This window comes from Lissotriton helveticus, chromosome 4_2 (assembly GCF_964261635.1).
Source record: "Lissotriton helveticus chromosome 4_2, aLisHel1.1, whole genome shotgun sequence".
In the NCBI taxonomy this organism is placed as follows: Eukaryota; Metazoa; Chordata; class Amphibia; order Caudata; family Salamandridae; genus Lissotriton; species Lissotriton helveticus.
Window position 1 is genome coordinate 137,339,692 of NC_136064.1, and position 277,151 is coordinate 137,616,842.

Here is a 277,151-nt window from a genome sequence, read left to right on the forward strand (position 1 = left end):
GCAATTTAGCCCATTAGAAATATTTGCGTGAGAAGCGTGGGGTGTGGCAGTCAAGGAACAGAATGAACTTCAATCAGGGTGTAATTTGTCAAAACAGGGGAGCCTATTTAAAACCGTGCTCAAAAAGACGTAATTAAGAGCCTTGAAGGCAGCTACTTTGTAGCCAGACACAGTATATACTCAGTTACAGTGGGTGTGCTTGGCACGTACCCAGATGTTCCTGCTGATCACTTCTCACTGCAGTGCATAAGAGAGAGATGCAAACCCATATATAACATCTCGCAACACAGGAGTGAAAGCCTTTGTTGTCACTGTGAGCGAGAGAGCCAAGAAGGGCCCATAAACCAAGGACATTCGTTATCCGACTGACAGGTGCAGCTAACATGGCAACTTTTTATTTTAAAATGACTATTTAAAAGTACAATAGAAATCAGTCAGAAATTCCCAAATGCGGAAATTTTAACCATGCACGAATTTACAACCTCAAAGTATATTTAGATGCCCGGAAAGGGTGAAATGTCATGGTCCTGTGGCACTGAACCAAGGTGGCCTTTATTTGAGGGGGTGCTTTGCAAATTTATTACATAAATAGATGTACAAATTATAGAGAAAAATACCTCTCCTTTATATGGTAGAAGATCTCTTTTCAACATTCAATAATGGGCATTGGCAAAGTCTTGGCATTTAAATGCTCATTTCTGGAGTGCAAATCAAACTCATTCAAATGCAAAGAATAATATTTTAAATCAATGGAAATACTTAAAAAATGTATCCTACAATGAAAAACACACTACATGCTCATGTCAACCGGGGGAATCGATCTAGTGTTCCTTTCTCAAACACTGCCTGAATCTTCTGCATGGGGCTTTTTGTCTTGGTAGTGACGAATGAGTGGACTTACAACAGACTGCGTAGAATCTGATTATTCTGCGTCTTCCCCATCAGAGATGACAATGGAATTTGAGCCGTCTGAGAGACCGGGATGGATCGAATGAGTGGACTGAGACGTGGATAGGCCGTCAGAGCTAGACGAGTTGCAGAAAAATGCATGTGTGCAGGCAAATACGTCAGTCATGGAAATTGTAGAGATGTTAACCTGGGTGTTGGGAGTGAAAATGAACCCCAGAATGTCCCAAGCCTTAGCTAGGCGCTTTCGGCTCTTGTTATCAAGGTATGTTATCGTGTTAAAAGTGGTATTATGTACTGAGACAGGGACGTCATGCACCAGATGGATAGAGTAATTTATAGTACGTGGGGTGGTGTTGGACATCACGAATATAGAGGATGTGATGAGGACGTCAAGGGGTTCGGGGGAATACTTGAATACCCGTCCCCCCTTTTGGCTATCAGTTGCTAGGCTAATGATAGACAAATAACACCTGGCGGCTGTGGGAGATGGTGCAACTAGGACTGAGGCGCTATGTTACTGGACGCACAGAGAAGCAACTTCAAAGCACATCTACTTACACAGAGCAAGGCAATGGACAGATGACACGGAACAAAAACAAATATCAACCATTACAAAACTTTCAAAGATAAATCAAAAACACATGAAAAGAAGCATCACAAAAACAGAAAGTACAGTAAAAAGGATCTAGATAGTAAATCTCACCCAACACGGAGGAGCACTATGCCACGCAACAATGGGCGAGAAAGGAGGGGTGAATCCGAAAATACCACAAGTCACTTCCTGTTTCTGTGCGCGCAGAGAGCCAGCCGTCAAACCCTTCACCGTTAAGCCAACTCAGAAGTGGCAGCCCAAGGAACACAATAACACCTACTTTTTGCTGAAATATATCATGAAGACGAGCAAGGAAAGGAGTGAAGGGCAGAAGGGCAGTCCTCACCAGTGAAGTTGCAGGGGCTAGAGACACAGAGGAGCAAAATGCAGAGCACAAAGACCACGAAATGTAATTTCAAGGCACAATTCAAATCATGATCAAAACAATAAATGACATGAATGGTCAATCTGAAACCATAGTATAAGGCACATTGTGAGCAAACTCAACCAAGAAGGATGTAAAACCTATATTCTGTCAAGGAATACAACCTTGACCCCACGCAAACTCTGAAGTACTGAGGGAGTATGAATCTAGAATCAGTCGGAAATCAAAACCTCAATCTCACGCATGCTGAGAGACCCAGACCCTAGACTTTGTCGGAAAGTGAAACGCCGACCCCATATACTTATCAGGAATGCTCGAGGGAGTGGAAACCAAGTGTGAACCATCCCTTCCGTCTTTACAACCGGCAAGGGCAAATCAGAAATTGCACCAAAATCACTACACGTGAAAGAACAAGAAGCACAAGTCAAAAATCAAGAGGCGAAGGCTCGTTGTATGAAAGAAGGACGAGCAAAATCGTGACCACAAAAGGGAGAGACTTTGGGTTCAAATCATTACCAGAGATGGTGCCGCAGGGACAGGCGACAGCCAGAGACAGTCCACAAAAGAGTCAGTCGCACCCCAAGGCAGCAGAGACCCAGGAAATCCAAGGAAAAACAAAAACCTTGTCTTACCCGTGGTCTCTGCCACAAAGGAGCGGCGGTGGTGCTCTCAGGAACCTGTCGGGGGTGTGCGCCAAATCCACTGCAGACGTATGTAGTATGATTTATACGTTGGGCGCCAGCTGTTGAGGGGAGAACGGAAGCCCTCTAGGGTGTGGTCACGAGTCACAAACCACCCTGCTGTGGTCATGAGCCGTGGTCACAGGTCATCGACGCAACACTTCACTGAGGAATAAGGAACAATGATATGAGACAACAAAGATAACAGTTGAAGTGGCATTTTATTCATTAATTCTTAAGTAAATCAGAAAATGCATTTATTACCCATGCAAGTTTAATATTCCAAAGAGATCCACGGTGCACAAGGACTGGGCTCTTTTAAAAAGGCACAATTGAAATTAGTTAGGGAAAGCAGAACACACTATAAAGTCTAGTGCTTAGAAGCACCTCAGCTATGGAGACTATCCCAGCAGGCCCTTAATATCTCAAGGGAACCTAAGAATGCAAGGAATTGGGTGCGAATGGAAAATACAGAGCATGGACAGACATTTAAAAGACAAAAGTATTATCTGGCTTAGGGAGCCCACCACCTGAGAGAGAGGAATTGACACCCTAAGTCAGACAGTCGACTAGCCGGAGAGCTTGCATGCAAAAATCGCATTAGCAGAACTCTGGCTTCAGATTTGATGGGCTGAATCTAATATACCTGAAAATGCGGAACCAGGTTCTATGGTGACACACTGGCCTACGCCCATTCAGTGCAGGCGGTCTAACCACATGTGTTCTAGGACACCGGAAGGACATCTTCAAAGAACATTTTGTACATTTCTGACAAGAGAACATTTTGTACATTTGTGACAAGAGAACATTTTGTACATTTGTGACAAGAGAACATTTTGTACATTTCTGACGAGAACATTTTGTACATTTCTGAAAAATATCTACAAGTGCGGAACTTATGATAGGTGCTGATTATTGTGAGAGGTTGCTGCTTTTACTTTGTGCAAGCTATCTTTCAGAACAATATTCTTGCAAGATTCCAAGATGTGCCAACTTGTAATGGCTGAGTCTGTGTACGTGCGTGTGTGTGTGGTGTCTTGCAATGGGGCTTGTGAAAGGCTACTGTACTTTTCAGGTTTGCTCAATTGCCTCGCTGTGTTCAGCACATCAGAAATGCACGTTTAAAACTATTTCGGCCCAGTGGATTTTGTTAACATAAGGCGGTGGCCTTTGGCCTTTGGCTTGGGCCTACAAACCCGGGATTCAGGGGATCCGTGGGATTTCATTTGCTGATTTTATATGGTAAAAATTGGTCATTTTAGCATATTTTCAGATTTTGTCAAGTAGGGCTCATATCAGACCTTCATCCTACCAAGGTCGATAAAAAGGCCTCGCTATCAAAGCGTGCACTGACAGCTGGTGGTGTTTGTGACTGTTGAAAGTGTGCACTGACGGCTGGTGGTGTGTGCCTGGTAGAAGCCTGCACTGACGGCTGGTGGTGTGTGTGTGCCTGGTGAAAGCGTGCACTGATGGCTGGTGGTGTGTGCCTGGTGGAAGCCTGCACTGACGGCTGGTGGTGTGTGTGTGCCTGGTGAAAGCGTGCACTGACGGCTGGTGGTGTGTATGTGCCTGGTGAAAGCGTGCACTGATGGCTGGTGGTGCATGTGTGCCTGGTGAAAGCGTGCACTGATCGCTGGTGGTGCATGTGTGCCTGGTGAAAGCGTGCACTGACATCTGGTGGTGTTTTTGTGCCTGGTGAAATCGTGCACTGCCGTCTGGTCGTGTGTGTGACTAGTAAAAGCGTGCACTGCCGGCTGGTGGTGTGTGTGCCTGGTGGAAGTGTGCACTGATGGCTGGGGGTGTGCGTGCCTGGTGAAAGCGTGCACTGACGGCTGGTGGTGTGTGCCTGGTGGAAGCCTGCACTGACGGCTGGTGGTTTGTGTGTGCCTGGTGAAAGCGTGCACTGACGGCTGTTGGTGTGTATGTGCCTGGTAAATGCGTGCACTGGCGGCTGGTGGTGTGTATGTGCCTGGTGAAAGCGTGCAGTGATGGCTGGTGGTGCATGTGTGCCTTGTGAAAGCGTGCACTGACATCTGGTGGTGTGTTTGTGCCTGGTGAAAGCGTGCACTGACAGCTGGTGGTGTGTATGTGCCTGGTGAAAGCATGCACTGACGGCTGGTGGTGTGTATGTGCCTGGTGAAAGCATGCACTGATGGCTGGTGGTGCATGTGTGCCTGGTGAAAGCGTGCACTGATGTCTGGTGGTGCATGTGTGCCTGGTGAAAGCGTGCACTGACGTCTGGTGGTGTGTTTGTGCCCGGTGAAAGCGTGCACTGACAGCTGGTGGTGTTTGTGACTGTTGAAAGTGTGCACTGACTGTGCGGCTGTGTGTGTGGTTGTGTGTGTGTGATTGTGTATAGATGTGGTTGTGTGTTTGTGGTTGTGTGTGTGGTTGTGTAGGTGTGATTGTGTGTAGATATGGTTGTGTGTTTGTGGTTGTGTGTGTGTGTGGTTGTGTGTGCGGTTGTGTGTGTGCGATTGTGTGTGGGTGTGGTTGTGTGTTTGTGGTTGTGTGTGGTTGTGTGTGTGTGGTTGTGTGTATGGTTTTGTGTGGTTGTGTGTGTGTGTGTTTGTGGGTGTGGTTGTGTGTGTGGGCGTGTGTGCTTGTGTGTGTGCTTGTGGTTGTGTGTGTGGTTGTTTGTGTGGTTGTGTGTGTTGTGTTTGTGTGTGTGCTTGTGTGTGTGGTTGTGGGTGTGGGTGTGTGTCGGTGTGTGTGTGTGGTTGTGTGTGTGTGGGTGTGTGTGTGGGTGTGGTTGTGTGTGTGTGGTTGTGGTCTGAAGTCCAACATTTCTGTAAGGTTTGTAAGCATTTCCAGATAGATAAAAGGAGGAGCAACTGAATGAGGGAGTATGGCCTAACGAGCAGAGCTGCCGACTTTGGAACTGGGACAGCATGTTCGACTCTCGGCTCCGCTCAACATCTTGTGATTCTGGGCAAACGGCGTAATCTCTCCATGTCTAAAAATAAAAAATGCTTTCATGTAGTCTGGGGCTCATGTAAAGCGCTCTAATGCCCTTAGTTTAGAACTTCGCACTATATGAAAGCTACCTTAAAACAAGAACAAGCATTGGCGGCGGAGTGAATGTCTCATCTGCTCCCCGCCGGACAAGCCAGAGAGAGAAGCTGAGGGTGGGAGGAGAGGGGAGCTGCACTGAACAGCCAATAGGGACAGTTATGGGGGAAATGCTCAGAAAACAAGAACAAGCATTGGCGGCTGCAAGTGCTACGTTGCCGGCGATCAGCTTGCAATAACGCGAATACGCGCGCGTGCTCTTGTGCGCGTTCTAGCAAGCTGATGGCCAGCAAAGTAGCATTTCTAAAAGCCCCACTGAAGGTCTTGGCCGAGACCTACAAATGTGAGTCATGCCCAGGAGACGCAGAAAGGCTGGTATGAGAAAAAGAAAGGCGTTAAACTTGTCCAGATAAAGGTTGGTGACAAGGTTCAAATCCAGTCTGCTGTTCATGTGCAAAAAGAGAGAAGTGTACAGTGGTCCAGTTAAGGAGGAAAACATCTGTGGCAATGCCATTAAAGTGAATGGTGAACACTGGTGAAATCCAGCAAAAATGGTTAAGGTGGGCAAAAAGCGAGAGAGCGAGAGCAATTGTAATATTGATCATCATAATGGATTGCTCCCCACTGGCAATCTTCAGGATGGTCAATAACCAAGGGGTGATCAAGATGTTTCTGGGAAATCCCAGAGCAATCTCAGACATATGTGTGCTAGAAACATAATTGGGCCTAGCAGGTTTCTTACTTTAATATATTTCTTTGTATTATCTGTTTAGTGTCTTGGTTTGTTGGGCGTCTTTTGCGTGGTCCTGAATTGTTATTGGGAGAAAGGAAGATGTGTTGTACTTACTGTTTACATGGCTCTGTTTAGCTTCTGTTGGAATCGTGTGTATGCAGGGTCTAGAATGTAAAGTTATGTGTTTTAGAAGTTGAACCACTGATGTCTCGAGAGTAATACTTCAAAGGATTCCCTGTGTCCTGAAGAACCGGAATAACCCACTTACTGGGTCCTGCGGCAGGGGAACCGCCCAAGTATTCCATGCCCTTCATACGTAGTAAAAGGAGACACAGGAGCCTTCGTCTGCAGGAGAAACCCAGATTTATTCAAATAGCCCGGGCTATGGAACAGATTCCCAAGCTCGTTAGAAACAAGACAGAGGAGGCTGCTGCTTTACTCCGCAGCTTACAAGCCTTTTATACTTTTTCATTCTGATCTTTTGGCTGTTAGTTCATTGTTCAATCAGGGCAGTGTTTGCAGTTGATAACCAGATCCAGACGATGTTTGTAGATGGTGACCTGGTCAAGGCTTGGTACACAAATAATTGTTCACTCAAAGCTCGGTCTTTCAGGTCATTGTCCACTCCGCTTGATCAAAGCCCGGTCTTTCAGGTCATTGTTTAATCACCCTGATCAAGGCCCATTCAGTCAGACCATTGTCCAGATAACCTGATCACGGTGTCAAGGATGTTTACCAGGCTGGGAGCAGGAGATGGAAAACAAATCATCTACTCAGGGTGTGAGTGTCTCGTGGCTTTCTGGTGAAATGCAAAGAACAGGGGGGTTGGGTTTGCGACAGTTCCTGGGCAGAAATGCAGGCTGCAAGATGGTTGTTGTCGTTTTAGTTAGATTTTCCTCAGGCATCAGCAGAAACGAGCAGGTGAGTCGTGTGGAAGTGTTTGACACGAGATGGCAATGAAAAAGCAATGGAGTCCCGGTACAAATGATGTCGATCAGAAGAACACTCTTCCTCAGTCCTTTTAGGTCAGGCTGGGTGAGTCAGAGACTGCTCACCTGCTGTGGATTCTATCAAGACCCCAGATGCAGAGGATACAGGTCAGAGAGTTCAAAAGGAAACAGGTTCTTAGCCCCAGAGCAAGGGGATACAGAGGACATTTCACGAGAGGTACTTACAGAGGCAAAGATCAAGGCTGAAATGGCACTGTCTTTACAGGTGAGACTCATTCCTCTTTCCGAGGTCAAACTAGGGGGCAGGATTCCATTACACAATAGGCGACTGATTTCCAGAGACCAGTGGGTATTGGGCACGGTACGAGGTTAAAAATTAACGTTCTATGGGACTCCCTCTGAGAGTCTTAGCCCCCTCCACTACATTTTTACCAACAAGACCAACACAGAGTAAAAAACTGCTAAACAAAGAAGCCATATGCCTTTTTCAACCTCAGCATAAGGGATTTGTCATGTCAGCACAATCTTTCTAATGAACAAAAAGGTTTGGGTTACAGACTATTGTTGAACCTGCAACATTTCAAGTAGGAGGGAATCCGTCTTTTGAGGGATTTGCTGCATGTGCTGGGTTGGATGGTCCATCTAGGCTTGAAGGACGCCTACATTTATGTGCCCTTTTTTCCCTTCACAGGAGATTTCTCCAGTTCCAATGGGGAACCAATTGGTACAGATTCAAGGTCCTTCTGTTCAGGCTCACTTCAGCTCCTTGGTGTTTGATCAAGCTGATGCGTACCACAGTAGAAGCCTTATGAGCAAAACAGGTTCACTTGATCCTTTATTTAGGCAACTTGGTAATTGCGTGCAAGACCAATCCACAGAGTGTGCCCCATTCTTGGATGGTTCAGTTCTTACCAGAGTTGCGGTTTGTCATTGTTAGAAATGGGATCTCTGGTTGGCTATGGCTTGCGCCAAAGCCAGGCAGAGACCACCTCTCTAGGCAGTGCAAGGGAGTTACACGCCAAGATAACCCCTGCCCACCCCCTTGGTAGCTTGGCACGAGCAGTCAGGCTTATCCCGGAGGCAATGTGTAAAGCATTTGCGCAACATACACACACAGCAGCAACACACCAGGCACACCACAAAAAGGAACTCCACACAAGGTTATATATAAAAATAGCCTTTGTATTACAATAAACACATAATCACACAGGTACACTGTGCCAACTGGCACTGGGCAATATTTACTGGGGATTATTTACACCAGGACAGGGCCACATGGGCCACTGTCAGAATCAGCACTTAGTAGAAATAGTAGATGTAGCACATAGAATAACTGTAGCACGAAGTAACAGCTGTAGAACACCACCAGTAACCACTGGTAAAAGGTAGGAACGCACCCCGCAATACTAGTCACCATGGGCATAGGTCACTGTAACACGGCGCCCGAGTTGGCCTGTACCCCGGGGAACTGCAAGGAAACAGAATGGTGGAAGAGTATTGATCAGGATTCCCCTCACCCTTCTCCACAGGCGGAACAAGACTCGTGGCACGCACTGGAGGACGAAAAACAGTCTGGCCCCTTTAACTGGCCGTGCATCCCAAACGAAGGCCCCACCTCCAATGACGTGTACTTCGCGGCATTGGATAAGACGCCGGAGTTCCAGGGAGAGGGTGTGACGTCACCGGACGAGGAAGGAAGACGGAGGAGGACGCGCGAAAGGACGGAGCTCGAGATACCGAACCTGGACGAGAAGCAGACGATCCACAAGTAGAAGCAGACGAGCCAGGAGGCCAACGAGACCGCGCTGCGCCCTGCCACACTCCCGAGGGAGGAGTGTGGCTCCGACAGGTACGGGCCAAGTTTACAAGCTGGGTGGGGCTAAGGGGGCGATCCCCGCGTTGAAGACCCTCAGCTTCCTAGTGATCCCGCACACCCTGAAACCCTGTAATCGCCCCTACCCTCACAACGCTCCACTATCACGGATAGCAAGGCTGAGCACTAACGGTGTCCCTCACTTCCCCGGTACCCTTTTGTTTAGCAACCAGAGGACGTACAGTAATTGGTCCTTTCTTTGTGTTCTTTTGTTTCCGGTCATCCTGAGAGCGACGTGCAGTCCTGACACCGGGCCAGAAGCTGCCAAGGAGAAGCAGCCCCGCCAGTAGGCATCACGGACCCCGCGGACTTTGCCAGGGAAAGACTAACGTTGCGCAAGAAAAAGTTGTACATCAAAATAAAACCCGCTTTGCCCAAACCACGTGTCCCGACCCTCACTGACCCCCCTTTACAAGTGGTGTCAGAAGTGGGATCGCCTGACCCCCAACAGCAACCTCTGATGGAGCAAGTGATCCAACACTTGATAGACGGACAAGATAAATTAGAATGGGCGATAAAAAACCAGATTTCCATAGCGGACGCTGACAGAGAACTCTTTAAAAACGCCATCAGCGCTCAAATTGATAGTCTACAGAAGGGTGCTCAAGCGTCCACTCCTGGCCTCGACCGCCGAGTAGGTGTTCCTCATCCCTCGGGAGTATCCCTACAAAAATACGTGGCGGGAGAAGATCCCGACGCGTTTCTGTCTAATTTTGAGAGAGCTGCCCAGGCCTGTGGCTGGCCCATAGAAAAGTGGCCATTTTTTCTAGCACCGTTGTTGAGCGGGGAGGCTCAGGCGGCCTACCAAGTCGCTAATCATGCCGGAAACACACCATATGCCGATATTAAAGAGGTTATCCTTGACCATCTCGGGTTGGACCCGGAGGCATACAGGGTGAGGTTTAGAAAGGAAAGAGGGGTAACAGGGGAAAACCCCAAAACCCTATATTTGAGACTAAAAATGGCAGCAGAAAAGTGGTTAAAACCAACTCAAAGAAGTAAGGAGGAGATTATGGACAATATCATCCTTGAACAATTCATGGAGGCTTTGCCTTATGGAACGCAAAGATGGCTACGCCAGCACTCCGGTTTGACTGTGGCCCAAGCCATAGAAATGGCCACCAACTACTCTCGAGCACAACCCAGAACTTTTGCCTGGGAGTCAGAAAAAAACACCAAGCCGAATGTCACCCACAAAATCGAGAAAAAGAAACCAGAACCTCTAACCCCAATGAAACCACGACCCTTTCGGATGGACAGTGTGCAGCTTAAGGGACCCCAGTGTTTTGATTGTGGGGAGTGGGGACATATTGCCCGGATGTGCCCAAAACGGAAGCCACCCGATGAACCAATGGAAGTTGGATACATTCCCCGGGCTGTCATGTACACTGCAGAGATGGGACCATCCTTCTATGTACGTATACTGCTAAATGGTAACCATATCATGGGTTTGCTGGATTCTGGTTGCCGCCAGTCAGTAGTTCAAACGAAATTAGTACTGCCTTCTCAAATCATTCCCAAAGAACAGGTACATATAAGATGCGTACATGGGGATGTAAAGCCCTATCCGGTGGCCCAGATGGTCATAACTACTCCTAATCGAGCCCCTGTAGCTATTAAAGTAGGAGTAATAGAAACACTACCAGAGGATATTATAATAGGTGTGGATAACCCTGACTTTTTGTCATTGTTTAAAGACCGCTTTCCTAACCTCTCTACACAGGGCTCGGCCTACTTAGCGAAGGAACCATGGGCACTGGATAGGAACTTTAGATTTGCACAGGCTAATGACACGTCCCTCCTTAATGCCTGGGAATCTGCCCATGTGAATCAGACATCTACCACCCTGACGTATCCCAGGTTTGTGATCATCAACGACCTCCTGTATAGGGAAGGTAAGGCCGGAGACACCCCACAGCTGGTAGTACCTTCGGTTTTTAGGGAGCAGATCTTATATTATGCCCATTCTCATATAACAGCGGGACACTCAGGGGCAGAAAAAACAACCCAAAATATCACCAGACATTTTTTTTGGCCTGGCATCTATAAAGAGGCCGAGTTGTATTGTAAGAAATGTGACGTATGTCAAAAGAAAAACATGACCCGTCCTCCAGCTGTACCGCTACAATCCATGCCCCTCATAGGGAAACCCTTCGAAAGAGTTGGGATGGATCTTGTCGGACCCTTACCTCGATCCACGAGGGGAAATACCTATGTCCTGGTCATAGTGGATTATCACACTCGATTTCCAGAGGCTTTTGCCCTGACGGCTCCCACCACTAAAAACGTAGCCGACAAAATGGTCGAGTTGTTTTCCAGAGTAGGGTTCCCAAAGGAGATCCTTACCGATCAAGGCACTCCTTTCGTGTCAAAGCTAATGAGGGAAGTCTGTAAGACTTTGGATGTGCACCAGATTAGAACATCTGCATACCACCCTCAAACAGATGGCCTCGTAGAGAGGTACAATCGTAGCCTAAAGACAACTCTGAAGAAAATGCTAACTGTAGAAAGTAAAGATTGGGATAAGGTTCTTCCCCTGGCTCTCTATGTATTAAGAGCCCAAGTACAGAGTAGCCTAGGTTGTTCACCTTTTGAGTTATTGTACGGTAGACAACCTCGGTCCCTCCTTGAGATTACCAAAGATGCATGGGAACATGAGGACGCAGAAGAGCAACAGTCTATGCTGGACTATACCCAACAACTTAAATCCAAGTTGGGTAAACTAAGAGATCTGGCGTATTCCCACTTAGAACAGAGCCAACGTAAACAGAAGTGTCAGTATGACAAAGGGAAAAGATGGCGAAAACTAGACAAAGGAGACTGGGTATTGGTCTTGCTGCCATCTTCTACCCATAAATTCAAAAGCGAGTGGTTAGGTCCCTATCCTGTGGTAGAAACGATAGGCAACACCACCTACCGGGTACAACTGTCCCCGTCCAGACGTCAAACGTTTCATATCAATCTGCTTAAAAAGTGGATAGGGCCCCCTCCCAAGTCAACACACTTCGGGCTGCCAGTAAATAAAACAACAAGCACCCTAGAGCTGTTGCCTGTAAACCCTGAGTTGACGGTACATGAGAAAGAAGACTTGAGGAAGGCTTTACAGCCGTATGCTCATGTATTTTCTGATACCCCCGGTCTGACCCATTTAACCGAACACCGAATACAGACTGAGGAAGGTAAAGTAGTCAAACTACGTCCCTACAGGGTTCCTGCAGCTAGAAGAGGAGACGTAAAAAAGGAAGTGCAGGACATGCTAGAGTTAGGAGTAATCCGACCCTCGCACAGCCAATGGTCTTCCCCTATTGTTATGATCCCGAAGCCAGACGGGACCACCCGTTTTTGCATGGATTTTAGAGCGTTGAATGCCATTTCAGCATTTGATGCGTATCCTATCCCAAGGGTGGACGAGCTAGTAGAGAGAATAGGGGAGGCAAAGTACATAACGACTTTAGACCTCACAAAAGGTTATTGGCAGGTGCCATTAAGAGAGGAGGATAGAAAAAAAACAGCGTTCGCCACAGAAGAGGGTCTCTATGAGTTTAACGTTCTACCCTTTGGACTGCATGGGGCCCCAGCCACCTTTCAAAGGTTAATGAATACCGTCCTTGCCTCGCACTCTACCTATTGTTCGGTTTATCTGGACGATATAGTCATTTTTAGTAAAACATGGGAAGAGCATCTATTCCATGTACAAAAGATTATACAGGAGCTAGACAACGCGGGCCTGCATATAAATGCCAAAAAATCAAGAGCGGCCTATTACAGGGTGAAATATCTCGGTTTCCTATTAGGGGAGGGAGTCATAGCCCCTCAGGAAGACAAGGTAAAAGCCATTGTACAAACTCCTTTTCCAACCAATAAAAGAGAACTACGGGGGTTTCTGGGTTTAATAGGGTACTACAGACGGTTTATTGCGAACATTGCAGCCACTGCAAGCCCCTTAACAGACCTACTGAGTAAGAACGCAAAACCCTCCCACTGGCGTCACCCGTCAATGGAAGCACAGGAGGCGTTTGAATCCCTAAAAAGGGCTATCACCACAAGCCCGGTTCTCATACCTCCCGACTTTGAAAAACCATTTACATTGGCTACAGATGCCTCGGATATCGGAGTAGGGGCCGTGTTATCACAAGAAGGAGAGGATGGAAAGGAACATCCTATTCTGTTCCTTAGCCGCAAATTGCATCCCCGAGAAAGGAAATATCCAACAATAGAGCGGGAATGTCTGGCTATTAGATGGGCTATTGATAAACTGCGCTATTATTTGGAAGGACGTCCTTTTGTGTTGTTCACCGACCACGCCCCATTACAATGGATGCAAAGAAACCACTCCCAAAATCCCAGAGTCCTCAGATGGTTCCTGTTCCTACAGCCTTTCTCCTTTGTGGTGAAACATCGCAAGGGACGTGACAATGGCAACGCTGACTTTCTGTCCCGAGCACCTCTTCTCCCCGATCGGGAGAATCCAAGGGGGGAGGAGTGTAACACGGCGCCCGAGTTGGCCTGTACCCCGGGGAACTGCAAGGAAACAGAATGGTGGAAGAGTATTGATCAGGATTCCCCTCACCCTTCTCCACAGGCGGAACAAGACTCGTGGCACGCACTGGAGGACGAAAAACAGTCTGGCCCCTTTAACTGGCCGTGCATCCCAAACGAAGGCCCCACCTCCAATGACGTGTACTTCGCGGCATTGGATAAGACGCCGGAGTTCCAGGGAGAGGGTGTGACGTCACCGGACGAGGAAGGAAGACGGAGGAGGACGCGCGAAAGGACGGAGCTCGAGATACCGAACCTGGACGAGAAGCAGACGATCCACAAGTAGAAGCAGACGAGCCAGGAGGCCAACGAGACCGCGCTGCGCCTTGCCACACTCCCGAGGGAGGAGTGTGGCTCCGACAGGTACGGGCCAAGTTTACAAGCTGGGTGGGGCTAAGGGGGCGATCCCCGCGTTGAAGACCCTCAGCTTCCTAGTGATCCCGCACACCCTGAAACCCTGTAATCGCCCCTACCCTCACAACGCTCCACTATCACGGATAGCAAGGCTGAGCACTAACGGTGTCCCTCACTTCCCCGGTACCCTTTTGTTTAGCAACCAGAGGACGTACAGTAATTGGTCCTTTCTTTGTGTTCTTTTGTTTCCGGTCATCCTGAGAGCGACGTGCAGTCCTGACACCGGGCCAGAAGCTGCCAAGGAGAAGCAGCCCCGCCAGTAGGCATCACGGACCCCGCGGACTTTGCCAGGGAAAGACTAACGTTGCGCAAGAAAAAGTTGTACATCAAAATAGAACCCGCTTTGCCCAAACCACGTGTCCCGACCCTCACTGACCCCCCTTTACAGTCACGCAGTGAAACATAAACTGACTAGCATAAACCATACTAGGCAAAACAACCTCCTGATCATAAAAACACAGTTAGAGGTATCACCAGCATAAAGGCATTGCACATTACGCATAAATCACATTAGGCCATTATCATCATAAACACAGTAGGCAATCCCCTTGGGCAAGAATCACAGAAGTTACTGACCCCAGGCCAACTGGCCTTCCATGGGCACAAATGCCCTTTGTCCAAAATAGTCAGGGCGCGCTGCCAAGGCATCCAAAGCAAAGATGTGCAAGAGAACAAGCCTAAATGTGGCAGCTGCCCACTACTTGCTGGGCAGCTGTAAAATCCAAGTGACTGGCACGGGCACTTTGGTGCCCTCAGGACTACACCCTGGGGCTCTCTAAACAATTGTGCGCCACGTGGCAGCTGCCTGCACTCTCGCAGGGCAGCTGGACTTAGCACCACTCAACACTGGCACACTGGGACTTAAGAAACGAGCTAGGCACCAAACGAAGTAGGTACAGCAGGAGGGGAGGGAGCGGGCACCGGCAATGTGCCCCGATGCCCCCTCTACCACAAGGACCCCAGGAGCTCTCAAGTAAATCAGTGCGGGCACCACTGTGCATGTGAGCCCCACTCGGGGGACTCTTAGCACTCAATCTGCCCCCAACGTCGGAGTCCCGCTCTGGGACTCAAAATGAGATTTCCAACTTTCCCCCCATGTTGCAGTTGCCCACTATCAAACGGGGTAACTGTGAGCACCTGAGCCCTAAGACGACTGGGGCCTCGTTGGAGCCACAAACTGGGCTCGGAAAATAATGATGCCCCCACAAGACAACGAGAACGGGCACAGCTGGGCCGGTGGGCCCCCACTCGGGGGACTCTCAAATGGTAGGAGGAAAACGGGTCTCCCAACGTTGGAGCGGCCCGCAACGGCGGACCCGTTCAGGAGGACGGTAGGGTCACTCTGCCCTACTCAGCGACAATCCTGTGCCCACGGATCCCACCCAGCCCATTTCAACTTACCGGGCGGCTCTTGGGGGACTCGGCTCCTTTCTTCAACGGTCTGCCGGGTCCAGCAGCTTCTTCCCCTCGCTGCTCGGATCTCCGGGGCAGGCTTGGTGGTATACGGGAAGAGCCCTGAAGTCGAGACGCTCAGCGCCTTCCCCGCGCTGAAAGGCTTCCATCCGGCGAGCCCCATAGTTCCTAGGCAACGCCCATGGTTGGCACCAATCCCAGCGCGGCGGGCTCTTTGCATCAGAGACAGCCAGGCAGGAGATTCCCGGGTCCGCAGAGGTGATTCCTTCATGTTGTGGAAGCACGGGGTAGGCTCCTGTCCGCTTCAGAAATGCCACACGGTGGGCACCCGCTAGGGCTATATATAAAAAAATGGCACAAAGCCCCTGGCGGGGTGGGCACCCGCTAGGGGTATTCACAAAGCACAAAGTCCCTGGCGGGGTGCGCACCCGCTCGGGATATTAGAAGCGCAAATCAGCGGATTGCGGGGAAATCTTCACGTCGGGGATTCCCCGTCCAAGAAGGCTTGCAGCTTCATGCTGCCGTGGAATGTAGCCGCGCTGCTCCTCAGGGCAATTACCACAAAGCGCACTTTTCAAGATGAGAAATAAAGCGCTCCCAGGTCCTCCAGGCAAAGTCCAGTAAAGTCTTTTTAGGAATGCAGGGGGGGCAAAGGCTGGGCCCAGGGGCCAGCTCACAGGGCCCTCCAGCAGGGAGGCAGTCCCCAGTGGCGGTTCCTCCAGGCGCACAGCAGCAGCAGGCTCCCCTCAAGTCAAGATCAGATAACATTTTACATGGGGTCACAGCCCCTTTTTATACACACATTTCCTTTGTCTCAAGCTGTAGGGCAAGGAGAGAACCAGTTACAACTGGTTCTGGAGCACTTTGTTTTGCTCAGCCCCTCTCCCTATTCTCAGGACAGGCCAGGGACATCAGACGCACCACAGGGGGCGGAGCCAGCATTGTGGAGGGAAGGCCCAGCCCTATTCAGGTCCCAGATGCACTCCGCCCTCCCATGAACATGCAGATCTCTCCATTCACCACCGGGGCAGACCCATCCTGACTCCTGGAGCCAGGCACTCCAGCCAGCTCCAGCCAATCACAAACCAGACAGTCAATTCACATTCACTGCACAGACATGCCAACTTCTAAAAGTGGCACTTCTCCACTAGTCACAATCAATCTGTGCACACCATTGCGTAGCATTTATTCTCACGAGTTTGCACATACTAAACTCGCCCCTGCACTCCTCTCACACCAGGAATTACTATGGACACACATATACCCCATGCATTCCTATGGGAGGGCAGGCCAATCTCACCACACGTACTCAGGCTGCGCACGCACTTTACACTGGTACACAGTGCTAAAGTGCGCAGAAGCCAAAAACAACTAACATCAGGTCACATTTAAAAAGCAAAAAGTTTAGAGGTGAACCTGCCTAAAAAGGGCTAAGTCCAACAGTCATCAATGAAGTAAAGTCAGTTTTGACACAGGCCCAGTGCTTAGAATTTGGTCATGGTACGCGACATCGGTGCCCACTCTCACCCCTGCTCTTTGCCTTGGCAGTAGAACCATTGGCTATCCGTGTTTGGGCTTTGGAAGGGATCAAGGGCATCTCCTTTGGGGGCAGGAGCATAAGATCAACCTATTCACTGACGACCTCCTTCTCACCCTTGCTCAGCCCACGGCCTCACTCCCCAATGTCATAGAAAACCTACAGTCCTTTACAGCTATCTCTGGCTTCAAGGTCAATATGACTAAGTCATTAGTTCTCAACCTTACCTTTCTGACCACGGAGGCCGAGGCAATACAGGGCGCCACTTCCTTCCAATGGTCATCTGACTCTATCAAGTATTTGGGTGTTCATATTACTCCCAATCTTTCCACAAGGTCTCACGCTAATTGGTCTCCCCTCCAATGCTCGATTCTGGCGGACCTGCAGCGGTGGAAACCCCTCTATAGCTCTTGGTTGGGACGTGTTAACGCTATCAAAATGAACATACTCCTCTGGGTTCTATATGTCTTTAAGACTCTACCTACGTCAATCCCGCAGGCGGACATTCAACCTCTTCAGAAAGATTTAGGCACTTTCATATGGAATTGGAAGCCTCCGCATAGCCCATACCCTACTGAGGGGCCCTGTGACTGGGGTGGACTGGCGTGTCAAAACTTGTTAGAGTACTACTGGGCGTCAAGCTAGAGGTACAGCGCCGAGTGGTGCGTGAAAGTGAGAAGCACTGGTTCCACATGGCCGGGCATTAGCATGTGGGACCTAGCCTGGCTGCCCAAACGAGCTCTCCCACCCGACGCTTATGTTTCAGACCCAACTAAGACGGTATTAGATATCTGGGACAGGATTGCGCTGAAGAGGGGACTCACTTCCTTTCCATCTCCCAAGACACCCATAACACATAATCCGGCCTTCCGCCCGGGTCTACAGACACTGGAGGGGGACTGCCGGACACTCAGTGACTTTTTGGAAGGAGACACCATCAAGTCCTTTGAGACCTGTACGGTGGAGTTGGATCTCCCTGCCATGACCTGCCACAAATACCTCCAGCTGTGGCATTGGGCAATGCATGCTGGGATATACACCAGCAACACTCCCTCTCACCCCTTTCGAGAAGATAGTGCGTACCTTCGATGGCTCTAAAGGGCTGATCTCCAGAACTTATCAGGTGCTCCAACATTCCACCTCAGCCCTTACACATAACTACCAGATTGTGTGGCAAGATGATACCCCTGGGGAAATAAACACGAAACAATGTGAAACACTATGGCAAGATATACCTCAAACTAATCGCAGTATTGTGGCAAGCGAAGCTGCTTATAAATTGATGTTCCGATGGTATCATACACCCGCCCGAATAGCAACTATCTACTGCATGGTCCCTAACGTCTGTTGGCGTTGCTGACAGGAGGGCGGTACTCTTTGCCACATTTGGTGGTCCTGCAAGGTGATTAAACCTTTTGGAAGGAGGTCTTGGGCCACATTAAGGGTATTTTGGGCTTCCCGCTCCCTTGCATGCCCTCCACCACGGTGCCAGCCAGCATTGCTGCTATGACCCACGCCGACGGGGCGTTAGCGAGTCACCTGCTACTGGCCGCGCAACAGATCATCGCATGTGCTTGGAGACAAATGTCGCCTCCTCAGTGGCACAGTGGTTCGCTAGGACTTGGCACCTTCTGGCGATGGAGCGGCTGTCGCACAACATGGCTAACACTGATAAAAAGTTGCAGCAGATATAGCAGCCCCTCATACACTATCTCACACAGATAGAATTCACATGCTTCAAGGCCCCCCAAGCTTAGATCACTCCAGCTTTTCGGACCCGAGTGATCTGCAGCTTCCCTTGGCTGCCCTGAGACCTCCCACGCGGGCTGCCGGTGCCTGGGCCCCATCTCCCCTGCCCACTGAGCGACTCCACACCTCGTCACTATTACATAGACAGAACTCTCTAGGACCTGTAGGAAGTTATTTTGTTAGATGTTTTTCCTTAGTTCACAAGCCTCACCAGGTTTCTAGATGCCTCTGCACACGAGGCTGTACAGCCACTATTAACGTAATACCAATCAAGCTCCCATGGTCGGGTGACAGGCTGTGACATAGCTTCTGGGATCTGACATCATATGCCCAAGGGGTTGAGGGCGTCTCTTATGCATTCCATATCAGTCATAGTGAGGGAGTATTGGATGTGCAACATACACTGATATCTCTTAGAATGATTACGCACTTGTATAGAATGATTACGCACTTGTATAGCACACGACTACCCGTAGGCATCTCGGCGCTTGTACGAATACCGCCGAGGAACCCTTCCTGGCCTTTCCCTGTGAGGAGCCCACTCCTGGGCACCCCCAAGGTGAAGTCAGGCATCCTCAGCTTTGTTGGGGCCATTGTAGAGATTAAGCAAGCTATTGCCCAGAGGTACAGAGTGGAACTCATGATTAGAATAGGCACCGAGGCGAGAATTATCAGGTCCAGGGAAATTGAGCCCAAGACCCGCCGAGGCGAGAATTGAACCCTGGTCCCGGGCTAGACCTCTGCATCAGGGTCTGCCGCTCTAACCATTGAGCCACACTTCTCTACCAAAACATTTTCAGCGCTGTATTTGCTATACCAATGCGGCCAGCCCAATATGGTTGTAGGCCCATAGTTCCTAGGCAACGCCCATGGTTGGCACCAATCCCAGCGCGGCGGGCTCTTTGCATCAGAGACAGCCAGGCAGGAGATTCCCGGGTCCGCAGCGGTGAATCCTTCATGTTGTGGAAGCACGGGGTAGGCTCCTGTCCGCTTCAGAAATGCCATACGGTGGGCACCCGCTAGGGCTATATATAAAAAAATGGCACAAAGCCCCTGGCGGGGTGGGCACCCGCTAGGGGTATTCACAAAGCACAAAGTCCCTGGCGGGGTGCGCACCCGCTCGGGATATTAGAAGCGCAAATCAGCGGATTGCGGGGAAATCTTCACGTCGGGGATTCCCCGTCCAAGAAGGCTTGCAGCTTCATGCTGCCGTGGAATGTAGCCGCGCTGCTCCTCAGGGCAATTACCACAAAGCGCACTTTTCAAGATGAGAAATAAAGCGCTCCCAGGTCCTCCAGGCAAAGTCCAGTAAAGTCTTTTTAGGAATGCATGGGGGGGCAAAGGCTGGGCCCAGGGGCCAGCTCACAGGGCCCTCCAGCAGGGAGGCAGTCCCCAGTGGCGGTTCCTCCAGGCGCACAGCAGCAGCAGGCTCCCCTCAAGTCAAGATCAGATAACATTTTACATGGGGTCACAGCCCCTTTTTATACACACATTTCCTTTGTCTCAAGCTGTAGGGCAAGGAGAGAACCAGTTACAACTGGTTCTGGAGCACTTTGTTTTGCTCAGCCCCTCTCCCTATTCTCAGGACAGGCCAGGGACATCAGACGCACCACAGGGGGCGGAGCCAGCATTGTGGAGGGAAGGCCCAGCCCTATTCAGGTCCCAGATGCACTCCGCCCTCCCATGAACATGCAGATCTCTCCATTCACCACCGGGGCAGACCCATCCTGACTCCTGGAGCCAGGCACTCCAGCCAGCTCCAGCCAATCACAAACCAGACAGTCAATTCACATTCACTGCACAGACATGCCAACTTCTAAAAGTGGCACTTCTCCACTAGTCACAATCAATCTGTGCACACCATTGCGTAGCATTTATTCTCACGAGTTTGCACATACTAAACTCGCCCCTGCACTCCTCTCACACCAGGAATTACTATGGACACACATATACCCCATGCATTCCTATGGGAGGGCAGGCCAATCTCACCACACGTACTCAGGCTGCGCACGCACCTTACACTGGGACACAGTGCTAAAGTGCGCAGAAGCCAAAAACAACTAACATCAGGTCACATTTAAAAAGCAAAAAGTTTAGAGGTGAACCTGCCTAAAAAGGGCCAAGTCCAACAGTCATCAATGAAGTAAAGTCAGTTTTGACACAGACCCAGTGCTTAGAATTTGGTCATGGTACGCGACATGGGTGCCCACTCTCACCCCTGCTCTTTGCCTTGGCAGTAGAACCATTGGCTATCCGTGTTTGGGCTTTGGAAGGGATCAAGGGCATCTCCTTTGGGGGCAGGAGCATAAGATCAACCTATTCACTGACGACCTCCTTCTCACCCTTGCTCAGCCCACGGCCTCACTTCCCAATGTCATAGAAAACCTACAGTCCTTTCCAGCTATCTCTGGCTTCAAGGTCAATATGACTAAGTCATTAGTTCTCAACCTTACCTTTCTGACCACGGAGGCCGAGGCAATACAGGGCGCCACTTCCTTCCAATGGTCATCTGACTCTATCAAGTATTTGGGTGTTCATATTACTCCCAATCTTTCCACAAGGTCTCACGCTAATTGGTCTCCCCTCCAATGCTCGATTCTGGCGGACCTGCAGCGGTGGAAACCCCTCTATAGCTCTTGGTTGGGACGTGTTAACGCTATCAAAATGAACATACTCCTCTGGGTTCTATATGTCTTTAAGACTCTACCTACGTCAATCCCGCAGGCGGACATTCAACCTCTTCAGAAAGATTTAGGCACTTTCATATGGAATTGGAAGCCTCCGCATAGCCCATACCCTACTGAGGGGCCCTGTGACTGGGGTGGACTGGCGTGTCAAAACTTGTTAGAGTACTACTGGGCGTCAAGCTAGAGGTACAGCGCCGAGTGGTGCGTGAAAGTGAGAAGCACTGGTTCCACATGGCCGGGCATTAGCATGCCGGCCCCTGTGGGACCTAGCCTGGCTGCCCAAACGAGCTCTCCCACCCAACGCTTATGTTTCAGACCCAACTAAGACGGTATTAGATATCTGGGACAGGATTGCGCTGAAGAGGGGACTCACTTCCTTTCCATCTCCCAAGACACCCATAACACATAATCCGGCCTTCCGCCCGGGTCTACAGACACTGGAGGGGGACTGCCGGACACTCAGTGACTTTTTGGAAGGAGACACCATCAAGTCCTTTGAGACCTGTACGGTGGAGTTGGATCTCCCTGCCATGACCTGCCACAAATACCTCCAGCTGTGGCATTGGGCAATGCATGCTGGGATATACACCAGCAACACTCCCTCTCACCCCTTTCGAGAAGATAGTGCGTACCTTCGATGGCTCTAAAGGGCTGATCTCCAGAACTTATCAGGTGCTCCAACATTCCACCTCAGCCCTTACACATAACTACCAGATTGTGTGGCAAGATGATACCCCTGGGGAAATAAACACGAAACAATGTGAAACACTATGGCAAGATATACCTCAAACTAATCGCAGTATTGTGGCAAGCGAAGCTGCTTATAAATTGATGTTCCGATGGTATCATACACCCGCCCGAATAGCAACTATCTACTGCATGGTCCCTAACGTCTGTTGGCGTTGCTGACAGGAGGGCGGTACTCTTTGCCACATTTGGTGGTCCTGCAAGGTGATTAAACCTTTTGGAAGGAGGTCTTGGGCCACATTAAGGGTATTTTGGGCTTCCCGCTCCCTTGCATGCCCTCCACCACGGTCTAAGGCATATGCCAGCCAGCATTGCTGCTATGACCCACGCCAACGGGGCGTTCGCGAGTCACCTGCTACTGGCCGCGCAACAGATCATCGCATGTGCTTGGAGACAAATGTCGCCTCCTCAGTGGCACAGTGGTTCGCTAGGACTTGGCACCTTCTGGCGATGGAGCGGCTGTCGCACAACATGGCTAACACTGATAAAAAGTTGCAGCAGATATAGCAGCCCCTCATACACTATCTCACACAGATAGAATTCACATGCTTCAAGGCCCCCCAAGCTTAGATCACTCCAGCTTTTCGGACCCGAGTGATCTGCAGCTTCCCTTGGCTGCCCTGAGACCTCCCACGCGGGCTGCCGGTGCCTGGGCCCCATCTCCCCTGCCCACTGAGCGACTCCACACCTCGTCACTATTACATAGACAGAACTCTCTAGGACCTGTAGGAAGTTATTTTGTTAGATGTTTTTCCTTAGTTTACAAGCCTCACCAGGTTTCTAGATGCCTCTGCACACGAGGCTGTACAGCCACTATTAACGTAATACCAATCAAGCTCCCATGGTCGGGTGACAGGCTGTGACATAGCTTCTGGGATCTGACATCATATGCCCAAGGGGTTGAGGGCGTCTCTTATGCATTCCATATCAGTCATAGTGAGGAGTATTGGATGTGCAACATACACTGATATCTCTTAGAATGATTACGCACTTGTATAGAATGATTACGCACTTGTATAGCACACGACTACCCGTAGGCATCTCGGCGCTTGTACGAATACCGCCGAGGAACCCTTCCTGGCCTTTCCCTGTGAGGAGCCCACTCCTGGGCACCCCCAAGGTGAAGTCAGGCATCCTCAGCTTTGTTGGGGCCATTGTAGAGATTAAGCAAGCTATTGCCCAGAGGTACAGAGTGGAACTCATGATTAGAATAGGCACCGAGGCGAGAATTATCAGGTCAAGGGAAATTGAGCCCAAGACCCGCCGAGGCGAGAATTGAACCCTGGTCCCGGGCTAGACCTCTGCATCAGGGTCTGCCGCTCTAACCATTGAGCCACACTTCTCTACCAAAACATTTTCAGCGCTGTATTTGCTATACCAATGCGGCCAGCCCAATATGGTTGTAGGCGACTTGCTGTGTGTCATTCTTTCTTCTTTCTTATATCTTTTATTCCTGGACATGCAGCCAGCACGACGGGGTTGTAGGTGACACAATGTATTTTACAGTACTTGTCTCTATGTTAACAATAAAACCTTTTTAAAAAAAGGGTTGGGACGATACAGAGGTCCCTCCCTAAGGAGGGGCTGGACAAGGAGGAGGGTACTCCCCTGTCCTTTGTCCATTTTCGTTCCAGAGCGAGAGCCAGCGGCTCCCTGAACTGTTTTGAACTATGCATGGAGGGCACCAAATGTGCCCTGCACGCAGACTATGTGACGCTGGCAAGCACCCCCACCCTGCTTCAATACACTATGGGCAAGATGTACGACCAACAATTTTGTGACTCACAATTTGCGGGTGGCAAAATGGGATGTACAACAGTGTAAAAGATACTGTTTGCAATTCCCAATGGGGTCGCAAATTGCGAGCCTTATAGGTAGGTTCCCACCTGTTTTGATACGCTTGTTAGTTTGCCAAAACCCCCTTTGGGTCGGCTTTCATGTTTTTGATGTTTGACTGGAGCTATGTATTCCTCTCTTTTAATCAAAGAGTGAGGCGTTAAAGATTCCACCATACTTTTTATTGATCAGGAGGGAAGGGTGCACATTGAACTTACACCTCCCACAACACACAGTGCGGCTGCACCCTTGTGAGGTTAGTACTCACCTATACTAATTGGCGACACAAATGTTTTTAATGAGACCGACTCTTGGACTAATTTGGTGTGTCTTTTTTAGGTTGACCTGTAAATCACAGTACTTTTTACTATCCTGATGAAGACCCGCATGCTAGGACTCAATTTACTTGGTACAACAGTCAGGTTGAAACGTCAATAATACTAAACAACCCAGCCTGGATTGATTATTGATACCCTTGTGAGGTGTGTGTTCCATCTAGACACCACCCATTTTTTGAATAAGGAGAAAAAATAGATTGTGCGAATTCCTCAGACAGGCTGCTTGGCCCGACTAAATTGGACTTCCTCATTGCCATAGCTATTGAATTATGATTACTTTGTTAACCGTTATTAATTTCTTCCCTACTTTTCTCTCCGATCACCACGCACGTGAGCACCACTATAAACACCTTTCTTTTCACTATATTTGGAGCAACCACCATGAAGTGAACTTGATGAGTTCTTTTGTTAATATATTGTTAATGAATTTTCGCTATATAAAATTCAATGTGACTGTTTGATTCAGCATTTAGTGTGATTCATTCATTTTGTTGATCTTGCTTTTCGCTCGCCTACATTGCAAACTAAATGTTACATTTACTTTTGAAACTACTACACAGCCTACTCTCTCTGTCCACCCATCCAATAATGAAACTATCACGCCTGACACCAGACTTGACCTGATATTATCAGCCCTTCAACAAGTCAACTCGGACATCCGAACCCTTCACGACCCTATTTTACAACAAACAAAGTCCACTTGCATTAAACAGGAATACAATCCGTCCCCATTGCCCAAAATCTATAGTCGCATCCATCGTCTTCCTGCAAACCCCCAGGCTCATGGGTCTCCACGTTGGAGCACAGTCCCACACCCTAATGCCATATCCCGCCCTATCAGGGTGTTAAACCTTCTATATGACTCAGATCTAGGCGCCCTCCTACACTCTTACGAGCTGCCTTACCCTCCTCAGAGCACGGACTTCCGGTTAGTCCCCCGAATACAATCCATTCTGATCAAAACTCACAGAGCCACCAAACTCAATTCCAGGGGCATTGTTGAAAATAACCTCACTAGAATCCCCATCACTGCCGAACCCACCACAGTCTTCACCCAGCCACGGCTAAGCTGTATCCTCCTAAACTGCAGGTCCGCCTCTAGACATGCAGCTGATATAGCTGACCTTCTTATCACAAACAAACCAGACATTATGATCCTGACAGAAACTTGGCTAAATGAAACATCTACTCCCATCATGGACATCTTGCTACCCCCTAACTATGACATCACCAGACTAGACAGAACCGACAGGCCAGCCGGTGGGATAGCCTGCATACACCAGATCAGGCTAACAGTGACCAACTCCAATGCCCCTGCTATATCATCGTGCGAATACCTATGCTTAAACATCGCCAACAACAACAAACAAAAATGCTCTTTACACGCCTTCTACCATCTTCCGGGAGATAACCTCACTTTCATAGAGCACGTCATGGACATTCTAGCATCAAATGACAACCAACATTTTAAGGAAATTTTCTTAGGGGACTTCAACCTTCACTGGGACGACCAGAACGACCCAGGGGTAAACAGCCTCAAAGCCTTCCTCACGGACCTCAATCGCAACCAAATATGTAACAGCCCGACACACGACAAGGGTGCAACTCTCGACCCAATAATCTCCAAAGCGGACTCCACTCAGCTCGACTCGATACTCCCATGCGACTGGTCTGACCATCATGTCATTACATTCCAAGTCCTGGAAACCATTAAACGACTCCCTACACCACCCCTGAGAACCAAGATCTGGAAGAGAAACCTGAAAAACTTTGAATCTGACCTTACAACCTTAGCTAACTCAACCCCTCTTTGTCCCCGGAAGACCTGGCTGATGTACAGCGGCTGACAAATCACTACTTTCATTCCATGAACAACCTCCTAGACAAAATTGCCCCATTGCAACTGAAAAGAACCTCCTCAAAAGACTCTAAACCATGGTATGATGGGAGGCTAAATGATGACAGACGCTCGCTTAGAGTAATTGAACGACGCTGGAGAGCTGCACCCTCAGCTGACCTCCTCAAACTTCTAAGAACTTCCAGAAACGCTTACTTTAGAAAGATCAGAAAATCTAAAAACGATTTCTTCAGGTCTCAACTAGACCTAGCCAAGAACCGCCCTAAAAAGCTGTTCGATCTTATCAAAGCCCAAACCAAGAGCCTATCTAATGTCCTCAACGCCAGCCCACTCTCTCTACCCAACTGTGACAAATTTGCCTCCTTCTTCGCCTCTAAGACAGAATCCATTAAATAAGATCTACTCAAGGACCTAATATCCATCTCAGACTTGAAAGAGAGTTCTTCACTGCCCCTGGCTGATGCCCGAGCTAATGACCTCCCGTTATTCAAACTGAAAAACAACGCAACTTGGTCCCACTTCAACACCTACAGTGAAGACACCATTTTAAAGACGCTAACCGCTCTGAACCCTCCAATCATTTCATAGACCCGCTCCCGGCGAACTACATAAAAGACTTCACTCCTCTCTTACTACCCCTCTGGACCAAGATCATTAACACATCCCTCCTTCAAAGATCCATTCCAGACATCCTGAAAACTGTGCAGGTCTCGCCGATCCTAAAGAAAACCACAGCGGACCCCTCGGACCCTAATAACTATCGTCCGATCACTAACATCCCTTTGTTAGCCAAACTCCTGGCAAAATGCATTAACATACAACTGAACAGTCACACTGATCGTTTCAACCTGTTTAAACAATTTCAATCTGGCTTCAGTGCAGGTCACAGCACCGAATCAGCCATGACACATGTATTAGACGACGCTCTCTTATAGAAATAAACAAGGACCCCCTGAGTGGGATACATTTCCTGGGTCAGGGTAAAGCAAATTGAAGCAAAGGTAAAAACCCAGGCAAATTATAATAGAGTATCTGGCAAAGTAGGATACAATAAGAGAGAAAACACAAGGAGAGAAAAAAACAACAACGTGCTATGATAGCATAAGGAATTTAATTATACTTATAAAAATTGATATGAACATATTCAATGATACAAATTTTTCGACAATTCTTTAAAAGAAGAACAGTTTTTCAGTCAAGTTGATGTACAATATTCAGGGAAATATTAAAGCATTGGTAGTTCCCAGAACTGGTAGAAGAAGCTGATGTCTGTCGACGCTCTCAAAATCCTAGACCAAAATGGAGCCTGTCTTCTAATCCTACTCAACCTGTCATCAGCTTTTGACACCGTCAAACAAGACAACCTGCTGAATCTCCTGAAACACAAAATGGGTATGTCTGGAAATGTATTTAACTGGTTCGCCTCTTTCCTCAAAAATAGATCCGAAAGGTTCAAGGTCAACCAATCCCTGTCCATCCCCTCGTCTGTCACGCTGGGAGTTCTTCAAGGCTCCTCCCTCTCTCCCACCTTTTTCAACCTTTTCATGGAACCGCTCACTGATCTTCTCAGCCACTCCAAGATACACTTCCACATGTATGCAGACGACGCCCAAATATACATCAAGATCCACTCACTGGAGGACATCAAATCACTCAACACCACACTACAAAAAACCCATACTAGGCTGGTCGAAAACCACTTGAAACTTAACTCCCTCAAAACAGAATTCCTTTTAATCACTCCCCCTAACAAATCTGACACTATCCTGGATTGGATGAAGCACCTAACTGCTCTCAATGGTCAACCGCACATCGTCGACTCTGCTAAATCTCTAGGGGTAACGCTGGACAGTAACCTAAAGATGCAGAAACACATCAGCGCCTTCAACAAAAGGAGCCAACTTCCACCTAAAGACCCTGCGAAAACTGAAACCCTATCTGCCCGGACACGATTTCAAACAAGCAGTTCAAGTCCTAGTTATCCCAGGCCTGGAATATGGAGCAGTAACATTATGCGGCCTCCCAAGATCATCAATAGCCCCGCTAAGAGCCACGATCAACTCTGCTGCGAGACTCATCACCGGTTCTAAGAGAAACGCCCACATATCCCCAGACCTGATAGACCTCAACTGGCTACTGTTTGAAGCCAGAATTCATTTAAAAATCGCTTGTATGACGCATAAGGCCCTCTACCACAACGCCCCACAAAACCTAGCTCAGAAACTGGTGCTCTCTGCGGGCAGCAGAGCCTCCAGGAGTGCCACGACTCTTCTCCTACAACCTCAACGATTTGCCAAGTAAAAAACGTATAACTGGTCCTTTTCTGGTATGGCACCGAGGATATGGAACGCTTTACCCAGTGAAAGAAAAATGAACCCTTCCACTGCCTCCTTCAAAAGAGAAGTGAAAGCTATCCTCATGGCTCAATCCACGTGAACTCTATGACTATTCATTGTATTGTATTACTTGCTGTTTCTTGCGCTCCTATTAGTCCTGTTTATTTTTTATGTTTACGCTAGCTTAGCACTATCTTCTCTCGATTTAGAACTATATATACTTACTCACCTAGTTCGTGGCATACTATATCCTGCCTTCTACTTATGACTTGTAAAGCGCTCTGATTTACTTTATTTTATTTTATTTTGAAGGTTTTAGATAGCGCGAACAAGACGCTTGCGAGTATCAGAGCGCTTTACAAGTCATAAGTATACTTACTCACATAGTTCGTGGTATACTATATCCTACCTACTCGCAAGAGTCTTGTTCATGCTATATAAAACCTTCAAAATAAAATAAATCACGTACCAGCAGGGCTTTACTAAGTGACACATGTCCGGAAATGCATCACTATGGAAATAGGTCGCAGTGTGGTGCATTGTTTACACTGCCGAAGTGTCACTAAGAGTGATGCAACTCCGGCACAAGCCTTCATAAATAAGCGCCATAAGCAGCATGAGAGCAGCGTCTGTATTAGTTATGGGCCCCTTGTGATAGCCCTCGAATCCATCATCAATGTGGGGCAGTCCTTTCTATCATGGTCAAGTAAAGCGCTTTGATACCTCTGGGTCTAGCCAGCGCTATATAAAACTTTTAAAATAAATAAATAAATAAAATGGCCAATCCCTGAGTGGCTTTATTTTGAACAGCCGCGGTCCATGCGGGTGACAATGGTGGGGCAGTGTGGCCGCGTGCGGGTGGATTTTGAGGGACGATGCTGAGGGAAAAATGATTATTTTTTTAAATTTCCCTCGGCATCATGCCTCGAAATCCCCCCCCACACGGCCACCTCGAAACGGGTCTCTATCGGGCTCTGTTTTGTGCCCGGGCACAGGCAGACTACAGTGACAGCAGGCACATCGATGTGCACGTGCTCACGTCGCTCACTTCTCACTAGTGTGCGCTGCTCACACTGCTCACTTCTCACTAGTGTACGCGTGCTCACACTGCTCACTTCTCACTAGTGCGCACGTGCTCACGCTGCTCACGTCTCACCAGTGTGTGCTGCTCACACTGCTCACTTCTCACTAGTGCGCACGTGCTCACGCTGGTCACATCTCACCAGTGTGCACTGCTCATGCTGCTCACTTCTCACTACTGGAGAAGTGACGGCATGACGTCATGCCCGGTGAGCGTTGTAGTGGAAGGTAAATCCTTTAAAGAGTCATTTTCTCTCTGGATTTCCCTTCTCTTTTTGAAACTCAGGAGCAGCAACATTTTCATGGTGCCAGGGTTTTAAGTGGAAGCTGTTTCAATATTATATACAACAAGTCACAGTTGCTGCTTATATACCTTATGCAAATAACAACCATTGACAAAGCCAATAGTCCTGACTTGTTGTAGGTATGAGGTTACTTGTTGTATCATATATCAGCATGCAATGACGAAACAGCTCAATACAAGTCGGGCGGCACACTCTGCTAAGCACAGATTTTTAGCCTAGGTGCTTTAAGCCACACCCCTAATTGCATCGACCACGCCCCTTTGAGAGACCATCCAGTTTTTTCATCCCACTTAAAGCCCTGGGAAAGAGTGAAATGAAGCTGTGGAGCAGGTAAGGCTAAGGTAGCTCAGTGGAGCAGGGCATGTGCTGCAGACGCCTCTGTGCAGTGCATAGACACTACTCTTTATCTGATGACTGCCAGCTCTGAGTGGAGTCAGGGCGGCCTCGGCTTGGGCTAGTGTAGTGAGCCCTCCGGCCACATCCCTACAATGTACCCAGAATCAACCCTCTGGGCCGGGTATGAAGAAACCTGCAGGCGGCGCTAGGCCGCACTCGGAGAGCAACCTGTGTGGGGTCTCGTTATTGTGACTTCCCTATAAGGCCTAGCGAATGCACTGATCCCCCCAGAGTGCCCACTACAGTCTAGGACCAAGCTATTTCGTTTAGTTTAGTTTAGTTTAAAATTATTTATAGAGCGCACGTCTACCAACGGTTTCTTAGCCGTATGATTTTCAATATCTGCCCAACCTCCGGCGAATCTCAGTTTGCAATGCATCGCTGTGACCGATTGTGAACAGGTGTGACCGATTGTGCACAGGTGTGACCGATTGGGCACAGGTATGACCGATTGGGCACAGGTGTGACCGATTGTGAACAGGTGTGACTGATTGTGAACAGGTGTGACCGATTGTGCACAGGTGTGACCGATTGTGCACAGGTGTAACCGATTGTGCACAGGTGTGACTGATTGTGCACAGGTGTGACCGATTGTGCACAGGTGTGACTGATTGTGCACAGGTGTGACCGATTGTGCACAGGTGTGAATGATTGTGCACAAGTGTGAATGATTGTGCACAGGTGTGACCGATTGTGCACAGGTGTGACTGATTGTGCACAGGTGTGAATGATTGTGCACAAGTGTGAATGATTGTGTACAGGTGTGACCGATTGTGCACAGGTGTGAATGATTGTGCACAAGTGTGAATGATTGTGCACAGGTGTGACCGATTGTGCATAGGTGTGAATGATTGTGCACAGGTGTGACCGATTGTGCACAGGTGTTTTAGTTCGATCACTGGTGAGTGAGCACACCTCTGGGGGCCTGTGTGTGATACTCTGGATGGAGGCATTTCACTATCTTTATTGTAATGCTATCAGCAGTGCTGTCTGAGGTGAGCACACACGAGTGACTTCATCTGTCTGAGGTGAGCAGGCACGGGTGACGCTATCTGTCTGAGGTGAGCACGCATGGGTGACGCTATCTGTCTGAGGTGAGCATGCACGAGTGACGTCATCTGCCTGCTCGCCAATCATGGGTTTCCTTTGTGAGTGAGCGCTGGCCCTGCTGTGTCAGCCTGTAGGGTTGTCAAACTGTGCTCTCTCTGGCCTGTGACTGTGAGGAAAGATGCTTTTGAAATGGACAGGCCGAGGGGACTTTGCAAACCTTGATTTTCTTTACTGCCTGGAATGCACGTTGCTTTAACTAATGTTTAACATAAATCGCATAACAAGTTCCACAGTTGTGCCTCCATTTTGTCAGGATTTTCTTGGGGAGTTTCAAAGGTGAAGCTTGCTTGGTACAGCACAAAGGTGCCCCTTCAGAGCTTCTGGGTTTCTAACACTTTATATGTAAATAGTGTTATAAAGGCCCCATTTCCCCCCTGTTTGTTTTCAAATATTAATAGGGCGATACTGCGATCCCCCCAAACATTCTCCAAGGTCTTTCGGCTCGCTCATCCCAACAGTTTCTTTTTTCCAGTTTTAGTAAGAAATGTATGTCTCACCACTTTCAAAGTTCACCAGCTGCCACTGTAAACAGATACCCCAGAAGTCATTATCTATGGTCAACCCGTCACCGGATGAGACCATCAGAGTGGCAAAAAGCATAGAGAGATCATAAACCTTTGTGAGGGATGTTTTATATCTGTAAAAGATGAGACTTCATTCCCTGTGAGCAGAAACTATTGCTTCCATTGTAGCAGTTTTTCACAAGTCAAGGGTAGTGCATGTCCCACAGCTAACGGTTGGTCATTTTGCAAAGGTTTTCCAGCAAAAAAAATCCAACAAAATGTTTGTTGCGTGTGTGGTTGAATCGGACATAGAATCTGATTCTGAGATAGAGGGATCCATGCTTTAGTACTTGTGGTTGGTGATGAAGATGCTAATTCCCAAGTGTTAAGTGACACTTACCAGAGAGAGGAGCACAGAGGGGGGATCCTTCAATGTGTGTTGATCCTATGGCTGATGTACAACTGGGGAACAAGACCTTGAAAGTATTAGTAGATTCTAGTTCCAGAAATACTATCGTCGTTATACCATCCTCTCCTGTTTGGTAGCATGCAAATGATCGCAGCACACACGGAGCTCTGTAGTGCACGTCTTTATTCTTCAGACTGCAACCATTCACTGTAAGCACTGTGTCATGAACTTTATTAACCACACCCAGACACACCCCAAAAAATACATAATTATCCTACGGAGTAAATCAGGGACCAGAAAGGTCCTGCTATTCACACTTACAAGACACTACAATCTGTTCATTGAAACTTAGGGTGATAGAACTCTGTTGCCAGTCAAATGCTCCGCTGTTTCGTACAAAGGTTGCAAGATTGAACTCTTAGGATATATAGCGGGTTGAGCTCAAAGGGAGGAGGATCAAAGGGAAAATATATGTGGCAGTAAAGCGCCTTACCACTCTAGGAGGATTTCATCAGGGCCTGGTTGGTATGATATTTAAGCCTGGTGCTAAGGAGCAGGTCCTTGTTGTTGAGTGTGATGATGTGGCTCTGGAATGGAGCAGGAAATGTCCTCGTGTTTCGATGATGCTCTTGGTAAAGTCCAAGGGTTCAAGCATAAAACCATGGTTAAGGTAGGGGTTGTGTCAGTAAAGCACAAGCTAAGAGGAGTGCCCTTCAGTGTCAAGGTTGATCTCAAGCAAGAACTTGGAGGCATATCATCTAGGAAACGCGAGAAAAATCGCATTTCCCGCTTTTCGTAATTCTGTTTAATGCCGCGTATCGCTGGAATTAATTGGCAAGATATTGTGCTATTACCAAGGCATATCTCTACGGTGATTAAATCCTGGAATCGCGCGTGAAACAGAATCGCAGAAAGCGGGAAGTGCGATATTTATCGTGTTTCCTAGATGATATGCCCCGTTGCCTCAGCCGCACAATCCACCTGCCATAATAAGTATGGCTAAGTCAGTTACAAAGCAGGTGTAACAAATCTGCGATAATCGCAGTTAGCACGGTTTATTTTATTTTATCGTGGGTTTACTCGTGGCTTGATAATATTGCGCTGCTGTGTCCGCACCGATTTCCTTGGAGAGAGAAAACTAATTTGCATGTCATTAGGGATATTCATCGCTGACATGCAAAGTGGCATTTAAAGGGCTGCTCACTCAAGGAAACACATGTAAGCCTGCCCTTGATACTGAGCGTTAACAAAATCTCCTCTTTTCAGACCAAAAGGGCCGCTAAAGCGGCGGTATTCAGCCTGATGATATGCCCCCTAGGTGTTTATGTGAGAGGAGAATTATTGAGACAGCTGAATCATCATTGTGGTTTTTTCCATTAGTAGTGGCATGCAAGAGGTGTGGAAAATTGCATGTTTGTGTGGATCTAAGATCTCTTAATAAAAAAATATGGGTGTATTTGTTTCTCTTGCCCAAGATGTATGACTTGTTTGCACAAACTTCAGGAGCCAAGTGTTCTCTAAACTATGTGGAACTCCATCATAATTCGAGAAATCGTTCAGCATTAATTTCACCCATTGGGACCTTCCAGTATTCCAATATTGTTGTATGCCATTTGGACCGCTTCTGTGGCATCTGTCTTTCAGAGGGTTATTTACAACATACAGGAAGAAGTAAAGGGGGTCCTGGTGTTCCAGGATGGTGTTTTGATGTTTGCAAAGGATGTTGTGGCCTATAATGCTATTCTTTACAGAGTATTTGAAATTTTTAAGAAACATGAAATTAGTTTTTACGAAGGAGATGTGCAAATATGGAGCAACAAAGTAGAATATTTGGTACATATTGTCTCAAGAGATTGTATTAGACCCAGGTCTAGATTAATTGAATCCATTTTAGGCACGCTGCCTCTCTCTGAGAAGGCGGGGGTCAAAATTTCCTTGGATTGTGAGTGTTTTCGTTTTGTTTTATTTTAGTAATTTAACGAAGAAAGGTACCAAATATATTTGGTATAATGATTGTACAATGCTCTTAAGCAAATTAAATCTTTGCTAAGTCAAAGTAATTCTCTCAAGACATTTGATCCAACGTTGACCTTTTGTGTCACTGTGGATGCTAGTCAGGTAGGCTTGGGGGCTATTTTCACACAGAGGAAAGGTAATTGCGAAAATACAGTAGCTTTCAAAACAAGAGTGTTACGGGAAGCCCAACTACAATACTCTGTCATTGAGAAAGAGCTTCTTGCCTGCTGGTGGGCGATTGAGAAACTTTGTTCGCATGTGTGGGGAAGATGATTTCTTTAACAAACGTATCACAAGCCATTGTTGAACATAACTAAAATAGTCTCAATACACAGGTGAATTTCAAAGGCAGCTTTATACATGAACATGGGGACAGATGGCATAGAAACCAAGTGTCCAATTTGCAGAAGTTTAGCACAATCTTTTATTCTTGAAAACCACAGAAGGTGTTACGGTACATGTCCAGTAAAATCACAAGTACAATAGAATTTCTCGTAAACTATGGACCAGTACATCCCATGTCCATCATCAGTTTACACAAGTTACACAATTATTACATGCAGATCCAATCAGAAGAAGCTAATAGTGCTTGCCACCTGCATGTTACAGAGTGGTGGTGCCTCCCGTGGTCCTCCTGACTGGTCAGCCTGTCCCTTCAGAGGATGCAGAGGAGCCTGTAAACAGGCGCTTCTGAGGCGCTTCCCGGGTCCGTCACGGTCACCATGTGTGATCCGCGGCTCTGAGTGCACTATTCACCCTGAGGCCACGCTGCTGGGACTCTCCAGGCTTTGTACATATGTTTCACAGGTCAAACATAGCGATTCGGTAAGTACTGCTGCTTCTGAGGTGCAAGCCCTGGGTCATAGTCATCGACTCACGGGGCAGCGGAGGCGCTAGTCAGGAGCGCTTGGCTTCAGGGAGCTGTACATCCTCAGGGTTCACACTCACCACCAACATTCAGAAGCCACTATCAGGTGCTCTCACATTACTGAGAGAAATTCCAATACCTCGTGCCTTGACACCATTTATTTCCTAGAGTGTGTGTTAGACGCTACATGCTATGCTAAGGGTTTAAAGCGCTATGTAACTGCAGACCACCTGTCTCGCATTAACCTACAATACTCACCCTCAGAGACTGCTCACCACACAATGCTTGTGAAAAAGCTGCACAAAAGTGGCATTAGTAAAGCAGATCTACGCATACACTGTTTACACCTAGGTGTAGGCGCACATTAGAGAAGCTGTCTTTGTAAATAATACATATACACAAGCATTAATAATATATCAGGCAGGTTCAAAAGCAGCTACATTAAAAGCCAGGCGGATTGCAGGTTCTAAAAGTACTTTTCCCTGAGTACTACTTGCCTGCTAACATTCTGGCAGGTAAGTAATCTTCTCACCAAACTCAACACCTGCACCAATGGATGAGCCTACTGACCCCACAACCAAACCCCACACTGCCACCAGTAACAATCCGTGTCAACTCGCCCCACAACCAAACCCACACTGCCACCAGTAACAATCTGTGTCTTTTCACCCCACAACTACACCAACACTCCTACTTCACCCCAGAGCCAAACCCAGTGCCACCATCGGTAACAACTGATGTTTCCTGCTCACCCGGGCCGCATACCCGAAACTAAAACGACAGGTAAAGTTCAAAAGAACCAGCACTGATGCTTGGAACCTGTAAAGAAGCGACAGGTGAAGTTCATAAGAACCAGTACTGATGCTTGGAACAGGTAAAGAAGTGACAGGTAAAGTTCAAAAGAACCAGCACTAATGCTCGAAACAGGTAAAGAAGCGACAGGTAAAGTTCAAAAGAACCAGCACTGATGCTTGGAACAGGTAAAGAAGCGACAGGTAAAGTTCAAAAGAACCAGCACTGATGCTTGGAACAGGTAAAGAAGCGACAGGTAAAGTTCAAAAGAACCAGCACTGATGCTTGGAACAGGTAAATAAGCGACAGGTGAAGTTCAAAAGAACCAGCACTGATGCTTGGAACAGGTAAAGAAGCGACAGGTGAAGTTCACAAGACCCAGTACTGATGCTCGAAACAGGTAAAGAAATGACAGGTGAAGTTCACAAGAACCAGTACTGATGCTCGGAACAGGTAAAGACGCGACAGGTGAAGTTCACCCGAACCAGTACTGATGCTCAGAACAAGTAAAGAAACAACAGGTGAAGTTCAAAAGAATGTAAATGTATTGTATTTATATAGCGCACTTCTACCCGGAGGCCTCGTAGTCACAAGAACTAGTACTGATGCTCCGAACAGGTAAAGAAGCGACAGGTGAAGTTCACAAAACCAGTACTGATGCTCGGAACAGGTAAAGAAACAACAGGTGAAGTTCAAAAGAACCAGTACTGATGCTCGGAACAGGTAAAGAAGCGACAGGTGAAGTTCACAAGAACAAGTACTGATGCTCGGAACAGGTAAAGAAGCGACAGGTGAAGTTCACAAAATCAGTACTGATGCTCGGAACAGGTAAGGAAGCGACAGGTGAAGTTCACAAGACCCAGTACTGATGCTCGGAACAGGTAAAGAAGCGACAGGTGAAGTTCACAAGACCCAGTACAGATGCTCAGAACAGGTAAAGAAACAACAGGGGAAGTTCAAAAGAACCAGTACTGATGCTCCGAACAGGTAAAGAAGCGACAGGTGAAGTTCACAAAACCAGTACTGATGCTCGGAACAGGTAAGGAAGCGACAGGTGAACTTCACAAGACCCAGTACTGATGCTCGGAACAGGTAAAGAAGCGACAGGTGAAGTTCATAAGACCCAGTACTGATGCTCGGAACAGGTAAAGAAGCGACAGGTGAAGTTCACAAGACCCAGTATAGATGCTCAGAACAGGTAAAGAAACAACAGGTGAAGTTCACAAGACCCAGTACAGATGCTCAGAACAGGTAAAGAAACAACAGGTGAAGTTCAAAAGAACCAGTACTGATGCTCGGAACAGGTAAGGAAGCGACAGGTGAAGTTCACAAGACCCAGTACAGATGCTCGGAACAGGTAAGGAAGCGAGACAGGTGAAGTTCAAGGGAACCAGTACTGATGTTCGCTGCTGCTCAAGCCTCGCTTCTGTTGCATGCGAATAGAGATACATGGATGACATTATCGTGAACACGCCTGTGAACACACAAAGATGCCCCACTTTTTTCATGCTGTAAGGTAGAGCCATATACAGGTTCTAGAAGCTTCCGGGAAGACTGCTCCATGCTAAAGTCTTCCCACGTGAACAAGAAACCCACCCACATCATTGATATTAAAGCTTTATACACGGTGATGATGTCATTCCTTCCAGGCACCCTCTCAGGCCCCTCTCCCAGACTCCCCAGTGCACCCCTAAACAGACCTGTTCCACTAACACTCAGAAGTATCCCTTCCTAGTGACAAGTCATTGGGTGGGAGCCCCCTTTGCTGGACAGGCTACACTTGATCAAGTCCCTTAGGGGTGTTATGACGTTTCTCTTTGGGGTCTCCATCGGTCACCTTTGACCCAGGGTCTGGCAGGGCTGGTACAGAATCTGGGGAGAGAGAAAGGAACAGATTAGCTAATCACCACAGGAACCTGTCATCAGAAGGACACACCAACATCCATACAACTCAACCCAAATGAGAACAATATTCAAATTGCCACAAAATGAGAATAAATATGATTCTAGGACACGCACATGTGGGAAACATCCTTTACAACGCAACGTTTACCACGCAGTGCCTTTACGACGCAACTTTTACAACGCAAACCATTACAACGCATTGCGCTGGGGGGCGCTCTAGGATAGGGAATAGGTTTAATGTACTGTCCAACACCTTCCCTACTATCCATGGGGACTGGAGTTGGAATAGTAAATTAAGCTATTCAATATCCAGCGCCCCAAAGCACTATGCGTTGTAATGGTATGCGTTGTAAAAACCGCGTTGTAAAAGCATGCGATGTAAAAGCATGCGTTGTAATGTCATACATCCTGCACATGTGCCTAGAGGGGGTGCTTGTTCCCTGGTATGACAGTGGCAGTCCATTCACATCAAGTCTCTGCTGGTTTCGATCAGTAATGCCAAAGCTGTCAGCCTGTCTCTGCCAGGCCCCTCCCACAACCAGGCAGTGCATGGATTGCGAAGGATCTAAGGCAAAGCCAGGGAGAGAGTAACTGAGAACTGTCAATCAATCAAGGATTATAAAGCGCTGCAAATGACCCATGCGGGTCTCAAGGTGATGAGGTTTGATCTGCCTGGTAGTTATAGGATCATTCGAACAGCCAGGTCTTGAGTCTCTTCCTGAATTGCCGGAGCGATGAGGCTGTCCTTAGATGCAGCAGAAGGTTGTTCCAAGCTTTGGCCATCAAGTGTGAGAAGAAGCATCCTCTGCTGTTGGCTCAGTAGATCTGTGGGGTGTCTGCGAGGAAGACAGAGGTGGATCTCAGGTGTTTGGTTGATTGGTGGAAATCTGTGCATCTGTTCATGAACGCTGATTCTTCATTGTACAGAGCTTTGCATGCATGGGTCAGCATCTGGAACTGGGATCTCTACTGGAACGGGAGCCAGTGTATCTTCTTGAGGAGCAGTGTGATGTGGGTCAGTTTGGGGAGGTCAAGGATGAGTCTTGCAGTTGAGTTTTGTATTGCCTGTAGTCTCTTCGGGAGGTGTGTGGTGATTCCTATGCCCTCGCTAAGGGAGCTTTTGTAAGCTCCCTTAGTGGTTGAGTACGGGTGGTGAAGTACTTGATAAAGCAACTGCAGTAATTGACCATCCCCAAGATACTGCAGATTTCTGAGACTCTTGATGGATCTGGGGCCAACCTCACGTCTCAAACATTCTCCGGGTCTGGTGCTACCCCCTCTGCAGAAAAGTGGTAGCTGGTAAATCAAATATGGTTCTTCTGAAATTCACCTTCTCTTTCTAGTGGGCCATTCCATTATCTTATGGTCTTTTAAGAACTTCATTCAGGTGGGCCTTGTGTTCTTCAACAGACTTTTCATTCACGTTAGGATAGCATCACTGACATTAATGACATACAATAGAGACCAGGGAGACAAGCTAGAACTTCAATACCACATTCTGGAAAACATCAGCGGTGTTGGATATCCTAAAATTCAGTTTCTTTTACCGCTGGAGGCCCATGAGCATCAAAAACATCATGATGTATCCCGATGTAAGGTGCAAAAGAATCCGGCGGGGGCCAGACCAAAGGTCCACTTTAGAAAACCACCCTGCTCCGCTCAGTTCAATAATGATATTGTTGTCTGTCAGGGTGAGGTTTCGCTCCCTCATGATGGTTACATTTGGTAGCCTAATGTCCACACATATCCTCACTTCTCCAAGCTACTTGGGCTTCTTGGTAACAGCTATGGGGGACACCCAGGGCATGGGCCCTTATAATCTATGAATGATGTCTGCCTTTTCTAACTTTCTCTAATCTGCCTCTTCTTTGGGCCTCTGATGAGAGGCTACATGATGGCATCGCAGGGAAATGGTTGAATGTCTATGTGCAGAGCCACGGTTCAATTCTTCAAGCACCCCATATCTTCAAATAGGTCTCAGAACTCCACCAGGAAATCATCCAGTTGGCTAGTATGCACTCGTAGCGCAAAGTGCATGAGCAGAATTTCTACCATTACGCAGCTCAGAAGCATTCCTGTGCCTTTTGGGGTAATGTACACAATGGCACCTGTTGTCTGATCATTGTAGAAGGTGTGGGTTGTGAATATTTGTTTCAGGGACAGTGAGGACGTTTGCCCATACACATAGACTTAGATTTTTGCTGGGCTGAGTGTCTGTCTCGGGTTTAGAGTAGGCTCTTGTAGGTCTCCATCACTATGATGTTAATTGAGTCCCCTGTGCCATTAACTGCCACCAGCTGAGTTGTACCCACTGTGATTCTGCATTTTGGTGGGGATCGAGCCACGGTGTGCATAAGTCCCACTGCAAGCATTGTATGAACAACTTCACTTGGGCATCATCGTCCAGGTCTAGCTGGTCATCGGCTCTGCATCTCCAGGAGAGGAAGGGATGGTGTTCACTGTCTTTAATTGGGTGGTCTCGGAGCCCCGGAAGGAATGGCATACTTTTGTAAAATGCTTCAATTTCTTGCAGGCTGTCACGTCTTGTTGCGTGCCAGACATTTTGCCAGGCGATGAGGGGGACCACCCAAGTGTGAACTGGGGCTTCTCTGTGGAATGAAGGAAAATGTGCTGTATTATGATGAATGCGCTGCCTCCAGGGGAGCCGCACACTTGTTTCACTGGCCAGGCAGCAACCCGTTGGCACTTTTAAAGGGGAATGGAGATCCCCCTGCAGGCGGGTGCAGTCAGGGTTTGCACTCGACTGCAAGGGGATGTCTGGGGTGTCCATATGACTCCCTTTCCTCCCTCCAGAGGGCTGGTCTCAGGTGGCACATTATCAGTGTGCCTTCTGAGAGCTAATGTGTCGTGTGTGCCCACATCTCTAATACAGCGCGGGTGCAGAGGCAAAGAGATTCCCTCATTTGCATTGGGCCATGCCCCATGCAAATGAGGGAACGCCCCTGAAAAAAGCGCTGGCGCTTTAGGTGAGCCAGCACTATTGGTTATAGAGAAGGGGTCTTACAAGCATCTTCGGCCCCTTCTGTAATACCAAAGTGCCCCGGGGGTGTGCAATGCGGGAACAAATGCCCATTGCACCCATGGGGCCCTTTGTGTAATAGAGCCGCAGGTGGTTCAGATAGGGCGCAGAGGCAGCCAGAACTGTGATGATGAGGCTGGAGTCTGGGCTATGTGGGAGGGGACTGACCACTATTTCCTCCTTGACATGGACTGGTTGCTGTGGCCCCCGGAGTGGTGAGTATGGATTATCCTGTGGGCGAAGAACCATGTTTGCACCACTTTCTACCGCATGGTTAGAGCACTGTGGCAACAGGCAGAACATAGCACGACTGGGACCTAGGTGACTGGCGCCCTCTGGTGGGGGTATGGGGTCCTCCTGCTGTCCTGCAGGGAGAATGGGCACTGTATAGGCCCAGGACCCAGTGGCACAGCGCAGTGAGCAGAACAACCAGCAGGGGGCAGATGCGCCCTCCAGTTGGTTGTAGGGCTCTGTGCCGGCCTGAGCTGTGAGGCACAGCGCTCCCGTTTGTTTCAAATAATACCGGGTCACTGATGATACTGAGCTACTAATAATAGTGGGTCACTGAAGACACTGAGCTACAAATAAAACTGTCACTGAAAATACTGAGCTACTAATAATTCTGGGTCTCTGATGATAGTGTGCTACAAATAAAACTGTGTCACTGATGATACTGAGCTACAAATAATACAGGGTCATTTATGTTACTGAGCTACTAATAATACAAAGTCACTCACATTAATGGGTTACTGATAATACTGGGTCTCTGATGTTACTAAATGACTAATAATGCAACAACTGCTGTGATTGTAGGGTCCCAAATGTGTGTAGAATCCTTAAAATCGTCTGGTGCCGAAGTCGGGACTGTTGCTTTATGTAAAATCTTTCTCATTGGTCACTCAGACCTTTGAGTTGGCTGGTTCTCTTTTGCGTTGCCCTCTGATTGTCGGAAGGTTTTAAGACAATGCTCAACCTCTTCCCAGTGTCCCGGTGCACACAGGGGGCATCAGCACCCTGCCCTATTCCTTGCCTTTCTTTAAGGTGTCACACACGTGCCCCTCACGCGTGCTCTCTCAGCTGGAGGCCTGGAGCGGACCACAGTGGGGGTGGTTGGTAGATGCTGATGGTGCAGTTGTCTGTGAGCTGGTCCTGCCTCATCCCTCCTCCACAAAATGGGCCATGAGATGAACAAGGAACAAACAAGCACCTCAAGGTGGAGTGAAGAAGAGGGGCCATTTCTCCCTTTCCAAGATGGGTATTGCTGCTACTCTATATCCATCTCAAAGGGGCAACAGAGGTGGGGTTCAATCAATCAATCAGAGGTTTGTAAAGCGCGCTACTCATCCGTGAGGGTCTCAAGGTGCTGGGGGGGAGGGGTGCGGCTCCGGATCAGTCTTAGAGCCAGGTCTTGAGGCTCTTCTTGAAGGTGTGCAGGGATTGCGAGCGTCTGATGTTGACTGGGAGCTCGTTCCAGGTCTTTTCTGTGACTTAGGAGAAGGCTCTTCCTCCTGCTCTGGTTCTGCGGATGCGTGGGGTCTCTGCCAGGGCGAGGTTGGCGTAGCGGAGGTTCCTTTTGGATAAGTGGAAGGAGACTCTCTCGTTGAGGTATTTGGGTCCGATGTTGTGGAGGGTTTTGTAGGTGTGGGTGAGTAGCTTGAAGGTTACTCTCTTCTTGACGGGTAGCCAGTGGAGGTCTCGTAGGTGCTGGGTCATGTGCTCATGTCGTGGGGTGCCGAAGACAAGTCTGGCTGCAGTGTTTTGGATGGTTTAGAGCTTAAGTAGCAGGGTTTTGTTGATTCTGGCATAGAGAATGTTACCATAGTCCAGCCTGCTGGTTATGAGTGCGTAGGTAACTGTCTTTCTACATTCGGGGGGATCCACTTGAAGGTCTTGCGCAGAATGCGGAGGGAGTTGAAGCAGGTGGAGGCGACGTTGTTGATCTGGCGGGTCATGGTGAGGGAGGAGTCTAGAATGATGCAGAGGTGTGGTCTGTCGGGGTAGGTTGGTTTCGTGAGGCAGAAGGCCAACAGAAGCTGTCCCACGCAGTGAGGGAGGGTTCCAAGGATGAGGACCTCGGTCTTCTCTGAGTTCAGTTTTAGGCAGCTGTGGCTCATCCAGGCTGCGACATCTTTCATTCCTTCTTGGAAGCTGAGTCTGGTATCTTTGTGTTTCTTCATGAGAGAGGACGAGCTGCGTGTCATCGGCGTAATCTACTATGCTGAGCCCATGCTGTCTTGGTGGCTCCTATGAGCTGGTGGTATTCATTCATGGGGTTCTTGTAGTTGTTCTGGTATTTGGTTGTTGTCCTGTTCCACTAGAGTTTCTCAAGGCATCTGCAGGAGGTTGGTGGTGAACCAGGCGGCTTTCAGGGGGCATTGTTTGACGAGGTGGCGGAGGGGTGGGTACTTGTCAGTCCAGCTGGAGATCCAGCAGTGTAGTCCTTTGGCTGCGGAGTTGGTGTCTGTCTTGGCGGAGAGGGGTCATGGAGAAGGGTGATGCTGAGGTGTTCCTCTGTGACCTTGCTACAGTTCCTTCATGGTGGGTGCGGGGCAGGTTTGGGTGCTGAGGTGGTGTTGAAGGTGAAGTGTACGCAGTGGTGGTCTGTCCACAGGGGCTGCATGGTGTGGCTGAAGTGGATGTTTGTCTCTCCTGCGCAGATGGGTTCAAGGGTGTGTCTGGCTCTGTGGGTGGGGGTGGTGATGAGCTGCTTCAGTCCAAGGTTGGAGAGGTTGTCAAGGAGGGTGGTAGAGTCTGGGTCACTGCGGTTGTCGAGGTGGAAGTTCAAGGTTCTGATGAGAATGTAGTCCATGGAGGCAAAGGTGTGGGTTGCGACGAGGTCGGCAATGGTGGTGGCAGAGGAGGCGTGAGGCCCAGGGGGTCTGTAGATGAGGGTCATGCACAGCGTGGTTCTGGGGCTGGTTTGGATGTGGAAGTGGAGGTGCTCTGTGTTGGAGATGGGGTAGTTCGTGCTGGAGTTGGCCCGTCGGAGGGAGCTCTTGTGTGCAATGCAGAGTCCTCCTCCTGGGTGGGGTGGTGGTCCTTTCTTTGGATCTTGTATCCATCGGGGATGGCAGTGGCGATGTCGGGGTGGAGGTGGTGTTGGTCCATGTTTCCGTGAAGAAGGCGAGAGGTTGTCGAGCAGGTCCTGGGTCTCCGTGGCGTGTCCGTGGAGGGAGCGCACATTGAAGATTATGCAAGTCTGGGCTTCGTTGGTGCGGGCATCAGTCATGGGTTCAGCGGTCGTGGGGTGGCTGTTGATGTTGAAGGATTGTTGTCAGTGTTGGCAGAAGAACTGGCCATGGGTGGTGTTTGGCATCGATCTCTCGCAGTTGTTGTTTCTCCCGGGGTTGAGTGCGAGGAGGTCGGCAGAGTTGTAGCGGTGGGGGGTCTTAGATCCAGGGTTCCTGGTGCTGGCCGCGGTCAGATCATGGATGGGTACGACCCATGTGACTTGAGGATACTGACATCATGAAATGGTGACCTCATGTTGGGCTTTACCTCTTCCTCCTAATCCTTTACTAGCAAAGTACCCAAGTTGGCATTGACCACCCCTTCTCTCGCGTCCCTGCTTAGACCAATTAAAGATCTTCTGGTCCTTGTGCTCTGTGCCATCTTTGATTGCAAGAGATAGATCAGAAGCACCGCAAGCAGATGGACCTTGAGGACCCTGACCTGGTCTCTCCTATTAAAGCTGGTGATGTTAACTGGTGGCGATAATCGTCCTGCTGATAAGGTTTTACAAGTTATTTTGTAAACATGTCCTTTAGATCCCTACTGGTCCTCAGGCAAGTAAAGGTCTGACTAACTCATTGGCATGAGTGGAGTGAACAGATAGGCGGTGACCCACGCATTGCGCAACCTACCTGGTGATCATGCACTCAGTCAATCCGCTCCTGCTAGAGACTGCCAGGAACACATGTACATGACCAGGGGGTGCTGGTACCCTTTTGCTCATATGATGCACACACACCACAATCCTCACTCTTACGTTTGAAGGTGTTATTAAAATATTAGAGGCCTGTTTTTGTGCAAAACATATGTAAAAGCATAATTGTCCCTGGGCTGCTCTACAACATCTGCAGTCCATGCACACTGGGACCACATAGTGAGCCGTTCTGCAGATTCTGCAGCAGGTCTACATCCACGCTGAGACCTCCCATGTTGGGAGTTTGTTTATGAAAAACAAAAAATGAATGTCTAGTGGGCCAAGGAACATGGCACCTGCTTGGAATTCTTTTTTGCAGAAATTGCTCCTACTATGGTGGTAGGAGCACTTTTTTCCAGACAGTGACTGCTGCTGTTGCACCAACTTTAACAAGGGTGATCTGTCATGGGATGCCATGGGGGGTTTAGAGTAAGGCTCCCTTCTCCCCCTCCCCGAATGTGCAGAGCCAAGTGCCTCCGGGGTCTAAATGTCCCACTGAATACATAAGACTGAAGAGAAGGTTTATGCTGCTGTGTCCTGCTGAGAATTAGGCAGACTGCTTTGCTTTCTGAGATCCTGTATGCCTGTGCTGCTGTGAGGTAATTAGTTCTGCGTGACACTGAAGATGATTCCCAGCAGCACCTGAACACCTGAGCAGTTTGCTGAAGATTGATTCTGCCGTCCCACGCTGCAGTCACGGGTCCACTTTGAGGGGGCCATTCAAAAAGTAATTCACAAAGCTCATAGTAGTATGGTCATCTGTCCTTCTGCAATACCACACGTGTCATAATAATGATGCTTATTCATACTGTACTCCCGGTGGAAGAATTTTTGGGGGGGGCTTCTAGATCTTCTCCATGAACTATCTACTACTCTTAGTCCTGCAGAAGGTTCTGCACAGTCATACAAGAGGAGACCGAAACGTCAATGCATATTCCACTACTTGTGTTTAGATCAATCAATCCTGGGACATTCCCTACACTGCATGGATGCGCACTCCAGGAATACTCCCTATGTGAAGAGTGATTACGCCCTTCCATCTCAGTGAATCGATGTATGGAAGATGTACACCTAACATGTGCTTCTTGTTCCACGTAGAACCCCTTGCTATCTCTTGAATTAATACAGACCATTTGATCATAATCACATTGCTGGAATACATGTTTCTTCATTTATTGTTCTCTTCTCTGCTTTAATCCACAATATCGGACATTGTATTGATGCCTGTGAATTCTGTTCAGGGCATTACAGATCTCTTAATGCACACATATTTAAGTACAGTATTTTATTAGGTATTTGCTGTGGCTCTTCATGGCCATTTGCTTTAGTTTATACTGAAGCTTACAAGGTATTATTGGTTTGCTGGCCTCTTTTCCTACCACAGACTTTTGTGGTACTACTGTCACACAATAGCGCCTCTACAAGCTTGGAATCAACTAGGAGCTCTAAGTCTTTGTAACATACTCAGTTACAGTAACGGCTCGCACTCATATGCAGTGCGATGAAACATTGTCAGAGTGCGGGTGAGTGCTACTATCAATGTTACAAAACTCAAATTCATAGGGATTGTGAAAAATGCAAGCATCAAACAAAGACCAAGTCTAGCAAATGAGCCACTCCCCTTCAGCAGAAGAGAGGTGGGGGTGTGGTATGGAGCCCTGCCCCTTCATCAGGAGAGTGGTAAGTGTGTGGTATGGAGCCCCACCCTCTCATCAGGAGAGAGGTGAGTGTGTGGTATGCAGTCCTGCCCATCCAGCAGGAGAGTGGCAAGCGTGTGGTATGGAGTCCTGCTCATTTAGCAGGAACGGTAAGGGTGTGGTATAGAGCCCTGCCCATCCAGCAGGAGAGCGGTAAGTGTGTGATATGAATCCCCAACTTTTCAGCAATAGAGTGGTGAGGGTGTGGTATGGAGACCTGCTCATCTAGCAGGAGACGGTTGAGTGTGTGGTATGGAGCCTCACCCATCCAAAAAAGAGAGCGGTAAGGGGGTGTTATGGAGCCCCACCCATCCAGCAGGAGAGGGGTGAAGGTGAGGTATGGAGCCCCGCCCCCTCATTAGGAGAGTGGCGAGGGTGTGGTATGGAGCCCCGCCCATTCAGCAGGAGAATGGGGAGGGTGGTGTATGGAGCCCCGCCCCCTCATTAGGAGAGTGGTAAGAGTGTGGTATGGAGCCCCGCCCATTCAGCAGGAGAGTACCTTATATTAAACCTCTCAATGTATTTTGATGCTGATTTGAACTGACTAGCTCACTCCTTGTTTTCTGTAATGATCCCTAATCTTGAATAAACCTTTATGGTTTGGACTTTGAATCTTGTCTTGTGTAGGTTTTCTTTCTCTGCCTGGGCCCTCGTCCTTTGGGACTCTCCCAGCCTTGGTCCTGGATCATTCATTGGTGCAAAGTGCCACACACGCAGTCCTTGTCACTGCAGCATGGGACCATTTCCAAGTGTAGACCCCCCTGGATAGCCTGTAATGTGCGTGGACTCACTCACTGGGAAGACTCAGCCTTCACTCTTGCCCCAGTAGCTCACTCACTTTTACACACTGTGATCTCTGTTCATCAGCACACAAACTCCTAGGGTATCTTATTTAGATCTCACTCCTCTCTCCGGGCACCTTACCCAGGAGTAATCCTCAGTTACCGGCAGGAAGACTTTGAGGCTTCCTTGTAAGACTGGGTGTGACAGCCTCCACCTCAGGCTCGCAGCCCTACATGTCTCCTCTCCTAGAACCGCCTGCTCTAGTAGCGAAGAGGTCCATTGCATATCTAGGGTTGCTGTCTTCACACGCATCCCACCCTGAGGATAAGGCTCAGCTGTCTTCCCTTCTGTGGTGCTTAAAGACATAGGAGTATGTCTACTAGACCTAGGAGTATGTCTACTAGACCTAGGAGTATGTGTACCAGACATAGGGGTACTTTTTTTGTTTAACTTTGTTTTATTGATTTTTGGCATTGAAGCAAATGCATTACAATTCTCCTATGCTTATACTCCCATGTAGGTACGTTGAAGATTAACACCGGGCTCCGACCCGTCCCCCTTAGATCGATGCAGGGGTACTTTTATGAGACATTGGGGTATGTGTCATAGACATTGGGGTACTTCTAATCGACATTGGGCTATGTGTCATAGACATAGGTGTACTTCTAATAGACATTGGGGTATGTGTAATAGACATAGGTGTACTTCTAATAGACATTGGGGTATGTGTAATAGACATAGGGGTACTTTTAATAGACATTGGGGTATGTGTCATAGACATAGGGGTACTTTTGATAGACATTGGGGCATGTGAACTACACATAGGGGTATGTGTACTAGACCTAGGGGTATGTGTACTAGACCTAGGGGTATGTATACTAGGCATAGGGGTACGTTTAATAAACATAGGAGTATGTGTAATAGGCATAGGGGTATGTTTAATAGGCATAGGGGTATGTTTAATAGACATTGGGGTATGTTTTTTAGACATGGGGTACTTTTAATAGACATTGAGGTATGTGTCATAGACATAGGGGTACTGGACATATGGGTATGTTTACTAGACATAGGGGTATGTTTACTAGACATAGAGTTATATTTACTAGACATATGGTTATGTTTACTAGACATATGGGTATGTGTACCAGACATATGAGTATGTTTACTAGACATAGGGGTATGCTTACTAGATATATGGGTATGTGCACTAGAGATAGGGGTTGTTTATTAGACATACATGTATGTGTACTAGACATAGGGGGTATGTTTACTAGACACAGTGGTATGTTTACTAGACAAAGGAGTTGTTTACTAGACTTAGGGTTTTGTGTAAAATACATGGGGTATGTTTACTAGACGCAGGTGTAAGTCTACTAGACACAGGGTTATGTTTACTAGACATAGGCGTACGTTTTGTAGACATAGTGGTAAGTTGACTAGATATATGGGGTATGTGTAGGAAAACATAGGGGTTTATTTACTAGGCATAGGGGGATGTTTTCTAGAAATAGGGGTATGTGTGCTAGACCTAGGGGTAGGTTTCCTAGACATAGGGCTATGTTTAATAGACATAGGTTTCTGTGTACTAGACGTATGTGTATTAGAAATAGGGGTTGTTTACTAGACATAGGGGTTGTTTACTAGACATAGGGGTAATTGCACCAGCCATGGGGTATGTTTACTAGACACAGGGGTATGTTTACAAGACATAGGGTTATGTTTATTAGACATGGGGCTATGTTTACTGGACATATGGATATGCTTATTAGACATACAGGTATGTGTACTAGACATAGGGGTATGTTTACTAGACCCAGGGATATGTTTACTAGATATAGGGGTCTGTGTACAAGACATAGGGGTATATTTATTAGAGATAGGGGTATGTTTATTAGACATAAGGGTATGTTTACTGGACATATGGTATGTGTTCTAGACATAGGGGTTGTTTATTATACATGGGGGTATGTTTAATAGACATAGGGGTATCTTTACTAGACATACAGGTATGTGTACTAGACATAGGGGTATATTTACTAGACACAAGTTTTGTTTACTAGACATAGAGGTATGTTTAGTAGACATATGGGTATGTTTATTAGAGATAGGGGTATGTTTACTAGACATATGGGTATGTGTACTAGAAATAAGGGTATGTGTAATAGACATAGGTGTATATGTACTAGACATATGGGTATGTGAACTAGAGATAGTGGTTGTTTATTAGACATAGGGGTATGTGTACTAGACATAAGGGTATGTGTACTAGACCTAGGTGTATATTTATTAGACATATGGGTATGTGTACTAGACATAAGGGTATGTGTACAAGACATAGGGGTATGTGTACTAGACATAGGGGTATGTTTCTGAGTGCATGTTTGGACCTCACCACTAGCAACTCTTGAGGGGGAGAGTTGGCCCTGTGGTTTCTGGGCTCAGAGGACTCCAGTGATTGTTCATTGACGACCCCAGGCACCCCAAGGGTCCCATTTCATGGAGGGAAGGGTTCTTCAGGTCTGTGGGTGGTGAGATAGTGGACACAGTGGGAACATCTGAGTTTTAAAGCGAATCTGATGCTGGAACCCCTGAGGAGCTGGCACTGGCACCATAGTTTTATAGGGTGTCACCACTTACCTTTCACTGCAGACACCGATGTGATTCTCTATGTAGCTCCTCCAGTACGTAGGCGTTATAATACTGCTTCAGGCAGAATTCCGTCCCAGATTGTCATGGAGAACTGTTTATATTACTTTTATAAGTAGCATATTTTCTCATGTGTTTTTCGTGGACTGAATGACTTGCTGAATGTGGATCTTCTTTGCTGGTCCTACTGCGTAAACCATATTCTGATTGTCAATCCCACCCCTCCCTGGAGTAACCCTGGGCTGCTCTGTCTCCCTAACCTGTCTAACCCGCCCCACCCCCTGGAGTAACCCTGGACCGCTCTGTCTCCCTAACCTGTCTAACCCGCCCCACCCTGGAGTAACCCTGGACCGCTCTGTCTCCCTAACCTGTCTAACCCGCCCCACCCCCTGGAGTAACCCTGGACCGCTCTGTCTCCCTAACCTGTCTAACCCACCCCTCCCTGGAGTAACCCGCGACTGCTCTGTCTCCCTAACCTGTCTAACCCGCCCCACCCCCTGGAGTAACCCTGGACCGCTCTGTCTCCCTAACCTGTCTAACCCGCCCCACCCCCTGGAGTAACCCTGGACCGCTCTGTCTCCCTAACCTGTCTAACCCGCCCCACCCCCTGGAGTAACCCTGGACCGCTCTGTCTCCCTAACCTGTCTAACCCGCCCCACCCCCTGGAGTAACCCTGGACCGCTCCGTCTCCCTAACCTGTCTAACCCGCCCCACCCTGGAGTAACCCTGGACCGCTCTGTCTCCCTAACCTGTCTAACCCGCCCCACCCCCTGGAGTAACCCTGGACCGCTCTGTCTCCCTAACCTGTCTAACCCGCCCCACCCCCTGGAGTAACCCTGGGCTGCACTGTCTCCCTAACCTGTCTAACCTGCCCCTCCCTGGAGTAACCCTGGACCGCTCTGTCTCCCTAACCTGTCTAACCCGCCCCCCCCTGGAGTAACCCTGGACTGCTCTGTCTCCCTAACCTGTCTAACCCGCCCCACCCCCTGGAGTAACCCCGGACCACTCTGTCTCCCTAACCTGTCTAACCCGCCCCCCCCTGGAGTAACCCTGGACCGCACTGTCTCCCTAACCTGTCTAACCCGCCCCCCCCTGGAGTAACCCTGGACCGCTCTGTCTCCCTAACCTGTCTAACCCGCCCCCCCCTGGAGTAACCCTGGACTGCTCTGTCTCCCTAACCTGTCTAACCCGCCCCACCCCCTGGAGTAACCCTGGACCGCTCTGTCTCCCTAACCTGTCTAACCCGCCCCACCCTGGAGTAACCCTGGACCGCTCTGTCTCCCTAACCTGTCTAACCCACCCCTCCCTGGAGTAACCCTGGACCGCTCTGTCTCCCTAACCTGTCTAACCCGCCCCACCCCCTGGAGTAACCCTGGACCGCTCTGTCTCCCTAACCTGTCTAACCCGCCCCACCCCCTGGAGTAACCCTGGACCGCTCTGTCTCCCTAACCTGTCTAACCCGCCCCACCCCCTGGAGTAACCCTGGACCGCTCTGTCTCCCTAACCTGTCTAACCCACCCCTCCCTGGAGTAACCCGCGACTGCTCTGTCTCCCTAACCTGTCTAACCCGCCCCACCCCCTGGAGTAACCCTGGACGGCTCTGTCTCCCTAACCTGTCTAACCCGCCCCACCCCCTGGAGTAACCCTGGACCGCTCTGTCTCCCTAACCTGTCTAACCCGCCCCACCCCCTGGAGTAACCCTGGACCGCTCTGTCTCCCTAACCTGTCTAACCCGCCCCACCCCCTGGAGTAACCCTGGACCGCTCCGTCTCCCTAACCTGTCTAACCCGCCCCACCCTGGAGTAACCCTGGACCGCTCTGTCTCCCTAACCTGTCTAACCCACCCCTCCCTGGAGTAACCCGCGACTGCTCTGTCTCCCTAACCTGTCTAACCCGCCCCACCCCCTGGAGTAACCCTAGACCGCTCTGTCTCCCTAACCTGTCTAACCCGCCCCACCCTGGAGTAACCCTGGACCGCTCTGTCTCCCTAACCTGTCTAACCCACCCCTCCCTGGAGTAACCCTGGACCGCTCTGTCTCCCTAACCTGTCTAACCCGCCCCACCCCCTGGAGTAACCCTGGACCGCTCTGTCTCCCTAACCTGTCTAACCCGCCCCACCCCCTGGAGTGACCCTGGACCGCTCTGTCTCCCTAACCTGTCTAACCCGCCCCACCCCCTGGAGTAACCCTGGACCGCTCTGTCTCCCTAACCTGTCTAACCCACCCCTCCCTGGAGTAACCCGCGACTGCTCTGTCTCCCTAACCTGTCTAACCCGCCCCACCCCCTGGAGTAACCCTGGACCGCTCTGTCTCCCTAACCTGTCTAACCCGCCCCACCCCCTGGAGTAACCCTGGACCGCTCTGTCTCCCTAACCTGTCTAACCCGCCCCACCCCCTGGAGTAACCCTGGACCGCTCTGTCTCCCTAACCTGTCTAACCCGCCCCACCCTGGAGTAACCCTGGACCGCTCTGTCTCCCTAACCTGTCTAACCCACCCCTCCCTGGAGTAACCCGCGACTGCTCTGTCTCCCTAACCTGTCTAACCCGCCCCACCCCCTGGAGTAACCCTGGACCGCTCTGTCTCCCTAACCTGTCTAACCCGCCCCACCCTGGAGTAACCCTGGGCTGCACTGTCTCCCTAACCTGTCTAACCCGCCCCACCCCCTGGAGTAACCCTGGACCGCTCTGTCTCCCTAACCTGTCTAACCCGCCCCACCCTGGAGTAACCCTGGACCGCTCTGTCTCCCTAACCTGTCTAACCCGCCCCACCCCCTGGAGTAACCCTGGACCGCTCTGTCTCCCTAACCTGTCTAACCCACCCCTCCCTGGAGTAACCCTGGACCGCTCTGTCTCCCTAACCTGTCTAACCCACCCCTCCCTGGAGTAACCCTGGACCGCTCTGTCTCCCTAACCTGTCTAACCCACCCCTCCCTGGAGTAACCCGCGACTGCTCTGTCTCCCTAACCTGTCTAACCCGCCCCACCTGGAGTAACCCTGGACCGCTCTGTCTCCCTAACCTGTCTAACCCGCCCCACCCCCTGGAGTAACCCTGGACCGCTCTGTCTCCCTAACCTGTCTAACCCGCCCCACCCCCTGGAGTAACCCTGGACTGCTCTGTCTCCCTAACCTGTCTAACCCGCCCCACCCCCTGGAGTAACCCTGGACCGCTCTGTCTCCCTAACCTGTCTAACCCGCCCCACCCCCTGGAGTAACCCTGGACTGCTCTGTCTCCCTAACCTGTCTAACCCGCCCCACCCCCTGGAGTAACCCTGGACCGCTCTGTCTCCCTAACCTGTCTAACCCGCCCCACCCCCTGGAGTAACCCTGGACCGCTCTGTCTCCCTAACCTGTCTAACCCACCCCTCCCTGGAGTAACCCTGGACCGCTCTGTCTCCCTAACCTGTCTAACCCGCCCCACCCCCTGGAGTAACCCTGGACCGCTCTGTCTCCCTAACCTGTCTAACCCGCCCCACCCCCTGGAGTAACCCTGGACTGCTCTGTCTCCCTAACCTGTCTAACCCGCCCCACCCCCTGGAGTAACCCTGGACCGCTCTGTCTCCCTAACCTGTCTAACCCGCCCCACCCCCTGGAGTAACCCTGGACTGCTCTGTCTCCCTAACCTGTCTAACCCGCCCCACCCCCTGGAGTAACCCTGGACCGCTCTGTCTCCCTAACCTGTCTAACCCGCCCCACCCCCTGGAGTAACCCTGGACTGCTCTGTCTCCCTAACCTGTCTAACCCGCCCCTCCCTGGAGTAACCCTGGACCGCTCTGTCTCCCTAACCTCTCTAACCCGCCCCACCCCCTGGAGTAACCCTGGACCGCTCTGTCTCCCTAACCTGTCTAACCCGCCCCACCCTGGAGTAACCCTGGACCGCTCTGTCTCCCTAACCTGTCTAACCCGCCCCACCCTGGAGTAACCCTGGACCGCTCTGTCTCCCTAACCTGTCTAACCCACCCCTCCCTGGAGTAACCCGCGACTGCTCTGTCTCCCTAACCTGTCTAACCCGCCCCACCTGGAGTAACCCTGGACCGCTCTGTCTCCCTAACCTGTCTAACCCGCCCCACCCCCTGGAGTAACCCTGGACCGCTCTGTCTCCCTAACCTGTCTAACCCGCCCCACCCCCTGGAGTAACCCTGGACTGCTCTGTCTCCCTAACCTGTCTAACCCGCCCCACCCCCTGGAGTAACCCTGGACCGCTCTGTCTCCCTAACCTGTCTAACCCGCCCCACCCCCTGGAGTAACCCTGGAACGCTCTGTCTCCCTAACCTGTCTAACCCGCCCCTCCCTGGAGTAACCCTGGACCGCTCTGTCTCCCTAACCTGTCTAACCCACCCCTCCCTGGAGTAACCCGCGACTGCTCTGTCTCCCTAACCTGTCTAACCCGCCCCACCTGGAGTAACCCTGGACCGCTCTGTCTCCCTAACCTGTCTAACCCGCCCCACCCCCTGGAGTAACCCTGGACCGCTCTGTCTCCCTAACCTGTCTAACCGGCCCCACCCCCTGGAGTAACCCTGGACCGCTCTGTCTCCCTAACCTGTCTAACCCGCCCCACCCCCTGGAGTAACCCTGGACTGCTCTGTCTCCCTAACCTGTCTAACCCGCCCCACCCCCTGGAGTAACCCTGGACCGCTCTGTCTCCCTAACCTGTCTAACCCGCCCCACCCCCTGGAGTAACCCTGGACTGCTCTGTCTCCCTAACCTGTCTAACCCACCCCACCCCCTGGAGTAACCCTGGACCGCTCTGTCTCCCTAACCTGTCTAACCCGCCCCACCCCCTGGAGTAACCCTGGACCGCTCTGTCTCCCTAACCTGTCTAACCCACCCCTCCCTGGAGTAACCCTGGACCGCTCTGTCTCCCTAACCTGTCTAACCCGCCCCACCCCCTGGAGTAACCCTGGACCGCTCTGTCTCCCTAACCTGTCTAACCCGCCCCACCCCCTGGAGTAATCCTGGACTGCTCTGTCTCCCTAACCTGTCTAACCCGCCCCACCCCCTGGAGTAACCCTGGACCGCTCTGTCTCCCTAACCTGTCTAACCCGCCCCACCCCCTGGAGTAACCCTGGACTGCTCTGTCTCCCTAACCTGTCTAACCCGCCCCACCCCCTGGAGTAACCCTGGACCGCTCTGTCTCCCTAACCTGTCTAACCCGCCCCACCCCCTGGAGTAACCCTGGACTGCTCTGTCTCCCTAACCTGTCTAACCCGCCCCTCCCTGGAGTAACCCTGGACCGCTCTGTCTCCCTAACCTGTCTAACCCGCCCCACCCCCTGGAGTAACCCTGGACCGCTCTGTCTCCCTAACCTGTCTAACCCGCCCCTCCCTGGAGTAACCCTGGACCGCTCTGTCTCCCTAACCTGTCTAACCCCCCCCACCCCCTGGAGTAACCCTGGACCGCTCTGTCTCCCTAACCTGTCTAACCCGCCCCACCCCCTGGAGTAACCCTGGACCGCTCTGTCTCCCTAACCTGTCTAACCCGCCCCACCCCCTGGAGTAACCCTGGACTGCTCTGTCTCCCTAACTTGTCTAACCCTCCCCACCCCCTGGAGTAACCCTGGACCGCTCTGTCTCCCTAACCTGTCTAACCCGCCCCTCCCTGGAGTAACCCTGGACCGCTCTGTCTCCCTAACCTGTCTAACCCGCCCCTCCCTGGAGTAACCCTGGACCGCTCTGTCTCCCTAACCTGTCTAACCCTCCCCACCCCCTGGAGTAACCCTGGACCGCTCTGTCTCCCTAACCTGTCTAACCCGCCCCTCCCTGGAGTAACCCTGGACCGCTCTGTCTCCCTAACTTGTCTAACCCGCCCCACCCTGGAGTAACCCTGGACCGCTCTGTCTCCCTAACCTGTCTAACCCGCCCCTCCCTGGAGTAACCCTGGACCGCTCTGTCTCCCTAACCTGTCTAACCCTCCCCACCCCCTGGAGTAACCCTGGACCGCTCTGTCTCCCTAACCTGTCTAACCCGCCCCTCCCTGGAGTAACCCTGGACCGCTCTGTCTCCCTAACCTGTCTAACCCGCCCCACCCCCTGGAGTAACCCTGGACCGCTCCGTCTCCCTAACTTGTCTAACCCACCCCACCCCCTGGAGTAACCCTGGGCTGCACTGTCTCCCTAACCTGTCTAACCCGCCCCACCCCCTGGAGTAATCCTGGACCGCTCTGTCTCCCTAACCTGTCTAACCCGCCCCACCCCCTGGAGTAACCCCGGACCGCTCTGTCTCCCTAACCTGTCTAACCCGCCCCTCCCTGGAGTAACCCTGGACCGCTCCGTCTCCCTAACCTGTCTAACCCACCCCACCCCCTGGAGTAACCCTGGACTGCTCTGTCTCCCTAACCTGTCTAACCCCCCCCACCCCCTGGAGTAACCCTGGACCGCTCTGTCTCCCTAACCTGTCTAACCCGCCCCACCCCCTGGAGTAACCCTGGACCGCTCTGTCTCCCTAACCTGTCTAACCCTCCCCACCCCCTGGAGTAACCCTGGACCGCTCTGTCTCCCTAACCTGTCTAACCCGCCCCTCCCTGGAGTAACCCTGGACCGCTCTGTCTCCCTAACCTGTCTAACCCGCCCCACCCCCTGGAGTAACCCTGGACTGCTCTGTCTCCCTAACCTGTCTAACCCCCCCCACCCCCTGGAGTAACCCTGGACCGCTCTGTCTCCCTAACCTAAGATAGTCAAGTGCTAAAGGGGGTGCAGAACGTATCCAGCTTTGTGGCCCTTGTACAACAGTGGTGACAAACTCCAAGGGGCATATTTATGAGAGAGTCACGCTTGCACCACGCAGCATGGTACATGCGTGACGCAAACCTCGAAGTCACATTGATGGAACCGCGCACAGCCACTGTGCGTGGATTTGAATGTCTTAAAAAATATGGAGTAACGTGATACAGCGTACATCATTGTGTTGTATTACTTTGCCTTAGGGAAGCGTTCCATGGGCGTTACAAGGGGTGTTCCTACGCAATTCCCATGGTTTTTGTAGCATTCCTAGATTTACCAAGCGTGGGAAACCTGAGAATGCACCTAAAATATACGCCTTCCCAGGAGAAGTGTAATGAGGAGAAATGTATTTTTTTTCCTTGTTACTTCCTCTGTCTCTGTGTGCTGCATTCTGGAAAAAGGAAAAGCCTCCACTGGCTGTTTTTGTCCAGGAAGGTGTCCCTTCCTGCACAAAACCATTCCTGCCTACAACACAAGCACCCTTGCACCCTGCATTGGTGCTAGACTGGCAAAATGGCACCAGTGCGAGGGAAAAGGACAGCAATGTGCTGCATTGGATAAATACAGTGCATTCATGCCCTTTCCCTGTGGTGAAGGGCAGCACAGCAAGATGACTTTCTGTGCTGCTCTGCACCACAAAACTTGTAAATATGGCCCAAGTGAAACCCAGTAAACTGTGAATGCCCGTGGACCCCAGGTCTCACAAACCTCTCACATAATCTCAACATAGGCACACAATCTTACTACATGTTCCTTCAATATAATGATTCAGATAGAGCTCCTTATCGGCTACAGTGTAATAAAGAGAGGAGGGAGGAGAGAGGGAGAGACCCTTCACTAGGGGGAATCTCCTGAGACTTCTAGGGTACTTCAAGCCACTACAGTGCATGTAGTGCGGAGGACGTTTACCTGTGTGCGGGCTCTCTTCCTGCTGAGGCGCAGGCTCTCTCCTGGAAAGCTCCTCTCCCGCTTCACATGTCTGCTCCTCCTGTGCTGGGTCAGTGGGGGGTTCATCCCAGGGAGGCTCCTCCTGTGCTGGGTCAGTGGGGGGTTCATCCCAGGGAGGCTCCTCCTGTGCTGGGTCAGTGGGGGGTTTATCCCAGGGACGCTTGTCCTCTTTGGTTTGGCCAGAGTGCAGGGGGTCCTCTGGCACTGGCAGCAGCTTCTCTTCTCCTCCAGGTGAGCTCTTCAGATAGACAAAGCTCCAGTCACTCAGGTTGACAGGAGCCCCTCCAAGTCCTTCCGTTGCAGCCAGACGAGAAACTGATGCTGAAGAGCCAGAGAGGGACAGAAAGGAGAGCAGCCAGGCCACTGTGGAGAGAAAGGAAGAAACGGCATCATTAGAGGGATGAGAAGGAGGAGGCGGAGCGTGGAGATGAGTGGGACACCTACCTTTCCTTCAATCATACAGTAGTACATGCAAATCAAGACAAAGAGGAAATGTACCAAAATATGGCACAACACAGCGGCATAAAACGGAGGGAGCAGAACAGCGCCATATTTACTAAGATATGGCTCGGTTTTTGTGGCTCCCGCACTGGTGCACTTTAGTCTGCCATGCACCATCGCGCACCATTGTGCAAGGGTTTGTGAATACTTTTAAGATTAGGTTTTGTCCTGGAAGGGGACCTTTCTAAAACACAAACAATTCAAGTTTTTTCCACTGTATGTCACTCGACTCTACACCACTCAACTCTAAGTCGCTACTCTCTGCACTGTTCCACTCTATGGCACTCCACTCTACGACTCTCCACTCTACGCCCCACCACTGTTACACACTGTACGACTTGCCACTCCATGACATGACACTCCACTCTACTGTACAACAAATCACTTCTCTCCATGCCATTTAATTGAACCCCACTTCACTCTACACTTCTCTATTCCATGCCACTCCACTCTACTCTACTCTACGCCATTCAACTGTATGCCACTCAACTCTATGCCTCTCCACTCTACGCCCCACCACTTTAACACACTGTACGACACGGTACGACTTGCCACTCTACACCACTCCACTCTAAGTCACTACACTCTACCCTTTTGCACTCTATAGCCCTCCACTCTACGACTCTCCACTCTACGCCGCACCACGGTAACACACCGTATGACTTGCCGCTCTAGGGCATGGCACTCCACTCTACTGTACAACACATCACTCCACTCCATGCCATTTTACTACGCCGCACTTTACTCTACACTTCTTCACTCCACGACACTGTTCCCCATTCAACTCTATGTGTCTTGAATCATCTCTACTCTACCCTATGCCACCCTACTCTATGCCACTCCACTCTCCACTTGTTCACTCCACGCCACTCCACTCTATGCCACTCTGCTTTATTCCACACTACTCTACTTCAGTATACACTATTCCACTCCACGTGACTCGACTACTCTCAACTTGACCACGTGCCACTCCTCTATGCCACTCAGCTCTCTGCCCCTCCTCTCTACACCACACAGCTCTCCGCCCCTCCTCTCTACATCACACAGCTCTCCGCCCCTCCACTCTATGCCACTCATCTCTCCGTCCCTCCTCTCCATGCCACTCATCTCTCCGCCCCTCCTCACTACACCACTCCTCACTACACCACTCAGCACTACACGTCCACTCTATACTACTCTATTCTATGCTGTTCCACTTTACGCCAATTGACACCACTGTACGCCACTTCACAGTACAACACTCCACTCTACACCACTCCACTCTATGCAAATACACTCAACACCATGACACTGTACGACACAATACTCTACAATACAACACTCCATAACATGACACTGTACACCACTGCACTATACGCCACACCACTCTATGCCACTCCCCTCTATGACACTCTGCTCCACTCTATAACTCTTCACTCTACCAAACTCTACTTAACTGTTTTTATTTGATTTTACTGCTTTTAAAAACTTGTGACAATTGGACAGATTTGCTTTGTTGCACAATTGCGGGAATTGCACAAAGGCAAACTTCAAGTGAGGAGGGAGCAGTTAAAAAAAAAATTGCATATTGAGTATCACTGTGGCCATTTTGCCTTGTATGGGACTGCTAGAGCCACCATTTTGGTTATTGCGCACTCTTGGGCCAGCTGTATTTAAAGTACCATGCGATGCGGACGTGCCACCAGCGCCCTGATGGCACGCCAAAGACAAGCCTGTCTGCACCCGTCAGCATCAAGGAAGTGACTAGTGCCAGGAAACTTTGGGCTATGCTATATCCCTGAACCATTGGTTAGTTGAGTGTCCACATGGAATCAAAGCCCCTATCACCTACTGCCTTGACTGATTACTCCTGCTCACAGGGTGGTTTTAACGTTAATCTGACATCCCATAGTAACAACAAGCATTGGCATAGCCAATAGGTCTCTGTTGGACTTTGGCCCTTAGGGCAGGTTCACCCCTAGACTTTTTGCTTTAAATGGTGACCTGGAGATGGTGATTTTTGGATTGTGCGCACTTTCACTGTGTCCCAGTGGAAAGTGCGTGCGCACTCTGAGTGCATGTGCTGAGCTAGGCCTGCCCGCCCATAGGAATGCATGGGGAATGTATGTGTCCCTGGTAGTTCCTGATGCGTGGGGTGTACAGGCTTGAGTCTGGTATGTGTGAACTCGTGAGAGTGAATGCTGCGAGATGGTGTATGCAGCATGTATGTGTCTAGTAGCGAAGCGCCATTTCTAGACATGGCTGTACGTGTGCTGTGAGGGTGCTGGCGTGTGATTGGCTGGAGCTGGCTGGCATGCCAGGCTCCAGGAAGTCTGGATGGGTCTGCCCGGTGGTGAGTGGGAGATCTGCATGAGTAATGTGTGGGAGGAGTGTACCTGTGTCCTGGATGGGCTGGGTTTTCCCCACACAATGCTGGCTCCGCCCCCCTGTGGTGTGTCTAATGACCCAAGCCCTGCCAGTGAATAGAGAGGGTGGTTGAGGTAAACAGAGTACTCAAGAACCAGCTGCGACTGGTTCCGCCCCCACTCTGCACCCTCAGACAAAGGAATGCACTGTATAAAAATGGGGCTGTGTCCCCACTGAAGTTGTTCTCTTCCAGGATCCTGAGGGGGCTGTTGCTGCTGCTGGGCCAGAGGACCGCCACTTGGGGTGTCTCCCTGCCTGGAGACCCAGTGTGCTGGCTCTGGGCCCAGCCTTGTCCCCCCTGCCTGCCCAAAGACTGCTGGGACTCTGCCCTGCTTGCTGAGGGCACCTGGGACCTTTATTTTACTTATAGCGCCTGGGAGCGCTCTATGTTGGTCCTCTAGCGCTTGGGAGCGCTTGATTTTGTTCTAGCGCTTGAGAGCGCTGTATTTGGCATTTAGCGCAGGGAGCGCTGTAAATTGCCTTTTAGCGCTGAGGAGCGCTTTGCCTGCCTAGCGAGTGCCCACCTCGCTTATTTTGGTTAATTTGCCCCCTGGCAGGTGCCCACCCTGCCAGGGACCTTGCCGCTATATTTTAAGTTTACCTCGAGGGAGCCCACTCCTCGGTAAACTCATCCCCCGCCTACGAGTGTTTGGAACGGGCCGCCGCGCTGCCCGCGACAACCCGGAAGTGCAGGGCCCGTCGGCCAATCACAGCGCGGCCCCGGGGGAAGCGACCGGAAGTCCCGCCCCGCAGCCGCGACCTGGGAGTCAGGCAGGCCGGGGACAGGAGAGAGGCAGGCGGAAGCTGTTGCCTGCCGGGGCTCCGGTGCCGGAAGGAGAGCCCCGCGCTGCACGCGGAGGAGTGCAGGAGAGAGAGGAGAGCTGCAGCGCCAGAACCCGGTGAGTGCTGGTGCCTTGGAAAGGAGAGGGGGGCGTCGGGACACATTGCCGGTGTCCGCCCCGCCCCCTCTCATTACCGCGACCTCAGGGGCAGTTTCCTTTTGTTTCTGAGCGGCCCCGGTTGGCAGAGGGCCGCTCCAACGACCTGAGGGCCCATTTGTTGGTGAGCCCTGAGAGGCTCAGGGGCCCAAATGCCATTTCGAGTCCCCCGGGAGGGACTCCAACGCTAGTGACGGGCCCAGAGAGGCTCGTGTAGGCATTGTTGGTTCGAAGAGCCTGCGAGGCTCTAGAGACAGCGCACTTGTGTTGAGCCTAAAAGGCTCAAGGGGGCATTTTTGAGAGCCCACGAGGGGCTCAGGCGCCCCCATTGTTGCAGGAGCCCAGAGAGGCTCAGGGGCCATTTGTTTCACGAGCCCAGAGAGGCTCAGGTTCCCACGTTGGCCCCATCCTCATCTCCAGCTGCCCAGCACTTCGTGGGCAGCTGCCACGTTTAGGACCCTGACATTGGGACACATGGACAGTCACAGGTGGTGACTTGTGAGATTGGCGCAATTATTATTGTTTTTACACCTCTGAATGTATTGTGATGCATCATGTGTTTTCCTCCCTTACACCTCTGAATGAATGTTATGCATTGCATCATGTGTTATGTGCTTCCACCCCCACAGGTATTGTGATGTGTAGGTGGTTGTTTTCTCCCTAGTGCAGGTGGTGCTAGTGAGGTCCTGGTTACCAGTGATTACTGGTTGTGCTATTTTGTGCTATATTCTATGTACTAAGTGCTATTTCTGACAGTGCTACGTCTGATTCCTGACAGTGGTCCAGGTGGCCCTGTCTTGTACATATCCCTTGTAAATTCTGCCCGTGCCTCTGGCACATTGTAAAGTGTGTGTTTTATCTAATGTGTTTTGGTGTAATACAAAGGCTATTTTTATATAACCTTGTGTGGAGTTTCCTTTGTGGTGGGCCTTTGGTTGTTGCTGGGGTGCGTGCGCAAATACTTAACTTACATCGCCTCCAAGTTTAGCCTTGCTGCTCGCGCCACGTTACCTAGAGGGTGAGTAGGGGTTATCTTGGCGTGTAACTCCCTTGCCCTGACTTGGGAGTGGTGGTCTCTGACTGACTTTGGCGAAAGCCCTGGCCAGCCGGGGATCCCATTTCCAACAGTCTCGCCTTTGGGACCTTATAAGTGTTTAGTTATCCAGCACAATATCCTTGGTGCAAAGCATCAAGTGTTGCATGGCTAAACACTAATAAGGTCCCAAAGGGGAGACCTATTGGCTATGCCAATGCTTGTTTTGAGTGAGTGGCTCGTGCAGGTATGCCACTGTGAGGTAGAGATGCTGTGAGTGCTTTTACAGGAGCCCCTGTGACATTGCGCCTCTTCAAAATGTATCTTGGGTTTGGTGTAATAATTCCAGCCCCTATTCCTGTCTTCTCGCACCTAATGTATCCTTAAATGTCCCATGTACTAATGAGGTTGACACTGCTATTACCACTGCCCTCCAGTGACACTTATCTGTCATGTGTGGTGGTGATAGATGTGGTGGTGGTGGATGTGGTGGTGGTGGACTTGGTGGTGGTGGACATGGTGTTGGTGGCGGACATGGTAGTAGACATGGTGGTGGTGTTGGATGTGGTGGTAGATGTGGTGGACTTGTTGGTGTGGAGGACATGGTGTTAGTGGATGTGTTGGTGGTGGATGTGGTGGTGGTAGTGGATGTGGTGGTGGTGGATGTGGTGGTGGACGTGGTGGTGGATGTGGTGGTGGTGGACGTGGTGGTGGTGGACATGGTGGATGTGGTGGTGGTGGACGTGGTGGTGGATGTGGTGGTGGTGGTGGACATGGTGGTGGTGGTGGTGGTGGTGGACGTGGTGGTGGTGGTGGACATGGTGGTGGTGGATGTGGTGGTGGCGGACATAGTAGTAGACATGGTGGTGGATGTGGTGGTGGTGGTGGACATGGTGGTGGTGGTTGTGGACATGGTGGTGGATGTGGTGGTGGTGGATGTGGTGGTGGTGGATGTTGACGTGGTGGATGTGGTGGTGGATGTGGTGGAGGATGTGGTGGCAGTGGATGACATGGTGGTGGACATGGTGGTGGTGGATGTGGTGGTGCATGTGGTGGTGGACATGCTGGTGGACGTGGTGGTGAACGTGGTGGTGGTGATGTGGTGGTATTGGTGGTGGTGGTGGTTGTGGACATGGTGGTGGTGCACATGGTGGTGGTGGGCATGGTGGTGGTGGATGTGGTGGAGAATGTGGTGGTGGTGGAGGATGTGGTTGTGGTAGAGGACGTGGTAGTGGTGGTGGAGGTGGTGGACGTGGTGGTGGATGTGCTGGTGGATGTGGTGGTAGACATGGTGGTGGATGTGGTGGTGGTGGACATGGTATTGGTGGTGGTGGTTGTGGCCATGGTGGTGGTGGACATGGTGGTGGTGGATGTGGTGGTGGATGTGGTGTGGTGGACATGGTGGGATCGGTGTTGGTGGTTGTGGATGTGGTGGTGGACATGGTGGTGGTGGACACGGTGGTGGTGGAGGACGTGGTGGTGGACATGGTGGTGGTAGACATGTGGTGGTGGACATGGTGGTGGTGGACGTGGTGGTTGGTGGACGTGGTGGTATTGGTGGTGGTGGATGTTGTGGACATGGTGGCGGTGGAAATGGTGGTAGTAGACATGGTGGTGGACATCGTGGTGGTGTTGGTGGTGGTGGATGTGGTGGATATGGTGGTAGTAGACGTGGTGTTGGATGTGGTGGTGGTGGAGGACATGGTGGAGGATGTGGTGGTGGTGGAGGATGTGGTGGTGGTGGATGTGGTGGTGGATGTGGTGGTGGACGTGCTGGTGGTGGCTGTGGTGATATGTCAATCAATCAACCAGAACATTTGCAAAGCACTCTACTCACCCATGAGGGTCGCAAGGCGCTGGGGGGTGGGGGGATGCTGCCACTGCTCGAATAGCCAGGTCTTGATGAGTCTTCTGAAGGTTAGCAGGTCCTGGGTCTGCCGTAGAAGGATGGGGAGGGTATTCCAGGTTATGGCGGCAAGGTGGGAGAACGCTCTGCCACCAGAGGTCACTCTTAGGATGCGGGGGACTGTGGCGAGGGCAAGGTCGGCAGAGCAGAGCTGGCCGTTGGGGGTGTAGAAGCTGAGTCGTCTGTTGAGGTATGCTGGTACGGTGTTGTGGAGTGCTTTGTGTGCATGGGTGAGGATCTTGAAGGTGATCCTCTTGTTGACAAGGAGCCAGTGCAGGTCTCTCAGGTAGGGTGTGATGTGGCTGCAGCGAGGGATGTCGTGGATCTGATGTGCAGAGGCGTTTTGAATGCGTTGAAGTCATTTCAGGAGTTTGACTGAGGCTCCAGCTTAAAGGGCATTTCCGTAGTCCAGCCTGCTGCTGACGATGACCTAGGGGACTGTTCTTCTTGTTTCTGTGGGGATCCACCTTAGATCCAGCGGAGCATGCGGAGGGTGTTGAAACAGGAAGACGAGACAGCGTTGACCTATTTTGTCATGGAGAGAGTAGAGTTGAGGATGAATCCCAGGTTGCGTGTGTGGTCGGTGGGTGTTGGAGCTGTTCCCAGTGCGGTCGCCCACCAGGAGTTGTCCCCGGCCGAGGTGGTGGATCCGAGGATGAGGACTTCCGTCTTGTCCGAGTTTAGCTTCAGTCGGCTGTTCTTCATCCACCCGGCGATGGTTTTCATCTCCTTTGTGGAGATTGGTTTTGGTGGTGAGGGGGTCCTTGGGAAGGGAGAAGATCAGCTGGGTGTCGTTGGTGTAGGACAGTGGTTCCCAATGTGTGCACCGCGGCACCCCGGTGCGCTGTCAGAACTAGCCAGGGGCGCCGCAAACAGATGCGCAAAAATGATATAATTGCATTACATTAACATCATGTTTTTACCATAGCAGCCCATTCTCCCAACAACCACACGGGGGTGCTGGTGACCACACTATCATCTTCTGACGGTCACATCCGCTCTGATTCCTCCTGCCTTTTTGGATTAAGTTTTCTTTAAAGTTCACCGCTGTAACTAACCCTGTAGGTAGGGACCACCCTCCCAACCTGCTGTGTGATATTTCTCACACTAATCGAACCAGCCCGGGCTTCCTGACAGTCTTTGAAGTCAAAGTAAATTCAACTTTATTGTACCCCGGGACAACTTAATTGTACCCCGTGAGCTCTGAGACGACTAGGCATTAGTTGGCATAGCTTTTGGAAAGTTTGCCATTTTCTACATTGTGCAGCTCTATTCTACACCCATCTGCTGGAAGCCATGCTTGTAATGGTCATCTGATGACTTGGAGCTTAGTTTGTCCATGTTAGGTGGCTGAGGTGTAGAACCTTGGTCTGCAATGTGTGAGTGTGTACTTTCCAGAGGGCAAAGTGGTAGTTCAGGTATAGTAGTAGGTCCAAAGAAGGGGTGAGAAATGGCAATAACCCAGGAAAACTTTGAATCCTGATTCTCTGGGTGAGAAGAGTAAGATGTTTCTGTGAGACTCCACTGATCTGATTGAAGCACCGATCTGGCTTGCACGGCAAGAGGTGACTAGGAGCAAAGCCCACGTTTTCATTGCCGCAGACATGAGCTGGAAAAATCCGCAGTAAACTCCAAGGGTTGCTGGGATTGTTCCTAATGTTGATCACCAATCCTTCAATATCATCTGTATTGAGCTTGACAGTTGCTGACAATAAGGGTTTAATTCCAGTCCTGCCAAAGTCTAGTGCGGTTGGTGGATTCTAAAAAGGGCGGGCACTGAACCAGCAAGCAAGTCTTTAGTGAAGGAGGGTCTTGCAGAGGGTTTCTTGTTGTGTGTAAATATAGGAAAAAAACTATTCTTTTTAAAATGTATGTATCTAGAAATCCTAACATAGAATGTGTTCCCAGCCCACCAGCCAAACGTACCTTAAATGATCTACAGTCGGATAGGCGACAGTGCGCTTTATAAGATTTATAAATAAATAAATTGTGAAAAAGACTTGGGCAAAATGGGGCCAACACTGTGACAATTAATATAGTCTGACATTTACCTGTGCCCATAATCATTTCAAAGAACAGAAAGGCTACCATTATCGATTTTCTGTGTGTGTTTGCTATTTATTCAAATGTATGTTCAGAGGTTTCACTTTGCATTGATCAAGTTATTTTGAGTCCATTCTCAGCTGTCCCTATTTTTAACTTAACAATTGATGAAAAAAAATCAAAATATTCCCGTTCTAATGATGTCACTACTTTGCAAAAGACGTCATCTGACACACAGATTCTGCAGGTGCGTTCCTTCCTTTTTACCATCCGTGTGACCGGGGCTGTGGAGGGACACCAAAGCAGAGAGAAGAAGGAATGAGGCGACATGCTGGGCTCTGAAATCAAAGGACTCCTCTTTTCGTTACAACGCTCTCCGCGCATGTCATGACGTTATGAAGCTTGTGATAAACTCAGGAGTTCAGGGGATCATCTTTTATTTGCATGCTTCTTACTTCACTTTTACCTCTTGTTTGGCCTAAAAACAAGTATTGGGGAATCAAAAGGGACATGAGAGGAGAGAGGGGGCACTCACATCCAAGAGGGAGCATGAAGCGCCTAGCACTTCCGCACCCTGTTTGAAGCTTCTGTGAAATGCTGTGTGCAACTTAATTGTGATGTGAATCTATACAAAGTGCACCCACCTTGTTAGACCTCAAGGATATATTGACAATTTAGGCCAATTTCAAATGGTCGTTATATTATAAAACTGTTACAGGAAGTGGTGACATCACAGTTGCAATCATTTGGGCAATCTGTCAATTAAATTGATGATCCTCAGGCTGGCTTCAGGCTCACCAAGAGCTCTATTTCTGCATCCTATGTATTGTGTGTGATCTGCAGCTGTAGAATGACCAGAACAGTATTCTAACCATGGTTCTCTGCATTGGTTGACCACTTTGACTGCATCTCACCGCATGTGCTAGGTCACCGACTGGCGCTGCCAGGGCTAACTGAGAACACACTGGCAGTAGTTTGTGATGATTGCTTAGTTGGCATCTATCTGTCCTTCATTCATTCATATCATCATTCACTAGTCTGCAGTATGGAATCCCCAGAGTTCTGCTCCCCCCACACTCCTTATTACTATCCTCTCACACTTATACCTCTTCTTAAACCATTGTGACTATTTCCCCCTAACTGTGGTGGTGGCACTTCACTCTCGATCCACTGCCACCTGTCTCTGGTGCTTCTCCAGACTCCATGCTATCACGAGTTGTGCTTAACTCCTGTATGACTCCTCACACTGTGGTCCTAAACTCCACTGGTTTTTGATATCGTATGTATGCTGCTGTCTCCCAGTCACATCTCAAGGTTCATGAGAATCCTGGCCACTCACTGAAATTTTCATACTGTCCACCCCAGGTTTATCATTGGGGCAGAGAGAGTGGTTAATCCAGAGTAGTGAGAAACCACAGGTCCTGCATCCTGCTCCTGGGGTTGGTATCTCTGACCTACAGATCTGTCTTTTGGCCTGAGTCCCTGGCCCCTCACCCTGTCAGCCAGTGATAGAAGTCTGCAATTTGTGTATAATGTTTGATGGCGAATCTCTCCTTTGTATTTGAAATCAAAGCGGTCTCCATTAGCATCTACTAAAAGGTGTACTTTGACTCTGACACCTCGCACAGAGTACTTTAATCACCCTCGCAGTGATGATCTAATAGAAGCACCAACATCCGTGAATGTGCACACTTCTGGCACTGTTGGGCCTGCAGGCAAGAGGGAAGCTGTATGGTTATATTACATCCACTGGCTTCATCCCAGTCATTTTCAGGGAGAAAACGTTAAGTACTCCATAGGCAGGGCTTACATCCCCCACCTGCTGAAAAAAAGTAACATAATGGGGAGTCGCGGCCAATGACCAATAGGTCAAGGGAGCCGCGGGTCAAAAAAGTTTGGGAACCACTGGCGTAGGAGATGATGTTGAGGTCGTTCAGTCGGGCGACGTGTGCGAGTGGTGCCATGTAGATGTTGAACAATGTCGGGCTGAGGGATGAGACCTGGGGTACGCCGCAGATGATCTCGGTGGCTTCGGAGATGAAAGGATAAGACAGACGCTCTGGGTTCTGCCGGAGAGAAAGGAGGTGGTCCAGTCTAGAGCTTTTTCTCGGATCCCAGCGTTGTGGAGGCGTGTGCGTAGGGTGCGGTGGCAGACAGTGTCGAAGGCGGCTGACAGGTCCAGGAGGATGAGGGTCGCGGTTTCACAGTTATCCAGCAGTGCCCTGATGTGATCGATGGTGGCGATGAGGGCAGTTTCGGTGCTGTGGTTGCTGCGGTACCTGGACTGGGACGGGTCCAGGATGTTGTTCTCTTCGAGGTAGCGGGTCAGTTGTCTGTTGACAGTCCTCTCGATGACTTTCACCAGGAACATGAGCAGGGAGATGGGCCGGAAGTTCTTGAGGTCCTTGGGTTCAGCCTTGGGTTTTTTGAGCAGGGCATTGATCTCGACATGCTTCCAGCTCTCCAGGAATGTCTCTGTCTTGAAGGAAATGTTGATGGCTTTCCGGATGTGGGGTCTGATGGTGCTGCTGGTTTTTTTGAAGATATGGTGTGGCCATGGGTCTGACGGTGAACCGAAATGGACGGTGTTCATGATTTTGATTGTATCGTCGTCGGTTATGTTGGTCCAGGAGAGCAGAGGATCGGTGCAGATGGTAGCCGTGTGGATGGCGGTCTGAGTGGTTGTTGGGGTGGTTGTGGCATTGAAGCTGTCGTAGATGTCTGCGATCTTACGGTGAAAGAAGGTGGCAAGGGAGTCGCACAGGTCTTGTCAAGGTGGGATGTTGTTGATGTTGGAGCTGGGGTTGGAGAGTTCCATCATAATGTTGAACAGCTCTTTGCTATTGTGTGCATTTCTCTCTAGGCGGTCTTTGAAGGAGGCCCTTTTGGCAGATCTGATGAGGAGATGGTGTCTGTGGGAGGCGTTCTTGAGGGCTTCGTAGCTGTCCAGTGTCTGCTCATGGTGCCATTTCTTCTCGAGCTTACGGCAGGTTTGCTTGGAGGCCTGGAGGTCTTCAGTGAACCAGCTGGCTTTTTTGCTGGTGTGTCTGTTGGTGGGTTTCTTGATCAGGGTGATGGTGTTGGTGCAGTTGTAGATCCATTGTCTGAGGATGCGGGCGGTGGTGTCGGAGTCGGTGGGTGGTCTCTGGGCGAGGGTGGTGGTTAGCTGGTCTTCGGTGAATTTTCTCCAGCAGCGGCGGGGGATCTGCTGGGTGCGGAGGTGCATGGTGGGCTTCCAGAAGGTGAAGTGGATTCAGCGATGGTCGGTCCAGTGGTGCTCGGTGGTGTAGTTGACAGAGACGTGGGAGCTTGCGGAGAACATGGCGTCAAGCTTGTAACCAGCAGAGTGAGTGGGTGTTGTGACGAGTTGTCTGAGTCTGAGGTTTGCGAGGTTGTCGATCAGGGTGGTGGAGTTCTCGAGGTGGAAGTTCTCGAGTTGGAAGTTCAGGTTCCCGAGAAGGATGTAGTCTGTGGAGGATAGGGCATGTGTGTTGATGAGGTCGGCGAAGGATTTGCTGAACTGTGGTCAGGGTCCAGAGGGTCTGTAGATGATGGTTCCCCTGAGGGTGGTGTTGGGATCGGTGTGGATCTGGAAGTGCAGGTGTTCGGCGGTGCTGAGGGTGTCGTCAGTGCTGGTCGTGACTCTGAGGTTGTTCCTGTGGACGAAGGCGATTCCTCCTCCTGTTCCATTGGTGCGGTCCCTCCGGGTGATCTTGTAGCCGTCCAGGATGGCTATGGTGATGTCGGGTGCTAAGGAGGGGTTCAGACAGGTCTCCGTCAGGAAGGCGATGTCTGGGGAGGTAGAGTCGAGTAGGTCCCAAAGTTTGATGGTGTGTTTGCAGGCGGAGCGAGTGTTGAGAAGAATGCATCTGAGGTGGTTGCGTTCTTTCGCGGTCGGTGGGTTGGTGGATCGGATGCTGGTGAAGCTGCTTTTCCGGCAGGAGAAGGGTCCTTGCGTGCGCTTCGAGGCAGCCAGGAAGCAGGTGTGTGATTGTCCAGTGTTGAGTACATGGAGGTTGCTGGCGTTGTAGCGGTGATGGGAGTTGTGGTGTTTGCGGGGGCCATGGGGTCTGGCACGGTCCAGGTGTGGACGGGCGCAGACAGGCTGGCCTTAGGCGCGCCTTCAGTGCACCAGCTACGCGGCCACCATATGAGGGGAGTTGGGAGGGAGGAGCAGCTGGTGGGCAGGAGCGGGGCAGCAAATGGGCGCTTCAGGGGTGCGGGGACGCAGTGGCGGGAAAAAAATGGAGGGTAGAGCGGGCATGGGAATACAGAGGCAAAATAAGGGCACAATAAAAGGGCAAAAAAGTACAAAAATGAAAAAAAACGAGGTGAGATAGAGCAAAACAATACAAAGGCAGGGAGCACAACCCAGCAGGGCTAGCAAGGGAAAAAGGGGCAAAGTGAGTGCAAGAGCTTACGGCCAAGAGTGGCCTCGAACCAACAGCAATCGGCAGCAGCGGGCAGTGACACATAGGTGGTGCTGTGTGGCGTGGGGAGCGACCTGCCTGAGGACAGGGTCAAGGGTCGCTCTCCTCACCGCGCAGCGGTCACCATATGGGGGGAGTTGGGAGGAGCAGCTGAGAGGCGGGTTCGGCGAATGGGCGCTTCGGGGGGGGCACAGGGGAGACAGCGGCGGGGAAAAAAACGGAAGGTAGAGTGAGGCAAAACAAGGGCACAATAATAGGGCAAAAAAGTACAAAAATGAAATAAACGAGGTGAGATACAGCAAAACATTACAAAGGCAGGCAGCACAAACCGGCAGGGCTAGCAAGGGAAAAAGGGGCAGAGCGGGTGCAAGAGCTTAAAGCCAAGAGTGGCCTTGAACCAACAGAAATCGGCAGCAGCGGGCAGTGACACACAGGTGGTGCTGTGCGACGTGGGAAGCGACCTGCCTGAGGACAGGGTCAAGGGTCACTCTCCTCACCGTGCAGCGGCCGCCATATGAGGGGAGTTGGGATTGTGGAGCAGCTGGGAGGCGGGCGGTGAATTGGCGCTTCAGGGGGGCAGGCTGCAGGGGACGCAGCAGCGGGGAAAAAACAGAGGGTAGAGCGGGCAGGGAATACAGAGGCAACATAATAGGGCAAAAAAGTACAAAGTAGATGTGGTGGTATTGGTGGTGGTGGTGGATGTTGTGGTGGTGGTGGACATGGTGGTGGTGGGCATGGTGGTGGTGGATGTGGTGGTGGTGGACATGGTGGATCGTGTACTTGGTGGTGGACCTGGTGGTGGACATAGTGGTAGTGGATGTGGTGACGGTAGATGTGGTGGTGTTGCTGGTGGTGGTGTTAGACATGGTGGTGGACGTGGTGGATGTGGTGGATGTGGTGGTGGTGGATGTGGTGGTGGACGTGGTGGTGGACATGGTGGTGGTGGTGGACATGTTGGATGTGGTGGTGGTGGACATGGTGGTGGATGTGGTGGACATGGTGATGGACGTGGTGGTGGACGTGGTGATGGTGGTGGACGTGGTGGTGGATGTGGTGGTGGACGTGGGGTGGCGGGAGATGTGGTGGTGGTGGATGTGGTGGTGGACATGGTGGTGTTGGACGTGGTGGTGGTGGTGGATGTGGTGGTGGTCGTGGTGGTTGTTGTGGATGTGGTATACATGGTGGTGAACGTGGTTGTGGACATGGTGGTGGTGGATGTGGTGGTGGTGGATGTGGTGGTGGTGGACGTGGTGGTGGACGTTGTGGTGGTGGAAGTGGTGGTGATGGAAGTGGTGGTGGTGGACATGGTTGTGGTGGTGGACATGGTGGTGGTGGACTTGGTGGTGATGGATGTGTTGGACATGGTGGTGGTGGTGGTGGACATGATGGTGGATGTGATGGTCAACGTGGTGGTGGTTGTGGTGGTGGACTTGGTGGTGGTAGATGTGGTGGTGGATGTGTTGATGGTGGAAGTGGTGGTGGACATTGTGGTGGTGGAAGTGATGGTGGTGGACGTGGTGGTGCACATGGTGGACGTGGTGGTGGACATGGTGGTGGAGGTGGTGGTGGACATGGTGGACGTGGTGGTGGTGGCGGACGTGGTGGTGGACATGGTGTTGGTGGTGGACGTGGTGGTGGACATGGTGGACATGGTGGTGGACGTGGTGGTGGATGTGGTGGTGGATGGATGTGTTGGTGGTCACGGCGGTGGACGTGGTGGTGGACGTGTTTTGGTGGTGGATGTGGTAGTGTTGGTGGTGGATGTTGTGATAGAGATGGTGGACCTGGTGGTGGATGTGGTGGTGGTAGTGGACGTGGTGGTGAATGTGAAGGTTGACATGGTGGTGGACTAGGTGGTGGTGGTGGTGGTGGACGTGGTGGTGGAGGAATATTGGGTAGGAGCGTGCTGGCAGAACGCGGATGGAGAGGAGCCTTAGGGCTTAGAAAGATATCTCACAGATTAGAGACCATGGAAAATGAGAGTGCATTCCTCAAAGGCTGGGGGCTGAACGAGGCTGTCAGTCTCCAAGGGCCTTACCCAGAATCAGAGGGCCGTAAAACGCATGCAGGAATTTAGAATCTGCAAGTGGGAATGCATATGAGTGGATTGGAGTGCCTGCATGGATTGTGGTATTTATTCTTATTATAGCGCTTGATTCTGTACTGTTGTTTATAAGCGCTGTAACTGTTGCTAATATTAGCAACTTTAATAGTCCTCAGTATTACAGCCTTGGAACGATAGGCCTTACTGAGGCCTTACTAAGATTTCATCTTGTGATCGGCAAATTTCAGTGAGAAGTGTTGAACTCGCTGAGCCATTGTGCCGGTGAGTTGGGCCTCTGTGTTTAAATTGTCTGTGTGTACAGGGGACAAGTCCGTAAAAATAACATGAAAGGCACATGACAGTGAAACAGGCGGAGGAAACTGAGGAGGCAGAGTGGGAACACAGAGTCGAAAGACTGATGGAAAAAGGCAAACTGCGATAGGAGGGAAGGGTAATTGAAAGCCTGAATGCAAATGGTTAGCGAGCGACTGCGGAATGCAGGCAGGAGGTGAGCCTGCGAGTGGTGCACTCGTGCACGCTTGGGAGAGCAGTCTGCTCATTTTCAAGCACTGCATGCGTCCTTGTGGTGCTCCGTGCTCGCTCCCGCAAGTTGGATGCCGCCACAAGCACGAGTGTGTGCTTGAAAATGAGCGGAGCGACAGCTAAAGGCCCTCCTATGCAACGCATGCGCACTGCATAGGCGAGACCTAAAAATACTTATTCACCCCGGACTGAGAGTTGTATGAATTTAGGATTTTCCGCTGTCTTGATTAATGCTTGGTCCTTGCCAAAACAGTCTGATGACATCTGTGATTTTCTATGTGCTGTTTGTGACTGAAACCTGGCTACCCGAAATTTCTAGCCCTGTAATCCCAAGGGCTACAAAACATATAACAAGAACCGTTTGAGTGGGGGCGGGGAGTTGCCATGATATATATAAAGACAATGTGGCAGAACTCCCACTGCAACACCCATTGCACACCCCTTTCATGCTAAGTGAAGCGTGAAAAGGGGCCTTATTTACTTATTTACAAGGTGGTGTTAATCCACGATAAGTGATATAACATCACTTTTTAAATATGACCCTAAGTGTCTAGAAAGACAGTGGAGGCAATCATACAGCCTTACTGCTGAAGCTAGGTATGAAGATGCCTTAAAAATATTACAGAGAGGTTTCGGTTGCTAAAAAAAAACTCCTCTTGGATGGTAGAATTGCAAGGGTTGGGGACAGATTCAGAGAAATCTTCAAAATTGTGAAAACATTTATGTCCCCTGATGCTAGCTCTAGGCGTCAGGAGCCTGCAGCGGAGTTGTGTGAACAACGGGCACACTTTTGCAGAATAAGATAATGAATATCCAGGCAAGTCTTCTCCCTTCTTTGCAGCCAAGGAGACTGGGGTGGGAAACATGCACTCCAGCCTAATGCACACCCCCACTGTGACTCTTGATAGGATCTCTCTCGGCTATATGCAGCCTTAAGTCCGGACCCCTGCCTCCCTACCATGCTGGTTTTAGGGGCAGGCATTATTAATCCTTTGGCCAATAAACTCTTGAATGCATCTCTGTCATCAGAAATAGTGCTTCGTGTCTAGTAGCAGGCAAATATTTGGGGGGCGATTCACAGAACTAACTTAAGACAAAATCCTAAATTTACTACTTTTGGTATTCACAGAAGGCATTTAGTAGTAGTAAAGTTAGGATTTTGTCTTAAATTTGACTTAAGACAGATCAAAGGCAGACTTAAGATTATAAATATATATAGATATATAAAGCTCGATCAGTTACTTTGTTGAATTAATGTTTATTTTTGAGAATCCATGTGATTGGTAAAATACATCAGCCAACGCGTTTCGTTCATGAAATGAACTTCGTCAGGGCAGAGTTGATGTAGGATGGAAACGTAACTGGTACGTACTTAAATATAGAAACCGCAACACTTAGTATAGTCACTAGCAAATGTGAGGTCGCCTCCCTGATAAGGGCCAGCAGAGAAGAACCTGAGATGTTGGTCTCTGTGTGTCAGCTATCCATACAGCGAGCATTGTATTTGGGCCTTCAAGACTATCTGACCAATAAGCTTTAGGTGGTCCAAAACGCAGCAGCGCGTACCCTTTTGGGCACGCCACTGACAACACGTGTATTTCCATATCTAAGGGTGTTGCACCAGCTCCCTATTAAGAAGAGTATCCTTTTTAAGACCCTGTTACTGGTGCATAGGCCCCTCCATCAGACTGGTGCTGGGTACATCAGAGCAAGGATTCGATTCTATTCTCCATCAAGGGGCCTTCGTTTAGCTAAGACTTTTTGGGGCAAAATCCCTTGGATCCGGCGTTCCAGAGCTGGAGGTTGGTGCTTCTCTATCTAAGGACCACCAGCAAGGAACAAACTCTCCTTGGAGCTGTGAATCATCACAGCCACGCACAGTTTCAGACGAAACTTTAAAATGTGGCACTTTAATCAGGATTAATGGTTTGGCCTCTTAGCTAGTCAACAGTAGAGATGCAGAGCATCAGGACACTCCCTGTAGTAACAGAGCGCTATACAGTTGCCCTTTACATTATATTACAATACATCACTGTACAACACTCCACTCCACTCTATGTCATCCTAAGGCAAGAGATGCACTAGTGACAGGTTTCAAAGAAGGCTTCCTGTTAAAAAGTGCCCTTTCTTCAGGGTCTCCTCCAAACCTTTTGCCTTCTTCCTCCTCTCCTTTTCTGACCTAATTTTGGGACTTGAGGACTCTGGGCACTGTCTACTGCCAACTAGTGCTAAAATGCATGTGCTCTTTACCTAAAATGCAGTAAAATTGGCGTAGCCATAATTGACATGTTTCATTTACCTTTAAATCCCTAGGAAGGTGGACCAACGGTGCCCAGGGCCTGTGTGTTACTATGCTACTAAAGGGCCTGTAGCACTAATTGTGCCACAGATGCAAGTACCTCTTTAAACATGTATCAGGCCTGCCACTGCAGAGCCTGTGTGTGCAGTTTTACTGCCATGTCGACTTGGCATTTAAAACCCTTTGCCAAGCCTTAAACTCCTCTTTCATTACACATAAGTCACCCCTAAAGCAGGCCCTAGGTATTCCATAGGGTAGGGTGCTGCTGTGTACGTTAAAGGTAGGGCATGGACTTTCAAGTTTTGCATGTCCTATTAGTGAACAACACCAAAATGTGTTTTGACTACTGTGAGGGCTACCCCTCTCATAGATTAACATTGGAAATTCCTTATTACACTTTTAAGCTGTAATTTATGGTTGAGAAGGTGTAGCTCTGTCATTTTTCATATAATTTAAATGATAATTCCTCTTTACTGATAAAGTTGGATGTAATGTTGCTATTTCAGAAATGCCACCTTTTAGAACGTTGGAATTTCCCTGCTTTTAAAGCTCTATATGCCTGCAGCCTGTCTCCCATACATGTCTTGGGTGGGTGACAGCTAGACTTTGTGCACTCCCTCTAGATAGCCACACACAAAGGAAGGTTAGGTGTGTCCGAGTGCCCATCAGCATCCTGAAAGCTCACACTGGGAAATATGGGAGGGAGGAGCTGACACACCTGAATAGTGTCCTGCCCCCACACAAAGGGCTGTTTATCCCCCTGTAGTGAGTTTGGAGCCAGGGCTAGGAAAAAAGAACCTCTGTGCACTTCAAAGACCCTTATTTGAAGTCAGACCTACTTCAAAGGCACAACTGGGTATAATTACTAGGTCTCTGACCCCACCACGAGACCTGGAACTGTAAAGAAACTCTGCCAGGAAGAAGGACAGCTGTGCTGCTACAAGGATAGTCACTCTGCTGGACTGCTGCTCTGGAAGAACTGCTCTTATGCTGTGCTGCCCTGCTGCCTGTGACCCTCTGCTCCTGCTGTGGAAGAACAGGACTCTGCTTGAACCCAGAGTGATCCCCAAGTGCTTGTTGGATTGCCTCCTATTTTTTAGAGTCAGGGATATTAAAGTCTCACCACCCAGCTTTTTGCTGCAGTCGAACTGATGCATCTCCTGTCTGCAAGAAGCAGAACTGATGCATTGTTGCTGTTGAGGGAGCAGAATTGGTGGATGATACTGGAAGCCAGAGCATCGCTCTAAAGAACCGCAGCATCGCACCTGCTGCAATGTGGGTGGGTCGACTCATCCCTTTGACTGCCTGGAAAAGCAGCATCCACAGAACCAATGCTTCTTGGCATGGTGCATCATCTTTGGAACTGGTGCATCTCCATCACCAAGTGAAGAAAATCGATGCATCACCTTGACTGCAGAATAGGCACCAATGCATCGCACGGCTGTTGCTACCAGTATCAAGGTAGTTTGTTCAGTGGCCCTAGCGTGGCTCTTGTATCCAGCCCGCAGTCCATCGCAGTCGGCCTGAACTCTTTGACTTTGCCGTGGTCCAGCACAACCAGATAACCCACATGGGTGCTTTTTGCTTCTAAGTGCTATTTTTTCATTTAATCTTTAAAAATTCATGTCTCAACTTCTACTTATTAGATTTTTGTTGTTTTGATCTTATGTTATTTACAAAATCATTATCTATTTTTTAAAACTGGTGTGGAGTCTTTTTATGGTGTTTTCACTGTGTTACTGTTTGAAGTGTTGCATAAATACTTTACACGTTGCCTCTTAAGTTAAGGCTGACTGCTCTGTGCCAAGCTACCAGAGGGTTGAGCAAAAGTTACTTAACAGTGTGTATCTGACTTTCCCTGACTAGGATTGTGGTTCCTGCTCGGACAGGGTGCCCACCTCTGTCAACCAGAAACCCAATTTCCAACACTTCCCAATACTGTATAAAGGTCAGAGAGAGGCAAGGACATGTAAGAACCTCAAATCAGTAACAGAACACTCTGAAGTGATGAGAGGTAAAATGGCAAAGGAACTCAGATTGGGGAGGATAGGAGGGCGATTTCAGGAGCCACCAGTGCCACATCTCACATATCGCCACTGGGAGTGGTGCTGAAGAAATAGCCAGGTGAGTTCAGGTAATTCACCACTTGTCTCACCCAGAGGCAGCTGGGTGAATGGCGGTAATAATCCTGAACACTGATCAGTGGCCAATGACATGCTGGACGATGTGATTAACCTAATGATGGCAACAGGCAAGGGGGCACTGATAGTAAAAGCAGACATCGAGTCAGTGTTTGCCTCATGCTTGCACATCCAGGCAGGTATAGATTGCTGGGGTTTCATTTCGAGGGACAGATCTACTATGACAAATGCCTACTGATGCAAAGTACCATCTCTCAGATGGTCAGCATGTTCCTCGAATGAATGATGCACACAAGGCTCCTTGAAGCTGGAAAAAGTTATTATCTAGATGATTTCTTCATTGTTGTGCCTGCCACCACAGACATGTTTCTGACCCCCTGCAGGTGAGAGTCCATGATCTCTGAAGCCCGAAACAATGCCTGTTCCGGGCGAAGGTGTTCACATCTCCTCCAGCAGGATGGCTAGTGATTTAGCGTATCAAAGCCAGGGGCTTCAAAGCCCCTGCCACCTTTGATATGCAACCTCAGCTTCCCCCAGACAAGGGAGATGTCACCCCCTACCTTGAGGCCCATTTTGCACCACAAAAGATACAAAATGATCTATGCAGTAGACGTGTTTCACCTCCAGGCTAGTCACAATGCTAAGTAGGTTTCCTATTGTGCGCCATGAAATACGTTTTCCACCATCTTATTTTTGGTGGATTCAGGAACTCAGTGACAGGGTTCCTACCCACAGGAAGTGGACATAAGGGGTATAGTAAACCCAGGGGTAAGCAGACCATTGGCTACTACTCTTCAGTTCCCTTAACGCCCCTAAATGTAGTATTTAGGTAACCCCTGACACCAGGAACCCAGATTTAGCTGACTGAAATAAGAAGAAGGAAGAAGAAGAGGAAAAGATGTGAAACTGTGAACCAGCACCTAATTTGGCGCAAAACCCGCCCTGGCTGCTGCTCTTACGACAATCACCAACATGGATTTGTCCAGAAGCGGAACAGCCTCCCAAACCCTAGGAGGTCTGATCAGCACTTCATTGACATAGCAACATCTCCCCTGGAGTGGAGGAGCCACTTCTCTGCACTAGCAGGCATTGACAAAATCTGCCCGGTGCAGCGTTCTTTCTACCCCTGAGCCCACCAAGAAAGCAGCACCCCAAAAAGAGGTCTTTGTTGCTCCAGGAAGTCAGACCTGTCTCCCTAACATTGGAGACACCAGGACCCCCAGGATAGGGGCAACACTCCTTCTGGATAGAGACACACACTCCTTCTGGATAGGGGCACCGACTCCTGAGTAGGGCCACACACTCCTGGATAGAGGCACACACTCCTGGATAGGGCACACACTCCTGGATAGAGGCACACACTCCTGGATAGAGGCACACACTCCTGGATAGGGCACACACTCCTGGATAGGGGCACACACTCCTGGATAGGGCACACACTCCTGGATAGAGGCACACACTCCTGGATAGGGGCACACACTCCTGGATAGAGGCACACACTCCTGGATAGGGGCACACACTCCTGGATAGAGGCACACACTCCTGGATAGAGACACGCACTCCTGGATAGGGCACACACTCCTGGATAGAGGCACACACTCCTGGATAGAGGCACACACTCCTGGATAGAGGCACACATTCCTGGATAGAGGCACACACTCCTGGATAGAGGCACACACTCCTGGATAGAGGCACACGCTCCTGGATAGAGGCACACGCTCCTGGATAGAGGCACACACTCCTGGATAGAGGCACACACTCCTGGATAGAGGCACACACTCCTGGATAGAGGCACACACTCCTGGACAGGGGCACACACTCCTGGACAGAGGCACACACTCCTAGATAGAGGCATACACTCCTGGATAGGGCACACACTCCTGGATAGAGGCACACACTCCTGGATAGAGGCACACACTCCTGGATAGAGGCACACACTCCTGGATAGGGGCACACACTCCTGGATAGAGGCACACACTCCTGGATAGAGGCACACACTTCTGGATAGGGGCAGACACTCCTGGATAGAGGCACACATTCCTGGATAGAGGCACACACTCCTGGATAGAGGCACACATTCCTGGATAGAGGCACACACTCCTGGATAGAGGCACACACTCCTGGATAGAGGCACACACTCCTGGATAGGGCACACACTCCTGGATAGAGGCACACACTCCTGGATAGAGGCACACACTCCTGGATAGGGGCACACACTCCTGGATAGAGGCACACACTCCTGGATAGAGGCACACACTCCTGGATAGGGGCACACACTCCTGGATAGAGGCACACATTCCTGGATAGAGGCACACACTCCTGGATAGAGGCACACACTCCTGGATAGAGGCACACGCTCCTGGATAGAGGCACACACTCCTGGATAGAGGCACACACTCCTGGATAGAGGCACACACTCCTGGATAGAGGCACACACTCCTGGACAGGGGCACCCACTCCTGGATAGAGGCACACACTCCTGGATAGGGCACACACTCCTGGATAGAGGCACACACTCCTGGATAGAGGCACACACTCCTGGATAGGGCACACACTCCTGGATAGAGGCACACACTCCTGGATAGAGGCACACACTCCTAGATAGAGGCACACACTCCTGGATAGAGGCACACACTCCTGGATAGATGCACACCCCTGAATAGAGGCACACACTCCTAGATAGAGGCACACACTCCTGGATAGAGGCACACAATCCTGGATATGTGCACACTCCTGGATAGAGGCACACACTCCTGGACAGAGGCACACACTCCTGGATAGATGCACACCCCTGGATAGAGGCACACACTCCTGGATAGAGGCACACACTCCTAGATAGAGGCACACACTCCTGGATAGATGCACACCCCTGGATAGAGGCACACACTCCTAGATAGAGGCACACACTCCTGGATAGAGGCACACACTCCTGGATAGAGGCACACACTCCTGGATAGAGGCACACACTCCTGGATAGAGGCACACACTCCTGGATAGAGGCACACACTCCTGGATAGGGCACACACTCCTGGATAGAGGCACACACTCCTGGATAGGGCACACACTCCTGGATAGAGGCACACACCCCTGGATAGAGGCACACACTCCTGGATAGGGACACACACTCCTGGATAGAGGCACACACTCCTGGATAGAGGCACACACTCCTGGATAGAGGCACACACTCCTGGATAGAGGCACACACTCCTGGATAGAGGCACACACTCCTGGATAGGGCACACACTCCTGGATAGAGGCACACACTCCTGGATAGAGGCACACACTCCTGGATAGAGGCACACACTCCTGGATAGGGCACACACTCCTGGATAGGGGCACACACTTTTGGATAGGGCACACACTCCTGGACAGAGGCACACACTCCTGGATAGGGCACACACTCCTGGATAGAGGCACACACTCCTGGATAGAGGCACTCACTCCTGGATAGAGGCACACACTCCTGGATAGAGGCACACACTCCTGGATAGGGCACACACTCCTGGATAGGGGCACACACTCCTGGATAGAGGCACACACTCCTGGATAGGGCACACACTCCTGGATAGGGCACACACTCCTGGATAGGGGCACACACTCCTGGATAGGGGCACACACTTCTGGATAGAGGCACACACTCCTGGATAGAGGCACACACTCCTGGATAGAGGCACACACTCCTGGATAGAGGCACACACTCCTGGATAGAGGCACACACTCCTGGATAGAGGCACACACTCCTGGATAGGGGCACACACTCCTGGATAGGGGCACGCACTCCTGGATAGAGGCACACACTCCTGGATAGAGCCACGCACTCCTGGATAGGGCACACACTCCTGGATAGAGGCACACACTCCTGGATAGAGGCACACACTCCTGGATAGAGGCACACACTCCTGGATAGAGGCACACACTCCTGGATAGAGGCACACACTCCTGGATAGAGGCACACACTCCTGGATAGGGGCACACACTCCTGGATAGAGGCACACACTCCTAGATAGAGGCACACACTCCTGGATAGGGCACACACTCCTGGATAGAGGCACACACTCCTAGATAGGATACACACTCCTGGATAGGGGCACACACTCCTGGATAGGGCACACACTCCTGGATAGAGGCACACACTCCTGGATAGAGGCACACACTCCTGGATAGGGCACACACTCCTGGATAGAGGCACACACTCCTGGATAGAGGCACACACTCCTGGATAGAGGCACACACTCCTGGATAGAGGCACACTCCCCTGGATAGAGGCACAGACTCCTGGATAGAGGCACACACTCCTGGATAGAGGCACACACTCCTGGATAGAGGCACACACTCCTGGATAGAGGCACACACTCCTGGATAGAGGCACACACTCCTGGATAGAGGCACACACTCCTGGATAGAGGCACACACTCCTGGATAGAGGCACACACTCCTAGATAGAGGCACACACTCCTAGATAGAGGCACACACTCCTGGATAGGGCACACACTCCTGGATAGGGGCACACACTCCTGGATAGAGGCACACACTCCTGGATAGAGGCACACAATCCTGGATAGAGGCACACACTCCTGGATAGAGGCACACACTCCTGGATAGATGCACACCCCTGGATAGAGGCACACACTCCTAGATAGAGGCACACACTCCTGGATAGGGCACACACTCCTGGATAGAGGCACACACTCCTGGATAGAGGCACACACTCCTGGATAGAGGCACACACTCCTGGATAGGGGCACACACTCCTGGATAGAGGCACACATTCCTGGATAGAGGCACACACTCCTGGATAGAGGCACACACTCCTGGATAGAGGCACACACTCCTGGATAGAGGCACACACTCCTGGATAGAGGCACACACTCCTGGATAGAGGCACACACTCCTGGATAGAGGCACACACTCCTGGATAGGGGCACACACTCCTGGATAGAGGCACACACTCCTGGATAGTGCACACACTCCTGGATAGAGGCACACACTCCTGGATAGGGGCACACACTCCTGGATAGAGGCACACACTCCTGGATAGAAGCACACACTCCTGGATAGGGCACACACTCCTGGATAGAGGCACACACTCCTGGATAGAGGCACACACTCCTGGATAGGGCACACACTCCTGGATAGAGGCACACACTCCTGGATAGAGGCACACACTCCTGGATAGAGGCACACACTCCTGGATAGGGGCACACACTCCTGGATAGAGGCACACACTCCTGGATAGAGGCACACACTCCTGGATAGAGGCACACGCTCCTGGATAGAGGCACACACTCCTGGATAGAGGCACACACTCCTGGATAGAGGCACACACTCCTGGATAGAGGCACACACTCCTGGATAGAGGCACACACTCCTGGATAGAGGCACACACTCCTGGATAGAGGCACACACTCCTGGATAGAGGCACACACTCCTGGATAGAGGCACACACTCCTGGATAGGGCACACACTCCTGGATAGAGGCACACACTCCTGGATAGAGGCACACACTCCTGGATAGAGGCACACACTCCTGGATAGGGCACACACTCCTGGATAGGGGCACACACTTTTGGATAGGGCACACACTCCTGGACAGAGGCACACACTCCTGGATAGAGGCACGCACTCCTGGATAGAGGCACACACTCCTGGATAGGGCACACACTCCTGGATAGGGGCACACACTCCTGGATAGAGGCACACACTCCTGGATAGGGCACACACTCCTGGATAGGGCACACACTCCTGGATAGGGGCACACACTCCTGGATAGGGGCACACACTCCTGGATAGAGGCACACACTCCTGGATAGAGGCACACACTCCTGGATAGAGGCACACACTCCTGGATAGAGGCACACACTCCTGGATAGAGGCACACACTCCTGGATAGAGGCACACACTCCTGGATAGGGGCACACACTCCTGGATAGAGGCACGCACTCCTGGATAGAGCCACGCACTCCTGGATAGGGCACACACTCCTGGATAGAGGCACACACTCCTGGATAGAGGCACACACTCCTGGATAGAGGCACACACTCCTGGATAGAGGCACACACTCCTGGATAGGGGCACACACTCCTGGATAGGGGCACACACTCCTGGATAGAGGCACACACTCCTGGATAGAGGCACACACTCCTGGATAGGGCACACACTCCTGGATAGAGGCACACACTCCTAGATAGGATACACACTCCTGGATAGGGGCACACACTCCTGGATAGGGCACACACTCCTGGATAGAGGCACACACTCCTGGATAGAGGCCCCCACTCCTGGATAGGGCACACACTCCTGGATAGAGGCACACACTCCTGGATAGAGGCACACACTCCTGGATAGAGGCACACACTCCTGGATAGGGCACACACTCCTGGATAGGGGCACACACTCCTGGATAGAGGCACACACTCCTGGATAGGGCACACACTCCTGGATAGGGCACACACTCCTGGATAGGGGCACACACTCCTGGATAGAGGCACGCACTCCTGGATAGAGCCACGCACTCCTGGATAGGGCACACACTCCTGGATAGAGGCACACACTCCTGGATAGAGGCACACACTCCTGGATAGAGGCACACACTCCTGGATAGAGGCACACACTCCTGGATAGAGGCACACACTCCTGGATAGAGGCACACACTCCTGGATAGGGGCACACACTCCTGGATAGAGGCACACACTCCTAGATAGAGGCACACACTCCTGGATAGGGCACACACTCCTGGATAGAGGCACACACTCCTAGATAGGATACACACTCCTGGATAGGGGCACACACTCCTGGATAGGGCACACACTCCTGGATAGAGGCACACACTCCTGGATAGAGGCACACACTCCTGGATAGGGCACACACTCCTGGATAGAGGCACACACTCCTGGATAGAGGCACACACTCCTGGATAGAGGCACACACTCCTGGATAGAGGCACACTCTCCTGGATAGAGGCACAGACTCCTGGATAGAGGCACGCACTCCTGGATAGAGGCACACACTCCTGGATAGAGGCACACACTCCTGGATAGAGGCACACACTCCTGGATAGAGGCACACACTCCTGGATAGAGGCACACACTCCTAGATAGAGGCACACAGTCCTGGATAGGGGCACACACTCCTGGATAGAGGCACACACTCCTGGATAGGGCACACACTCCTGGATAGGGGCACACACTCCTGGATAGAGGCACACACTCCTGGATAGAGGCACACAATCCTGGATAGAGGCACACACTCCTGGATAGAGGCACACACTCCTGGATAGATGCACACCCCTGGATAGAGGCACACACTCCTAGATAGAGGCACACACTCCTGGATAGGGCACACACTCCTGGATAGAGGCACACACTCCTGGATAGAGGCACACACTCCTGGATAGAGGCACACACTCCTGGATAGGGGCACACACTCCTGGATAGAGGCACACATTCCTGGATAGAGGCACACACTCCTGGATAGAGGCACACACTCCTGGATAGAGGCACACACTCCTGGATAGAGGCACACACTCCTGGATAGAGGCACACACTCCTGGATAGAGGCACACACTCCTGGATAGGGGCACACACTCCTGGATAGAGGCACACACTCCTGGATAGTGCACACACTCCTGGATAGAGGCACACACTCCTGGATAGGGGCACACACTCCTGGATAGAGGCACACACTCCTGGATAGAAGCACACACTCCTGGATAGGGCACACACTCCTGGATAGAGGCACACACTCCTGGATAGAGGCACACACTCCTGGATAGGGCACACACTCCTGGATAGAGGCACACACTCCTGGATAGAGGCACACACTCCTGGATAGAGGCACACACTCCTGGATAGGGGCACACACTCCTGGATAGAGGCACACACTCCTGGATAGGGGCACACACTCCTGGATAGAGGCACACACTCCTGGATAGGGGCACACACTCCTTTTGGATATGGGAACACACTCCTTTTTTATATGGGCACACACTCCTGGATAGAGGCACACACTGCTTCTGGATAGAGGCACGCACTCTTTCTAGACAGAGACACACACTCCTTCTGCATAGGGGCACACACATTCTGGATAGGGGAACACACTCTATTCACAAATTAATTATTAATACCTATTACATCTATTTACATCAATTTTAAAATGCTTCAAAACCCCCTGTGTGTGGTTCATTCTTTACAAACTACAAACATATAAATAAATACATTGAAATAGAAAAAATCCAAACAAACAGGACTCATGCAGATAGCAACATCTAATTTTTAACCCCATGAGCTACCTTTTTAGCCTTGAAAACATTTATTCATTTATGTGTTCACTCAATCACTCCTGCATGTAATTTGCTGTGTGTGAACTATAACAGGGGAAGAGCATGAACTTTACTTGCACAAAGAAAAGGGGGAGAAAAAATATATACTGCCTAAACTAGTGATGGGAGGTAAACTCTGTTTCTCCGGCAGAGTTTGCGTTGTTTTGCCCACTTCACTCTCCACTTGGAGCGCAGAGTTCAGCAAAACTCCGCCACCCACAGTGCAGCAGGGTTTTTCACATGTGCATCTCGCAAACACTAAGTTGATGAGTGCAAGCAAGAAAAACCGAGCACTAGAACGCCTCCCGGCCAGATTTCTCAATGCTGGCAGTTGCGGCATGTCGCTACCACTCACGATGAGAAAGTTGACACTTGTGCTACCTAAGTAGAAAATTTACTCGAGCGACAGAATGAAGCGATACCCTCTGGTGCGTCGGGTAGTGCTGTTCATGCTGATTTTACAGCACAGAAAAAGCTACTGCTGCTAAAAATGACTGTGAGAACGCGACATACCAGATTTCCACTACTCGCAGAACTCCATGGAATCTGGCAGAGTTTTTAGGTAACTCTGTGGAATAACATGAAGTTAAACTCCACGAGTTCCACCCACCCCTTCCTATAGCTCAAAAATGCATTGAGAAGGGCCTGTCTCTTTCTTTCTGTCTCTCTCACACACACACACACACACATTTCATTAGAAAAGCAAACAACACAAATGCGCATGCACACATATATAGCACACACACATACACACATGACAGACATGCATGCACACTTGCCACACACACACAGACTCTCGCACACCTGGTGCACACATTCATTAGACAAGCAGCTAACACATATGTACATGCACAGCCCCATACACACATCACAAGCACACATACACATATACCAGACACACAAATGCAGACATACTCCTGCACACACACAGACTCATGCACACCTCACACACACATTCAATGGAGAAGTAGACAACACATATGTGCATGCACACATATGAATACACACATCACAAACACAAATAACACATGCACACACACACATGCATACATACCACATGCATACACACATATACACACACAAACCCCACACACATTCATTAGACAAGTAGATAACACAAAGGGGCATGCACCAAGACACATGCACTCATCACAAGCACACACAAACACATCACGGGAGCACACACATATGACAACACACATATATACCACATATGTGAACAAACACACACACCTAGCACGTGCTAGGAACACACACATATCACATGGATGTGCAGACATAAGGACACTGGCACACACAGAAACATCACACATACACTCCTTGCCCTGGAGAGACTTCAGTCACCATGAAACCTGCATTAACATGTCTTGATACGAGTTAAACACCTGGAACCCAAGGGGCCACACTCGCCGAGGACTTAAGCATGTGGGAACTGTCTCTTTCTCAAGAACGGGTAGGTGTAAAGTGAGATTGTGGCATCCTGCCTCCTTCTCATTCTTTGTTGCAATATCATGGTTACTGGACATTCTACTCAGCTGTTGGTTTCATTAGCATTGGAATTAACTGTTTTGAATTTCTGAAACTGTGATTCCTGTCAGGTTGAGCTCCTGGATGGGTTCCTTCTTGCCTAAGAATAAATCTTGGATTTCAACCTCAAGAACACCTGCCTTGCGTGAGCCTTTACCTCCATTCAAGGATCTTACATTGGCGTAGTCTGCAGCTGGCAGAGGAACCCAACAAGACTCAACTCTACTGCTTCTTAAAGTTGTGCAAACCAGGTACTGAACTGGAACTCCTACCGCAGGTACTTTTCTTTAATTCCTTTGGGACACTCATTCTGGATTCATTCAATAGTAATTTACCCTGGGACTGGGAGCTAACGCCACGCTTTCCGTGTGATAGGTTGGAGGAAGGGTCGACGCTGGCTCGTCACTGTAGGGTGTGCAACTATGCCGTGCCTTGTCGGTAATGGGCTGGTGTATTTTTGCACTTTTCCTGTGTTCTGTTGGGTTGTTTCTAACCCTACTTGCCTCACTTCAACGTACCATTTTTACAAGTTTACAAGTATACATTTGAAGAGCTCATCACATTTGTACTCGCAAGCACAAGAATCCTCCTCGCTAGTTCTTTTCGTGTTGAGGGAGTCCCTGGGTGTCTAGAACGCAATCTCATTCTTCACTGGAGCGTGGTTGGGACTCTTTTTACATTGTGTGTCGACGATCTGGGAGCCTTCTTTGAAGTACTTCTTTGTTTTGTTGGAGCGTCTGGTTGCCACACTTGTCACGTTGCGTGACGACGACGTGGAAGCTATCTTCAAGTACTTCTATGTTCTCTCACTTGCGTGCCAATTCAGTGATACGCACCCTTGTTTTTTTTGCAGTTAGCATGTTTGGGAGTGCAAAGTCTGGGACACGCACACTTATACGGGAGTCAGCGTGTCACTTAAAGTCAGATACTTCTTTATTTTCTCATTTGCGTGCCACCTCAGCGGCATGCACACTTGTTCTTCTTGCAGTTACCTTGTTTGAAGTGCTAATTCTTTGGGAGTGCTAATTCTGTGACACGCACACTTATACGAGAGTCGGCGTGTCACTTCAAGTCAGTGTGCCACTACTGTGACACGCTCACATCATCATCGTAGTAGAAAGTCCTGTGTTCATACATGTGAGTCAGCGTGCCACTACTGTGACAAGCAGATATCTTCGTTGTCCTTGAAAGTTGGGAATTGCGTGTCTCTTCAGTGATGCAGACTTTTCATTATCCTTGACATTTCCGAGAGTTGTGCAGCGACAGAGACATTCTCCTTGCTTATGATTTGTCTAGTTTATTTTATGCATATGCTTGATTTTATTTAGTTGTTACAAGTTCTCATCACTCCTTTATGTGATTCTTGAAACACACACGTGGTCATGGTGTTTATCAACCAACACATTTTACACTGTACATCTAACTAGCTTAACATTTTCTAGTATTACTTTTAGTGCACGGAACAGTTGCATTTCCTTCTTCTTCCTCAGTTGCTTTAACGTCAAGTATGCAGAATGTTACTGCTCCCCCTTTCTTCCTTATGTCTCCTGGGGATAAACCCATACAATGGAAGAAATGGAAGACGGTTTTTGAGTGGTATGTTAGAGTGTGTGGTGTAAGTTTGAGTGCGGAGTGTAGATCTTCTCTTCTCCTTCATTGCTTGGGATCTGAAGGTCAGGACGTGTTGGATCACCTTCCTGAACTTAGTGATTCAGAAGGTAGGGATTTAAATAAATTTGAAATTTGTATGAAACAGCTTGATAAACATTATTTGCCCAAGGTTAGTACCATATTAGAAAGGTGTCATTTTGGGGGAAAGTGGTAAAACGAAGGAGAGACTGTTGAAAGCTACATCACCCAACTCAGGAAACTTGCTTCGAGTTGTAAGTTTGCTGAATGCACAAAAGTAAGGATTCATGATCAATTTATGTTAGGATGTAACATGGAAAAGGTAGTGAAGAACTTTGGCTGAGGAATGAACCTTCTTTAGATGAAGTTATCCAAGTGGCCAAGAGAGTTGAGCATTCTTTGAAATGTGTTGAGATGATAAAAAGGGATAAACCAGCAGCTGTTCAAGTTGTTAAAGGAGGCGAACAAGCTGTTAAGGTTGAGGAAAAACAAATGGTCAAACCAGAAGTTGTGCTAAAAAAAAAAAAAAGTAAGCCTTTTGTTCCCAAATGTTTTAGGTGTGACAAGGTTGGCCATCTGGCTAATGACAAAAATGTACAGCTTTGCCTGCTATTTGTACCAAATGCAAAAAGAAAAGTCATTTATCTATAGTATGCAAAACTAAGATTACAACTTCAAAAGTTAAATGTGTAGAGGCAGGGTTTACTGAAGAGGACTTTGTGGGTGGGCAAATTGTTGTTCAGGTTGATGCGCATGTGAATAAATTTGGTCCAATTGATGCAATTCATGTTGAGGTTGAAACCACCAGAGTTCTTTTTTAATCCGGTGCCAAAATCACCATTATTTCAAATGTGTTTTACCAAACTAAGTGGCTCTCTTCGTTTGTGTGTAGATTTGAGGCAATTAAACAGGTGTGTTATATCTGATTGCTATCCACTTCCCAACATTGCAGAGTGATTGGTTTTATTAGATGGGGCCAAGGTCTTCAGCTCCATTGACTTGGCCTCGGCTTACCATCAAATTGAGTTGGCAGAAACTATAAGGGACTATAGTGCCTTTATAACTCCTTTTGGCACTTTTCGCTTTGTTAGGATGCCTTTTGGGCTTGTGTCTGCAGCATCTATTTTTCAACGTGCAATTGAAAGAATTCTTAAGAACGGTAGGGGCGTTTGCGTATACCAAGATGATATTTTGGTTTTTGGTAAAGATCACAAGGAGCATGCGGAGCTTCTCAACATTGTCTTGGGTAGGCTGGAACAAAGTTATCTCACCATTAAATCTGAGAAATGTCGGTTTGGCACTTTGACAATACAGTACTTAGGGCCCATTATTTCCGGTGGTGGGATTAAGCCTAATGCCAATCTGGTTGACACCATTAATCGCATGTGTGCCCCCACGTCTAGAGAGGAACTCTTGAAGTTTTTCGGCATGGTCGATTATTATAATAAATTTGTGGGCAATTTTGCAGAACCCTGTTGTAATATGAGGACACTGTTAAGGAAGGGTGTTGAATTCAATTGGAGAGAAGCTTGTGAACATGAGTTTAACACTCTTAAAAGAAAACTTAGTGATGCTCCCAAACTAAATAGTTTTGATCCCTCAAAGACTTCCATCATTACCACTGATGCCGGCCTTAAGGGTTTGGGGCTGTTTTACAACAGGGAAGTGAAGGCGGTTTGAAAACCATCATGTTCATATTCAGAGGTCTCAAGGATGCAGACTCACGCTATTCTGTTATCGAACGGGAAGCTTTGGCAGTGCCCTGGGCTATTAAGAAGCTTAACATTTTTTTGTGGGGTACCAAGTTTCTAGTTAAAACTGACCACGAGCTGCTTTGTGAAATTTTCACAAAAAAAGGGATTGACTTTGTTTCCAGTAGGATTACCAAATGGGTAATAGCTTTACAAGAGTATGACTTTGGTATACCGTATATACCCGGTGTTGAAAATCACCCAGCTGACGCTCTTTCAAGACTTGTTGGGGAGGCAGCAGATGATGAAGTCGGTGATGAAAAGTGTGTTGAAAGTGATTTTCATGTTTGTGTTGTTGGGGAGGAAATCATTGATGAGCATTTAGGGTGTAATGAAATGTCTTTAGATCCTGTACTCACTGAAATATTGTCACTTATTCACAGAGGATCGCACACAAAGAAGCAGGCTTCTGATGAGGCAGCCAAATTTTGGGGTTTAAAGGATGAGTTAGCAGTTTGTAATAGGTTGTTAGTCCGGGGTACAAGTTTGGTTCTTTCCCTGAAACTACGCAAGGATTTGATTTAATTCGCTTACAAATCCCACTCTGGAATTTCTAAGAACAAAGAGAGGCTTTGTGCTTCTTATTGGTGGCCAGGCATGGAGTTTCATGCTGAAAGGGTCATAAGGGATTGCATCATTTGTGCTACTTGTGAAAAAGCAAAAGTAGTCAGGGTGCAACCTATGATCAACAGAGAGCTTCCTCGTGGTCCCTGGAAGGATGTGGCTTTGGATATTCTTGGGCCTATTCACTCTGATGATCGCCAAGTGTTCATACTGGTGCTCATCCATTTATTTTCTGGGTGGTATGAGATCCAAGCATTGAAACTGGTTTTGTTGTAAAGTTTTTAGAAACACTTATTGCTAAAGAAGGTTATCCAGAAACTATTCTTACAGACAATGGTGTACAGTTAGTCTCACGTGAAATGGAGATGTTTTTAAAAGATCGAGGGATCAGGCACAAGAGATGTTCTCTTTACCACCCAGAAACCAATGGTGTTGTGGAGAGGCTCAACAGGGTGTTAAAGGAGTCCATTTCTTGGGCAAAGGGCTCTGGTCTGAATTGGAAAGTTGAAGTTCCTAAAAAAATCAAGTCTTACAGGGTGACTTCCCACAGTATGACTGATATGTCACCTTTTGTTAATCTTGGATTTCAACCTCAAGAATACCTGCCTTACGTGATCCTTTCAAAACCAAAGGGGTGATCCTTTACCTCCATTTAGGGATCTTACAGTGATCTCTCACCTGGCTGAAGGCAGCAGGGCCTCATGGAAGGAAAGAGTGTCCTGGCCAGGGAGGAGACTGCACTCTCCACAGGTCCACAGTCTGAGCAGTGCACGCCCCTTAAAGCTGCCTCTTGCTGAGCCCTCAGGTTGTAGGAGGTGTAAACTGCAAGAAGTGTGAGAAGGGAGAGGGTTGGTTAGTGTCTGATACTCCACAGCAGCAGTGTTTGTTACATTGGATTAGCATCACAGTCTAGCAAAATGTCCAAATGGGATCCGTTGTTTTCCAAGCAAGTAACAGCAAGAGGGAGAGATATGATAGAGAAGGGAAAGAGAGGGGCGGGGAGAAGACAAAACTAAGAGGAGAGAAGATTAGCAAAGGAGAGAGGGAGGAGTGAGTGTGGAAAGATAGAGGCGGAGGGACAGAATTAGAGAGTGAGAGAGAGAGGAAAGGAGATGGAGGGAGAGAGAGAGAGAGAAAGAAAGAGTGAGAGGAAGACAGGGAGAAACATAGAGAGAGAGAGGGCGAGAGAGAGAGAGAAATAGAGCGAGAGGGAGAAACAAAGAGCGAGAGAGAGAGAAACACTGAGATACACAGAGTCACAGAGAGACATAGAGAGCAAGAGACAGAGAGAGAGACAGAAACAGAGAGATACAGAAACAGAGAGAGAGGGAGACAGAGAGAGGCACAGAGGGACGTAGAGAGAAAGAGATGTGAGAGAGACAGAGAGAGAGCGAGAGAGAAAGGCAGAGAGAGACATAGAAACAGAGAGAGAAAGACAAAAATATAGAGAGTGAGACACAGAGAGAACGAGAGAAGAGAGAGACAGAAACATAGAGTGTGATAGAATTACAGAGAGAGACAGAGAGAGAAATAGAGAGAGAAAGACAAAAATATAGAGAGTGAGACACAGAGAGAACGAGAGAAGAGAGAGACAGAAACATAGAGTGTGAGAGAATTACAGAGAGAGACTGAGAGAGAAACAGAGAGAGAAAGAGACATATAGAGCGAGAGAGGGGGCTACCCATGGGCTACCTGGTAATGCACGTGGCAGAAAAGAAATCACCGACACACAGGGGCAAATGATGCCCCCCTCACTCCACCCACCTCCCATGCAGTAGGCCGGTGAAGAGGGAGGCACTTGACTGCAGAGCCTGGCCGGTGAGCACATGGCATATCTTGGACTACTATCAGCAGCGCTTAATTTGTAAAAACATAAGTGCCAGGGCTCTTGTCAGGATGCCACTGCAGCTTGCACCAGACATTGACCCTGCCAGCACTGCCAATAATAGTAACGGCACAACCACCAACCATCACACTCCTACAGGTGTGACAATTCAGGCTATCCCAGGCCCCCAAAGCTATAAGAATGGATTAGGCAGCATTATTGTTATTTTTAATGTATATTGAATTAATAATTACCTGTTGTTGTGATAATCTCTAAATAAGGCAGACAGCGCCACCTTGTGGCAGACTGTGACAAGCGCTGGTGAGGACAATTAATTGCCGGTGCCGAGCACTGGACCCCAACGGCTCAAATTAAGCACTGATTATCAAGCGATGGGACGATGCCACCTGTGGAAGATCTGCATGGATCGGTCTCAGTTTCACACGACAGGTGAATATGAGTCGGCTGAGCGAACACGACTGTTGTCCGACTCAGTCTAGCACCTGTGCACAGGTAGCGCTGTCACATATGGAACCGAAGTAAAATGATCAGGATTCAATCGGAAGCCAAAAGAGACTGCATCAAACTGCTTTCGATACAGTGTAACTGGTAGTGCTTTACTCAATACTGTATCGTTAATTGTGTGTTCGTTTAATTGAAGACAGGAATATGATACGAAGGCCAGTGATGCTGCTTTATGTGCAAATCATCGGTCAAGAAACCAAGTAGGAGGTCCCTTCAGTACATATTTAGGGCCCGATTCACAAAGGTAAACTTACAGCAAAAGTCTACCTTTACTACGTTTCAATATTCACAAAGGTAAGTTACTACTAGTAAAGTAAGTCACTACTAGTAAAGTTAGACCTTTGGTCTAAATTTTCCTTTGTGAATACCGAAAAGTAGTGAACTTATACAAAACTGTAAGTTCACCTTTGTGATCGGGCCCAGATTCTGTCGCATGGGCCATATATTGTCATATTTCCTAGAGACGGCCTTCACAAGATGTGTGTAGGTTGGGGGGGTCGGGACATGGCTTTGCCCAGCAGTGATCGCTGAGTACAGCAGCCCACCCTAGAGAGAGGAAGGCGTCTCCAGCTGCACGGGGGGGGGCAAGCTGGGAATCTCAGTGGCTATTAGCTCCAACCCCGTGTAAGTTAGCTTGGAGCACCTTCTCACTTGGGGCATTTGGACGACAGGCAGAACTCTGGCCCATGACTATATGATGTGTTGTTGAGGTTTCGTAGAGAAGTGGCCAGGGCAGGGAGAGCTTGATTCAGTGACCGAGATGTTCCACATTTTGAAGCCATCCCAGACACTAGGTAGAAGCAGAGGAGATGGAGCCGGATACCAGGAGTTTTATTTTTCAGGCTGTGCCCTGTTCCCTGCAACAAAATTGTCTCCACTTGTTTGGGCCACTTGAGCACTCCTATATAAAAGGTTTGTAGTCATCCAATGAGGATCGGATTGGGCCCAGCATGGCCAGATGCAACAACTTGCTTCAAGAGACATGGAAACATGTCCGGTCCCAGACACTGGACCAGAAGACCGCAAAAGAGAGGGATGAGGCAGACAAACGGAGACAGTCCAAGGCCCAGCAGGCAATACCGCATAAAACACCAGAGCCCAGACCCAAGCCTGAGAAGTTGGAGGAGGAAACAGTAGCAGACACAACCCTCCAGTGGGGAAGCAGGAAGAGGACACTGGCGAGGAAAGAGGACTTCCTGCCCAGCAAGAAGTTGAACGAGGCAGGCACTGTGGAAAACGACAACAAAAAAGAGATGGAGGATGAGGAAGAAGGTCAGGAGGAGCTCCGGTCGGTACTCCAAGAACTCCATCAGCAGCTCACCATGATGGGAATCACAGAAGAGACAGCACAGTGGATCCCGGACGTGGGAACAGAGGTGTTCATCGGAAACACTGAAGACAGCACAGGAGAGGGAGAGCAGGACCAGCAGGGGGCTCAGCACCCCACCCCAGTAGTTTTCAAACTGGGCACTGATGGCTAGCGTGGAGACAATGGCGATATCAATACAATATCAGAAAGAAGACCTGTACAGTGGCCATCTTAGTATGGGCTTTGTTCTTCCGCCCTCTCAAACTACTCTACTGAATGTGACCTGGTAAACCCCCACCCGGGCATGGACATATGTCTAACAGCTGCTCACTCAGATGGGCCATCTGGACTCGGCTGCACTTTCCGTAATCAAACCTTGATAGTAGGGCAGACCTGCGAATATATTTCACAACGCAAACCGAACGATGGGGCGGCAGTCCCATCACTCTCCCAGCCGCCATGGGAGATAATTACTACACCGTTATCTATCCTACTAATCTCCTCCAAATCCCTTAAACACTCCATCCTGAAAAGTCATCCCGAGACCCTGATATCTGACCATCGTGTCTGCTTGAATCAGGGCACTGTCATCAACGACCTCTTCTTCCACTCAAGGAAAACGTCTCTCTGGCACAATGCCTTTTTGAACCTCCTCAAAGTACAGGGAGCCAGGAACATCCCTCACGGAAAAAAACTCACAATCATTCCATCTGCAACCCTGCGTGTTGACCTTACCATCACCTTATACAACAGTGGCGTTATCCTAACTCAAGGGCCTCCCAAAAACCTCATCAAATTGGAAGACCTCTTCACCCTCCTTAAAAAACATGTTCACAACCCGTCTCAGTCCATGCTCCCGCCGCTCCACCTCTTGCCCAATCCACATAGTGTGCCTTGCCTCGCACCAAACACTCCTCCAAGTGACCTCGTCACTGGGCATCCCGGCCCTGACACCCTGTCACCAACGCGTGCCAACCACTGCACGTCCACACCACCAAACCGAGACCATCAGACGATCCCCTGCTCAGTTGGCTTCTGAAACTCCCCCTAGGGCCCACTTCATATGCCACCCCAGCCCCGCTATCACGCATCCAGCACATACCCTCAGATGCGTCCCTAAACCCTCAACCTCCTGCCCGCGTAATCTTCCTGCACTCCGGGATACGGAAACTCATACTAGGGCCCATCACACTGGTATGGAAATGCCTAATAGGGCCCAGAACTTTAGTTGACTTAGCCCCACCATTAGGCAACACAGTCAGACAAAATCGCTTCCCCCCCTTTTCAGCCCCCTTCCCGCAAGATTTCCCTCTCATAATGACACTGATCGACCTAGCCCCCCTCACTCCATCTGAATAGCCCGCCTAAACCCACCTCTAGGCTGCCAGCACACACTATCAGGACCGCTCCCTTGCAACTGGCCCCCTGCCTGCCAGAACCTACCTCTCTTAGAGATATTAATAATCTTTACTGCAGAGACACAAAAATTAACACTGGGCATCCACAAGTCCATTCTGGACCTAAAGCACCTTCTTCACATCACCGAACTCTCCTTCTTCAATCTCTGGTTCTCGCAGAGCGTGACCCACATCCCTGTCAAAAAGCCCCTCCTTCATCCCCTACCAGTTTCCCTGAGACACCTTCACCCCTGCAAGCAACCCTGACACCTCTCGGAGGATGAAATTCTTGCTCTCCTCCATACCTACAAACCCACCCGTGGCACGCTTAATCCCTCAGAACTCTCGGAGGAAGAAGTGGCTGACCTCCTAAGTGGTTACAACTCTGCCTTGACCACCCCATGCCCCTTGGACCTAAGGGAAGAACTCCCTATTGACATGGCTGCATCCAACCCTAACAGATCTACTACCCTCCGCCTCAGAGGGGTGGTAAATAGCAACGTTGCTAAGTTCCCATCTATGCTTCTACCCTTGACACTCACTCCTGCCCCTCCCCCTAATAAAATGCCGGTCAGCTGTAAAATATGCATCTGATGTCTACAACCTCATCCTGAGACATAAATCGGACCTAGCGATTTTGACAGAATCTTAGCTCAAGGACTCCTCATCGCCCTACCTAGACCTCTTAATCCCACCCAACTACAACATCATAAGGATGGACAGGCACTCAAAGACGTGACGTCCATAATGTTGGTGGAGATGTTAGGTGAGGCGTCCCTCCGATGAAGGCATAGGCCCAAATGCAAGGAATGTTTCCTGGAGTAGGCCGGATGGATCTGTGCGTTCACTGATCGACCTCCTATTCACCTCCCAAATGGTAAAGCCTTTGAGAAGTTCCATGGTCACCGTCCACTTCTCTGACCACAGAGCAGTCAGTTTTGATTGGGAACTTGCAGGGAAGTTCCCTCCCTGCCCAGGATTGTGGAAACTAAACTGCTCATTGCTGGAAAATGAGAAGTTAGTGGCAAACCTCTGAGTTATATATGTAAAGTGGAGGGACATGAAAGACCTCTTTCCCTCCGCCAGTGAGTGGTGGGAATGGGTGAAGCTCCAGAGCTTTTTCCCGGATGCCAGCAGAGCTGCTGCACAGGAAAAGAAGAGGTCACTCAGGAAGCTGTAGAGTAAACTGAAGCAACTGTACAAACTCGAGCTGGAGGATGGGACGTGGATGAGAAACTGGAGGAAACCCGAAAAGGGCTCCCTGACTTCTTTAAGGAGGAATCCAGGAAAATCATCTTCCAGACCAGAACCTAGAACCTTGAGAAGGACGAGAAATGTAACTCGTTCTTCTTCACAAACTTAACTCAGCCCACACGCCACTGGCAGAGCTTCAGGACTCAGAGGTCAACCTCCAAGGTGAGAAAAAGCAAGTCATGAGAGTCGTAACCGACTTACAAGGTGAGCTTTATTCACCAAAGTCATCAGAGAGAGCCCAGGTGGATAGTTTCGTGGAGGGCATCTCAAAGACATTGGGTCCGGAAGAGAGAGAGGGCCTGAATGCGCCCTTCACCCTTAAAGAACTGCACTTAGCCGCTACGACCTCCAAGAGAGGCAAGACACCCGGGAATGACGGTGTTCCAGTGGAACATTATGTTGAACTGCGGGACCTGATCTGGGTGGACTTGCTGGATCTCTATGAGGAAATGCTGGGCAAGGGCAGTATGCCGCAATTCCTGGGAGAGGTTATGATAACACTTTTGTACAAGAAGAAGGGAGAGAGAGAAGACCTCAAGAACTGGAGGCCCATCTCTCGCCTCAATTTGAAGTACAAAATTCTCGCAAAGGTGATGGCCAACCGCCTAAAGAAGGTAATCGCAGAGATAGTCCACCCCGACCAGTCTTGTGGGATTCCGGTTGGCAAATCGCGGACAACCTGGCCCGGGACACAATTGAGCATGTCAAGAGCTGCAAGGTTCCGACGCCCTTGGTCAGCATGGATCAGGAAAAGGGGTTTGACCACGTTTGCCATGAGTTCATATAACAGACACTCAGAGCACTGGGGATGGGAGACTTCTTTTGTGACGTGGTGACCACAATGTATAGAAATATATCCCTAGCGTCATGTTGGTTAACGGCAGGAAAACCAACCCCTTCCTCGTCATGTCAGGCGTCAGGCAAGACTGTCTGCTCTCCCCCCTCCTGTTCCTCTGTGTGATTGAGCTCCTCGCCGAATGCATCAGACAGAAGAGGAACATCAGAGGGGTGACAGCCCCAGGAAGCAAGGGAAAGGGTGAAGTGAAGTGTTCCCTCTACATGGATGTCTCAATGTTCTGCGTGGATGGACGATCTGTGAGAGAACTGGGGAGGACTTGCATCGAGTTTGGAAAGGAGTCAGGAGCGAAGATCAACAGCACCAAGTTGGAAACCCAACTCCTCGGACACTGGACCCCCAGCCAAGATCCACTGCCATTCCCCATCAAGCAGGACTTCCTAAAGATCCTTGGAGATTGGTTTTGGGGAAAACGTGCAGCAGAGAAGACATGGGAATGGAGACTAGCAATGAGAATGCAGAAGCTGGGACTCTGGAGCCTCTGGAAGCTGATGATGGAAGGGGAGTCTTTGGTCCTGTGGAACGAGACCTTGCCAGTGCTCCAGTACCTTGCCCAAGTGTAGCCTTTGCAGTCCTGCATGGTCAAGGCCTTCACGAGAATGATCTTCTACTTCATCTGGAGTTCAAAGATGGAAAGGGTGAGGAGGGCAGTGATGTTCAAGACCCACAACAAGGGAGGCAAGGGAGTGCAAGACATCGCCACCATGCTGAGGGGAATCTTCGTATGCCACTGCGTGAGGAGTATCCTGAGGACCGAAGCCGAGAGCCAAGTTGGCGTTCTGATGGCACGATTCTTGCTGTTGTCAATGTGGAGGCGCCTCGGATGGGCCGAGTGGGTGAGCGCTGTCCCATACAACTGGGAGGCCCCGTGGTTCAATAAGGGAGTGGAGAAGTTCATGAAGAGGTTCGGGCTGGAGGCTGCCGCCCTCGCCACATGGTCCCCGAAGCTTGTGAAACGGCAGACACGAGCAAAGGACATCAGCAAACTGATCAGCACCCTCCCCTCTGCCACAATAGACCACGTGTAGAGAAACATCTTATCCAAGAGCCTGACCAACCAGCACAAAGACATTGCCTGGATGGCAATCCAAGGAGGACTTCCCAAGAGAGCTTTCATGAGGCTAGAGGACTCAACTTATACAAGTCCTGCCCGAGAGCGTGCACCACGTAAGAGATGACATACCACCTCTTCTGGGAGTACGCGTATGCGCAAGATCTGCTGAAGGCCCGAGGCTTGGAACTTAGGGCCTGGATAACTACGCCCTGCATTACCGCAGACTCTGAGATGTATGGTTTGTTCCCAGGGACACACGCACTGAGTGACCTCCAGAACTGCTGGAGGCTCCTGTGCTGTCTTAAAGATGTTCTTCGGGGGACGTGGTCTTGCCATGCAGCAAGATGGCTGCTTGTTGAGAGTTTTCATACATCCTGCACTGCACGAAGTGCAAGAGATCCGTGCAGCTTGAGCGCCAGAAAAAAGCCACAAACGAGACGCCTTGGAGGCTTCATTCCGACTGCTGTATGAAGCAGATAGGCGGGCTCTGACAGGCCTTGTGCATGGGCCGTAGCCCTGCCGTTCGAGTAGCCTAAAGATCCGTTGGTTGGAGTGGGGAGCAACGGAATCCGAAGCAACCCAACCGAAACCGAGTGGCCTGCTGCGTGTCCCCCCACTGCAAGTAAGGAAGGAGACACGGAGGGAACCGTTGACAAATCGCACCCCCGGATGCCATCACGTCTGCCCTAGGCATGGGGGCGCTGAGCGGAGCTCATTGCAGGAAGCTGGAGCCGCGCTGGAGATTGGAGGTGATAAGGGCAGGGAGCACGACGGGGGCCTCAGGGGCAGTGGAAAGGGAGGGGCCCATGAGAGGGACCTCAGGGCCAGTTGAAAGGGAGGGGTGCATGAGAGAGGCCCAAGGGGCAGTGGAAAAGGAGGGCCATGAGAGGGGCCTCAGGGGCAGTGGAAAGGGTGGGGTGCATGAGAGGGGCCTCTGGGGCATTGGAAAGGGTGTGGTGCATGAGAGGGACCTCAGGGGCAGTTGAAAGGGAGGGGTGCATGCGAGAGGCCCAAGGGGCAGTGGAAAGGGAGGGGCATGAGAGGGGCCTCAGGGGCAGTGGAAAGGGAGGGGCATGAGAGGGGCCTCAGGGGCAGTGGAAAGGGCGGGGTATGAGAGGGGCCTCAGGGGCAGTGGAGAGGGCGGGGCATGAGAGGGGCCTCAGGGGCAGTGGAAAGGGCGGGGTATGAGAGGGGCCTCAGGGGCAGTGGAAAGGGAGGGGTATGAGAGGGGCCTCAGGGGCAGTGGAAAGGGAGGGGTGCATGCGAGAGGCCCAAGGGGCAGTGGAAAGGGAGGGGCATGAGAGGGGCCTCAGGGGCAGTGGAAAGGGCGGGGTATGAGAGGGGCCTCAGGGGCAGTGGAGAGGGCGGGGCATGAGAGGGGCCTCAGGGGCAGTGGAAAGGGCGGGGTATGAGAGGGGCCTCAGGGGCAGTGGAGAGGGCGGGGTATGAGAGGGGCCCATGGGGCAGTGGAAAGGGAGGGTCCCATGAGAGGGGCCACAGGGGCAGTGGAAAGGACGGGGTATGAGTGGGGCCTCAAGGGTAGTGGAAAGTATGGGGCACGGGGATTGATGGGGGTACTAGGAGAGAAAACAATATTTTGTAACATAACCAATATTTTTTTAGGAATTTTTAGGACTTTAAAAACAGACAGGTCATTTTGTGCATTTGTGTCTCTGTGTGTGAAAAAAATTCTGCTGACATCCCATTATACCCAACCGAAAGCACTTGTACTCAACTATTTCTCATAAAATACATTTGTAAAGGGGTGTAAGTCTCAAATGGACATACTCTGGTTTTCTTCTCACAGAGCCCTGGCGGAGCCTCCTTGCTTACAACTGGCAGGCTTCAAGCGCCTACCTACTCTCCCTCGTAGAGTTCAGGGTCAGTGGGTCAACTAATAAATCAACCTTAAATTGCAAGCAGGACAACAACGAATTGAATGAGAATATGGAAAGGGCATGAACAGGGGCAGGGCGCCTTAGTTTGGGGAGTACACACATGATGATGGTGCTCTGGCTGCTGGCAATGAAGAGCAGAGCTTCCCATTGGCTGGGCTCTACAGCGGCAGGAGGCTCGGCTGTGGGGTACCTTAGAAGGCAGAGAATGGTCTGCACCAAGTGGTTGCTAGTCCGTGTAGACCTGGTCCTTGTGGTGTCTCTGCTGAAGATCACACTATGCAAAGCTATGCTAAACTGTGTGCTGCCTCTTCCAACCCACCCCAACCCGATCGGGTCTTGGTAATCCTATCTGGACTGAACCCCACAGAAGGCTCAGGCATGCTGCTGTTGCAACAATCAACCTCCCTGTAACGCAGTCAGAGCTCCTCAAGCCAAGTGTCTCCTGCACCTAATACCTGCAACGAAGTCTCTCACCCCAAGGATTGAGGCAGCCAGAATCGTGAAGTGTCATTGGTAGTGGTATAGTTAGGAGTATTGGTGGTAGTGGCATTGTACTGGTGATGGTGGTGGCAATGGCATAGGCAATGATATTTGTGGTAGTGGTGGTGTTGGTGGTGTTTTTGGTGGTACTGTGTCTGTGGTATTGGTGATACAGAATGAATTAGTGAATGAATTACTTTTATAATGCACTCAGTGACCTCAAAGGAAACTGGTGGTATATGATTAGGTGGCATTTTGTTATTGTTGATAGTATTGATGTGGTACTGATGGTATGGTGTTAGTGGTAGTTGCATTGTGGCAGCAATCTGCTATTCGTATTTGTGTTATTCGTAGTGGTTGTGGTGTTTGTTGGTTTTTGTGATGTGCCATTGGTGGATTTGGTTGTGATATTGTTGGTTTTGGTGGTGATATTGACGGTCAAGGTATCGGTGGTGGTATGTGTAGTATTGGTAGTGGCACCAGAGGTGGTAATATTAGTAATGGTGGTATTGCTGGTAGTGGGGTTGTTGGTGGTACTGTTAGTGGTACGAGGGGTGGTGGCATTGGTGATGGTGGTAAAGAATGCAGTAGTGAATTAAGTACTTTTGTAATGCATTCAGTGCACTCAAAGTGTATTGGTGGTGTTAGTGGTAGTGGTGTTTGGTAATTGTTGAGGGTAATGACTTGGTGCTTGTGGTGTTTAGTTGTATTGTTGTAGCATTACCGTATTGGTATTTGTGTTATTGGTAGCGGTACTGGTGTAATTCATACTGGTGGTGGTGTTATTGACACTGGTGATGGTGTTATTTTTAGTGGTAGCGGAGTTATGTGTACTGGTGGTGGTGTTATTTGTAGTGATGGCGGTTTTATTCGTAGTGGTGGGGGTGTTATTGGTAGTAGTGGTGTTATTCATACTGGTGGTGGTATTATTCGTAGCAGTGGTGGTGTTATTTGTAGCAGTGGTGGTTTTATTCGTAGTGGTGGGGATGTTATTGGTAGTGGTGGTGTTATTCCTACTGGTGGTAGTGTTCTTGGTAGTGGTGGTGGTGTTATTTGTAATAGTGGTGGTGTGTTATTTGTTTTTTTTTGGTTTTTTTATTTAAATTTTTCAAATATCTTTATTGAAAAAAATCAAGGCAGACACAGTACATCGTGGAATATCGCAGTGCAAATATACAAAACAAAGAGCAGGTCGATCTTTGTATTACAAATAGGTGTCAACTGTCGGCACTTTTAAACAATCATAAGGAAAATATCACAGCTCCACCTCACCGAGGTCCCACCCTCGTGGGGAAACAACACAGAACAATATCAGCAGTGAAGGGCTAAGGAAAGGAGGGTGGGAGCGCACAGAGCAGGGCGGAGAGGCAGTCACTGACCAGCGCCGGCGGCTGCTGCGGACCCTGGGACGGCGGGGAGCGCGTGAGAGGCAGTGTCACTGGAGCGGGGACGGGAAAGGAGGTAGGTGACCAGAGGGCCCCAGATGTCAACAGGTCGGGACCTAGCAGGCATTAAATCCAGGAACTCCGATAGAAGAGTCTGGCACCGAGAGGCGTCCTCCAGCCAACTCTCAACCTTGGGAGCAGGGCAGCGACCCCAACACACGGCCTCCCTACGCCTAGCAAGGACCAGCAGCATCCCGATCAAATGGCGAGAGATGTCAGGGCAGATTTTGACGAAACCAAGAAGGCACAGGGGTGGATCTGGGCGCACTGTCGCACCGGTAATGTCAAAAATGGCGGAACACACCGTCTGCCAGAACTCCGATTCCCTAGGACAAAGCCAAGCAAGATGAGCAAAATCTGCCGCAGGAGCAGCGAAATGCACATAATTGTCACCAGGAGTAACCCGGAGCCTGTGTAGCTGCACCGGGGTGTGGTACAGCCTATGCAAGTACTTGAAATTGATCAACCGGAGACGGTAGTTCGGCGACAACCTCTTTGTCTGATTACAACAGTAAAGCCAGTCTGCCGGCGAGATGTCTGTACCAAGATCAGCACCCCATGCCTCCCGAGCACAATCAGAGGAGATGGGGGCAGGCACTAGAGTGAGAGCATATTATTTGGTGACTAATTTGTGCGGGGTCAAGGAGGTATATATGAAATCCAGAGATGGCATGGTGGGTGGGGGCTGAGGGAAGGTGGGTTGCAGCTTCCGGCACGTGGCACACAGCTGGTAGAATAAAAGCGTGTCCAGTGGCCCTGAGGCATCAGGGAGCGTATAGAAGGTGTCCTCTGGGTAGAGATATGCGACCGTCGTCAGGCCCAGGCATGTCGCACTCCTGGACATACTAGAGGCCTGAAGTGAGGGAAAATCCGGGTGGTTCACTATGGGCCACCTCTGTGCCTTCTCGGTTTTGTCAAATTCTGCCCTGACATCTCTCGCCGTCTGATCGCGATGCTGCTGGTCCTTGCTAGGCATAGGGTGGCTGTGTGTCGGGGTCGCTGCCCTGCTCCTAAGGTTGAGAGTTGGCTGGAGGACGCCTCTCGGTGCCAGACTCTCCTATCTGACTTCTGGGATGTAATGCCTGCTAGGTCCCGACCTGTTGACATCCGGGGCCCTCTGGTCACCTACCTCCTTTCCCGTCCCGGCTCCAGTGGCACTGTCTCTCCCGCGCTCCCTGCCAACCCTGGGTCTGCGGCGGCCACCGGCGCTGGTCAGTGACTGCCTCTCCTCCTTGCCATGTTCGCTCCACCCTCCTTTCCTTAGCCCCCCACTACTGATAATGTTCCGTGGAGTTAGCAGAGAGCAAGGGAACACCAGACAACCAGCGCAGGCCAGACCAGGCCCATTGCAGTGTCTCGACTGTCAATCTCAGCCAGAGGGCGCACCGCGGGTGCAAACAAAGCTGTGGACAAGGGCCAGGGAGATGCCACATCTGTCTTCACTGCAACATGAGGCTGATAAGGGGAGGGGTGGCTCCAGAAGTGCAGGAAGTTGGCCTGAGCACACAGGGTATAAAGCCTGAAGTCAAGTGCGCCCATCCAGATGGCAGCCATGGGTAGGGTAAGGATGTCATAGGCTACTCTTGGCTGTTTACCCGCCCAGACTAGCGAAATGATCAGGGAGCGTAGTTTGAGAAAGAAATGAGAGGTGAGGGGAAAAGGGATATTTAAAAACAAATAGAGAAATTTAGGAAGTACAACTATTTTAACGATTGTGATGCGGCCCGCTAGGGACAGCGGAAGCCAGCTCCACGATGGAATCCTGGATTCCCGCCATTCTACCGAACACCCAAAGTTTGATCTCCACAGTTCATCCAGATCCCTACTCAGCCAGATGCCCAAATAGTGCATGGGGCCAGAGGCCCACACAAAAGGAAAATCAGGGGAGAATGGCACAGTGGCGTCAGTCAAAGGGAAAAGAACCGACTTGCTCCAGTTCAACTGGATGTCCGACAGCCTGCCAAAGCGAATGATCTCCCGGACCAGAGGGCTAAGGTTCCCTTGGGAATGGTGGACATACAACGTGACATCGTCCGCATACATTGAAACTAGCAGGGAACGGGATGAGAAACCAATACCCGTGTGAATGTGGTGCTGCTGTAATCTGGCGGCCAGGGGCTCCATCGCTATAGCAAAAAGCATAGGTGATAGGGGACACCCCTGACGTGTGCCTCGGGCGATAGGGATAGGGTCGGAGACATGGCCGTTGACGCGGAGACGTGACAAGGGGCTGATGTAGCCTGCACAGAAAGGTTTCACTGAAGCCCATACATGGCAAGATATAAAATAAGAAAAACCACTCCAACGTATCAAACGCCTTCGTGGCATCCAGCAGGGCGGCGACGGCCGGTAGGTTAGGATTAATTTGGTGCAAAACTGAAAAAATTGTACGGAGGCTGTGCGAGGTAGCCCTACTGGGAATAAAACCTGATTGATCGGGAAGGGTAATGGTGGGCATGAGTAAAAGGAGGGTGGAGGCGATCAATTTGGCAAAGATTCTGTTGTTTATATTGATTAAGGAAAGGGCGCAATATGAATCACGATGGTCAGCAGGCTTATCGGGTTTGAGAAGCAGTGCTATCAGCGCCTTGCACAGAGAAGGCGGGAAGGAGCCGTTGTCGAATGAGTCATTATACATTGCAGTCAGATGTGGCTCCAAGATATCGGCAAATGTTTTGTAAAACGAGGCTGGCGGGCCATCCAGTCCATGGGCCTTATCGCCGGGTAATCTACTGATGGCAGCCAATATTTCCTCCCTAGAGAACGGTTCATCAAGGAATTTATGGTGATAATCTTCCAACCAGACCAGCGCAATAGAATTGAAATATTGATCGAAATTCTCCCGTGGCAGGGTAGCGCCAGTGGAATAGAACTGAGAGTAAAAGTCAAGGAAGCGGGATTGTATGTCCACCGGGGAGGTAGTCTTGTCTGGGCCACCATCACTCAAGGCCGTGACCAAGGAAGCTTCACATGGAGGGCATAGAAGGTTAGCGAGAGTGCGCCACGGGTGGTCACCCTCTCCAAAATGGCACGCCCGACCCTCCCTGCCCAGGAAGGACAGTTCTCGCCCAGCCTCATCAGAGAATTCAGTGTATTTTTAACGCAGTAGCACGAGCGTCTCAGGACTAGGGTGTGCCGCCTGGGCGGCATCGAGATCTTTGATTTCCTCCTCAAGCTTAGCCAAAGTGGCACGAATAGATGGAAGGATGCTGGCCTGTTTCGAAATACATTTGCCACAAATGACGGCCTTGAACCCCTCCCATAGGGTGGAATCAGAGTCCACGGTGCCCGCATTGAGATCGAAATATTTAGTGATCGCAGTCTGGATATTCACGCAGAAAACAGAGTCCCGGAGGGCATTAGGAGAAAGGTGCTAAGTAAAGGCCCATCACGGGGAGTGAGGAGGGCGAAGACTCATCTGAACTGGCGCGTGGCCAGAAAAGGTGCGAGCCATTTGCGCCGCGTCGGCAAGCCAGGACAGAGCATCCGGCGAGGCCAGCCAGAAATCTATGCGCGACCAACAGCCCCATGCGCCAGTGAAGCAGGTGCCCTCCCGTATGTCTGGATGGGAGTGAAGAGCATTATCAGTTAAAATGGATGAAAGAGCTGCAGCAGCTTGCGGGTGAAACGGGTGGGAGCCCAATCGATCCAAGGTCGCGGATAGCAAAACATTAAAGTTCCCCCGCAAAGGATGGCTGCAGGACCACAGGAGGAGATTAGGTGCCAAACGTGGGTAAAGAATACAGCATTATTCCAGTTGGGGCCGTAGACTGCAGCAATAGTAACAGGTTGTGCAAATAGTAAACCATGGTGAATCGCGTACCTGCCTTCCGGATCTTGGATCACCCGGGCTGTCTGCCAAGGGAGGCACCGCCTTATCAGAATGGAGACACCCCTGGCATACGACGAGTAGGTGGCAGGGGATTCCCCACAATACCGGGAGTGAAATTTGGAGATATTCTGCGACAGCAGGTGCGTCTGCTGCAAGAGACATATATCCACTTTGTGTCATTGTAAATGGGAAAGAATCAGCCTGGCTTTACGGTGGTCATTCAAGCCCCGGATATTCTAGGATCAGCAAACTACGTCAGCCATGGAGGGGCAGTGTTAAGGACAGTACCACGCAGCACAGGCGGGGGGGCCCGCAAAGGAGCGCAGCGCACATGGGGAGCAGGAAGGGGGAGGGTGGTAGCCTGCCGTCCAGGCGGGTGGGGGGAGCAGGCACCCTGGATCGCTCCATGGGAGGTCCACAACCTGGACAGTGAACAAAAGGTGCGCAGGCGACTAACTAGCAGACAAGGCCCAGAGCCCAAGGTCCCACAGTGAGCAATACAAGCACAACATGGGGCAAACCGCAGGAGATGCAGCTTGGTGGAGGAGGGAAGGACCAGTGGAGCGATAGGCTGACCTTCAATCAATGACCACTGAGCAGGAGCAGAGCAAGCCAAAAAACACAGAGGAACATAGCCTGCAAGACTGAGCGCGAATAGCCAAATCAATAAGCACAGTACAGTGTCAGTAGAGATACATGTAAAAGCAATATTGAGCAACAAAATGGCGGCAAACTGAAGCCGCCTCCTCAATAGAGGAGCAGAACACCCCGCAGTTCCCTCCACCTCCCCACCAACCCATGCCTGCTCGCCCAAGGAAAGTAAGTCAATTGGGGGCACTGCCGAATCGGAGAGTCAAGGAGTCCCTAGGAGGAACCGAGGCAGCGACACCTCGCTCCCCCAGCCACCCGGCCAGTTCACCACACTCCGAAGAGGAGGGTCCTACCAGGGTGCGCCCCGTGAGGCGAGGCCAGGACAGTGAGGTGCGACCGGGCACCAAATGGAGTGGCAGGTAGCGGAGCAGGGTACAAGCAGCCCCAATGAGCCACAGGGGCGGGAGCAACAGATAGCAGGGGTGTTAAAGGTGCAGCCGTGGAGATGTTTGGTGGGCTAGCAATGGCGGCGGCGATAAGAGAGCAGACAAGGGGACCGGTGGGGCCACAGCAGGCTTAAGATCCAATCTTGGCATCGCCGTGCCTTGGCAGGGCGGAGGAAAGCAAGGCACAGAGAGCAGGGGAAAGCTCCTACATAGCTCTGGAAGCGGATAATCATCAGGGGGGAGCACGCCTGTCTGCAGCAAAGGCGAGCGGGGATACGCGGGGGCCCGCCATCCGCGGCAGCCATGCAAGGCAGCCGGGAGGCCACCAAACGACTGGCCTACTCCCCGCAGCACCCGGGCGGAATGGCCTACGAGCTCCCAACCCCGCCCGCAAAGCCACAGAGGCAGCCTCACTCATCTGCAGGCCCTGATGGCGTCCAGCAGCGACCGCATCTACCAAGAGGGAAGGCCTGGCCTCGTGGTCCAGGGGGCATGGACCCAGTGTTGCAGGCGATGGCACAGCCCCTGCAAGGGACACAACACACCAAAGGCTGGCCGGAATGAGCACAGCTGGGAGCAGCAGTAGAGGAATCCAGGCGGCAGAGGAAAGGAGGCGAGCCAATGTCCAGCGGGGCAGCAGCAGGACCGAGGCCTGTCCCAGTAGGCGCGGCCTGCAGGAGTGAAAGAAGGCAGGGTCTGAAGGCAGGCAGAGCACGGGAATCAGCGGGCAGTGCCCGCGTGGCCATCGCCCGTGCGGCCAGAGGGATCGATAGGCAACTTGGGGGGGCACAGTCAACTGTGGCGCCAATGAGTGGAGAATCGCGGGGGCCCACCGCCCGCAGCGACAAGCCAGGGCACCCGCAGTGGCCACACAAAGCAGCCCGAAGTGCACCAGGGGTCCGGCACTCTCCCCATGGCAAACCAGGCCCGGCAGGACAGACCAGAACCCAACCCCGCCTGAAGGACCACAGCAGCAGCCCCAATCACCCGCGGCTGTCCAGCAGCAACCCAGCAGTTTCCAGCACCTGCAAGCAGTCTCCAGCACAGAAGGCACGACCTCACGATCTAGAGGTCGTAGGCCCAACGTCCTGGGGAAAATGGCACAGCTCTGCCGCCGGACACAGTCAGGAGGCAGCGGCGCGATGGTTCAGCACCACACTGGATTAGAAGCCAGGAATCCTCCTCAGAGTGCAGCGATGGTAAGGATGTCGACAGGATTATGTCGGATGTTTATGTTTGGCTGGCAGATCCCACTCAATGTGCGGCCATCTTGCAGCCGGCCAAGCCACGCCCCCCGTGGTGGTGTTATTTGTAATAGTAGTGGTGTTATTGGTAGTGGTGGTGGTGTTATTCACACTGGTCGTGGTGTTATTCGCACTGGTGGTGGTGGAGTTATTTGTGGTGGTTGTGGTGGTGTTATTCATACTTATTTGTTATTTGTGGTGATGCTGGTGTTATTCGTACTGGTGGTAGTGTTAATCGTAATGGTGGTGGTGTTATTTGTGGTGGTGGGGGTGTTATTCGTAGAGGTGGGAGTGTTATTGGTAGTGGTGGTGGTGTTATTCGTAGTGGTGGTGGTGTTATTGGTAGTGGTGGTGGTGTTATTCATACTGGTGGTGGTGGTGGTGTTATTAGTAGTGGTGGTGGTGTTATTGGTAGTTATGCTACTGGCAGTGGTGGCAGAGTTATTCATACTAGTAGTGGTGTTATTGGTAGTGGTGGTGGTGTTATATGTACCAGTGGTGGTTTCATTTGTATTTGTGGTGGTGTTATTGGTAGGGGTGGTGGAGTTTTTTATAATAGTTGTGGTGTTATTCAAACAGGTGATGGTGTTATTCGTAGTGGTGGGGGTGTTAGTGGTGGTGGTGGTGGTGTCATTTGTAATAGTGGTGGTGTTATTTGTAGCAGTGGTGGAGTTATTCGTAGCGGTAATGGTGTTATTGGTAGTGGTGGTGGTGTTATTCATAGCAGTGGTGGTGTTATTTATAGTGGTGGTGATGTTATTCGAAGTGGTGGTGGTGTTATTCGTACTGGTGGTGGTGTTCTTCGTACTGCTGGTGGTGTTATTGGTAGTGGTGGTGGTGTTATTGGTAATTGTGGTGGTGTTATTTTTAGCAGTGGTGTGTTATTTGTAGCAGTGGTGTGTTATTTGTAGAGGTGGTGGTGTTATTGGTAGCGGTGGTGGTGTTATTCGTAGCAGTGGTGGTGTTATTCATAGTGGTGGTGGTGTTATTCATAGTGGTGGTGGCCTTATTCGTACTGGTGGTGGTGTTATTTGTGGTGGTAGTGGTGTTATTTGTGGTGGCGGTGGTGGGAGTGTTATTGGTAGTGGTAGTGGTGTTATTGTTAGTGGTGGTGGTGTTATTGGTAGTGGTGGTGGTATTGGTAGTGGTGGTGGTGTTATTGGTAGTGGTGGTGGTGTAATTCGTAGCAGTGGTGGTGTTATTCGTACTGGTGGTGGTGTTATTTGTGGTGGTGGTTGTGTTATTCGTACTGGCAGTGGTGTTATTCATTCTGGTGGTGGTGTTATTTGTACTGGTGGCGGTGTTATTTATGGTGGTTGTGATGTTATTCATATTGGTGGTGGTGTTATTGGTAGTGGTGGTGGTGGTATTGGTATTGGTGGTGGTGTTATTTGTAGAAGTGGTGGTGTTATTTGTAGTGGTGGTGTTGGTGCTATTTTGATGGTATTAATGGTGGTATTGGTGGTGTCAGTGGTGTGGAATTGTGGGTGGTGCCCTGCTAGGATTGGGGATGGTATTGCTGGTTGTGTTGATGTTGGTGGTGTTGCTATTGGTGTTCGTCTTGGTAGAGGTATTGATGGTATTGGTGGTGTCACTGGTGTGGTATTGGAGATGGTGCACTGCTAGTATTGATGGTGGTATTGATGGTTGAGTTACTGGTGGTGTTGTTGTTATTGGCGTTCGTGTTGGTGGAGGTATTGATAGTATTGGGGGTGTCAGTGGTGTGGTATTGGAGGTGGTGCACTGCTAATATGGTTTGTGGTATTGATGGTGGTATTACTGGTGTTGGTGTTGGTATTGGTGGTGGTATTGATGATGGTGTTACAGGTTATGGTGTTGGTATTAGTGGTGGTATTGATGGTATTGGCTGTGTCAGTGGTGTGGTATTGGAGGTGGTGCACTGCTAGTATTGCTGGTGGTATTGATGGTGGTGTTACTGGTGGTGGTGTTGGTATTGGTGGTGGTATTGATGGTATTGATGCTGCCAGTGGTGTGATATTGGAGGTGGTGCACTGCTAGTATTGATGGTGGTATTGATGGTTGTGTTACTGGTGGTGGTGGTGGTGGTATTGGTAGTGGTATTGACGGTATTGAGTGTGTCAGTGGTGTGGTGCACTGCTTGCATTTGTCATGGTATTGCCGATTGTGTTGCTGCTGGTGGTGTTGGCAGTGTCTTCAGTGCATTCATCAAGTGCATGGTTATGACATGGCAGCTGTAGCAGTAGCAGATAAGTGGTGCAAGTAAGAGAAGGACTTACTGAGACGGAGCAGGACAAGCAGGATGGAGGTCTGAAACATCAGGCAGATCCCAAAGATGAAGGCCCGCTTCCTCCAGCGACGAATCTCCAAGGACACTGTGGAAGAAGATGAGAGGTGAGTGATGGGGGAAGGGTGGGGGCAGCAGCAGTGAACATCAGTGACAAAGAAAAATAATAATTCTCTCTCCAAACATTGACTAGAGTTGGAGCAAACAGAGCACGGTACCCTTGTTATAAAAAGGCATCAGTGCAGCTTGTTATTACACACATGGAACAACTGAGGAAAAGAATAGCTTGTAGGAGCAGGCAGGGTCACTTGTTGTTACAGGGAGGGTGCAGCTTGGTGTCACAGGGAGGGTGCAGCTTGGTGTCATGGGGAGGGTGCAGCTTGGTGTCACAGGGAGGGTGCAGCTTGGTGTCACAGGGAGGGTGCAGCTTGGTGTCACGGGGAGGGTGCAGCTTGGTGTCACAGGAAGAGTGCAGCTTGGTGTCACAGGGAGGGTGCAGCTTGGTGTCACAGGGAGGGTGCAGCTTGGTGTCACAGGAAGGGTGCAGCTTGGTGTCACAGGAAGGGTGCAGCTTGGTGTCACAGGGAGGGTGCAGCTTGATGTCAAGGGGAAGGTGCAGCTTGGTGTCACGGGGAGGGTGCAGCTTGATGTCACAGGGGGGTGTAGCTTGGTGTCATGGGGAGGGTGCAGCTTGATGTCACAGGGAGGGTGCAGCTTGGTGTTACGGGGAGGGTGCAGCTTGGTGTCACAGGAAGGGTGCAGCTTGGTGTTACGGGGAGGGTGCAGCTTGGTGTCATGGGGAGGGTGCAGCTTGGTGTCACGGGGAGGGTGCTACTTGGTGTCACGGGGAGGGTGCTACTTGGTATCACAGGGAGGGTGCAGCTTGGTGTCACAGAGAGGGTGCAGCTTGGTGTCACGGGGAGGGTGCAGCATGGTGTCACAGGGAAGGTGCAGCTTGGTGTCAAGGGGAGGGTGCAGCTTGGTGTCACAGGAAGGGTGCAGCTTGGTGTCACAGGGAGGATGGAGCTTGGTGTCACAGGGAGGGTGCAGCTTGGTGTCACAGGGGGGTGTAGCTTGGTATAACAGGGAGGGTGCAGCTTGGTGTCACAGGGGGGTGTAGCTTGGTATAACAGGGAGGGTGCAGCTTGGTGTAACAGGGAGGATGCAGCTTGGTGTCACGGGGAGGGTGCAGCTTGGTGTCACAGGGAGGGTGCAGCTTGGTGTCACAGGGGGTGTAGCTTGGTGTCATGGTGAAGGTACAGGTAGGTGTCACAGGGAGCGTGCAGCTTGGTGTTACAGGGGGGTGTAGCTTGGTGTAACGGGGAGGGTGCAGCTTGGTGTCACAGGGAGGGTGCAGCTTGGTGTCACAGGAGAGTGTAGCTTGGTGTCACAAAGGAACAAAGTGCGTGGTTGGTGGGTGTTGAAGCTGTTCCCAGTGTGGTCGGCCAACAGGAGTCATCCCAGGCTGAGGGGGTGGATCAGAGGGTGAGGACTTTCGTCTTGTCCGAGTTTAGCTTCAGTCGGCTGTTCTTTATCCACTCAGCGACGGCTTTCATTCCTTCTTGAAGGTTGGCTTTGGTGGTGAGGGGTTTCTTGGTGAGGAAGAGGATCAGCTGGGTGTCACCGGTGTAGGAGATGATGTTGAGGTCGTGCAGCCAGGCGACGTGGGCGAACGGTGCCATGTAGATGGTAAACAGTGTTGGGATGAGCCCTGGGTTACGCCGCTGATGATCTTAGTGGCTTCGGAGCGGAAAGGGGGGAGGTGGACGCTCTGGGTTCTGCCGGAGAGGAAGGAGGGGGCCTAGTCCAGGTCCTTCTCTTGGCATTATACATGCTGCAACCCAGGGCGACCCCTGGTGTACCTTTGCCCGGGGTAGCTTAGTACTATTTACTAGGGACCTACAAAGGTATACCAGTTACCAATTGTGGATTATAAAAGTACTTGCCATGGCCAATTTAGGGATAAAGCACTAGGACTGGGGTCCTGATTAGCAGGATCCCAGTCAGACTAGTCAAAAACCTAATGACACCAGTAAAAGGTGGGAATAACCATGTAAGTAGATCCTACTTTCCTACACCTGCTCTCTGAGAAGAAAGACTGGACCTGAACCCTCCATCCAAGGCTGCCTGAGTGACTCCAAGGATCAGCTGCCTGAGCTTCTGTACTGAGCAGCAGGGACAAAATAAGTTACAGAAACCTCCCTTCGCCTGCCCAGCTGACTTCCTCTAACAGAATCTGCCTAGACCAGCAACTGGACCGTCCTGAGCCCTGCTGGCCTCTAGCAGAGTGAGTGCCTGATCCCCAAAAGGCACCTCCCTATGTCCTGGGCCCTTGGTTGGCATCAGAGTATGCTCCTCTGAAGAAAAAGGAGACATTTTGGGCTCCTCATGAACAGGCCTGTTCACTCCGGTGTGAAGCTTTAATGAAGCCACCTTTTTGTGCTACTGCAGCCGCCAGTGGTGATGAATTTGCAGACGACAATGCAACATTTGACTGCCCACGGTGACCACCAAAGTGAAGCTCCACCAATGACCGTCCATGACATCTTTATGCAATAGTGACAACCATCTGCTCTCCCTGCCCCTCGCCGCCTCTTCCAGCGTGAAATGTACTATTTGTGGTAGACCATAGAAATCTAACTTATTCAGTGGACCAACTTAGTCCCTGTAACTGGCCCGCACTCCATTGCTGTAGTCAACCAGGTGAGGCAAGTGGCATTTTGAGCTATTCAGCGCTATTCTTACCTAATTGTTTAAATAGCATACCTATACAGATTGCATTTTTGTAGTTTGGGTCTCAATTTATATATTAAATTGTACTCTCTTGTTCTAAATGGGTGTGGGTTTTTTCTTGTGTTATATTTCCACTTTATTACTGGATGTGTGCTTCATGGATACTTTAAGAAACCACCTCTCTGTACAGTGTACTAAAATGAAGGACACAATGTAGAGAGTGCAAGAAATCCCCAAAGGGCAGGCAGAGCTTAAAGTAGCGTTATCATCACTGTTAAACAAACTGTATCCTGACTGTAATAACAAGCATTATTCTCACTGTTAAACAAGCCGTACCCTGGCTGTAATACCAAGCTATACCCTGGATGTAATACCAAGCCGTACCCTGGCTGTAATACCAAGCTATACCCTGGATGTAATAAAAAGCGTTATCTTTCTTGTTAAACAAGCTGGACAAAAGCACTGATTCAAGGGTACTCACCAAGATGCTTCTAGTGCATAAATTCCTGGGGCTAAACATCTCTAGAGAAAAGGGTTGTTCCCAAAGGATGGCCATGAAATGCTTCTCCCTGATTGCCCAAAGGCCCCAGGAGTCCAGGCAGAGGTGGCTCTCTGTGGCTCATGGATCCAGCAAGGATGTGGCCAATAACTGTGCCAAGGTGACCCACAGCATGCCAGCCAGGAGCCATCCTGCTGCCTATTGGACAATAATGAAGGGCGCCTGTGCTCCTTCCACAGTGGACGAGCAGCCCTTAGTGGGACGAAGCCCCCATCGGGGCTCTCGCTCATTGACAAAACATTCTGGGAGAGCCGAAAGAGCGGGGATGACCAGGACATCCCTTTGCAGGAATCACTCACCAGCGTTGCGTCTGTGGCCCTCATTGGGATTACTCACCAGTGTTGCCTCTGTTGCCTCATTGGGATCACTCACCAGTGTTGCCTCTGTGGCCCTCATTGGGATCACTCACCAGTGTTGCCTCTGTGGCCCTCATTGGGATCACTCACCAGTGTTGCCTCTGTGGCCCTCATTGTGATCACTCACCAGTGTTGCCTCTGTGGCCCTCATTGGGATGACTCACCAGTGTTGCCTCTGTGGCCCTCATTTTGATCACTCACCAGCGTTGTCTCTGTGGCCCTCATTGGGATCACTCACCAGTGTTGCCTCTGTGGCCCTCGTTGGGATCACTCACCAGTGTTGCCTCTGTGGCCCTCATTGGGATCACTCACCAGCGTTGTCTCTGTGGCCCTCATTGGGATCACTCACCAGCGTTGTCTCTGTGGCCCTCATTGGGATCACTCACCAGTGTTGCCTCTGTGGCCCTCGTTGGGATCACTCACCAGTGTTGCCTCTGTGGCCCTCGTTGGGATCACTCACCAGTGTTGCCTCTGTGGCCCTCATTGGGATCACTCACCAGCGTTGTCTCTGTGGCCCTCATTGGGATCACTCACCAGCGTTGTCTCTGTGGCCCTCATTGGGATCACTCACCAGTGTTGCCTCTGTTGCCTCATTGGGATCACTCACCAGTGTTGCCTCTGTGGCCCTCGTTGGGATCACTCACCAGTGTTGCCTCTGTGGCCCTCATTGGGATCACTCACCAGTGTTGCCTCTGTGGCCCTCATTGGGATCACTCACCAGTGTTGCCTCTGTGGCCCTCATTGTGATCACTCACCAGTGTTGCCTCTGTGGCCCTCATTGGGATGACTCACCAGTGTTGCCTCTGTGGCCCTCATTTTGATCACTCACCAGCGTTGTCTCTGTGGCCCTCATTGGGATCACTCACCAGTGTTGCCTCTGTGGCCCTCGTTGGGATCACTCACCAGTGTTGCCTCTGTGGCCCTCATTGTGATCACTCACCAGTGTTGCCTCTGTGGCCCTCGTTGGGATCACTCACCAGTGTTGCCTCTGTTGCCTCATTGGGATCACTCACCAGTGTTGCCTCTGTGGCCCTCGTTGGGATCACTCACCAGCGTTGTCTCTGTGGTCCTCATTGGGATCACTCACCAGTGTTGCCTCTGTTGCCTCATTGGGATCACTCACCAGTGTTGCCTCTGTGGCCCTCGTTGGGATCACTCACCAGCGTTGTCTCTGTGGCCCTCATTGGGATCACTCACCAGTGTTGTCTCTGGGGCCCTAATTGCGATCACTCACCAGTGTTGCCTCTGTTGCCTCATTGGGATCACTCACCAGTGTTGCCTCTGTTGCCTCATTGGGATCACTCACCAGTGTTGCCTCTGTGGCCCTCATTGGGATCACTCACCAGTGTTGCCTCTGTTGCCTCATTGGGATCACTCACCAGTGTTGCCTCTGTGGCCCTCATTGTGATCACTCACCAGTGTTGCCTCTGTGGCCCTCATTGTGATCACTCACCAGTGTTGCCTCTGTGGCCCTCGTTGGGATCACTCACCAGTGTTGCCTTTGTGGCCCTCGTTGGGATCACTCACCAGTGTTGCCTCTGTGGCCCTCGTTGGTATCACTCACCAGTGTTGTCTATGTGGCCCTCGTTGGGATCTGTGCCTTCATCGTCATCCTCAGAGTCAGAAGACTCGCCCACGATCAAACTTTTGATTGCAGTATACAGATTGGCTGCGGAGACAAAGTGCAAGAAGGAAACTGTATACTTTGATTTTGAAATATGGGGGCCCAATGAGCTGCCTGCACTATTATGGCAAACAGTTGCATTTCTGAAGACTCTTAAGACAGCAGTGTGAGTCAATCACTCTTCTGTTTCCTACTGGTTCAACCAATCACTTCCCTGTCTCCTCTACGTTCAACCAATCACATCACTGTCTCCTGCTGGTTCAACCAATCACTTCACTGTTTCCTACTCGGCTGACCAATTCAATCACTGCCTCCTACTATTTCAACCACTTCACTGTCTCCTAATGGTTGAATCAATCACTTTACTGTCTCTTACTGTTTCAACCAATCACATCACTTTTTCCTACTGGTTCAACCAATCACTTCCCTGTCTCCTATAGGTTCAACCGATCACATCACTGTATCCTGCTGGTTCAACCAATCACATCACTGTCTCCTGCTGGTTCAACCTATCCCTTCACTGTCTACTACTGATTGAACCATTCACTACTGCAGGATGGTGGCTCCGGCAACCTACAGTCACTTCCTTGTCTCCTACTGGTTCAACCTATCCCTTCACTGTCTACCACTGGTTGAACCATTCACTTCTGCAGGAAGGTGGCTCTGGTGACCTGCAGTCACTTCCTTGTTTCCTACTGACTGGTTCAACCTGTCACATCACTGTCTCCTATTGGTCCGACCAATCGCTTCACTGCTTCCTACTTGTTCAACCAATCAGATCACTGTCTCCTACCGGGCTGACCAATCGCATCACGGCCTCCTACTGGTTAAACTAATCACTTCACTGTCTTCTACTGATTTGATGAATCACATCACTGTCTCCTACTGGTTCAACCAATCACTTCCCTGTCTCCTCTGGGTTCAGCCAACCAAATCACGGTCTCCTGCTGGCTCAACCAATCACACCACTGTCTCCTGCTGGTTGATTGATTGATTGATTTTATAATTTATACAGCGCACGAATGCCCGGAGGCGTCTTGCCGTTCAACCAATCACATCACTTTTTCCTACTGGTTCAACCAATCACTTTACTGTCTCCTACTAGTTCAACCAATCACTTTACTCTCTCTTACTGTTTCAAGTAATCACTTCTCTGTTTCCTACGGATTCAACCAATCACATCACTGTTTCATACTGGTTCAACCAATCACTTCCCTTTTCCTATAGGTTCAACCAATCACATGACTGTCTCCTGCTGGTTCAACTAATCACATCACTATTTCCTACTGGTTCAACCAATCAATTCCCTGTCTCCTACTGGTTCAACCAATCACATCACTGTTTACTACTGGTTCAACCAATCACTTCTCTTTCTCATATAGTTTCAACCAATCACATGACTGTCTCCGGCTGGTTCGACCAATCACTTCACTGTTTCCGAATGGTTCAACCAATCACATCACTATCTCCTACTGATTCAACCACTCCTGCAGGAAGGTGGCTCTGGTCACCTGCAGTCACTTACTTGTCTCCTACTGACTGGTTCAGCCTGTCACATCACTGTTTGCTAACGGTCCGACCAATTGCATCACTGCCTCCTACTGGTACAACCAATCACATCACTGTCTCCTACCGAGCCGACCAATTGCATCACTGCCTCCTACTATTTTAACCACTTCACTGTCTTCTACTGGTTTGATCAATCAAATCACTGTCTCCTACTGGTTGAACCAATCACTTTACTGTCTCTTACTGTTTCAACCAATCAATTCACTCTTTCCTACTGGTTTAACCAATCACATCACTCTTTCCTACTGGTTCAACCAATCACTTCCCTGTCTCCTATAGGGTCAACCAATCACATCACTGTCTCCTAACGGGCCGACCAATCGCATCACGGCCTCCTACTGGTTAAACCAATCACTTCACTGTCTTCTACTGGTTTGATGAATCACATCACCGTCTCCTACTGGTTCAACCAATCACTCTACTGTCTCATACTGGTTCAACCAATCACTTTACTCTCTCTTACTGGTTGACCCAATCACTTCCCTGTCTCCTATAGGTTCAACCAATCACATCACTATCTCCTGCTGGTTCAACCAATCACTTCACTGTTTCTTACTGGTTCAATCACTTCTGCAGGATGGTGGCTCCGGCCACCGACAGTCACATCCTTGTCTCCTACTGGTACAACCAATCAATTCACTTTCTCCTACCGGGCCGGCCAATCGCATCACGGCCTCCTACTGGTTAAACCAATCACTTCACTGTCTTGTACTGGTTTGATCAATCACATCACCGTCTCCTACTGGTTCAACCAATCACTTTACTGTCTCCTACTGGTTCAACCAATCACTTTACTCTCTCTTACTGTTACAAGCAATCACCTCTCTGTTTCCTACGGATTCAACCAATCACATCACTGTTTCATACTGGTTCAACCATTGACTTCCCTTTCTCCTATAGGGTCAACCAATCACGTGACTGTCTCCTGCTGGTTCAACCAATCACATCACTGTTTCCTACTGGTTCAACCAATCACTTCCCTGTCTCCTATAGGTTCAACCAAACACATCACTGTCTCCTACGGGTTCAACCAATCACATCACTGTTTACTACTGGTTCAACCAATCACTTCCCTTTCTCCTATAGGTTCGACCACTCACATGACTGTCTCCTGCTGCTTCAACCAATCACATCACTGTTTCCTACTGGTGCAACTAGTCACTTCAGTGTCTCCTACTGGATCAACCAATCACTTCACTGTTTCCTAATAGTTCAACCAATCACATCACTATCTCCTACTGATTCAACCACTCACTTCTGCAGGAAGGTGGCTCTGGTCACCTTCAGTCACTTCTTTGTCTCCTACTGATTGGTTCAACCTGTCACATCACTGTCTCCTACCGGTCCGCCCAATCGCATCACTGCCTCCTACTGGTACAACCAATCACATCACTGTCTCCTACCGGGCTGAACAATTGCATCACTGCCTCCTACTATTTCAACCACTTCACTGTCTTCTACTGGTTTTATCAATCACATCACTGTCTCCTACTGGTTGAACCAATCACTTTACTGTCTCTTACTGTTTCAACCAATCAATTCACTGTCTCCTACTGGTTAAACCAATCACTTCACTGTCTTCTACTGGTTTGACTAATCACATCACTGTCTCCTACTGGTTCAACCAATTACTTTACTGTCTCATACTGGTTCAACCAATCACTTTACTCTCTCTTACTGTTTCAAGCAATCACTTCTCTATTTCCTACGTATTCAACCAATCACATCATTGTTTCCTACTGGTTCAACCAATGACTTCCCTTTCTCCTATAGGTTCAACCAATGAAATGACATTCTGCTGCTGGTTCAACCAATCACATCACTGTTTCCTACTGAATTTTGAATTTGAAGTTAAAAATGTATAAAGCGCATGAATAACCCCATAAGGGTATCTCCGTGCTAAGACTCAATGACACTCCAACAGACAAATCAGAAGAGAAGAGTTTTCAGTTGTCTTCTGAATGTCAGGAGGTCAGGGCACTGTCGCAGGCAGATGGGGAGACTGTTCCAAAGCCGAGGGCCCAGATGGAAAAAGGCTTTGCCTCCTAGTCGTGATTTGCTAATACGTGGAACCTTGATTAGGGCTTTATCTCCAGAACGGAGCGATCTACTGGGAACATAGTGTACACATTTCTCATTAAAGAAGCTAGGACCTAGTTTATAGACAGCTTTACTGGCCATACAACAGATTTTAAAATGAATCCTTTTATGTACAGGCAGCCAATGAAGTTTCATTAGCAAAGGGAGAGAGGCTGTTCTGCGTGGGGCATCAGCCACGAGGCGAGCAGCAGTATTTTGGACTACCTGCAGTCTATTGATGTCCTTTTCAGTGGCTGAAATTAGAAGCGCGTTACAATAGTCCAGGTGACTAGTGCCTTTATTAAAGTTTTCCTAGAAGACAAGGTTAGAAAGGCAAATACTCTTCTGAGCATACTGAGAACATGAAAGCAGACTCCGATGGTCATGGAGACGTGGTCTCTCAAAGTCAATTTTTGCTCTAGGCGAACTCCAAGACTTTTCACCACTGATTTGGGGGAGGGAGTGGAGCCCAGTTCCTCTGGCCACCAAGTGGGTGACCAAACCAAAGTGGCCTCTCCAAATAGAATTATCTCTGATTAGGTGGCATTCAGCTGGACTGGTTCAACCAATCACTTCGCTGTCTCCTATAGGTTCAACCAATCAGATCACTGTCTAATGCTGGTTCAACCAATCACTTGACTGTTTCCTACTGGTTCAATCACTTCTGCAGGATGGTGGCTCCGGCCAACAACATTCACTTCCTTGTCTCCTACTGGTTCAACCAATCACTTTGCTGTCTCCTACTGGTTCAGTCCCTTCTGCAGGAAGGTGGCTCTGGTCACCCCAGCCTCTCTGAGGAGCAGCCTCGTGTCTCACCTCAGCCCCTGCTCACAAGCCTCATTTGCTCCAGAGACACACCTCTGTGTGCACTCTCTCCCACCCCATCTCTTTAGAAGGCTCCTAGTGCAGACTGTGAGTCTTCATGGCCGTCTCCTCTCGACGGCCTTGGCGCGTCTGTCCTGCTATGGCCTCTATCGCTCACACAATGCTGCAGGTGAGGTGTCGCGGTCTTCACACCTCAGTAACACTGCTTCAACTCACAAGCATTTCAGCAACACACAGTGAGTAGCAAGATAACTAGGAGGCCCTGAGGCAGCTGGTAGGATAAAATGTGTGGAGCCATAAACTGGGTGGAGGGAGGCAACACGGGGTCCTGGTAGCCATATGGCTTATTAGCTCCTCATACACAAAGCTACTGTCTCCTGTGCCGGGGACTCTGGGGGTACCGGGAGGGGGGGTGAGACAGCTGGTGATACCGTTTTCATGTTGGCGCTAAGGAGTCCATCTGCTTTGTGAGTGACAACGGTGCCTTTTCTACAGTCTGAGGGTCTTATTTACAATAATTTGGCACAGCACCACAAGTCTTTTTGCTGCGCTGTCCTATGCCAAACCAAAAGGATGGTAATGCATCGTATTTACAAGATACAGCGCATTCCTGCTCTCAGCCAGCGCCCGCCGACAACTGGCTGCATAGCGCCAACACAGACACTCTTGCACAATGGTTGCGTTGCTGGCAAGATTGTTTTTGTGCAGCATGGGACACCTTCCCAACCATCAATGGTGGTGTTTCCCTCGTTCTATGTGTGCTGCAGAATGCACACATAGAAAGAGGAGAAAACAAGGAGAAAAGTTATTTCTCCTCATTACGCCTGCCGTGGGGAACGTACAGCTTTGACGTATTCCCAGGTTTACAGATCCTTGTAAATGTGCAAATGTGTCAAAACCCACAGGTGTTGCTGAGAAAACCCGCCGCAACGCCCACGAAACATCTCCATGATGCTGTGGAAGGCAACGCAGCGACTTGCGCTGCCGTATACCGTATACCGTGTCTACAAAGCAATGGAAAGCTTTGCGTGGCCTCGCAACTGTGGGTCTGCACTGTACTCCACTGGACAGTCAAAGAAAGTGACACACCAGCGGCGCACGGAGGTTGTAAATAAGCCCCTGAGGTTTGAACTGCTAACAAGAGCAGCACCCGACCTACGTCAGGCCCGGTGAGGAGCACATTTCATGTCACCGGTGCTGGTGACCCGTCTGCCGCTGCTCCTGTGGGTTACATCTGACCTGTTCATCTCTCATGGCTGCTTCATCCTCTTCCAAGTTGTCTCTTGGCCAACACTGAGAGAGAAGTGAGAAATCAGACCGCCCGCGTTGATAACTTTCACTGGGAGGTTGATTTTCCATGCCCACCAACTTGATGTTGACGATAGCGAACAAGGTAAAATCTCGCAGGTAGGTGGATTTTCTTCGCTCATGCTCGCCAACTTGACGTTGACAAATGCGAGCGAGGAAAAAAACTCCACTCTGCTCCGCATAAGGTGGATTGCGGAAAACTCAGCAAACTCCACGACCAGAGCGGAGTTCACCGCCCAGACTTAGAGATAACCTCTTGTTTAATTGAAGCACAGAATCCCTGAATTCATCTATACTGTTCTTAAGGGAATTACCAGGTGTAAACCATTTGCAGGGAAAGTAACACATTTTATGTTTCAGGGGATGGTGCAGGAATATTTTGGCGAGAATATCTTCACAAAGACATTTTATGTCCCAGATACAAACTGAAAAAAACGAATTGTCCCATTGGAGTAACAATAGAAAATCTATACAGAAGGGCTATTTCTAAAAACGATACCTATGTTAGAATAGAAATTGCTTATGCTTATGCAGCGCTCTACGTAAGTTAGCATTCACTGCGCAATTTCCGAATTTGGGCGCCATTTTAGGCTGTTAGAAACTGATCTAGGGGCATATGTATCAAAGGATACATTTGCGATTCTCAAATAGCGATTTTTAGAGAATCGCTATTTGAGAATCGCAAAACGCTATGTGTGTAGGATTTGCAAATCATTTTGCGAATCCTACATATTCCTTAATTGCAAACCGCAAATTGCGATTCGCAATTAAGGAATACCTCCCGATTCATTCCTATGGGCCTAGAGGCCCATAGGAATTAATAGGAAGACATTTTCAATTTGTGATTCTCAATTAGAGAATTGCAAATTGATAATGCAATTTCAAGGGAGCCAGGGTGTCAAAAGGGTATCCTGTTGCACCCCTGATATGTGCATGTGTGCACATGTGGCACAAATACATGCCCTAGTGGCGTGTTTGTGTGCCACATGGCACTTTGAAAAATGCAAAAAAGTGAATTTTTCAAAGAAATCGCAAATTACCAACAACTTGAAGTTGGTGATAATTTGCGATTTCTTAAGGAGAAATCGCACAACTTGGGTGCTTTTTACATCGCATTTAAGAAATCGCAATTTGAGATTCTTTAAATGCTTTATCAAAATAAGGAATCACAAACTTTGGGATTCCCTATTTTGTGAGGGCGTTTTGGGATGATACATCCCAAAAGGCTATTTTCCATTCGTAAACGGGCCGATTCTGAGAATCGGGAAATGGGCTTCATACATATGCACCCCAGTTCAATTCCGAGAAACGCTCCCTTGTGAGTTTTGATTCTTCACTTCTGTTTTGTTTCAGTAATGAGCACACTGTTCATGTTGGCACATAGCTTTCTTGTATTAGTGAGGCCCTCTGCCCCTGTCAGGGGGTGGACTCCGGAGGAAATGACCGTGGACTATGTTACTTTATGTAAGATATGAGCGCTGAAACGTTGATTTCAGTTCCCTCTGCAGTACTCTCAGCGAATGGGCATCAACTGAGTGTATATGAATAAACAGTTATTGGTTCGTATTCTCAACTGTCTGACCGATTCTTCATTTAGTACGGATGGCTGAGAGGTGGTCCTTAGTGACCCTGGTGGCCCTAAACGGGTCACATCCTTCACCTAGGACACAATATTTATGTCAGATGATATTTCTGTAGACAATATTCTGACAACCAACCATATGTAAATGTAAATGTAAATGTAGTATACTTGTAAAGCGCACAGCTGCCCCAGCAACGGGGCGTCCCGGCGCTGTATAACTCTGGGGAACCCGTCCTGGCTTTCCCTGTGGGATGGTCCCTTGCTGGGAGTCCCCAAGGTGGAGCCAGGCATCCCTGGAATTTTTGGGGCCGTTGTGGAGATTAGGCAAGCTAATGCCCAGAGTTGCCGAGTGGAACCCCTGATTAGAGTAAGCACCGAAGCGAGAATTATCAAGTCCGCTGAACAAGGTCCACGACCCTGCCGCGTCGGGAATTGAACCCTGGTCCCGGGCTGACTTCTGCTCTCAGGCCTGCTGCCTCTAACCAGTGAGCCACACTACTCCACCATATCACTGTTTCTATATGCGTTGATGGATATTATGGGTGGATTTGGAGTTTGCTGAAGAGGGTAGTCCCTCGCAACAGCAGTGGGGTGCCCTCTCTGCCAACCTGAAGGTCTGCCTGTGTGATCTACAGTCAGGTAGACAATAAGAATGTCAGCAACAGAGCCTACTCCAGGTCCGTAGCTCACAAACTCCTCTGACGGCCTGATGGAGTAAGGGCAGCGGGAGCTGAGGCCTTTCTAGCGCCTACACGATCTAGAGTGGGTGGTCGAAGGTTCAGTTTTTACTATTCTTTACCTCTGTGAAAAACCTGGCAGTAAAATCTTTTCACTGGCTCCAAAATTATAGTGGAAATGCTCCAAGGGCCCCCACCCAGGTGCTCTACACATGCTTTGTTGGAGACGAAGCACCTGAGATGATAACAAGGGGCATCGCGGATTGAGAGGGGGAATGGCAGTGGGGACCCACCTGCGCAGGGCGTACCAGGTGCAGCTCTCCACGAATGACCAGCAAAGGCTGCATGAAGAAGGGCATGAACAACAGATGGCCTTGCCAGGCCTACTCACTCACCTAAATTAGCAATGCCACCATCAACTTCAAGTACACCATCATCATCTTCATCCAAAGGGTCTCCAAAGCGACGCTGTCCTTCTCCACGATTCATCCTTGTAGTGAACCCGGAGGCTGCAAAGTTACAGAGGAGACTTGTTTTGATAAATTCATTCTGTATCAGAAGCAGAATACCTGCTGTAGGGTTAAGAGCCTGAGCTGCTCCTCCTTTTATCATCCTGGCAGATCTGGTGCGTTTTCATGTGCAGGAGACTTGTGATGCTGGTGTGCTGCTCACCAACAGAGTGATAGACTCTTGTGGTCTGCTGGGGCCCTCTCGGGCTGTCATCCCCATGAGCCGCCCTTAGAGCTACTGATGGTGTGTGACAGCTGCCTGAGCCCAAGCAGGGAGCCTGATTGGGCTCAGGCAACTTTGCGCTTTGAATGAGAAGCAGCGCTTTGGTGCCTGAAGTAATTTGCTGATTCTGAACTACAGTACTTGTTACAGCGCTCTGCTGCCAGCATTGTTTGCCACAGCGCTTTGTGGCTAGTCAATCAGGGCGTCCTGTTTACCTTTTGGCCCACGGCCATTTTGTTGTTGTGTATCCCAGCCCGTCCCCCCACCACGCTCCCGCCTCCCTGCTGACCCCCCCCTCGCCCCTCCCCCTCCACCATCCATATTTGACAAACACCTCAGCGCGCAGCGTCCACGCGCAGCGGTCGCGCCCCATGCGCGTCGAAGGTGCGCCAAAGGTAAGCCCGTCTATGCCCGTCCGCGCCTGGACCGCGCCCAGCGCCCGTCCCCCTGCTCCCCGCCGATCCCAACCCTCTAGAGTCACCTATGATGCCCCTACTCTCCTCGCCCTCAACCCCGGACGCACCCCACTATGCTGCGAAGCTACCCCAGGACGTACCCACGGCCCATTCTCCTGCCTCTCCTGCAAGTTCAACTGCTTCAGGACCCTCACCAAACCCACTTCCTCCACACACAGCTCCGAACCCAACCGCCTGAAATGCATCCTACTGAACACCCGCTCGGTCCACAGACATGCAACAGAACTCTGGGACCTAATCGACACTACGTCACCTGACATCGCCTTCCTTACTGAAACATGGATGAACGCATCTTCTGCCCCCGACATCGCCATAGCCATACCGGACTCTTACAAGATTATTCGGAAAGACCGCAGCAATCAAACTGGAGGAGGCATCGCCATCGTCCACAGAAACACCATCAAAATCACAACCAGCTCCGATCACAATCTTGCAACTGCCGAACATCTCCACTTTCAGATCCACACCGACCCCAGGACCACCCTTAGAGGCACCCTCATTTACAGGCCTCCAGGCACCCGGTCTCAATTCAGCGACGACATCACAGACTTCGTCAGCCCGCACGCCCTCGCCTCCGAGAACTACATTCTTCCAGGAGACCTCAACTACCACCTTGAAAACATACTCGACAGCAACACCACCACCCTTCTGGACAACCTGGCCAATCTCGGACTTAAACAACTTGTTGACACCCCCACTCACACAGCCGGACACACGCTCAACCCTATCTTCCCCTCCAGCAAGCACATCTCCTTCGATTGCACTACAGCTCTCCACTGGACGGATCACAGCTGTGTTCACTTCAGCTACAAAACCACCCTGACCCACAACCGTCCACAACCCATTCCCCGGAGAAACTGGAACAAAATCACTACCCACCAACTCCTCACATCACTCAACCAAAACCCTCCCACCCTAGCAATGGACCCAGACCAAGCGGCCACTAACCTCAGGCAGTGGATTACTCACAGTGCAGACGAATTAGCACCCCTGAAAAAGCACCAGTTGAAATCATCCAGCAAAAAGGCTCCCTGGTTCAATGATGACCTTAAAAAATCCAAGAAGCTATGTTGCACCCTGGAGAAGAATTGGAGAAAAGACCCAACCTCAGACAACATGGCCTCCCTCAAGACAACCACCCGCAAACACCACCAACTGATTCGATCCGCCAAGAAATCAGCATTCAAGGACCGTCTCGACAACAACTCTCACAACAGCAAGGAACTCTTCAATATCGTCAAAGAATTCACCAACCCTACCGCAGCATCCAACGACATCACTCCCTCCCAAGACCTCTGCGATGCGCTATCCTCCTTCTTCTACAAAAAAATTGCCGACATCCACAAAATCTTCGAGAATACTCCCAGCGATCAACCCTCCCCACCCCCCTCAGATCCTACTCCGCCAACTAACAACCTCAGCGCCTGGAACCCAATCACCACTGAAGACACCATTCGCCTCATGAACTCAATCCACTCTGGTTCGCCTTCTGACCCCTGTCCCCACCACATCTTCAACAAAGCTGACTCCATCATCGCACCCCAACTCCGCGATGTCATCAACTGCTCTTTCAACTCTGCCACCTTTCCAGAAATCTGGAAACACGCCGAACTCAGTGCCCTTCTGAAAAAACCCACAGCAGACCCCTCAGAACTGAAAAACTACCGACCCATATCCCTCCTCCCTTTCCCGGCCAAAGTCATTGAGAAAGCCGTCAACAGCCAACTAGCCGCCTTCCTTGAATCCAACAACTCCCTTGATCCATCTCAATCCGGATTCCGAGCCAAACTCAGCACCGAAACCGCCCTCATTGCAGCGACCGACGACATCCGAGCACTCCTGGACAACGGAGAAACAGTGGCCCTCATTCTACTCGACCTCTCCGCCGCCTTCGAAACTGTCTGTCACAGCACCCTCATACAACGCCTCAACAACATCGGCATACAAGGAAAAGCCTTGGACTGGATCATCTCGTTCCTAGCAGGAAGAACTCAGAGAGTCCGACTCCCCCCATTCTACTCAGAGGCCACCGAAGTCATCTGCGGCGTACCACAAGGCTCCTCACTCAGTCCCACCCTCTTCAACGTCTACATGAGTCCTCTCGCCTCTATCGCGCGTCAACATAACCTCAACATCATCTCCTACGCCGATGACACCCAGCTAATCCTTTCCCTCACCAAAGACCCCAACACCGCCAAAACCAATCTTCACGAAGGTATGAAAGAAGTAGCCGAATGGATGAAACAGAGCCGCCTAAAACTCAACTCAGACAAAACGGAGGTGCTCATCCTAGGATCCTCCCCCTCAGCTTGGGACGACTCCTGGTGGCCTTCCGCTTTGGGCTCAGCACCCACACCCACAGACCATGCACGTAACCTTGGCTTCATTCTAGACGCCTCTCTCTCAATGTCCAGACAAGTCAACGCCGTCTCGTCCTCCTGCTTCAACGTCCTTCGCATTCTCAAAAAGACCTTCCGCTGGATCCCCCTCGAGACAAGAAAGACTGTCACCCATGCACTGGTCACGAGTCGACTGGATTATGGCAACACATTTTACGCCGGAATTTCAACAAAATTACAGAAAAAACTCCAGCGCATCCAAAACGCGTCTGCGAGACTCATATTAGACATCCCGCGCCAAGAGCACATCACCGGACACCTAAAAAACCTCCACTGGCTTCCCGTCAACAAAAGAATTACTTTCCTCCTTCTTACCCACGCACACAAGGCCCTTTATAATCTAGGACCCGATTGCCTCAACACCCGACTGTCCTTCTACAATCCCACCCGCCAACTAAGATCATCCAATCAAGCCCTCGCCGCAGTCCCGCGCATCCGAAAATCCACCATGGGTGGCAGATCCTTCTCCTTCCTGGCTGCAAAGACCTGGAACTCACTCCCCACCCACCTTCGCCTTACTCAGAACCACATATCCTTCAGAAAAGAACTGAAAACCTGGCTATTCGACAAATAACGAACCCCTCCCTCTAGCGCCTTGAGACCCTCTGGGTGAGTAGTGCGCTATATAAGTGCCCGAACTTGAACTTGCCTCCTGCCTCTCATTGTCCAATACTTATGCATGTCATGACAGGGCCTCGTCACTCCCCTGATTGTATGTGATGTGTGCACACGCTTTTACTTGGGCCACCTGTGAGGTGGGGGTGCGTATGTCAGGGTCCCCCACTGTATGAAGCTCCTAAAGATGGGAGGTGCTTCAAAGCAATAGTGGTGGTCTGAATGAACTATTAATGCTGTCCCTGTATCACATCTACTGTTACATCTCCGACTGCCCCCTCTCCCCTTCAGACCTCCCCTCCCCCTTCAGACTGACTCCTAACCCTTTCAGACCTCCCCTCCCCCTTCAGACTGACCCCTACCCCATCAGACTGCCACTCCCCCTTTCAGACGGCCCTCTCCCCTTCAGACTGACCCCTACCCCTTCAGATCTCCCCTCCCCCTTCAGACTGACCCCTACCCCTTCAGACCTCCCCTCCCCCTTCAGACTGACCCCTACCCCTTCAGACCTCCCCTCCCCCTTCAGAATGACCCCTACCCCTTTCAGACGGCCCTCTCCCCCTTTCAGACTGCTCCTCCCCCTTTCAGACTGCCACTGCCCCTTTCATACGGCCCACTCCCCCTTTCAGACTGCCCCTCCCCCTTCAGACTGCCACTCCCCCTTTCAGACTGCCCCTCCCCCTTCAGACTGCCACTCCCCCTTTCAGACTGCCCCTCCCCCTTTCAGACAGCCCCCTCAGACTGTCCCTCCCCCTTTCAGACTGTCCCTCCCCCTTTCATACTGCCCCTGCCCCTTTCAAACTCCACCTCTCAGACTGCCCCTTCCCCTTTCAGTCCGCCCCTCCCCCTGCGATCCTATGCACCCAGTACTTGATGCTGCGGAACAGATCCAGCTGCAATCACACCCTATGATTGGCCCCGTGGAGTTTTGAAAGAAAATGCGCTCTGCATAAGAGACTTTTTAAGGCATGGGCAAAGTGGGTGATTGCCCTCCCCTGGAAAAGTGAACTTTCTCTCTATCTCACTTCTGTGCATTTTTGAATCTCCTCTTTTAACCTATAATTCAATGTTGTTATGCAACGTAAGGCTCGTATAAGCAAAAAAATGGGTAATAAAATTTAAAGTTGTTCCAAACAGGGTCCCCCAAATTATTTCTTGCCCAAAATCCTGCAGATGACCCTAGCTGAGAACACAACAGATCTCCTTGCACAGCAGACCCTGAGATTTATTACAATTTTGTGTCGGGATTGACTCACTATTTTTGATGCAGCCGCAACACAAACTCTCTTTTGGTATTAACTTAGCCATGGAAATCCCAATTTCTCCTTGTTACGCCGGCCTTAGGTAGGTGCACCATTCTAATGCAAACCCTTGTTTACTGACTTTAGTAGATATGGACTTGTGACACAATGTATGGCACATGCACGGAAACGGCCATGCTCCTCCCATGGAACACCTACCTCATGCACGGGAACAGCCATGCTCCACCCATGGAACACCTCCCTCATGCACGGGAACGGCCATACTTCACCCATGAAACGCCTCCCTCATGCACGGGAACATCCATGCTCCACCCATGGAACACCTCCCTCATGCACGGGAACGGCCATACTTCACTCATGAAACGCCTCCCTCATGCACGGAAACGGCCATACTCCACCCATGGAACGCCTCCCTCATGCAGGAACGGCCATACTCCACCCATGGAACGCCTCCCTCATGCAGGAACGGCCATACTTCACCCATGGAACGCCTCCCTAATGCACGGTAACGGCCATGCTCCACCCATGGAACGCCTCCCTCATGCATGGAAACGGCCATGCTCCACCCATGGAACGCCTCCCTCATGCACGGTAACGGCCATGCTCCACCCATGGAACGCCTCCCTCATGCACGGTAACGGCCATGCTCCACCCATGGAACGCCTCCCTCATGCACGGTAACGGCCATGCTCCACCCATGGAACGCCTCCCTCATGCACGGGAATGGCCATGCTGCACCCATGGAACGCCTCCCTCATGCACGGGAATGGCCATGCTCCACCCATGGAACGCTTCCCTCATGCACGGTAATGGCCATGCTCCACCCATGGAATGTCTCCCTCATGCACGGGAACGGCCATGCTCCACCCATGGAACGCCTCCCTCATGCACGGGAATGGCCATGCTGCACCCATGGAACGCCTCCCTCATGCACGGGAATGGCCATGCTCCACCCATGGAACCCCGCCCTCATGCACGGGAACGGCCATGCTCCACCCATGGAACGCTTCCCTCTTGCACGGTAACGGCCATGCTCCACCCATGGAACGCCTCCCTCATGCACGGGAATTTTTTTTAAAAAAATCATATTCTATGATATAAATGTGTGATTGAAATACAAAAACGAAATTAAAATATATCAACACACTTTTTTGTACTGAGGAAGAAAAAAGGAAAACATTTTTTTGAATACAAATAAAAAAATAAAAATCTCAAATTAAGCTACTTTGGGAAAATTAATTTTATCAAAACACAACGTCTTGCTCACTTAAGAGTAAATGTACACGTAACCCGGTGTGTGCGGTTCAGTTTTCTAAACGGGAATGGCCATGCTGCACCCGTGGAACGCCTCCCTCATGCACGGGAATGGCCATGCTCCACCCATGGAACGCTTCCCTCATGCACGGTAACGGCCATGCTCCACCCATGGAACGCATCCCTCATGCACGGAAACGGCCATGCTCCACCCATGGAACGCCTCCCTCATGCACGGTAATGCTAGAGAGCCAATGCTCTGCGTTGCATTACTTTCTTTTTACAAAGCCACACAATTCCTAGCAATTCCTGCCTTGTGTGGTTCTGTAAGTAGATTTTGCGCCGGGCTACCCCAAAGAATTGAATCAACCCTGATGCAAAATCTTACTAAATCTGGGCTGTGAGCCTAGTGTGTTTATCCTGCTACCTTGCAGGCGTGAAGTCCATGTGTGAGCCCCTCCCCCTGAGTGTGACCAGTGTGAGCCCCTCTCCCTGAGTGTGACTAGTGTGAGCCCCTCCCCCAAGTGTGACTAGTGTGAACCCCTCCCCTGAGTGTGACTAGTGTGAGCCCCTCCCCTGAGTGTGACTAGTGTGAGCCCCTCCCCCTGAGTGTGGCTAGTGAGCCCCTCGCCTGAGTGTGACTAGAGTGAGCCCCTCCCCTGAGTGTGACTAGTGTGAGCCCCTCCCCCTGAGTGTGACTAGTGTGAGCCCCTCCCCTGAGTGTGACTAGTGTGAGCCCCTCCCCTGGGTGTGACTAGTGTGAGCCCCTCCCCCTGAGTGTGACTAGTATGAGCCCCTCCCCTGAGTGTGACTAGTGTGAGCCCCTCCCCCTGAGTGTGACTAGTGTGAGCCCCTCCCCCTGAAAGTGAATAGTGTGAGCCCCTCCCCCTGAGTGTGACTTGTGTGAGCCCACCCCCTGAGTGTGACTAGTATGAGCCCCTCCCCCTGAGTGTGACTTGTGTGAGCCCATCCCCTGAGTGTGACTAGTGTGAGCCCCTCCCCCTGATTGTGACTAGTTTGAGCTCCTCCCACTGAGTGTGACTAGTGTGAGCCCCTCCCACTGAGTGTGACTGGTGTGAGCCCCTCCCCCTGAGTGTGAAACCTCATGCTCTAGATCCCTGAAGGTGTGATGATAAAGTCTAATGGTGACCCATCATTCCAAGCTTGGGGGCTGGTGCCACTGTGAGCCCCAGCACCTGGAATGTGAATGGTACCCACCCTGAACCTTCTGCAGTTGGGGGACAGTGCCCCCCACTCCCTCACCTTCTCAGCTGAATTGCGCCAGGGTGGTGGCCTATTAACATTGTGGATCTCGACAACCCATTAACGCTGCTGTGACCCAAAATCTGGCCCTGATGACCATGAGAAACAGAGAAGATGTGTTTCCAAGGCTTCCCTCGGGTCATCTACAAGAGCCACATGGCTCCCGAAAAGCTGCAGCATCCACCCTCCAAGCAGAGAAGTCACCCAATGCTTGGACCACCTGAAGGCCACCCAGACCACGGCAGACTGACTGCACTCCCCCCTTTACCAGCTACAGCAACCCCACTGCAGAGCTCATGAGTACTCACAGAGGACCCAAACACACAAAAAAAATGAACACTCACAGAAGACCGAGAAAACTCACAGATGACCCTCACTACTCACAGAAGACCCCCAAACACTCACAGAAGACCTAAACACTCACAGAAGACCCTGAACACTCACAGAAAACCTAAAAACTCACAGAAGACCCTGAACACTCACAGAAGACAATCACTTACCAAAGACCCTGAACACTCGCAGAAGACCCTGAACACTCACAGACGACCCTGAATACTCACAGAAAACCCTGAACACTCACAGAAGACAATCGCTTACAGAAGACCATGAACACTCACAGAAAACCCTGAACACTCACACAAGACCCTGTACACTCACAGAAGACCCTTAAAACCCAAAGAAAACCTAAAGACTCACAGAAGACACTGAATACTCACTCACAGAAAACCTAAACACTCACAGAAGACCCTAAACAATCGCAGAAGACCCTGAACACTCACAGAATACCTAAAAACTCACAGAAGACCCGGAACACTCACAGAACACCCTGAAAACTCACAGAAGACCCTGAACACTCACAGAAGACCCTGAACACTCACGGAAGACACTGAACATTCACAGATGACACTGAGCACTCACAGAAAACCATGCTCATTCACAGGAGACCCAAAACACTCACAGAAGACATTCACTCACAAAGACCCTGAACATTCACAGAGAACCTAAACACTCACAGCAAACCTAAACACTCATAGAAGACACTGATCACTCACAGATGACACTGAACACTCACAGAAGACACAGAACACTCACAGAAGACCCTGAACACTCAATGAAGACACTTAGCACTCACAGAAGACCCTGAACACTCACAGAAGACCATGAACATTCACAGGACCCCCACACACTCACAGAAAACCTAAACACGCACAGATGACACTGAACACGCACAGAAGACCCTGATCGCTCTCAAAAGACACTGAACACTCACAGAAGACAAGCACTCATGAAGACCCTGAACACTCACAGAAGACCCAAACACTCACAGAAGATGATGAACACTCACAGAAGACACTGAACACTCACAGAAGACCCTGAATACTCACAGAAGACCCTGAACACTCACAGAAGACACTGAACACTCACATTAAACCTAAACACTCACAGATGACCCTGAACACTCACAGAAAACCGTGAACACTCACAGAAGACAATTACTTACAGAAGACCCTGAACACTCACAGAAAACCCTGAACACTCACAGAAGACCCTGAACACTCACAGAAGACACTGAACACTCACAGAAAACCTAAGCACCCACAGAAGACACTGAACACTCACAGAAGACCCTGAACACTCACAGAAAACCTAAACACTCACAGAAGACCCTGAACACTCACATAAAACCTACACACTTACAGAAGGCCCTGAACACTCACAGAAAACGTAAACACTCACAGAAGACCCTGAACACTCACAGAAGACAATCACCCACGGAGACCCTGAACACTCACACAAGACCCAAACACTCACAGAAGACCATGCACACTCACAGAAGAGACTGAACACTCACAGAAGACCCTGAACACTCACAGAAGACAATCACTCACCGAAGACCCTGAACACTCACAGAAAACCTAAACTCTCACAGAAGACACTGAACAGTCACAGAAGACTCTGAACACTCACAGACGACCCTGAACACTGACAGAAAACCTAAACACTCACAGAAGACCCCGAACACTCACAGAAGACACTGAAAACTCACAGAAGACACTGAACACTCACAGAAAACCCTGAACACTGACAGAAAACATGAACACTCACCAAGACCCTGAAAACTCACAGAAGACAAGACACTGAACACTCACAGACGACAATCACTCACGAAGACCCTGAACCCTCACAGAAGACACTGAACACTCACAGAAGACCCTAAACACTCACAGAAGACAATCACTCACCGAAGACCCTGAACACTCACAGAAAACCTAAACACTCAACGTAAACACTGAACACTCACAGAAGACACTGAACACTCACAGAAGACACTGAACACTCACAGACGACCCTGAACACTGACAGAAAACCAATACACTCACAGAAGACCCCGAACACTCACAGAAGACACTAAACACTCACAGTAGACACTGAACACTCACAGAAAACAATCACTCACCGAAGACCCTGAACACTCACTGAAAACCTAAACACTCACAGAAGACCCCGAACACTCACAGAAGACACTAAACACTCACAGAAGACACTGAACACTCACAGACAAACAATCACTCACCGAAGACCCTGCACACTCACGGAAAACCTAAAGACTCACAGAAGATCCTGAACACTCACAGAAGACCATGAACATTCACAGGAGACCCAAACACTCACAGAAAACCTAAACAATCACAGAAGACACTGAACAATCACAGAAGACACTGAACACTCACAGAAGACAATCACTCACCAAAGACCCTGAACACTCACAGAAGACCTTAAATACTTACAGAAGACCCTGAACATTCACAGAAGACCCAAACACTCACAGAAGACCATGAACATTCACAGAAGATACTGAACACTCACAGAAGACCATGAACATTCACAGAAGACACTGAACATTCACAGAAGACCCAGAGCACTCACTGAAGACCCTGAACACTCACAGAAGCAGAACACCCAAACACTCACAGAAAACCCTGAACACTCACGAAAGACACTGAACACTCACAGAAGACACTGAACACTCACAAAAGACCCTCACTAATCACAAAAGACTCAATCACCCTCAGAGGACCCCGAACACTAACAGAAGATCCCCAATCACTCACAGGAGACCCTGAACGCTCAAAGAAGACCTTGCACACTCATAGAAGAACCAGACACCTACAGAAGACCCTCACTACTCACAGAAGACAATCACTCACAGAGGACCCTGAACACTCACAGTAGACACTGAACACTCACAGAAGAGACTGAACACTCACAGAAGACCAAAACACTCACAGAAGACACTGAGCATTCACAGAAGACAATCACTCACAGAGACCCTGAACACTCACAGAAGACACTGAACACTCACAGAAGACACTGAACACTCACTGTAGACTCTGAAAACTCACGGAAGACACTGAACACTCAGAGAAGACCCTGAACACTCACAGTAGACACTGAACACTCACAGAAGAGACTGAACACTCACAGAAGCCCCGAACACTGCCAGAAGACCATGTACGTTCACATTAGCCCGTGAACACTCAGAGAAGACCCTGAACCCCCACAGAAGATCTGAACACTCACAGAAGTACCCGAAAACTCACAGACAACACTGAACACTCACAGAAGACCCTGCACACTCAAAGAAGACCCAAACACTCACAGAAGACCATGAACCTTCACAGGAGACCCACACACTCACAGAAGACCCTGGCCCCTCACAGAAGATCTGAACACTCACAGAAGACACTGAACACCCAGAGAAGACCCTGAACACTCACAGAAGACCCAAACACTCACAGAAGACCATGAACCTTCACAGGAGACCCAAACACTCACAGAAGACCTGAGGTTACGTAGTTTTCAGCCTCGCTTCGCTACAGCCGCCATTTTGCGTTTAGTCACCATTTTATGTTGCCTCACTCAGGCAGCACGGTTAACGCGGAGAAAATTGTCTTTTCTGCCATTTTCACCTGTTCGATGTTTTTCTCGTCAAGGAGCAACCTTTGTCCTTGTGTGCGATACTGATGTCAGGGTCCGGCCGAGTTCGCAAAGCCATGTCTAGACTGATTAATCCACGACTTACTCCACTGTTTGGGTCCCACCATTCTTCTCTACCTTATCTTATTTAACTGGCCTTCGCTATTCTCTCCGTGTGTTCTCTTGTTACATAGCTCTTCTCTTTGAAGCATTCTACACATGTTTTGCCACCTGCAAATTGAATTACGGGCACTAGTGTTGATTAACCTGATGGGAGGAGAGCACACGGGGTCTGAAAGGAGGGTGTGTTTTAGACATCTGATAGCTTGTTTTCGAACTATTCCTATTTGTCAGTTTTGTGTATATTGGGAGTTGTCATTGTAAACTTGTGTTGTATAATAGACTGTGCGCCACAGATTGAAGTGACAGTCTCTTGAGGACCTACCTGTGTGGTACTTCTTAGATAACTGTGCTTAGCTGCAGCTAATAAAACTACTTTTCTACGCCAACCAGAGTTTGGTTGTGAAATATGGACCCGTTACACTAAAAAGGACGGTGTTTTGCAATGGCCACAAAATGGGTCCTTTGAGCCAGATATATTGGATAATTTGGAAGCGATTTTATTCAAGAGAAAAGCCCGGCCGGCAATGTTTGACTCCTTTCGCCTATGGCGCAAGGAAGCCAAACAGAAAGAAATTAAGCAAATGAAGAAAGATAAGAAAGAACAGAGTATGTCGATTCTACAGGCTGCCCAACAATTTAAAAATGACGAAGCTGATCAAGCGATTGAGGGTTCAGAAAGACAACATCGCATGGCAATAGATAGATGCTATCCTGTATTGCCTACGGTATCAAAGAGTAAAACTCCTGATGATGATTCCTTTATGTCCCATTTGTTGACATTACCTCCGCCTTATGTGTTAGGGGCTAATGCACCGCCATTACAGCCCGCTGCCAATGCAGCTGCTGTACTTCTTGCACAGTTGCCTGTCCCTGTGATTCCGCCTCAACCCCCTCTGCCAGCAATATCGGTACCCCAATCTCCTGTGCCTCAGTCTTCTCCATCTGTCGTTTCTTTTACTACAGATTCCTCTTATGTCTTACAGAATACTTTGTCCCCCGTTTTAGTGTCAGATTCCCCTGCAGCTCGACGGCGTTTAGTTGACACTGTCTCAGGTCTTTTGTCACCTTTTCTTGGACCTCTTTTCTTCTCTCCTACCTCGTCTAGGAGGCAATCTCGTAGTCAATTTCGAGATTTGGAAGAACGGACTAAATTAGATTCCCTTGCCTATACCTGGATTATGAGTCGTGTACAGTATAATGCACGTAATATTTTAGATACTTTCCTTCAATGGAACGCGCCCACACAGAGATATGTATTTGATGTTATGTGTAATATTCTGATTAAGGAATGGGGAGACGTAGATCTAGACTCGCCTCCTCAGGATTTATTCGACATACAGGATCAATTTGATAAGGGACTTATTGTGGGTCCTGCTGTAGAGCATGCTGTTCAGAAACTTGTTGCTTTTCGATCTACACTTTTCTCTCAAAATTCTCTTGAGCCTGATCCCACGGTTCGTCGTAAGACGGCACAATATCCTATGCGAGAAGTTCCTCCGATATGGAGAGATGAGGTTCCTCAAGCATGTGCTAATCCAGGTATTCCTGCTCACTTTCAGCGTATATGGGTACACGATCCTTGGAAAAGGTCAGAAGTGTTGGCACTCAAACAGTCTTTACTGGACCCTCGTAAGAATCCTGCGGGATATTATAAAGAGCTGTCTCAGACTGTTGACGCTTGTATTATGAATTTGGCAGATATTGACTTACTCATGGGGAATGTAGTCCCACAATCAATATGGGCCAAGATTCGTAGGCAGGATCATGCAGTAGCTCTAGGTGGTGATTGGGCTGCCATTACAGCTGCGGATGCAGGTCAAGTAGGTGGGGCCAAACCGGATGCCCTGATCACAGAATTGCCTGGAAAAATAATAGATTTGATGAAAACTTTACTGCCTGCGATGCGTGTTAATTGGGATAAGTTAGCGGCATGTAAGCAAAAGACGGATGAAAGTGTCTCCGACTTCTTTACTCGGTTTGAGGAGACTTTCATCGACCATAGTGGACAGGATATGAGTACTGAAGGTGAACAACGATTGTTCGTAGACAAATTTGTTTTTAATTTACTTCCAGAATTATCGAATAAATTAAAACAATCAGAGAGTTCTTGGGCTGTCTCTTCCACTGCTCAGATATTGGCTACTGCTCAATATTATGAGAATAGGGATAAGGAGGACAAGGAGAAAGCGGAGAAAAAGACTAAAGACTTGAAAACAAAAGTCCTTCTGCAACAGGCTTATCCCCCTCGTTCTGCTCAGCCCTCATTTTCACAGCCCCCGCAGTTTCAGAGGTTGTTGCAGAAGCCAGTCCCCTCAGATCCACGAGCTCCATTGGGCCCCAACCAGTTTGCTTATTATAAAGAAGATGGTCATTTTAAGAATACTTGTCCAATTTTATTGCAACGGTATGGTGGATCATTGGCGCCACGGGGTCGTGGTGATTCTCGATCCATATCCAGGGGAAGGGGTCGTGGTGCGCCACCTCAGGAACGACGTCCCTCTCCCTCTCAAGACTCTACGAATTATTTTGATCAGCAGATTACCAATCTGCACAATACTACAATGATGACTATTGTTTCGATAATGGGGACGTTGCTTTCCATACTAGCTAGGACAGCCATAGGCAAAGTAAGGGAGTCATATCAGTTCCAGTAGATCAGGAAGGACCTTATGTTAATGTTATGGCATTAGGTGTTACAGAACCATTTCTCTTGGATACTGGTGCTATGAGAAGTTCTATAATGCATTCTAAACTCCCTGGGGCACCTTTGTCTGGCTTAACAAATGTTTCTGTAGGATTCTCTGGCGCCCCAGTTTCAAATCCTATCTCTTGTCCTTTGCCCATTTCTATTGGTCCATACGATTAGGAAGCTCCACTCCTTTTAACGATGGGATGCGGAGAAAATTTGTTGGGTTTGGACCTCCTGAAATGTTTACATGCTACACTGTATTGTTCACCCTCTGGTGTGCACCTTACTTTAGGTGATAAGTTGACTTCTCCAATGTATGTATCTAAAGAACAGCTACCACCCGAGTTGTGTTCACTTCCCGCTACACTTTGGGCTGTGGGTCCACATGATGTTGGCTTGTTGCAGATTCCACCATATGTAATTACTGTTAAAGACAATGTTAAGATGCCACGTGTTCCACAATATAAATTATCCAGTGATGGTGAGAGAGCCTTGTTGGCCATTGTTCATGATTTGGTTCAGAAGGGTGTGGTTGAAGAGACTAGAGGGAATGTTTGCAATAGTCCTGTTTTGCCTATTCTTAAACGTACTGATCCCTCTCAGCCACCTGTGTACCGTTTTGTAATTGATCTTCGAGAGGTCAACAAAATTGCTGTCCCTCAATTTCCTGTTGTGCCAGATATCACAGCTTTGCTTACCATGATTCCTGCTTCAGCAGGTTGGTTCTCAGTGATCGATCTTAAAAATGCTTTCTTTAGCATTCCCATTGCCGAAGAAAGTAGGGATCTTTTCGGCTTCTCTCTCGGAGGCTTCCGGTTTAAGCGCGCACCCCAAGGCTATTGTGAAAATCCTTCAATATACAGTCAAGCTTTGAAGTCACAACTTGATACCTTTTCTTTGCCCTCAGGTGCCACTCTTATCCAATATGTGGATGATTTGTTGATCGCTGCAGATTCTGAAAATGTTTGTAAAGCAGCAACTGTATCGCTCTTACAGCATTTGTCTGATTCACATCATAAAGTATCATCTTCCAAGTTACAATATTGCCGACAAGAGGTTACCTATTTAGGTCATCTCTTGTTGAAGGAGGGAAGGCGATTGACTCCAGAACGTATTCATGCAATTGCACGAATGCCTGTACCGTCCAGACAAAGAGAAGTGCGTGCTTTCTTAGGCATTACCTCTTACTGTAGACAGTGGATTCCAAATGTTTCCCTTCTTGCTAAACCACTGTTGGCACTTACACTTAAAGACACGCCCCAGCCTTTGCCTTGGACTGATGAATGTCAAAAGAGTTTTTCTGATTTGCGTACTGCTTTGTGTTCTGCTCCTGTGTTGGGTACTCCAGATTACAGTAAACCTTTCACACTTTATGTGCATGAAAGGGAAGGTTGCGCATTATCAGTGTTGACGCAACGATTTGGCGACAAACAAAGGCCGTGTGCCTATTTTTCTGCAACATTAGATCCAGTAGCTAAGGCATTACCTAGTTGCCTTAGAGCAACAGCAGCAGCGGCAATTTCTATTCGTCAATCCGCTGGACTAGTGCTAGATCATACTCTTAATGTTATGGTGCCACATGCAGTAGATACTCTTCTTAATAGGACGAAAACTCAGCATTTAACGAGTGCTCGCTTGTCTGGATACGAGTTGACACTTCTGGCTAGTCACATACACATAAAAAGATGTAATGTCCTGAATCCAGCAACATTGTTGCCTGCTTTGGATGCTAGCAATGTACAAGATCAGCATGATTGTTTTCTTCGCACTGAAGAAGAAACGAAGGGTCGAATAGACCTCAAAGACACACCACTTGTGGATCCGGATGGGATCCTATGGGTAGATGGGTCATGTTTCAAGCTTCCTAATGGTGAAACCACAGCTGCTTATGCAGTAACGACGTTGTATACAGTGGTAGAAACTGCCCGCATTCCGCATAATTCAGCGCAAGCTGCAGAATTGATTGCGTTGACAAGAGCATGTGTGTTAGCGAAAGAGAAGAGAGTGACTGTCTATACCGACAGCCAATATGCATTTGGCGTCGCCCATAGTTTTGGTCGTTTGTGGAGGGAAAGAGGATTTTTTACCTCCCACGGCACCAAGATACAGCATGGTCAGTTGGTAACTGACCTTCTCGAATCACTTGCCCTGCCTACTCAAATAGCGATTGTGAAGTGCAGTGCGCATAAAAAGATTACTGATGATGTGGGTCAATGAAATGCGTTTGCAGATGAGATAGCGAAGGAAACAGCGAGGAATGTTGGAAGTTGCATGTATGTTGCAGGGCCTGCTAGATGGGTTGCAGAAGCTGGTATGTGTGAGGATACAGTGGAAAGTGTGAAAGCAATCCAGAAGGAGGCCACTGAGAAGGAATTAAGTACGTGGAGAGAAAGTACGGGAATGTTGGATAGTACGGGATATTGGACGGAATTGTCAGAGCATCAACGATGGTTGTTACCTGATGCGTATGTACTGCCTGTAGTCACTATGGCCCATGGACCAGCCCATATTAATGCACGGGGTATATGTAAGCTTTTAGCTCCAGTATGGCAGAATGCTGGTATTCCTAAATGTGCAGAAAACGTGGTGAAACATTGCATTGTTTGTTTGATGCACAATCCAGGAAAGGGAATTCCAACTCCAGCAGGTCACTTTGCACCCCCTACGTACCCATTCGAGGTACTGCAAATAGACTACATCCATATGGAGCGTTTCAATAATCTTAAGTATGTCCTGGTGGTGGTTTGTGCCTTTTCCAGATGGATAGAGGCCTACCCCCTAAAGGACAACACTGCTTTGTCCACTGCAAAAATACTCCTGAAAGAATTCTTCCCGAGGTTTGGTTTGCCGCGCATTGTCTGGAGTGACAATGGAAGTGAATTTGTAGGTGAAATGATGCAAAAGGTGTGTGTAGGTCTAGGCATTAGACAGAAATTCCATGCGGCAAACCATCCTCAGTCAGCAGGTTTGGTAGAGTGCTACAATGGCACTCTCAAACTTAAGCTAGCAAAGATTCAGGCTAGCACGGGCCTTTCTTGGCCTGATGCTTTGCCTTTGGCACTCCTTTCTACTAGAACAACTGTTCATTCTCATTTGGGGCTTAGCCCATACGAGATTGTGTTTGGATGCCCAGCTAACGTCTGGGGAGTCCCCAGACCCAAAAAGTATTCAGATATCCCCTACCCACTGTTGGTTGACTATTTGCATGATCTCACCACTAAATTGCATGTTATTCATCAACAGGTCCAAAACGCTTTACCAGAGGCCTCTTCAGATCCCGGACACACCATCCAGCCTGGGGATTTGGTGTGCCTGAAAAATTTCCAGAGAAAAAAGAACTGGGAACCTCGCTGGGGGCCTCCAAGACAAGTTCTGCTTACAACTCGTACAGCTGTCAAGGTCCTGTTGAAGAAACACTGGATCCACGGTGTGCACTGCAAAAGTGTACCATTGCCTTTGCCGTATGACCAGTGGGTCCGAGAAAGTATTGGTGACAGTGAGTTTGAGCAGGTACCCAGTTTCGTGCCGTTCAGCAGTGCACACCTGGATTGGACTAGCTCGGAGAAAGAGGACGATGATGTTCTACAGGAAGCTGTCCCGTTCATCTGAGACTCAATATCACAGATCCCGAACATTTATTCCAGGACCAGACAACGCTTGGAAAGAGACGATATAATTTGAGGAAAAGATCCCCTAAGGACAATTAATTTTGACTTTCACTCTTTTTAAACCCTATGTCAGGTCCCAGACTCTTCGCAGAGGCAGAATTGATGCTGGCTCCCAATGCCCTGTCCCCAGTGATGCCGCTTCACGAGCAACGGCACTAGAGACGGGGAAAGGGGAAGTGGACAGAAAAGAGAGACACTCCAACGACAACTGGCACCCCCTTGACCTTCTATATTCTATTGGTGGTCAGGACTGCTCGTGGGTTCCTAATGCACAGAGGAAAGAGAGAAAGACAATGCAGAAACTCCAACTACACTTCCAGGACATATAGTACTCAAATCCAGTTTATCCTACCAGTGGTCTTTAGAGCCTTACCCCTCTCTGTATGAGGTTGCGAGTGGCTACCATGAAGGAGTGAACAATACTGAAAGAAAAGGAAGACACCCCGTTAGGAACTGAATTAGAGGAAATGCTCCTTAATCTTCAACCCCGTATTCCCTCGCCTACCTTCTTCTATGGTAATGTTGCTGTCAAATGGGAGTCTGTTCTCAAGTATGTGAAGTTGGTCATGCAGTTCATGAAGACAGTCTTGAACTCTAGGAAGATGCGCGCAAAAAGGAACCAGGAAGGTGAAAGGGGGGAAGGGAAGAGATAGGGGCAGCGTAATAGGGGAGCTCTGGGGAAAACTAGAAGATCTTCCAGACAATTGGAAAAGTCTTACTTGATCCTTCAGGGGATGCCGACTTGCCGTCCTCCGCCGTTCGTAGACTTGTCCTCGCTGCGGGGGTGGAACTGCAAGTTGAGGATAATTTTCCTCAGGAAGAATTCAGAAGGTTTTCTCTCAAAAACTCCTCAGACTCTTGCCAGAATAACTGTCAAAGTGCAACCTGCTCTCGACGGACTTCTCTTCTCTCATGCGTCGAAAGACGAGAACCGTTCACAGTCTTGGTTCTCTTAGCTAACCCAACCTTGAGTCTGGACTAAGATATTTAGGAACAGGACTATGAATTATTCACACAGAAACACTAACTCGAAACTCCTGTGAGCGCCTTGGATTGCGGCCACTCACGGTAAAGTCTATTTTGAAGTGCGCAGTTCTCAGCGCTCTCGCTCTTCAAGATAGCGGGAGACTAGAACGTCGCCGAAATGTCACCACGGCAATAGCGGCGACCATCTTGAATTCCCTAACTAATTCACATCTACCCAGAAGTTCACCATCCTAGGTTTCACCACAACCCTGAATAACTTCTTGGGGCGAAAATGTCCTGTGTTGTATATAGAGCTGACTGAGTGATTCCTGACAGTACCCCCTCTCAATGACCGAGACAGCGGTCCTGGCTTGGACGGAAACTGAGAATGAAAGCGTTTGACTGCCTGAGAAGCATGAACATCTTCAGCTTTTTCCCAGGAGCGATCTTCCGGACCATATCCTTTCCAATCTATCAGATAGAACAACTTATTGGAACGGATCTTGGAATCCAGAATACCTTTGACCTCATATTCAGAATGTCCCTGAACAAGAAGTGGAGGAGGAGGCTCCTCTATCCTAACCAGAGGGGAAGTCTTCTTCAACAATGACACATGGAAGACAGGGTGAATCTTCATGGTAGGAGGAAGTTTTATTTTCACCGTGACTGGACCCAGAACCTCTTCAATTAAATATGGACCCACAAACCGAGGCTGAAACTTCCTATTCCCTTTGAGATGTAAATGCTTAGTGGACAACCACACCCTGTCACCTGCCTGATACTCTGGAGCTGGTTTACGGTGTCTATCTGCATATTGCTTGTACTTTTCTTTAGCCTGAATTAAATTCTCTTCTGCAGATTTGTGAAGGGAAGACATGTCTTTCAACAACTCTTCCGCTGCAGGCACCCCCAATTCCTCCTGAACACAAAAAGGGTTAGGATGTCTGCCATAATTGACATAGAAAGGAGAATAGCCTGTAGATGCACTTTTCGCATTATTACATGCGAACTCAGCCATCCACAACTGATCAGCCCACTCCCCTCCCTGATCCATAAGAAACAGTCTTAAATATTGTTCAAGTTCCTGATTTTGACGCTCAGTTTGACCGTCAGTCTCAGGGTGATAACTTGTAGAATACCAAGCTCAACCCCTAATCCTTTAAGAAAAGCCTTCCAGAAGTGGGAAACAAATTGAGCCCCCCGATCAGGAATCACTATCTTGGGAACTCCATGTAACCTCACTACGTATTCCCCAAATAATCTCGCCAACTCTTTTGCAGAAGGGAGTCCAGTCAGGGGGACAAAATGACACATCTTGGAGAAAGTATCCACAAAGACCAAAATGGTGTTAAACCCTTTGCTAAGGGGTAGATCAACAATCAGATCCATGGATACAGTATGCCACGGACAGGTAGGAGTTGGTAAGGGTTGCAACATACCCTGTGGAACCTGTCGTGTAGCTTTACTTCGGGCACAAAGATCACAAGACAACACATACTGCTTGACAGAGGCAGACAGCTCAGGCCACCAAAAATAACGCTGAACCAGATCTAGAGTTTTCATAATGCCCTTATGTCCAGCTAATGGTTGATCATGGCACATCCGAGAGGCCTTTTCTTGTAAGGACAGGTTTGGGAGATATAACGCTTCTCGATAGTTTGGCAATTGTTGGTGACACTTGCGTTCTGGATCTTGAGCTACCCAAGCCTGGATGTCTTCTGCAGACAGGCTCTTCTTGACTGCTTCTTGAAATCCATCCAAGGTGACTGTGCAGATAACTTGAGTCTCCGGAATAATTGGTTGGACCTCCACCAAATGCTGTGTTTCTACAGTATCAATTCGCGACAATGCGTCCGCCTTCCCATTCTTACTGCCTGGTCGATAAGTAATAACAAAATCAAAGTCAGGAAAATAGAGAGACCAACGTAGCTGCCGGGGGGTTAAAGTCTTTGCCGTCTTCAAGAATTGCAGGTTCTTGTGATCCGTGAACACGGTTACTTTATGTCGAGCTCCCAAAAGATAATGTCTCCAGTCTTCGAAGGCATCCTTCACAGCCAAAAGCTCTTTTTCAGCAATCGTGTAGTTGATTTCCGCTGCATTTAGTTTTCGTGATCGAAAAGCTACGGGATGCAGTTGCCCTGTATCTGGATGTCTCTGTGATAAGACCCCTCCAATCGCCTGATCCGAAGCGTCTGCTTCCACAAAGAAAGGTTCAGCTGGATCAGCATGACGTAAGAGTGGAGCGGATGTGAAACTCTTCTTCAGGGTAACAAAAGCGTTCTCAGCCTCACTGGACCACTGGAATTTCACCCCTTTCTTGAGAAGTTGAGTAATCGGAACAATCAATTGTGAGAAACCGGAGATGAATCGACGGTAAAAATTAGCAAAACCCAAAAATCTCTGAATCTCCTTCACATCCTTGGGCGACGGCCAAACCTCAACAGCTCGTACTTTTCCCGGATCCATCATCACTCCCTGTGGAGATAGCACAAATCCTAAAAACTCCACTCGATTGGAACTGAATGTACATTTTTCCAATTTTACAAATAGATGATGAGTTTGTAAACGATTCAGCACCGTCTTCACATGTTCTGGATGTTCTTGAGGGTCCTTAGAGAAAATCAAAATGTCATCAAGATAGATTACTGCAATCTTGTCAATCAGATCTCCCATGACATCGTTAATAAAATGCTGGAACACAGCAGGGGCATTGCAAAGGCCGAAGGGCATCACGCAATATTCAAACAAACCGAACTTCATTCGGAATGCGGTCTTCCATTCGTGTCCCTCCTTCATCCGCACCAGATGGTAGGCCCCACGCAAATACAGTTTAGTAAAGATCTGAGCATCTTTGATCTGATCCAACAAGACCGAAATTAAGGGCAAAGGATATCGATTCTTGATGGTGGCTCGGTTTAACGCTCGATAGTCTATACAAGTTCTTAAAGTTCCCTCTTCCTTCTTAGGAATAAAAAACAAAGGCGAGGATACCGGGGATTGGGAGGGTCTAATGAATCCATTTGCCAGATAACGATCCAGATATTCCTTCAAATATTGGTTCTCTTTTTCCGTAAGAGCATAAATTCTGCTACAAGGAAGCACCGCTCCCGGCTCCAAATCGATAGTACAATCATAGGAGCGATGTGGAGGTAATACTTCAGCTTCTCTCTCATTAAAGACTTCCCTGTATTCTTGGTATTCCGCTGGAATTTCCACAGACGTAATCACACTGACCGTCTGCCCCCCATGCGAAAGTAATTGCGATTGAGTCGGAATGAGCTTCAGTGGATCCTGACTATAACAATGTTCATAACAAAAATCTGATTGCATCTTCACTGTCCGATTTTCCCAATTAATTGTTGGATTGTGCAAGGTAAGCCATGGTAAGCCTAAAATCAACTGAAACTGCGGCGCGTCAATCAGATTAAATTGCACCTGCTCATGATGACCATCTACTTGATAAAGTTCCACAGGTTCGGTGTGACAAGTGATTGGGCCAGAAGACAAATTGGTTCCGTCCACCGCTCTCACTGGTTCACTCTTAATCTTTTTGATAGACTGGATGTCCATTCGCTCTGCACACTTGATGTCGCAAAAATTGCCCGTGGCCCCTGAGTCTAACATTACCGCCACTCCAGGAATTTCTTGACCTCGAAACTTTAAGGTCAACTGCAAGATAAGATGAGGCATCAGAGTCTGTAATGTGTTCGAAAGCGAAGGACCTTCTGGGATCGTCTTCTCAACTTCCGCCATCAGAGCGACCCCTTCTACTGATGGTTCATGGCGTTTCCCTTCATCTGGATCTTAGGTCGTTTTGTGCATTCTTTAACAAAATGCCCCGGCATTCCACAATACAAACACAATCTCTTCAATCTTCTCTGTTCTTTCTCCTCCTTACTCAGGGGTCCACGAACGGCTCCAATCTGCATTGGTTCGACTTCCGACTGGGCACTGACACTCTTAGATCCTTCTGTCTTCATTCTATCAAAGCGTGGAATACTGACTCGAAAATCTCTTTTCTTTTCCCCTTTTCTTTCCACACTACGAAAATCCAACTCCAACACCAAATCAACCAAGGCCGAGAGCTCAGTTGGCCGGTTAGGTATCTGGGCTAAGGAATCTTTCAGTTCATCCCGAAGTCCTCGGTAAAACAGAGCTGCTCTCTTCTCCTCAGGCCATTGAGTTTCGACGATGAGTTTGTTAAACTGTGCCAAATAGGTAATCAAATCTCCTGACCCCTGTCTGAGCTCAAGCAATTCATTATCAGTAGCCTGAGATATCCTCCTTCTATCAAATATACAGAGAAACTCCGTTTTAAATTGATCAAAATCATGCAGAAATGGTTCATCTCGTGTTACCAGAGGCATTGCCCAATTTGCAGGGTCCCCACCCAGATATGACAAGACAAACGCCACTCTAGACTGAGCATCAGGGAAAAGGGTAGGACGACACATAAAATGTAACGAACATTGGGTCAGAAACAACTGGGCCTTTTGGGGGTCCCCATGAAATCGCTCCGGAGCCGCTAAAGGAATTAAGGGAGAAACAGAATGAATAACTTGTGCTACCGTTCTGGTATCAGATTCAGTGGTACTCTTACTAGAACTTGGGGAAGACCCTGCGGGATTACTCATTGCCAACCCATCGACCTTCCGGGACAACAGCAAGGTTTCCTGACGAGAAACTACTAACTCTTGGTTCAAATTTTTATTTTCCTCCCTCACAGCTCCAATCTCTCTCTGAATCCCGGCTAACATTTCCCCAAGGGACTTTAGACTAAACTCTTCAACCATTCTGCCTGGGCGAGTGAACCACTTGGGCACTTCAAACTGTCAGGTCCCAGACTCTTCGCAGAGGCAGAATTGATGCTGGCTCCCAATGCCCTGTCCCCAGTGACGCCGCTTCACGAGCAACGGCACTAGAGACGGGGAAAGGAGAAGTGGACAGAAAAGAGAGACACTCCAACGACAACTGGCACCCCCTTGACCTTCTATATTCTATTGGTGGTCAGGACTGCTCGTGGGTTCCTAATGCACAGAGGAAAGAGAGAAAGACAATGCAGAAACTCCAACTACACTTCCAGGACATATAGTACTCAAATCCAGTTTATCCTACCAGTGGTCTTTAGAGCCTTGCCCCTCTCTGTATGAGGTTGCGAGTGGCTACCATGAAGGAGTGAACAATACTGAAAGAAAAGGAAGACACCCCGTTAGGAACTGAATTAGAGGAAATGCTCCTTAATCTTCAACCCCGTATTCCCTCGCCTACCTTCTTCTATGGTAACGTTGCTGTCAAATGGGAGTCTGTTCTCAAGTATGTGAAGTTGGTCATGCAGTTCATGAAGACAGTCTTGAACTCTAGGAAGATGCGCGCAAAAAGGAACCAGGAAGGTGAAAGGGGGGAAGGGAAGAGATAGGGGCAGCGCAATAGGGGAGCTCTGGGGAAAACTAGAAGATCTTCCAGACAATTGGAAAAGTCTTACTTGATCCTTCAGGAGATGCCGACTTGCCGTCCTCCGCCGTTCGTAGACTTGTCCTCGCTGCGGGGGTGGAACTGCAAGTTGAGGATAATTTTCCTCAGGAAGAATTCAGAAGGTTTTCTCTCAAAAACTCCTCAGACTCTTGCCAGAATAACTGTCAAAGTGCAACCTGCTCTCGACGGACTTCTCTTCTCTCATGCGTCGAAAGACGAGAACCGTTCACAGTCTTGGTTCTCTTAGCTAACCCAACCTTGACTCTGGACTAAGATATTTAGGAACAGGACTATGAATTATTCACACAGAAACACTGTGGTAAATAAATAATTAATTACCGGTACTATTTTTCTATACATTAACTAAAACAGATAGCTCAATAAATAAGAGGCAGGATCCGGGGTATCTGAGTTGAACAGGCTTTAATCAGGCCCAAGGGAAGGGACAGGATCGGAACAGCCTGTAACAGAATGGAATGGAATGGCAGCTGCAACGTCTCATTAACAGTACAAAGTATATATAGTAAAACGTTACAATTGCATTGAATACAGTAGGCGTAACAAGTGACAAACGTAAGATAAGAACACATGGGCGTTCAAAGAAGGCGTGCACAGGGCGTGCACGAAGGCATGTGATGAGAACGTCACAGAAGTGTCACAAATGGGTGGATACATGGAGGGGGCTACCTGGGCAGCTGGAACCTTTAACCTAGTGGTGCGCGCAAACGGACCATGACGTGTATCTGGGGAGAGCTGGGGGCTCTGACTTCTATGCTAGAAGAGGAGACTAAAGTCTGGGATGTCAGGACGACATGTACCTATAGCATATCTGGTATCTTGTGTTTGGAGTACATGTTGATAGAATCTAAATGTCATCAGAGCAAAGGCTACTTGACACTAAGGCTGGTGCATGCATATATTCTACATGTATTGCGTGTGCTATGAATCTTCTATGGATATTAATACAGTAATTCACTTGCATGGAGACAGAAAGACTAGACTATAGCTGAAGATGTTTATGCGGTTCGTTAGCTTAGGAATGTGAAGACGGAGAGCTGAACTGATAACTAGAGGCATAACATATTCTTGGCAGACAGGCAGGCAGGCCGGGCCAGGCCGGGCATCGCGTTGCTTGGCAGAAAGTAAGCGAAGGGTCAGGGATGCGGGAGGGGCTGCATCGCTCCTCGGAGTGGTTTCAGGAGACTGGAGCTTGAATCTGGTGTTCAGGCCCTTTGAGGCCTAGAAACGGGGACAATTCGATGAATTAACGTGCATAATGCAAAAGGGTGGCAACATAGGCCTAGAAGCCTAATTCACATTGCTTTCACGGGGACTGGATAACTGACATACTAACGTTGGACACAACTATAATGGCGTCTTTATTCGGTCATAGGGGGATATGTGCATATTAGTCATGCACATATTACATAGGATGGGGAACACGTAGGCACACATGACAAGGCAAAATTCAATTTTCCTCATTCCCTCCTTGTGCCCTACGTTTCCATCAGGAAACATCAATATTCATGATACCATCTATCATTTCATACAGCATCATTTGCTCGTCTCGAATCTTCTTGGAACGGGACTTTGGACTTGGAATACAAGATGTAGCGCACAAGCCGCAAATCGCAGGGCCACATTGTAAACAGAGACAGCAACTGAATATGATCATTACTGCTATACCCAGGAATGACAGTACTTTCCATCCCCAGGCAGATATTATACTCCAGAGCCAACCGGACCATGTCCAGGTGCCTGGATTCTGGTGTAACTGATGGGCTATTTTATGAAGTCTAGTTATGGCTGAATAAACAGACGGTGCGTTATTAGGAATGAAAATGCAGCAACTAGATCCGATGACTCTACAAGCTCCGCCCCTATCGGCCAGTATGACGTCAAGGACAAGACGATTTTGAAGCACGACAAATCTCATAGCAGATTGTTCTTCAGTTAAGTTACCTAGAGCGGAAGTAATCTCATTCACTACTGCTTCAAGGGTTCTGGTTAGCCTACGTATTAACTTACTATTCTGGACAGGACCTATGAAGAAAAAGAAACCTTTATTGAAGTCTTGATACTGTTCTAAGGCAGTTTCAGTCTGATCGACAATTGGGGACTCAATCTCCCTTCTATGTCTAACGTGTACTAGATGTGTGTTTCTGTGATAATCGGATGGGGCTAGGAAAACTGGTGGCAGTAGGAAGGCAATATAACATGTTCCATCCCAATCTTGGGGCAGACGTACATATGCGGTCTGACCACACACAAAATACGAATGACGTGAGGCTTTGAAAGTAGATTTCCCACTGTCACTATACTCGACCACAGTAGTACAATCACTGTGTCCTAGATGTACTGAACCATTCTTTCTGACACATAATTCACCTTTCACTGGTAGAACTGTAATAGCAGGCAAATCTGGAGTAGTCTCGGACTGAACATTCAAAACCATGAAATTCGAGGAATAATTACCTAGATCATATACTTCATTTTCTAGATCAAACCCTGTTCTATGGGAAAGACCTTCCTTGTCTGGAAAACATGTTCTATTCAGAAGGGACATATCGTTTGAGGATGACGTTAACGTGGACCATGCTCCACACGAACCATTGTGTGAAAACGGATAGAGAAAGAGTGGCAGAACTCCCTTCGGTGTCTGGAAAGGGGGGAGTCGACCACACACCCAACAATTTGTGGCATTGCTGGTCTGGTGTGAATAGTGTAACATTCGGATAAAAGTATTATTGCGCATGGCAAGACGATAGGATAACTCGTGAGGAGGCAGTTCACTAAATGTGTGCTCTACTGTAACATTAGAGGAAAAATGTACATGTGAAACGATAGGAGGAAAATATACATATAAAACATAACTTATGCCTGTAATCGCAAAACTCAGAAATAATAAAATTAAAAGAGTAACAATGCATCGGCTTCGGAGAGCTTTGTGATAACGTATTCTCTTAGAGTTTCGACTAACTCTCTCACTATGAGGGTCTATCTCATACATGTCAGGAACCTGTCTAACCGTTTCACCCGAGAGGGACTTAGACAATTAAACTGGCTGACTTACTAGACCTTAATTTTTCTTCATACTCCTGCTGCGGAGTTTTCTCTAACAGGGGAAGTTTAGAGTCAGTATCTGGGCAGTCCTTGAGAACGGGGCAGTCTTTGAAAAAAGTCTTTGGACGGAGTCCATGAAATCGTTTCACGTGGCTGGAGTGCAACCACCCCTTACGGCCCTCCACCTTAATCGCAGTCCTTGTTGTCATCAGAACGAGCTTTGGTTCTTTCCAGCGGGGCTCCAGCGGACTTGAACGATCAAAATTTCTAATCAAAACGAGGTCGCCTGGTATGACCTCGTGCGGTTTCACTTGAGTGTTGTCTGGAAAGGCAGCGGCGACCTGTGAACGACAAGAGAGTAGTGCAGACATCAAGGAAGCCAGGTAATCTGTCAGCATATTACTGTCAACATCAGTTATTTTACGGGGCCTAGGTGTACCCCACATGTTTGGGGGACGACCGAAAACTACCTCGTAAGGGGACAGACCTGAACGGGAGTGAGCGACCATTCTCATGTAAAAAAGGGCGACTGGCAGTGCTACCATCCAATCTACGCCTTTCTCTGCGCATACCTTTGCAATGCGTATTTTCAGGGTCTGATTATGTCTCTCGACGAGACCAGCTGCTTCGGGATGTCGTACACAGTGGAACTTCCACTGGTACCCTAACAGAAGGGATACTTGTTTCATGAGTTCGGAGGAGAATGGCTGGCCGTTATCTGAATACACGACCCTCGGTAATCCATAGCGGGGGAAGTACTCACGAACCAACTGCCTGGCAGTGGTCGCGGCAGTATAATCTGGAACTGGATATGCTTCTGTCCACCTGGACAAAGCGCATACAACTACGAGAACATACTTGAAACCTCGACATCGATCCATCTGAATATAATCCATCTGGAGGACTTCAAAAGGGTGGTCAGGAGGATGGAATCCACCTTGTTCCACCGGGACACCTTTACCTGGATTGAACTGACAACAGATCATGCAGGTACGCACTTTCTGCTTGGCTGCTGCTCGTAAATGTTTGTTAAACCAGAGGTTATGAATGCTGTCTAACATGGCTTTTTCTCCTAAGTGTGCTGGGCTATGTGCGGTGTTAATAATGACTTGAACCATAGAGTCGGGGAGAAACCATGTGGCTTTTCCCTTCGTCAACCATCCCTGATCTGTCTGGACCCCTCCTTGTTCAGACCAATTCTTGATTTCATCAGGAGTAGCATGTGACTGTATATCTAGTACGTCTTGTGTAGGGTCCTTAACTGTTATACAAGTCGTCTGAACTGGGACGTCTGTCTGTGTCGTGTTAACTGGGATGTCTGGAGTCTGAGCTGTAAGCTTGGCTGTTCGATCTGCCAGGTCGTTACCCTGGGAAATGATGTCAGTGACTCTCGTATGTGCCTTGCACCTCATAATGGCGATAGCTGTCGGTAAATGTATTGCATCTAACAGAGCTTGAATGAGGGGGCCATGCTGAATCTTGGTTCCATGAGAAGTCATGAAACCTCTCTCTTGCCAGAGCACTCCAAAGTCGTGTACGACTCCGAATGCATAACGGGAATCTGTGTATATGTTTACTTTCAGGTTCTTGGCTCATATGCAGGCTTGGGTCAGAGCGACGAGCTCTGCTGCTTGAGCAGACAGGGTGTCAATACGATGTGTTTCTATAACTTCAGTTTCAGTAGTCACTGCATACGCGGCTACTAACTCTCCTGTACTTGTTCTCATACATGAACCATCCACATAAAGCGTCAGGTCGGGATCAGGCAATGCAATGTCTGTCAAGTCTTGTCTTGGCTTTGTCATGGTGTTAACAACTTCCACACAGTCATGTGTGGCAGGATTTGAAGTAACTGAGGGTAACAGTGTAGCAGGATTTAAAATGTTGCAGCGTCTGATTTCTATGTGTGGCTGAAACAATGTCAGTTCATATCCTGTTAAACGTGCGATTGTCAAGTGCTGAGTCTGTGTTCGGTTTAAAAGAACTTCCACGGAGTGTGGAACTTGTACTGTCAGGGAGTGTCCTAACACTATGGAATCACTCTGTCTGATAGCTAGGGCTGTGGCTGCAACTGACTTGAGGCACGCAGGCAAAGCCTGGGCCACTGGATCTAATGTGCTAGAAAAATAAGCACAAGGCTTGTGTTGTCCTGCTTGATCTTGTGTGAGAACAGACAATGCTGTACCATCACGTTCAGTGACAAAAAGTGTAAAAGGCTTACTGTAGTTTGGTGTCGCTAACACAGGTGCTTGGCATAAAGCTTTCTTTAACTCATTGAAAACAAGTGTATGTTCCTGGGTCCAAGGGAGGACAGTCGATGTGGCTGCCTCCTGTGTCGTTAACTGTATCAGTGGTTTAGCTAGATATGCATACTGAGGAATCCATTGTCTGCAGTAAGAAGTGAGGCCGATAAAAGCTCGTACCTCCTTCTGAGTCTTGGGCTGTGGAAGATGTGCTATTAACTGGATACCGTCTGGTGTCAACTGCCTACCCCTCTTGGACAGTAAGTGTCCAAGGTACACCACTTGCTGGACACAAAATTGCAGTTTCGAAGGGGACACCTTGTGCCCCATGTCTGCCAGAAAATACAAGACTGTAAGTGACGCACGTTCGCAGTCACGTTCAGAACGGGCTGTGATCAATAGATCATCGACATACTGGAGCAGGGCAGTGTCAGTTGGCATATGAATATTGTCTAGTTGTCTTTTAAGTGCTTGACTGTAAAAACTAGGACTTTCTGTGAAGCCTTGAGGAGCTCGTGTGAATTTATAGCTTCTTCCATTTAAACAGAATCCAAAAAGAAACTGGCTGTCTGGATGAATGGGGACACTAAAGAATGCGTTCTTGAGATCAATAACAGTAAAGAACGTAGCTTCAGAATCAATGGCTGTCAATAGGGAAGAGATATCTGGAACCACTGGGTACTGGGGTATGATACATTTATTAAGTTCTCGAAGGTCAATCACTAATCGATAAACTGGAGGTGCATTTGGATCAGTACGTTTAAGAATCGGAATGATAGGAGAATTACATACATTGGAGTCAGTTTCTACAACTACTCCTTGAGCAATGAGCTCATCAATAATTTTTGATAAGGCTGCTACAGCCTCAGGTGGCAATTTATACTGTCGGATTCGTGGTAATACAACACCTTGCTTCAGAGTGACACGATATGGTGTAATGTGCATACAACCTACATCAGTTGGACCTTGCGCCCATAAATGCTGTGGTACATTCAATAATCTTGGATCAAAATCACGTAATACATAATGACCTTTAAAATCACGTAAAAACAATCTCACTCCTTCTGGGGAGCAGCTTATGACTGCTCCTAATTCTTTCAGTGTTTCGATACCTAGTAAGTTTTCTGGACATGATTTCGTAAGTAACAAGTCAGTAGTTCGGGACAATGGACCAACTTCTAGGGAAACTGGTTTCGATATTTCATTAACAATAGGCTTTCCTGAAAATCCAAGGGAAACATTTCTAGAGCCTGAGAGCGGAGCCCCTGGAACCTCGTCATGACTGATGGTAGTCCTACTTGCCCCTGTATCAATCAGAAACTTTCTGTCTTTCCCTAATACTTGACTGTGTACATAGGGACCCTCTTGATCTACAGGAATCTCGATGAGAGGCAAGCCAACCTCCCTCTCTAGGCTGTTTCATGAATACTGCTGATATTCTGGATAATCTGACTGTGCGTACTGGTACATCTGCTGTGTAACGTGTTGTGTGGCAGCTATAGGCTGCGGTACGGTAACTGTCTATTGTGCGTTCTGCGGTGGCTGGGCATTCTGCGGAACATGTTCTTGTCTAGGAGGACGTGGTCTCTCTTTCGTTTTACCAGTAGCTATGTTGTGCTTCAGAACTGCACATTCGTTTATATAATGACCTGGCTGTTTACAGTAATTGCAGGTCCCTTTAACGGGAGCTGTAGAGTGACTAGTCTGATTCGGACCCCTCTTCTGACTATCTTGTGGAACAGACTGTGCAACCAGTACTTTCATTTTCGTGTCTTTCATACGTCTCCTTTCATGTTCCTGCTCCTCCCTGATTCTGTTCTGGTGATACTGTAGCATCTGGAGCATTTGTGATGGACTATTAGCTTGCCAGGTACTTTCGACTTTCAATACTCTATTTTTAACTTGTGGTAAAGAATTCTCAACTAGTTTGGTAACAAAAAGATGTGGATATGATTCACTACTTGTTTTCAGGCCGCTATTAATAATGAAACATTTCTCAAATCTAGAATAAAAATCACTAGTGTCTTCGTCTTGTTTCTGTTTACAGGCTGAGATGGCATCCCAGTCTTCCTTTTTCGTAGCTAGTAATCTTGGCAAGACTTGTATTAACAGTTCGGGCAATGCTTTAGCTTTTCCCCCAAGACCGGTACCTGGATCTCGTGTGTTATCTTCAGTCTCTAATGCGGTCCAATCAATCTTTTTCTTTCCCACCTCCCATTCTTTTTCTTTGAGTTTTTCATATATGCCCGCAGGCAACAGGACCTTTAACATTTTAATGATATCGGGATACGTGTATTCTCCCATACGGAGCATGTCTTTTAATTCACGGTGGAACCCTGCTGGATCTTTATCGTGACAGGGTATTAACTTTTTCATTTCTAGAAGTTCTATTTTCGTGATAGGGGTGTAAACAAATACTCGTTCGAGCTCACCCCCCTCTCCCTTAACTGGATGTACTTCTCGCAACGGATTCTGTCTGTCTATGTAGAATGATTTTCTTACGGGGGGTGGAACAGGAACAAAATGTGGATTCAGGAACGTTCTGTATTTGTGGCGCTGTTCTAAAATGACACTAATTTAATCGGTACCTAGACCTTTCCATCTGTTTAGGAGTAACTCGTTCAGTACATCATACAAAGGACCTGGATCAGACTGTTGATCCTTATACAGTGTAATGAGGTGCTGGATCATATACATACCCACCAGACGCTGCTCGGCTGGGGGCAGCTTCAGAAACGTTTGGGCCACTATTTCGTCTGAAAACGTGGTAGAATCACTAGTCCATCGAACTGCTGATCGGGCTAGTTCTTGTTCATGCATGGTACTAAGCTCACTATAACCTATTCGTAGTTTCAGAATTTTATCGGTGGCCTGGAATACTTGTTCAAGAGAACACTGTTCTGGTACGGGAGGAGGAAAAGCTTTCTTGTAACCTAGGCGTGAATGTCGGTCGGAAAATCTAGTTCTACCTACATACGCTATTCTGGCAGGATTCTCGCTGTCTATGTCTTCACTTGAAGAGTCATTCTCTTTCTCGGTTGCTCTTATTGCTTTCTCCTTCTCGTGTATACTTAGAATTTCTTTACAAATTTTCCTGTACATACTTTCTATACTATTTTGTGTCTTATGTTTTCACTCGGCTATATTGTCACTCCACCTTGTCAGGGCTTTCATCTCGTCTTTGTCTTTATCAGGATAATCCTGCTCTCTTATTAAACAGTTAATCAAGAACTGTAAAATCATACTTTGAATCTCGACCTTTCTGTGTGTCATAGCTTCGTGAATACTCTCTGGATTCTCCCCTGTTCGGATAAAATGATATATTCTGTCTAGATGTTCCTTCATCTCGGGCAGGGTGGCCAGAAAGTTGGCAACTCGTCTTAAACGTACGGAATATAATATCATGTGATCTTCGCCTGGTACTGAATCATATATGCAGTCTGTAAGGTATTGCTTGAGGGCTGCGTGTGTAGACACCTTTGGCGTGCGTTGTAACGCTGCGTCTCTCAGCGTCAGTCGTTTTACTTGAGGCGGGGTGGTAGGAGCACCTCCCCCCGCTCCTCCTGAACTAGAATCGTCAGTTAATACTGAATGTGCTGGTAAAGTGACTGGCAAAACGGGCACACGTAATGTGGGCTAGTCCGGGGGGTACTGGCACATTAACGGGGTTCCCGGGACCAGTGGCTGGAGGAACAGGAATTACATTATTAACAGGGTGCTGAAGTTGAGCAGGCGGAATAGGATTTGCATATTCGGGGACTGTATCGTCCAAATAGGACGAAAGGAAAATTTCAGCTGCAGTCGGTTTATGACGTAGCTTAGTCGGGACCAATGGTGGCGGTAAATTACAGGGTACTTCCGGGGTTGCCTTCGGCAAGCCCTCGGCAAGAAGAGGATACATACCTTTAATAAGGGCATTTCTCTGTCTGTCTGACTGTTCTGCTCTAACTCGTTCACCTTCTTCTAGAAGTTCCCTTTCTTGGGCTTTTTCTGAGGATTCCCTACTTAATTCTGCTTTTCTGAAATCTTTTTCGGATCTTTTATGGGATTCTTTACGCCATAATTCTATGGCATCTTTCTGGGATTGTCTGGCTTTCCTTTTCCATAATGCTTCTTCTACTCGCATGATGCACTCGGCATCCCATGTACCTGATACAGGCCATCTATATTTCTCTTCAAGATTCTTTGTATAATCCACCCATAAGTCTAGATATAATATGGCATCTAAGCCATGCTTGTGATACATAAAGTGACCAGGACTGTCCCTAGGAGGGACAGGAACTGCTTCTTCGAGTAACCCTTTTCTGGTTTTTATCTGACGTAACTTTGAAAACAGAGGCATATTTGAGTCTTACTTGAACTTAGACTGGAACACAATACACAATAATCACAGTAATGAAATGGCAAACAAATCACTCAAACCACGACATAAAAATACATTAATAACAGTTCGAACAGAATACTACCTGATACACTGAAAACATAACACTTGAATTTCTCGAGAACGTGCTTACTAGAATTACTGGATGCACTGCTAAAACAGTACAGAACATACCGGTCTCATAAAGAGACACGTCATACCGTATCCACCTAGATGGACACGTCGGACTGGATCTGCGTACCCAAACCCATCGGACCGGAGACAAACTAATGACCCCGTCTAGATACTCCCCCAGCAACGGTACTCACCGGGAAGCAGAACTGAAGGCCTCGGACTGGACTGGACTGCTACGACGTCTGGTTACTACGCATGCGCTTCGAACTTCGGACTTCGGTTACAGGTGGGCCTCCGGATACCTCGGACCTTGCTCTCTCGGCTTGGGCTCTGGTCGGGACGAACTGCATTCCTCACCGCCTCGTCTGGATGCCGGACCGCAGTCTCCGTCTCCTCCGTGGGCCTGAGGGAGACTTGATGAAGCAGAAATATCTGCACGTGCACGGTAGAGTTCCGTCACGGCTGTAGAAGGGTCAGGGGGCCTGCGTTACATCTCCGGCGCGTGGGGAAGGGGCTCGTCCCTATTCGGGCGCCATTATGTGGTAAATAAATAATTAATTACCGGTACTATTTTTCTATACATTAACTAAAACAGATAGCTCAATAAATAAGAGGCAGGATCCGGGGTATCTGAGTTGAACAGGCTTTAATCAGGCACAAGGGAAGGGACAGGATCGGAACAGCCTGTAACAGAATGGAATGAAATGGCAGCTGCAACGTCTCATTAACAGTACAAAGTATATATAGTAAAACGTTACAATTGCATTGAATACAGTAGGCGTAACAAGTGACAAACGTAAGATAAGAACACATGGGCGTTCAAAGAAGGCGTGCACAGGGCGTGCACGAAGACATGTGATGAGAACGTCACAGAAGTGTCACAAATGGGTGGATACATGGAGGGGGCTAACTGGGCAGCTGGAACCTTTAACCTAGTGGTGCGCGCAAACGGACCATGACGTGTATCTGGGGAGAGCTGGGGGCTCTGACTTCTATGCTAGAAGAGGAGACTAAAGTCTGGGATGTCAGGACGACATGTACCTATAGCATATCTGGTATCTTGTGTTTGGAGTACATGTTGATAGAATCTAAATGTCATCAGAGCAAAGGCTACTTGACACTAAGGCTGGTGCATGCATATATTCTACATGTATTGCTTGTGCTATGAATCTTCTATGGATATTAATACAGTAATTCACTTGCATGGAGACAGAAAGACTAGACTATAGCTGAAGATGTTTATGCGGTTCGTTAGCTTAGGAATGTGAAGACGGAGAGCTGAACTGATAACTAGAGGCATAACATATTCTTGGCAGACAGGCAGGCAGGCCGGGCCAGGCCGGGCACCGCGTTGCTTGGCAGAAAGTAAGCGAAGGGTCAGGGATGCGGGAGGGGCTGCATCGCTCCTCGGAGTGGTTTCAGGAGACTGGAGCTTGAATCTGGTGTTCAGGCCCTTTGAGGCCTAGAAACGGGGACAATTCGATGAATTAACGTGCATAATGCAAAAGGGTGGCAACATAGGCCTAGAAGCCTAATTCACGTTGCTTTCACGGGGACTGGATAACTGACATACTAACGTTGGACACAACTATAATGGCGTCTTTATTCGGTCATAGGGGGATATATGCATATTAGTCATGCACATATTACATAGGATGGGGAACACGTAGGCACACATGACAAGGCAAAATTCAATTTTCCTCAACACTAACTCGAAACTCCTGTGAGCGCCTTGGATTGCGGCCACTCACGGTAAAGTCTATTTTGAAGTGCGCAGTTCTCAGCGCTCTCGCTCTTCAAGATAGCGGGAGACTAGAACGTCGCCGAAATGTCACCACGGCAATAGCGGCGACCATCTTGAATTCCCTAACTAATTCACATCTACCCAGAAGTTCACCATCCTAGGTTTCACCACAACCCTGAATAACTTCTTGGGGCGGAAATGTCCTGTGTTGTATATAGAGCTGACTGAGTGATTCCTGACACCCTATTAATAAAGATACATTTTTCCTTCCCTTATCCATCAAGTTGCAGGGTCACGGTAGGAGTCTTGAGCTGTGACCTGAATAGTGACTAGGTCAACAGGATGGATTATTCATGTCCTGCAGTTAGTACCTGTTCCCGTTTCTGTCCCTCTAACTCCCTCTACTACTGTTTCACCGCATAAGTTTTACTCACTCCCAGATCACGAGCAAATGAGAAGAATGGAATATATTAACAATTCGTTTATTCAACTGTTACACCAGCACCAATTGATAGTAAATGTTACTGATTGTTGGGTATGTGGTCTCATACCACATAATACACAAAGAGGAATGCCGTATCTAGTCCTCCCCTTCTCATATGAAGGTTCTGCTTGGGCCTATCTGGCTATGTTTTCCAATGCATACCAGAATTTACTTCGATACCCTTCTGGTGGATCCTATAATGGTGGAGTGGATTTCAGTCATAGTTCTTTGATAAAGGGCATTGTAACTATGGCAAAGATTGCTGATATCATCAAGATTCCCAAAGACGAAAAGAGAGCGTATGATGGGTGGAATATAACTCTCTATACTCTTAGCCTTACTGACAAGCTCAAGCAACAGAGTTCTGCACCGATTTGGGTACTACCCCAAAGAGGTTGTTTGTGCTTGCAAATAAACGCCAGAATACCAAAACTAAGCAAGAGAGAAGCAACTGTTCCCACACTTATGTCTATACTCCTTCTAAACCCGCACCATTAGTGGCTTCACAAGGTACATATTTTATCTGTCATGATAAAGCGTATACATGGCTTCCCACACACTTCTCGGGAACATGTTATGTAGCTTTTCTCCTCCCTCCAACATACACCGCTCCCGCTGATTATCATAGGAAGAGAGTTGCTAGAGGAGTGGTAGATTCAGAAGATACAGCAGGGCAAGAAGGAGGGGATTTTCTGAAAGGGTTTTCCCTTTTGGGGTCCGATGGCCAATAGCAAAAATATCAGACAGTTGATCCATGTGGTTGATGCCACAATCAATGTAACTTCTGGAGCTCTGAAAAATCTGACTGCTGAGCTTCAGGCGGATCGACTTTTGACCTTACAGAATAGAATGATTTTAGACATAATACTTGCAGATAAGGAGGAGTTTGCAATTTGATTCGGTCCAGTTGTTGCATTTATATTCCTGACAACGCCCCTACAGTATACCAAGCCATCTCTAAGCTACATGTCATCTCTGAGTCTATCCACCAAGATACTGGAGATTGGTCTGTGATGGGATGGTTTTGGGGACTATTGTCCACTTGGGGATGGAAAGTGCTAACTTTCCTTGGAATGATTTTAGCACTCGTCTTTTCTTGTTGTCTTTTTCTACAGTGTGGTCCAGCTATTTGTGGACTATGTGCCACAATCTGTGTCTCCAAACCAGTAGCACAACAGACAGAACACATTAAGATGATGGTGCAGCAACATCTTAGTGACCTCATGACCATTGATATCGACTCAGATTGAAATGGGTTCCTTTGTGCTTTGCCTGAGTATGGCAAAAGGAGGGTCTGAGGTTACGTAGTTTTCAGCCTTGCCTTGCTACAGCCGCCATTTTGCGTTTAGTCGCCATTTTATGTTGCCTCACTCAGGCAGCACGGCTAACGCGGAGAAAATGGTCTTTTCTGCCACTTTCAGCTGTTCGATGTTTTTCTCGTCAAGGAGCAACCTTTGTCCTTGTGTGCGATACTGATGTCAGGGTCCAGCCGAGTTCGCAAAGCCATGTCTAGACTGATTAATCCATGACTTACTCCACTGTTTGGGTCCCACCATTCTTCTCTACCTTATCTTATTTAACTGGCCTTCGCTATTCTCTCCGTGTGTTCTCTTGTTACATAGCTCTTCTCTTTGAAGCCTTCTACACATGTTTTGCCACCTGCAAATTGAATTACGGGCACTAGTGTTGATTAACCTGATGGGAGGAGAGCACACGGGGTCTGAAAGGAGGGTGTGTTTTAGACATCTGATAGCTTGTTTTCGAACTATTCCTATTTGTCAGTTTTGTGTATATTGGGAGTTGTCATTGTAAACTTGTGTTGTATAATAGACTGTGCGCCACAGATTGAAGTGGCAGTCTCTTGAGAACCCTCCAAACGTCTGGAAGATTCAAAATATCGTAACATTCAAACGGGAATTGAAAAGCCTTATGTTGAGTAAATACCTAGAATAGGGAAGCTGACGGATCGCTAATACGAATATTTACATCAGCTGAAGGGCGGCCCTCTTCAAGAAAATTATCATTGATAAGTGACTGACTCCACCCATAAGCCTTGACTTTGTCCTTATCACTACCACAGTCCTATGTGAACTTATAACTGTTTTTAAAGCCAAACTATATAACCTCTACCTCATCTTATTTGTCGATATGGACAGGGATATAAGCTAAGCCTTACTTACCTTTATTGCTAATTGCACATGCGTTTGGAATATATATAATTAGGCACCCCCTCATAGCCATAGTTTCTTCTACCTCAAAGCTGTTTGTTTTTATAATGAATATTGTATTGCCAATTTGTAACCTACCTCGATGTTAAGCGCTCTGATACCCACGGTTCTTGTTCGCGCTATACAAAACACTACAATAAATAAATAAATAAATAAATAAACCTACCTGTGTGGTACTTCTTAGATAACTGTGCTTAGCTGCAGCTAATAAAACTACTTTTCTACGCCAATCAGAGTGTCCTGTGTCTCTGTCGGTCGAGGCAGGTGAACTCGGAGATCTTAGGCGTGCCCTGCGCCGCTCGGCCCATAAGGCCGGGTTCTCCAGACCCTGACCCCTCACAGAAGATCTGAACACTCACAGAAGGCCCAGATCACTCACAGAAAATACTGAACACTCACAGAAGACCCTGAACACTCAAAGAAGTCCCAAACACTCACAGAATACCATGAACCTTCACAGGAGACCCAAACACTCACAGAAGACCCTGAATCCTCACAGAAGATCTCAACACTCACAGAAGACCCCGATCACTCACAGTAGACCCTGACCCCTCACAGAAGATCTGAACACTCACAGAAGGCCCCGATCACTCACAGAAGATACTGAATACTCACAGAAGACCCTGAACCCTCACAGAAGACCCTGAACCCTCACAGAAGATCTGAAACACTCAAAGAAAACCCAAACACTCACAGAAGAGCCTGAATACTCACAAAGGACACTGAACACTCACAGAAGACCCTGAAAACTCAAATACTCAAACACTCACAGAAGACCATGAACATTCACAGGAGACCTAAACACTCACAGAAGACCCTGAACACTCACAGAAGACAATCACTTACCAAAGACCCTGCCCCCTCACAGAAGATCTGAACACTCACAGAAAACCCCGAACCTTCACAGAAGACACTGAACACTCACAGAAGACCCTGAACACTCACAGAAAACCATGCACATTCACAGGAAACCCAAACACTCACAGAAGACCATGAACATTCACAGGAGACCCAAACAATCACAGAAGGCCATGAACATTCACAGAAGACCCAAACACTCAGAGAAGACCATGAATACTCACAGAAGACTCTGAACACTCACAGAAGACATTGAAAACTCAAGGAAGACACTAAACACCCACTGAAGACACTGAACACTCAAAGAAGTCACAGAGCACTCACTGAAGACACTGAACATTTATAGAAGAACCAAACACTGACAGAAGACCATGAACGTTCACAGGAGACCCAAACACTCACCGAAGACCCTGACCCCTCACAGAAGATCTGAACACTCACAGAAGACTCCGAACACTGACATAAGACACTGAACACTCACAGAAGACACTGAACACTCACATAAGACCCTGAACACTCACAGAAGACACTGAACACTCACAGAAGAAACAAACAATCACAGAAGATGCAAATATTCACAGGAGACCTTGAACACTCACAGGAGACCCTGAACATTCACAGAAGACCCTGACCATTAACGGAAGACCATAAACATTCACAGGAGACCAAAACAGAAGACCCTGAACACTCACAGAAGACCCAAACACTCACAGAAGACCTAAAGACTCACCAAAGACCCTGAACACTCACAGAAGACCCTAAACACTTACAGAAGACCCTGAACATTCACAGAAGACCCAAACACTCACAGAAGACACTGAACATTCACAGAAGACCCAGATCACTCACAGAAGACCCTGAACACTCACAGAAGACACTGAACACTCACAGAACACCCAAACACTCACAGAAAACCCTGAACACTCACGGAAGACACCGAACACTCACAGAAGACACTGAACACTCACAAAAGACACTCACTAATCACAAAAGACCCCCAATCACTCACAGGAGACCCTGAACGCTCAAACAAGACCTTGTACACTCATAGAAGAGCCAAATCACTCACAGAGGACCCTGAACACTCACAGAAGACCCTGTCCACTTATAGAAGACCATGAACCTTCACAGGAGACCCAAAAACTCACAGAAGACCATGAACATTCACATTAGCCCCTGAACACTCAGAGAAGACCCTGAACCCTCACAGAAGATCTGAACACTCACGGAAGTATCCGAAAACTCACAGATGATACTGAACACTCACAGAAGACCCTGAACACTCAAAGAAGACCCAAACACTCACAGAAGACCATGAACCTTCACAGGAGACCCAAACACTCATAGAAGATCCTGACCCCTCACAGAAGATCTGAACACTCACAGAAGGCCCCGATCACTCACAGAAAATACTGAACACTCAAAGAAGACCGTGAACACTCACAGAAGACCACAAACATTCACAGGAGACCCTGAATACTCACAGAAGACCCTGAACCCTCACAGAAGATCTGAAACACTCAAAGAAAACCCAAACACTCATAGAAGATCCTGAACACTCACAGAGGACACTGAACACTCACAGAAGACCCCGAAAACTCAAAGAAGACCCAAACACTCACTGAAGACCATGAACATTCACAGGATTCCTAAACACTCATAGAAGACCCTGCCCCCTCACAGAAGATCTTAACACTCACAGAAGACCTTGAACCTTCACAGAAGACACTGAACACTCACAGAAGACCCTGAATACTCACAGAAAACCATGCACATTCACAGGAAACCCAAACACTCACAGAAGACCATGAACATTCACAGGAGACCCAAACAATCACAGAAGACCATGAACATTCACAGAAGACCCAAACACTCAGAGAAGACCATGAATACTCACAGAAGACACTGAAAACTCACAGAAGACGCTGAACACTCACTGAAGACACAAAACACTCACAGAAGTCACTGAACACTCACAGAAGTCACTGAACACTCACTGAAGACACTGAATACTCATAGAAGACCCCAAACACTGACAGAAGACCATGAACATTCACAGGAGACCCAAACACTCACCGAAGACCCTGACCCCTCACAGAAGATCTGAACCCTCACAGATGACTCCGAACACTGACAGAAGACACTGAACACTCACAGAAGACACTGAACACTCACATAAGACCCTGAACACTCACAGAAGACACTGAACACTCACAGAAGACCCAAACACTCACAGAAGATGCGAATATTCACAGGAGACCTTGAACATTCACAGGAGACCCTGAACATTCACAGAAGACCCTGAACATTAACGGACGACCATGAACATTCACAGGAGACCCAAACACCTACGGAAGACCCTGAACACTCACAGAAGACCCAAACACTCACAGAAGACACTGAACACTCACAGAAAACAATCACTCACGAATACTCTGAACACTCACAGTAGACACTGAACACTCACAGAAGAGACTGAACACTCACAGAAGCCCCGAACACTGACAGAAGACCTTGTACGTTCACATTGGCCCCTGAACACTCAGAGAAGACCCTGAACCCTCACAGAAGATCTGAACACTCACAGAAGTACCCGAAAACTCACAGACGACACTGAACACTCACAGAAGACCCTGAACACTCAAAGAAGACCCAAACACTCAGAGAAGACCATGAACCTTCACAGGAGACCCATACACTCACAGAAGACCCTGGTCCCTCACAGAAGATCTGAACACTCACAGAAGACACTGAACACCCAGAGAAGACCCTGAACACTCACAGAAGACCCTGAACACTCACAGAAGACCATGAACACTCAGAGAAGACCCTGAACACTCACAGAAGACCATGAACATTCACAGAAGACCCAAACACTCACAGAAGACCCTGAACATTCACAGAAGACCCAAACACTCACAGAAGACCATGAACATTCACAGAAGACCCAAACACTCACAGAAGACACTGAACACTCACAGAAAACAATCACTCACGAATACTCTGAACACTCACAGTAGACACTGAACACTCACAGAAGAGACTGAACACTCACAGAAGCCCCGAACACTGACAGAAGACCTTGTACGTTCACATTGGCCCCTGAACACGCAGAGAAGACCCTGAACCCTCACAGAAGATCTGAACACTCGCAGAAGTACCCGAAAACTCACAGACGACACTGAACACTCACAGAAGACCCTGAACACTCAAAGAAGACCCAAACACACAGAAGACCATGAACCTTCAAAGGAGACCCAAACACTCACAGAAGACCCTGACCCCTCACAGAAGATCTGAACACTCACAGAAGACACTGAACACCCAGAGAAGACCCTGAACACTCACAGAAGACCCAAACACTCACAGAAGACCATGAACACTCAGAGAAGACCCTAAACACTCACAGAAGACCCAAACACTCACAGAAGACCATGAACATTCAAAGAAGACCCAAACACTCACAGAAGACCATGAACATTAACAGAAGACCCAAACACTCACAGAAGACCATGAATACTCACAGAAGACACTGAACACTCACAGAAGACACTCAAATCTCACAGAAGACACTGAACACTCACAGAAGTCACTGAACACTCACTGAAGACACTGAACAACCACAGAAGACCCAAACACTCACAGAAGACCATGCACCTTCACAGGAGACCCAAACACTCACAGAAGACCCTGACCCCTCACAGAAGATCTGAACACTCACAGAAGGCCCCAAACACTCACAGAAGACCATGAACACTCACAGAAGACCACAAACATTCACAGGAGACCCCGAATACTCACAGAAGGCCCTGAACCCTCACAGAAGACCCTGAACCCTCACAGAAGATCTGAAACACTCAAAGAAAACCCAAACACTCACAGAAGAGCCTGAACACTCACAGGGGACACAGAACACTCACAGAAGACCCTGAAAACTCAAAGAAGACCCAAACACTCACAGAAGACCATGAACATTCACAGGAGACCTAAACACTCAAAGAAGACCCTGCCCCCTCACAGAAGATCTGAACACTTACAGACGACCCCACACCTTCACAGAAGACACTGAACACTCACAGAAGACCCTGAACACTGACAGAAAACCATGCACATTCAGAAGAGACCCAAACACTCACAGAAGACCATGAACATTCACAGTAGACCCAAACAATCACAGAAGACCATGAACATTCACAGAAGACCCAAACACTCAGAGAAGACCATGCATACTCACAGAAGACACTGAACACTCACTGAAGACACTGAACACTCACAGAAGTCACTGAACACTCACTGAAGACGCCGAGCCCTCACAGAAGCCCCAAACACTGACAGAAGGGCAGGGGACAGGCAGGGGTTTTGATCCTGCTTGACCTGTCCGCCGCCTTCGATACGGTGAAACATGACATTTTGCTGGACAGGCTGAGAGATGTACGAGTTGTGGGGAGTGCCCTCTGGTGGTTTGAGTCCTTCCTTCAAGGTAGGGAACAAGCTGTGTCCCTTCCTCCCTTTCAATCTGCCTTCTCTACCATCTCGCATGGCGTTCCACAGGGCTCGAACAGAAAACTAGTCCTGTATTTGGGTGGCACTGTGCCCTTGCAGTAAAAACTGCCTGCCTTGAAGCTTGAAAATTAATTTCACTTCTGAATTTAGTATATTTCCAGACAAAATGTTTTAATTCATAAGTCTGTGTCAATCATCATATAATCAACACTTACAAAACAGGATACATAATTGTCTCTATTCCATATTAGTGAAGCATATGAAACATTTTGTACAAATTCATTCTTTGTAGTTTACATAGATAAGAGAAACCATATTTTCATGAATATCATAAAGCTCATAAAGCTTAGAAATCATGTAATTTCAGGAGAACCCAATGCATTTCGGGACCAATGTCCCTTCGTCAGGGGTATATCTGTAACAGAAAAATATATATGTGTGTAATTACATATCAAGCGGTCGGAGAACCCATTAATAACAACAGATCATTATAAGTCAATGAAAATGGCAGTATTTATGTCCAATCGTTTCTAGGCTCTCCACAGAAATGTTCTGTGTGCTACAGTGAAAAGCAGATTAAGATACCGTTTAAGTTATGCCCTTGTGAGTTAATGATCATTGTTGGAAATCTAAGTGCTAATGTCAAAAAGTGTTCATGTGAATGCTCACCTGTTGAGCTGTATGAATTGTCATATATTCTTCATAGAAAAAACGTACAGACAATGAACCTAAAATATAAATAGTACAGACATTAAACCGAAAATATATATAGTCGAGCGTGACTCATTATCCATTGATGAAATCAACTAATATGACTAGTCTTATGCCAGGAGTTCTTACCAATAGTTAGAAGAGATGACTCTGTATCCTGTAATAATAATCAGTTACGAGTCAAATACTGTAATTTAGTCATAAAGTGAAAAAACTGAAAGGAGGGCTAATGAACCAATTACGCTTACCAAATCCTGTTCTTGGAGTGTGATAGTGTTGAGTTCTGTGACCCACGAACTCTGGAATTGATAATAGCGGTATCAGTATCAGATAAAAAACGAATCGGGCAAAAAAACATTAAGTAAATATAGAAACCGGAGTGTATTCTTACCGGCAGAAAATGTCAGCCGAGCAGGATATGGGGGGTTCAATGAGCCGAGTTCCGTGGTGTACGAACACTACAATAGTAATTAATGATAATATCATTGGTATTTGAATATATGTGGTTTGCGGAAAAAAACGCTATTAAGTTCATGGACCGGGATATATTCTTACCGGCAATGTCTGGAGAAAGGTACTCGGTACGCGGCGTTCTGTCAAAACGTGGATACCAGGAAGAGCGCGATTGCGTGGCATGTCCATAAAAATAGGACTATAGCGTGAAAATCAAAAACTGACAATGTACACGCTAGACATGTAAACATGAAGATGTGTACTACCAAGTGAAAGTCAGACTGTATTAACGAATAGCGAGAAATCAACATAACAGTGTGGCCATGTTGACACTGTGAATATCTATATCAATGCCCTGGTATCTGATCAATGTTTGAGACATGAGCGTCAATTAGAGAAGTGTGACCGCAGAGTGGTGTTATAGTGGTGAAATAACCTGCTAATTAATATGAAGTGCCATATTCTACGTTTCAACTCCACATCATTCTTAAATAACATTGTACATCTCATACATAGATCAAATAATATAACAGTTCACAGAAAAAACTTTACATTAATACAATAAAGTACAAGGGTAAACGAAACACTACATATTGTCATGATGCTTATTACTGCCATGTGCCTAGACGAATATGTCGAAAGTGAATACATAGTCAACATAATGTCAGAGTATCCCTGTGGACATAATATTACCTAATTTATATTCATAAGTAACAACTATAGTCTACTCGATCATTTAATCCCTTCGGTGAAATTGTTCCTAAGGACTCCATCCAATAATTCTCTCTCTGAAGTAGTCGGTTGTGATTATCAATACCTTCTAAATTACTGACCACTTCTATTATTTGTCCTCGTAGTTGGGAAATGGTATGTCTGGCCGATTGCCAATGTGCAGCTATGCTAGAGTGTCAGTTGTTAGTCCTAATGTTGCTTTTGTGCTCCGTCAGTCTAATTTTAACCTTGCGTTCTGTCTTTCCCACATAGGATAATCCACAGGGCTCGGTAGTTAGCCCAGTTCTCTTCAACATCTATATGAAGCCCTTAATAGCTGTCATCAAACATTTTAAGAACAAAATTGTCAACTACGCTGATGACACGCAGCTGATTCTGTCCTTGGAGGGGAATGATTCTACCTCCTTGGAGGAATTCCACAGCTGCATGCGAGCCACTGCAGAATGGCTGGAAGCCAACTTGCTGCAATTTAACTCAGGGAAGACCGAGGTGCTATGCTGCCCTCGGCCTAGGATAAGTTCTTCATTACCTTGTAACTTCTGGCCGAAGGACTTTTCTTCATTGGTCCAGCCGGTGAAGGTAGTCCGGAACCTGGGTGTTATGTTCAACAGTGACCTCTCCTTGGAGGCGCAGGTCTCTAAGGTGGCAGCTAGCTGCATGACCATTATCCGCCTCTTGAGAAAAATCTTGCCCCTATTACCGCCTACTGCGCGGATAGAGGTGGTACGTTGCACTGTGCTTAGTAGGTTAGACTACTGCAACGCCTTATTCCTGGAGTCCCCGAGCTACCTCATGGATAGGCTTCAGAGACTCCAGTCTGCAGCAGCCAAACTGGCCTTAGGTTGGCCATCGAGATCCTCTTCTGCTACTGCTCTGGCTCAGTTACACTGGCTCCCAGTGAGGGAGAGGGTGACCTTTAAGTCCCTTTGTTTGACCTTCAAAGCCCTTCACGGGCTGGGCCCGACCTGTCTCCAAAGAATGTTTTCGTGGTATGTACCGGCCCGTAACTTGCGTTCCTCCTTGGCCAGGGTGGTGGCTGTACCCAGGTTTAAAAGATCTAGAGCAGGAGGCAGATCATTTAGTGTGGCTGCGGCCAAGCTTTGGAATTCTCTGCCCATTGAACTTAGGCAGATCAACTGCCTTCATGCCTCAGAAGGCAGCTAAAAACTTGGCTTTTTCCCTGCTCTCCTTAATTTTCAGCCTGCCTCCAGCCGCCCTTCTTTTCGCTTTTGATGCTGACAGCGCCAGGATGCCTCTCGAGGTGATAGCGCGCTTTACAAGTGCAATAAATAAATCATAAAAAGAAGACCATGTATGTTCACAGGAGAACCAAACACTCACTGAAGACCCTGAACACTCACAGAAGACACTGAACACTCACAGAAGACCCTGAACACTCACTGAAGACCTAAACACTCACAGAAGACCCAAACACTCACAGAAGATGCGAATATTCACAAGAGATCTTGAACACTCACAGGAGACTCTGAACATTCCCTTAAGACCCCGACCATAAACGGAAGACCATGAATATTCATAGGAGACCCAAACACCTACAGAAGACCCTGAACACTCACAGAAGACCCAAACACTCACAGAAGACACTGAACACTCACAGAAGACAATCACTCACGAATACCCTGAACACTCATAGAAGACACTGAACACTCACAGAAGACACTGAACACTCACAGAAGACCCTGAACACTCACAGAAGACCCTGAACACTCACAGAAGACCCTGAACACACACAGAAGACCCAAACACTCACACAAGACACTGAACACTCACAGAAGACAATCACTCACAGAAGACGATGAACACTCATAGAAGACACTGAACACTCACAGAAGACACTGAACACTCACTGAAGACCCTGGACACTCACAGAAGACACTGAACACTCACAGAAGACACTGAACACTCACTGAAGACCCTGAACACTCACAGAAGACACTGAACACTCACGGAAGACACTGAACACTCACTGAAGACCCTGGACACTCACAGAAGACACTGAACACTCACAGAAGACACTGAACACTCACTGTAGACCCTGAAAACTCACGGAAGACACTGAACACTCAGAGAAGACCCTGAACACTCACAGAAGACCCAAACACTCACAGAAGATGCAAATATTCCCAGGAGATCTTGAACACTCACAGGAGACCCTGAACATTCACAGAAGACCCCAACCATTAACGGAAGACGAAGAATATTCACAGGAGACCCAAACACCTACAGAAGACCCTGAACACTCACAGAAGACCCAAACACTCACAGAAGACACTGAACACTCACAGAAGACAATCACTCACAAATACCCTGAACACTCACAGAAGACCTTGAACACTCACAGAAGAGACTGAACACTCACAGAAGACCAAAACACTCACAGAAGACACTGAGCATTCACAGAAGACAATCACTCACAGAGACCCTGAACACTCACAGAAGACACTGAACACTCACAGAAGACACTGAACACTCACTGTAGACTCTGAAAACTCACGGAAGACACTGAACACTCAGAGAAGACCCTGAACACTCACAGTAGACACTGAACACTCACAGAAGAGACTGAACACTCACAGAAGACCCTGAACACTCACAGAAGACCCTGAACACACACAGAAGACCCAAACACTCACACAAGACACTGAACACTCACAGAAGACAATCACTCACAGAAGACGATGAACACTCATAGAAGACACTGAACACTCACAGAAGACACTGAACACTCACTGAAGACCCTGGACACTCACAGAAGACACTGAACACTCACAGAAGACACTGAACACTCACTGAAGACCCTGAACACTCACAGAAGACACTGAACACTCACGGAAGACACTGAACACTCACTGAAGACCCTGGACACTCACAGAAGACACTGAACACTCACAGAAGACACTGAACACTCACTGTAGACCCTGAAAACTCACGGAAGACACTGAACACTCAGAGAAGACCCAAACACTCACAGAAGATGCAAATATTCCCAGGAGATCTTGAACACTCACAGGAGACCCTGAACATTCACAGAAGACCCCAACCATTAACGGAAGACCAAGAATATTCACAGGAGACCCAAACACCTACAGAAGACCCTGAACACTCACAGAAGACCCAAACACTCACAGAAGACACTGAACACTCACAGAAGACAATCACTCACAGGAGACCCTGAACGCTCAAAGAAGACCTTGCACACTCATAGAAGAACCAGACACCTACAGAAGACCCTCACTACTCACAGAAGACAATCACTCACAGAGGACCCTGAACACTCACAGTAGACACTGAACACTCACAGAAGACCAAAACACTCACAGAAGACACTGAGCATTCACAGAAGACAATCACTCACAGAGACCCTGAACACTCACAGAAGACACTGAACACTCACAGAAGACACTGAACACTCACTGTAGACTCTGAAAACTCACGGAAGACACTGAACACTCAGAGAAGACCCTGAACACTCACAGAAGACCCATACACTCACATAAGAGACTGAACACTCACAGAAGACCAAAACACTCACAGAAGACACTGAGCATTCACAGAAGACAATCACTCACGGAGACCCTGAACACTCACAGAAGACACTGAACACTCACAGAAGACACTGAACACTCACTGTAGACTCTGAAAACTCACGGAAGACACTGAACACTCAGAGAAGACCCTGAACACTCACAGAAGACCCATACACTCACAGAAGACCATGAACACTCAGAGAAGACCCTGACCCCTCACAGAAGACACTGAACACTCATATGAGACACTGAACCCTCACAGAAGACACTGAACACTCAAAGAAGACACTGAACACTCATAGGAGACCATGAACACTCACAGAAGACCCTAACCACTCACATAAGACCCAAACACTCACAGAAGACCTTGAACACTCACAGAGAACCCTGATCACTCACAGGAGACCCAAACACTCACATGAGACACTGAACACTCACAGAAGACAATCACTCACAGAAGACGATGAACACTCATAGAAGACACTGAACACTCACAGAAGACACTGAACACTCACTGAAGACCCTGGACACTCACAGAAGACACTGAACACTCACAGAAGACACTGAACACTCACTGAAGACCCTGAACACTCACAGAAGACACTGAACACTCACGGAAGACACTGAACACTCACTGAAGACCCTGGACACTCACAGAAGACACTGAACACTCACAGAAGACACTGAACACTCACTGTAGACCCTGAAAACTCACGGAAGACACTGAACACTCAGAGAAGACCCTGAACACTCACAGAAGACCCAAACACTCACAGAAGATGCAAATATTCCCAGGAGATCTTGAACACTCACAGGAGACCCTGAACATTCACAGAAGACCCCAACCATTAACGGAAGACCAAGAATATTCACAGGAGACCCAAACACCTACAGAAGACCCTGAACACTCACAGAAGACCCAAACACTCACAGAAGACACTGAACACTCACAGAAGACAATCACTCACAAATACCCTGAACACTCACAGTAGACACTGAACACTCACAGAAGAGACTGAACACTCACAGAAGACCAAAACACTCACAGAAGACACTGAGCATTCACAGAAGACAATCACTCACAGAGACCCTGAACACTCACAGAAGACACTGAACACTCACAGAAGACACTGAACACTCACTGTAGACTCTGAAAACTCACGGAAGACACTGAACACTCAGAGAAGACCCTGAACACTCACAGTAGACACTGAACACTCACAGAAGAGACTGAACACTCACAGAAGACCCTGAACACTCACAGAAGACCCTGAACACACACAGAAGACCCAAACACTCACACAAGACACTGAACACTCACAGAAGACAATCACTCACAGAAGACGATGAACACTCATAGAAGACACTGAACACTCACAGAAGACACTGAACACTCACAGAAGACCCTGAACACTCACAGAAGACCCTGAACACACACAGAAGACCCAAACACTCACACAAGACACTGAACACTCACAGAAGACAATCACTCACAGAAGACGATGAACACTCATAGAAGACACTGAACACTCACAGAAGACACTGAACACTCACTGAAGACCCTGGACACTCACAGAAGACACTGAACACTCACTGTAGACCCTGAAAACTCACGGAAGACACTGAACACTCAGAGAAGACCCAAACACTCACAGAAGATGCAAATATTCCCAGGAGATCTTGAACACTCACAGGAGACCCTGAACATTCACAGAAGACCCCAACCATTAACGGAAGACCAAGAATATTCACAGGAGACCCAAACACCTACAGAAGACCCTGAACACTCACAGAAGACCCAAACACTCACAGAAGACACTGAACACTCACAGAAGACAATCACTCACAGGAGACCCTGAACGCTCAAAGAAGACCTTGCACACTCATAGAAGAACCAGACACCTACAGAAGACCCTCACTACTCACAGAAGACAATCACTCACAGAGGACCCTGAACACTCACTGTTAGACGGGGACCCAGAGGGTCGGCCGGATACCGAGGGAGAGATCCCCGAGGGGGACCGTCTCCGGCGATCGTACAGACAAGTACCCTCCCTCCCCACAAACAGGCACCACACCAAGTCGAGTTCAAGGCTTTATATAAGGTTCTTAAGGCAAGGATATCAGCGATACAGGATAACTTGGACCCGGGGGTCCTCTCACTTCTAGTCTCTGTAGGGAAAGGGGGTAGCGGGACAGTCTTGGTACCGGATCGGTACAGGTTGTGGTAAAAGGCGAGCTCACAATCCTCGAGCTGGAGGGTCTGTGGATCGGGCCGCGGCAGCGCCAGCAGGCCAAGGTGATAGTCTCATAAAGCAGAGGGCCGCGGCAGCGCCAGCAGGCCAAGACGATGGTTTCACGAGGCAGAGGGCCGCGGCAGCGCCAGCAGGCCAAGACGATGGTTTCACGAGGCAGAGGGCCGCGGCAGCGCCAGCAGGCCAAGACGATGGTTTCACGAGGCAGAGGGCCGCGGCAGCGCCAGCAGGCCAAGTCACGGATGAGTTCTTCTCGGGTCTCTCGACTCCAGGATACAACTGCCTTCCTGGTCTGGCCCTGCCCCAGTTATAGGTCTGGTCCCCTTTGATGTCCGGACCCTCGCGCCTGGGGGCCGGGAGGTCCGGGATGAGGGAGTCCAGACACCCAGCAGGGGGGTGGAGCCAGCGCCCAGGCGGCCTGGGGTGATCGACACCTGGCGGAGGAGAGCCGTTGACGATTCCTTCTCCCATTGACTCGCCAAGTGATCACTCTGCCTCCTGGGAGGATGGTGGGGCCTCGATGTCGGGACCGGCCGGGCCCGGGGTTAGGGTCGAGTTGAGGCCACGCGGCCTCGTGCTGCAGTGCCCCAAGATGGCGGCCGGGTCGATGTCGTGGGGTAGATGGTGACCCGGGCCAGCTGGGTCCGGAGCTGGTGTCTTGTAGTGGAGGGATTGCAGGGTACTTCGGGTGGTCGTTTGTGGACTCTGGCTGGGGATGCAGGGAGAGCCAGGGTCCTGGTCCCATTGCGGGGAGGGGGGACAGCTCGAACATGCGGCCTGTCCAACATGCGTCCCCCCCAGCTGAAGGCGGGGAGAGTCAGCCATCTTCCTGGGGACTCTCCTCGCTGAGGCGGAAAAAGCGTGACAGGCCGTCGGCGTTGGCGTGGTCCTGGCCTGGACGATGTTCCACCGTGAAGTCCATCCCCTGCAGGGAGATGGACCAGCGCAACAGCTTCGGGTTCTCCCCCCGCATTTGCATCAGCCATTGCAGGGGTCGGTGGTCTGTTTGCACCCGGAAGTGGGTGCCGAAGAGGTATGGCCGGAGCTTCTTGAGTGCCCAGACTACGGCGAAGGCCTCCCTCTCAATGGTGCTCCAGCGCTGTTCTCGGGGCAAGAGGCGTCTGCTGATGAAGACCACCGGATGGTCGACCCCTTCGGTGTTGAGTTGGGAGAGGACGGCCCCCACACCATGATCGGAGGCGTCCGTCTGCACAATGAATTCCCGGCTGTAGTCGGGAGCCTGGAGCACGGGGGCTGTGCACATGGCGGTCTTTAGCTTCTCGAAGGCTGATTGGCAGTCCGGGGTCCAGTTGACGGTTTTGGGGCTCTTTTTGGAGGTGAGCTCTGTGAGGGGCCCCACGATGCTGCCATAGTCCTTCACGAACCGCCGGTAGTATCCGGTGAGCCCCAGGAAGGCCCGGACCTCCGTTTGGCTCGTAGGGGGTTGCCAGGCCTGGATGGCAGCAATCTTGAGTTGGAGAGGGGCCACCAGCCCGCTTCCCACTTGGTGTCCCAGGTAGGTCACGGACCCTTGGCCAACTTGGCACTTGCTGGCCTTGATGGTGAGCCCGGCTTGCTGGAGGGCGTGTAGAACCTCCCGCAGGTGGCGGAGGTGGTCGGTCCACTGGTGGCTGTACACAGCAATGTCGTCCAGGTAGGCGGCGCTGAAGTCTTCCAGGCCCGCCAGTACCTGGTTTACCAGCCGTTGGAACGTCGCCGGGGCGTTTTTCATGCCAAAGGGCATGACTTTAAAGTGGAAGTGCCCGTCTGGGGTAGAGAAGGCGGATCGTTCTTGGGCCCTAGGGGTGAGGCCGATCTGCCAGTAGCCCGCTGTTAGGTCGAAGATGCTCAGGTAGCGGGCGGCCCCCATCCGGTCAATTAGCTCGTCTGCCCGGGGGATGGGATGAGCGTCGGTCCGGGTAACTGCATTCAGCCCTCGATAGTCCACGCAGAACCGGAGCTCAGGGGCAACGCCCGGGGCAGCTGCCTTGGGAACCAGGACGACTGGGCTCGCCCAGGGACTGTCTGAGGGTTCGATCACTCCTAGGGTCAGCATCTTGGACACCTCGGTCTGGATGCAGGCTCGTACCCGGTCTGGTACGCGGTATGCTCGGTGTCGAATAGGAGGGCTGTCCCCGGTGTCCACATCGTGGAGGCACCAGGGGGTGACTCCGGGGGTGAGGGAGAACAGGGAGGCGAACTGCCTCAGGAGCGTTTGGCAGTCTTGGCGTTGCTCCGGGGACAGGGCCTCGGAGAGCTGGACCCCTTCCACTGAGCCATCCTGCTCGAGGGCCCTCAGTAAGTCCGGAAGGGGTTCGGAGTCTTCTTCTGTCCCAGTATCGGTAGCCATCAGGAGGCTGAGTTCGGATCGCACAAAATGGGGTTTGAGCCTGTTGGCATGGAGGACCCGTAGGGGGTTCCGGGCAGTCTCCATGTCGATTAAATAGGTGACGGGCCCCTTGCGTTCGATTACCTTGAAGGGCCCGGACCATCTGTCTTGGAGGGCACAGGGCTCAACCGGGGACATCACCCAGACCTGTTGTCCAGGTTCGAACTCAATGGAGGACGTGTGCTGATCGTACCACCTCTTCATGTCCTCCTGACTGGCCTCGAGGTTGGCTTTGGCGGTGTCTCGGAACCGCCGGGTCTGGTTGCGGAGAGCCAGGAGATACCGGTAGATGTCCGGGGGAGTTTTCTGGGGAGGCTGCTCCCAACCTTCCTTGACTAGGCTGAGGGGGCCCCGGACGGGGTGCCCGTACAGTAGTTCAAAGGGGCTGAAGCCGAGGGACTTCTGCGGGACCTCCCGATAGGCAAACAGGAGGCATGGAAGCAGTACGTCCCACTGGCGTCGAAGGGGTTCTTCTAGACCCATAATCATCCCCTTGAGGGTGCGGTTGAATCTCTCGACCAGTCCGTTTCCTTGCGGGTGATAGGGGGTCGTGAATTTGTAGGTGACCCCGCATTGCTGCCAGAGGGACTTCATATATCTGGAGATAAAGTTCGTGCCCCTGTCACTGACGACCTCCCGGGGGAACCCCACCCGGGAGAAGATCCCCATCAGGGCCCGGCCCACCACGGGGGCCGTCACAGTCCGAAGAGGGATGGCCTCGGGATAGCGGGTGGCGTGGTCTACGAGGACCAGGATGAACCGGTGTCCTTGGGCTGTTCGAGGGTCGAGGGGCCCCACAATGTCTATTCCCACTCGTTCAAACGGGGTGGTGACGACAGGAAAGGGTTGTAATGGTGCTTTGATTTTTCGGCCACTTTTTCCGCTGGCCTGGCAGGTGGGGCAGGCCTTGCAGTGGTTGGTGACATCCTTCCGCATGTGGGGCCAGAAAAAATGGGTCACCAGGCGGTCGTAGGTTTTATCCTGCCCCAGGTGTCCGGCAAGGGGGACATCGTGGGCTAAGTTCAGGAGGAAGTCTCGGAAGCGAAGGGGCACCACCAGCACCCGACTGGCCCCTAGTTCTGCAATTTTCTGCTCGCTGTAGAGCAGGTCTTGGTCCCAGTAGATCCAGTGGGCCCCCGAGGTATCCCCGGTGCTCTGGGCCAGGGCTTGCTGCCGGAGTCCTTCGAGAGAAGGACAGGTTTTTTGCTCGGCCCGGAATTGTTCCTGCGTGGGGCCTCCCTCCTGCCGCCATTGTGCCAGGTCAGGGACGTCCCGAAGCTGGTCGGGTCCTTCTTCGGTTTGGGTCAAGGGAATGGCTTCTGGGGCGGCCTCCTCTGGGAGGAGCGCGGGAGGAGGTTCTGGCCACTCGGGCTCTTCTGGGCTGGGGACCGCGCGGGCGGTCATGGACCGGGTCGTGACGCAGACCCATTCGGGGAGGCCAAGCATCCCCAGGTGCTCCCTCCGTTCGACAGCTGCCCAGGGAGAGCTTTCAAGGTCGTTTCCTAGGAGGCAGTCCACGGGGGCATCATCGCGGACAGTTACTTTTAACATCCCTGTTACTCCTCCCCACTCGAAGGGGACGCAGGCCATGTGGCATAGGCTTTCGGAGTTGTCGGCTGATCGAACAGGGCAAAGAATGTTCGGCAAGATTTGGTCTGGAGTGACGAGGTGGCGTCGGACCGCCGTTACACTGGCCCCGGTGTCGCGGAGGGCTTCCGCCCGGCGACCATTGATGTTAACCCATTGACCGTACTTCTGTGTGTTGGCGGGAAGGGGGGCCCGCGGAATCATGTCTCTCTCCCCTAAGCAGACCAGTGCCATGGCGGCGGGTGCCCATTCCGAGGGATCGGTCTCGTACTCCTCTTGGTCTTCCGGGATTATTTCTTCCCCTAGGGCCGCCGCTGCAACTTGGCGGGGAGTCGTGTTCGGATTCTTTGGGCAGTTGGGATCACTGGCGTAGTGGCCGGGTCGCTGGCACCTGTGGCACGTAATGTTGGCCCGGAAACCGGCCCGGACGGCAGGGCTTCCCCGGCCAACCGGGGTCGAGGGGTTTCTGGGGGGTGACGAGGGGCCGGGGTCTCTCCCCCGACCCTGACTTCCTCCTCCCCCTCGGGGGCGATACGATCTGGATACTTCGCTGGGTGCGCTCCGGCCAACTCGGGTGCTTTCCCACCGGTCGGCTTCGGCGGCGAGTTGTCGAGGGTCGGTTAGCTTGCTGTCCAGGAGGTGTTGCCGGAGCTCCACGAAGCAGTTGTTCGACAGGTGTTCCCATACGATAAGGTCAAAGAGTTGTTCGTAGGTGGTTACTTTGTTGCCCTTGATCCACCCCTCGAAGGCTCGGCTAAAAAAGTTCACGTACTCCACCCAAGTTGTACCCGGAATCCGTTTGCAGTCGCGGAACCGTTGGCGGTACATCTCAGGTGTGAGCCCGTATCGAGTGAGGAGGGCGGCCTTCATGTGGTCGTAGGAGGTCATTAGCTGGTCCGGGAGTTGCAGCAGGGCGTCCCGCCCTTCGTTGACAAACCTCCCCCATAATCCGGCTCCCCAATCGCTTCGGGGAATCCGGTGGGAGGTCATTGCCACCTCATAGGCTTTAAACCACTGCTGGATATCATCGTTCTTGTGGTATTCCCGGATGACATCTTTGGGGATGTGAACCTTGGGCTCGGTCGAGGCAGACGGGGTCGGTCGTTCGGGTAGCCCGAGGTCTTTATTCTGTTTCTGAATCTCCAGTGCTTTGAGATTGCGCTCATGTTCGTACTCTAGTCTCTTTTCCTCTAGCTCCCTCTGTCTTTGCTTGTCTTCCCGCTCTTCCCTGAGCCGTAAGTGTTCCAGGGTTATTTTTTGTTCTGCCAGCTTGAGTTCCCCATCCAAGCGAAGTCGGGCAAGTTCTAATTCGTGGAGTCTGGTTTTTTCTCTTTCTCGGATCTCTTCCAGGGAGAGATCCGCTCTTTCTTTAGTTGGTGCGGGGCTCGTTTCGGTTGTTTGTGTTCGGGGTACGGCCGTACCCGTTTCTGCCCAAGCTTCTAGGGCTCGTTTGAAGTCTTCCTTTGTGCTAAGACCTGTGGTTGGAAGTCCAAGTTCTATGCAATATTGCTTCAGTTCCCGGTGGTTGTAGTCTTCCAATTTTTCCATCTGAAATTTTTCCGTTGTTCCGCTCTCTATTGACATGGTTGTTGTGTGTGGTGGGGCGAGTGACTTTCTGTACGATTATGCGTAGGTTCGGATCCCACCGCTGCCACCAATGTTAGACGGGGACCCAGAGGGTCGGCCGGATACCGAGGGAGAGATCCCCGAGGGGGACCGTCTCCGGCGATCGTACAGACAAGTACCCTCCCTCCCCACAAACAGGCACCACACCAAGTCGAGTTCAAGGCTTTATATAAGGTTCTTAAGGCAAGGATATCAGCGATACAGGATAACTTGGACCCGGGGGTCCTCTCACTTCTAGTCTCTGTAGGGAAAGGGGGTAGCGGGACAGTCTTGGTACCGGATCGGTACAGGTTGTGGTAAAAGGCGAGCTCACAATCCTCGAGCTGGAGGGTCTGTGGATCGGGCCGCGGCAGCGCCAGCAGGCCAAGGTGATAGTCTCATAAAGCAGAGGGCCGCGGCAGCGCCAGCAGGCCAAGACGATGGTTTCACGAGGCAGAGGGCCGCGGCAGCGCCAGCAGGCCAAGACGATGGTTTCACGAGGCAGAGGGCCGCGGCAGCGCCAGCAGGCCAAGACAATGGTTTCACGAGGCAGAGGGCCGCGGCAGCGCCAGCAGGCCAAGTCACGGATGAGTTCTTCTCGGGTCTCTCGACTCCAGGATACAACTGCCTTCCTGGTCTGGCCCTGCCCCAGTTATAGGTCTGGTCCCCTTTGATGTCCGGACCCTCGCGCCTGGGGGCCGGGAGGTCCGGGATGAGGGAGTCCAGACACCCAGCAGGGGGGTGGAGCCAGCGCCCAGGCGGCCTGGGGTGATCGACACCTGGCGGAGGAGAGCCGTTGACGATTCCTTCTCCCATTGACTCGCCAAGTGATCACTCTGCCTCCTGGGAGGATGGTGGGGCCTCGATGTCGGGACCGGCCGGGCCCGGGGTTAGGGTCGAGTTGAGGCCACGCGGCCTCGTGCTGCAGTGCCCCAAGATGGCGGCCGGGTCGATGTCGTGGGGTAGATGGTGACCCGGGCCAGCTGGGTCCGGAGCTGGTGTCTTGTAGTGGAGGGATTGCAGGGTACTTCGGGTGGTCGTTTGTGGACTCTGGCTGGGGATGCAGGGAGAGCCAGTGTCCTGGTCCCATTGCGGGGAGGGGGGACAGCTCGAACATGCGGCCTGTCCAACACTCACAGTAGACACTGAACACTCACAGAAGAGACTGAACACTCACAGAAGACCAAAACACTCACAGAAGACACTGAGCATTCACAGAAGACAATCACTCACAGAGACCCTGAACACTCACAGAAGACACTGAACACTCACAGAAGACACTGAACACTCACTGTAGACTCTGAAAACTCACGGAAGACCCTGAACACTCACAGAAGACCCTGAACACACACAGAAGACCCAAACACTCACACAAGACACTGAACACTCACAGAAGACAATCACTCACAGAAGACGATGAACACTCATAGAAGACACTGAACACTCACAGAAGACACTGAACACTCACTGAAGACCCTGGACACTCACAGAAGACACTGAACACTCACAGAAGACACTGAACACTCACTGAAGACCCTGAACACTCACAGAAGACACTGAACACTCACGGAAGACACTGAACACTCACTGAAGACCCTGGACACTCACAGAAGACACTGAACACTCACAGAAGACCCTGAACACTCACAGAAGACCCTGAACACACACAGAAGACCCAAACACTCACAGAAGACACTGAACACTCACAGAAGACACTGAACACTCACTGTAGACCCTGAAAACTCACGGAAGACACTGAACACTCAGAGAAGACCCAAACACTCACAGAAGATGCAAATATTCCCAGGAGATCTTGAACACTCACAGGAGACCCTGAACATTCACAGAAGACCCCAACCATTAACGGAAGACCAAGAATATTCACAGGAGACCCAAACACCTACAGAAGACCCTGAACACTCACAGAAGACCCAAACACTCACAGAAGACACTGAACACTCACAGAAGACAATCACTCACAAATACCCTGAACACTCACAGTAGACACTGAACACTCACAGAAGAGACTGAACACTCACAGAAGACCAAAACACTCACAGAAGACACTGAGCATTCACAGAAGACACTGAACACTCACTGTAGACTCTGAAAACTCACGGAAGACACTGAACACTCACTGTAGACTCTGAACACTCACAGAAGACACTGAACACTCACTGTAGACTCTGAAAACTCACGGAAGACACTGAACACTCAGAGAAGACCCTGAACACTCACAGAAGACACTGAACACTCACATAAGAGACTGAACACTCACAGAAGACCAAAACACTCACAGAAGACACTGAGCATTCACAGAAGACAATCACTCACGGAGACCCTGAACACTCACAGAAGACACTGAACACTCAAAGAAGACCCTAACCACTCACAGAAGACCCAAACACTCACAGAAGACCTTGAACACTCACAGAGAACCCTGATCACTCACAGAAGACTCCAAACACCCAAAGAACAATCTGACAACTCACAGAAGGCCATGAACAATCACAAAAGATACTGAACACCCACAGTAGTGTCAAACACTCACAGAAGACACTGTAAACTTATAGAATACCCTGAACACCCGCAGAAGACACTGAACACTCACAGAAGACCCAGAACACTCCCCCTACAATATACTCACTGCGCTACTATATACTCCCCCACTCTAGTATGCTCCCCATCTGCAATATCCTCACCTCCACTATAATGTACTCCCTCACTTCAGGATACCCCACCTCTCACAATATACTCACCGCACTACAATGTACTCCCCCACTCCAGTATACTCCTACACTATAATATACTCCCACACCACAATATACTCCCCTACTTCAGTATATTCTCCCACTTCAATATACTCGCCACTCCACAAGGTATTCCACTACTTAAGTATACTCTTTGGCTACTATATACTTACCTACACTACTATACACTCTCCATTACAATATACTCCCCAATACATTAGACTAACCCACACTACCATATACACAACTACTACAATATACCAAACTACAATATACTTACCCACACTGTAATATACTCAGTCCCTACAATATACTCCCACACTATAATATACTCATCCACACTACAATATGCTCTCTGACCCTACCATATATACAACCCATACAAGATACTCACCCAAACTACAATAGCGCCCCACTACAATATATTCACCACTCCTACCTTATACTTAACCCACACAATTCAGCCATACTACTATATTATGCTCAGCCACACTACAATCTACTTCCCCACTTCAGGATACTCTATGCACCCTCCCTCTTGCAGGGTAGCATTATCTCCCTGTGGGGAAGTGCACTCCCTCCTGTGGGGCAGCACTCTCCCTCCAGCGGGGCAGCACTCTCTCAGTTGTGGAGAGCACCATCCCTCCTTCGGGGCAGCACCCTCTCTCCTGTGGGGCAGCACCATCCCTTCTGCAGGAAAGCGCCCTCCCTTCTGCAGGGCACAATCCTCCCTCCCTCTGGCTGGGCTGCACCCTCACCCCTGTGTGGCAGCTCCCACCCTCCTGTGGGGCAGTACCCTCCTTCCTGCAGAGTAGCACCTTCCCTCCTGCATGGCTGCACCCTTTCTCCTGTGGGCAGCACCTTCCCTCCTGTGAGTCAGCACTCTCCCTCATGGGGGACAGAACCCTCCCTCATGCAGGGCAGCACTCTCTCCCCTATGGGGCAGTGTACTCTCTTCTGTGGGGCAGACACCTCCTTTCTGGAGCGTAGCATCCTCCCTCCTGCATTACAGCACCCACCCTCCTGTGGGCAGCAACCTCCCTCCTATTGTGCAGCTCCCTCCCTCCTGCAAGACAGCACCCTACCTCCTGCTGGGCACCACCCTCTCCCCTGTGGGGAGCTCCCTCCCTCCTGTGGAGCAGTACTCTCCTTCCTGCGTCAGCTCGCATGCCTCGGCCTCCACAGACTACATGCTCCTCCGAGACCTGAACTTCCACCTTGAGAACGCCAACGACAGCAACTCCACCACCCTGCTGGATAACCTCGCCAACCTCAGAATCAAACAGCTCGTCACGACACCAACCCACTCCGCTGGACACGCTCAACCCCCTCTGTTCTACCAGCAGCCACGTCACCTTCAGTCACAACACCAAACTCCACTTGACTGACCACGGCTGCATCCACTTCTCCTTTGAGAAAAACACCGCACACAACCACCCGCAACGAATCCCCCATCGCAGCTGGCACAAAGTCACCAAAGACCAGCTAATCGCCACCCTTGCCTGAAGGGGGGCAGTACCCTCCCTCATGTGGGGGATACCACCCTCCCTACCATGGGGGGCAGCACCCTCCCTTCTGTGGGGGGGAGCACCCTCCCTCCCGGGGTGGCAGCACCCTCACTCCCATGGGGGAAACACCCTCCCTCCCGCAGGGGGGCAGCATCCTCCCTCCTGAGGGGGGGCAGCACCCTCACTCCTGGAGGGGGGAAGCACCCTCCCTCCTGCAGGGGGGCAGCACCCTCACTCCTGCAGGGGGGCTACACCCTCTCTCCCACCTGTGGGGCAGCACCCTCCCTCCTGTGGGCAGCAACCTCCCTCCTATTGTGCAGCTCCCTCCCTCCTGCAAGACAGTACTCTACCTCCTGCTGGGCACCACCCTCTCCCATGTGGGGCAGCTCCTTCCCTCCCATGGAGCAGTACTCTCCTTCCTGTGTCAGCTCGCATGCCTCGGCCTCCACAGACTACATGCTCCTCCGAGACCTGAACTTCCACCTAAAGAACACCAACAACAGCAACTCCACCACCCTGCTGGACAACCTCACCAACCTCGGACTCAAACAGCTCGTCACGACACCAACCCACTCCGACGGACACGCTCAACCCCATCTTTTCCGCCAGCAGCCACATCACCTTCAGTCACACCACCGAACTCCACTTGAACGACCACGGCTGCATCCACTTCTCCTTCGAGAAAAACACCGCACACAACCACCCGCAACGAATCCCCCATCACAGCTAGAACAAAGTTACTGAAGACCAGCTAATCGCCACCCTTGCCTGAGGGGGGGCAGTACCCTCCCTTCTGTGGGGGACAGCCCCCTCCCTCCTGTGGGGGAAGTACCCTCCCTCCCGGGGGGCAGCACCCTCACTCCCACGGGGGCAGCACCCTCCCTCCCATGGGGAGGATGCACCCTCCCTCCCGCAGGGGCATCACCCTCCCTCCCGTGGGGGGAAGCACCCTCCCTCCCGTGGGGGGGCAGCACCTTTCCTCCCACAGGGGGCAGCACCCTCCCTCCTACGGGGGGAAACACCCTCCCTCCCGTGGGGGGAAACACCCTCCCTCCCGGGGGGCAGCACCCTCCCTCCCGCAGGGGGCAGCACCCTCCCTCCCACGAGGCAGCACCCTCAAGCAAGGAAGCAGGTATTGATCCTAGATTTACAGTATGCAATTCAGCTGCTACATGGGTACATCTAAGGTTAATGCTTTGTCCCTTACTTTTGTGGGATAATGTTAGAATGTGGACAAGAGGGAAAGTCAACATTTTATTTTTGCCAGTTTTACATAGCATGAACCTTGATGAAGGCCATAGGAGCGCTTCACAACAGACACAGAAGAAGTTCCAAAAACATTTGGGGACAGAGAAATCGTTCAAGCTTCACAGGATGCCAGCATCCCACCTTGTTACATGGTCGGCAGCTGGAGTCACGAGGCCATGTCACCCTCCGTGAAAGCTCGGCTCATATTGGGCTCAAAGTTTCAAGAGGACACCAGGCTAAGGCAGAGACAGACATCTACCTCGAACGTGTCTCGAGCTTTCAGCAGCTCGCCTAACTCCACAAACATACAAAGATTACCTGCAGCAGAGCTGCTCTCGCCTCTTCACCGTGGGGAACTTGTCGACGGTCACACGGTGCTCACAACCGGACGTGGAGGCGCAGCCAGAGGTGGGTCCGTCTGTGCAGCGTAGCTGGAGATCTGTGTGCGTGCGTGCGTGCGTGTGTGTGCGTGTATCCGTGCATGCACAGAGGTGCACCAGTGTGCACAGTGCAGCCAGAGATGCTGCGGCGTGCAGAGCACAGAGACAGCTCATGTGTGCCTTCTGCTGCTGGATGGGTTTCTTTTTAGTGAGACAGGAGGAGAAGCACAGGAAGCCCCCCCCCCCCTCCTAGCATGCCTGAGCTCTGTGCCCCACACATGGCGTGCGAAGAGGATGAGGCAGCCCCACACAATCTGAAGTCACATCTGGCCTGCTTGCAGCTACAAAGCCATTTGTGGTTACCAACGCACACAATAATGTGTGCGCCAATCCTACTCAAAACACGAATCTGCCAACTGCGTGAAATCCAAAAAATAGCCTTCAGGAAAGAAAGATGGAAGGTGGCAAGAGTCTGGCATGTGCTGTGTGCGGTGGGAACTGGAAGTGGTGAATAGGGATGTATGACGTTACAACGCACACTTTTACAACGCACACCTTTACAATGCATTTCTTACAACGCAACATCCATTAAAACGCATGCCATTACAACGAAATTTTAAAAACTACATTTACAACGCATTCCATTACAACGCATACTACCTTTACAACGCATACCATTACAACGCTTTACATTACATTGCATGTTTGGTAAGTATTGGATAGTGTAGGGGTAAAATTTACTATTCTAACTCAAGTGGGTGCAACAGTAGGGTAAGTATTGGATAGTGTAGAGGTAAAAATTACTATTCTAACTCCGAGGGTGCAACAGTAGGGTAAGTGTTGGATAGTGTAGGGGTAAAAATTACTATTCTAACTCCGAGGGTGCAACAGTAGGGTAAGTGTTGGATAGTGTAGAGGTAAAAATTACTATTCTAACTCCGAGGGTGCAACAGTAGGGTAAGTGTTGGATAGTGTAGGGGTAAAAATTACTATTCTAACTCCAGGGGGTGCAACAGTAGGGTAAGTGTTGAATAGTGTAGGGGTAAAAATTACTATTCTAACTCCAGGGGGTGCAACAGTAGGGAAAGTGTTGGATAGTGTAGAGGTAAAAATTACTATTCTAACTCCGAGGGTGCAACAGTAGGGTAAGTGTTGGATAGTGTAGAGATAAAAATTACTATTCTAACTCAGAGGGTGCAACAGTAGGGTAAGTGTTGGATAGTGTAGAGGTAAAAATTACTATTCTAACTCCGAGGGTGCAACAGTAGGGTAAGTATTGGATAGCGTAGAGGTAAAAATTACTATTCTAACTCCAGGGGGTGCAACAGTAGGGAAAGTGTTGAATAGTGTAGAGGTAAAAATTACTATTCTAACTCCGAGGGTGCAACAGTAGGGTAAGTATTGGATAGTGTAGAGGTAAAAATTACTATTCTAACTCCGAGGGTGCAACAGTAGGGTAAGTGTTGGATAGTGTAGGGGTAAAAATTACTATTCTAACTCCAGGGGGTGCAACAGTAGGGAAAGTGTTGGATAGTGTAGAGGTAAAAATTACTATTCTAACTCCGAGGGTGCAACAGTAGGGTAAGTGTTGGATAGTGTAGAGATAAAAATTACTATTCTAACTCCGAGGGTGCAACAGTAGGGTAAGTGTTGGATAGTGTAGAGATAAAAATTACTATTCTAACTCAGAGGGTGCAACAGTAGGGTAAGTGTTGGATAGTGTAGAGGTAAAAATTACTATTCTAACTCCGAGGGTGCAACAGTAGGGTAAGTATTGGATAGCGTAGAGGTAAAAATTACTATTCTAACTCCAGGGGGTGCAACAGTAGGGAAAGTGTTGAATAGTGTAGAGGTAAAAATTACTATTCTAACTCCGAGGGTGCAACAGTAGGGTAAGTATTGGATAGTGTAGAGGTAAAAATTACTATTCTAACTCCGAGGGTGCAACAGTAGGGTAAGTATTGGATAGTGTAGAGGTAAAAATTACTATTCTAACTCCGAGGGTGCAACAGTAGGGTAAGTATTGGATAGTGTAGAGGTAAAAATTACTATTCTAACTCCGAGGGTGCAACAGTAGGGTAAGTGTTGGATAGCGTAGAGGTAAAAATTACTATTCTAACTCCGAGGGTGCAACAGTAGGGTAAGTGTTGGATAGTGTAGAGGTAAAAATTACTATTCTAACTCCGAGGGTGCAACAGTAGGGTAAGTATTGGATAGTGTAGAGGTAAAAATTACTATTCTAACTCCGAGGGTGCAACAGTAGGGTAAGTATTGGATAGTGTAGAGGTAAAAATTACTATTCTAACTCCGAGGGTGCAACAGTAGGGTAAGTGTTGGATAGTGTAGAGGTAAAAATTACTATTCTAACTCCGAGGGTGCAACAGTAGGGTAAGTGTTGGATAGTGTAGGGGTAAAAATTACTATTCTAACTCCGAGGGTGCAACAGTAGGGTAAGTATTGGATAGTGTAGAGGTAAAAATTACTATTCTAACTCCGAGGGTGCAACAGTAGGGTAAGTGTTGAATAGTGTAGAGGTAAAAATTACTATTCTAACTCCGAGGGTGCAACAGTAGGGTAAGTGTTGGATAGTGTAGGGGTAAAAATTACTATTCTAACTCCAGGGGGTGCAACAGTAGGGAAAGTGTTGGATAGTGTAGAGGTAAAAATTACTATTCTAACTCCGAGGGTGCAACAGTAGGGTAAGTGTTGGATAGTGTAGAGATAAAAATTACTATTCTAACTCCGAGGGTGCAACAGTAGGGTAAGTGTTGGATAGCGTAGAGGTAAAAATTACTATTCTAACTCCGAGGGTGCAACAGTAGGGTAAGTGTTGGATAGTGTAGAGGTAAAAATTACTATTCTAACTCCGAGGGTGCAACAGTAGGGTAAGTGTTGGATAGTGTAGGGGTAAAAATTACTATTCTAACTCCGAGGGTGCAACAGTAGGGTAAGTATTGGATAGTGTAGAGGTAAAAATTACTATTCTAACTCCGAGGGTGCAACAGTAGGGTAAGTGTTGGATAGTGTAGGGGTAAAAATTACTATTCTAACTCCAGGGGGTGCAACAGTAGGGTAAGTGTTGGATAGTATAGAGGTAAAAATTACTATTCTAACTCAGAGGGTGCAACAGTAGGGTAAGTGTTGGATAGTGTAGAGGTAAAAATTACTATTCTAACTCCGAGGGTGCAACAGTAGGTTAAGTGTTGGATAGTGTAGGGGTAAAAATTACTATTCTAACTCCAGGGGGTGCAACAGTAGGGAAAGTGTTGGATAGTGTAGAGGTAAAAATTACTATTCTAACTCCGAGGGTGCAACAGTAGGGTAAGTGTTGGATAGTGTAGAGATAAAAATTACTATTCTAACTCCGAGGGTGCAACAGTAGGGTAAGTATTGGATAGTGTAGAGGTAAAAATTACTATTCTAACTCCGAGGGTGCAACAGTAGGGTAAGTGTTGAATAGTGTAGAGGTAAAAATTACTATTCTAACTCCGAGGGTGCAACAGTAGGGTAAGTATTGGATAGTGTAGAGGTAAAAATTACTATTCTAACTCCGAGGGTGCAACAGTAGGGTAAGTATTGGATAGTGTAGAGGTAAAAATTACTATTCTAACTCCGAGGGTGCAACAGTAGGGTAAGTGTTGGATAGTGTAGAGGTAAAAATTACTATTCTAACTCCGAGGGTGCAACAGTAGGGTAAGTGTTGGATAGTGTAGGGGTAAAAATTACTATTCTAACTCCGAGGGTGCAACAGTAGGGTAAGTATTGGATAGTGTAGAGGTAAAAATTACTATTCTAACTCCGAGGGTGCAACAGTAGGGTAAGTGTTGAATAGTGTAGAGGTAAAAATTACTATTCTAACTCCGAGGGTGCAACAGTAGGGTAAGTGTTGGATAGTGTAGGGGTAAAAATTACTATTCTAACTCCAGGGGGTGCAACAGTAGGGAAAGTGTTGGATAGTGTAGAGGTAAAAATTACTATTCTAACTCCGAGGGTGCAACAGTAGGGTAAGTGTTGGATAGTGTAGAGATAAAAATTACTATTCTAACTCCGAGGGTGCAACAGTAGGGTAAGTGTTGGATAGCGTAGAGGTAAAAATTACTATTCTAACTCCGAGGGTGCAACAGTAGGGTAAGTGTTGGATAGTTTAGGGGTAAAAATTACTATTCTAACTCCAGGGGGTGCAACAGTAGGGTAAGTGTTGAATAGTGTAGAGGTAAAAATTACTATTCTAACTCTGAGGGTGCAACAGTAGGGTAAGTGTTGGATAGTGTAGGGGTAAAAATTACTATTCTAACTCCGAGGGTGCAACAGTAGGGTAAGTGTTGGATAGTGTAGGGGTAAAAATTACTATTCTAACTCCAGGGGGTGCAACAGTAGGGTAAGTGTTGGATAGTGTAGAGGTAAAAATTACTATTCTAACTCCGAGGGTGCAACAGTAGGGTAAGTGTTGGATAGTGTAGGGGTAAAAATTACTATTCTGACTCCAGGGGGTGCAACAGTAGGGAAAGTGTTGCATAGTGTAGAGGTAAAAATTACTATTCTAACTCCGGGAGTGCAACAGTAGGGTAAGTGTTGGATAGTGTAGAGGTAAAAATTACTATTCTAACTCCGGGCGGTGCAACAGTAGGGTAAGTGTTGGATAGTGTAGAGGTAAAAATTACTATTCTAACTCCAGGAGTGCAACAGCAGGGTAAGTGTTGGATGGTAATGTTATGCGTTGTAATGGTATGCGTTGTAATGACTGAGTTGTAATGACATGCGTTGTAGTGGTATGCGTTGTAGTGTCATGCATTGTAATGTTTGCATTGTAAATGCATGCGTTGTAATGGATGTTGCGTTGTAAAAGTTTCGTTGTAATGGTAGTGCGTTGTAAAAGTTGCGTTGTAAAGGTTGTTTCCCGGTGAATAGCATTGGTTTTAAACATTTGAGCTAGCAGAATAACTATGTTTGTTTACTGCGTTTTTCAAAGTATCTCTCTCTATCTATATCTATATATATATATTCACTTAAAAAACAAAGGTTACAGGGACGTTAAAGTTAGGCTCAGATTGCACAAATCCAGTGAAATTTGGCAGTTATAGTTACCTGAGCTAACTATAACTCACGCCCCCGCAATTCACTGCTGATGACGTCACATATTACATCACTCATGACATGATCAGTGACATCACTCATGACATCACTTTTGCCATGTCAAATTACATCATTGATGACATATTCAAGCGAGTGTTAGTGTTTTTAAGAGTTTATGGTTTTTAAATATATATACTAACCTACTGTATGTGAGAAGTTAGCCTGGCATATGCTGTCCATTAATTAAAGTGGGCACCTTGCACCAGTCCAAACGACCGTTATGGTCATTTAAGAGGTCAAAGGTAATCTTTGAAAGCTATCCAAGTGGTAGCTGTGGAGAGCAGCCTTCAGGCTTAGGCTTGAAGGAGTGTAAAGCAGCTTGTTTTACCAGAATCCAACCATATTGTATTTGTTAGAAGGGGCGATCCCACTCCATCTCCATGACCCACCTCTCCCAAGAATACTGCCGAATCTTAACGTGAGGTCCTCACCGGGGAGGACTTCAGGTCTAGGATCGTACACACTGAACTCACACCACACTTATGAACAGACACCACACCATGAATTTCAATAAGCAAGTTCTTTATCACACAGTAGAGATTTAGGCCTAATAAACACATATTTACAAGCGATCGAGGGATCGTAAAGTCTTAGTGGTAAGGAGTTGGGAAGCAGGACAGTCTCAGTGTTAGGCCAGTACTAAGCATACCCTGCGCACAGCCCTCAATCCTCGAGCCGGGGGATACGGAAGATGGCGGTCGTACTGGCTGCTCCACTCACTTCTTCTCGAACCAGGTCGTGTTGGTAGCGTCGATGGTCCAGCCGGACCAGAGTACTCCTCGAGCCGCGACGAGGTCAGCAGGGCTCGATCCGGAGTGAACAGAGTGTCTGTCAGTTCTTGAGGAGCCGCGACCACGTCAGCAGGGCTCAGGGTGTTCAACTAATGTCCTTAGGGTTCAAGGAGGAGCCGCGACGAGGTTAGCAGGGCTCTGAGGTTCCAGTTTCTTCTTCACGAGGATGAGCCGCGACAGCGTCAGCAGGGCTCGATAAGTTCCAAAGTTCGGTCTTCTCCACAATGGCTGAGCTGCAATCAGATCCGCAGGACTCTCTTGTCCAGGATACAACTCCCCGCTAGTTCTTGGGCGGCCCGTGATATAGCGCAGTGGCCCTTTGATGTCAGGACCCTCGCAGGCGGAGATCTCATGCCTCGGGGCTGGTCATCGGAGTGTTCCGTTGGCTGGCCCTTTGATCCTTTAGAAGATGCGTCCGGGGATTCCCAGACACCCCGCAGGGTCTGGAGCCAGCTCTCGAGGAGGCCAGAGGTGTCATCGAAACCGGCCCACAGAGGAAGGCCAGAGGTTTGAGAGAAACCTGTCTCCCAGGGGAGGCCGGAGGTGCAATCGAAACTCCTTGGTCTTATCTCACTCAGGAAGCCCTCTACCCCCCAGCTGGGCATGGCGCGTCTGAAGCCGAAGTTTCACTGGGGCCAGGGTCAGGCAAGGCCTATGGAGTCAGGGACCTCGGGAAGGGTAATGGCGGCCGGTGGCCCTGTGGGGTGATGCAGGTTCTGGGAGCCCGGTACCGGGAAGAGGGATGGCGGAATGCGGGGATGGTCGTCCGTTCGTAGGGTCCTGTAGGGAGTGGGGCTGACAGGGAACGGGACGACCAGAGGTTTCTGGTTGCAGGGCTAGGCTAACGGGGTGCTGAGGAATGGGGGGAACCATGCCATGAGGCCAGGTCCAACAGTATTGGTTAAATGAAAGGAGAACCACACAGTAGTTATAAAAAGATGTATTTATTAATATAACACTCTCTAGTACAACACAATATCTCCTATTTCAAGTAGGTAGTAAGACATTTGCAAATGAGAAGAGGTCCCAAACAGACCCCTTCCCCTTTGTGAATGTTTGTAACAACATTTTTAAGAGCAGGCAGGGGTCCCATGGACCACACTGCCTGCTCTTAAAAAATGAAAAGAAAACTTCTCATTTTTCTTTTTGTAAGGCATCTCATTTTCCCTTAAGGAAAATGGGTTGCTTTACAAAAAAAAGGATTGCTTTATTTAAAATCAATCACAGAGAGGGAGTTCTGCTGATCTCAGCAGACGAGATGCAGTAATTATTTCAAAACTGCACTTGCACTGTTTTTAATCCTGACACAAAGAGTTAATTATTAAAGTCTTTTACCCTTGGTAGTTAGTTTTACTACACACTTCTCCCTTTTTTGCCCTGCCCCCATTACTCAAAATAACCTTTAGTGCTCTGCATCTTCCCGGATTTTAGAAGATCCGATGCAAGATTAGTATCACAAACCATCCCTAAGCTCCTCCCGCACAGGGAGGGGGCGGAGCCCTCAGCAGGACTCGGATTTACAACCAAGAGGAGATCCCAGAAGATGACGCATGCCACCTCGGTGGGTGATGGGATTCCATCCTTATTTAAGGATCCCCTAGATGCTTGATTGAGCGTTTGTATGCTTGGGATTTAGGTCTCCGAAGGTTTTGGTGAAGCCTATCTGACCCGCTGATAACCTGGTGCATCTTAAGGATCTCAGCAGGCCACTATCCTTGAGATTTATGTGGTTTCTAGGTGGTTGCAAATTGCGACCTACCTCATTAATATCCATGAGGAAGGTCATTTGCGACCCCTTAGGCATCGCAGAAAGTGTACTGCACACTTTCATACATGCCCTTTTGCTATTCCCTAATTGTGAATCACAAAGATTCGCAATTAGGGAACCGCAAAACATTTTTTTTATGCATCTGGCCCTAAATCCTGCCTGGGAGGTGGTCACACCTCCCGGTGACAGGATGCCTATTGTTCTGCCTTCCTCTACTCGAGCGTGGCTCAGCAGCAAGAGGGTAGAAATGTGTCTCTGATCAGCAGCAACCATTTTGTGCTGTCCGGGACTAGAAGGCTGGTACCAGGAACACCAGGGACCCCACAAAGCTCGCTTCTGAGGGGTGGAAGCATATCCCCACACTGGTAACCGGTGTGGGGGTGGGATTCCAACATGGTTGACATCAAACACGATAGGGTTTGTCTCAGCTGTTTTAGAGTTGGTCATCATGCGGTCGTATAATGCCACTCTATATGTCATAAATGGCTGTTTCACTGACAACCCGTGAGAGTGGACTCCGTAGGCTGCAGGGATGTTCTGCTCATGCAGTGGCATCCTCTCACTTACAACCAAGCACCCCACCTTCAGTATTGTAAAGGTCTGCTAGAGGGGTGACTTATAGATTTTAACTGGGCTGACCCTTAGATATAGTAAACCTATATCTTTAGTAAGTGGTGCATGCACCAACTCACACAGGCTGCAATGCAGGCTTGTAGGTTCCATTTTGCATGATCTCTCATGGATGGCATAATACATGCTTCAGCCCAAGGTAGGCCTCTGGGGTACCTATGCCCTGGGTACATGGGTACCATATACAAGGGACTGATAAGGTACCTCAGTATCCAATCTGGAGTGTACTTTAGTACATGACATAACAGTTTAAGGGGAAAGCAGGTAGACTGGGGTCCTGATTAACAGAATCCCAGTCAGACCAGTCAAAAACAGTATCACATTAAGCAAAAACTGGGGGTAACAATATAAGCAAAACACACAATGTGATGGACGGAATGTTGCACAATGGCAAAACATGCACCCCCAGTCACAGATCTGGGTTTAATCCATCGTTATTTTGCTCACCAAGCCACCCCAGTTCAGACATGGCCATATGCAAATCAGTCTTGACCCTGTGCCTCATGGGAACAGTCCAGCCCGAACTACCAAGCCATGTCTTCCCTGGACCGGAATCAAGCATCCTAGGTCCGGTTTCTGACTATCAGCCGTCTTCAGCCAGGATAGCTTGACTCCAATGGCATAGTGAGCATGGGACCCACATCTGGGCATACCCTTCCCACATAGGGTGAACAGCAAAACACACAAGATGATGGACGGAATGTTGCACAATGGCAAAACATTCAACCCCAGTCACATATTTGGATTTAATCCATCGTTATTTTGCTCACCAAGCCACCCCAGTTCAGACATGGCCATATGCAAACCAGTCTGACCCTGTGCCTCATGGGAACAGTCCAGCCCGAACTGCCAAGCCATGTCTTCCTTGGACCAGAATCAAGCATCCTAGGACCGGTTTCTGGCTATCAGCCGTCTTCAGCCAGGATAGCTTGACTCCAGTGCCTTAGTGAGCACGGTACCTCCGTCTGGACATACCCTTCCCACATAGGGTGAACAGCAAAACACACAAGGTAATGGACGGAATGTTGCACATTGGCAAAACATTCACCCCCAGTCACAGATTTGGGTTTAATCCATCGTTATTTTGCTCACCAAGTCACTCCAGTTCAGACATGGCCATATGCAAACCTGTCTTGACCCTGTGCCTAATGGGAACAGTCTAGCCGTGTTAGACCTGGCACCATTGGCGTGGGTCTCCCTTCCATTTTTCGCTGTTGCCTCATGTGTTTTTCTGGTGTTAGATGCTTTGGGCCCTGTGCCACTGCTGTCCAGTGCCACAGTGCAAGTGCTCCCTACTGTAAATTTACGTATTGATTAGTGGTTCCATGATTGGATGTTTGGTTTACTTGTCAGACCCTAGTACAGTGCACTGAGTGTGCCCAGGGCGTGTAATCCAAATGCTGCTGGTGGGCTTGCAGCACTGGTTGTGCCATCCACAGAAGCAGCCTTGTAAAATGTGTCTAAGGTCTGCCATTGCAGAACCTGCGTGCAGTCTGGTACTGTCATGCTGACTGGGCAAGTGCACCCACTTGCCAGTCCCTAAACCTTCACTGTTCTTGTTATCAGTCACCCCTCTGGTAGGCACAGGGGCAGGGTGCATTGTAAGTATAAGGTAGGACAAGCCCTGAAGTGTGTGGAATGTCCTAAATGTGAATTACAGCCATTTTCGTTTTTCACTATTGCAAGGATACCTGTTCTCCATTGGCCAGAATGGGCTGTTAGAATTGTTACATTCTAGAATCCTAACAGACTCAGAGAACATGGTAGAAATTCGAGTTTAGTATGCCTGGACTCAGAATAATAAAATACATCTTTTAGTAAAGGTTATTTTAATATTTACTTGCAAATACCACTTTTAGAAAGTAGATATTTGCTTGCCTAACCATTTCAGCCCGCCTCTGCTAGGTTGTGTATTCCTCGTCTGGGTTTGTGTGTGTGACAGGGCTGGGGGATTCCAGGAGACAGGCTGGGGCCACCCGGTGGTGAATAGAGAGATCAGCATCTAGATAGGAGGGATGAGTTGCACCTGGGACCTGAATAGGGTTGGGCCTTCCCTCTACAATGCAGGCTCCACCCCCTGTGGTGTGTCTGATGTCTCTGCCCTGCACACTGAAAGACGAGAAGGAAGACTGTCAACAGAGTGCTCCAGGACTGTACTTACCTTCCACAATGCTGGCTCCACCTCCTATGGGGCGTCTGATGCTCCTGCCCTGCACTGTGAAAGGAAAGGAGCAGTCTGGTAAACAGATTGCTCTGGAACTGGTTTGGACTAGGCACAGGCCCCTCTTCCCTCAGAGGACATAGGATTTTGGGGTATAAATATTGGGACCCTGCTCCCATGAAATTAGATCACTCCTGGAACTGACAAGACGAAACCTCTGCTGAGGAGAAGGAACCTGAAGAAACGGAGGAGAGACTATCCCCAAGTTGAAGTGCTGCTTGGGGGATTGGCCTGTGTTAGACCTGGCACCATTGGCGTGGGTCTCTCTTCCATTTTTCGCTGTTGTCTCCTGTTTTTGCTGGTATTAGATGCTCTGGGCGCTGTACCACTGCCATTCAGTGCCACAGCGCAAATGCTCCCTGTGTAAATATGATTGTGAATTGGTATATCCCTGATTGGCTTATTTGGTTTACCTGTTAGTCCCTAGTAGCGTGGCCTGTGTGTGCCCAGGGCTGGTAACCCAAATGCTGCTGGTGGGCCTGCACCACTGGTTTGCTCCACCCACAGAAGTAGCTTGTAAAGTGTACCTCAGACCTGCCACTGCAGTGTCAGCGTGCAGTCCCAAACTGCCATCTTGGTTGTGAAGTGCCCACACTTTCCAGCCCCTGACCCTTCCCTTAGCCTCATGTCAGTCACCCCATGGCAGGTGCATTGTGTGCGTAAGGTAGGACATGGCTTGATATGTGTAGCATGTCCTAGTAGTGAATCCCCCTCCATTTTGTTTTTCACTGCTGCAAGGCTACCTGTTCTCCATAGGCTAGAATGGGAGACTGGCTATTAAATCTTATAGTCCTATCTGATTCAGGGAACATGGTAGAAATTCGAATTGAGTATGCCTGAGCGCAGACTAATAAAATGCATCTTTTAGTGAAGTTGGTTTTAATATTCTGTGTTTGAAAATACCACTTTTAGAAAGTAGGTATTTTCTTGCCTAAGCCTCCAGTGTGCTCTGCTGTTATGTGTATTGGCTGTCTGGGTTTGGAGGGGCAAGGCAGGCTGAGTCAGACCTGGGTTGAATAGAGAGATCTGCATTGAGTACTGGGGAGAGGTAGCTCCTTGACCTGAATAGGGCTGTGCCTAGCAAAGTGAATGCTGGCTCCTACTTTGCGTCTGATGGCAAACCCCCTCTTTCTGAAAGGAAGGATGCAGCCTGGTAAACAAAGTGATCCAGGCCTGAGCAGAACTGGTTCTGGCTGGGTTCAGTGACTAGAGACTTCTGAGAACAAAGACTTTTGGGGTATAAATATCTGCGCCCAAACCCCTGATTTTGGTATTGCTCCTGGATGTCAAGAGCAACCTCTGTCAGTGTTACTGAAGGAATCTGCAGGAGAGGGCTGTTCTTGTGCTTGTGTGCTGTTTCTTGGATTGGCCTTCAGTAATTCCCCTTGGACTTTGAAGAAGATGGAAAAGGACTTTTGAGAGACTTCTATTTTTGCTCAGCAATCACCCAAGGGCTAGAAGAGAGCTAGCCTCCTGCTGGAGTCACAGGCACATCTGACTCCCCCACCAGCCTCCTGATTCCTCACAGCGAGGATTTATATTTGCAGGTGAGGCCCCTGTGAGTTCCAGGGCCTCTAGTTCTACTACAGAGAAGAGAGAGCTGAAAATCGTCTCCAACGCCATTTGCGAGCTGCCGCAGCTGAAGAGCGTAAGAAAAATCCACTCGCTGCTGCCGCGGAGCGCTCGCAAACCAAAGATCATCGCACGCTGCGGGCCACAAAGTGCTCGCTAGCCCCAGAGATCATCGCATCGCACGTTTGCGGGCTTTTCGAAGGCTCGCTGACCCCGATCATCACATCGAGAACATCGCAGCGTGGATGCAGAGCGTCCGCCATTTTCCTCGCATCGCACCCGGATCGTCACTCCCTCACGGGGCGCCATTTTCTTTCATCGCAACAAGATCGCACACACAACAGGATCAGCGCATCATCCTCCCTCGTGGCAAGGATTCAACGCATCGCTGACCTAGCGTGAAGAAATCTGTCGCTTTGTCCCATACGCACCCGCACCCCGGCGCATCATCCATCCTTGAGGCAAGGATTCAACGCATCGCCGGCCTAGCATAGACGAAAATCATCGCTACAGCTCCTTTGCGACATTTTGTTGGTTTTGCTACGAAATCCAGGTACTTTGTAAGTAAGAGGGTCGCAGAGACCACTGCTTTGAACTGAACCCCTATTTGAACACTTTGAACTCTTTTTCCAGCTTTTCAAGAGTACCTCCATTTTTCAGTATTGTGGCTTTTTTACCGTTATTGGTCTTGTGTTAAGTCTATATATAAAGATACTTATTTTTTATAACTACCTGTGTGGTGTCCCTTTGTAGTGTCCTTCACTGTGTTACTGTGTATGATCAAAAATGCTTTACACACTGCCTCTGAGATAAGCCTTGCTGCTCGTGCTATGTTACCACAGGGTTGAGCAGGGGTTAACAAAGGGTGTAGCCCCTTACTCTGACTTAGGAAGAAGGGTCCCTACTTGGACTGTGGCCCGCCACTGCCAACTAGAAACCCCCATTTCAAACAGCCTGCAGTGGTTGCCTGACTGCCAAAGAGAGGAAGAGGACTTTGTGGACTTTATCTTTATTTTCAACTTGTGCAAAAGATCTTCAAGAGCTTGGAAGAGAGTTTGTCTCCTGACCCAGGACCAGTGGACTTCACCAGCCTTTGTGGATTGCTACTGGAAACGCTGTTTCAGTGGCTACAGAGGCAGGGAGCTGTGACCGACTCTCACGACCAGCCCGGTGTTCTGTAGGCACCGCATCAAGCAACGCCCGCCTCGAACAATGCAAGCTCTGTGCTCAATGACTCTGTCCTGACGCCGTCACTGAGCTGTAGCCTGTACCGTTACTGGAAGGACACCGCGACGTGCAACGCCTAGCTACACCGACTCGTATTGGTCTGACCGAGGAGATCCCGGCTGCTAACTCTGAGTCCTGTGACCGCACCGGAGTTGGGCACCGCCTTGCACGCTTTGCGACGCACCGCCCGACTCGCACCGCTGTCCGGACTGATCGACGCCATCTCAGAACTCCGGCTCATTCGCCGCACCGCAAGCTGCAAGCACCGTATCGAAGCACCGCCTCGCCCTGCAACGCAAGCCTTGGATCCACCGACTCTGTCAACGCACCGCTGCCTGCACCGCATCATGGGACAGCGCGTCCTGCAAAGCTTCCTTTCTGCACCGCGACGTTCACCGGAACCGGCTTGCACATCCGTGCCGGCCGACCCAAGTAAAAGGTACTGTGACTGAGTCGGTCGACATTTGAATGGGCCCGGACCACGGCGGTCCGCTGGACTTGTTAGACTCTGTACTCTTTCCAGCAACGCTGTAGCCGGACAAGGTTACTGACTCGCACCGAAACTTGATTTAAGCTTTTTAAACCTGAACTCTGGAAACATAATAGTACTGTGGATTCTTTTTGTCGTTTATGGGTCTTGTGATAACTCTATATAAAGTATACTTATTTTTTATATAAAACCGGTGTGGTGTCCATTTGTAGTATTGTCACTGGGTTACTGTATGTGGTCACAACTGCTTAGCTGACATCGCCTCTGAAATAAGCCTTGACTTCTCATGCCACGCCCCCTAGAGGGTGAGCAGGGGTTATTTGGAGAGGGTAATTCCCTTGCCCTGACTAGAGAAGAGGGTCCCTGCTTGTCACAAGTACCTACCTGTGACAACCAGAGACACCCAATTCTAAGAAGCCCGAACTGCCAAGCCATGCCTTCCCTGGACTGGAATCAAGCATCCTAGGACCGGTTTCTGGCTACCAGCCGTCATCAGCCAGGATTGCTTGACTTCAGTGGCGTTGTGAGCACGGGACCCACGTCTGGGCACACCCATCCCACATGGGGCAAACAGCAAAACACACAAGGTGATGGACGGAATGTTGCACATTGGCAAAACATTCACCCCCAGTTACAGATCTGGGTTTAATCTATTGTTATTTTGCTCACCAAGCCACCCCATTTCAGACATGGCCAAATGCAAATCAGTATTGACCCTTTGCCTCATGGGAACAGTCCAGTCCGAACTGCCAAGCCATGTCTTCCCTGGACCGGAATCAGGCATCCTAGGAACGGTTTCTGGCTATCAATCGTCATCAACCAGGATAGCTTGAGACCTGTTTATCTCTTCTGCAGTACATTTTAAAATGAACATAAATCAAAGTGTAGATGTACATACAGTGTCCAAAACTACAACATAGGAGCTATTTGTGTACCACTCTACCACTTTCTCACAGGTGGATTTAGTGTCTCAGTACTTTTTTAATTTACATGCATCAGATTTAAATTTTGGGAAACGGTGCATATAACAATTTGAACATTAATCTCTATTAGAGCATATAGCTCACTAATTCTTCTGTGCAACCGGCAGGTTGCATATATTATTCACCAAATGGTTCAAAAAGTCTACTTATTCCACACTAAAAATAAAAAATACACGAGTTTATGGTTGAATGCATCAATACTCCCTAGATGATTGAATGGGTGCATAGGTATTGCGTGAATGATTCTCTGAGTGTGTAGAAACTCTGTGAATAGTTCCACATCTACATAGTTACTGCCTGTGAGTTTGCATGAGTATATCACTACTATCTGGGTGTTTGTATGAGTGCATAAGTAGTGCCCGAATGATTAGACAAGTGCATGAATTATGTCTCAATAATTCAAAACATGCATTGATATTGGTTAGATGATTAAATGAGTGCAACTCTAGGGCCTGGATGATTGCAGCAGTGCATGCAGAGTATACAGGTGATTTATAGATTGCATGGATAGTGCATACGTGATTGTTTAAGTACATGCATAGCACCTGGCAGATTGGATGAGTGCAAGAATAGTGTTTCAGTGATTGGATGAATACATGGTTGCTGCCGATGGGTTTTTGGTTGAGTGAACAGGTAGTGCCTGGGTGATTATATAAGTAAATGGGTAGAGCCTGGATAATTGAATGAGTGCATCAGTAGTGCCTGGCTGATTAGATGAGTGCATGACTAGTGTCAGAATGATGCAAAAAGAACAAATGATGGACAGAATGCAGAACAATGTCATACATTTATTTCAGTACAAGGATCTGGGCCTAAATCCATCCTTTTTTTGCTCACCATGCCATTCCGGTTTGGACCCAGCCATATTCAAATCAGTCTTGACCCTGTGTCCCATGGGAACAGTCCAGCTCGAACTGCCAGGTCAGGTCTTCACTGGACTGGAGACAAGCATCCTAGGACCGGTTTCGGGGTTTCACCCCTCATCAGCCAGGATAGCTGGACTCCAGTGGCATGGAGAGCACAGGACCCACGTCTGGGCATACCCTTCCCACTCGTGGTGACGTGGGTCCTATGCTCACTACACCACTGGATTCAAGCTAGCCTGGCTGATAAAAGGTAATGCCCTGAAAACGGTCCTAGGATGCTTGTTTCCGGTCGAGGGAGGACCTAGCTTGGCAGTTCGGTCTGGACTGTTCCCTTGAGGCACATGGTCGAGACTGATTTGCATATGGCTGGGTGTAAACTGGGGTGGCATGGTGAGCAAAAAAACGATGAATTTAACCCAGATCTCTTGATTGGGGGAGAATGTAAGATTTATTCAGCATTCTGTCCATCATTTGTTTGCGTAGCACTTTTCACCCATAGTGTCTGAATGATTGCACAAGTCCATTGCTGCCAGACCTTTTCCCTGTGCCTCGCCCTTTTTTTAAATATTTTTGGAACAGTTTGCGCTTAAGCACCAATAACGTTTTGTCCACATAAGGTATCCATGGCAAATTTGCATCATATTCTTCCAACATGCTAACGGTAGCCAGGGTTTGCGGATTCCCTTAGAAAGCAACATTTGGAGTTTTGGGGGTGGGGGGAAATGGGAAGAAAGTGCTAAAGAAGAAAGCATCGGTTTCTTTCCCTTCAAAAGGCATCAACAAAGGGCTTGTGGTCCTATGATCACCACCTTCCCAGCTTTCAGGAACAGTCAGGCTTATTTCAGAAAGCCAACCTTTTCTACACAGTTTTGGCATTTGACTGAGACATAGCCTATTTGTCCTATGTTTTGTGTTTTCTACCTCCTTCCAGTTAGTGGTAGAAATGGAGTGAAACCAATAATAAATCCTGGAAAGCTAAGCATTTCTGAAAGGTAGACAAGATTCTGAATTCAGCAAGGGGTCATTTGTGCAGATCCTTCATAGTTTTCCTATAGAAAGTAACAGTTAAAATAAGAAACAAAGGACATTTAGTTGAAAAAACCCAGATATTTGTGCCTACATTTTCACTTGTCATTTCTTCTTACTATGGTAGATTTTGAAAGCTATATACTGGTGCGTCCGTGAGACGCTTCCGGTTGTGGGAATATATGAGAATTGTAGGTTCACCAAGAACCAGAGAAACCCAGAGCCAATCACTGAGCTGCACCTTGCAATGTTATGTTCATTGTGTACTGGGTATATAGCAATTAAGTTTGTAAAATATAAAGACAGAAATGTAGGTATGAAGGACACCTACGTATTTCCAAAATCGAAACAAGATATGGAGTTTAGAAGCAGTGGATATTTGCCCAGCTCTCAATTTGTAGGTAGCCCATAATAGCATGTGAATTAGAAGGCAGTTTTGAAAAATTCTTCTTTTTTACACACTCTTACTCTTGGAAGGCAGAAATCCATAGAAAGACAACTGATAATAAGACTTGTTCTACTGTTCTGTGTTTCCCTTAGTCTCCTGATACAAAGGGTACCTCACTTGTGTGGTTCGTCCTAGTGCCTGCGACAGGGAACGGACCAATACGCAACGCGGACACATAATTTTTTTCGCAGCCATGCAACAGTTGATGTTGTTGCACCAAGGATATTGTGCTGCATAGCTAAACACTTATAAGGTCCCAAAGGCGAGACCTATTGGCTAAGCCAATGCTTGTTTTTCAATGTGAATAGCTGTGGATTTTGGACCCTAGCTCGGACGGCACCTAGGAAAACCTAACAAACCTATACATTTTTGAAAACTAGACATCCAGGGGAATCCAGGATGGAGTGACTTGTGAGATTCTCACTAGCTTATGTTTCCCAAAATGCCTTGCAAAGCTCAACATTTGGCCAAAGAAAACACATTTTCTTCACATTTCAGTGATGGAAAGTTCTGGAATCTGCAGGGAGCCACCAACGGACACCCACCCAGAATTCCCCCCCAAGTCTACCAATAAAAATAGTGATATTTAATTTCAAATAACTTTATTTCGGCTTAAGCCATAAAAGTGAACACAACAAATAAATAAATACAGATCATTCTTAAGCACATAAAGTTATCAAAGTTATCAGTACTCGGCTAGCCACATCCAGAATAAAAAATTCATTAATAGCTACATTCAAATTACTACAAAGGTCATAATATATAATACAAGCTCACAATATATAATAGAAACCCGTTTTATTTTTTTTAAATATTATAAAAATAGCACATTAATCAACCCTTAAAGTCTGTTCGCAGCAATGGTGGCCAACCTTTTACCCACGTCAGTTCCAAGAATTTAGCAACAGCAGAGATGCATCCGTGCGTAATGTTCTTAGGGTGATCCTGTGACTTGAGGTACCCAGCAGCCTGCACACTGGTGCAATCCAAAAGCAACAAAGCCTAATGTGTGCTGGACATGCAAACAACACAGGAGGGACAGTTTCCTGTTGGCCTACCCAGAATGGGCACTCCTGACCGGAGGAACTTTTCCATTTTGCTGTAAACACTTTGACAGGGAGTGTGCCCACTCTGGACTGATGGTGAGGATTCCTGTCAAGAGGAGCAGTGACTAAGTCCCCATATGGCTCTAATGCAGACGTAGACATGAAATCTAAAAACTCGCGCGTGCGTGTTGCATCCCCACCGCGCGCTCCTCCTGCTGGAAGGCGTAAGTCCAATCCTACTTCTTCAACATGTCTTTCGAGGGAAGCTTCTCAACCTCAGGGCAAAGGCCTCGGTCACTGAGACCGACTGCCTTCAGAAGCTGCCTCACTGAGGACAGCCAAGGAACTTTATTAGCTTCATCCATCTTGATTAATTCCTCTAAGGCGGCTGCATAATGCCTCAGTCCGGAGGGGCTCAGAGCATACGCCAATATAAAAGGGGTAGCAAATGGGCTTTTTGGGTTACCTTTTTCATGCCCAAATCCATGAAGAGAGGGCGCCAGGGAGTGCTAATTGGAAGAAAAGACTGTTCTCTCACAAATTTGTTCTCAGATTTTACAAGGCCTGTGATATCGCCTGACCCCCCCTCACCTCCCACCCCACTCCCACAGCTCAGCACCATCCATGGCAGCACCCAGAGCTTTTGCTTCATGGATTTGCAGGTTCTGAGGGTCACTGGGCCACCCCATTATACTTAATGGTCATAGATTTGCAAAGCAGGTGCAACCGGCCTGGTGGGTGAAGCACGATAGTCCCGTTCTCTGCCCATGTTTTATAGTAGCAGCATCAATGTGCTGGCCCCAGGATCGATTAGGTGCAAGTTTGATGCCCAAGTATGTGAATTAATCCAACTTTTCTAATAAATTGCAGCCAAGGGTTAGTAATCCTCTGAACTTCTTGGAGTGATTCAATGCCATAAATGTAGTCTTCTTAACATTTACCCCTAAGCCACGCTGCATGCAAAAGTCATCAAAAGCTAGCTAAGAGTCTTTGCAAACCCACTAGGTGTTTTAGAAATTAAAAGTGGATTTTGAGCCCTAGCTCTGCCGGCACCTAGAGAAACCTAGCAACCCTACACATTTCTAAAAGCTAGACACCCAGGGGAATCCAGGTTGGGTGACTTGTGTGGCTCTCACCAGGTTCTGTTACCTAGAATCCCTTGGAAAACCAAAAAGGTGTCAAAATTTCACATTTTACTCACATTTCTTTGATGGAAAGTTCTGGAATCTGTGGAGAGCCACAAACTTCCACCGACCCAGCGTTCCCCCAAGACTACTGATACAAATGGCACCTCACCTGTGTAGGTAGGTCTAGTGCCCGCCACAGGAAACGGCCCAAAACGTAATGTGGAGACTTGAAAATTATGGATCACAAAAAGTCAAGGCACTTTATGGAGGTGTGTAATGAACCTCCGGGAGCCACGGGGCACCCTAGGGAGGCATATAGTGTACCCCAGGGAGCAATGTGGCACCCTAGGGAGCCGTGTAGTGTACCCCGCGGAGCAACAGGGCACCCTAGAGGCGTGTAGTGAACCCCCGGGAGTCATGGAGCACCCTAAGGATGTGTGTTGTGAATCCCCGGAGCCAAAATGCACCATAGAGAGGCGTGTAGTGAATCCTGGAGAGCCACGGGGCACCCTAGGGTGGTGTGTAATGAACCCCAGGCAGTCATGGGGCACCCTAGGGAGGTGTGTATAGAACCCCCGGGAGCCACGGGCCACCCTAGGGAGCTGTGTAGTGAACCCCGGGAGCAACGGGGCACCCCAGGGAGGCGTGCAGTGAAGCCCTGAAAGCAATGGTGCACCCTAGGGAGGCGTGCAGTGAAACGCAGGAGCCATGGGGCGCCCTAAGGAGGCATATAGTGAACCACAGGGAGCAATGGGGCACCCTGGGAGGCGTGTAGTGAACTCTGGGGAGCAAGGGGGCACCCTAGGGAGGGTGTCATGAATCCTGGGAAGGCACAGGGCACCTTAGGGAGGCGTGCAGTGAAGCCCTGGGAGCCAAAAGGCCCCCTAAGGACGTGTGTAGTGAATCCCTGGAGCCAAAGGGGACTCTAGGGGGCATGTAGTGAAGCCCTGGGAGTCACGGGGCACCCTAGGGAGGCGTGTAGTGAATCCCTGGGAGCCTTGGGGCACCCTAGGGGGGCGTGTAGTGAACCCCCGGGAGCCAAGTGGCACCCTAGGGAGGCGTGTAGTGAACCTCGGGGAGCAACGGGGCACCCCAGAGAGGCGTGTAGTGAACCCTGGGGAGCCACGGGGCACCATAGGGTGGTGTGTAGTGAACCCCAGGGAGTCATGGGGCACCCTAGGGAGGCGTGTAGTGAACCTCGGGGAGCAACGGGGCACCCCAGAGAGGCGTGTAGTGAACCCTGGGGAGCCACGGGGCACCATAGGGTGGTGTGTAGTGAACCCCAGGGAGTCATGGGGCACCCTAGGAAGATGTGTAGTGAAGCCCCGGGAGCCATGAGGCACCCTAGGGAGGGGTGTAGAGAACCCCCGGGAGCCACGGGGCACCCCTAGGGAGGTGTGTAGTGAACCCCCGTGAGCAACGGTGCACCCTAGGGAGGCATGTAGTGAAACCCCGAGAGCCATGGGGTACCCTAGGGAGGTGTGTAGTGAAACCCCGGGAGCCATGGTGCACCCTAGGGAGGCGTGTAGTGAACCTCGGGGAGCAACGGGGCACCCCAGAGAGGCGTGTAGTGAGCCCTGGGGAGCCACGGGGCACCATAGGGTGGTGTGTAGTGAACCCCAGGGAGTCATGGGGCACCCTAGGAAGATGTGTAGTGAAGCCCCGGGAGCCATGAGGCACCCTAGGGAGGGGGGTAGAGAACCCCCGGGAGCCACGGGGCACCCCTAGGGAGGTGTGTAGTGAACCCCCGTGGGCAACGGTGCACCCTAGGGAGGCATGTAGTGAAACCCCGAGAGCCATGGGGTACCCTAGGGAGGTGTGTAGTGAAACCCCGGGAGCCATGGTGCACCCTAGGGAGGCGTGTAGTGAACCCCAGGGTGTAACGGGGTACCCTGGGAGGCATGAAGGGAATTCTGGGGACCCAGGGGGCACCCTAGGGAGGTGTGTAGTGAAGCCCTGGCATCCATGAGGCACCCTAAGGAGCTATCTATTGAAAACCCGGGAGCCACGGGGAACCCTAGTGAGGCATGTAGTGAACCTCAGGGAGTCCTGGGGCACCATAGGAAAGTGTGTAATGAACCACCAAGAGCCATGGGGCACCATAAGGACGTATGTAGTGAATCCTGAGAGCCAAAGGGCACCCTAGGGAGGCGTGTAATGAACCCTGGGAAGGCACGGGGCACCTTAGGGAGGCGTGTAGTGAAGCCCTGGGAGCCAAAAGGCTCCCTAAGGATGTGTGTAGTGAATCCCCGGAGCCAAAGGGCATCCTAGGTAAGTATGGGAGAAAAATTTGTTCAGCTTGCGGAATTTGCAGATTTTTCGCAATTTTGCGATCCGCAAATCGCGCGAAATTGCAAAAAAAAACGCTTTTTTTTTCTTATTCGCGCTTCAAAAATACAATTGCGCGTGCGACATTGACTTACCATGATTCTGCGTTCGCTGATGAGTTTTCCTCCCTATTCACATGCGCTGCGATATTTTGGTAGCTGGGCGAGCGACGCCGCGATCGCGAACAGGTCATTGCAACCCAAAACAGGAAATTGCGAACACGTCATTGCGACCCGAAACAGGAAATTGCGAACGCGAACACATCATTGCGACCCTAAACAGGAAAAAGGCATCGCGGGCAGGCTGGTTAAGTGGAAACAACATGTTCGCGACCGTTGTGACCGCATGCGCAAGTTCTCGTTCACGAACTGGTAAAAAAATCTTGAGGAATCGCAAAAAAAAAAAAAAATCATTTGCAAGCATGCGGAATTTGGTGGATTTTTGCAAATCGCCATTAGGAATTCGCGGGAATTCACGTATTGCGAATTCGTAAATTTCGCCCATGCTTAATCCTAGGGGGGCATGTAGTGATCCCTGGGGAGCCACGGGGCACCCTAGAGAGGCGTGTAGTGAAGCCCTGGGAGCCATGGGGCACCCTAGAGAGGCGTGTAGTGAAGCCCTGGGAGCCATGGGGCACCCTAGGGAGGCGTGCAGTGAACACTGGGAGCCATGGGGCCCCCTAGGGAGGCGTGCAGTGAACACTGGGAGCCACAGGGCACCTTAGTGAGGCATGTAGTAAACCTCCAGGAGCCAAGAGGCACCCTAAGGACATGTGTAGAGAATCCCCTGAGCCAAAGGGCACCCTCGGGAGGCGTGTAGTTAACCCCAGGGAGCAATGGGGCACCCTAGGGAGCCATGGGAACCTCGTGGAGCAACGGGTGTTGGAGGGGGAGGTCCCTGACCGCCCCAGGACCCCTCTCCTCCAGGAACGCTACCGAGCACTAGAGTCAGACATCCCTGAGGGGAGGGTTACGCACTTATGGTCATGTACGCAGAGACACCAGCACACTACAAAGGGACACCACACCAATAGGTTGCAGACAAACAATTTCTCTATAAATCACTTCGCCTCAGGTCAGGGAGTATGTACACTTGGGTTAGGGTTCAGCTTTCTTTCTTGACTGGTCGGGCCTCATGGGGGGTATACGTAGGAGACTTCGGGGGATTTCCCAAAGTACTTACAGTCTCTCCGTGATAGTCTCTAGTCCGGTCTACTTGGGAGGCTGTCGGGGTTATGACCCATGGTCTGGGGGATGGGTGTCACGTTTTCCGCGCACAGCTCTCAATCCTCGAGCCACTGGATATGGAGGGTGGCAATGTCGAGGTATCAGGCGTATGACTCACGATCCTCGAGTTGCGTGTTACCGAGGGGGTCTAGAGCGGCGGGTTGGTGTACAGCTCGTACCCGCCACCACGATTCGTCCCCTTGACGTTGTCCGCACCCTGGGCACCGGGTACGACTCGTACTTCTGGACTCTGTAGGTCGGGTCCTCTCTCCTGGGGGTGACCGGCCAGTGCTGCTCGGACTTTGGAGAGCGAGGGGTCACGGGATCCGGTCTCCGTGATGGGGCACACCCCGAAGCGCCCCTGTCTTCTGGCGCTCCTTAGGACGTGGCGTACTCCGGCAGAGGCAAGGCGTACCCTGGAGCACGCAGGTCCACAAGCGCTTCCAGGCACGAGACGTACTCCGGCAGGGGCATGGGTGGCTTGAGCCGCGACGGAGTCAGCAGGGCTCGAGTCGGGGGCACGAAGCGTCCTCACGGGGTCAGGGGAGCCGCGATCCAGTCAGCTGGGCTCTGGGGGTCTGAGGTGGGGACGCGACGTTCTTCTTCTGCTCGGACGGGCCACGAACACTCCAGCAGGGCCCTCTGGTTCCAGGATACAACTGCCCAAAATCCTGAGGTGCCCCCATTATATATTTCTTCTCCCCTTTCAAGTTTCAGCCCTCCCAGATGGCTCCTCGGGTCTGAGGCTGATTGTCGGTGCCTCCGGCCATCTGGCACTCGTCTCCTTTGAAGTCCGGAGGTGGGCCTCTCCGGCACCCGGCAGGGAGTGGGGCCATTTCGGACAGGAGGTGTGAACGAAACTCCTCCGCCCCCTTCCACTGGGATGAGGATCGCGACCCACAGCTGGCAGGGTGACCAACCGTCCGTAAATTTCACGGACAGTCCGTAATTGTGGCTCTCTGTCCGTTGTCCGTGAAGGATTCTTTAACGGACGCCATTTGTCCGTCATTTTAACCGGGCACAGCGTCCACCCACCTCCCTTCTTCACTCCGATGCTGCATCAAAGCTCCTCAGATACCCCGCAGCATTGGAGAGGCGCAGCGGGATGGCAGCCCTGACACCTCCAGCCCTTGATGAGCTGTTAAGAGGTGCTTAAAGGTGACTGAGAGCGAGGGGCTGCAGGTTCAGGAGCAGGGGGCATCTATTGAGATGCAAACAGCCCTGAATGCGTCCCTCTCTGCTATTTAGAGGGGGGCTCACACATTCCATTTCTACCCAGGGCCCCAGACATCCTAGAACCGCCCCGATTACACCAAGGCAGAGCTTAATTACTGTCACTAAATTGTAAGCAAACCACGGTTCTTCAAACATGCAGTTTATAATGTAATAAAATTAAGAAATGGCACAATCGCACCCACACTGATTAACAAAGTATGGAGGACAATCAGTTCAATCAGTTCTCTTAGAGTATCTCCTGTAAGTACTATACATCACAGTGGGGGATGGCATTTTGGACAGAGAGCCTGTCTTCGTTGTCTTGTGCAGGAGGGGGCGAGGAGCCCAAGATGATACTAGAATACTGCATGCCCACCCCTGTGCCCACCCTGGTGGATCCTGTCCCCCCCCCTGTGATAGCTCCTGTTACCCCTCACCCCTGCCTGTGATGGCTCCTGTTCTCCCCCCCTGTGATGGCTTCTGTCCCCCCACCCATGGTGGATCCTGTCCCCGCTCTAGGTGGCTTCTGCCCCAGTCCTGGAACGGCCCCTGCAGCGAGGGTGAAGTTCCTGATGGGCCTCTTCTCAAAAGGGCTCAGCTCAAATTAATATGGAAAGGTGGGCGAGTAAGTAAGTGAATGGGATGGGTGGATGGCTGGATGAATTAGTGAAAGGATTAATGGATGAATGAATGAAAGATTGAATAAATGGATATTGAGAGAGGATGGATGGATTGATGAGTGAGGGGAAGGATGGATGAGAGAAAATGTAAATAGCTGGATGTATGGGTGGAAGGGTTGCTGGATGATGGACGAGGGGAAAGATGGATGAGGGGAAGGATGAATGGATGAGGGGAAGGATGGATGGATGGAGGGGAAGGATGAGGGGAAGGATAAATGGATGGCTGAGGGGAAGGATGGATGATGGATGAAAGGGTGGATGGATGAGGGGAAGGATGGATGGAAGAGGGGAAGGAAGGATGGATGAGGAGAAGGAAGGAAGGATGGATGGATGAGGGGATGGATGGATGATGGGAAGGATGGATGGATGAGGGGATGGATGGATGGAGGGGAAGGATGGATGGATGGATGGGTGAGGAGAAGGAAGGATGATGAATGAAAGGAAGGATGGATGAGGGGAAGGAAGGATAGATGAGGGGAAGGATGGATGGATGAGGGGATGGATGGATGGATGAGGGGAAGGATGGATGGATGAGGGGAAGGATGGATGGATGAGGGGAAGGATGGATGGATGAGGGGAAGGAAGGATGGATGGGTGAGGGGAAGGATGGATGAGGGGATGGATGGATGGATGAGGGAATGGATGGATGGATGAGGGGAAGGATGGATGGATGAGGGGAAGGAAGGATGGATGGATGAGGGGAAGGATGGATGAGGGGATGGATGGATGGATGAGGGGATGGATGGAGGGAAAGGATGGATGGATGGATGGGTGGGTGAAAGGATGGATGGATGGATGATGAGTGGGTGGGTGAAAGGATGGATGGATGGATGATGAGTGGGTGGGTGAAAGGATGGATGGATGGATGATGAGTGGGTGGGTGAAAGGATGGATGGATGGAGAGTGGGTGGGTGAAAGGATGGATGGATGGAGAGTGGGTGGGTGGGTAGAAGGATGGATGGATGATGAGGGGATGGATGGATGGATGATGAGTGGGTGGGTGAAAGGATGGATGGATGGAGAGTGGGTGAAAGGATGGATGGATGGATGATGAGTGGGTGGGTGAAAGGATGGATGGATGATGAGTGGGTGGGTGAAAGGATGGATGAGTGGGTGGGTGAAAAGATGGATGAGTGGGTGGGTGGATGGTGGGTGGGTGGGTGGATGAGTGAAATGATGGATGGATTGATAAGTGCAAGGTTGAATGAATGAACGCATGAGTGAAAGGGTGGATGTAAGGATGGATGTGTGAGTGAAAGGGAGGGTAGATGGACAAAAGGATGAATAGATGTGTGAAGGAGTGAAATGATAGATGGATGAGTGATAGGGTCAATGGATGGGTTCATGAGTGAATGAGTAGATGGATGGGTGGGTGGGTGGATGGATGGATGATGGAAGGAAGGATGGCTAAGTGAAAGGGTCGATGGAGAGAGAAAGGGAGGATGGATGATGACTAAAAAGAATGGATGGGTGGAAGGATTAGTAAGTGAAAGGATGGCTGGATTGGTGAAAGGGTAAATGGCTGGATGGATGAGTGAATTGATGGATGGGATGAAGAGTGGATGGATAAGTGTACAGATGGATAGGGTGAAAGGGTGGGTGGATGGATGAGTGAAAGGATGGATGAAGGGATGGATGAGTGAAATGATAGATGGAAGGATACATGATGGATAGGTTTGCAACGGGTTGAATATGTTTGGAAATGGCTGGGCTTAATTATATACTATTGCGCGACCTTTGATGTGTCTGTAAAACGTACCTATTGTCCTGAAGTTTTGTCCTGAATTTTGACCTCCTGTCCTGAATTTGTGTCCTGAATTTTGACCCTTTGTCCTGAATTTTTACTCTCACCGTCCTGAATTTGCACCAATGCCAGTTGGTCACCCTAACAGCTGGGCAGGGGGTGATGGGGGGTTCAGGTTTCTCTGGAGTGGGGACCCTGTGGGGGGAGGCGCTGCTGAACCCCGGTTTCGATCGTTGGGCCTGGGCACTAGGCTTCCTGCTACTGGGGGGGAATTGGGAGTGCCCTGCTGAGGTGGCCACTAGTCTTCTGGGATCTGGGGGGGTTGTAGGGAGGACAGATGACGGGGTAACCCTGGTGGCGGCCTCGCACAGGTGACGGTTTGGGGTTCTGGGTGGAAGAAGGCCCACGCCAAGGAGGACGGGTCTAACAACGGGGCGCCCTAGGGAGGCGTGTAGTGAAACCCCGAGAGCCATGAGGCACCCTGGGGAGGTGTTTAGTGAACCCCCGTGAGCAACAGGGCACCCTAGGGAGGCATGTAGTGAAACCCCGAGAGCCATTGTGCACCCTAGGGAGGCGTGTAGTGAAACCCCGAGAGCCATGGGGCACCCTAGGGAGGCATGTAGTGAAACCCCGGGAGCCACGGGGCACAGCAGGGAGGCACGAAGTAAACCCTGGGAGCCACTGGGCACCCTAGGGAGGTGTGTAGTGAACCCTGGGAGCCACAGGGCACCCTAGGGAGGCATGTAGTGAACCTCCAGGAGCCAAGGGGCACCCTAGGGAGATGTGTAGTGAACACCCTAGAGCCATAGTGCACCCTAGAGAGGAGTGTAGCGAACCCCAGGGAGTCGTGGGGCACCCTAAGGATGTGTGTAGTGAACCCCAGGGAGCCACTGGGAACCATAGGGAGGCGTGTAGTGAAGCCCCGGGAGCTAAAGGACACCCTAGGGAAGAGTGTAGTGAACCCCTGGGAGCCATGGGACACCCTGGGGAGGCATGCAGTGAACCCCAGGGAGTCATAGGGGACCCTAGGGAGCAGTATAGTGAACCCCGGGGAGCAATGGGGCACCCTAGGGAGCTGCATAGTGAACCCCCGGGATTCATGGAACACCCTAAGGACGTGTGTAGTGAACCATGGGAGCCACAGGGCACCCTAGGGTGGTGTGTAGTGAACCCCAGGGAGTCAAGGGGCACACTAGGGAGGCATGCAGTGAACCCTGGGGGGCCATGGGTCACCCTAGGGAGGCGTGTAGTGAACCCCCGGGAGCCATGGGGCACCCTAGGGAGGCGTGTAGTGAACCCCCGGGAGCCGTGGGGAACCCTAGGGAGGCATGTAGTGAACCCCGGGGAGCCACGGGGAACCATACGGAGGGCGTGTAGTGAATCCCCGGTACTCATGGAGCACCCTAAGGACGTGTGTGGTGAACCCTGGGGATCCACGGGGCACACTAGGGAGGCATGCAGTGAACCCTGGGGAGCCATGGGGTACCGTAGGGAGACGTGTAGTGAACCCCCGGGAGCCATGGGGTACCCTTGGGAGGAGTGTAGTGAACCCCTGGGAGCCACGGGACACCCTGGGGAGGCGTGACTTGAACCCCATGGAGCAATGGGGCACCCTAGAGAGCCGTGTAGTGAACCATGGGGAGCCATGGGGCACCCTAGGGAGGCATTTAGTGAACCCTGGGGAGCCAAGGGGCACCCTAGGGGGCGTGTAGTGAACCCCAGGGAGTCAAGGGGCACACTAGGGAGGTATGCAGTGAACCCTGGGGAGCCATGGGTGTTGGACGTGGCCCTTCTGGCAGATTCACCCCTAAACTTTTTGCTTTTTAATTGTGACCTGTGATAGTGATTTTTGTTTTCTGCGCACTTTACCACTGTGTCCCAGGGTAAAGTGCGTGCGTGTGGCAAGGTTGGCCTGCCCTCCCATAGGAATGCATGGGGAATGTATGTGTTCCTGGTAGTTCCTGATGCGTGGGGAGTGCAAGCTCTAGTTTGGTATGTGCGGACTCGTGTGATTAAATGCTTCGCGATGATGTGTGTGGCATGATTGTGTCTAGTGTGGAAGTGCCACTTCTAGAAGTTGGTGTACTTGTGCAGTGAAGGTGCTGGCTTGTGATTGGCTGGAGCTGTCTGGTGTGCCAGGCTCCAGGAGTCAGGATGGGTCTGCCCCAGTGGTGAATGGGAGATCCGCATGTGTGATGGCTGGGGAGGAGTGCACCTGGGACCTCAATAGGGCTGGCCTTTCCCCACACAATGCTGGCTCCGCCCCCTGTGGTGCGACTGATGACCCTAGCCTGACTAGTGAATTGGAAGGGTGGCTGAGCACATCACAGTGCTCCAAATCCAGCTGCGACTGTTTTCCCCCACCCTGCACACAGACAAAAGATTTACCTGTATAAAAAGGGTCTGTGTCCCCAGAAATGTGGTTCTCTTGCTGATCTTACTTTAGAGGGGGGCCTGCTGCTGCTGGCGCCAGGAGGACCGCCACTGGAGATTGCCTCCCTGCCTAGGAGGACCCTATGAGCTGGCCCCTGGGCCCAGCCTTGCCCCCCCCCACCTCCTGAAGGACTTTTGCTCTTCTTTAGGGACTTTGGGGTCTGAACTTTGCCCCATAGCGCCTGGAAGCGCTTGATTTCTCCCTGCAGCGCCTAGGAGCACTGGATTTGCCCCTTAGCGCTCAGAGCGCTTTATTTTCACTTTGGCGGCTGCCCACGTCGCATATTGCTGTGTTCCTGCCTTCTATTGCCCCTGGCAGGTGCCCACCCCGCCGGGGCCGTAGTGTCCTGTATTAAATCCGGGAGCCTACCCCGGATACTGCCCGGGATAATCCCCGCTGCCGCCCGGTTCGCAACCAGGAACCCTTTGCGCATTTCTTCCTTTGGCTGCCTGCGCAGCCTGCCCTAACATTTTGGACACCGGGCATTTCAGCCCCAGAGAGGCCAGTTGGCATGGGGACAGTTCTGTTGTTGTGCCCTTGCGTGGGGTACATGTTCATGCCCTATGTGGTTTTTGCGCAATTGTGATTTACCTGCCCAATGTGATTGCTGCATCATGTGTAATGTTTTATACCCCTAAATGTATAGTGATACTTAGGTGGTTGTTCTTCCTAGTACAGGTGTTGCTAGTGAGTTCCTGGTTCCCTGCGTAATATTTTCCTAAGGTGGTTAGGGTTGCGTAGGTGGTACTTACCTGTTACCAGTGATTACTGGTTGTGTGCTCTATTTTCTATTTTGTGCTACAAGGTATTATATGTGCTAGGTCCTAAGTGCTATTTCCAACAAGTATTCTAGTTCTAAAAGTGCCTCTTCCTGGCAGTGGTCCATGTGGCCCTGTCCTGTACATACATCCCCTATAAATTCTACTCATGCCTGTTGGCACATTGTAAAGTGTGTGTTTTTATCTAATGTATTTGGTATAATAAAAAGGCTATTTTTATATATAACCTCGTGTGGAGTTTCCTTTGTGGTGGGGCTTGGGTGTTGTTGCTGGGGGGTGCGTGCGCAAACACTTAACTTACATTGCCTCCGGAATAAGCTTTATTGCTCGCGCCACGTTGCCTAGAGGGTGAGCAGGGGTTATCTTTGGCGTATAACTCCCTTGCCCGGACGTAGAATGGTGGTTTCTGCCTGACTTTGGCGCAAGCCTTAGCCAACCGGAAGTCCCATTTCTAACAATGGAACTTGAACTAAAAGCCAGAAGTGAAGAGAACCGACCCCCGGGGAACCGAGAAACCCCTTCCCCGGTGGAGGCAAAAGTACACATCCCCAAGGATGTGGTGAAAGAGTACTACAAGGAGGACGACATCCAGCAGTGGTTCAAAGCGTACGAGGTCACCATGACCTCCCACCGGGTGCCCGAGAAAGATTGGGGAGCCGGATTGTGGGGGCGCTTCCTCAGTGAGGGAAGAGACACCATGCTGGACCTGCCCTCCTCCGTCATGAATTCTTACACCCATCTGAAGGACACTCTGCTATCACGATATGGGCTCACTCCAGAGATGTATCGGCAGCGGTTCCGAGACTGCAAAAAGCTCCCCGGCACCACATGGGTAGAATACGTGAATTTCTACAGCCGGGCCCTGGAAGGGTGGATCAAGGGCAGCAAGGTGACCACCTTTGAAGGACTAATCGACCTCATTGCCTATGAACACCTACCCACAAACTGCTTTGTGGAACTAAGACAGCACCTCTGGACAGCAAATTGGCAGACCCCCGGAAGCTTGCTGTCGAGGCGGATCGTTGAGTGACCACCCAAATCCCTCGGGGGCCTGTAGGAGAATACGGCCGAAGCAAAGAAGGATCCTCCCGCCAGAGAGGGGTAGGTCAAGGGAGGCAGCGGGGGTCTCAGCCCGCGCTCCAGCGTAGCCCCCCCGAAACCAGTCCGGAAGTCTCCCTCCCGTGACTAGAACAGGGCCCCCCTCAAGTAGACAGGGACCCCGAATCAGCACAGCCTGCTACAGATGTCAGCAACAAGGGCATTATGCCAGTGATCCCCAATGCCCCATGAACCAGAAACCCGCTGCTGCGAGTCCCCCTGCGCGCCAGATAGCCACAGTGGCCCTAGGAGAGGAAGAGATAGAGGACACAGAGGGGTGGGAACCAGCAGCCAAGTCATTAGTCTCCCTTGGGGATAGAGAAATGGTCCCAGGAGCCCCCCTGCCCGACAACACTGAGAAGTACCGACAACCGGTGACCGTCAACAGGCACCGCATAGGGGCCCTCCGAGACACAGGAGCCAGCATCACCGCAGTGTGCTGTCACCTGGTCACCGAGGACCAAATTATACCCCACGCCTCCTGCAGGGTGATCTCAGCCGACAATTCCGTCCGCACCTGCCGAATAGCTCAGGTCCCGTTTGAGTGGGAGGGAGTCTCCGGGGACTTGCGGGTGGCAGTCCGCACAGACATGCCTGTCGACTGTCTCCTAGGCAACGATCTGGAGAGCTCCCCATGGAAGCAGGTGGAGCGAAGGACTCACCTGGAGATGGTGGGCCTGCCCGAATGGGCCTGCGTAAGCACACGAGCCATGACCGCCCGAATGTCCGCCCTCGGTGGGGTGGAATCAGGGACCCCTAGCCCAGTCTCTGACGACCCAGAGGGCAGCGAGCGACCCGAGGTCCTCGAGCTAGCCCCCGGCGAAGAAATTGACACGACATAGGTCCCCTCGGCCCTCCCGTCGAACAGACCCCAGACTTAGACGACCTCCCTGAGTTAGCCCAGTGGCGCCAGGAGGAAGGACCTTCCCGAGAGGAATTCTGCCTGGAACAGACCTCCTGCCCGTCTCTAGTCGGACCGCGGCAGCAGGCCGCCGCCCAGGCTCCCACTTTGTCTATTGGGAAAGCAGCCTTTTATATAGTGAACAGAAGTCCGCCGGACTAGGGTCAGCCCGGGTGCCCCTACGTTTCCGCAGCTTTCTCCTGAGCCTGGCCCATGATGTGCCCCTAGCAGGACACCTGGGACAAGACAAAACCTATCACCGTCTCGTCACTCATTTCTACTGGTCCCATATGCGCGCAGGTGTGGAGACCCACTGCAAGTCCTGCCCCACGTGCCAGGCCAGCGGGAAGAGCGGAGGGAAGCGCAAGGCTCCACTCCAACCCTTCCCCGTTGTCAGTACCCCATTTGAACGGGTGGAAATAGACATCGTGGGGCCTCTGGACCCCCGGACCTCCTTAGGCCACCAGTTCATCCTCGTCCTGGTGGATCATGCCACCCGGTACCCCGAAGCCATTACCCTCCGAACGGTGACGGCCCCCGTAGGAGGGCGGGCCCTCATGGGGATCTTCTCCCGGTGGGATTCCTGCGAGAAGTGGTGAGCGACCGAGGAACTAACGTTATCTCCAAATACATGAAGTGCCTGTGGCAACAGTGTGGGGTGACGTACAAGTTCACCACCCCATACCACCCCCAAGGTAACGACCTGGATGAGCGATTTAACCGTACCCTCAAGGGAATGATCATGCGTCTCGAGGAGCCCCTGAGGCGCAAGTGGGACATCCTCCTATCGTGCCTCCTGTTTGCCTACCGGGAAGTCCCCCAGAAATCCTTGGGGTTCAGCCCATCCGAGCTGCTCTGTGGGTACCCCATCCGGGGACCCCTCAGCCTGATCAAGGAAGGTTGGGAAGCGGCACCCCAGGTTCCACCCCCAGATGTGTTTCGATACATTCTGTCCCTCTGGAACCAGACGCGGAGGTTCAGAGAGCTTGCCGAGGCCAACCTCGAGGCGAGCCAAGAAGAGATGAAACGTTGGTATGACCAGAATGCCACTCTGGTCGAGTTTCAGCCCGGCCAGCAGGTTTGGGTGATGGCCCCAGTGGAACCTTGTGCCCTTCAGGACAAGTGGACCGGGCCCTTCAAAGTGGTGGAACGCAAGAGCCAAGTTACCTATCTCATAGATGTGCAGTCCCCCAGGAACCCCTTGAGGGTCCTCCATGTGAATCGCCTCAAACCCCACTTCGTGCGGTCTGTGTTGAGTTTGCTCCTCGCCACCGATGACGGAGCGGAAGAGGACACGGAGCCTCTCCCCGATCTCCTGTGTACGAAGGAAAAAGATGGCTCCGTAGAGAGAGTGAGGCTCTCCTCCTCCCTCACCCCCGAGCAACGCGAAGACTGTCGCCAGTTACTGGGACAGTTCTCTGACCTTTTCTCTCTCGTCCCCGGCGTCACCGGTTGGTGCGTCCATGATGTGGACACCGGGGACAGCCCTCCGGTACGGCACAGAGCCTACCGCGTGCCTGACCGAGTCCGTGCCTGCATCAAGGCCGAAGTCTCCAAGATGCTAGCCCTGGGAGTGGTCGAGACCTCTGACAGCCCATGGGCCAGCCCCGTGGTCCTGGTTCCAAAGGCGGCCGCCCCCGGCGCTGTTGCAGAGCTGAGGTTCTGTGTGGACTACCGGGGGCTCAACGCAGTCACCAGAACCTACGCGCACCCTATTCCCCGCGCCGATGAGCTCATTGACCGCCTAGGGTCTGCTCACTACCTCAGCACCTTCGACTTGACCTGTGGATACTGGCAAATCGGCCTCACGGAGGGGGCCAGGGAGAGATCCGCTTTCTCCACCCCAGATGGCCACTACCACTTCCGGGTGATGCCCTTCGGAATGAAAAATGCCCCCGCCACCTTCCAGAGGCTGGTTAACCAGGTACTGGCTGGATTGGAGGGATTCAGCGCCATCTATCTGCACGATATCGCGGTATTCAGATCCCACTGGACCGAGCACCTCCAACACCTTTGGGAGGTGCTGATGGCCCTGCGTCGAGCGTGCCTCACCATCAAAGCCAGTAAATACCAGATCGGACAAGGGTCCGTGGTCTACCTGGGGCACCAGGTCGGGAGCGGCCTAGTGGCCCCCCTCCAACCCAAGATCGATGCGATCGTTGCCTGGGAGGACCCCATGACCCAGACGGAAGTGCGGGCTTTCCTGGGGCACTACCGAAGATTCATAAAGGGGTATGGCAGCATAGTAGTCCCCCTCACAGAAATGACCTCCAAAAAGCAGCCAAAGAGAGTTGCTGGACCCCCGCCTGCCAGGAGGCGTTTGAAGCCTTGAAAGTCGCCATGTGCACTGCCCCCGTACTGCAGGCCCCTGACTACTCCCGAGAGTTTGTGGTCCAAACGGACACGTCCGAGCATGGCATCGGAGCAGTCCTGTCTCAGATGAATGAAAAGGGCCTAGACCAGCCAGTGGCATTCATTAGCCGGAGGTTACTCCCTCGAGAACAAAGGTGGAGCACCATCGAGCGGGAGGCCTTCGTGGTGGTTTCGGCCCTGAAGAAGTTGAGGCCCTACCTGTTCGGTACTCACTTCCGGGTCCAAACCGACCACTCCGGTAGCTAATGCAGATGAGAGGAGGAAACCCCAAACTGTTACGCTGGTCCATCTCCCTCCAGGGGATAGACTTCACTGTCGAGCACCGGCCTGGTGCTGACCACGCCAACGTGGACGGCCTGTCCCGGTTCTTCCGCCTCAGTGAAGAGAACCCCCAAGGGGATGGGTAGTTCTCTCTGCCTTTCAGCTGGGGGGGACGCGTGCTGGACCTGGCCTCGTGGCGTGGTTCCCCCCGTTACTCAGCACCCCGTTAGCGTAGCCCTGCACCCAGAAACCCCTGGTCGTCCCGTCCCCTGTCCGCCCCGCTCCCTGCACGACCCTACCAACGGACGACCATCCCCGCATTCCGCCATCCCACTTCCCGGCACCGGGCGCCCAGAACCTGCATCACCCCACAGGGCCACCGACAGCCATTACCCTTCCCGAGGTCCCTGACTCCCTAGGCCTTGCCTGACCCTGGCCCCAGCGAAACTTAGGCTTCAGACGCGCCATGCCCGGCTGGGGGGTTAGAGGGCTTCCTGAGTGAGATAAGACCAAAGAGGTTCGATTGCCTCTGGCCTCCCCTGGGAGACTGGTTTCTCTCACACCTCTGGCCTTCCCCAGTGGGCTGGTTTCGATCGCACCTCTGGCCTCCCCGAGAGCTGGCTCCAGACCCTGCTGGGAGTCTGGAAATTCCCGGACGCATCTTCAAAAGGATCAAAGGGCCAGCCGACGGAACACTCCGACGACCAGCCCCGAGGCATGAGAACTCCGCCTGCGAGGGTCCGGACATCAAAGGGCCACTGGACTATATCAAGGCCTGCCCGAGAACTAGCGGGCAGTTGTATCCTGGACAAGAGAGCCCTGCTGATCTGATCGCGGCTCATCCTCGTGGAGAAGAAACTGAAACCTCGGAGCCCTGCTGACGTTGTCGCGGCTCATCCTTGAAATCTAAGGACATTCGTTGAACATCCTGAGCCCTGCTGAAGCTGTCGCGGCTCATCCTCGTGGAGGAGGAACTGGAACCTCGGAGCCCTGCTGACCCCGTCACGGCTCATCCTTGAAATCTAAGGACATTCGCTGAACAACCTGAGCCCTGCTGACGCTGTCGCGGCTCCTCAAGAACTGACAGACACTCTGTTCACTCCGGATTGAGCCCTGCTGACCTCGTCGCGGCTCGAGGAGTACTCTGGTCCGGCTGGACCATCGACGCTACCAACACGACCTGGCTCGAGAAGCAGTGAGTGGAGCAGACAGTACGACCTCCATCTTCCGTATCCCCCGGCTCGAGAATTGAGAGCTGTGCGAAGGGTACGCTTCGTACTGGCCTAACACTGAGACTGTCCGCCTTCCCTACTCCTTACCACTGAGACTTTACAATCCCTCGATCGCTTGTAAATACATGTTCCTTGTGCCTAAATCTTTACTGTTGATAAAGAACTTGCTTACTGAGATCCACGGTGTGGTGTCCGTTCATAAGTGTGGTGTGCGTTCAGTGTGTACGATCCTAGACCCGAAGTCCTCCCCGGCGAGAACCTTACGTCCAGACTCGGCAGTATTCTTGGGAGTGGTGGGTCACTGAGCGGTCGGGAGAGCATATCCTGACCCTCGGGGGTCGCCCCTTCTAACAGTACGCTTCTGGCGTACGCATTGTCCTTGGGTTTTGGAAGATGGGCTTCATACTCCTCGCTCCTGGGAGTACGCTCCGGTCACGCTCGTAGATGTACTTCGGGCTCCTTGCTCCTGGAAGTAGGGAACAGAGCCGCGACGGTGTCGGCAGGGCTCTCCAGGTATCGGGGCAGAGCCGTGACAAAGTCTGCAGGGCTCTCCAGGTATCGGGGCAGAGCCGCGACGGTGTCAGCAGGGCTCTCCAGGTCTGAGGGGCAGAGACGCGACAAAGTCCGCAGGGCTCTCCAGGTCCGAGGGGCAGAGCCGCGACCACATCTGCAGGCCTCCGCTGATTTCCACAAACAACCCCCCTTCATCGCACAACTGCCCCAGTTATAGGGCTTGCCGTCCTTTGAAGTCTTTGTTCCCCCGCCACCCAGGCCTTGGAGGTCCTTTTCCAGCGTGTCCTGTTTCGGGCCAGCTGGCACGTTATCTGCTCCTCCGGTGTGTGAGGGGCCGCACGGCCAGCGGGGGCTGGGGCGGGCCTCTTGTGGCAGGATGGTTTACTCCACTCCTCCACCCCCCTTCCTGTGGCATGTGTTGGCCATCACCCGGCGGGAAGATCAAACGGCTAGGGGTCTCCGTGTTGGGGGGAGGAGAGTCAGGGAGTCTCTTGGACAGGGGGTATTCCACGCTGGGGGGCGCTGTGGGTCCTTGACAGGGTTAGGTCTCAGTGTCTTAGGGGTAGGGTGCTCCCCGGCGTTGTAGTGGTTTCTCCGGGGTCGGGCCCTACCCGGGGGGTTTCTAGGGGGGGAGAGGGCTTGGGGACCCAGGCCAAGGGGGACAGGTCTAACATGCACGCATGGACTCACGCATTCCGCACACATAAACACATCCTCCCCACTCTTAAGAAGCGCGCGTCGAAGCTGTCTTGGCCAGGAACTACCAGCCCCAATGCACCTCCATTAATAGAAGATTATGTTTTTTTAACCTCTCGTGACGTCACTTCCTGTCGTAACGTCACTTCCTGTCTTTGAGCGTCCCCCCACTTCTTTATTTAGGACTTGCGCCCTGCATCTCCCCCAGCCCTGGAGGCCCCCCTGCCTGTAAGGGGGCACTCAGCCTCTGCCCACCCTTCCTCTCTGGGGCTCAGAGGGTCCATGAAGTGAAGTTGGCCTCCAGGTCTGTCCTGGGGGGCAGAAAACTTAATTCACACCCTCTCTATTATCTGAAGGAAGAACCTCCATTATAGAAAATTCTATTCTCCATGACTATGGAAGTGCCTTCCCAGAGTGTTCTGCCATTTATTGCAGTATTATCCTTCTACCTGTGTCTGGTACTCTTTTGTAACATGCACACATCACTTTTCTCTTGTGCTCCTCTTGCAGTTTTTTTGCTCACAATTGTCATTTTTGCCTCATGTAACTTAGCGTTTGCTTTTGTAATTTGTTCACTTGTAATGTTCTCTTGTTTCAGTTCTGTTCCTATTGTGGAAAAGTAAATTTTGCCATGTTATATGTGCCTACGTGTTCCCCATCCTATGTTATATGTGCATGATTAATATGCATATGTATTCCCTATGATCGATTAAAGACGCAATTATAGTTGTGTCCATCTCTAGTATGCCAGTTTCCAGTTTTCGTGAATACAACGAATATCAGGCCTATGTAAAGCTACGTTGCCACGTTTTACAGTGTGCACGTTAATTCATTGAATTGTCCCCGTTTCTAGGCCTCAAAAGGGCCCGGACTCAGATTCAGCTCCTGTTTCCTGAACCCTCACTGAGGAGCGATACAGCCCCCACCTGTATCCCTGACCCTTAGCTTACTTCCATGCCTCACAGTGCCCGGCTCGGCCTGGCTCTGCCTCTTAGTCTGCCAAGAGTATGTTATGCTTCTAGTTATCAGTCCAGCCCTCCTTCTCTGCATTCCTAAGCTACTGCATCGCATCAATAGTTTCCGTCATGGTCTAGCCTTTATGTCTCCATGTAAGAGAAATGCTGTATTAATATTCATAGAATATTCCTCGCACACACACTACATATAGGATTATGCATGCATCAGTCTTAATGTCTGTTAGCCTTTGCCCTGATAACTTTTGGATTCTATCAACATGTTCTCTAAACATTAGATACTAGATAGGCTTTAGGTACATGTCGCTCTGACACTCCAGACTTTTCGTCTCCTCTTCTAGCGCAGAAGTCATAGCCCCCAGTTCTCCCTAGTAACACGTCATTGTCAGTTTGCGCGCACCACTAGGTTAGAGGTCCCAGCTGCTCAGGTAGCCCCCTCCATGTTTCCGCCCCGTTTATGACATATTCTGTTACGTTTGCATCACATGTCTATGTATACGCCCTGTACACGCCTTCTTGTTACCTCATTCTGCTCTTATCTTTCGCGACTGCTACAAACTCTGCCTACTGCTACGCCTACTGTATTGACTGTAATGTAAATGTTTTAACTATATATACTTGTGCACTGTTATTAAAAGTGAGCGCGCTCCTTTGTCCCTGCCCCAGGCAGCTGCCATCCCATCCCCGTACAGGCTGTCCTGTTCCAGTCCTTTATGCTTAATTAAAGCCTGTCAACTCTAGCTACCTCGTATCTTGACTCTTATTTATTGAGCTATCTATTTGTATGAGTATCCTGAAAAATAGTACCGGTAATTAATTATTTATTTACCACATAATGGCGCCCGAATAGGGACTTGCCCTTTCCCCACGCGCCGGAGAAGCCACGCAAGCCCCCTGACCCTCTGCAGCCGTGACGGAACCATCCTGCGCACCGGCAGATATTTCTGCTTTAAGTATCCCTCAGGTCCACGGAGGAGACGAAGGTTGCGGTCCAGCATCCAGACGAGGCGGTGGAGGAACGCGGCGAGTCCCGACCAGAGCCCAAGCCGAGAGTCCAAGGTCCGAGGTATCCGGAGGCCCACCTGTAACTGAAGTCCGAAGTTCGTCCGTCCGTCGTCGTAGCAGTCCAGTCCAGTCCGAGGCCTTCCGTTCTTGCTGCCCGGTGAGTACCGTTGCTGGGGTAGTATCTAGACAGGGTCAATTAAATTGTCTCTGGTCCGTGGGTTTGGGTACGCAGATCCAACACGAAGTGTCCACTTAGGTGGATGCGGGTCCTGACGTGTCTCTTTATGGGACCGGTAAGTTTCGTACTGTTTCAGCAGTGCATCTAGTCTGTTCTAGTAAGTTCTGTTCTCGAGAAATTCATGTGTTCTGTTCTCAGTATTTCAGGTAGTATCTTGTCCGAACTGTTATTCTAAATGATATTCCATGTGTTTTCAATGTCGTGGTATGAATGAGTTGTTTTTCAAGTAATTATTGTGTTCATTGTGTATAGTATTGTGTCTAGACTCCAGTCCAGTCATGCCTCTGTTCTCAAGATTACGTCAGTTAAAAACTAGAAAAGGTCTGCTCGAAGAAGCAGTTCCTGTCCCGCCTAGGGACAGTCCAGGTCATTTTATGTATCATAAGCATGGCATAAGTGCCATATTATATCTAGACTTATGGGTGGAGTACACCAAGGAATTAGAGGAAAAGTATAGATGGCCCGTATCAGGTACGTGGGATACCGAGTGCATCATGCGAGTAGAAGAAGCATTATGGAAAAAGAAAGCCAGACAGTCCCAGAAAGACGCCATCGAGTTATGGCGCAAAGAATCTCACAGGAGAACAGAAAAAGAAATCAGAAAGTCAGAATTAAGTAGAGAATCCTTAGAAAGAGCCCAGGAAAGGGAATTAATCGAAGTAGGTGAACGAGTTAAAGCCGAACAGTCAGACAGACAGAGAAATGCCCTGATTAAGGGTATGTATTCTCTTCTTGCCGAGGGCTTGCCAAAAGCAACCCCGGAAGCACCATGTAATTTTCCGCCGCCATTAGTTCCGATTAAGCTACGTCACAAACCGACCGCAGCTGATATTTTTCTCTCGTCCTATTTGGACGACACAGTCCCAGAATATGCAAATCCTGTTCCGCCAGCTCCTGTAAATAATGTAATTCCTGTTCTTCCAGCCACCGGGGCACCTGTTACAGCACCTGTTACGGTACCCCCGGTCCAGCCCATAATACAAGTTCCCGCTACATCGGTCACTCTGCCAGCACGAAGAGTATCAGTCGACGATTCCAGTTTAGGGGCCGCGGGAGGAGGTCCTCCTGGTACCCCGCCGTCACACAAACGTGTAACGTTAGTCGAGTTACATGAACGTGCGTTACAGCGTACGCCCAAATATCAGTCCGTTGCAGAAATCAGACGAGCTCTTACCGAATGCCGTTATGATCCAGTCCCAGGCGATGATAATATGGTTATATATTCATCGCGCGTAAGACGGGTGACCGAGTATTTGGACACCCTACCGAATATGAAAGAAGATCTAGACAGAATATATCGTTTCATCCGTACAGGGGATGATCCAGAAAGTATTGGCGAAATCATGTCTCTAAGGAAAGCTGAGACCCAGCTCATGCTATTAAAGTTTCTAATTAATTGTTTAGTAAGGGAACAAGATTCCCCGACTAAAGATCCGACCGAAATGAAAGTCCTGACAAGGTGGAGTGATAATATAGCCGAGGGTAGACACAAGACCCTCAGTAGTATAGAGAGTATGTACAAGAAAATTCGTAAGGAAATAATAAGGTTACACGAAAATCGTAAAGAAGCACAAGTAAGCGAGAAGGAAAATGACTCTTCTACTGAAGAGGTAGACGACGAGAATCCTACCAGAATAGCGTATGTAGGTAAATCTAGATTTCCAGACCGACATTTACGCCTAGAACACAAGAAAGTCGTTCGTCTTCCAGCACTGGAACAAGGTTCTCTAGAACAAGTATTTCAAGCTACCGATCACATTCTGAAATCACGAATCGGTTATAGTGAACTTAGTACTATGCATGAACAAGAACTAGCCCGATCAGCAGTCCGATGGATTACTGATTCTACCACTTTTCCAGACGAAATAGTGGCACAAATGTTTCTGAAACTGCCCCCAGCCGAGCAGCGACTGGCGGGTATGTATATGATTCAGCACCTCATTACATTGTATGAGGGTCAACATTCTGATCCAGGTCCGTTACATGATATCCTGAACGAGTTACTCCAGTATAAATGGAAAGGTTTAGGTACCGATTTAATTAGTGTCATTCTAGAACAGCGCCACAAATATAGAACGTTTCTGAACCCGCATTTTGTTCACGTCTCACCTCCAGAAAGTACACCATTTTACATAGATAGACAGCATCCGTTACGAGAAGTACATCCAGTTAGGACAACGGATGGTGAAATGCAACGAGTATTTGTTTACACCCCTATTACAAAGATGGAGCTCTTAGAGATGAAGAAATTAATTCCCTGTCACGACAAAGATCCAGCAGGGTTCCATCGAGAATTAAAAGACATGCTCCATATGGGAGAATACACTTATCCAGATATAATTAAAATGCTAAAGGTCCTGTTGCCCGCAGGGGTATACGAGAAACTCAAGGAAAAAGAATGGGAGGTGGGAGAGAAAAAGATAGATTGGACAGTTCTAGAAGCTGAAGATAAGATACGAGTACCAGGTACCGGTCTTGGAGAGAAATGTAAAGAATTACCAGAGTTATTGATTCAGGTTTTGCCTAGGTTATTAGCCACGAAAAAGGAAGACTGGGATGCAATCTCTGCATGCAAACAGAAACAGGATGAAGACACTAGTGATTTTTATTCTAGATTTGAGAAATGCTTTATCATCAACAGTGGTTTGAAGACAGGTAGCGAGTCATACCCTCATCTTTTTGTTACTAAACTAGTCGAGAATTCAAGTCCACAAGTTAAAAATCGAGTTTTGAAAGTCGAAAGTACTTGGCAAGCTAGTACCCCGTCCCAGATGCTCCAGATGCTCCAGTATCACCAGAATAGAATCAGAGAAGAACAAGAACACGAGAGAAGACGTATGAAAGACACGAAAATGAAAGTACTAGTTGCACAATCTGTTCCACAAGACAGTCAGAAGAGGGGTCCGAATCAAGCCAGTCATCCTGCAGTTCCCGTTAAAGGGACATGCAATTATTGTAAACAGCCAGGTCATTTTATAAACGAGTGTGCAGTTCTGAAACACAACATAGCCACTGGTAAAACTAAAGAAAGACCACGCCCGCCTAGACAAGAACAAGTTTCACAGACTTCTCAGCCACAGAATGCACAACAGACAGTTCCAGCACCGCAGCCTATCGCTGCAACACAGCATGTTACACAGCAGATGTACCAGTATGCTCAGTCAGAGTATCCAGAGTATCAAGCATATTCATGAAACAGCCTAGAGAGGGAGGTAGGCTTGCCTCTCATCGAGATACCTGTAGATCAAGAGGGTCCCTATGTACACAGTCAAGTATTAGGGAAAGACAGAAAGTTTTTGATTGATACAGGGGCAAGTAGGACTACTATCAGTCATGACGAGGTTCCAGGGGCTCCACTCTCAGGCTCTAGAAATGTTTCCCTTGGATTTTCAGGAAAGCCTATTGTAAACGAGATATCAAAGCCAGTTACTCTAGAAGTTGGTCCATTGTCCCGAACTACTGATTTGTTACTTACGAAATCATGTCCAGAAAATTTGTTAGGTATTAAAACATTGAAAGAATTAGGTGCAGTTATTTGCTGTTCCCCAGAAGGAATACGCTTGTTTTTAAGAGACTTTAAAGGTCACTATGTATTACGTGATTTTGATCCAAGATTTTCCAATGTACCGCAGCATTTATGGGCGCAAGGTCCAACTGATGTAGGTTTTATGCAAATCACACCCCATCGTGTGACTCTCAAGCAAGGTATAGTCCTGCCACGAATCAGACAGTACAGATTGCCACCTGAGGCTGTAGCAGCCTTATCCAAAATTATTGACGAGCTCATTGCTCAAGGAGTGGTTGTAGAAACTGACTCCAATGTATGCAATTCTCCTATCATTCCAGTCATGAAACGTACTGATCCAAATGCACCTCCAGTATATCGATTAGTGATTGACCTTCGAGAACTTAATAAATGTATCATACCCCAGTATCCAGTAGTCCCAGATATTTCATCCCTATTGACAGCTATTGATTCTGAAGCTGTATTTTTTACTGTAATCGACCTCAAGAATGCATTTTTCAGTGTTCCGATTCATCCAGACAGCCAGTACCTTTTTGGTTTTTGTTTAAATGGAAGGAGCTATAAATTCACACGAGCGCCTCAAGGTTTCATAGAGAGTCCTAGTATTTACAGTCAAGCACTTAAACGACAACTTGACAATATTCACATGCCAACAGACACTGCCCTGCTCCAGTATGTCGATGATCTACTAATCACAGCCCGTTCTGAACGTGACTGCGAGCGAGCGTCACTTACAGTCCTGTATTTCCTAGCCGAGATGGGGCACAAGGTGTCCCCTTCGAAGCTTCAATTCTGTGTCCAGCAAGTGATCTACTTAGGCCACTTACTGTCCAAGTGGGGTAGGCAGTTGACACCAGACCGTATCCAGTTAATAGCGAGTCTTCCACAGCCCAAGACACAGAAGGAGGTACGTGCTTTTATTGGCCTTACTTCTTACTGCAGACAATGGATTCCTCAGTATGCATTTCTAGCAAAGCCACTGATACAGTTAACGACACAGGAGGCAGCCGTATCGACTGTCCTCCCTTGGACATCTGAACATACACTTAGTTTTAATGAATTAAAGAAAGCCTTATGCCAAGCACCTGTTCTAGCTACACCGAACTACAGTAAGCCTTTTACACTTTTTGTCACAGAACGTAATGGTACTGCATTATCTGTTCTCACACAAGATCAAGCAGGACAATACAAGCCCTGTGCTTATTTTTCGAGCACATTAGATCCAGTGGCCCAGGCTCTGCCTGCGTGCCTCAAGTCAGTTGCAGCCACAGCTCTAGCTATCAGACAAAGTGATTCCATAGTATTAGGACACTCCCTGACAGTACAAGTTCCACATTCCGTGGAAGTTCTTTTAAACCGAACACAGACTCAGCATTTGACCATTGCACGTTTAACAGGTTATGAACTGACCCTGTTCCAGCCACACATAGAAATCAGATGCTGCAACGTTTTAAATCCTGCTACACTGTTACCGTCAGTTACTTCAAATCCCGCCACACATGACTGTGTGGAAGTCATTAACACTATGACTAAGCCAAGACAAGACCTGACAGACATTCCATTACCTAATCCCGACCTGACACTTTATGTGGATGGTTCATGTATGAGAACTAGTACAGGAGAACTAGTAGCCGCGTATGCAGTGACTACTGAAACAGAAGTTATTGAGACACACCGTATTGACACCCTGTCTGCTCAAGCAGCAGAGCTAGTTGCTCTGACCCAAGCCTGCATACGTGCCAAGAACCTGAAAGTAAACATATATACAGATTCACGTTACGCATTCGGAGTTGTACACGACTTCGGAGTGCTCTGGCAGGAGAGAGGTTTCATGACTTCTCATGGAACCAAGATTCAGCATGGTCTCCTCATTCAAGCTCTGTTAGATGCAATACATTTACCGACAGCTATCGCTATCATGAAGTGCAAGGCACACACGAAAGTTACTGATATTATTTCCCAAGGTAATGATCTAGCAGATCGAACAGCCAAGCTTACAGCTCAGACACCAGACATTCCAGTTAACAAGACACCGACATTCACTCCAGAGCAGACTACTTGCATGACAGTTAAGGACCCTACACAAGATGTCATAGACATACAGTTACATGCTACTCCTGAAGAAATCAAGAAATGGTCCGAACAAGGAGGGGTCCAGACAGATCAGGGATGGGTGACGAAGGGAAAAGCCACATGGTTTCTCCCCGACTCTATGGTTCAAGTCATTATCAATACCGCACATAGTCCAGCACATTTAGGAGAAAAAGCTATGTTAGACAGTATCCAGAACCTTTGGTTCAACAAGCATTTACGAGCTGCAGCCAAGCAGAAAGTCCGCACTTGTATGATATGTTGCCAGTTCAATCCAGGTAAAAGTGTCCCGGTGGAACAAGGTGGATTCCAACCCCCTGACCACCCTTTTGAAGTCCTCCAGATGGATTATATTCAGATGGAGCGATGTCGAGGTTTCAAGTATGTCCTTGTAGTTGTATGCGCTTTGTCCAGGTGGACAGAAGCATATCCAGTTCCAGATTACACAGCCGCGACCACTGCCAAGCAGCTGGTTCGTGAATTCTTCCCCCGTTATGGACTCCCTAGGGTCGTGTATTCAGATAACGGCCAGCCATTCTCATCTGAGCTCATGAAGCATGTTTCCCTTTTGTTAGGGTACCAGTGGAAGTTCCATTGTGTGCGCCATCCTGAAGCAGCCGGTCTCGTAGAGAGACATAATCAAACCCTGAAAATCCGTATTGCTAAGACATGTCAAGAGAAAGGTGTAGACTGGTTAGTTGCCCTGCCAGTTGCTCTATTCTTCATGCGAATGGTTGCACACTCCAGATCAGGTCTGTCTCCTTATGAGGTCGTATTCGGCCGCCCCCCAAACATGTGGGGAACACCTAGACCCCGCAGTATTACAGATGTTTCAAGTAATATGCTGACAGATTACCTAGCTTCCTTGATGTCTGCCCTACACTCTTGTCGTTCACAGGTTGCCGCCGCATTTCCAGACAACACTGAAGTGAAACCGCATGAGGTCATCCCCGGGGATCTCGTTTTGGTCCGGAATTTTGATCGTTCAAGTCCGCTGGAGCCCCGCTGGAAGCAACCTCAACTAGTCCTCTTGACCACCCGTACGGCCCTGAAGTTGGAAGGCCGTAAGGGTTGGGTCCACCTGTCTCATGTCAAGAAATTTCACGGACTCCGAAACAAGACTTTTAATGACATTTCCACAGACATTTCCAATTCTAAAGACTGCCTGAAACCAGACTCTAAATCAGACATTCATTCAAATCCAGAACTGAAAGTTCCTCTGTTAGAGAAAACTCCGCAGCAGGAGTATAAATTAAAGCTCCGGTCTAGTAAAATAAGTCAGCCAGTTTAATTGTCTAAGTCCCCCTCGGGTGAAACGGTTAGACAGGTATCTGACATGTATGAGATAGACCCCCATAGTGAGAGAGTTAGTCAAAACTCTATCCGATGTATCGTTTTTCTAAGTTTTCTATTGTTTCTAAGTTTGATGGTTACCTGCACAAGTTATGCATTGCATATATGTTTTCCGATTTCTCATGTAAATAAGTTTCCTAATGCTACAGTAGAGCACACGTTTAGTGATCTGCCTCCTCACGAGTTATCCTATCGTCTTGCTATGCGCAATAACACATTCATCAGAATGTTACACTATTCACACCAGACCAGCAATGCCACTAATTGTTGGGTGTGTGGTCGACTCCCCCCTTTCCAGACACCGAAGGGAGTTCTGCCACTCTTTCCTTATCCGTTTTCACATAATGGTTCGTGTGGAGCATGGTCCATGTTAACGTCATCCTCAAATGATATGTCCCTTCTGAATAGAACATGTTTTCCAGACAAGCAAGGTCTCCCCCATAGAACAGGGTTAGATCTAGAAAATGAAGTTTATAATTTAGGTAATTATTCTTCGAATTTTATGGTCCTGAACGTTCAGTCTGATACTACTCCAGACTTACCTGCTATTTCAGTACTACCAGTCAAAGGCGAATTATGTGTCCGAAATAATGGTTCCGCACATGTAGGACATAGTGATTGTACTACTACTGTCGAGTATAGTGACAGTGGGAAATCTATTTTCAAAGCTTCACGTCATATTTTGTTTGTGGTCAGACCGCATATGTTCGTCTGCCCCTCGATTGGGATGGAACATGTTACATTGCCTTCCTACTGCCACCAGTTTTCCTAGCCCCATCTGATTATCATAGAAACACACATCTAGTACACGTCAGACATAGAAGGGAGATCGAGTCCCCGATTGTCGATCAAACTGAAACTGCTCTAGAACAGTATCAAGACTTTAACAAAGGTTTCTTCTTCTTTATAGGACCTGTCCAGAATAGTAAGTTAATACGTAGGTTAACCAGAACCCTTGAAGCAGTAGTGAATGAGACTACTTCTGCTCTAGGTAACTTAACTGAAGAGCAATCTGCTATGAGATTTGTCGTGCTCCAAAATCGTCTCGTTCTTGACGTCATACTGGCCGATAGAGGAGGAGCATGTAGAGTCATCGGATCTAGTTGCTGCATTTTCATTCCTAATAACGCGCCGTCTGTTTATTCAGCTATAACCAGACTTCATAAAATTGCCCATCAGTTACACCAGAATCCAGGCACCTGGACATGGTCTGGTTGGCTCTGGAGTATCCTATCTGCCTGGGGATGGAAAGTATTGTCATTTCTAGGTATTGCAGTAGCGATCATATTCAGTTGCTGCCTCTGTATACAATGTGGCCCTGCGATTTGCGGCATTTGTGCTACCTCTTGTATTCCTAGTCCTAAGTCCCGTTCCAAGACAATTCGAGACGAGCAAATGATGCTATATGAAATGATAGATGGTATCATGAATATTGATGTTTCCTGATGGAAACGTAGGGCACAAGGAGGGAATGTGGAAAAGTAAATTTTGCCATGTTATATGTGCCTACGTGTTCCCCATCCTATGTTATATGTGCATGATTAATATGCATATGTATTCCCTATGATCGATTAAAGACGCAATTATAGTTGTGTCCATCTCTAGTATGCCAGTTTCCAGTTTTCGTGAATACAACGAATATCAGGCCTATGTAAAGCTACGTTGCCACGTTTTACAGTGTGCACGTTAATTCATTGAATTGTCCCCGTTTCTAGGCCTCAAAAGGGCCCGGACTCAGATTCAGCTCCTGTTTCCTGAACCCTCACTGAGGAGCGATACAGCCCCCACCTGTATCCCTGACCCTTAGCTTACTTCCATGCCTCACAGTGCCCGGCTCGGCCTGGCTCTGCCTCTTAGTCTGCCAAGAGTATGTTATGCTTCTAGTTATCAGTCCAGCCCTCCTTCTCTGCATTCCTAAGCTACTGAATCGCATCAATAGTTTCCGTCATGGTCTAGCCTTTATGTCTCCATGTAAGAGAAATGCTGTATTAATATTCATAGAATATTCCTCGCACACACACTACATATAGGATTATGCATGCATCAGTCTTAATGTCTGTTAGCCTTTGCCCTGATAACTTTTGGATTCTATCAACATGTTCTCTAAACATTAGATACTAGATAGGTACATGTCGCTCTGACACTCCAGACTTTTCGTCTCCTCTTCTAGCGCAGAAGTCATAGCCCCCAGTTCTCCCTAGTAACACGTCATTGTCAGTTTGCGCGCACCACTAGGTTAGAGGTCCCAGCTGCTCAGGTAGCCCCCTCCATGTTTCCGCCCCGTTTATGACATATTCTGTTACGTTTGCATCACATGTCTATGTATACGCCCTGTACACGCCTTCTTGTTACCTCATTCTGCTCTTATCTTTCGCGACTGCTACAAACTCCGCCTACTGCTACGCCTACTGTATTGACTGTAATGTAAATGTTTTAACTATGTATACTTGTGCACTGTTATTAAAAGTGAGCGCGCTCCTTTGTCCCTGCCCCAGGCAGCTGCCATCCCAGCTGCCATCCCATCCCCGTACAGGCTGTCCTGTTCCAGTCCTTTATGCTTAATTAAAGCCTGTCAACTCTAGCTACCTCGTATCTTGACTCTTATTTATTGAGCTATCTATTTGTATGAGTATCCTGAAAAATAGTACCGGTAATTAATTATTTATTTAGCCTCTGACACCTTCGGGTAAAGCCCGCGCAATATAAAAACGCACAAATAAATAAATAAATGGTAAAGGGGGCCAGCAGTCTGTCCTGGGGGGCAGCTCAGAGCCCTCATCTGTGGCGCCTGTGCCAAGCATCCGATCTGCAGACCAGCCAATCACCTCCGACTGCATCCTTGGTCCAGGAGCCTCCGGTCCAATGGCAGCCAGGCATCCCTGACCCCCCCTCCTCCCTCCCCTGCTCCAGGCTCCACTGACCCCCTCTCCTCCCTCCGCTGCTCCAGGCATCACTGCCCCCCCCTCCCCAGGGGGGGTCTGCTCCAGGCAACACTGCCCCCCCCTCCCCTGGGGGGTCTGCTCCAATCACTGCCCCCCCTCCCTAGGGAGGGTCTGCTCCAGGCATCACTGACCCCCCCATCCCGGGGGGGTCTGCTCCAGGCATCACTGCCCCCCCCACCCTCCCCAGGGGGGGGTCTGCTCCAATCCCTGACCCCCCCCTCCCTCCCCTGCTCCAGGCATCACTGACCCCCCTCCCCTGGGGGGGTCTGCTCCAGGCATCATTGACCCCCCCCCTTCCCTGGGGGGCGTCTGCTCCAGGCATCACTGACCCCCCTCCTTCCTCCCCTGCTCCACTGCCAACCTCTAATGGGGGTGTCTGCTCCAGGCATCCCTGACCCCCCCTCCTTCCTCCTCTGCTCCAGGCATCACTGACCCCCCCCCCTCCCCTGGGGGATTTTGGACTTGGCCCTTATGGCAGGTTCACCCCTAAACGTTTTGCTTGTAATGGTGACCTGGTGATGGTGATTTTTGGGTTCTGAGCACTGTGTCCCAGTGAGTGCATGTGGTGAGATAGGCCTGCCCTCCCATAGGAATGCATGGGGAATGTCTGTGTCCCTGGTAGTTCCTGATGCGTGGGGTGTGCGGGCTCGAGTCTGGTATGTGCGGACTTGTGTGATTGAATGCTACGAGATGATGTATGCGGCATGTATGTGTCTAGTGTGGAAGTGCCACTTCTAGACATGGCTGTGTGTGTGCTGTAAAGGTGCTGGCGTGTGATTGGCTGGAGCTGGCTGGGATGCCAGGCTCCATGAGTCATGATGGGTCTGCCCGGTGGTGAGTGTGGAGATTAGCATGCTGATGGCTGGGGAGGAGTGCACTTGGGTCCTGAATAGGGCTGGGCTTTCCCCACACAATGCTGGCTTCGCCCCCTGTGGTGCATCTAACGACCCTAGCCTCCCTAGTGAATGAAAAGGATGGTTGAGCCCATCAAGGATGCTCCAAAACCAGCTGCGACTGGTTTCTCCCCCACCCTGCACCTACAGACAAAGGGTTTTTCAGTATAAGAAGGGGCTGTGTCCCCATGAATGTTGTTCTGTTCCTGGATCCTACTTGAGGGGGGATGCTGCTGCTGTGCGCCAGGAGAGACCGCCATTTGGGACTGCCTTCCTGCCTGGAGGGCCCAGTGAGCTGGCCCCTGGGCCCAGCCTTGCCCCCCCCACCTTGCTCTGCTGAGGGACCTTTTTCTGGACTTGTGCTGTCCGTTAGCGCTGGGAGCGCTTCTTCTGTTTTTTTAGCGCTGGGAGCGCCTTAATTGCTAAAGCCGGTGCCCACCCGGCATTTATTTGGCCCGCATTTTGCGTGAGGAGCGGCGCAGGAGCCCACTCCGCTATTTTGCCGATTCATGCTCCTCTAGCGAGTGCCCACCTCGCTTTACAATTTAATGAAAGCCGGTGCCCACCCGGCATTGCCCCGTGTTTTCACCGCCGCCGGACCGGAGAGATTAGGAGGCGCTGTCCCGCCTCCCTACCCCAGGGGCGCGCTGCGATTGGCCGCAGCCACGACCCGGAAGTCAGGCAGGCCGAGGGCGGGACTGTGGGACAACAGGAAGAGGCCGGGAGCCCACCCCGCCTCCTCTGGAAGCCAGCCGTATCCTGCCTGGGGGCTCCCGAGGGAAGGGAGAGCCCCGGGGAGAGAGAGAAGTCTGGCGCGAGGGCAGTGAGGCTCCCAGAATGAAGGGAGAGCCCCGCAGCCGGTGAGAGGAACTGCCGCCCCAAAACCTTACCGGGAGGCGGAGAGAGAGCTTCCCCTGCGGCCGCCGCTGAGATCAGGAGCCAAGAAGCCGCCGGTGAGTGCCTTGCCTGAGAGAGGCTCCCCGGGCCCTTGCATTTGTGCTCAGAGTCCAAAGGAGGGACTCCACCGTTCCGGGGACATTTTTGTTTATTCCAAGTCCCCGCAGTGGGACTCCAACCACGGTGCCCTGTGTCCTCAGAGCCCCGAGAGACTCAAAGCGCACCATTGCCCTTAGGAGTCCCCAGGAGGGGGACTCCAGCTTACCCCGCCAAAGTTGTTCGTGAGCCCCGAGGCTCCGACAAGGCCGCATTCTGTTTCGAGCCCTGAGAGGCTGCAAGTGGCATCACTTTGTTTTAGAGCCTAGGAGAGGCTCCAGGGGCAGTTCTTGTTCTAGAGCACCTAAGAGAGGGGCTCTAGAATGATAGGTTTCATTTCTCCATGCCCCGCCCACTGCATACATTATGCTTATGAGTTAGCAGAATGTGTCTAACTACTGATATATTCATTTATGCATTTCACGTTTATATTCTTCTATTAGTTATTCATTTATGCGTGTGACATTATTTCAGTTTTCTTAGCTTGGCCTGTGTGCCACCATTTTGAAGCATCTCCCTTTCTGTGCGAGTTGCACTTGCTCCTTCCCCCTCCCGTAGGAATAGGAATATTCCACATGTCAGCAGTTTTGTCTCTCAGCTCACTGTGACTGAAACTACTAGCGAAACCCCTTATCACTCTGTTCTCATGTGCTGGAGATGCTAAGGCCTGGCTCCGTGTCCTTGGAGTCAGGAGAGAGAATGTTGCAATTCCAGGTGCAGATGCCTCTTGTATGAGGCCATTGTTCACCCTCTCTGGGGTCCAGTACTCTTCCACTGTAGGCGTTACTTTTCCAATGTGGGCGTGTTTTTCTCTGCTTTTTGTATTATAATGTGTTACTGTGATGATATGAATCAGTCCTCTCGATGCATTCTCTAGAGTGCAGACCTGACAGGGCCCATCTATAGATGAACATTTGTATTCAATAAATACATTTCTAATCCTTCTCCACTGCCTGGCTGGCTTATTATATGAGAATGATAGATGAGTGAGGTAAGTCGCTCAGGTGGATTTGAGCCACGCTTATCAAGAACAAGAGGTTCAGGAGGGCCATTCTGTTTGGTTAGAGCCACGAGGCCCTTGGGGGACACAAGGGCTTTGTGCAGAGCCTGAGAGGCTCCAACGTTGTCCCCCCCATCATTGCTTCACATCTGCCCAGCACTTCGTGGGCAGCTGCCACATTTAGGCCCCCCGACACTGGGACACAGGGCGTCCTAGCCCTAGAGAGGCCAGTTGGCCTAGGGACAGTCACAGGTGGTGACTAATGTGAGTTTTGCGCAACTTGTGATTTACTTGCTAAGGTAATTTCTGCGCAATTGTTATTTCCTACACCTCTGAATGTTTTTAGGCATCATGTGTTTTCCTTCCTTACACCGCTGAATGTATGTTTATGCATCCTGTGTTATGTGCTTACACCCCTACAGGTATTGTGATACTTAGGTGGTTGTTCTCCTAGTGCAGGTGGTGCTAGTGAGGTCCTGGTTACCAGTAGTTACTGGTTGTGTGCTATTTTTTTGCTACAGTGATTTTCTATGCTATGTTCTAAAAGTGTTACTTCTAAAAGTGCTGATTCCTGACAGTGGTCCAGGTGGCCCTGTCTTGTACATTTCCCCTGTAAATTCTGCCCGTGCCTGTTGGCACATTGTAATGTGTGTGTTTTTATCTAATGTGTTTTGGTGTAATACAAAGGGTATTTTTATACATAACCTTGTGTGGAGTTTCCTTTGTGGTGGGTCCTGGGTGTTGTTGCTTGGGTGCGTGCGCAAATACTTAACTCACATCGCCTCCAAGTTTAGCCTTGCTGCTCGTGCCACGTTACTTAGAGGGTGAGCAGGGGTTATCTTGGCGTGTAACTCCCTTGCCCTGACGTGGCAGTGGTGGTCTCTGACTGACTTTGGCGCAAGCCCTGGCCAGCCGGGGATCCCGTTTCTAACAGGGGGTCTGCTCCAGGCATCACTGCCCCCTCACCCTCCCCTGGGGGGGTCTGCTCCAGGCATCAATGCCCCCCCACCCTCCCCAGGGGGGGGGTCTGCTCCAGGCTCCACTGACCCCCCCCTCCCCAGGGGGGGGTCTGCTCCAGGCATCACTGACCCCCCCCTCCCCTGGGGGGTTTGCTCCAGGCATCACTGACCCCACCCCCTCCCCTGGCGAGGGTCTGCTCCAGGCATCACTGACCCCCCCCCACCTCCCCTGGGGGGGTCACCTCCAGGCATCACTGACCCCCCCCCCCCCTCCCCTGGGGAGAGTCTGCTCCAGGCATCACTGCACCCCCACCCTCACCAGGGGGGTCTGCTCCAGGCATCACTGCCCCCCCTCCCCAGGGGGGGTCTGCTCCAGGCATCACTGACCCCCCCCAACCCTCCGGGGGGGGGGTCTGCTCCAGGCTTCCCTGCCCCCCCTTCCCCAGGGGGGGTCTGCTCCAGGCATCACTGCCCCCCCCCAACCCTCCCCAGGGGGGGGGGCCTGCTCCAGGCATCACTGACCCCCCCAATCCTCCCCAGGGGGGTCTGCTCCAGGTATCACTGACCCCCCCAACCCTCCCCAGGGGGGGGATCTGCTCCAGGCATCACTGACCCCCCCAACCCTCCCCAGGGGGGTCTGCTCCAGGCATCATTGACCCCCCCAACCCTCCCCAGGGGGGTCTGCTACAGGCATCACTGACCTCCACGCCCCCCTCCCCAGGGGGGCGGGGGTCAAATCCAGGGAGCCTGCACATGACGGGGAGTGGAGGGGAGGAGCTTTAACTCTGTCCTAACATAGCATGAGGTGTATTTGGAAAGGGCACGCTCACCCGAGGGACCTTGGCACTGAATAACAGATGTTTGTTGTTACCCAACTCAATGGTACTCATTTTATCAACCTCAGGAGGGTGAAAGGCAGAGTGGCCCTGTACCGATTTGACCCTGGGAGGTGAAACACAGGCCCCTTCAGTGGGCGCATTAGTTCACTGAGTCACTAGACCCAGCATAGAAGACAGGAAACAAGGCCCTGGTTCACTGGCTGGGGGCGTGGCTTCCGTGGGTGCAGCAGGTGCAGTGGCACCGGATCAAGAGACCCATCACCTTCCTTCGACCGGGACACACTGGCTGGGGGCGTGGCTTCCATAGGTGCAGAAGGTGCAGTGGCACCGGATCAAGAGACCCGTCTCCTTCCTTGCACCGGGGCACACTGGCTGGGGGCGTGGCTTCCATGGGTGCAGCAGGTGCAGTGGCACCGGATCAAGAGACCCATCACCTTCCTTGCACCGGGGCACACTGGCTGGGGGCGTGGCTTCCATGGGTGCAGCAGGTGCAGTGGCACCGGATCAAGTGACCCGTCTCCTTCCTTTCACCGGGGCACACTGGCTGGGGGCGTGGCTTCCATGGGTGCAGCAGGTGCAGTGGCACCGGATCAAGAGACCCATCACCTTCCTTGCACCGGGGCACACTGGCTGGGGGCGTGGCTTTCATGGGTGCAGCAGGTGCAGTGGCACCGGATCAAGAGACCCGTCTCCTTCCTTGCACCGGGGCACACTGGCTGGGGGCGTGGCTTTCATGGGTGCAGCAGGTGCAGTGGCACCGGATCAAGAGACCCATCACCTTCCTTGCACCGGGGCACACTGGCTGGGGGCGTGGCTTCCATGGGTGCAGCAGGTGCAGTGGCACCGGATCAAGAGACCCATCACCTTCCTTGCACCGGGGCACACTGGCTGGGGGCGTGGCTTCCATAGGTGCAGCAGGTGCAGTGGCACCGGATCAAGAGACCCGTCTCCTTCCTTGCACCGGGGCACACTGGCTGGGGGCGTGGCTTCCATGGGTGCAGCAGGTGCAGTGGCACCGGATCAAGTGACCCGTCTCCTTCCTTGCACCGGGGCACACTGGCTGGGGGCGTGGCTTCCATGGGTGCAGCAGGTGCAGTGGCACCGGATCAAGAGACCCATCACCTTCCTTGCACCGGGGCACACTGGCTGGGGGCGTGGCTTCCATGGGTGCAGCAGGTGCAGTGGCACCGGATCAAGAGACCCATCACCTTCCTTGCACCGGGGCACACTGGCTGGGGGCGTGGCTTCCATGGGTGCAGCAGGTGCAGTGGCACCGTATCAAGTGACCCATCACCTTCCTTGCACCGGGGCACACTGGCTGGGGGCGTGGCTTCCATGGGTGCAGCAGGTGCAGTGGCACCGGATCAAGTGACCCGTCTCCTTCCTTGCACCGGGGCACACTGGTGGGGGCGTGGCTTCCATGGGTGCAGCAGGTGCAGTGGCACCGGATCAAGAGACCCATCACCTTCCTTGCACCGGGGCACACTGTCTGGAGGCGTGGCTTCCATGGGTGCAGCAGGTGCAGTGGCACCGGATCAAGAGACCCGTCACCTTCCTTGCACCGGGGCACACTGGCTGGGGGCGTGGCTTCCATAGGTGCAGCAGGTGCAGTGGCACCGGATCAAGAGACCCGTCTCCTTCCTTGCACCGGGGCACACTGGCTGGGGGCGTGGCTTCCATGGGTGCAGCAGGTGCAGTGGCACCGGATCAAGAGACCCATCACCTTCCTTGCACCGGGGCACACTGGCTGGGGGCGTGGCTTCCATGGGTGCAGCAGGTGCAGTGGCACCGGATCAAGAGACCCATCACCTTCCTTGCACCGGGGCTCACTGGCTGGGGGCGTGGCTTCCATGGGTGCAGCAGGTGCAGTGGCACCGGATCAAGAGACCCATCACCTTCCTTGCACCGGGGCACACTGGCTGGGGGCGTGGCTTCCATGGGTGCAGCAGGTGCAGTGGCACCGGATCAAGAGACCCATCACCTTCCTTGCACCGGGGCACACTGGCTGGGGGCGTGGCTTCCATGGGTGCAGCAGGTGCAGTGGCACCGGATCAAGAGACCCATCACCTTCCTTGCACCGGGGCACACTGGCTGGGGGCGTGGCTTCCATGGGTGCAGCAGGTGCAGTGGCACCGGATCAAGTGACCCGTCTCCTTCCTTGCACCGGGGCACACTGGCTGGGGGCGTGGCTTCCATGGGTGCAGCAGGTGCAGTGGCACCGGATCAAGAGACCCATCACCTTCCTTGCACCGGGGCACACTGGCTGGGGGCGTGGCTTCCATGGGTGCAGCAGGTGCAGTGGCACCGGATCAAGAGACCCATCACCTTCCTTGCACCGGGGCACACTGGCTGGGGGCGTGGCTTCCATGGGTGCAGCAGGTGCAGTGGCACCGGATCAAGAGACCCGTCTCCTTCCTTGCACCGGGGCACACTGGCTGGGGGCGTGGCTTCCATGGGTGCAGCAGGTGCAGTGGCACCGGATCAAGAGACCCATCACCTTCTTTGCACCGGGGCACACTGGCTGGGGGCGTGGCTTCCATGGGTGCAGCAGGTGCAGTGGCACCGGATCAAGAGACCCATCACCTTCCTTGCACCGGGGCACACTGGCTGGGGGCGTGGCTTCCATGGGTGCAGCAGGTGCAGTGGCACCGTATCAAGTGACCCATCACCTTCCTTGCACCGGGGCACACTGGCTGGGGGCGTGGCTTCCATGGGTGCAGCAGGTGCAGTGGCACCGGATCAAGTGACCCGTCTCCTTCCTTGCACCGGGGCACACTGGTGGGGGCGTGGCTTCCATGGGTGCAGCAGGTGCAGTGGCACCGGATCAAGTGACCCGTCTCCTTCCTTGCACCGGGGCACACTGGTGGGGGCGTGGCTTCCATGGGTGCAGCAGGTGCAGTGGCACCAGGTCCACTGATGCTCAGGCGCCTGCCCCCTCTGCAGCCCCCCAGGGCTCACACTCATCCTTGCAAGGGAGGCTCGAGGGTTTCCTTGATATGTCGTATGCTGTGGGGTTTGGAAGCCCCTCTATCTGCTGGGCTCATCTCCCTCCAGCTCGGCCCCATCGCTCCCCGGATCTCCGAGTCGACACTTTCTGCCTCTGAAGTCACTTCCGCTCGGTCAGCAGTTTGCAATCTGTGCATGGTGGAGGGAGGGGGTGAGCAGGATACAGCCCCCCCCCCCCCCCTAGTCCCTGAGGCCAGAGCACGAAGGCCGGGGTTACTAAGAGGCAACAAGCACTGGCTGCTGTCACTGGAACCATAGGATGCTGAGAGCACAGCGAGCTCAGGTGACCCCAGGACCGTCCCCTGGGGTCAGAACTGAGGGGAGCGAGGCTGCACAGTGCAGGCCTGTGAGGGGGAGCGAGGCTGCAGAGTGGAGGCCTTTGAGGGGGGGCGAGGCTGCACAGTGAAGGCCTTTGAGGGGGGTCGAGGCTGCACAGTGAAGGCCTTTGAGGGGAGCGAGGCTGCACAGTGAAGGCCTTTGAGGGGGGGCGAGGCTGCAGAGTGAAGGCCTTTGAGGGGAGCGAGGCTGCAGAGTGAAGGCCTTTGAGGGGGGGGCAAGGCTGCACAGTGAAGGCCTTTGAGGGGAGCGAGGCTGCACAGTGAAGGCCTTTGAGGGGATCGAGGCTGCACAGTGAAGGCCTTTGAGGGGGGGCGAGGCTGCACAGTGAAGGCCTTTGAGGGGTCACGAGGCTGCACAGTGAAGGCCTTTGAGGGGAGCGAGGCTGCACAGTGAAGGCCTTTGAGGAGGAGCGAGGCTGCACAGTGAAGGCCTTTGAGGGGAGCGAGGCTGCACAGTGAAGGCCTTTGAGAGGGAGCGAGGCTGCACAGTGAAGGCCTTTGAGGAGGAGCGAGGCAGCACAGTGAAGGCCTTTGAGGGGGAGCGAGGCTGCACAGTGAAGGCCTTTGGGGGGTGGCGAGGCTGCACAGTGAAGGCATTTGAGGGGGGGTCGAGGCAGCACAGTGAAGGCCTTTGAGGGGGAGCGAGGCTGCACAGTGAAGGCCTTTGAGGGGGAGCGAGGCTGCACAGTGAAGGCCTTTGAGGGGAGCGAGGCTGCACAGTGAAGGCCTTTGAGGGGATCGAGGCTGCACAGTGAAGGCCTTTGAGGGGGAGCGAGGCTGCACAGTGAAGGCCTTTGAGGGGAGCGAGGCTGCACAGTGAAGGCCTTTGAGGGGATCGAGGCTGCACAGTGAAGGCCTTTGAGGGGGAGCGAGGCTGCACAGTGAAGGCCTTTGAAGGGAGCGAGGCTGCACAGTGCAGGCCTTTGAGGGGGGCGAGGCTGCACAGTGAAGGCCTTTGAGGGGGGGCGAGGCTGCACAGTGAAGGCCTTTGAGGGGGGGGCGGGGCTGCACAGTGAAGGCCTTTGAGGGGAGCGAGGCTGCACAGTAAAGGCCTTTGAGGGGGAGCAAGGCTGCACAGTGAAGGCCTTTGAGGGGGAGCGAGGCTGCACAGTGAAGGCCTTTGAGGGGAACGAGGCTGCACAGTGAAGGCCTTTGAGGGGGGGCGAGGCTGCACAGTGAAGGCCTTTGAGGGGGGGGCGGGGCTGCAGAGTGAAGGTCTTTGAGGGGAGCGAGGCTGCACAGTGAAGGCCTTTGAGGAGGAGCGAGGCTGCACAGTGAAGGCCTTTGAGGGGGAGCGAGGCTGCACAGTGAAGGCATTTGAGGGGAGCGAGGCTGCGGAGTGAAGGCCTTTGAGGGGGAGCGAGGCTGCACAGTGAAGCCCTTTGAGGGGATCGAGGCTGCACAGTGAAGGCCTTTGAGGGGGGGCGAGGCTGCACAGTGAAGGCCTTTGAGGGGGAGCGAGGCTGCACAGTGAAGGCCTTTGAGGGGGAGCGAGGCTGCACAGTGAAGGCCTTTGAGGGGGAGCGAGGCTGCACAGTGAGGCCTTTGAGGGGGGTGGGGCTGCACAGTGAAGGCCTTTGAGGAGGAGCGAGGCTGCACAGTGAAGGCCTTTGAGGGGGAGCAAGGCTGCACAGTGAAGGCCTTTGAGGGGGGTCGAGGCTGCACAGTGAAGGCCTTTGAGGAGGAGCGAGGCTGCACAGTGAAGGCCTTTGAGGGGGAGCGAGGCTGCACAGTGAAGGCCTTTGAGAGGGAGCGAGGCTGCACAGTGAAGGCCTTTGAGGAGGAGCGAGGCTGCACAGTGAAGGCCTTTGAGGGGAGCGAGGCTGGACAGTGAAGGCCTTTGAGGGGAGCGAGGCTGCACAGTGAAGCCTTTGAGGGGGAGCGAGGCTGCACAGTGAAGGCCTTTGAGGGGGGGCGAGGCTGCCCAGTGAAGGCATTTGAGGGGAGCGAGGCTGCACAGTGAAGGCCTTTGAGGGGAGCGAGGCTGCACAGTGAAGGCCTTTGAGGGGGAGCGAGGCTGCACAGTGAAGGCCTTTGAGGGGGGGCGAGGCTGCCCAGTGAAGGCATTTGAGGGGAGCGAGGCTGCACAGTGAAGGCCTTTGAGGGGAGCGAGGCTGCCCAGTGAAGCCCTTTGAGGGGGAGCGAGGCTGCACAGTGAAGGCCTTTGAGGGGGAGCGAGGCTGCACAGTGAAGGCCTTTGAGGAGGAGCGAGGCTGCACAGTGAAGGCCTTTGAGGGGGGTCGAGGCTGCACAGTGAAGGCCTTTGAGGGGGGGGCGAGGCTGCCCAGTGAAGGCATTTGAGGGGAGCGAGGCTGCACAGTGAAGGCCTTTGAGGGGAGCGAGGCTGCCCAGTGAAGCCCTTTGAGGGGGAGCGAGGCTGCACAGTGAAGGCCTTTGAGGGGGGGCGGGGCTGCAGAGTGAAGGTCTTTGAGGGGGGGCGGGGCTGCAGAGTGAAGGTCTTTGAGGGGGGGCGAGGCTGCACAGTGAAGGCCTTTGAGGGGGGGCGGGTCTGCAGAGTGAAGGTCTTTGAGGGGATCGAGGCTGCAGAGTGAAGGCCTTTGAGGGGTACAGAGGCTGCACAGTGAATCCCTTTGAGGGGAGCGAGGCTGCCCAGTGAAGCCCTTTGAGGGGAGCGAGGCTGCAGAGTGAAGGCCTTTGAGGGGAGCGAGACTGCAGAGTGAAGGCCTTTGAGGGGAGCGAGGCTGCACAGTGAAGGCCTTTGAGGGGAGCGAGGCTGCACAGTGAAGGCCTTTGAGGGGTACAGAGGCTGCACAGTGAATCCCTTTGAGGGGAGCGAGGCTGCCCAGTGAAGCCCTTTGAGGGGAGCGAGGCTGCAGAGTGAAGGCCTTTGAGGGGAGCGAGGCTGCACAGTGAAGGCCTTTGAGGGGGGGCGGGGCTGCAGAGTGAAGGTCTTTGAGGGGGGCGAGGCTGCCCAGTGAAGGCATTTGAGGGGAGCGAGGCTGCGGAGTGAAGGCCTTTGAGGGGGAGCGAGGCTGCACAGTGAAGCCCTTTGAGGGGATCGAGGCTGCAGAGTGAAGGCCTTTGAGGGGAGCGAGGCTGCACAGTGAAGGCCTTTGAGGGGAGCGAGGCTGCACAGTGAAGGCCTTTGGGGGGTGGCGAGGCTGCACAGTGAAGGCCTTTGAGGGGGAGCGAGGCTGCCCAGTGAAGCCCTTTGAGGGGATCGAGGCTGCCCAGTGAAGCCCTTTGAGGGGAGCGAGGCTGCAGAGTGAAGGCCTTTGAGGGGATCGAGGCTGCACAGTGAAGGCCTTTGAGGGGAGCGAGGCTGCACAGTGAAGGCCTTTGAGGGGAGCGAGGCCGCACAGTGAAGGCCTTTGAGGGGGAGCGAGGCAGCACAGTGAAGGCCTTTGAGGTGGAGCGAGGCAGCACAGTGAAGGCCTTTGAGGGGGAGCGAGGCTGCAGAGTGGAGGCCTTTGAGGGGGGTCGAGGCTGCACAGTGAAGGCCTTTGAGGGGGGGCGAGGCTGCACAGTGAAGCCCTTTGAGGGGATCGAGGCTGCCCAGTGAAGCCCTTTGAGGGGGAGCGAGGCAGCACAGTGAAGGCCTTTGAGGTGGAGCGAGGCAGCACAGTGAAGGCCTTTGAGGGGGAGCGAGGCTGCAGAGTGGAGGCCTTTGAGGGGGGTCGAGGCTGCACAGTGAAGGCCTTTGAGGGGGGGCGAGGCTGCACAGTGAAGCCCTTTGAGGGGATCGAGGCTGCCCAGTGAAGCCCTTTGAGGGGATCGAGGCTGCCCAGTGAAGCCCTTTGAGGGGAGCGAGGCTGCAGAGTGAAGCCCTTTGAGGGGATCGAGGCTGCCCAGTGAAGCCCTTTGAGGGGAGCGAGGCTGCACAGTGAAGGCCTTCGAGGGGTGGCGAGGCTGCACAGTGAAGGCCTTTGAGGAGGAGCAAGGCTGCACAGTGAAGGCCTTTGAGGGGAGCGAGGCTGCACAGTGAAGGCCTTGGAGGGGGAGTGAGGCTGCACAGTGAAGGCCTTTGAGGGGGACCGAGGCTGCACAGTGAAGGCCTTTGGGGGGTGGCGAGGCTGCACAGTGAAGGCATTTGAGGGGAGCGAGGCTGCACAGTGAAGGCCTTTGAGGGGATCGAGGCTGCACAGTGAAGGCCTTTGAGGGGGAGCGAGGCTGCACAGTGAAGGCCTTTGAGGGGGAGCGAGGCTGGACAGTGAAGCCCTTTGAGGGGGAGCGAGGCTGCACAGTGAAGGCCTTTGAGGAGGAGCGAGGCTGCACAGTGAAGGCCTTTGAGGGGTGGAGAGGCTGCACAGTGAAGGCCTTTGAGGGGTCACGAGGCTGCAGAGAGAAGGCCTTTGAGGGGAGCGAGGCTGCACAGTGAAGGCCTTTGAGGGGAGTGAGGCTGCACAGTGAAGGCCTTTGAGGGGGAGCGAGGCTGCAGAGAGAAGGCCTTTGAGGGGAGCGAGGCTGCACAGTGAAGGCCTTTGAGGGGAGCGAGGCTGCACAGTGAAGGCCTTTGAGGAGGAGCGAGGCTGCACAGTGAAGCCCTTTGAGGGGAGCGAGGCTGCACAGTGAAGGCCTTTGAGGGGGAGAGAGGCTGCACAGTGAAGGCCTTTGAGGAGGAGCGAGGCTGCACAGTGAAGGCCTTTGAGGGGTGGAGAGGCTGCACAGTGAAGGCCTTTGAGGGGTCACGAGGCTGCTCAGTGAAGGCCTTTGAGGGGGAGCGAGGCTGCACAGTGAAGGCCTTTGAGGGGGACCGAGGCTGCACAGTGAAGGCCTTTGGGGGGTGGCGAGGCTGCACAGTGAAGGCATTTGAGGGGAGCGAGGCTGCACAGTGAAGGCCTTTGAGGGGATCGAGGCTGCACAGTGAAGGCCTTTGAGGGGGAGCAAGGCTGCACAGTGAAGGCCTTTGAGGGGGAGCGAGGCTGCAGAGTGAAGGCCTTTGAGGGGAGCGAGGCTGCACAGTGAAGGCCTTTGAGGGGAGCGAGGCTGCACAGTGAAGGCCTTTGAGGGGGAGCGAGGCTGCACAGTGAAGGCCTTTGAGGGGGAGCAAGGCTGCACAGTGAAGGCCTTTGAGGGGGAGCGAGGCTGCAGAGTGAAGGCCTTTGAGGGGAGCGAGGCTGCACAGTGAAGGCCTTTGAGGGGAGCGAGGCTGCACAGTGAAGGCCTTTGAGGGGGAGCGAGGCTGCACAGTGAAGGCCTTTGAGGGGAGCAAGGCTGCACAGTGAAGGCCTTTGAGGGGGGGCGAGGCTGCACAGTGAAGGCCTTTGAGGGGGGGCGAGGCTGCACAGTGAAGGCCTTTGAGGGGAGCGAGGCTGCACAGTGAAGCCCTTTGAGGGGAGCAAGGCTGCACAGTGAAGGCCTTTGAGGGGGGGCGAGGCTGCACAGTGAAGGCCTTTGAGGGGAGCGAGGCTGCACAGTGAAGGCCTTTGAGGGGAGCGAGGCTGCACAGTGAAGGCCTTTGAGGGGGGGCGAGGCTGCACAGTGAAGGCCTTTGAGGGGAGCGAGGCTGCACAGTGAAGCCCTTTGAGGGGAGCAAGGCTGCACAGTGAAGGCCTTTGAGGGGGGGCGAGGCTGCACAGTGAAGGCCTTTGAGGGGAGCGAGGCTGCACAGTGAAGGCCTTTGAGGGGAGCAAGGCTGCACAGTGAAGGCCTTTGAGGGGGGGCGAGGCTGCACAGTGAAGGCCTTTGAGGGGAGCGAGGCTGCACAGTGAAGGCCTTTGAGGGGGAGCGAGGCTGCACAGTGAAGGCCTTTGAGGGGGAGCGAGGCTGCACAGTGAAGGTCTTTGAGGGGAACGAGGCTGCACAGTGCAGGCCTTTGAGGGGGGTGGGGCTGCACAGTGAAGGCCTTTGAGGGGGAGCAAGGCTGCACAGTGAAGGCCTTTGAGGGGGAGCGAGGCTGCACAGTGAAGGCCTTTGAGGGGAACGAGGCTGCACAGTGCAGGCCTTTGAGGGGGGTGGGGCTGCACAGTGAAGGCCTTTGAAGGGGAGCGAGGCTGCACAGTGAAGGCCTTTGAGGGGGAGCGAGGCTGCACAGTGAAGGCCTTTGAGGGGAACGAGGCTGCACAGTGAAGGCCTTTGAGGGGAGCAAGGCTGCACAGTGAAGGCCTTTGAGGGGGGGCGAGGCTGCACAGTGAAGGCCTTTGAGGGGGAGCGAGGCTGCACAGTGAAGGTCTATGAGGGGGAGCGAGGCTGCACAGTGAAGGCCTTTGAGGGGAGCGAGGCTGCACAGTGAAGGCCTTTGAGGGGTGGCGAGGCTGCACAGTGAAGACCTGTGAGGGGGAGTGAGGCTGCACAGTGAAGGCCTTTGAGGGGGAGCGAGGCTGCAGAGTGAAGACCTTTGAGGAGGAGCGAGGCTGCAGAGTGAAGGCCTTTGAGGGGGGGAGGCTGCACAGTGAAGGCCTTTGAGGGGGGGCGAGGCTGCACAGTGAAGGTCTTTGAGGGGGAGCGAGGCTGCACAGTGAAGGCCTTTGAGGGGGGGCGAGGCTGCAGAGTGAAGGTCTTTGAGGGGAACGAGGCTGCACAGTGCAGGCCTTTGAGGGGGGTGGGGCTGCACAGTGAAGGCCTTTGAGGGGGAGCAAGGCTGCACAGTGAAGGCCTTTGAGGGGGAGCGAGGCTGCACAGTGAAGGCCTTTGAGGGGAACGAGGCTGCACAGTGCAGGCCTTTGAGGGGGGTGGGGCTGCACAGTGAAGGCCTTTGAAGGGGAGCGAGGCTGCACAGTGAAGGCCTTTGAGGGGGAGCGAGGCTGCACAGTGAAGGCCTTTGAGGGGAACGAGGCTGCACAGTGAAGGCCTTTGAGGGGAGCAAGGCTGCACAGTGAAGGCCTTTGAGGGGGGGCGAGGCTGCACAGTGAGGCCTTTGAGGGGGGTGGGGCTGCACAGTGAAGGCCTTTGAGGGGGAGCGAGGCTGCACAGTGAAGGCCTTTGAGGGGGAGCGAGGCTGCACAGTGAAGGCCTTTGAGGGGAACGAGGCTGCACAGTGCAGGCCTTTGAGGGGGGTGGGGCTGCACAGTGAAGGCCTTTGAGGGGGAGCGAGGCTGCACAGTGAAGGCCTTTGAGGGGGAGCGAGGCTGCACAGTGAAGGCCTTTGAGGGGGAGCGAGGCTGCAGAGTGAAGGCCTTTGAGGGGAGCGAGGCTGCAGAGTGAAGGCCTTTGAGGGGAGCGAGGCTGCACAGTGAAGGCCTTTGAGGGGAACGAGGCTGCATAGTGAAGGCCTTTGAGGGGAGCAAGGCTGCACAGTGAAGGCCTTTGGGGGGGGCGAGGCTGCACAGTGAGGCCTTTGAGGGGGGTGGGGCTGCACAGTGAAGCCCTTTGAGGGGGAGCGAGGCTGCACAGTGAAGGCCTTTGAGGGGGAGCGAGGCTGCAGAGTGAAGGCCTTTGAGGGGAGCGAGGCTGCAGAGTGAAGGCCTTTGAGGGGAGCGAGGCTGCACAGTGAAGGCCTTTGAGGGGAGCGAGGCTGCACAGTGAAGGCCTTTAAGGGGGAGCGAGGCTGCACAGTGAAGGCCTTTGAGGGGAGCGAGGCTGCACAGTGAAGGCCTTTGAGGGGAGCGAGGCTGCACAGTGAAGGCCTTTGAGGGGGAGCGAGGCTGCACAGTGAAGGCCTTTGAGGAGGTGGTGACCTCCAATCCCTCTTCTGCCCACCTCATCCTGTTTCTTTTCAACTTGTCCCGTGTTTTGTAATTTCTACATTTTCTTTCCAAGGGCCTGTCAGCTGCATAGTGCTGTCTGGGCTTTGGCCCACTCCTCTCCCTGTCCTGCGCCCAATCCACATTCAAATTCATCTTTCTTTTCAGATGAATCTTTTTAGCGCTTTTTACAAGGTTTTTCACACCATGTGCCTGTCAGAGGAGAAAGAGAAAAGAGCCACAGATGAGAAGTCAGGTCAATATAGAGGTATGTTCTGTGTATAGGGGGGACGTAAAGCGAATGTGGTAAGACACCCTGGAACTCACTCTTAGTACGGAGCAGAGAGCTGAGCCATCCTTCGAGGAAAGTGGAGACAGGTGGGTGCTTTGGGGACACCTCCAGGGTAAGATCTGAGTGTCCTGAGCCTGGGAATGGGACCCCCCCCCCCACAAACACACTGCAAATCCAGACATGTATGGGTGGAGCAAGATATGGTTCTAAAGTTTTCTGGTGCGCACAACTAAAAGGTCCTGGCAAAATAGGATGAAGTCTTTTGAAGGAGGAAAGGGTGGGGTTGAAAGGTCTGGACACTGGCTGGTGGGGGGGGGGGGACACTAAGGCCAGGGTTATCTATTGGAGGGTCTGCTGCTGGGATAGTGTGGGACACTGATGGGGTACTTCTTAACCCCCAGACATGCAGAGCAAGGGCTACAATACCACAGCCCAAGGTACAGCCCCCTGTCAGACCTGCTCAAAATGCATAGGTTAAAGATGTGTGCACAGAGGAAACTGAGAGGGAGAACTCACATCTCAAAACAGGCCTTTCTGGCGCCATCTTGAGAAGAAACCACGCAGGACCCGCAATGACGTGGCTCCGTGGCGCCTCCACCTGCAGGGGTATGGGGCAGGCTTGGAGGACACCGCTCAAGGGCCATGACCTATGCACAGACCGCCCGGCCCCTCCACCCTCCCTGCGGACACTAACCTCTTCATTCCCACCCCACACATCCAGAAACGCCCCCTCACGCCATCTCCTCCCCTCTTGCAGTAAATCATAGGTTTCTCATTATTGGCCCAAAGGACTTGTATTGTATAGCATACTTATATAGCGCGTACTGTCACCCAAAGGGTATCCTGGCGCTTTGACTCCAAAAATCACCGCACAAGCAGAGGAGAATCAAACAGCCCTAGGAAAGAGGTGAGACTTCAGACCCTTTTTGAAATGAGTCAGCTCGTTCAGCTTCCTTAAAGAGAGAGGGAGAGCATTCCACAATTTAGCGGCAATGAAGCTGAAGGAACGACCACCCATTCGCATCCTCTGAATGAGAGGGACCCCGACCAATCGCCCTACACGAGAAGCAGACATTCAGGGCACAGTGAGGTCGGGTCACTTGCCTAGAATCACAGGTTGTTGAGCCGATGCCGGGATTTGAGTCTGGTCACCGCTCCCAGAGGCCGCATCTCCGCACACTTCCTGAAATAAAAGAACTCTCCAGGCCAGTGGTCTTCAAACTTGTTGATGCAGAGACCCCTCATCAAAATTTGTTAGGTGTAAGGAAGGGCCCCCACCCAACAAAAATCTCTAGAACCTGGTACTCCTTATCATGGACACCCATAAATGTTCTCCCGAGAAACGGTCAGTCTGCGGTTGCACCTTATTAATACCAGTTTAACACCCAAATATAGCAATAAGCAACAATATAAGCCACTTGCGCTGCTGGTGCCTCATTTTTCATGACGCTCTGGTTCAGCAGAGCACAGACCCCTATCTACGAGGCCACGCAAAGTCACTCTGTGCGGCTTTCATGGCCTCCTAAATATGGAGTAAGGCAACGTAGCGCAAGTTGATGCGTTGCCTTACACTGCGCCAGGGGGGCATTCCAGGGGCGTTGCGGTGGGTTTTGACATTTCCAGATTTACAAGGATCTCTAAACCTGAGGACGCGTCAAACTGTATGCTGCCCCAGAGGATGCGTAACGAGGAGAAATATCTTCATTTCTCCTCAATTGTTTCCTCTTTCTATGTGTAGCAAAAGAGGAAAGTAGAAAGAGGAAAAAGCCTCCAAGGGTTGTTTTTTGTGCAGGAAGGCGTGCCTTTATGCACAAAAACAGTCCTGCCAACAATGCAGACACCCTTGTACCATGGTGCCAGGGTGCCTGCATTGGTGATAGGCACCTAGTTGTGCGCTGGCAGCAAGCACAGGAGTGCACCGTATCTTATATAGTCCATTCCTGCCCCTTTGAATTGGAGTAGGGGTACCACAGCCAAAATCGGTGCGGAGCACCCCACACCATTGCATTGTAAATGAGGCCCACAGATGTTAGTAATGCCCAGACCCTATGGATGCAATTCTCAGGGATAGTGAGTGCTATGCAAATACAACAAAAGCGAGCACTTCACAGCTTAGTTAACTCTGTGCACTACCACTCAACACGCTTCAAGTGATTTGATCAAGTAACTGCAACAGCTCTCTCCTGTCCAGAGAAATCAAAGCCAGGCAGACAGCTAAACATGCATTTCTGCCCGTGTGCTGCAGGCCTGAAAGAAATGTAAATGTGCACAGCGAGTTACTCTGCGAATCCTTGACACTTGCAGATTAACTCCTTGTGCACATTGGCATTTCTTTCAGGCCAGCAGCACACTGGAAGAAAGGTGTGTTTAGCTGTCTGCCTGGCTTCAGTTTTGCAGCACAGGAGAGTTCCGGAATAACAAAACTCCCGGGAAAGCATTTTAACTACCAGAATTAATCACCTGGGACCTTTTCTTTTAGCAAATGAAGAGCATCCCCATTCCCATGCCTCCACGGCCCCCCTGGGGGTCGCACCCCACAGATTGAAGACGTCTGCTCTAGTCTTTTGATATTGTGTTTTTCTTGCATGAAAAAGTTTAAAGTGACCCGGACGGGTAAGTGAAGTGGATGCTGATAAATGGAGGTCGACACAAAGCTTGGACGATTCTTGTAGTTGCTTCAACTTATGTGAAAGAAGGACTCACTTTGCAGGGGGGCTTGAATGCATCACCGATGCCACTTGACTGAGAATCATCGTCTCCCTCATTTTCTAGGCACCCCCCCTCAACTGCCCTCACCAGCCACCTCTTCTCTCCCCCAAGTCTCCCAGACCCCACAAACCTATAACTAGCAGTATCCCCCTTCCTCAGATGAGCCCCCTACTCTTTCCCCATATCACTCCTGTGAGACTACCCCATCCACACCGACCCCCACTCTCCACAAATCACCATTCCTAGTACCCCCAATCTCTGCCCCCTCACTGTTCCAACTCCCCCCAGCTGCTCGGTACTAACCAGCCACTCCCCCAAGCTCCACAGTACTATCCAGCCACTCTACCAGCTCTCCGGTACTACTGAGCCACTCCCCCAACTCCCTGGTACTATCCAGCCAACCCCGCTACCCAGTACTGTCCAGCCACTCCCCCCAGCTCCCCAGTACTATCCATCCACTCCCTAGCTCCCCGGTACTATCCAGCCACAACGTAGCTCCCCGGTACTATCTACCCATCCCCCCAGCTCCGCTGCACTATCTAGCTCCCCAGTGCTATCCAGCCATCCCCCAGCTCCCCAGCACTATTGAGCGACTCCCCCAGTTCCCCGGTACAAACCAGCCACCCCCCGTGCCCCGGAACTATCCAGGCATCCCCCCAACTACCCAGTACTATCCAGCCATCCCCCTGCTCCCCGGTACTATCCAGCCATCTCCCCAGCTCCCCGGTACTATACAGCCATCCCCTGAGGTTCCGTGAATTCTGACCCTGGGTCATAATGGTCGTGGTTCTGTTACGAATTTGTTGACAGCGAACCGTACACGGTGAGCTCGGCAAGCATGAGTGTTTCCGTCATGTTACACTGATGGATTCAGTGTATTTGACGATTTCGTTCTGAAACCCTTGGGTTCCATTTTGTGCATTGCAGCCATTTAGTGGTTGCCCTCACATAGGCCCATGACTGTGGCTGAACAAGTTTCTGGGACACGTGCACCTTAGCTTGAGTTTGTGCTGACTCTTGTTTGACCTGAAATGAACTGACCCTGCTGCCTGAAGCTGACCTTGCCAAACCAGTTCTTGCCCTTTAGCTGATCGAGATAGAGATCAAAGAGCAGGACATTGCTGAGTTTATGATACACGCACACACCTTTCTATCTTGCGTCTCATCTGTTTCTGTTCCTTCTTTATGGCCTATTTATGATGGGGATGTGCCCGTTTTTATTATGGGCCGATCGACCTGTCTGATTAAAATGTTAAGTTTAACCAATGATTGATTTTGTGCTGGACAAACTGAAAAATGGGCTTGTCTTCATGCTCCTGCTTTTTGTCGTGGAAACATGCGAGTGGTCAAACTGTAAATAAGGAATGTTTGCCTGAAGCACAATTTTTTGTATAAAAAGGGATGGCTTGCTTTGTAAAGTTGAGCAGTCTCCTGAGAACATACACCGTGTTGTACTACTAGGATCTCTGTTACTGGCTGCAGCTAATAAATTTGATCTTTGACGTCACCAAGAAGTACCCCGTGTCTCTGTATGCCAAGACAGGAGAACTCGGAGACATTGGGCGTTTCCCCTGGCGCGGCTGGGTTCTAAAACCCGGTTCTTCAATTGGCGCCCAACGTAGGGCGACTTCAGCGGTACCGGTCCAAGCCTGAGGATTGTGAGGAGCTTCGTGTGAAAATTCTGGAGAAAGGCCTGCCACTTCATTGACCCCTGTATGTCATCGTGGTCAGAAAGTCTTTGCTGCGAGGTTCCCCGCTTTCCGACTGCTACGAAGGACTGCTGCCCTGACTGTCGTCCTGTCTTGGACCCTCGATGATTTGTAAAGCGAGACGATAGACGGGTCTTCTGGCGACGTCAGTGATACCTCAGTTAAGTATGAGTGGAGCGTCTCCCAGTCCTTAGTTTTTGGGTATCCCTTGGGATCTTTGATTTGGGAATTGCAAGCTCCAAAGCCGAGGGACTTGTGTATTCACGAGACTATCGTGTTTGATATTCCCTTGAAGTTTGAAGCTAGACTAGTGAGCGAAGATGCCTGGTCTTAGCAGACTTGGAAAGTTATTTTGTTGTGGTTGTAATAGGGATTCGCGATTGGAGTATTCGTGTCCGGTTCCTCCGATTGGAACTCCAACCTATGAGCTCTATGTAAAACATGGCGTGGGCCCCATCACGTATAATGAAGTGTGGATTCGCTACACTAGAAAGGACGGTGTCCTAAAGTGGCCCCAATATGGTAGTTATGACACGGAGATTTTAGATAATATAGAAGTTAGACTTTTTAAGAAGAAAGCCAGGCCGGCGATGTTTGACTCTTTCCGCCTCTGGCGAAAGGAAGCCAAACAGAAAGAAATTAAATTAGCGAAGAGAAATAAAAGAGAGAAGGGTATTTCGATAATGCAGGCTGCTATACAGTTTAAAGATAATGAAGAAGAACAAGCGAGTGAGCAGTTGCACAGGCAACGTAAAATGGCGATTGATAAGTGTTATCCAGCTTTGCCACCTCATCAGCAAGATGCAACGAAGGAACTTGAGAAGGATCCTTTGATGTCCCATTTGTTGAGGGCGCCACCCCCTTATGTGCAGAGTGCTACAGCACCTCCGCAACCTTTAGTTGCGCAACCTCTGGTTGCCTTGCCTCCTGTTATTGCACAGCCACCAGCTCCTCTTCAGTTGGCTCCTATTCCTCTGGCGCAGCCTTCTCAAGGGCCGCCGACTTTGTTACCTGCTCCGTCTTTAATTTCTATGACTTTTCCGCCTGTTCTCGCTGCCTCCTCTGCTACTGCTCCTGCATTAGCTTCCTCTCAGTCCGCTTTATCTCCTGTCCTGTCGAATTCTCCTCCTGTCCGACAGAGAATGACGGATACTGTTACTAGTCTTTTGTCTCCTTTCTTTGGGTCATTGAGCACGCCCCCTGTTTCAGAGCGTAAGCAGTTGCGTAGCCAACTGCCTGATTCCCAAGAGAGGGAAGTATTGGATCATTTGGCGCGTAAATGGGTCACTCGTTCTTTAAGATACAATGTAGAGTCTGTTATGGAGGTCTTCCGTCAATGGGAAGCACCGAAGCAGAGATATGTTTTCGATAAGATGTGTACTTTCCTTCGTGAAGTATGGGAAAATGGTAGTTGTTCCGTGTACAGTCCGAGTTTGCGAAGGGAACTATAGTGGGTCTCGCTGTTGAGAGAGCAGTTGCAACACTGTTGTCGTTTAGGAGCTATTCTCCTTCTCAGCCGTTGTTTGAGCTGATCCTTCTGTTAGGAGGAAAGTGCGACAATATCCAATGAGAGAGGTTCCTCCGGTGTGGAAAGAGGCCGTTCAGGCCAATGTTAATGCTGGTATTGTAGCTGCACAGCTCATTTTCAACGTGTTTGGGTACATGTTCCGTGGAAGCGAGCTGAAGTTTTGGCTCTTAAGCAGACTTTGCCTGACCCCCGTAAAAATCCTGCAGGATATTATAAGGAATTATCACAGACTGCAGACTCATGTATTATGAATCTAGCTGATATAGACATGTTGTTTGGAAATGTGGTTCCACAGCCTTTATGGGCATTGATTCGTCACACGGATCATGCGCAGGAGTTAGGTGATACCTGGGTTAATATTGGTGCTGCGGATGGTCGACAAGTTGGTGGTGCTAAACCTGAGCCTCTAGTTGCAGACCTTCCTGGTAGGATCGTTACTTATATGAAGACTTTAATGCCTGCTATGCGAGTAAACTGGGACAAATTGTCTGCGTTTAAGCAGAAGAAAGATGAAAGTGTATCTGATTTCTTCACTAGGTTTGAAGAGACGTTTATTGACCATAGTGGTCAAGACAGGAGTACGGAAGGTGGTCAACGATTGTTTGTTGATAAGTTTGTGCATAACTTGCTTCCCGAGTTATGTACTAAATTGAAGGATTCCGAGAGTTCTTGGGCTGTTTCCTCATCAGCACAGATATTGGCTACTGCACAGTACTACGAAAATAGGGATAAGGATGAGAAGGATAGAGCAGACAAGAAGACTAAAGAGTTAAAAACAAAGGTTCTTTTGCAGCAAGCGTATCCGCCTCGTAGTAGCCAATGTGATTATCAGCAGCCTCAGCAGTTTCAGAGAAACTCGCAAAGGTTTGAGCCTCCTCAACCGGGTTTTCCTGTATGCCCTAATCAGTGTGCATATTGTAAAGAAGAGGGCCATTTAAAAAAATAGTTGCCCGGTTCTGTTACAGCGCGCGAATGGTGTTTCTGGTGTGAGAGGTCGAGGTGTTCAGCAAGCTTCTAGAGGTAGGGGACGTGGTGTGTTCCCCCAGAATGCGCGTTCCTTTCCTCCACAAAATTCAATAAATTGTTTTGATCAGCAAAATGGTGCGTCTGGTAGGACGACTCAGTACTATGCTGACGACTACTATGTCGAAGGTGAGAATATGGACGGTAATGATTGCTAGGACAGCCATAGACAAAGAGAGGGAGTTGTTTCAGTTCCAGTAGATCAGAGTGGACCTTATGTTGAAGTGATTACATCAGGTGTGTCAGAGCCTTTTCTCTTGGATACTGGTGCTGCGAAGAGTTCTATTATGCACTCTAAACTCCCTGGCGCACCTTTGTCCGGCTTGACGAATGTTTCAGTGGGATTTTCTGGCGCCCCAGTTAGAAACCCGATTTCTAGTCCTTTGTCTCTTTTTGTTAGACCTCGTGAATTGTAAGCACCCCTTATTTTGACGACAGGTTGTGGTGAGAATTTGTTGGCATTGGATCTATTGAAAAGATTGTATGCGACACTACAATGTTCTCCTTTGGGAGTACAACTTACATTAGGTAAGAGAGTGATCTCTCCGATGTATTTGTCGAAAGACCGACTCCCGGCAGAATTGTCTTCTCTTCCTGATATTCTTTGGGCTACTGGTCCTAATGATGTGGGTCTTTCGGAGATACCGCCATATGTTGTGACGCTGAAAGCGAATGTTCGAATGCCACGTATTCCCCAATACGGGTAAATTGGATTAGAATGGTTGTTGGGTTGAAATGTCAGAGCATCAACGATGGTTGTTACCCAATGCGTACGTGCTGGCAGTGGTTACAATGGCGCATGGAATGGCTCATATCAGTGCGAAAGGGATTTGTAAGTTGTTGGCTCCAGTATGGCAAAATGCTGGAATTCCTAAGTGTTCAGAGAATGTGGTCAAAAATTGTATGGTTCGTCTGAGGTACAATCCTGGCAAGGGAACTCCAACTCCAGCTGGTCAATTTGCGCCTGCGACGTATCCGTTCGAGGTTTTGCAGCTAGATTTCATCCACATGGAGAGGTGCAACAATTTGAAATATGTACTCGTGGTTGTTTGTGCCTTTTCAAGATGGGTAGAAGCATATCCCCTGAAAGATAATACTTCCTTGTCCACAGCTAAAGCCCTTGTCAAAGAGTTTTTCCCTAGGTATGGTTTGCCGAGAATGGTCTGGAGTGATAATGGGAGTGAATTTGTGGGTCAAGTGATGAAGAGAGTGTGTGAAGGGTTAGGAATTCGCCAAAAATTCCATGCTGCAAATCACCCCCATTCAGCTGGTCTAGTTGAATGCTATAATGGCACCCTTAAGTTGAAATTGGCCAAGATACAGGCGAGATCTGGTCTTAAATTGCCTGATGCTTTGCCATTAGCACTTCTGTCAACAAGGATGACTGTACATTCTCGAGTGGGACTTAGTCCCTATGAAATAGTTTTTATTCGCCCGGCAAGCATATGGGGAGTGCCGAGGCCGAGGCCGACAAAATTCAGCGAGATTGAACACCCTGTATTGCTTGACTATCTGTACGAATTGACGGCTAAATTGCGTGTCTTACACCACCAGGTTCATGATACATTGCCTCAGGCTTCTGAAGATCCTGGACATGCCATTGATCCTGGCTCCTGGGTCTTAGTAAAGAACTTTCAGCGGACAAAGAACGATCAGTCCCGCTGGACCGGTCCCTACTTGGTGCTATTGTCCACGCGATCTGCAGTGCGAGTGCAAGGGAAGAAAAACTGGATCCACGGCGTACATTGTAAGAGGGTTCCTTTGCCTCTGCCGTACGACCAGTGGGTCCAGGAGGGCATTCCTGATTCAGAAACTGACACCGTGCCTCGTTTTCTGCCTTTTAGCGATGCACGTTTAATTGGGACGAATTCTGAGCACGAAAGTGACGATCTTCTGCAAGAAGCTGTGCCTCCGTCAGTTCGATTGGACACTACTGAGCCTGACCTTTTTTTCCGAGACCAGACATTGCCTGGGAAAGACCGTTATAATTTGCGACCAAGAATTGTGGGACTAATAAAATAGAAATTCTTTTATTTGCTATTTTTTTTAATTCAGCTCTCCCATCTGAGAAACTGTTTTGACCGATTTTTGTTTTTCGAACCGCCATCTGGGTTCAGCTGTAGGGTCGCGGTGTAAAGTCTTTGGAGTGCAAGCCGAAGACACAAGGTCGACGATTCTGGTTGGTCCTAGGGCGTTCCCTGGACTGACAGACGCATTCCTTAGCACGGAACACCCAACCGCCGCGAGCAGCACGGTTAGAGGATGGAGTTTTTCGAGATGGAGAGACCTGTTGAAGAAATTAGTTTTCAGAGCAAAATGTGCCGAATTATGAGTAGAAAGTGTTTTTTGATATTATGTCTTTTCATGTTACTTAGCTTGATGATGTTCTTGATGGGATATATTATATTCTCTTTTCAAGTGACGTTTGCACCTACTACACAACCCATACCTTCTTCTACTGTTTCTTCGCATTCTTTTCATCCTCTGCCTGAACATGAGTCCATTAGGAGATTGGAATTCGTTAATAACTCCTTTGTTCAGCTTCTGCACCAACACCAGCTAGTAGTGAACACGACAAATTGTTGGGTGTGTGGCCTTATGCCTCATACTACCGATAAAGGTATTCCTTACCTGGTCCTGCCATTCAGCTATAATGGTTCAGTGTGGGCATACAGAACGATGTTCATCTACGCTCGTGAAGTCTACCCCCTACGTTCTGTGAAAGACAATCCAAAGAATAGTGCTCTAGTTAAGGGAATAGTCGATATGATTAAAGGAGCCAGTTCCTGTGAGACTATCCCGAGAGATGAGACACAATGTATATTGGATGGAACGTGACCGGATATGGAGCTAGTCTGAGTAAGAACCAGCAAGCGAAAAGATCCTCTCCGATTTGGATTGTACCCCATTAGGGTCATTACTGTCTGCAAGGTAATGGCAAGAATCCGAGAGCTCAGTTAGGGAAGAGTATCCGCACTGAGACGTATGTTTTTGCGTCCCAGATTTCCCCATCGTTCCTAGCAGCTAAGGGCACCTATTTCATCTGTTATGATAGAGCACACATGGTTGCCCCCTGATTTCTCGGGCACATGTTTTGTCTCGTTCCTGTTGCCTCCTACCTATACAGCTGCGGCAGATTACCACAAGACAAGAGTTGTTAGAGATACTGCAGGACAAGAATTGGGAGATTTTCTGAAGGGTTTTCTGCCGTTTTGGGAACTATGGTTAACAGCAGGAACATACGGCAATTGACGAGGGTGGTTGAGTCCACCATAGTTGAAACTGCCGGTGCCCTTAGTAAGTTGACTGCTGAGCTCCAGTCGGATCGCCTTATGACTCTTCAGAACAGGGTTGCGTTTGATGTCATACTTGCAGATAGAGGAGGGGTATGTAAATTGATTCAATCGAGCTGCTGCGTTGATGGGATGGTTTTGGCGATTGTTATCCACTTGGGGATGGAAGATTCTGATGGTCAGCGGGGTGGTATTAGCTATCCTTTTCCTGTTCTGTCTTTGCGTACAGTGTGCTCCTGCTATATGTGGCCTTTGTGCTACTTCGTGTTCAAGGAGACCTGTCCAGAGAGAGTTACTACGTACTAGGATGATGCTACAGCAACATCTTGATGATCTGATGAGTATAGACCTGGATTCAGATTGACGTGAGTTTTAGGTTATTGCCTATGTAAGGGCAAAAGGAGGGTCTGAGGTTCCGTGAATTCTGACCCTGGGTCATAATGGTCGTGGTTCTGTTACGAATTTGGTAACAGCGAACCGTAAACAGTGAGCTCAGCAAGCATGAGTGTTTCCGTCATGTTACACTGATGGATTCACTGTGTATTTGACGATTTCGTTCTGAAACCCTTGGGTTCCATTTTGTGCATTGAAGCCATTTTGTGGTTGCCCTCACATAGGCCCATGACTGTGGCTGAACAAGTTTCTGGGACACGTGCACCTTAGCTTGAGTTTGTGCTGACTCCTGTTTGACCTGAAATGAACTGACCCTGCTGCCTGAAGCTGACCTTGCCAAACCAGTTCTTGCCCTTTAGCTGATGGAGATAGAGATCAAAGAGCAGGACATTGCTGAGTTTATGATACATGCACACACCTTTCTATCTTGCGTCTCATCTGTTTCTGTTCCTTCTTTATGGCCTATTTACGATGGGGATGTGCCCGTTTTTATTATGGGTCCGATCGACCTGTCTGATGAAAAATGTTAAGTTTAACCAATGATTGATTTTGGGCTGGACAAACTGAAAAATGGGCTTGCCATCATGCTCCTGCTTTTTGTCGTGGAAACATGCGAGTGGTCAAATTGTAAAAAAGGAATGTTTGCCTGAAGCACAATTTTTTGTATAAAAAGGGATGGCTTGCTTCGTAAAGTTGAGCAGTCTCCTGAGAACATCCACCGTGTTGTACTTCTAGGATCTCTGTTACTGGCTGCAGCTAATAAGTTTGATCTTTGACGTCACCCAGAAGTACCCCGTGTCTCTGTATGCCAAGACAGGAGAACTCGGAGACATTGGGCGTTTCCCCTGGCACCACTGGGTTCTAAAACCCGGTTCTTCACCCCCCAGCTCCCCGGTACTATCCAGCCATCCCCCTGCTCCCTGGTACTATCCAGCCATCCCCCAACTACCCGGTACTATCCAGCCATCCCCCTGCTTCCCGGTACTATCCAGCCATCCCCCCAACTACTCGGTACTAGCCAGCAATCCCCCAGCTCCCCGGAACTATCCAGCCACTCCCTTCCTGCCCGGTACTATCCAGCCACTCCCCTCCTCCCCGGTACTATCCAGCAATCCCCCAGCTCCCCGGTACTAACGAGCCATCCCTCCAGCAACCCAGTACTAGCCAGCCATCCCCCCAGCTGCCCGGTACTAACCAGTTATCACCCAGCTCCCCGGTACTATCCAGCCACTCCCCTCCTCCCCGGTACTATCCAGCCACTCTCCTCCTCCCCGGTACTATCCAGCCATCCACCAAGCCACCGAGTACTATCCTGCCATCCCCCTCCCAGCACCCCGTGCTATCCAGCCACTTCCTCAGCTCCTTAATACTATCCAGCCATGCCCCAGCTCCCCATTTCTATTCAACAACTCTCCCAGCTCTTCGATACTCTTTAGCCACTGCCTAGCTCCCTGGTACTAACCAGCCACCCCCCAGCTCCTGATACTATCCAGCCACTCCCCAGTACTAACCAGCCATCCCCCCAGCACTAACCAGCCACTGCCCCACCTCTGCAGTACTATCCAGCCATCCCCCCCCCAGCTCCATGGCACTATCCAGCTCCCCAGTACTATTGAGCCACTCCCCCAACTCCCCGATTCTATCCAGCCATCCCCCGTGTTAGAAGGGGCGATCCCGGGGGAGGACAGAATATGTACCTGACCACCCTGTGACCCACCTCTCCTAGAAACACTGCAGAGCACTGGCGGGAGATCCCTCAGGGAGAGGATCTCGAATCTAGGATCGCACGTGCTGAGCTAGCACCACTCGACAAAGGGACACCACACCGTAGGATTCAAGAAAACATATTCTTTATCTCTCAAACAAATGGATCTTTATGATCCGCAGATTCTTAGGTACAAGTAGAGCAAGGGCTCAAAGAGTCTCGGTAGGGGTTAGGGTATGGGGACAGTCTTTAAGGTTCAAAGTCAATGCAGGTGCGTATCCGGCGCACAGCTCTCAATCCTCGAGCTGGGGGATACGGGTAGATCTTGGGTCCAGCCGGACCAGGATAGTCTCTGAGCCGCGATCGAATCAGCAGGACTCTAGCAAGGATGAGGCAGTTCTTACGGTCTTTAGGGAGCCACGATCGAATCAGCAGGGCTCAGGAGTTCTCAAGGTTGCAAGGGAGCCGCGACGATGTCAGCAGGGCTCAGATGGATTCGGGCAGAAATCCTTCTCTGCCGGGTAGGAGCCGCGACCACATCTGCAGGGCTCAGATGGATTCAAGCAGAAGTCCTTCTCTGCCGGGTAGGAGCCGCGACGAGGTCAGCAGGGCTCAGATGGATTCGGGCAGAAGTCCTTCTCCAACGGATAGGAGCCGCGACTAGGTCAGCAGGGCTCAGATGGGTTCGTGCAGAAGTCCTTCTCTGCTAAGGAAGAGCCGCGACGACGTCAGCAGGGCTATCGTAGTTCCAGGATACAACTGACTTGATCATCCCAGAGCAACCCTTGATATAGGACTGCTCCCCTTTGATGTCGGGAGTCCTCGCAGGCGGAGGTCTTAGCACCTGGGGGCTGGTTGTTGTGGGTTCCGCCTAGGTGGCTCCTTTCATCCTTTCAAGTTGGGTCTGGAGGGATCGCAGACACGCAGCAGGCCCGGAGCCGGCCCTGAGGGAGGCCGGAGGGGCGATCGAAACTTATCTCTCGAGGGGAGGTGGGAGGTGTGATCGAACTACTACTCCCTCTCTCACTCACGGGGAGCGCTCTACCCCCCCAGCCGGGTATGGCGCGCCTAGGGCCGAGGTCGGGCTGGGGCCGGGGCGGCCATCTTAGGTGCAGGGACAGGGGCATCGGCCTCGGGTACCAGGAAGATGGAGGGAGAGGACGGGGAAGCCCAGTGTCGGGGGGTGTGGGTCATGGAGGGAATGGTTGGGTGGATCAGGGTCACAGGGAGTTGCACAGGTCAGGAGGGGTCACTATAGGTCAGGGAGGACCACGCCACGAGGCCGGGTCCAACACCCCGCTCGCCGGTACTATCCAGCCACTCCCCCCCCAGCTCCCCAGTACTATCCAGCCACTCCCTAGCTCCCCGGTACTATCCAGCCATAACCTAGCTCCCCGGTACTATCTATCCATCCCCCCAGCTCCGCGGCACTATTTATCTCCCCAGTACTATCCAGCCATCCCCCAGCTCCCCAGTACTATTGAGCGACTCCCCCAGTTCCCCGGTACAAACCAGCCATCCCCCCGCTACCCGGAACTATCCAGCCACTCCACCCAGGGCCCCAGTACTATCCAGCCACTCCCTAGCTCCCCAGTACTATCCACCCATCTCCCCAGCACTATCCTGCTCCCCAGTACTATTGAGCCGCTCCCCTGTACTATCCAGCCACTCCCCAGTACTAATCACCCATCCCCCGGTACCCGGAACTATCCAGCCACTCCCTAGCTCGCCAGTACTATTCAGCCATAACCTAGCTCCCCGGTACTATCTACCCATCCCCCCAGCTCTGCGGCACTATCTAGCTCCCCAGTACTATCCAGCCATCCCCCAGCTCCCCAGTACTATTGAGCCGCTCCCCCAGCTCCCCAGTACTATTGAGCCGCTCCCCCAGCTCCCAAGTACTATACAGCCATTCCCCCAACATCCTGGAACTACCCAGCCATCCCCCCTAGCTCCCCGGTACTATCCAGCCATCCTGCAGCTCTCCGGTACTATCCAGCCACTCCACTCCTCCCTGGTACTATCTAGCCATCCACCCAGCCACAGAGTACTCTCCTGCTATCCCCCCCAGCTCCCCGATACTAACCAGCCATCCCTCCTGCAATCCCCCCAGCACCCCATGCTATCCAGACACTTCCTCAGCTCCTTGATTCTATCCAACCATGCCCCAGCTCCCCATTACTATTCAACGACTCTCCCAGCTCTTATGTACTATTTAGCCACTGCCCAGCACCCCGGTACTAACCTTCCACCCACCCCCAGCTCCCCGGTACTATCCAACCATCCACTGCTCCTCAGAATTATCCAGCCGGCCCCCCAGGTTCCAAGTACTACCCAGCCACTCCTCAGTACTAGCCAGCCATCCCCCCAGCACTAACCAGCCATCCGCCCAGCTCCAGAGTACCATCCAGTCACTCTCCCAGCTCTGCGGTACTATCCAATCATCCCCCCAGCTCCCTGGTATTATCCAGCCATCCCCCAATGCCCCAGTACTATCCAGCAATCCCCCAGCACCCCAGTACTATTGAGCCACTCCTCCCACTCCCCGGTATTATCCAGCCACTCCCCCCCAGGGCCCCAGTACTATCCAGCGATCCCCCAGCTCCACAGTACTATCCACCCATCCCCCAGCTCCCCAGTACTACTGAGCCACTCCCCCAACTCCCTGGTACTATCCAGCCAACCCCCGCTCCCCAGTACTGTCCAGCCACTCCCCCCCAGCTGTCCAGTACTATCCAGCCACTCCCTAGCTTTCCGGTACTATCCAGCTACTCCCTAGCTCCCCGGTACTATCCACCCATCCCCCCAGCTCCACGGCACTATCTAGCTCCCCAGTACTATCCAGCCATCTGCTAAAGATTGCAGGGGATTTGTTAACAAGAGCTGAAAGCCATTTTTGTACTTACCAGCCATTTTAGTTAGCCGTGTGCTCGCCATGTGCTGTTTCCCTCTTCAGAGCCTTGCACATGCTCAGAAGGGCCTAATTAGTAGAATGCACCTGCTCCTTTTATAGTACTGTCAGGCTTTTTTGCTGATGTATGGAGAAGTAACTCTCCTCCCACTTTGTTGAGCAAGCTGATCTTGTATGCCCATATTAGGCATTTTGCAATTAATAAAAAAATAAGTGCTTTTAAATTTGTTTTTTAATATTTATAAAGCTAGCATTAAAATTAAATGTAAGTTGTGTTGTACCACATAATGAGGAAATTTGCATATGAAATATCACTGCGCAGGCGTAAAAAAAATCATTTTTATAAGGGTATACATGAGATATTTCTAATGTCCAATCTCTGGAATTTGTAGAGAACTTTCTGAGGATGACTAATATGCAAAAAAATGATAGCATATTCATTTTTAAGTGCCACAAATATCAAAGTCGAAATTGGGTAAAATTCCCTAAATTGAAAACAATGTTGCCATTCAGAGCAGCTTTTAAACTGCCTTGGGCTTCAGTAAGTGCATACATTTAGGTATAAAACAAATAGCTGACCTTTATATTGCTGGAAAAATATACTGCACACTGCTTATAATTGAAAATATGTATCAAAAACCAGCAGAAGTTATTATCCTAACTCTAAACTGACAAACAGGGGAATGGGGCTTGTTGGACCCGGCCTGGTGGCGTGGTCCTACCCCTTCCGCGTGGCGGGCCCTGGACGACATCGGCCCTCCATCCAGCCCGGGTCGGCCCCGGGCAAACTGCTGCACGACCCACAAACCACCAGCTCCGCCACCCGGCGGCCCGCAACCCCTGGCACGGCAACCTCGGGCCGCCCCAGCACTACCGGTCCGGTGCCACCCTGGATCCACATCCCAGGCCCGACGCCATCTTGGGCCCCTCACGTCACAGACACGTGGTCCCGGCCCAACCACGGCCACAGCCCCAGCGAGCCCGCCATCGAGGCACCAAGAACCTCCGGGGGGTAAAGTGGCCACTCAACCAGAGACAAGGAGAGGAGAGTTTCGATGGCTCCCCCAACCGTCCCCGGATGCCTGGTTTCGATCGGCCTCCGGCCTCCCTGGGCGCGGGCTCCACCCCCCTGCTGGGTGTCTGGACACCATCATCCCGGCCCCTCTGACCCCCAGGCGAGAGGGTCCGGACATCAAAGGACTCCAGACCTATATCTGGGCCAGTCACGGGGTAGGACGGCAGTTGGATCCCAGAGTCAAGAAGCCCTGCTGACGCTGTCGCGGCTGACCCTGAGACAAACTCACCTTGCTGCTCTCCCTGGAACCTGCTGGCGCTGCCGCGGTCCATCTTCGCTGTAACCACCTTGGAGCCTGCTGGCGCTGCCGCGGTCGACACTCGCTGAACCATCTTGGAACCTGCTGGCGCTGCCGCGGTCCACACTCGCTGAACCATCTTGGAACCTGCTGGCGTTGCCGCGGTCCACACTCGCTGAACCATCTTGGAGCCTGCTGGCGCTGCCGCGGTCCACACTCGCTGAACCATCTTGGAACCTGCTGGCGCTGCCGCGGTCCATCTTCGCTGTAACCATCTTGGAACCTGCTGACGCCGCCGCGGTCCACACTCACTGAACCATCTTGGAGCCTGCTGGCGCTGCCGCGGCCCAACCTTCCGGGACCCCCCAGCTCGAGGATTGAGAGCTGTGCGTAGGGTCTCCCTGCAACCGACCATCTATAAGACTGTCCCGCTACCTTGCCCCTTGGCCGCGAGACTTTCTAGATCTCCGGATCTGCTGTATATATTGAAATGATACTTCTTGCCAGATAAAGATTGAAAACTCTCTCCACGTGTGGTGTACTTTTGTAGGGGTGTGATTACTCTGCTGTACGAGTCTAGGAGAGGGCCCTCCCGTCGGAGGCCTCTCGACATCGCTCGGTCCCTTCTCTGAAGGAGGGGTAGACATAGGAGTGGTCAGTCAGACACCTTCTGCCGCCCCCGGGTTCGCCTTTCTAACAGGGCTGCATTCCAGTTTTCTGTCTTTAGGCTGACTTTGAATTACGAAAGCCGCATGGGAACCTTTGCATACAGAATAGGACAGCTGGGAAGAGTTAAAAGTCAGTTCTATATTTAGATGCCTAGCAGGGCTCCCAGAGCAAGGTCTGCTTTGACATTTTGACATCTGAAACTTGAAAGACAAGATGGCAGCACAGGGAAAGAAGGAGGAGTTGTGCTTATTTTTTGTTGGCAAAAGCAAGTTTTTATGCACTCATATGAATATACCACAATACAATTGTATATGTGAGCTTGGCCACATATACAGCACTAATGCCTTTAGTTTGGCGCTTACTAGGGCTGAGCCAATGGGATTTAGTTTGACTTCATTTGCCCTTATATTACAACTAGTATACTTACTAAAGGGATTTGAGGTTGGTTATTCATGTTTTTAGCTTCAATGTACTATTTACCTCCTCAGAGTTTGTTTATGCCCAGTGTCAACAAATAGGGGATGATTGTGTTGACAGAAGTGAAACCGGTTTCAGGTTTACTAATGTCAAAATGGGGGAAGGAGGCTGTCTCCTCTACAAATTAAGGGAAGGTAAAATGCATGTTACTCTCTCTTTTTCTTAATATTTTTTTAACCTAAGTTGTCTGTGAAATAGCAATGAGACATTTAATTGGCTATTCAGTAATACTGTTTTAAACATTGTTAGCATTAATAAAATGAATACATATATATGTTATGTTACTGCCCATCCTGTTTGATGAAATTATGACAGGATCAGTAATCTAGATTGTTGTTCCCTTATTTTGATCTTTAAGGGGAACTAGAAGTGGGTAGTTTTTGTTCTAAAAGTCTTAGGTGATAACACCATTATTGTATGTTATTCTCATGCTACATAGTTTTGCAAGGACATTGCTAGTTTTTTATTAGCTAGTCTGTGTAAATGAACTGACAGTCCGTATTAGAGCTGATGTTGCATAGTTTGGATCATGAAAAGTAGAATGCAGGAAAGATGCCCATGTGATCCTTAGCAAAAAATGTATTGAAGAAAATGTTGTTTTATAGATAAGAACCCCTGTTAAATTAGCAGTTTTAGACTTTCCTGTTGCTCCTATAACATGAGAGCATGGTCCTAAGCATACAATGTAGGTGCTTTTATTAAGAAGAAGAATTTTAGAAGTGTCTGCAGTCCTATACAAGTAATGTAAAGTTTATGAGCAAAAGTGTAGAACATTTCCTTTTTTTATCTTGAGGGTTTTCAGATTAGTACACAGGAATACACCAATGTAAGGATTTAGGGTATGTCTGTGTTGTTTTTCTCTTTTCCTCCGAGTTTAGTAAATGAATACAGGCTTCCTTGGCTGCTTGGGATTGGGTGATGTATTACTCTTGTCAGTTCACCAAAAAGTACCTTTTATACTTGCCAATAGGTCTAGGCTGTTGTTTTTTTTTACTCTCTCATAGATAGATGAAAGTGGTTCTTGGTTGCCTTGTTAATATATGAGGTGTCCCAAGACTAGGAAGTATTCTGAGACTATCCTATCTGTTGATAAACTGTTTCTGTGCCTTGTCTAAAGACCTTATGTTATGTCCACCAATAGATATTTGCTGCTTTACAACCATTGCCAGAGGGGCCCGGACATCAGATTCAGCCCAGGGAGTCAGCGTCAGCACCAGTCCAGCTTGAAGCCAAAGTGAAGTTAACCAGCACAGGCATTGCTGGCAACTTGGACCTCAGTGAAGGCGGAGGCCCTGGGATAAAGTGTGTACCCCTGCCACTGTCTTGGGCGAAAGAAGGGGTCACAAACCAGAAAGGAGAAATCGTGGATCAAGTTTTTGATGCCCAGCTGAGTCAAAGACCGTCCAGAACAGCAAGGAGGCTTTGCTTGAGGTGACCCCTTTTGAAACAAGGGTTGCTTCAGAGATCCTAGCATCAGGCCTCTGAATCCTGGTCCCAAAGTGAATGCAAGTTTGCACCATTGTTTGTTGGTCAAGAGATACCTGTGCACACTGGATGCAATGTGTGGCCCCAACGAATGAGCAGTGCGCCAGCAGAGCAATACAGGAGTTAGGGAAGGACTTGAGTTTAGGGTACAGGTAATGTGTCTTTGGTGCCTGTTAGATTGAAGTGAAGAAAACTGGTGCACTGCCTGAGACACTGGACAGTATCATTGAGAGCCTTTGCCCTGGTGGGTGACTGCCCTATCCTGAAAGAAGAGACTTTTTCCTTGAAACTGGGCTGTGATTCTTGAGTTGAGAGTTGTGCAGCTCCACCATAGAAACAATAAGAGCCTGCCTGTGAGGCTCAAACGGACACAGGGAGAAGACTCCCCTCTGGTTGGTTGTACAGCAGCTTCAATTTCCCCAAGGACTTCTTTTTTTGTCAATAATGTACCCCTTTGGATGTCCCGTTTTTGAGAAGGAGCAGCCCTTTGCAGCTCTTCGTCCTAATTCTTATGGCCCTGTGTGGTCCTCCTGGTCCCAAATATAATTGATGTTCTAGCCCTCATTAAGGGAACCATGGAAAAATCTACAAAAAAATGTTTTTATTAAATATGTGCTTTTGGCTATTCTGAAAGTGAAATGGATAGTCACTGAAATGCATAGAAGCCCAGAAAATGTTTACTAAATGATTCTAGGATTTGCTTTTGCTGAGGGTTGTGAAAAATGATAATTCTGTTTGTGATAGTGGTCATTACTCTATGTGTATGTTAATTATGACCCAATGCTCCGTTCTCTTTGTATTCCTGCTTATACCTCATACATACCCGCTTAATGAAATGTTTAGAATGGAAAATGCCCACCTAGCAATGAATTAGAATATTGATAAATTTGTGAAAATTAATGTGCAAATATTTTCTATGTGGATCATAGGAATGTCTTTAGCTCATGCTAAAAGGACCATCTGTTAAAGATTGCAGGGATTTATTAGCATGAGCTGAAAGCCATTTTGTATTTTGGCAGCCATTTCAGGTAGCCATGTGCTGTTTCACTCTTCATATCCTTGCACATGCTCAGAAGGGCCTAGCTAGTAGAATGCACCTGCTCCACTTATAGAACTGTCAGGCTATTTTTGCTGCTGTATGTAGAAGTAACTCTCCTCTCACTTTGTTGAGTAAGCAGATCTTGTATGCCCATATTAGGCATTTTGCATGCTTACATGTGCCAGGACCTCCACTTGGTCTTATGCTGACTATGTAACCCTACACATATATAAGACCCCTGTTTTCTGTACTCCTTAGACTGCCTCATTCAGTTGCTAAGGCTTCTGTGTGACATAGTCTCCCTCATTTGAGGTTATTAAAGATGTTACTCTTATATTACAGCTTCTGTGCCAATTTCTTCTTTGTTGGTTTAAAGGGACAAAGTATCATTGGGACCCTGAGAAGGTTTCTATTTTCTACAAATCCCCCAGCTCCCCAGTACTATTGAGCTACTCCACCAGCTCCCCGGTACTAACCAGACACCCCTCCCGGTACTATCCAGCCACTCTCCCCCAGGGCCCCAGTATTATCCAGCCAATCTCTAGCTCCCCGGTACTATACACCCATCCCCCCAGCTCCATTGCACTATCCAGCTCCCCAGTACTATTGAGCCACTCCCCAGCTCCAGGGTACTAACCAGCCATCCCCCAGCTCCCTGGTACTATCCAGCCACTCCCCAGTACTATCCAGTCATCCCTCCCAACTCCCCGGTACTTTCCAGCCATTCCCCCCAACATCCTGGAACTAGCCAGCCATCCCCCTAGCTACCCAGTACTAGCCAGCCCCTTTCACAGCTCCTCGATACTATCCAGCCATCCCCCCAGCTCCCCATTACTATCCAACAACTCTGCCAGCTCTTGTGTTCTATTTAGCCACTGCCCAGCACCCCGGTACTAACCTTCCACCCACCCCCAGCTCCCGGTACTATCCAACCATACCCTGCTCCTCAGAATTATCCAGCCGGCCCCCCAGGTTCCAAGTACTACCCAGCCACTCCTCAGTACTAGCCAGCCATCCCCCCAGCACTAACCAGCCATCCGCCCAGCTCCAGAGTACCATCCAGTCACTCTCCTAGCTCTGCGGTACTATCCAATCATCCCCCCAGCTCCCTGGTATTATCCAGCCATCCCCCAATGCCCCAGTATTATCCAGCAATCCCCCAGCACCCCAGTACTATTGAGCCACTCCTCCCACTCCCCGGTATTATCCAGCCATCCCCCCCTAGGGCCCCAGTACTATCCAGCCATCCCCCAGCTCCACAGTACTATCCACCCATCCCCCAGCTCCCCAGTACTACTGAGCCACTCCCCCAACTCCCTGGTACTATCCAGCCAACCCCCGCTCCCCGGTACTAACCAGCCACCCCCGCAGCTCCCCGGTACTATCCAGCCACTCACCAGCTAACCAGTACTATCCAGCCATCCCCAGCTCCTCAGAATTATCCAGGCACCCCCCTGCCCCCCCCCCCCAAGTCCCCAGTACTAACCAGCCATCCCCCAGCACTAACCAGCCATTCCCCCAGCACTAACCAGCCATTCCCCAGCTCCTCAGTACTATCCAGCCACTCCTCCAGCTCTGCGGTACTATCCAGCCACTTCCAAGCTCCCCAGTACTATCCAGCCATCCCCCAGCTCCCCAGTACTATTGAGCCACTCCCCCAGCTCCTGGTAATAACCAGCCATCCTCCAGCTCCTCGGTAGTAAACAGCCACTCCTCCCAGCTACCCAGTACCAGCCAGCCACCTCCCTGCTCCCCGGTACTTTCCAGCCATCCTGCATCTCGTACCATCCAGCCACTCCCCTGCTCCCCGGTACTATCCTGCCATCCACCCAGCCACCGAGTACTATCCTGCCATCCCCCCCAGCTCCCCGATACCAACTAGCCATCCCTCCCTCAATCACCCCGTGCTATCCAGTCATGCCCCCAGCACTATCCAGCCACTTACTCAGCTCCTCAAAACTACCAAGCCATCCCCCAGCTCCCCAGTACTATTGAGCCACTCCCCCAGCTCCCCAGTAATATCCACCCACCCTCCCAGCTCCACAGCACTATCCAGCTCCCCAGTACTAACCAACCATCCTCCAGCTCCCCGTTAGTAGCCAGCCACTCCCCCAGGACTATCCAGCCACTTCCAAGCTCCCCAGTACTATCCACCCATCCCCCCAGCACTATCAAGCCATTCCGCAGCTTCCCAGTACTATTGAGCCACTCCCCCAGCTCCCCTGTACTAACCAGCCATCCCCCAGCTCCCCGGTACTAACCAGCCACTCCACCAGGGCCCTAGTTCTATCCAGCCACTCCCTAGCTCCCCAATACTATCCAGCCACTCCCCAGCTCCCTGGTCCTATCCAGCCATCCTGCAGCTCCCCGGTACTATCCAGCCATTCCCCTGTTCCCCGGTACCATCCAGCCATCCCCCCTAGCTCCCCGGTACTAACCAGTCATCCCCCCCCCCCCAGCTCCCGGTACTTTCCAGCCACTCCCCTGCTCCCTGGTACTAGACCGCAATCCCCCCAGCTACCCGGTACTAGCCAGCCATCCCCCTAGCTCCCCGGTGCTTTCCAGCCACTCCCCTGCTCCCTGGTACTATGCAGTCATCCCCCAGCTACCCGGTACTAGCCAGCCTTCCCTTCAGCTACTCGGTACTAGCTAGCCATCCCCAGCTACTCGGTACTAGCTAGCCATCCCCAGCTACCCGGTACTAACCAGCTATCCCCCAGCTACCCGGTACTAGCCAGCCATCCCTCCAGCTACCCGGTACCATCCAGCCATCCCCCCCCAGCTCCCCGGTACTAGCCAGCCATCCCCCCCAGCTCCCCTGTACTAGCCAGCCATCCCCCCCAGC

At 50.3% G+C, this 277,151-nt stretch overlaps 1 protein-coding gene across 1 annotated transcript; it reads right to left on the minus strand.

Annotated features, from left to right (window-relative positions):
• Window positions 1-34,743: 34,743 nt before the first annotated feature.
• Window positions 34,744-189,393, minus strand: LOC144752264 (uncharacterized). The gene is made up of 7 exons (XM_078640275.1): window positions 189,151-189,393; window positions 125,927-126,040; window positions 117,432-117,536; window positions 112,212-112,307; window positions 92,476-92,619; window positions 57,687-58,088; window positions 34,744-37,939 (listed from the first exon to the last, which is right to left on the minus strand). The coding sequence occupies exons 2-7, from the start codon at window positions 126,018-126,020 to the stop codon at window positions 37,842-37,844; spliced, it is 939 nt and encodes a 312-aa protein (XP_078496401.1). The 5' UTR covers window positions 126,021-126,040; window positions 189,151-189,393; the 3' UTR covers window positions 34,744-37,841.
• Between the last annotated feature and the right edge of the window lie 87,758 nt (window positions 189,394-277,151).

What these genes read in the sequence shown, in the direction of transcription:
- LOC144752264 (XM_078640275.1), bottom strand. Translation starts at nt 126,020, where the DNA reads ATGAATCGTGGAGAAGGACAGCGTCGCTTTGGAGACCCTTTGGATGAA. An exon ending in GGGCCACATAGACAACACTG is followed by an intron (nt 112,308 to 117,431) that starts GTGAGTGATACC and finishes CTTCTTCCACAG; the next exon opens with TGTCCTTGGAGATTCGTCGC. An exon ending in GCCCTGCTGCCTTCAGCCAG is followed by an intron (nt 58,089 to 92,475) that starts GTGAGAGATCAC and finishes TTCTCTCCACAG; the next exon opens with TGGCCTGGCTGCTCTCCTTT.